Raw genomic sequence first — 288358 nt, forward strand, 5'->3', positions numbered from 1 at the left:
CAAAAGCCATTTGAACAAGTTATAATCAAGATATCAAATTTTGGTTAACAGATCCTTAAGCAGCACATTCAGGAGTACCTATACTGAAATTTTGAACAAAATCCATTTTTTGGCCGAAATGACGAAAATTGTAAGTCTAAAGCCTTTAAAGGATTTTTGGCCAAAAATACGTTTTTTCTCTGAACTAAAATTTAATGTGCCTAACTATTTAAGTACATCCAAGAATAATACACAAGCACCAAGAAATGACCTCGAAAACCATAAGTGGCGAGTAATTAGCATTGCAAAAGTAATTAAAATATTCTAAAAATCATTTGAACATTTTCTAAAAGCCATTTGAACAAGTTATAATCAAGATATCAAATTTTGGTTAACAGATCCTTAAGCAGCACATTCAGGAGTACCTATACTGAAATTTTGAACAAAATCCATTTTTGGCCGAAATGACAAAAATTGTAAGTCTATAGCCTTAAAGGATTTTTGGCCAAAAATACGTTTTTCTCTCTGAACTAAAATTTAATGTGCCTAACTATTTAAGTACATCCAGAATAATACACAAGCACCAAGAAATGACCTCGAAAACCCATAAGTGGCGAGTAATTAGCATTGCAAAAGTAATTAAAATATTCTAAAAATCATTTGAACATTTTCTAAAAGCCATTTGAACAAGTTATAATCAAGATATCAAATTTTGGTTAACAGATCCTTAAGCAGCACATTCAGGAGTACCTATACTGAAATTTTGAACAAAATCCATTTTTTGGCCGAAATGACAAAAATTGTAAGTCTAATAGCCTTAAAGGATTTTTGGCCAAAAATACGTTTTCTCTCTGAACTAAAATTTAATGTGCCTAACTATTTAAGTACATCCAGAATAATACACAAGCACCAAGAAATGACCTCGAAAACCCATAAGTGGCGAGTAATTAGCATTGCAAAAGTAATTAAAATATTCTAAAAATCATTTGAACATTTTCTAAAAGCCATTTGAACAAGTTATAATCAAGATATCAAATTTTGGTTAACAGATCCTTAAGCAGCACATTCAGGAGTACCTATCAGGGCTGTGGAGTCGGAGTCGAGGAGTCGGAGGAAATTTCGGCTTGTGGAGTCGGAGTCGGTAAAATTGTCCAGACTCCGACTCCGACTGAAGCTATTCTGTTCCTAAGAACAAATATATGAACTCAGGCATATTCATTGCAGTGATTCCACTGATCCCACTAATTTTCTTAAATTATTAAAAGAATTTATTTCCATTTTATAAGCATTATTATGAATTTATTGTAGCAGGCACAGTATAGCACTATAATTTTGGACGATAGTCTCTTCTTTACCATTTGAAATTTTGAATTATATCAAATTTTGTTTCGTTGAAAACTGCACAGAGGCTCTCAGCTACAAAACAATTAGCTACAACCTGTTTTTGGTGAGATTAAGGCAAATTTAATTTAATAACTTAATCATGTAAGGTTTATCCATTTTCCTTAATAAGGTATTCATTTCTTTAATGTACATAAATATATAACTTTACTTTAAAAGGAATTGTAGGATCATCATTTAGATCCACATCAGATTATGAGCTTAAACAAAATTCATATGCTGAGATCGAACTTTTAGATATACATGTAAATGGTGTTTTCTAGTTAATATCTTGAATTCTTAATAAATTTATTTTTCTTTTGATTGAAACTTTGAAAGTCAAGCCTATCATCTTTTTGTAGTTCTTAAATATCGTCCAGATCATTAATAAAGCTGTAGCAGTATAGCCACGGTGTTTTACATTTTACCTATGCAGGTTACAACATACAAATTACAATTAGGATGGTAGAAATAGTTGTTACAAATAGGCCAAGGAGTCGGAGTCGGAGTCGGAAGCATAAAAATTTGAGGAGTCGGAGTCGGAGTCGAAGGTTTTGTCTTCGACTCCACAGCCCTGGTACAGACTAAGGAGAAGTACAAAACAAGGTATATATATACAGAGGAGGACAACCAGGTCCACAATGGTCAGGTATTAGGTAATGACCCCACTAATCTTTAAAAAGCACGGCAGTGGTCGGTAGTCAGGTCAGAGTGTAAGTTGACCCAACCTTTTCACCTGGTTACAAATCTTCTTAATTACAAAATTGTCCAGTTTGTACATACCATTACTCAAATTCATGTTGACTGCTTAGGTATGTTTAATGAGACTAGATTCTATAATGTTCCTACTGTCAATTGAATTACAAGGTAATATTGAGGAGGCATTATCCCAGTCAATGCAATGCTTATTATCCCTCCTATATTTATGTTGTTTAAGTCTAATTACAAGATCTTTACCTGTCTGGCCTAAGTAAAACCTATTACATTCCTTGCAAGGAACCTTATAAATGCAGCCACCTGTATTGTTGGCGGAGTTCTTGATTAACATTTGTTTAACAGTGCCTGAGTTTTTAAATGCCACATTGACGTTCCAAGTTTTTAGTTGTACAGGAATTTGAGAGAAATTTTTGTGAAATGGTAATGCTAAGAGATTCTTATGGTCATGGGTGGGCTTAGGATCGGTTCTATAGAAAGATTTCTTTGTAATGTTAAGACATTTGTCTATGAAGGATCTAGGGTACTTAAGGTTCAAGCCAATATTATAGATATATTTATATTCCTCATCAATGAATTCCGGGCTGCAAATTCTCAAAGCACGTAAAAACATTGATGAAAATACTGACTGTTTGACTCTATTATGGTGAGCAGAATAATAATGAATGTATGAATACACATTAGTAGGTTTCCTATAAATACTGAACTTAAAGGTGTTACCTATTCTGTGGATCAGACAGTCTAGAAAAGGCAATTTACAGTCCTGCTCTAATTCCACAGTGAATTCGATCGAGGGGGCTAAGTTGTGGCAGGAAAGCGTTTAGGTCCTCATTACATGGCCAGAGACGTAATACATCATCAACATATCTAAACCAGACTGCTGAAGGTGGTAAAATATTACTTAATAGTTTCTTTTCAAAGAGTTCCATATATAGGTTGCCATACCAAATTTTTTAGCATAATATTCTCCACTGAATTCAAATTTACAATCCTTAATACATAGTTTGATGAGTTCGATAAAGTCGTCTTTCGAGACGGGCAATGAAATATTATCCAGGGAATCTATGAGGAACTCCAGTAAATCGTCAACTGGGACCTTTGTAAAGAGTGATGTTACATCAAAACTGACCAGTTTAAAATCATAATTAATATGTAAGTTATCGGGTTTATCAACCAAATATATATATATATATATATATATATATATATATATATATATATATATATATATATATATATATATATATATATATATATATATATATATTCGGATTACATTAGTTTAAGTGGTTAATATTCGTTTAATGGCTGTAGCAAGATTTTCGTATTTGGCTATTCTAGGATTATTAAAAAAAAATATGAATATATTTCTTTCCTTGGTTAATGTATAGGACTAACCCACGGATGAGTTATTTTTATTACCGTTTATTTTCTTACATTATTTTCATAGGCGGGTTCTGATATGGTAGTCATTTATTGAGCAAATTTTTTGTTTTCATAGACAATTATAAGGCGCCTAAGCGCTCGCTAATTTGTCTTTTCGGAGGTAATGAGGCCGCGCTTAGCTGAGGCGCTTTTATTGCCCCTGGGGCACTTTGGCGACAACCTTCACAAGACACGCTGAAAAACAATCTTACATGTACGTAATTTGTTAATTTAGGGATAAAGACAACGAGACCCTTCAATTGTTTAAAGACCACGGCATTGTTCCTTTAAATAGACTGTCCACACTGCGGGAATTCTTACGCTTTCAGACGTTTCCCACCATCGCAATAAATCACTCCGCCGCCCGGGCTGCATGCGGCCGTATCATCTCTCGTCCAAAAGATGCCTCAAACTTCACCATATCATAGTAAGTTCTTCTGTTTAATGTACCTGGGGGCCGGGGGCCCCGGTAAGGAAGTTGGGTAAGGTTAGGTAGGTTTGTTTGGTTAGGTCTGTTCTTCATACCCACGAATGTTAAGCAATGTTTATTTAAAAAATAAAATATCACTATTTTGACACATTTGCACAAACTACAACAGTGTCCACTTTAAAATAACAGTGAAAATCCGGCGTTTTTAAAATAATTTTCAATCAATTTCGGCTGCGGGTTAGTCCTATATAATTACCCTTTCCTTGGGCAAATTATTAGATAAGATTACTGTAGATATGATATCCAAACTATGTTTTTCCCGTGGCTTTTGATGTTTTGAACGATTTGCGTCTTCATGTTGGAAATCAAGTTTATTTTTTTCCCCACTCAAAACCCTGGGTTCCCACTGAGTAGTCTAAAAAACTAGTGATGTCCGATATTAATGAAGGTCAAATTCGTCCAAAATATGTTAAAAAAATTGGGGAAAACATAGTTTGGATGCCTAAATACAGGGATGACCTTGAAACTTACCAATTCTCGTAGATACTGGACAGACAGTATTTACCACAAAGTTGATGATGCTGTTGATGGTTGATTTTGTTGTCACATTTCCCCAACAAAACTTTTGCAGACACGCACCTTTCTCGTGATCTGCTAGCTTGTCCTTCAAGTTAAACTCGTTTCTGGCCCTCTTTTGATTTCCTTTGGAAGCCATGGTAATTAGTCCATAGGAGTTAAGAAATACACATACGAGGGCAGTAGGAGTACGACTGACTTGTAAACAAAGTGGCTGGGGCTGATGTTCGTGTGCGCCTGCCGTCAATCCGGATTTTTCGTCCAGATTGCCATATATTGAAACATTGTTTGTTTAGGATTTTCTGAACTTATTTATGTTGCCTTTTAAAAAAAATAACCTATTGCTCACTTGTTACATCAGACTAGTTGTTGTAGATCTTATATCCTGTAGGTTCTTCTTGCTTGTGCATAAATAATTTTGGATTAAGATTTAATATTCTTCATTTCATGTGATCTAGCATATGATTTTTTCTTCAGAATTGTTTGTTTTTATTAAATTTCAATTATATCATTATTATAACTTAATTTCAACAATACGGTGTACTGAACATGTTCCGTGAATGTTATGTATCAGATAATTCCCTTTCAAATCTATCAGTAATTTCATCAGGTTACAATTATATGAATTCAGTCTACATATATTTCAAAAATTTCCATTCATAAACCTTAAATTTCCATCGATAGTTATGATTTTATTATAAAAATAATAGTTTCCTTTTCTTACTAAAAGATTTGAGCTTCATACGATGGATAAAAAAATTCTACTAAGTTTTGGGGGTGATTTTCCATCAATCGTGACCAATTTCCATCCAGGTTGGTTCAGCTTCAGTTAAGAGAGGGAGATAAAAACACACATTTATCAAACACTTTGTATTTCATGGGATAAGTTGCTAATAAAAATACACTTTGTACAATTGAAAAACTCTACCTCCGGTCCTCATCATGTACACGACCGTCTTATTTGGGTCTGTAACAGTAAGCAAACATTCTGCTGACTTACAATTGGCAATGGGCGTATATTATTGTTTATTTTATTTTTTTCGTTCATGTAGTAGTTCGTTTGTTGTATTTGGCGAGATGTATCACACACAGAATGTTACATAGCACTCGCTCAAATGTTTTTTATTTATTTTGGTTAACAGTGATGTGAGAAATGGCGAAAAACAGTCAATATACAAATCAACGCGGTTATCAATCTTATTCACATAATAATTCCTATTTACATATTTTGTCCTGTACACAGAGTTTAAGGTGGTGCACAAGAGTACTGTACAGAGAGGGTCTTCTTACAGTGTTTGAAGGAAGAGAGAGAGGTTGAGTAGGAAGAGGGAGGGAGGGGGATCAAGACCCGATACAAATTTATATACAACCACCAAAACATTGAAAATGGAAAATAATAATAATAATAATTAATAATAATAATAATAATAATAATAGGAAAACGTCCTTTAACGCTATGTACAGAGGAAAGATTAAGAGGCAAACTTGAGGGCAGATTCCATAAACGTTCAAAACTCCAGAGTGACTTCAGTCTCTTTCAGGGTATCTGGCTTCATTCATATTACTTTTCTCAAACCTCAACAGGGAATTACAATAAGCCTTCCACAGTAGTGACGACTCATAAACAAGTCTTAGATCAGGAAGTGCTTGCTGGGGGAGGTGGGGAAGTGGCTCATTACTGAAGCAACGTTTGTGAATTCTGCCCTAAGTGATCTTGACTAGGTAGCTGCCTTGAATTAATGTCTAAGGCTGTTTTTTTTTCAAGTGCTTTTAAGTCACATTGAAAATTTCCAGAGTGGGTTGGACACGATGAAGAAATACAGAATCAGGTGTTGTTCTGGAAACATTTCTTAAAATATATCACTAAAATGAAGATTAAAAACATAATGGCCATCACATGATAGAATCCTTAAATTATTTACTTCTCCATTAATATTATAATAAAGATAGAAGAAAGAAGAATACATAACCATACATATAAATATGTTTTCATTTTCTTTCTCCCAACGTAAAATTGAAGCAGTATTACAGTACTTGCTGTCTTTCCAATAAAAAGGAAAATATGGAGACTGTACAGAGTAAAAGACAAAAAACATATAACCCCTCAAAAAATGAAACCCCACAACACCTAACACCGTAAGTCACGCATCATGTGGTTGTGCACGGGTCGTCTGGGCGAGAGAACCCAAAATACCACAGTAAAAATAAATACAAAAATAAACCGAGTGATTGAAAGACATGGACGGACGCAATTTTCCCGTACTCAAGAACATTCACAGCTGTTTACAAATCTCTGGTCCAGAGCCTGTTCGCAAACCGAGATTTAAATTAGCGTTGTGTTTATTGGACTAGATGACTGTCTCTGACGTATCGAACAGGTCTCCTTTTAGGTGCTGATAACCGACAGGAGATAAATTGAAGGACAATGAGTTTGAAAAAAAAAAAAAACTAGAAAAATAAAAGCAAGATGGGAAGAGGTTTACAATAAGACCGTGAAAAAGTGAAGGATGAAAAAGACAGTAATGAGGACAGAGAAAGAAAAGTAAATTAGGGAAAGAAGGATTTAAAACATGGTATTCAGTAGGTTTACAAACGCTTCAAATGTTCATGAGACATACAGTTCAGGGGGAACAGAGTGCGTCTGTGTCTGTGCCGCGGGGAGGGAGACGACAGGCGTTCCAGTTGTCTGATGTCAACCCTATTATGACGTCAACTCTGAGGTCACGTTGACGTCATAGAGGCTTGAGTTCAGAACCACGAATATTTACCCTTGATGTTCCCTCCCCTCTCTTCGATCATTTTGTCTTTAATTTTACCCAGCAATTTAATTTTTCTCGTAATTCAGACGAAGGGAAGGATCAGATCTCGTCGCGTGTGATGATGATTTTATGAAGTGGAAAGTTTTTACAACCAATGAAGCAAAACTGATCATCCAACAAAACAAAAAGGGGGTAACGAAATGGCAATAAATGAGGGTGACAATATACACATACAAACACTATATATATATATATATATATATATATATATATATATATATATATATATATATATATATATATATATATAGTGAAAAGCAACCAACTAGAGTAATTACTTTGTGACCCCAGTGCAATGACAAATCATAAAAAAATAGGCACACATTCATCGTAACAAGGGGTATAATAGTATAACTGATCAGGACGTCTGTGAGACCCAGACAGCGATCACGGAAGTCGTGGATCACAGAGGCCAAGTTTCTACAAAGGCGATGTAGAAAACCGACCTTTCTCTACCCACGAGTCAATGCCGGGTCGTATTTTGTGCATGGTGATGACAGCTGAGTCCGACCTGAAGGGCGTTTTGAGATAAGTCTCTTGATACGAGTGTCAAATGTATTAAGAGAGGCAGAAATATATAAAAACCTAATCGATATAATGCAGTACGTTTAAGTAGTTCCCCGTACTTACTGTTTTTGCCTTTCCGATACTTTTGGTAAATAAAACATGTTAAAATTATATATGTATATATATCCTTATATTAATCATTATTGGTGAACAAAACATATAGAGGAAACTGACCCTCTACATGATTTTCTTCCCGACCTTTTATTATTTTGTTACCCTAAGACGGAGGAGCCTCGACAGTCCGTCCACTAACAATGATTATGAAAATTTAAGACAACTGTCAAATATGCTTCATATTCAGCCAGATAATAAAAGCAAATTGTAAATCATCAACTTGTGATGAGGTAACGTTGTTGTTTGTCTGCCATTGACATGATTCAAACACCAGCGAAACCGATCAGTCTTAGTCCTGATGCCGGTACAAAAAGTTGGCTACTTGTTGCCAGAGACGTCATCGGGCTGGCTAGCCATGTCTGATAACACAGAACTGCTAGGAGTTTCATCACAGAAATGTTAACGAAATAATAATGTTCACATTATTCTCTAAGTTACCCGATTATATATAATTTTCTTAATAAACTGGTGTTATACGAAATAAACCAACGTCAATCAGCTATATACGATATTAGTGTAGAAAAAACACACATTTGGAATGACTGAAGTAAATATTGTTAACAGAGATATGGGAGGTGTGTGTGGGAGGAGGCTGGGAGGAGGGGAGAGGGACAGGGTGACCAGTCGACCAGTTCGCAGACACCGGGTGATTTCCCAGAAATTAAAAATCAAAATGTTTAAAGGAAATATTTCAACAATACTCTGAAATTATTCACAAAAGTATTGAAAATAACTATTTTGTTACTAAAAATATCCATGGGCTAATATATTTCAAAACTGAAGAAAAACAATATTTAAAACACTAAACGTAGATAAATCCTGAGGTTGCCCGTGTGAGGAGAGTCATCCCGGGATCCACGAGCCGTCCTGAAGGTCACATTCATTGTACTCTTTCAGGAAGACGCGGCGTCGGTGCCGGCTAGTTTGCTACGGGTCCTAACTGCTAGGAGCTCCTTGTAACATAAGAGAAGATTCCAGGAACTGCTAGAAGGTACTGACAGGTGAAGTTCCAGTTAGTGCCAGAAGCTCCTGGCGGCTGCTCGAAGCTATAAAGACAGTCAATTAAGTGTTCCACTGACTCCCCCCCAGAGGCTCCGAAGACTATCAAGTGGTTTCTCATTACTGCTTGAAGCTTCGAAAATAGTTGTATCGTTTTCCAAAGACTGTTTGAAATTTCCCAGTAACCCAAGAATAGGAAAGTTGTTTCAATGACTGTTCGAAGCTCTGGAAGTAGTTTCATTGGTTTCAATGCCTACTACAAACATCATGACAGTATAGCGATTCCAATAACTGCCAGAAGCATCTAGAGACACTAAAATACATTACATGACTGCAAGAACTCCTGACAACATAAAACTGGTTCCAGCAGCTTCTAGTGATATACAAGTAGTTCCAGTAACTGCTGAAAGCTTCTAACAATTAACAAACAGTTCCATGAATTGCTAGAAGCTCCAGTAACTACAAGAAGCTCCTGGTGATATACAAATAAATGATTCCCAAGACAACGAAGTTATTGTAACTGCTAAAAGCTCTTGACAACACACAATTATTTCAAATATCTGTCAGGAACACCCAGCAACAAGGCTCCAGTAACTGCCTGAGCTCCTTGCAAAAGACAAGAAATTCCAGCACTTTGATGGGAGCATCTAGCCCGAGATGGGTGGTTCTAGTACCTGCTAGGAGCTCTTATTAATTGCAGAATCCTCATGAGTGCTAGGAGATTCCAATAACAGCGAGGAAATACTATTAACTGTTATGAAGGAAGGAGTGTAGCTGGTAGGAGTTCATAACTGCCAAACAAATGGACAAACTGAAGTAGTTGCAACTCTGCATCATTACATTACATTAACGTACTGTATCCAGTTTTCCAGATCAAACGTAACAATCTAGACGAAAATCCACTTCATCTGATCGGCCAAGATGGGCTGAATAATGTAGAGATCCACTCCCAATACGAACATGTATACAATCGTGCGAAAGTGTACCAAACAAAATTGAGCCTTATAATATATTGCGGCTACATTGGAATTTATTTTCCTGTTCTAATCGCTCAAATAATTTATAACATTATATAGCCAAAGGAATATATTGTAACACACCTACAAAATACTCCTTATTGCTCTAATTCACATAACTCTTAAGCGGTATCAATAACCATCGAATAGCATCTAGATTCCATAAAAGGTTTCTAGAAATTGTTACCTGCTGTCTAGAAACCTTAAATAGCCTTAAGAATTATTCTGTGGTACCAGCACGTATAAACTTTCAAAAAGCGGCATCCAGAACCTTTTACATGGGCGTCTAGACACCGACATGGGGTCTCGGTACATTCCCAAACACGTTCCTTTAGTACAAAATATTTAACAATCATCCAGTAAAAGGAACATGTTGTAAAATACACACGTGATCCCCTGTCAAGGACCGATACATATATAAGTATCCACACACAACATTCCCGTCTATTTCACACAAGATATATCCAAACTTTAAATACATCCACCAAATCAACCACCAGTTTATGGCTTATAAAACACAATTATGAACAGTTAAGGTGAGACAGGGGAAAGGGTTGGAGCAAGCGAATTATATATTATCACTATTGGGGGACTGGGGCGTTTCTTCATGCAAAACTTTTCCGTTGTTATAACAATAGCTTCAAGTGTTACCATACAGCACTGAATTGATTACGGAGAGAGAAATAAAGTTACAAAAGCACATGAGTGGCTATCAGGGGTCCAAAATTGTGAAGATTCAATGAGAAAATCACATCAGTGGTATATATATATATATATATATATATATATATATATATATATATATATATATATATATATATATATATATATATATATATATATATATATATATAAATTTTTACTTATCCAGCCATTCAGCTTTTGACATGAAAACACCAAGCCATTTTCAGAGCGTAACTAACACAGTATTAAGAATTTTGCCCTATGACACTAAGAAACATGAGTGAGATAATGCTGAGACACGTGTGAGAGGGATTACCAGATTGAATGACGTCATTTATGGTGCAACTTCCAAAATTACAACGTGCGAAATTGCACCTTAAGGAAGTTCTCTTTTGTATTTGCTAATCCCAATCACATGGATAATGGTAATGCGCCGTACCTGCTGATTTTTTTTCATTTACTTACTTAGGAAAGACAGAGGGTATATGTGTAATGTAATGTGTGTATCCGACGATCGGCAGTCTATGGTGACCCGAACGCCGAGGCCCGAGGCGATGGAAGGCGTCTACCCGCACTTGGTCCCGTCTAACACTCTCTGATTGGCCAACGACTCGACCAATGAATGAATTGTCAGGCCGACACGCTCACTCTCGCCAACCAATCGCAGAGAACGACCCAGTTTTAGTGTCCCCTTCCATGCTTCGCGCCTTAGAGCGCGGATCTTTGCATTAATACTAGTACAAAAGTCCATTACTATATATATTCATATATATGTTTATATAGATATATATGAAACCGGGTGGTTTAGTGGGTGGAACCTGTTTTGGAGAGCGCTGGGACGATGACAGTGCTGTAGGAACCTCACTTTTAACAGCTCTGTGTTATCCGTCTTGCCCTCGACCAATTCCTACAATGATTCTGAGGCTTGTAATCAGCCTCTGGTTACAATACCCCAGGCTTGGTTGAAGTGATGAAACACTACAAAAAAAACACAAGCTCATTTATCTCCAGATCTAAAGTCAAAACGGAAAATCTGAACCAGTTAGAACAGGTCACCTAAAGCTTCCACTGCCGTTTGGACTTACATGCTATGTAAACAACAGCTCTTTCTTGCCCAGGCCCTAGAGATGTGTACTGCATGAATTGTGTACAAATGTTTCAGACTAAATGCCCATTGCGATGCGTTGTGGAAAACGTTGTTGATCAATTAACATACGTTTTTTTGAAATAACCTGAACATACAGACTAGAGACAGGGGGTGGGGAGTTGTGGACCTAATTCTTCAGAGGTAATTATTATTTCATTCACTGTGGACAATTACAAGACTCAAGGAGCATTACACTAAGGCTCTACAATGGGATTTTTCACCCTCATTTGTTATGGTTGGACTTGCCCAAGTAATATAACAGGGATTTAAAACACTGCTGATGGTCGACAATCCCAATGTCACTACTTGAGAAATATATGAAAAATAACAACAGTGAAAAAATCATGTCAAATATACACTTTACTGACAGGATGATCATTGGAGATCACTAAATGCACAAAGGTATTTTACAGTTTTCTTTGGGAAACGCATTTTTTTTTCACACAGGAAACTGTCCTTCAGCATCTCCAGCTCAATTAATGGCAATGGTACTGGCACCACCTCCTGTTCTATTGTTTTTGCTGAGTAATTGGCTTTGGAGGTTCATGTGTTCTGGTTAGAAAATGCTCCAACTGTTATGGTAAAAAACGGTGACACGAGATGATGTCTGCAGTCACTATGGCGATGGGATGACAGCTTAACAGAACAATTCATTAAAGAAAATGCACTTAACATTATGTCCTCTGGGAGTGTGGTGTTGCACAGGTGAAGAACTTATTGTCTGTGTTCATTACTTAATCACCTGCGGAACTGGCACTTGCAACACTACTGTGGTATTTGTTTATAAAGTACTTTGTTATGACTAAAACTTGAATTCAGTGAAAAAGTCAATCCATCTTATATATCATGATTCCTATGAGTAATATATGTATAACATAAAAGAATGACACAGCGAATCATGACGGACATCACTACTCTAGCACACGCGTTACTTCACTCAACACCACAGTCGTCGCCAACTTTCAGAGTATATGTAATTGTTGACTCTTGCAGTAGCAAAACACCAAAGGGAGGGGAGAGGGGGATCACAGCTCCCTGGAAACCCAGCAGTTTGGAAATTACTTCCAGTGACCACAAGGTTCTTTAGCAGCGTATGAGTAGTCCTGCCCCGGATGGTCGCTGTCGAGGGCTCAGCCCGGTCTCCAGCTACCAGGAGACTCTACCAGTTCAGCAGTTAATGATGCCGATGTCAGCCCAGCAGTCATTGCTAACACCAATATCACTCAGCATGTCCGAGACATCGGAGAACTCGAAATGAGATCCTGATGACGTGGAAACCGCATCGAAGTCGAGGTCAGAATTTATTTCGTCAACTTCCACTTTGAAGTCGGAGGGTATCTGAAGCAAGTCCGTCAGAGAGTCTAGGTCGGCCAGCGGTGACTCTGCTGGAGGTTCCTGCTTGATATCCAGGGGCTCCATCTTAATGGGCGGTGGATCGGCGGCACGAGACCCTGAGAGGGAGGTGGGAAAGAAAGGTCGTGGCGCAAACACTTCGTCACGCACCGCATGACGTTTTCGATTATACATCAAGGGGTCTTCCTTATCATCGTCCTCGTCCTCGTCTTTGTCATCATCGTCATCAGTAGAAGTGATACTGGTGGATGACACGAGAGCTTCTGGCCGGAGTGAGGTGAGGCCAGGGGCACTCTCGATGGTATAAAGGCCGTAGAGGAAAGGTTCCTTGCCTGGGGAGGGGCTAGTGGAGGTGGCGCGACTGCTGCTCCGACTCGAGGACGTGGTGGTGACATGGTTGTCGTAAAGGGAGGCGCTCTCCGGGGAAGCTGGCATCTCGTGTGGGGTGGCAGGGACCTCGGCTGGTGAGGTACACTGCGCGATGGGCACATACATTGTGTTCCGGATAGACTCTTTGAATTTTTTGTCTATCTTGAGCTTGAGCTTGAGCTTATTGTGGTTGATTGTTGAGATGCCAGTGGTAACCTGAGCCCTTGAGGGGTCAGCTGTCAATTTAACACCCTTAAGGACATTACTGTTGGTACTGTTCTTGTCCTTGGCCTTGGACACACGACCCTTCTCCACGGTCTTGACTGCATTACCGGATTTTGTTTTCTTACGGGGCCGGTATTTATAGTCCGGATATTCTTGCATGTGCAGCAGACGCAGTCGTTCCGCCTCTTGGATATAAGGCTGCCGCTGGTTTTCTGTCAGGTTCTTCCATCGCTTTCCCAGCTGCTTGGAGATCTCAGCGTTGTGCATATCTGGGGCAAACTTGACGATCTCTCGTCGTTCCATCTGCGACCAAACCATGAAGGCGTTCATTGGCCGCTTCACGTGGTTTGGGTTGTGCTTCTTCGTCTGAAAAAAGAAGAAAGGAGACATTAATATCAACTGTAAGTGATTATCATCAGAACTATTAAAATTAATCTAACCTAATTTAATTTAATTTTGTTTAAGACAGTGAAGAATGTCTTAAATAAAAGTCACAGGCACCATAAATGCAGTAATTTCAATAATTATAACAATAACAAAATGTTATTCCACTTGAATGTTATGCTCAAATGGTTAATGGAATGATTATTCCTTAAACGCATGACATGAATTATTTCACATGGTATATATACACTAAAAACAAATATAATAAGCATGGTCACTGGTATTAAAGATAACGGAATACTAAACAGATTATCTCCAGTCAAGCATCTTCCCTATCTTGATCATCCTCCCTTCCTTCCCACCAGTCAACCCCAAACGCACAAACCCCAAGATGTTCAGAACTGATGAGAAAGAAGAAAGAAAGAAGAAAGAAGGACAGCTAAACCACAGCTCGGCCTCACATCCCAGCCTCCACCACTCGTAGGGATTATGGGATCCTACACTGTAAACACACGGGAGAGCCAAGGAAGGGGACCTCGGGGAGGGGACGGTGTGTTATGGTGGAGGTAGTAGAGTCTCGAGGGGGAAGGAGGGAAGGGAGGGTTGGCTGGTAGTAGTGATTCGTGGATGGTGGTGGTGGTGGGTCGTGGGTCGGTGTAGGAGGATCCTGGTTGAGTGTTGGACGTTGCTGGTGTTGGTAATAAAGCATAAGTTCTCATGACTAATGCTACTGTTATTAATTATAATAAGGATGACCAAGTTTCTTTTTTTAATCTACCTGGCCAATTACCACAATGTCAGAAATGAACGAAAAGTAAAACTAAAATCATGGACGTAGATATTAAGTGAGACTGTTGGAAGTAGAATTGATAGTACGAGATTTGCAGGTGTTGTGGTCATACTATTCCAGCAGTGAGAAGACCAATGAATGTGATGGGAGGGCCGTGGTGGGATTCCTGGGAGTAGGGCGGGTGGTGGTGGAGGATCAGGAGGAGGGGCTGGTGGGGATAAGGGGGAGAGGGACAGGTGGGGAGAGGGACTGGTGGGAAGAGGGGCTGGTGGGGATAAGGGGGCTGGCGGGGATAAGGGGAGAGGGGGGCTGGTGGGGATAAGGGGGCGAGGGGCTGGTGGGGATAAGGAATTTGAATTTTGCCACTTACAGCGGCTTGTTTATTGTGCACCCCATACTCATCCTATGAGCGGTAGCACAAAAGGATCAGAATATGGTTTACAAGAGGTCAATATAATTAACCCCCGTGGTTAGGATATTGTGGCACTGAATGTTACACAGTATTTCAATTACATTATTTGCTTAGTTCTATACATAAAGGGTAACTTATTCGCAACTGCGTGAGTACAGGAGTGTGATGCAATATGTCTGGCCGCAAACTTTGTTATTCACATTTGCATGAGAAATATTCAAACACATTGTGTGTTTGGTTCTATACACGGGAACTGATATAGCTACAAAGTGCAAAAAAGTGGATACAATCTTATTATGTCAGCTATCTTGCCATTAGAGTTGAAGTGTTGTGCCATTTCACACACAGTGTGCTTGGACCTGACCCTAAAAGGTTCTATCTTTACACAGTCGAGGACGTAGTGTTCAAGTGTGTGGCCATATGTCTGGCCACACACCTTACATTTAGTCTTGCTCACATCTGCTTGAGGGACATACTGACAGAGGTACTTATATCCTAATCTCACTCTAGCGGTTACAACATCTTGAAATCTAGTGATCTTGTTACTTGCTCCATATACATGTTTCACTTCATACATCTCATCATGGTAAACTATGGATCGACTAATGCCTGTTTGCACTAGTCTACTTGCGTGAAATTCATCAATAAGTTCAATCCTAATTACAGTTTTAAGGGTTCTTTTTGACATGGGAAAAGGGGCTGGTGGTGATAAGGGAGAGAGGGGTTGGAGGGTTAAGGGGGAAGTGGGGCTGGTGGTGGTCACAGGGGGTCGGGACAGAGGTGGTCATGGGTCAGGAGAGGGCTATGTGGTGGTGGTGGTGGTGGTAAGGATATCAGGAGGAGGCTGTGGTGGTCGTCATGACAGGGGTGGGCAAGGCACTGGAAGTTGTGGTCGCGTTAACGGTGCCCCCACAAGTTAGTCCTCTTAAGATAAGCAGAGAAGGAGAGGGTATGGTTTGGCTAACGACCATGAAACATCAGCTATAATACCGTTCCTCCGTCCAAACACCTCTTGCGTAGCCCACTATACGAAACACAATACTATCAAGAAACTACCAAACTGATTTACTTGCGATACAAACTACTATCACTTCGACACTGATTAGACAAATCCCGACCTGTGCAATGAAAAAGCAGTTCTACCCGTGCAAGAGAGATGCACAACTTGTCCAATGGCACAATAAACACAGCAGGAACCTAAAGAATTCGACAACATGAGATCAACACACACACACACACACACGAGCAGGTTACGGGGCGACCAGCGCGACATATCACGTGGTGCAACTTGAGTAAGGCTGAGCAACCACCAGCTGGCTGCCACGCACACTGCTCCACCTCCCTCCCAAGCTCCCTAGGGGTTCCTGGTAGTCTCTGGTAGTCTCTGGGGGCATGTGGTAGTCTCTGGAGGCATGTGGTAGTCTCTGGAGGCATGTGGTAGTCTCTGGAGGCATGTGGTAGTCTCCGGGGCATGTGACAGTGTTTGTGAGGCTCTGACACCTCTCGGGTCGTCTTTATTTAAAGGGGGTTCTTGTTTCCCTTTTTGCAGTCTCTCAAGATTCCTGGTAGCCGGTTGGTATAACCGAGTGTCTTGGTAATCTCTGGGGGTCTATTAGGTTTTAGTAGAGTCCCTTATAGTCTCTGGGGAGTTACTGGTGACCTCATATAGTTCCTGGAAGATCCGAGAAGGGCACTTGCTCTAGTCTCTGAGATGGGGGGAGGGAGTGAGGGAGGGAGGGAAACTACTAGATACCTCCTATACTCACAAAGGGTTCCACGGTTGCCTAAGTCTCCTGCAATCTCTAAACAGTGAAGTTAAATTATCGGGAAGTTGGACCCCTCCCCCCCACCTTTGCTATTAGTCTCCGGGGGTTACTGGCACACGCTGGCAGGTCCCTAGTGGCCTCCTGGTGGCGTCTCGAGTTCCAACACTAACGGACCGAATGCACATGACAGATTACGCTAAAGCAGCTTCGTTCCGTTACAATGTGTAAATCACCAGCTTTAGTCAGTGGGACTTAGAGCACCAACCTCTCTATTCTAAGTGGGTTATAAGTGGCTTCTTTTAAGGTATTGTCATATCATAATGGTTCCTGTTATAGCTGCCTGTGTTGGTGTCTCTAAATAAACTCTGTGGAACCGCAGTGGATTATTTTCTAGGGGGAGATATCGATGACACACTTTTTACCGCGACTCCCAAAACGCAAACACGGCAGTTTTACCGGGCATGAGTTTCAGAGAAAAAGCTAAAAAAAAAAAAAAAAAAAGGTGGAACAAGATTTTTAACGCACTTTTTGATTTCAAGCATTCTGTCTAGGGGAAGGGGGAAAGGTTTACTTATATTTTCAATCTATATGCAAAATATTGATAACAGAGTGCATCCGTAGTCCAGGCTTGTTGGGGGAGGCAAGTGCTAAAGGGAGTGTGTTTTTAATGGATTATATATTTGTTTTTATCGATTTTTTTTTTTACGTAAAGATTTCTTGCTTACATGTTTGTCTGTTTGTGTATCTGTCTCTATTTAGGATAGATTTACTTGTATTTATTGTGTGTGTGTGTGTGTGTGTGTGTGTGTGTGTGTGTGTAAAGTACATTTAAAATCCATAAATCAAAAAAAAGATGAATAAGGAAAAAGTTAGAAATAGAAATAAAAAATGGGAGCAAATATCGAAAAGGAAAGAGGGGAGTATGCGAGTCTGAGAAAAATAAGAAAAAGTAAACAACTGAAGAGTGAAAATAGAGGAAACAGAAAAGAGAATGTGCAAAGAATCAAAATTGGGAAAAGGAGAAAGTAGAGAGCGGAAACCGTGAAGAAAGGATGACAAAGTAGGAGAGAAAGGGGAGTGAGCGAATGAAGAAAAAGAAACACTAGCTGAAAGAAAGAAGAGGAAGGAGAGAGAGAGAGAGGGGAGTGAGTAAGTGAGTGAGGGAGAGAGGGAGAAGGACCAGGCGGTGAGGGTCTCGGGTGGAGAGTATCACTTTACGCCCCCACAGTGCTACCCGCCTACACCCACCTCTTCCTCCAACACACACACACACCCCACCATCACACACACACACACACACACACACACACACACACACACACACACACGTAAATTTTATATTTTTTTTCTCGTGTTTTTTGGGAGGTAATACACTAATGGTTATCCAAAACCTCCGGATGAAAACGAGAGAGAATCCCAGTTAAAGAGATCAAGGGGTGGGGGGGAGGGGGCATCAGTTACATGCATACATACATCCCCCTCCACTGATGCCTCCTCAATAACAGCTATGAACTCAAGGTGATGCAATTCCTCCCAACCTTCAATATTGACTCAGCTGTAAACTCAGACATGACCCCATTTATAAACTAAAAGGAAACTTACTTCAACGCCCACCACCAGCCATTAAACAAGACTAGAGCAATGCCGTCTTAGTACTTCACCAGAACACACCAAACACATCTTGGGGAAAAAAATAATCTCTCGATGGGCAATATACCACAAGGGAAAAAAAAAGAAAAGATTCGCAAACAAACAAACAGCAACATCATCAGAAAGTAAGGAAACAAAAGCCTGACGAACGTAAACACTACATGACGATTAGATACGATAGCGTAGTGTGTCTCATGACGAGCCTGAAACACCCACAGGTAAACCCGTATTTAAGCGTTATTGGTTGAAGACTGAAGGATGGGAAGAAGGCTGAAAAAGGCAAATAAAAGAAGGAGGGAGGAGGGGGGAGGGAGACGAAAAATTAGATAACGGAGACATTTCGGAATGGAAAGGAAGACAAAAATGGGCAAGTAAAAATGAGAGAGAGAGAGAGAGAGAGAGAGAGACCGAATAAACACCAATAAACAAGGGAACGAAGCCAGCAGGGAGGTAATACAGAGGGGAAATGACCGAGGGGAACGCATAGGGGAAAGGCTTCTGGCCCCTTGCATGACTCAATATTGCAAGCTGGGGTGAAGAGGACGGCCAGGGAGGAGGAGGGGGAGGTGGGGAGGTTAGGGCTGGGGAGGAGAAGGGAGAGAGCGAGAGGGAAATGAGAGGTGATGGTGGTTTAGAGAGAGAGAGAAGAACGAGGGGGAGGAAAAATGATGAAGACAGGAAGATGGAAATAAAAAAAACGTGAAGGAACACAATGGGAAAAAGATGGGAAGGACAAGGACGAAGAAAAGGGAAGGAAAGTAGATTTATAATGGAGAAAGACAAAACGAAAAAAAGACGGAGATAGGAGACATAGGAATGAAGGGAAGCGAAGGAAAAGTACGAGAGAAAGAGGGAGGAAAGGGAAGAAAGAAGAGATTTTTTTGGGGGGCAGGTACATTAACTAGTTTATTGTGCACCCCATACCCATCCTGTGAGCAGTAGAGTAAAAGCATTATAGATTAAAAAGGAGGTAGGAAATGGAGAGAAGAATGTAAGGAGGAGAAGGAAAATTACAGGGAGAATAGCAGGGAGATAGGGAAGGAAAGGGAGAGATGAAGGGAAGGAGGAAGGGAGTTTAAAGGCCAGGCTGGGATTGCTCATTAGCCACTGGGAGCGGTGGCCGCCGCGCCGTCAACCTGATGAAATGACTGGTTATAAAATGGAGAGGGGTGTGGGGAGAGGGAGAGAAGGAGGCGGGGAGAGGGAGAGTAAGGAACCGGAGAGGGAGAGTAAGGAAGAGAGGGGAGAGTAAGGAAGGGGAGAGGGAGAGTAAGGAACCGGAGAGGGAGAGGAAGGGGGGAGAGGGAGAGAAGCAAGATATGGAAAGGGAAGAGAAAAGAAGAGAGGGGGGTAGGAATAGGAAGTGATTGGTGGGGAGATGAGCGGTGAGAGGGATATTAAGAGGGGTAGGGAGATAGGGAAAGTGTGTGAGAGAGAGAGAGAGAGAGAGAGAGAGAGAGAGAGAGAAGTCAAATAGCAAACTGACTGACACATTCAAGCAAACAGCCAGCTAGTAAATAGAGACAAACACGCACGCACACACGCACACACACACACACACACACACACACACACACACAACTACGGACGGAAGAAGACACACCGGCAGACAGAGAGAGTGATGACCGGATGTAGAGATAGAGATAGACAGAGATAGATAGACAGGAAAAGTACCGTAGGGGAAAGGGTGGAGGGACCTAAAATAGATGGAATGAGAGACACGAGGAGTGAGGGTGGAGGTTAGGAATGCATTGTCGACAGGCAGCCTATCGCGGTGGATTATGAGTAGAGTTAGTGCCTATAGGGTCGGGGGGGCGGGAGGGGGGCGGCTATGAGCTCACAGTGTAGGGGCGGGGGAGGAGAGGAAAAGAGAGAGGTGGTATATGAGCTACTTGTGAGGGGAGAGGAAAGAGGGGGGAAGGGCGTGAAAGGGGGAAGTCAGCTGCATGAACTGGGAGACGGGAGGAAAGAGGAGAAGGGGAGGGAGGAGGAGAGGGAAGGAGGGAGGGAGGGAGGTTGGTGGCGACATTAGCTACCGTTCGCAGGAGTCGGCTGTATAGGCTAAGAATAATAACATCCATGGCAGTGAATTCACGTACGTCGTCAATTTCTAACAAAACAAACTCAAATCCGACGGATGAAGATAAAACTGTAAAGTACGGGGTGTAGAATGGTGGAAAATTTAGTTGCAGCGATAAAATAATTATCATTACTCGGGAATGTTTATAAACAGTGTTAGTTGTAGGGCTGTTTATATTCAACCGTAGTCGCCAGGAGGTCTTCATATCAGCTGTAGCTTAATGGGGCTCAGGAATTACTCATGAGAAGGGCACAGGGGAGCGACACGCGAGGAGGAGGTCACTCCCGAAGCGCCCTGGTGACCTGAACCTTCATTAGGGCATTCCACCTACCCACCGTCACCCGACACTTCCTTACCCCACATCACTCACTCGGTTCCTATCATCCACCTACTTGTCTTACCCGGCTCTCTCTCACCCACTCTTCCGTCACCTCCCATACCCACCCAAACTCTCATCCGTTCCCCGCTTCCGTCATCCAACACACTATTTACACAACACATACCACGACGCCCACCACCGTCGACTGAACCCACCTGTACTTCCACATCCCAGGGAAACAACAACAACCTCACCTTACACCACCACTATCTTACCACCCTAACGACTATCACCATCCCACCATTCTCACCACTACCCCCTCTTAAAACTCCCTTTCGATCCTGACACCCCCTTTCCCCCACTAACTCCCCCTCCTTACCCCTTACTTCCCCCCAGACATAAAACGATGAACGTTAATAAAAACCTCCCAATTTTTCCCAGCTGGGTTTATAGGCCATTACTTCGCCTCTACAACATAATAATCTGGGGAGGGTTACCTTATAGAGGGCCTACACTTTAATCCGCACCGGCCAACCCTTACACCTTGGGGACGGGTGTTAGAGTGTGTGTGTGTGTGTGTGTGTGTGTGTGTGTGTGTGTGTGTGTGTGTGTTCTATTCTATCCCTCCCCTCTTCTTTTTCTCCCCTCCCCTCCTCTCTTCTCCCCTTCCTTAGTTTTCCTCCCCCCTCGCCTATCAGCTCCCCCCAAAAGAGGCAGCCTCAATCCTCAACCTTAGATACACTTGCCGGGCAAATTCGGGAAGAGGAAACACTCGCGAACTTAATGCTATTTGTCTCCCGATAAAAAACAAAAAAGAAAGCGTGACGAAGACTACTGGAGAGAGAGAGAGAGAGAGAGAGAGAGAGAATTTGGTGAGGGAAGGTGGCTGGGATAGTGGGAGGAGGAGGAGAGGGAAAGGATTTCGTATGAGAAGGAACTGGAAGGATAGAAGGAGGGGGTAGGAAGAAGGTGGGGAGAAAGGAAGAGGGGTGGAGAAGAAGGAAGGAGACTTGGTTGGGGGTTCTATACGTGACAAAAACCATCCTCCGAGTTCAAGGTTTACCTCCCCGAGAAAGGCAAGAGGGAGGGAGGGGCTGACGTTGCACTCCCTAAACACTCAACAGTGTGATCTCGTGCTTACCCCAATATGCATTAACACATCATTAGTTTATTTTCGGTGTTCGCATCTTCATTTACATTATTATAACCCATTTTCTCTCATATTCATTACCTTTTGTTTTTCGTATTCACTAAGTTATGAAAAAAAATGTGGTCTATCTTAAATTTGTTTGTGTTTACGTCGTCATTTGGTGTCATAAAACGTTTCTTTTTGTTTAATTCCATTCAATTTTTATTTCATCAGTGGTGTTTTCGTAATTCGATTCGTAAAACTTTTTGTAAATAATCCTTTATGCATCACTGGTAACAAGGTGTATATTGTAAATAATTCCGTCTAGCTTGTCGATCAATAAATAACAAGAATCGAAAATAGTAGAGCTAAATCCCTTGCTTCAGAAAATCTCTATCTGTCTCACTTTCCTCACTCATAAGTCTCACCTCACAGTCTCTCTCACTCACTCCACCAGTTCAAGCCTTTGTTTACATCTTCGTCTCATCTCACGGCGCTCAGGTGGAGGCCCATCAACACCTCTGCTACAAGAGGCTACAAAGACGGTATAAGCTTACCCCCCTCTCCCAATCCACCTATCCTTCCTACCCATCCACCCACCACCACCCACCTATCCCTCCCATCCACCCACCTACCATTCCTAACACTCCAATTCAACCAACAGCCCACCATCCAGGCCTAATTCCCAGGTCGTAACACTAAGTAACTTGGCGCACTGAGAACTTTCAGGTAAGCAGCGCCTGTAGAAACTCCACAGTTAGTCCCTCGAGTACAATACCAACCCCTTGAGTACAATTATTAGCTTACCGGGTTAAGATATCTAAATTCCATTTTTGAGTACAGTGGCTTAATTCCTTGAGTACGATACCTTAATTAACACTTTTGAAATGATGACTTATTCCCACGAGTACGTTGACACTTGTACTGAGCGGACTGTCAACGTACTTGTCAAGGGGTTATCCTACTTAACAGGCTAAAAGTAAAAAAAATAAAAGTAATCAATTGTTAGGGTAAACTTTCAATAGAACAATCAGTCTCCATTAAAACTCTAGACCTTTACAGCGTGCGCCTCTCTACACTAAAATAATAACAAAAACTTTCTATTAGCCTTCCCTACATACCACCATTAACATTCTATTAAATCCCTATAAATATAAAATAATTACAATTGCTTCATTAGACCCTTTACACACCCCAATTAAGGTTCTTATCAACTAAAAAATAAACAAATAAATAAATAAACAGCTACCATCATCAACAATGTTAATTTAAGATAAATTCTGAGTAAGGGGGGGAGGGTGTGGAAAGGGGGGGGGGGTGGGCTGGAAAGGGGGGTGGAAAGAAGGGGAAGGGAGATAAGGGGAATATATATAATACACAAACCAATATGCAAATTCAGCCCCCCCCCTCCTTCCCTTACCCTGTGTATTTACTCTAAAGTGTATATTAAGTACACATTATAAAACAGCCACAGGCAACCTAGGGAGTCGACACTGGGGTGAGGGGAAACATAAGAGGGGGGTGAGGGGAAACATAAGAGGGGTGAGGGGAAACATAAGAGGGGTGAGGGGAAACATAAGAGGGGGGTGAGGGGAAACATAAGAGTAGCGTGGGCGGGTGGTGGAGAGGAGAATGAAAAGGGAAAATGAAGAAAGGAGAGACAGGAAGGAAAGAGAGGAAAAGATGTATAGGAGGGAACAAGAGAAAGGGAAAAAATAAGAGGGAAGGGGAGAAAAGGAGATAACTATCCGTCCCACCATCTCCTTTTTCTCTCCATCGTCTCTTCCCCTCTCTCTCTCTCTCTTCACTTTCCTACCCCTACCCTCTTTCCCCTCCCGCCTCCCTATCTCTCCCTCAGTCCCTCTAAAAGCACTTATGAACTCCCACAAAAGCCTCGACGGCACTTTTCCCCTTGTCATCTTAGGGCCAATTCCTCGTCACCATTGTTATTTTGCAAATGAATAGCCGCAGAAGTACTTTGAGGGGGGTGGAAGAGAAAAATGAATAAAAGTGCTATTAAGGCGGAGGATAGTCGAATTCAGCCTCAAAAGTTACCTACAGAGCTTCAGTGGAAGGTAGATGACAAAAGAGACTCTCCTACCTGCCCTCTTCTGCCTTCATCCCTCCCTCCCTCCCACTAGGATACCAGTTTCAGTTGGAGGAGGATGATATAAAGGACCTTTCATTAAGATACCAGTTTCAGTTTCATGTGACAAATTGATTAAGGACGGAGAAGAGAGAGACAGTAAGAAGGGGAGGAGGAGGAGGAGGAGGACCTAGAGCTCGTGCTTCAATGTCAGAATCAGGATGACAACGTGAGCTTATTTTGTTTATTTTTATTTCAATCTGATAGTTTCAATGTCAGCTGATGACGACAGTGGATGAGGCCCTAGGAAAGTTCACTAGAGTTTCCTTTTCATGGAACCGATAGTGTCAGGAAGAGGGTGGGGGAGGGGGTTCAGGAAGGGATATGGGAGTTAAGGGTCGAATTTCAATTTCAGTGACCCAATCACAACAGGAAGCCAGAGAAGGGGGTCGATAAAACATAACGCAAGCACGTACCACCAGTTAGTTCGAAATACCCAGACCAATTATCTACAAGCGGACAGAAACTCAACAGAAATCATCCACAAAGGCCTTAAAAAAAAACCTCGAGAATCATCTTTAAGTAGCCATTATAAAACGATCCGTAAATCATCCACAAACAGCTATCAAAACTCAAAGGAAATTATTTCCAAACATCCACAAAGACCTGAGGAAATTACCAACAAGCAGCCAGCCACCATGACTCAAAAGGTATTATTCCCAAACACCTCACAAGGGACTAAGGAAATTACTATCCACAAGCAGCCGCAATAAAGGTTCCAAGAAATTAACCACAAGCACCCTCGAGCCAGTCCTTAAGAAGGCTAATATTATCTTTAAAACTTGCCACTTTATCTCCAGTTTCAGCGGCTTGACGTGGTGGTTCCCCCTCCCCCAGACTCTCCTTTCACCCCCCCCTCCCTTCCACTTTAACCACCACGTTATTGCTACTACAACCAACACAAGCCCCCCTCTTTCCCTGCTCCACAACCATCACCACCTTAATTCTTACCACCCATCATTATAGCATACTTAACTAATCCGCTAAAAATACTACTGTTCTTGGTCTTAACTCCTATTGGTTCATCCATCACTACCTATCATCCCACCCCTGCGCTAGTCACTGCCATCCACCACTCCACTAAAGGCAGGTCCACTTCCACTATCCTTACCACCATGACGACCACCACCACCATCACCACCACTTAACTTCAACACTAAGTACCAACATCATCACCACCTTGACTCCACACCACCACTCTACCTCCCCAGACCACCAGCTCCCCCTACCACCATGACCCTCCCCACCACTGTGATCCTCCCCACTAACACCCGAGCATTGCGCCCCTTACCCACCACCAACTTCCCCGGCCTCCAGCTCCCCCACCACCGGGCATCTCTCAGCGGCTGCAGCACCAGGATATCAGCGGCTATTGAGTGCTGGCGCAAATGTCAACACGGACCATGAAAAGACCATGTGTGCCCTTCCTCTCACCGACCCTCCTCCCCTCACCCACACTGCCCAACCCTCCCCACACATGATGGAGAGGCAGGCACCACTGGAGAGGAGGATGAGGAGGGAGAGAAAAGGAGGATGAGGAGGGGGGGATGAGAGAGGAGGATGAGGGAGTAGAGCAGAAGGGGCAGGAGGAAATGAAAGATGGGAGGAGAGTGAAAAATGGTGAGAAGATTGGAGGAGAAGGAAGAGAGAGGGGATAAGAAAAGAGGAAGAGTAGGGAAGAACGCATAAAGCTAAAGGAGGTGAGGTTAAAGGAAGAGAATGAACATAAATTTGCAAGTGGAAGGGAAGAAATAAAGTAACAAAGGAAATATATTAAAAGTTTATTCGGGTAAAATAAACTCACCTCCATTGTGGTTCCCTCCCACCCTTCCCCTCCCCTCCCTCTCCCCCTTCATTACCCCTCTCAACTGCCACCGCTTACCACTCAACCAACCATTTCCAACACTAGCCACCCACTCAAATAATCCCAACCACCACCACCACCGCCGCCACCACCTCGATGTCTCTCAAAAAAAAAATCCTCTTGCCTGTCTGCCCACTTTACCTGCTCATCACCTGTGTCTGCCACTCCCTCCAACTCTCACCCACATCACTACCCCCCCTCACCTCACTCAGTCACTCTTGTCTACTCTCCTCCACTACCACTTCATCTCTCATTCCACCCCCTCCTACCACACACTCCAGATTCTAACCAAACATCCCTCCCCCCCCAAGCAGGTGATGAGCGCTACCTTATCTCAAGTATCAAAAAGGCCACTCAGGGGACCAGTCAAATTACTCCTAAATAATGAATACCACAATTAGTAGAAACGGTCCACTCATTCTTTATATAAAAAAAGTTAATGTCTTTTTATTGAGAGAGAGAGAGAGAGAGAGAGAGAGAGAGAGTATCGTACCGTTTTGCCTGATCTGAATAATTGCTAAAAGAAGGGAAAGTGGGGTATGGTGGTGAGGGGGAGAGGGCAGGTGAGGTGAGGGAGAGAGGGCAGGTGAGGCGAGGTGAGGGAGAGAGGGCAGGTGAGGCGAGGTGAGGGAGAGAGGGCAGGTGAGAAGAGAGGGAAAGGACAGGTGAGGTGAGAGGGAGAGGGCAGTGGAGGTAATCACGTGACTACTGACCTTTCCCTTGACCTTTGCATCGCGGATACAAAATCACTTTTCGCTACTCTGATATTAATGACTTCTTTTTCTTCAAGTCCAGGTGGAGGAAATCGAGAGAAGAAACCACACACACACACACACACACACACACACACTTAGGCATGACAAAACCTCCACCAAGTACACATTCACTCGTCGAATATCCCAAATGTCCGCAACTTTTACCAGTAGCGAGAAGCATCCACTCACCACCATTACCACCACCAACAACAAAAACTACCACCATTACAAAAAAAAAAATACCTTACCTTACTACCACCACTGATAACAGCCACAGATACCTATAATCAACAACCACTATCTCCAATAACAGGCACCAACAACCATTAACACAGTACAACAAAAATACTACTTCTGACAACAGCGACCAATACCAACAACAACTCAACACTGCTCCCTAATAGCCTAGACTGTCAATAACAACAGCAACTACCATCACAAGAACCCAATAATTGCTTCCCCCCCCCCTCTTTTTCCCTTTCCTGTTACATTCTCCTTCTACCTCTTCCATTCTTTTCCTTGTCCTTTTATGTCCTCTATTACTTCTTCATCTCCTCCTCCTCCTGCCTTCTCATCTTCCGTTCTTATACTTCCTCCTCTCATCGTGTCCACCTTCCCTCCCTTACTTTCCACCTCCCCTCTTTGCTACAACTTCTCACTTCACTCCCTTCCTTCCTTCCTTTCCCTCTCTCATTTCTTCCTCCCTCCCCCTTCTGTTTCCTTATTCACCCTCCTCCTCTTCCTCTCATCACCCTGCTGCTGCTTCTTCCTACTCTCTCCTCTCCCCCTCGTTCTTCACCCTTTCTTCTTCCCTCAGCTACGGGAAACACCCAACAACCCATCCCATTACCGAAAACTTCCCATTCGTAATTGAAGGGGCTGGGGGAGAGGGGGGATGGGGCAGGGACGGGGGAAGGGGCCGTTACCTCCCTCAAGTCCCTTACTTGCAAAGCGAAAACAGCCCTGACAGTTAACCTTATAGGAGGTGGAAAGAGGGGAGGTGAGGGAAGAAGAGAAAGAGGAGGAGAAAGAGGGAAGAAGAGGTGGGGTCATGGTGAGGATAGGTGGGGGAAATGGAAGAGGGAGAAGGGTGTGAAAGGAAAAGAAAGGAAGGAAAGGAGGGATAGGCGGTGAGATATGACGAAAGAGAAAAGAGGAGAAATAAGAGGAATAAGGACATGAGAAGGAAGAGGCACCCACTATATATGGGAAAAAAAGTCAAATGAACATTCTGAGTGAAAGGGCCCACCAGAGAAGGACAAAATAACAGGGGTAACAAGAAAAAAAGTGAATGGAAGAGAAAGCGTAGACAAGAAGGTTTATGGAAGAAAAACAAAGACAGGGCATAGTTAAGAGTGTAAGATACAGAGGAATGGGAGTGAAAGCCGAGTGAAAAGAGGCATGGAGGGCAGATAAAGAGAGAGTATGGGAGAGTAAGAAAGCGAGAGCCTGGGGAGGGGAGGGGGAATATGGGAGGCAGGAGATAAACTGTAAACACCAGCCAGCGTTGGGGAGGGGCTGGAAAACTCTTTTCAGTCCCGGCAATGTATGTGGTGCATATTCTAGGCCGATGGGGAGGCGAGCGAGGTGCTGAAGGGAAGGGGGGACACTGTTTAGGGAGGGGAAGGGGGGACAAGCTGGTTAGGGAGGGAAAGGGGGGCACTAATTGGGAAGGGAAGGGGAGACACTGGTTGGGAGGGGAGGGAAGGGCGACTCCAGTAGGGTGTTGAGTGCCAGGAGGTACTCAGATGGGGTGGTGATGCAAACATAGTGTAGATTGGGAGGGATGACCAGGCGGGGTGAAGGAGGGGGGTGGTAAGGGAAAAGACAGTATGGGAGAAGGAAGAAACGTGAGCTAAAAACGAGACAATGTGGGAGAGCGAGGAGATAAAACACTCTAATCATACAGTAAAAACGAGGAAAGGCGAAGATATCCGAACGTCTTACACGATATTAAAAGTCGCGAAAGAAAACAAAAAGAAAGAAACGTTGACAGATTTTTTACCCCTGGAAACATGAGACGGGAAGAAGTAAAGCAAGGAAGTGGGAAATCAGGAGTAACATAAACTCAAGAGATACGGTAGTCTAGCAAGTTACGTGGGGTAGCGATAGAGGCAAGAGTGAAATGCAACTTCAAAGGTATACCTAAAACCACCTGTGCAAGTAGAGAGAGCATGTTATGGTACCGTAGTAGTAGTAGCGTAGTACCATCACCCAGGAGCCGTTCAAACACCATTACCAGTACCTTCTTCACCGACTCTCCCCTCTCTCCCTCCTCCCTAACCCGTCAGGCAGGTCTCCGCCGTCGCCGCCTGTCCCCAGCCATCCAGCCGCCGTAATACAACCGGTTATGCCCAACACACCCGCTGCCAACCCCCCCCCCCTCTCCCCCAGCACTATTTGCCAATATTAAGCGATATCTGCACCCGACTGATGGATCCCCCAGCCTGTCTCCTCCTGCCGGCGTACACATCGCTCACCACCACTACCTCCTCTAACTCCCTCACCACCACCACCACTACTACCTTCTCCTACCTTCACTACCACTAGGTACTATCACCAACTCCCTCCACCACTGATTACCACCACTTCCTTTTTCAGTTTCTCGAATCCTGAAGAACCACCCCCCCCCTCCCCCGTCGTGCGAAAATAATGTTAGTACAGAGGCTTTGAAACGACCTACAATAACAAATGCATTAAAACGAGTACGACAGAGAAAATTTAAAAGTGCTCTAGGTACAGAATCTTCGAAATGATTTACAGCCACGAGTATTAGAATCTTCGAAATAATTTACAGCCACGAGTATTAGAATCTTCGAAATGATCTCCAATATCCGGTGCAGAATATACGAATTAACCTAAAGTAACGAGCAGAGAATCTTCGAAGCCGGCCCACAGTAACTGGTGCAGAATCTTCGAAATGATGTACAATAACAAGTTATGTCGTCGCCGTTGCTGCTGTCACTGCCTGGTGTTGAACACTCCTTTGCGACACTCTGCCGAAGGTGGCTAGGACGAAGGGAGGTGGAGCATCGACCAAACACATGTGGGAAGGAAGAGGACCCCGGGCGAGCCTCCTTCTCTTGGGCTATTTGCACATGCCTAATGACGCAATATAAAAATAGGATCCAGTTTGAAGGTAGGTAGGAGAGGAGGGAGGGAGGGGTGGAATAGAGGAGAAGCGGCTCAGGAGGGGGGGAAGGAATTTATCTCGTGTCAGTCAGGTCTCTCTCTCTCTCTCTCTCTCTCTCTCTCTCTCAGCACACACCTTCACACAGTGACATTGGATACAGACACACACACGCATCATCCTCGCGGCAGCCGGTGGGGAAGGCAAGTAGGAAGGGAGTACTGTTGAAGCCAGCTGTGGATATTCTGGTGTATGGGAGACGTGGGAGGAGGAAAGGGGGGGTGAAGAATGTTTGGAATGGTGGGAGGTGGGAGGACATCGGAGACTTGGCTGTGGGAGACGGCATGATGTGAGGGGAGGTAGGATGGAGTAGGTTAAGGCATGATGTGAGAGGCTGTGGGATATTATGGTAGTAGCGTGTTAGCTGGTGGGTGACGGCGGCCGCAGTAGTTGTATGTGGACGGCTGCTACCCTGGATGGCCTCCGTCTGGCTCTCTATGGTACTGCAGCCTCAAGAGTGGAGGAGGAGTCAGTGAGAAGTTGCAGACGCGCGGATAGTGGAGGATGGGGGAGAAGTCACAGACGCAGAGGAGGAAGAGGGGAGATGTCGGAGGATACACAGGAGGAGGGAGTCCCGGTGGTGCAAGGAGGGATTAGAAAATATGTTGAGAAGATTCAGAGAGTGGGGAGGGGACGACAAACTAGAGGGGTGAGGGAGACGCAGGCGGTGTTTCTGAAGAAGGTAAGTGCGGCAGCCACATAACTACAAGTATAATACTGACGAAGGTGATGTTAAAGAGAGAGTCTCTCTCTCTCTCTCTCTCTCTCTCTCTCTCTCTCTCTCTCTCTCTCTCTCTCTCTCTCTCTCTCTCTCTCTCTCTCTCTCTCTCTCTCTCTCTCTCTCCAGGACGTCAGGTGGCGCGTCAGGAATGTGTCACTTTGTAAACACTGGGTAGCAAGGGAGGGGAAGGGGAGCCAAGGAAGGGAAGAGAGAGGATGATGGAGATATAGGGGGAATGTAGATGGGGGAAACTAGAGGGAAGCATAAGGAAAGAAGTTAAAAAGGGGAAGGGAAGGGGGGAAAAAAGAAAGGAGAGTAACTAATACCCCTTCCCCTCCTCGCCACACGCACATATACATTACTATACACAGGTGGTGGTGGTGGTGGTGTCGTGAGCGGTACTAAGCCTCTACACTTTGACATACCATTGTAACCCATCATGAGAGGGGGGGGGGGGGATGACTCGTGTTATGTGTCACCCCTCTGACACACACACATACCAGTACAAATACCACTCCCACCCCACACACACACAAACACACACATGCGCGCGTTGTTATGATAATGTTTATAAGCATCATCGTTATTACCATTACTACTCATACAAACACATAACTTAAGACAAATAGACGAAATCAAGTAGGAATAGTTTAATAGAATGGCGTTGCAAGGAAGAGGGAGGGAGGGAGAGAAGGGTTGTTCATTTCTACGATCGTAATGGCTAATGACGCCATAAATCACGAGATGGTTCATTAATAAGCCATTAGAGCCGCCCATGTAGAGGCCGAAACGTTCTTCATAATTCAGATCACACGGGAGAAAATTAGAGATTGTTTTAGGCTTTAAACAAGAGACGTGTGTGGCAGGCATTGAGGGACAGGGAGAGAGAAGATATGAACGGAGAAGGAAGACGTGAGTAGAGGGAAAATGGAATGAGGATTGGAGAATAATTGAGACGGGGTGAGAGTGAGGGATACGGGGGGAAAGAATGGGGAATGGAAGAATGGAGGGGAAAAGTGAAGATTTGTGAAGAAAGGAAGATAGGAAAGAAGATGAAGAGACGGGGGAAACGGAGTGAGGAAAGGGAAGGGTGGTAATGAATGGAGTGGGATAAAGTAAGGGGACGGGGAAAAAGGAGGAAGGGGGGGAAAATTCAGTAGTAGTAGAAAGGGGCAAGGAAGAATAGCGTGGAAAGTAGGACGGACAAGGGAGAAAAGGGGGTTAAGAAAAACTTTTATTCAGGCTCGAAGGGTGGGCAGGAATGGGTCAAGGTGGTGGGCTGCTGCTGTGTTTGGGTTAGCTAGAGGGATGGGCAGCTGCGTGGGTTAAGGTAGGTGGTTATCAAGAGGGTGGGCAGGCGAGTGTTAAAAGGGTGGGCAGGATTTGGGTGGGGTGGGTGGGCTGGCGTCCAGTTGGTCAACACCTCACCTGCTGGGCTTGTAATTAACCACTGACTCACCTGTCCACGCTAAGGTGACCAGGGATAATGGCCGAAGATTTTTACCCGTGGGGCCGAATCTAGGTAGGTAGATTTAACAGAGGAAAGGGGGGGGGGGTTGAGGGGAAGTAGGAGGGGAAAAGGGGGAGAGGGGAATGGGATTGTGAGAGAGAAAGGGGGAAGGGGATAGATGAAAGGTAAGGCGAGGCAAGAAAGGTGAGAAGGGATAAGAAGCAAGTAAAACGGAAAAGGAGAGTAAAAGGGGGAGTGAGCGAAGTAGGGAAAAGGGTAAAAGGGAAAAGTCAAATAACGAGACGAAAGAGTGAGATGAAAATGAAGAATGATTAACAAAAGAGATAGGGAAGAGAGAAGAGATAAGGATGGTTACACAATCATCCTCCTCAATATAATAATAATTGAGCAAACATATAACAGTAATACCTAACTATACTATACCAAGTACCAGTATATAAACTACTATAATTAAGTACTCGTATAGGAAAAATCGTATCTAATTACTTACCCCAACAAGATCCTATAAAAGCGGTAGAAAATAACAATAATAAAGATTTGGTCACTACTGGGTGTGTTACGGGGTCAGTGAGTGAGAGAAAAATAAGAAAGGGTCAGGAAAGGCGGGTGAGGGGGAGTAGAGGAGGGTGAGGGGGAGTAGAGGAGGGTGAAGGTGGGTAGGAGGAGAGGGGGTAGGAGGAGAGGGGAGAGGAGAAGGGGTAGAGGAGGGAGGAAGGAGAGAACACTGAACTCAGTTAAACACCCCCCTTTACCACACCCCTCCCCCCCTTTTATTTTACCAAAGTAGAAACAACTATGTCTACGTGCATCGATTTTTTCCTCCGACTTGAAGATCTCCCGCATAAAAATTCTTTAAAGGGCTTAATATTTGGAGCATCACTACCGCCTTTACGGTCTTAACCTACATACATCGTTACGCAGATTCCTTCATCAAAATTCTTGGGGGAGGATTTGATATTCCCATTAATCCCCATTTTTTACGGGGAGGGTTGTGAGTGGGAGGGGGAGAGGTTGTGAGTGGGAGGAGGCGTTAGAGGCGAGGATGCAAACATTCGCATGAATGGGTTTTTTCTACGCGTTTCACCTGAGTAACAAGAAATAAACAAACCAGAAATAATGAATAAGAAATGTGAAGAGAGAAACATCACCACATAAACTTTTAATTAAGAACAGGGAGGGAAGGAAGGAGGAAGGGGGGGAAGGAGGGAGGGGAAGGGAGGGAGGGAGGGGAAGGGAGGGAGGGGAGGGAGGGAGGGAAGGAGGGAAGGGAAGGAGGAGGGAAGGGGATTTATACTCGCACATATAGTTAGGTTTCTCTCTCTCTTTTCACTCTCCACCACACACACACCAATATAGTAATAATTTAACAGTATCAATATTGATTATTATAATAACAACAATAAAATGATAACAAACATAGCAACTAATCCCAATCCACCAACCGAAAATTCATGGTGGAGGATAGAGGTAGAAAGGAGGAGGAGGGTAAGGGAAGAGGAGGAGGGAAGGGAAGGGAGGAGGAGTGGTAAGGGGAAGGAGGAGGAGTGGTAAGGGGAAGGAGGAGGAGAGGTAAGGGAAGGAGGAGGAGAGGTAAGGGGAGGAAGAGGAGGGAAGGGAAGGAAGAGTGGTGGGGGAAGGAGGAGGAGTGGTAGGGGAAGGAAAGAGGGTGGGGGAAGGAGGAGGAGTGGTAGGGGAAGGAGGAGGAGTGGTAGGGGGGAAGGAGGAGGAAGAGGGGGGGTGTATATCTATATAAAAATAATGAGAACTCTGACCTCAGCCACTCATTCCAAATACTTACTCGACTCTCCAATTAGCTGCCGTAAATGGGTGTCATGCAACATAATTATCCCGTAACTGTCAGAGGGGGCGGCCCTCTTCACCCGCCCTACGTGAAAAAATTGGCAATCATTACCCAAAAAGAAATGGTTGACCAAAGGCAAGTCTATATACCGTAGGGGGGGACGGGGACACAGTGTACCGTGTATAATTAAGGGGTAAAGGGGTTGCATAATACAAAGGGTAATGGGATGTTAGAGGGATTATATACCGCAGGAGGAAGAGGAAAGAGGGGGAAGAGGAAAGAGGACGAGGAAAGAGGAGGAATGGTTATCATCCATAAGGAGAGATGCAGAAGAGGGGTTAGAATAGGGAGTGGAGAAGGAGGAGGAAATGGGGAGATGGATACTCTGTGGATAGGAGACGTGTAGAAGACAAGGAGAGGATGATGGAAGAGGTGATAAACAAAATAGATAAAGAAAAAAAGAGAGAGAGAGAGAGAGAGAGACGAAGTAATAAATCTCTAAAAGTGGAAGGGATCAAGTAACACTCAATGATAAAACTGCGTAATATATTGAGAGAGAGAGAGAGAGAGAGAGAGAGAGAGAGAGAGAGAGAGAGAGAGAGAGAGAGAGAGAGAGGGAGAGAGAGGGTAGCCCTAACACGTCATATAAGAGGGCGGTATATCCTTCACGCCTCAGCTTAGTGTATGGTCGGGGGCCACCGTGGTGAGAGACCCGTACTTCCGGAGCCCCGCCGACCGAATCTACTCGTTCGTACTGTTTCTGGCCCATACGTGCGTCTGTCGGGCCGTACAATCACAACCAGCTGGTCCTGATTACCGTCAAGGCTACTTAGCGCCAGGCGGCTCTTACTTACGGTTTAGCTACTTTATAACAGCTGGTTCAATCTTGCCCCAGTTGTAGGGGAAGGGGGAGGGTAGGGGGTAGATAGAAAAGGGAACCTAAGGGAGAGGAAGGAGAAGAGGGAAATAAAATGGGTGAAGAGGAGGAGGAAGGGGAGATGTATATAGAACGTTTATAGGAGTAAAAGGTAAAATGGGTGAAAGAATGAGGAGGGAAGGAGGTGCAATAGTCAAGAGGACTATTTAATGCTAATCCATAAAGACGACCATCCACGTGTACACAGGCAGTAAGTGTACCTTCAACCTCCGAAATGTACCTACTTAGTGTACCATCCACCTCCAAGTGTACCAATTAAGAGTATCAGGACTTGGGGTCTAAAGTGTAGAGTACCATACTACTCGAAGGGAAGAGTGGGGGGGAGGGGGGTGTACCTCGGTAGCAACAAGCCAAGTGTTTTGAAAGGAAGGAGGGGAGAGGAGGGGTAAGAGAAGTACAGAAGGTGAGGATAGGAGAGGGAAGGGAGGGGGAAGAGAGGGAGGGGGAAGAGGGAGGGGGAAGAGAGGGAGGGGGAGGGACTGGGAGATCCACGCCATAGATAAGCACAATCGCGCGATAGCCTTTGAGTAGGGGAACCCTCCTAGACCCGAGTCAACTGGCGATAACACAGAGCTTCTAGTCACACCTTTATTAATTTTGTGCGCGCGCGCGCACACACACACACAGTATCTAGGTGAGGCCAAAACCCACACAGAGGTGAGGCGTAATAACAACACCCTTAGAGTACTGACACTCTCTCCACACTGTTATTACCAGATAACAGGATAACATGGTCCCGTACAACACACGAGAGAGAGAGAGAGAGAGAGAGAGAGAGAGAGAGAGAGAGAGAGAGAGAGGTGTCAAAGAGTCACATGACATGACGTTCCACCTTCGACACAACCAGGAATCAACCAGCCACGGAGCCAATAAGGTGTCAATCTCTAACCAAAATATCTCTCTCTCTCTCCTCACACCAGCGAATCAATCTATACAATAAACTCCTTCCTTCCTCCTCCAAGCACCTTCACCCCCCATTCTCCTCTCAACACCTTCCTCCTCCAACACTTGGTCTCCCTCTCCAAACACCACCCAATCCCTTCCCTATCCAACATCACCAATCCCTCCCAACACCCTCCTTTCCCCTTTCTTTTAGTCCCCCTCACCCTAACACTCTACACATGCCACCACTTTAGTGCATCAGAAATATCAGAGGGAAGGGTGTGTGTGTGTGTGTGGGGAGGGGGGGAGATTATGGATATAGGTTAGCCTACACGTTGCTATGTCTGCCCCTCTCCTTCTTCCACAAGCAGGCTGGCTGGCAGGCAGGTTATATACATGATACAGACCGATAGGTAAGTCGAGACAAGCAGACGTGATAGACAATTCAAATCTATAATAGCATGATAGAATCTCTCTCTCTGTCCGTGTCTGTCTGTCTGTCTCTGTCACACTCGCTCTTCCCCCATCCTCCTCACACACATACAGTACATCGCAGGAACAAGGCAACCAGACCTGATATAAGTCAAATACAATGACGTGACAGAAACAAACTCTCTCTCTCTCTCTCTCTCTCTCTCTCTCTCTCATCCTGTATCTTCGCTGTCCGTCTGTCTACGCGCCTGTCTCTACATTCCACACCAGTTTACAGGCGACCCGGCCATGATCAACAGCGACCGACGACACCCATAAAACACAGCGTCCTGCCGCCCATCAGTTAGTAACCCACCCGCGACACACACACACACACACACACGATAAAACCCTTTCCCACGCCGCCCACACACACACAACCACGGCCACAATGAGGATGCTCCACCTACGTATACCAGCAAACGTCCACTCACCCACGTTTATATATGACCCGTGCTTATATACCCACGGCTACTCGTTCCCCGTCTATGCCCATGCTTCTGCTCGCACGCCCATGTGTTTTGACGGGTTTAAGGAAGGTTGGCAATGGACGCGGCGCTCCTATGGCATCCAAATAAATAGTGACCTCGGTGACGCGAATTGGCCCAGGCGTGTTTTTTCTGTGGGGAGGGGAGGGGAAGGGAGGGGAAAGATGATGGTAAGAGTAAAGATCTAAGGGGCGAGGGGTGTTGTGGGCGCTCTCTCTCGCTTTACTCACTCACTCACTCCTCACTAACTCCCACAAGCCGTTCTTTCACTCACTCATTGACAGGGTTGTTACCAGGCATCCTCAGCCAAGTGTTTCCAGCTGGTGCTGATGACTCCCTCCCTTACCTCTCACTCTCTCCCTCCTTCCCCCTCCCTCTCTCCCTCCTTCTCAACTCCTTCATCTCATTTCCTCTACTTCCTCCATCCTTCTATTCTTCCCCCCTTTACCCATCCACCACTGTCTCCCTTTTACCCTCTTGAGCACCTACACCCCCACCCCACTCTCTCCCCCTAAACTCCTCAGGGAGCTTGAACGAACAACTTCCAACAGAGGAACTCGTCATCTCTCCTCTACAGTCTCACGCAAAACAAACCTCCACTTGGGCCCAAAATGTGTACACAAGAAAACGAATATGTAGATCTCGCCCAAAATTTCCAGGAAAAAATGGTTTGGGAAATGGCTTAGTGCTTACCAATCTCTCTCTCTCTCTCTCTCTCTCTCTCTCTCCTCGTGCATCACATGCCAGGGAGACAGGGAGCGTTGAACACTAGTACACAGAGAAAGGGGGTAAGAAGGAACAACAAAGGGAGGGGAAATGCAAGTATGACACAATACCACCCCTTGCAACACCATCACCACCACCTGCAACACCATTATCTGAAACTACTACTGCAACCACCACTACCATCGCCTGTAACCATTACTACCATCACTGCAATACAACCACAACAACAAGAGTGGGGAGTAAGTGGCGTTGACGTATGCTCTGTTAAGTCGAGATATTGGTGGAAAGATGAATTAGTTAAAACACACACGTCAATGCCTCCATAAACTCCCTGATACCTGTCATAAGCGCACGTCAAGACAGCATTTTTAAGATAACGGCAACATGAACACTGAAGCAGCCAGTCAGTCAGTCAGGTTAAACTTCTTACCACACGGCTACATCTTACTAACCTGATGGCTATATTATGTCATTCTCCGGACTATATCTTGCTAACCACCCGGGTATAAACTGCTAACACGGCCGGCTACATCATGCTATCCGGCGCGCTATTGCTAACTAACCGCAGCCTCCAGTGCCGAGATTCACCACCACACGTGCCCCCCATCCCTCCCTCACCACCACACCACCATTAGTTCCTCCCTCATCACCTCACCACCACTCGTCCATCCGTCCCTCCCTCACCACTACCACCATCTATCCCCCTCCCTCCCTTTTGTTAATGCCATCAGTCACCAAAACCCCACAAAACCTGGTCGATCGAGGACCTTCTGAAGAAACCTGTCCCAGTGCTCTCCTGGTGGCCTCCATCTACTGGCCTTCCCGCGATGCTTCTTACCGACGCTTGAAACGTGAATGCCACTAAGATGTCGTCTACAATAGTGATACACAGCCTGTCATAGTATCAAGGGTTACCCCCGTGTCAAGAGTACAATGTTAAGAGCCGGGTGGCCGTCAAGCATAATATAGATGCTGTCAGGCGAGTGTCTAGTTCAGCGCCGCCTCAGTGTCAGGAGTATCCGTGCAAGCACAAGGTCGAGGAGACTTTGTTGTCAGGAGAGATGCTGCTGACACAGGGCTCACTCACACACACAGTGACGACCTCGGATCTGACTTCATCCTGATAAAAAGATGCAAACATACGAGAGAGAGAGAGAGAGAGAGAGAGAGAGAGAGAGAGAGAGAGAGAGAGAATCTTGGATGGGTTCCCTGGTCTGGTCTCGCGCTCGGGGAGACGCTCATTAACTTTTTACAACTATCACGCATGTCAGTCAAGTGAGTCAAAACAAACGTTTTACACCCTAGTAAAATGACGTTTATTCTTCAGCAGTAACTCCTGGGGAATGACTCATCTATTTGTACGAGTTATTGCCTATGAAAATGGCATCGAAAGAAGACAGAAAGAAGAAAGAGAAACGAAGCGAGAAAAGAAAGAACATATAAAAAGCGAAGACGAGAGGAAACAACACAAAAGAAAAGAAGATACGAAAGAAGGAGAAAAATTATGTAGTTTAAGACGAAAACCTAACACGAAAAAAAAAATCAGTCCAAAAATGGAATTAAATATCTGCCGATTCATGTCAACCACTTTCCTTCACATCCGGCTTAATCTACATATATAGCAAACAAATCCCTCCCTTCATTGCCCCTGCAGACCGAGGCTAATTTGCATATATACTGAACAAACCCATACCTTCATTGACATTCATAACTATTTGTCGTCGCCGAGAAAGAATAGAAAAAAAAGGGAAAAATAATCAATAGGTAGCCGGGATTAGCCCTTACTATGCTGGTTGTCTTTCATTCTTTATCGGCTATTCTTTTATTATTCTTTTGGTATAATTTCTCATTCGTTATCGTTCTTGCCTTTAGTTTTTTTTTTCCTCCCTTCTAACCTCTACCACGTGCACTTTATATTTGGGGTCTCTCTCTCCTCACCCCCCCCCCTAACCTCTCTATAAATCTTCCCTATTCACCTCTATCCCTGTTCTTTCTCCTGTCCTTCCAACCTCTCCTTTGCCTACGTCACAATAGCAGTGGCTGAAACTCGTCTTGTCTGTCAATTTCATAGACGGGTTGGACAGGTGGCGGTGCGGTGCTCGCTCTCTCTCTCTCTCTCTCTCTCGTCAATCCTCTGAACGAATAAGTCTCTACGATTGAGAAAGTGAATAATAAATAATGAATAAAAACGTGAATAAATAAAGTTAGTTATCAGAATATATAAAAGTGTAAATTATCAAATAAGTATACTGTATATACAATAATAAAAACATGTAAAGATAAATAAAGTTTAGTTCCATGGGTCTCCAATCTTCAACATTTACTCTGGCAATACACTTAGAAGAATAGCTACATTTACTCTGGGAATATGACAAGCAACAGGAGGAGGAGGAACCCTTGCAGATAACAGAAGCAACAGCAAGAGGCTAGCAGCACCACTACTAGCGTCACCAACAATAGCCAGCAGACAGCCACGATAGTCTTACCCCCAACCATCACCACTACAGCCATGTGTTGTTGAGTGTGTTATGTCTGGGGGCCACTGCTCCTCACACCACCACTAGGCACTAGCTAGTAGGGGCGTCCATACTGGTGTGGTAGAGATGCGCAACCATAACACGCGCACGCACGCACACTACCTGGCGTGACATAATAAGCATTTCTACTTACTCACCCCCCCCCCTTGTACCTGGCAAGAGGTGAGTGCCGCAAAACAAGTCGGAATGAGGTAAAAAGGTGAGGCTAAAACTGAGGGAGGAAGATCAAAGCTAGTAGAAAAATGCAAATGCTGTAGACATACTCGCTGAGGCTAAATATATATACTACCACCTACCCGCTGCTCAGAGCCCGTCACCCTGGTCCTCTCTTCTCCCCTACCTTCCTCTATCTCTCCCCCCCTACATCTTCTCTTCCCCCACTCCAATACTTTCCTTTACCTTCCTTCTCTACACATAACCATCACTTCCCTTTCATTATCTAACCTATTATCATCCTCGCCATTTCCATTTGTTTTCATAATTTTCTGCACGTGTACCTTTCCTAGTCCTTCCTCAACCTCCCCTCCCTTCCTTCCCTCGGGGTACAGGGGCTTCTCACACCGAATTATCATATAACCCCTGGACAGTGCTTGTGGTGGGCGTGTCAGAGTTTAGCACTGTGGTCGTTGTAATGATAATCCCGGCTACCACCAAGGCAGGGTCCCACTATCATCACCACCAAGGTCGGTACCATTACCACCACCACAAACGTAACCATACAGGGCCAGGGACAAGGGCTATCTGCGAGGCTCTCTTCCTTCTTACCTAAATCATCAGCTTCTCTTTCTCCTTCTCAGACTCCTTCTCACCATCTCCACTTTCGCCTGCTCCTCCTCCTCCACCACCCACTCACACACCTCGAGGATCACCTCATAAATCTCTCTCTCTCTCTCTCTCTCTCTCTCTCTCTATTTTGTATGCGTCTGTCTATCTGTCCGTCCCGTTCTTCCCTCCTTCTTGGATCAGGTCAATTTCAGGATGAAAGGAGAGACGTACAAACAGACAGACAGACAGGAAATCTGCCAGTGATCATAAAGCCGCCGTGGAGATAACTTGTGATGGAAATGTGACAAGAGAGAGAAGATGAAGTGGGAGGAACAGGGAAGCCAAGAGAACCTTTATGGGGAGAGAAGAGGAAGAAGGAAGAAGTGAGGGGGTGAGAAAGAGGAGAGACGAAAGCTGAGAAGAGAATTAGGAAAAGGAGAGAGGAATAAGAGAGGAGAGAGGAATAAGAGAGGGGAGAGGTGGCTGCAAGCGATAGTGAAACATAAGTAAGAAACCGAAGAATGTTCTACGAGTAAATACACAAGCCATGAATAGTCTACAAGGTTAGTAATAATAACGTACGAGACGAGGGAAAGAAAACAACAATTACTACCATTAACAGGAAGAGGCGACACAAAAAAAAATCAGCAAATATGAAGTCTATGGCAGGTCGTCTTCCTGGTCGACCCTTTCAAGGTAAGGAGGACGTAACTAGACGCGAGAAGAGCAGGGAAGGGGGGGGGTGTTGAAGGTGAGAGGAGGTGAAGGATAGGAAGACACTGCACTCTCTTCCTCTCCAACCCCACCCCACTCACTCGCCCTTGACCGTGAGGGGTCGCCTTCCCGTGCCCGACTGACCCTCGCCGCCGCCGCCTCCTCCACTCATATACTCCACTCTTTATTTGTACAAGTTATTGGCACGCCTAAAATATTCGCGTCCATGCCTCAACTTTCCTCACCATCCCGATGTATTTACCACTCCTCTTTTATCCTGCAGTTGTTTACACGTCACCCGACGATTCATGGCTACAATCTGCACATGTTGACAAAAAGCACCCGTCATAACAAGCGCTGGCGGTGTTTTAAATCGGCGCGGAAAAAGCCACCCCGGGTCGCGAAATTTAAGATCCCTCCAGAAGAGCGAGGTCAACACATGTGGGGGATGTGAACGATAAAGTGGCCCTTGTTTTTAAGTCCGTCTTGCTACTGACGCACTTGCTGCTTGCCACCCCTTAGTGATGATGCCAACCACTAACTTCGTATTATGCCAATTTGGTACTCACGTCACACACCATATTTTTTTTACCCATTTGATAGTTCATGTAAAACACTAACTCCATGCCCTTTAGTGTTGATGCTAACTAATGTCAAACACCATCTTTTTCTTACCCTTTTATGATTATTGTCAACCTTCTCCTTGCCCATCAGCTGTTCGTTTCACCTAACTATTGCCCCACACTCACTAATATAGAACTTTTTTTTCTTCTCACCCGTTAACTACTAACGCCACTCCACCAAGGCTTCGTTATCAAAGTCACACCTTTTATGCACCGAGCTTCATCGTTCGTCTCCATATCAGGACTCGCTAATCCTGGGAGCGGCACGTCAAACCTAACCTAATCCAATTTAGCCATATCTAAACAACTCCTAATCCCATCTAACCTCACCTAACTAACCTATCCTAACTTAACCATCACCTCCTCCTAACCTAACCCAGCTGACCTTAAAACCTAATCATCCATAAATCCGCTGTTTGAATATGAAAATCCAGGTGTGGTTCTGAGCCCAGGGGATAGATTTGACCGCAGCACCCCCCCCCCCATCCCTCCCCTACTCTTCTCATCGTTTTACTCTTCCACCTCCACCAGCTGATCCCCTCCCCCACCCCTATCACTTTGTGGTATCTGACTTCTCTCCTATAGCATCTTCATCCGCTTTACTTTTGGGCATCGTAAAACGCAAATACTCTTTTTCATTTAAATTTTTTGTCTACTCACAAACGCTCCTTCATAGTGTGTGTCTGTATACATACATTCCAGTGTTGAATTTTTGTGTGTATACAGTCGAATGAGTTTCTTTTTTTTTCTTCGTCATATTTAGTGTTTTTCTTTGTTTATTCGCTTTTTTTGTCTCATTATATACACTACTTAATCGACTTTCTGTCTATTTACAAAAACACTCATCATCATTTGTTTACATAGACACCGTGAAATTCCTTGTATAAAATTACTTTCATTCCCAGCGTTTGTTTATTTGTTTACAACCATTCCGTCATCAAGTTTCTCTCTATATACAACCAACTCCTTCATTCACTGTTTTTGTCTCTTTCTTCATCCGCTGTTTTTTGCATGTTTACAAACACTCTTTCGTTGAATTTTTGTATGTTTACTAGAGTGAGGGGATGCAGTATGGGCGATCACCCTCGGAATGCAGTGCCACTTTGACCTTTATCACCCCTTGGCTATCAACTCCAGGTCGACTGGTTTTCCTCAATGTCCTGGGTTTTTTTTTCTGTGTAGGTCTGTCACTGTTTATCTTCTCTCTCTCTCTCTCTCTCTCCCTCTCTTTCTAGCTCGCCTTCCTTTTCTCTTCCAATTCTTTCTCCCTCATTATGCCCTCTCTAACGTCCTTTTTCTTAAATTTCTCCTTTCCCTCTTTATTCGTTTTATTCCTTGTCTTCCCTTCTTCTTTTCCACTCTTTCAACTTTTTCTTTCACTTTCCACCCTTTTCCCCCCCTCCACTTTTTCGTTCCCATTCACTGTCTTCTAATCCTTTCCCTGCCTTTGTATTGTCTTTCAAACCTGTTTTTTTTAATTTCTCCCTGTTCTTCTCCCTTATCCTCTCACCACTACCGGACACATCTTTATAACATACACTACTAATACAAATTACGAGCTTGTGTTAGGTCACTGCAAGCTGGACGAGTGAGTGAGTGAGCCAGCTTTCTATTTTTGTTCAAACAACATCTATCAAATTCCGTACGCCTTCCACCACGAACTCAAATGAAATGTTTTTTATTATTATTATTATTATTATTATTATTATTATTATTATTATTATTATTTTTATTATTATTATTGGTAGTAGTAGTATAAAATAAAGACTTAAGACTTACGTTCCTTCACAGAGCACAACTTAAGCATACGAAATGGTGTGGACTCTGGCAGCTCAGAACTTACGATACAACATGTAACAACATCAACAAAACTATGTTAAAAAGTTACGGTCATCTCTCTTTCTCTCTTGTAAATAAAAAGGGTGTCCTTGTCTGTTTTATATATATATATATATATATATATATATATATATATATATATATATATATATATATATATATATATATATATATACCGGTATATATTTTATCTCTCCAATTTCAGGACCAATTTCCCATATCAACGTGTCGCCCAATTACACGCCGGACTAGCGACCAATTCCTCCACCAAACACCAGCAAAACTTCTTTACCGGAGGCTACTACGGCACCAAGAACTTTTCCTACTCCTCCACAGTTATTTCTTTTTTCGTGGATCATACTGGCAACGGTGACAAACGCTCAATACTTTTAATATAGCCCATTTTAACGTGCTATCTCATGCCCTTACATCTTATATCAACAAACATTAACATCTTAGAGAAAATGGTAATAAGATATCGGACATTAACATCTGATCGTCGGTCCATTAATAATTGTTTTGGGTTAATATGGTCATAGAATGAGTGGTGTGCGTGTCCTAGTTCCCGGAGGTGGACACAATACACTAGTCATGGTCAGTCATAAACTGGGTCATCGACTTTCGCTGAAAATAACTTTAAAAAAAGAAAAGAAAAAAGTGACAATAAGCAGGAAAGGCTGATCGTGTTGTAAGTTCACGTCACAGGGAAGGCTGGTCGTGTTGTAAGCTCACGTCACAGGGAAGGCTGATCGTGTTGTAAGCTCACACCACAGGGAAGGCTGATCGTGTTGTAAGCTCACGTCACAGGGAAGGCTGATCGTGTTGTAAACTCACACCACAGGGAAGGCTGATCGTGTTGTAAGCTCACGTCACAGGAAAGGCTGGTCGTATTGTAAGTCACGTCACAGGGAAGGCTGGTCGTGTTGTAAGCTCACACCACAGGGAAGGCTGGTTGTGTTGTAAGCTCACGTCACAGGGAAGGCTGGTTGTGTTGTAAGCTCACGTCACAGGGAAGGCTGGTCGTGTTGTAAGCTCACGTCACAGGGAAGGCTGGTCGTGTTGTAAGTTCACGTCACAGGGAAGGCTGGTCGTGTTGTAAGTTCACGTCACAGGGAAGGCTGGTCGTGTTGTAAGTTCACGTTACAGGGAAGGCTGGTTGTGTTGTAAGTTCACGTCACAGGTAAGGCTGGTCGTGTTGTAAGTTCACGTCACAGGGAAGACTAGTTGTGCAGTAAGCTCACACCACTGAAAAGATTTGTTGTCGTCAGATCAGATAACTGAGAAGCCCTGTTCTGCTGTACAGGTAAGCTCACAAAACAGGCTAAATTCGTTGTGTCCTGAGCTCCCACTACTGGAAACTCTTTGTGTCGTAAGCCCACACCACACGTGTTTGCTGTGTAGTAATCTCACACCAATGAAAAGATTCGCTGTGTCGTAAGCTTACACCACTGACAAAAACTTTCAAGACTCACTGTGTCATTAGTTGAACCCCTTACCTATTGAGGGTCTTTGATAGCGAGCACCTGTCAGCTCAAGCTCCCTCTGAGGGATCAAATGTCAATGTAAACACAAAAAGTTTGGCCGATGTGGCAGTTGTTATCGAGTCTCCCTCCCTCCCTCCCTCCCTCGGTCAGCTGTTGCCCTCCCCCCAACCCTACCTTCTTCCCCACTAAGTTGACCAAACCTGACCTCTGAACCACGCAAAACAAACAAACACCGAGGGAAAACCATCGTTAGCGTTGTTAGTCTTGGCGTAGTGAAAACACAAGAGCGGTGTAGAGAAACCCGTGGTTATCTAACGAACCTGCTAAACAAACTCTTTCTGATTCTCGGAGCGGGTGAGGACAGAGTACCTACAGTCCCTCCACCAAGAGCCAGCCAATGGTAAGACTTTATAGAGGAGGAGGAGGAAGGGGGGATAAGTCAGCTCATACACTCATGACTCACTGAACGTCCACATATATTTTATCCATTCATCTACTCGCCTATCCATCATCCAACCATTTCTAAACCTATCAACCTATTTACTCATTTAACAAACTCATCCCAGACACCCACTCACCAGACTGCCTGCCGATCTATCTATCTATCTATCTATCTATCTATCTATCTATCTATCTATCTATATATCTATCCCCCAAATACAAGACCAAAGAAAAGTAAAATAAACAATCAATGACAAAAAAAGACTAAAGTAAATACAAAGATACAAGATGAGAAAAAACACGACCAAAAACCGATGAAAAGACAAAGATACCAGACCAAAGAAAAGTATAGAAAAACCTAACACAAGACAATACAAGAGAGAGAGAGAGAGAGAGAGAGAGAGAGAGAGACTGACTTAAGACGCCAACAATCATCAAAACTTAAGGACGACGTTCGCTTGTCACTATGACCTTGAACCTTTTTTTTTAACTCCGAACTTCATGAGGTTATGGCATGACCCCAGGAGCCACCCCGGTGTGGACTCATGAGAGTTACCACATGGGACATAGTGTGACTCAAGTACAGTACGAGACAAAAACAGTGCTCCCTCGACTTTCTTTTACAGGGACACGCAAAAAAAAAAGTAAAATTATAATATTATCAGCTGCTTCGTAAGACTCAAATACCACTAATAATAATACGGGGTAATAATAAGCGTGGGAGTTGGGGGTGACGCGGGGTGGGAAGGAGAAGGGATGGTGGTGGGAAGGGTGGCAGAGAGGTAAAGGGATGTGGGTGTAAATATGAGGGTGTGGAAAGGACAGAACAAGGTCCTTTGCCTTGCGCAGTCTCGGAGGGGAGGGGAACAGGATGAGGGGGGAAGTGGGGAGGAGAGACGTGGGGTGTGAGGAGAGGTGGGGAGGGAAACACCCGAATCCCTTCTTTACTGTGTGTGTGTGTGGGGGTGTTTGAGGTGAGGTGTGTGTGGGAGGTGGATGTGGATTTGATGAACTCGGTTCCCCCAATGCTTTGTTGTGTCCTATAGAGTTGCAGACTAGAGAGGAGGAAATGGGGGTGTAGAAGGGAGTATGTGGGTGGAGGAGGGAGTATGTGGGTGGAGGAGGAAGCATGTGGGTGTGGAGGAGAGAAACTTCACCCTCACTGCCTCGGTGTGCGTGTGTGGGGGAGGGGAGGAGAGGGTAAGGGGGGGAGTAGTAGTGTGGCCCAGGGTGGCGTGCCGACCAGGACCACCACAGGCTTAGTTCCTGTTGTCCTGTGACCACTCTCCACACCAACCACACTCTGCTGGTTATCTTTACTGTGGCGACGACGACGAGGAGGAGGAGGAGGTGTGAGAAACTGGGGAGGGGTTCAGGGGGGAGTTAGGAGAAGAGGAACTGGTGGGATGGGAAGGAATAGGTAGAGTAAGGGAGAAGGAAGAGACTAAGTGAAGGAGGAAGAGGAGAGATATGCGAAATAAATTTGAAGTACCTCTTCCTCCTTTTCTACTCTATTTTCTCTCCTCTCCCTACAGACACCACATCTCTCTCATCTACTCTTTATCCCTTTTCCTCGGCACTTACCATTCCCTTCCCTCTCTACTCAACTCCTCTCTCTCCCTCTCCTTCCCCACTCCACCTCACAGGCAGGCAGCGACCCCCACCCCTCCCCCCCTCACTCCAGTATCTTACCCAGATTGGCGGAAGTGGGCGAGCCAGTCAAAACAAGCTGGGGAAAACTGAGACTTTTCTGCTCTGGGTATGAGGACACACAAGACATTGAACCCCTCAGGCTAGTTCCTCCCCTTCCCCCCCCCAACAAAACCCTCACGTAAACCCCCACCTCAAACCTCTCCTCCCAACCCACTCCACCTCCACCTCACTAATCATATCAACATAAACATACTTACACAAGCACACCTGATTCCCTATGTAATAAGAGTCTACTTCCCGACCTTTCCCTCACCTTCCTACGTACGTTCCTCCTCTTCCCCTACTACCTCCCTCCCTCCTCCAGCCCTTTCCTTTCCCTCTCAAAATAACCCCCCATTCCCTACTATATAGCCAAAATGTTCAGTGAATTATCTGAACAAGTACAAACTCTGTGATAAATAAAAATGACAGATAAGATTTGTTTTTCATTGCGCGTCGACCATAATAAACTTTTATTTACACTTAATTATACAATCAAAAGTATCTAATTCGTAACAACAATGTTAATGGGGCTAATGAAAAATAAACATTCAAAATATACTCCATTCCCCATCCCACCACCACCACCATCACTCCAACACCCCCATCACCACCACTCCAACACCACCACCCCAACATCCCACTCATATCAACATTAATAACAAGACTACCACACCTACCACCTTCACCCCTCACCACCCCCACACCCCTACCACCCCCACCACCACCACCACTCCAACACCCCCATCACCACCTCACTCCAACACCCCCACCACCACCCCAACATCCCCACCTATACCAACATTAATAACAAGACTACCACACCTACCACCTTCTCACCCTTCTCACCACACCCCCACACTCCCTACCCACCCCCACCACCACCCAACACCCCATCACCACCACTCCAACATCCCCACTCATATCAACATTAATAACAAGACTACCACACCTACCACCTTCACCCTTCTCACCACCACCACACTCCCTACCACCACCACACTCCCTACCCCACCCCCCACCACCACCACACCCAACATCCCCACTCATATCAACATTAATAACAAGACTACCACACCTACCACCTTCACCCTTCTCACCACCACCACACTCCCTACCACCACCACCCTACCACAGCACTCGTATATCATATCAACCCAATAATGATAAAACATTACCACACCACCTTTGTACCGCCGCAACCTTCCCTTCCACACCCTCACCACCACACTCCAACCACATCAACACAGTACCAATAAAGATTCCATTGTTTCCTCCCACTCAATCCCCCCTCACATCCCTCCCTCCCACTCAATTTCTCGTTATCTCCCCCCACTCAATTCCTCGTATTCTCTCTCCCACTCAATCCTTCCACGTCCATTCACCTCCACACCCCACCCACCCCCCTCTCAGGCTACGATCAAAGATGAATATTTTCTTCCACATATTATTTTTACCGTAACTAATGTATATCCCCGAGTAGGGGGAAATTAGATGAACACCGTAAAATTTAACTTAGTAATCACAGGTGAACAGGTAGGTAGGTGTGTTGTGTTGTGTTGTGTGTGTGTGTGTGTGTGTGTGTGTGTGTGTAATAGAATGTGATTATTAGTTACCGGTACATTACACCCCACGGACTTAAATTACACTATAATGTCTTAAGTCCCATTAGTAAGGCTAAATGAAGATTAATTCCAACCGTGGCTTAATATTAAAGGGTTCTACTACTCACCTCTAATTCACCCTGAATCATCATTTGCATTTCATAAATAAAGGCGTCATTATCATTTTAATTTCTCGTATGTTAAGCCTGCATCCTCATTTACATGTCTCATATACGGGATAATTCATGAAATATTTCACAAACGTTGCGAGGAATGGCAGAAATGGACGATGTATGTAAAATGTTTGAGAGAGAGATATCCAATGACCTCAGTCTTTGGGTCAGGATGGAGACTGAACTGTTCCCAAAGTATGTTGCTCCACACGTGTGTGTGTGTGTCGCCTGGGCCTGTGTTCCTTACGTGCCTCAGCTGGTGTTCCGTACAAGCATTCCTTCGAGGCTACGTTCCGTACCTGCGTCTCGGGTAGCGAGTGTCCCGTGGTGCTAGCGTTCCTGGGGCGTCTCCCTGACACCTCCCTTGTTTAAGTCCTCGGTAAAACCAAGTCGTTGCTGCTTTGGTATGTAAACAGATCTAGGGACGCCTGTCTAGGCACCGCCTAACACACACACACTACTAAAGACCAGTCCACACGTAAAAAGGCATTTGTAACACTAATAGAAGGTAATGAGGATTTGGACCCACGCACGTACAGTCTACGAATATTTAAGAATACAAATAAATCATAGATCCTCGACCAAGTGACCGATGCACCAAACTAACTGACCCCCAAAGAAAAAAAACGAAGAATTATAAAAATCTCTCGGTTATCACCCCCCATCACCTCTTGGACATTACTCATTTAAAACACCAATTAACCTGACACAGTAATACCACATCAATCCCCCGATATAACCTTTTTAACTAAACCTCTAAGATTTTAATTATGTAACAGCAAGTCGAAAATGTCACCAGTACATTATCAAAGCGGTCTTCCTCCCTCCAAATAATGTATTCAACAGACGATAACACCTTCCTTATATCTAATTCAAAATGATGATAATTATCTAAATATTAACTACTATTATTAACTGTGTATGTATGGTATGTATGTATGTATGTATGTATGTATGTATTTATGTGTGTGTACGTTATCAAATATTTCAACTATGATGACCTATTAACGAACACACAGCATTTCCTCCCCCATTAATAAACAAGCTTATCCCCCCTCCCAGGCATAGACACCCCCCCTCCTAGGCATAGACACACCCCCCCTCCTCCCTCCCAGTCAAAAACAAACAAACAAAACATTTCCTTTACTAAAACAACCACTATCCAACAACCATCATCACCCCACAAAAATATATATAAATAAATAAATCATAAAGTCCTACTCTCCCCTCCCTCCTACTCACCAAGAGCCACCACCAACCCATAAACAACCAAGTCAACCACAGTGTTATGGCTAAACTTCCTCTCCTGAACACAGCCAGGAATCACGTGCGTTTGTAAACATACCTCTAACAGCTGATGGGTTGTGGGAGAGGGGTTGAAGGATGAGAGAGAGAGAGAGAGAGAGAGAGAGAGAGAGAGAGAGAGAGAGAGAGAGAGAGAGAGAGAGAGAGAGAGAGAGAGAGAGAGAGAGAGAGAGAGCACAGTATCTCTCTTCTCTCCCCAGTTTATTAACGTGACGGGCTCCTGCAGGACACAGAAGGTCGTCCGTGCCAGCATCCTGCCAAGAGGGGATCAGGCCCCGGCTCCTTATCTATCCGTCCATGCCTCTTTTTATATAGGCCTTGAGGTGAACCCGGGGCCCATCACACACACACACACACACACACACACACAGTCCTAACCTTTAATCTCAAATTTCCTTTTAAAAACGCGGGCTTCACCTACTAAGACCCGCAAGGAGAAAATTATACAGTAATCTTTTATTTTGTTCTAAAGCTATGGAGAATAATAACCCTAAAGCCATTACATCCTGAAAATTCAAATGTATTTAACCTTTGTGTAAGACGACTGAAACCCTTGAGTACGATGACCTAATCCCCCCTAGAGTATCCTACGAGGTCTTAACCCCCTTCGAGTACTATGACCAACGCCCGTAAGTACGATGGAACTGTCAGCTCTGCGGGGTAGGGCTCTGAAATCATGGAAATCAAGTAGGAAGGGGGTGGGTTATTACACAGAAACAAAGAACTATTATAACAGGACAAGGAATTCCCACTGCCTACCATGACGGAACCGAAACAATGGGAGGAGCCTTACAAAAAACACGACTCACTCCAACTATCCCCTCCCGAGGTAAAAAAATAATTCAGTAATGATATACCAAAAACCCTTGAAACAGTGAAGCTTCCCCTTAAAGGTAATTTTAATATAGTAGGTGACATCCAATCACTAAAAGACACTACTGTTATTACTATTACACTACTACTATTACCGTTAATAATAATAATAATAATAATAATAATAATAATAATAATAATAATGATAATAATAATAATAATAATAGTTCTAGAGTAAAATAAAGCTCATAGTCCCACGACCCTCCCGACCCTCCAAAAACCGGGTCCTTAAAAAATATAAAAAATCCTACAAAATCCTTTAAATTTAACAGCTTCTCTCACGAGCCCTTAACAAAAAATACATCACACGAAGCTGTAAAGGAGACCTAGGTCCTCAACACCTCACCTAACATTAACGACGCCCCTTATAAAACACACTACACAACCTTGCCTAAGGAGGGAGAGAGAGAGAGAGAGAGAGAGAGAGAGAGAGAGAGAGAGAGAGAGAGAGAGAGAGAGAGAGAGGCTTGATGTGGTCGAAGGAAGCCGTTGAGGGCGGAGGGCGGCAGCTACGGGCGGAGGGGCAGCAGCTACGGCGGAGGGGCAGCTACGGGCGGAGGGGCGGGCAGCCAGCGGGGGGGCGGCAGCTACGGGCGGAGGGCGGGCAGCTACGGGCGGAGGGGCGGGCAGCTACGGGCGGAGGGGCGGGCAGCTACAGGCGGAGGGGCGGGCAACTACGGGCGGGGCAGGGCAGGAGCCTACATTATCACAGCCACTACAGAACCACTGAGCGCTCTCCTCTTCAACCCATTACGACTATCACCACCACCATGCCTAAATATAACCCCCCCTTACACCTCCTCCTCCTTTTCTTTCTACCTCGTCTCTTCTTAGTCTCTTCTTCACTATCCCCTCCCCTTCAATCCTTCCTCTCCACCCTCCAATCTCAACTCCACTTGTGTTTTTCTCCTTTTCTACTTTCACTCCACTCCTTCCTACATGCTTTCGTCCTGCTTCTCTTCTTTTCATTTTACCTTTACCCCATTTACTCCTTTATTTATTCAACCCATTTCCAGTCCTTCTCTCTCCTTGTCTTTATCCCCTTTTACTTTATTTCCACTTCCATGCCTTTCTTCCAACTCTTCCACCCGTCTTTTGTTTTTCACTCCCTTTCCTCCATTCTTTCTCATCTCCTCCTTCCCCCTCCCTCCCTCCCTCCCTAGCCTATACCCCCATCCCCTCCCTACTCACACCGCCCCCATCTCTTACAATCAGCTGGTACTCTCGCCTAAGTCTAACAGAGACCATATTGCTATAGTCTCCCCTGCTATCACCTACTGCCCCTACCACTTTTAACCTCCCTTCCCCCTCCCCCCCTAAGCCCGGCCCCCTATCATATCTAAGTATAGAAATATCTACCTTTTTCCCCTTCAAATGTATCTTTTTCATTCAATCTACTTAATTATATATTTTCTTTATATAATTAGGTATAGTTATTCCTAAATCAGCTTTATATATGATCTTATGCTTCGTGTAACATAATGTAAAATTCCCAATCTAGTTTATAAAAGGCGAAGTAATGACATCCTATCTTAATGCATTTTTTTAATACAATCATAAGCAGCTCTATAACCTTTTATTATGTATGTCTGAGTATAGAATCCTCCATATGGCTTAATATAGACGACTACTACTATCAACAAAACGCAATCCTTTTTATGTCTTTTTTTATATAGTCTTATAAACATACACTACTTACCAGACCATTAAATCAGACATATTAGCTCACCATCATCAACTGACTGCTACTACAACTAACTCTCCTCTAATGACCCTATACGACACACAACCAGTGATAATGAGGGTAGTTCATCCAGTCAACCACAATTTCGAGCAATAAGATTCCTCTACTCACCAGTCAACCACAATTCAAGCAACAGGATTCGTCAACCACCATCGCTTCAACCACCACCTCACTACTGCGTTTGCTCACCTGCAATTCACAAACAAATAACGGTTAAGTAAGTTATCAAGCTTTAATGATAACACTAATAGGAATAAAGATAATAAAGATAATAATAATAATAATAATAATAATAATAATAATAATAATAATAATAATATTCTCGTTCAAATCTTTATCTCTTTAAACGAAATTTTTGTACACTACGTTATCATTCTTCTTATCTCTCCCTACCTTCCCTTATCTTACACTTTACTTCTTATAGTTTATGAGGTTCATTAGTGGACCTTCATCACAAGGCCCTAATTAACGCTACAGTACCTTACAATGTCCTTGTTACGTGTTCTAGCAAACTCATTTTTACAATCTCCTCTAAATGCTCAATTACTTAGCCTTTCTCAACCACCCCATTAGCCTACACCTACCTTCTCTGCCAACTAAATCTTTAGACATTACCTCATTCTGCACAGCCCACTATTACAACAGGTGTTTTAACTATCCCCTATTACAGCGAGTGGTTCAACTACCTCCTATTACAACGGGTGTTTTAACAACTCCCTATTACAGCAAGTGGTTCAACTACCTCCGATTACAACGGGTGTTTTAACAATTCCCTATTGCAGCGAGTGTTTAAACTAAAACTATTAAAACGGGTTCTCTAACTTCCCCTATTAAAGTGGGTGCTAAAATGAGACCTGCCTATTACAACAGGTAATTAAACAATCCTATATTACAGCGGGCGCTTTAACAGTATCCTATTCCCCCATTATGAGGGAGGCTCCTGGTGGCAAGCGCTATCATGACTTAATTGTGGTGGAGAGCCACACAAGCCTTGGGGCAAGCTGATGACATCGTGACATGCGACTACCACCACCACTATCAACCACCATTACCATCACCACCCCACCGACAACAACACTAGCACCACCACTATTAACCACCATTACCATCACCACCCCACCGACAACAACACTACCACCACCACTATTACAACCCCAAGAACAACCACTGCGCATTACCAACACTACTACCACAAGCGTCCCTAATGATAAGTCACATTGAATACACTCTTCCTTCCACAGCTCGCACGCACACTTTTCACAGATACTGTACACACACAGAACACACACACGAGATATATATATATATATATATATATATATATATATATATATATATATATATATATATATATATATATATATATATATATATATATATATACAGCTATCTATACTAATAAGACACGTTTAGCACTGTCTTCACACGCTCTCCACACGCGCACACACACACACACGTACACGAATGTCCACCGAACCCCCTTCCACACGCACACACCATCAGCACCACACTGATAAGATATATTTAACACAATTTTCACACGGTCTGTCTCCACACACACACAACGTCCACAAACCACAGCGAATCATGACTCACGCGAATGAGAGTAAAACTGACAGAGAGAGAGAGAGAGAGAGAGGAGAGAGAGAGAGAGAGAGAGAGAGAGAGAGAGAGAGAGAGAGAGAGAGAGAGAGAGAGGGGATTTTTTTTAGTAGTTGGCACCAGTGGCCACAGACAGGATACAGATAAACATTGACAGGCGTACAAAAAGAAAATTAAAATCCTCGTAACTATTATAATGAGCAGAAATATGAAATTAAAATAATAATAATAATAATAATAATAATAATAATAATAATAATAATAGCAATAATATAATAATAATAATAATAATAATAATAATAATAATAATAATAATAATAAATAAATAAAATAATAATAAACAGGACTCCTTCAGGGCATAAAAACCAATCCTCGAGTCAGAATGATAAAAAAAAACCGGTTATGAGGTCAAACACTGGGAAGACCGCAGAGAGGCCACGAGCTGGAGAAAAAGGACGACGGATCTTCCCTAAGGCAACAGAACGGTCCCGAGACCAAACTCAAGAATGGAGGAGAATGGAACGTAGGAAACACAAGCCTTTAGAAGGGTCAAGAAGCTGGACATTCATCGCTAACAAGGACTCCAGGACAGAATAGGATGAGAGATGAGGTATTTTACCTGACTTTATACCCTGACCTTAATGTACGTTTCTCCCCCGTCACCACCACCACCACCTGAACTTCCCCCTCTTCCTCCTCCTCACCTCCACCACCAGCTGAGCCTGCCCCTCATCCCCACCACCATCAGTAGCTAGGCAGGGTGGTTTAGTTCCCCTGGGCGGCGGTTTGCAAAAGTGGAGTCACTCTAGATGGGGTAAAAATCAGCTGGTATGAGCTTACCACGACTACCACTCACACGCTCCACATCACGTTACCCTTATCAAAAATAATTACGGAGAGGGAGGAGAAATGGATAAAGTGGAGGAGGGGGAGATGGGTCAAAGAGAGGAGGGGGTGAAATGAGGTATGGACTGTTGAGAGGGGGGAGGGTGGGGAAAGAGGAGTATAATAGCGAGTGGGGGGTGTAGACAGTGTGGGGTGTGGGGGGATGAGGCGAGGGGTTCAGACGAGGGATAGAGTGCACTTAACAGAGAAGGAGGGAGGGAGGGTATGAGTGCAGTAAATTGGAGGAGGAGGAGGAGGAGGAGGAGGAGGGGCGGTGAGTGGAGAAGGGGGGAGAATTAGTTTGCAACTGACTGAGGGAGAGGGGCAGGGGATGAAGGGAGGGGGTGAGGTATGAGAGGGATGAAGGGAGGGAGTGGGGTATGGGAGGGATAAAGGGAGGGAGTGAGGTGTGAGAGGGACAGAGGGAGTCCAGTTAACTGAGGGAGGGAGAGACACGGGATATGCGGGTTTACTTTTGATGTGAGTTCCTAGTAAAGCCTATTTAACCTAACCTAACCTAACCATGCGTTAAACCTTTTACTTCAGCCCCAAAACAAAAAACAAAAAAGCAGTCAGTCAATCAGTTAACATTATCTCCTATTACAGAGAAAGGTAATTGAAGCACTGGGGTCAGGGGAAGGTGTTCACATGGCCCACTAATCGTAACTATAAAACTGATATTTCTATTTAAGGAGAGTCAGGTAAGACGTGTTCACAAGGCTAACCAATACCAATAAATAGCAGAGTTTTTTTCACAGTTATTATACTGCATTTTAATTACAGATATAATAAAAGAACAGAGAGAGAGAGAGAGAGAGAGAGAGAGAGAGAGAGAGAGAGAGAGAGAGAGAGAGAGAGAGAGCCCAGCTGATAGCCTGGTGTCCTGGCCGCTGGTGGACATTGGGTTTCCATGGCGGACAATTCCCATAGAGTTTAACAGTCGCCGGGTGAGCCTCAGAGACCAGTTCATTCAGGGCCAGCCAACTTGTGAGCGCCGCCCGTCAGCTGAGTCCGGCGCCTACACCATTCTTACTGGTGCGCCCTAACACAACAAGCTCTACTTTTGTACACCATTTTACCTCCCCCTCCATCCCTAACCGTCCAGGTCAAGCTACGTGTTGAAAGGGTTAGAAGAGGTATGATAAAATGTATAGAAAGTATAAGGGAAAGAAAGTAAGGAGGTAGAAGGGATTAAGGACAAACGCGGTAAGGGATGAAGGAGATAAGGGAGGGTACAGTACAAGGGAAAGAGGCATGGGGGGTAGAAGAGGGGGCGGGGAAGACTGGAAGTTAGACACTTGAGAAATTGATAATGATGAAAATTGTTTGCGTGTTGTCGTCAGGGAGGACAGGGCGGGATGTGGAGGGGGGGGGGAGGTTAGATGACTGAGTGAGCAAGGTCATACTCTAGCTTCTGGTGTTGGAGTGATTATGACAATATAGGAAAAGAAGTTACAGGAAAAAAGTTACAGCGTATATACTCCATGTATATAAAAATTCGTTTATTAAAGGGTTATTGTGCAATATAATTTGTTTATTTATTTGAACTTATCCGCAGTGTTCTCGCTTAGATTCATCTTGGACGTCAATTTAGTCTTTCTTTAACTAAAAGGTAAATTGTCGAATCCTCTTTTTTAAGGTAAATGATTTAAAATATTGAAATAAAAACAAGATTATAATTTTTTTTTAATGGGCGACATTAAACTGAAATTGACTAAGGTAAGGTCATGTGGACGACAAGTAGTCACAAAGTGTTTATATGTATGTACCATATGTGTCTAGATTAAATGTATATTTATTAGTAAACACACACAAACGCAAGCGCACACACGCACACACCTGGGACAAAATATTCTCCCAAATATTTCTTCTTCACATGAGACAGACGAGCTGGGACGAGTCTGGCAAGCTCGCGGAAATGCATAAAAAATAAAATAAAAAAATAAATGGGAGATTTTCACAGCGGCGTGAAATATGTGGCGAGGAGGTGGGTGTGGGGATAGGGGGTGGGTGTGGGGATAGGGGGTGGGTGTGGGGATAGGGGGTGGGTGGGTGGTTCAAGACGGAAGCCGAGGTAAGGACAGTGGGCGTGAGGTGAGGGATAAAGAGGGAGGAGACAGAGGGGAGAAGACACTGTGGGGGAGTGAGGGGAGTGAAGTGTCAGGTTTAGTAGAGCGACCGAGGGGGGAGAGAGAGGGGTGGGGGAGGGAGGGGGCTGTCAGACCAGATGGGGAATCGAGGGGGGGCGCCAACCCAAAGGGGGAAGGATGGATCTGAGAGGGGGGAAGACCGAGGGGGAAAAAAGTAGGTAAATCAAAGTAGAAAACCGTTAAGTTGATTGTATTAACATTTAAGCATATGGAGATGTTGAGTTAAGTATTGACATGTACAGGTTCAAGTTAGGTTCAAGTTAGGTTAGGTTAGATTAGAATCTATATGGCGTCCAAAATTGCCCACTAAGGTATATTTGGCAGAAAAATTATGTCGGAGTGTGAGTGTATGTCTTTGTGTGTGTGTGTGTGTGTACTGGAGCAAGATAAAAAAGAAGAGTGGGAAAGGATGATGACATGGTAAAGATGAAGGAAAGAAGAGGAAGAGAAAAGAGGAATGACAAAGAGAGAAGAGTAAAGCGGAAAGGTAGTGGGCAGGAATGAAGGGAGGAATGGGTGAGGGTGGGGTAGGGGTGAGGGTGGGGGGTGAGGGGTGGGGGTGGGGTGGAAGTGAGGGTGGGGGTGGGGTGAGGGGTGGGGTGGGGTGGGGTGGGTGAGGGTGGGGGGGTGGGGTGGGGGTGAGGGTGGGGTGGGGGTGGGGTGAGGGTGGGGTGAGGGTGGGGTTCCGGGACAAGTAAATCTCCATACCCTTGGTAGTGGGACCCTAGGGAGGCGGCCAAAGACTAAAGAGGTTGAGGAAAATTCATGTCTCACGCAGGGGTCGATCCGGAGGGCGATGGAGGAGGTGCCGAGGTAAAGGGGAGAGGAGGGAAGAAGATGGAGACAAAGAAAGAACGAAAGAAAGAAAAGGCATAGATAGAGAAAATAAAAAAGAGAAGAGGGAATAAACAAGAAAAAATACCAAGAAATATAGAGAAAGGTGGTAAAAAAAAATGGGAAACAAGAATAAGTGATCAGATGATGACATGGAAATGGAGAAACACAAGGAGAAAGAAGAAGAGGTGATAAAGGGAAAGAGGGAGGCGAGGCACACACACACACACACAAACTGTACCTACACATCCAGCCAGTCAGCTATGTACACAACCATTTACATAGTAACCAATCAATTGATCACCCATTTGCACACACAGTTAGCCAGCCCAGACAAGCACCCAATCACCAGTTTTACACAGACCCCAGCCAATCAATCAATCAATCAATCAATCACAATCATTCACCAACTTACACATTCAAGATAGGTAATAGCTCACTTGTACATACCTTCCATTCACCCGCTAACAATCAATCAAGGTGTCATCCACGCATCTGAGGGTTGGCCACCACGGCCCTCCACCCCAAAATGTTTTCAGGCTGCATTTTTTTTGGAGTTTGCTTCTCGATTGATAATTATTTTCCTCCAATAAATATATCCGATTATTACATGTAAGTTCTTGTCCGATTGTAAGTGTTTGGATTCGATTCATGGGTAGCGAGCCTAAATCTGATACCGGCATTTCTCTGGTGTGGGAGGGAGGGGGGTGGAATCCAATTTTCTGACCTCAATGTATATTTTTCATGTTCCTGTTGGGTTTTTTTGTCGATAAAGTTGATTTTCATAGAAGATCCCCAACCAGGGTGTGTCTACCAGAGAGATTTTAGGTCACGAGGAGCATTTAGGGTGGAAGATGGGGGAGTTGGGGAGAGTTAGGGGGAGAGAAGATAACGGAGAGGGAGACGTGGGAATTGTGGGAGAGAGAGGGAGTTGGGATACAGAGGGAAAGGTGAGGGAGAGCTGGGGAGAGGAGACGGGGAGATAGAGGTGGTGGAGGAGAAGGAGTCTATTTTAAGGTCATTAGCCGAGGGAAGAGAGAAATAAGAGAACGAGAGGAGGGGAAAGGAGATGAAAGCAGAAACAGGGGTGACAAAAACAGAACGGAGAATGTAGAAACGAACAGATAGAGGAGGAGGAGGACGGAGAGAGGAGATGAGTCAGAGCGATATTTAACGTGTAGTCTAAATTTTGTCGTGGGAGTTAAGTGTGTGTGTGGAGAGAGAGAGAGAGAGAGAGAGAGAGAGAGAGAGAGAGAGAGAGAGAGAGAGAGAGAGAGAGAGAGAGAGAGAGAGAGAGAGAGAGAGAGAGAGAGAGAGAGAGAGAGAGAGAGAGAGAGAGAGAGAGAGAGAGAGAGGTGGACCCCATTTATCCCCATCTGCCACACTTAAGTTTACTCCGGGAGTATCTGCTGTCAACATAGCCTCTACAGCTTTTGTCTCAGAATATCTCGCGTCAAATTTATCTTTAATAGAACACAATCACGGAGACAACTAGCCGTGCACACAACCAAAAATATCTACTAGAAAGAGTATAGAAATGTTTCATTTATGTGTGCAACCATGTTAGTATCTCACGGTTGTACCTAATAATAATAATAATAATAATAATAATAATAATAATAATAATAATAATCAAGAACATGTTTCACCAAAGATTGTCAAGAATTTGTTGATCCAAAGTGAACTATCATTAACTATCTACTGACCCACCACCTCCATCCACACGCTGAGAACATCATCACCATCCAGTATCACTACAACCACCACTACTACAATCACCAAAATCGACCACCAGGGGCCTGACCTTCCACCTCAACTTGTGCCAGACGACTCCTACTCCACCACCTGCCGAGCACCATCGTCTCCAGCAGTGTTATGTTTGCCCTCACCCCCCCCCTTCACCACCCAACCCTCAGTCTCCCCCCCCCCACCATCCAACCTTCAGTCTTCTCCCCTCACCACCTAGTTGTGGTAAGAACGTTCCCTACACTCGAGAGTTTCCTGTTTGTGTGGCGTCAGTTCCGGGCTTAATTCCATTCCTTCAGCTCAGTCTACGACTAAGCTTCCCGGGCGACAACCTGGCCAAGCAGGCTGTTACTACTTGACACCCATATGCCAAAACACCCACCACGCCAAGGTTTTAAAGAGACATGTACGAGCATCTTGGGAACATTAGATGCACTTCTTGACTAAGTAATGTTAACAGTGAAGTAAAACACTGATGGATTTAAGCTTTATTGTATGACAGAAGACGGAGTTAATGTAAACGGCCCCCCGTGTGAGTAAGGTATTAGCAAGAATCCCGCATGGGACTGTACTATTTCCGAGCAAAATAGTCTTACTTATTAATGATTTCCAGGACCGAGTGTCTTTATAAGTATACCACTTTGTTAACTAGTACGTGGATATTGTCGTGGGTAAGAACGCGGGTGTACGTGGATACTGGGCGTGTTGCCACTTACTACGTACAGTACAGAAGATGACCCTACTAGTAGTACTACTACTATTGTACTACTAGTACTGCACATTCTTCACATCTCCCTGACCTGCTATTTACATGTCCAGGTATTTGGTATGTTTTTTGTCACACGATTTTCCTTGTTTTTTGTACGGCTGTTGTGACAGTACTAGAAGTCTGCACCGTTTTTATAACCTTCACGATTGTTTTAGTCAGATGTCGTAGTGTAGTATTTGGTGCCGGAGAATGTATACGACACTTGTATGACACAGGACAGGAGATACATAAAGTTCTTGCTCTAGTGTTGTATTTTATGCCAGATTATGACACAGCACAGAAGATATCATAGATCCCGTTGTAATGTACGCACCTTAATCCAGTGGATACATACAGTTGTTTTGAAATTTAATACTTAATGGAGGTAATACAACAACGCTGTGGTGTCTTACAGTATCAACAAGTCCTTAAATTAATTTTTGGAACACAAAATTAGGGGTTTGGAAGGGGACTTTTATATAGTCTTTTCTCAGCATTAACATTAATACCAAAATTGGAATACAGATGGAAAAACACAATATACAAACACCATACACAGTGGGACAGACAGACAGACTAAATACACAGAGAATCTGACACATTCAAAAACACAATACAAACACTCCCGTCTGCACAAAACAAACTTCCAAATTTACACACACAGACACACACACTAAAAGAGGCAAAACCACAATAAAAAATATCAAGCCTACAAAAACAAACACACACACACACACATATACACACACACACTACAAATAGCGCCGTCTGCACCATCCACCAGTTCTCACACGACGAGGCCCAGAAAAACACGTCCCCATAAAAAACGTCCATTTGCACTCCATTTAAGCTTGTTCCTCGTGGGCCTAGTGACAAAACCTCCACTGTTCTTCATTTGGGGAGAACTGTGTCATTAGCAAGGGGAGGAGGAGGAGGAGTAATGGCATGTGTGGGGAAGGGGAGAAGATAGGTGTGGGGAGGAGGTGTAGGAAGGGGAGGAACGTGGGTTTGAGGAGGGGAAGAGGAGGGTGTTGAGGGGGGGAAGGGCATACAAAGATGGGTTTAAGGTAAGGAGGGGTTATATAAAGGTGGGTTATTGTATAGTGTGTGGGTGAGGGTAGAAAACTGGGGGCATGGGGAAGGAGGGGGGACGGAGAAAGGTAGGTTAGAGAGAGTAGGTGTGTAGGGAGTGGGAGGAGAAAGGAGGATTAGTGAAGGTAGGAAGGGTTCATCTGGGGCACCCTGTGTCATTAGCCAGAGGAGGAGTAGGAGGGGGAGAGGCGCGTAGTGAAGGAGGAGGTGGGAAGAAAATAGGTATTAGGGGAAGGAAAATAAGTTAGAGGATGGGGTAAGAGTGGTGGAAGGTGGGTCATAGAACTTATTATAGGGGAAGGGAAGGAAGGAAGGAAGGAAGGAAAGGTGATTTACAAAAGGAAAGGAGGGGGGGTTAGACAGAGGACAGAACTTGGGAAGAGGGATAAAAAAAAGAATCAGAGTAAAGAGGGAATGAGAAGATAAAAGAACATAAGGAGAAGGCCGAAATGGAATGAAGTGAAACGTGGAAGAGGACTTTAGTGTGGGGGATATATGGGAAAGTGGCGGGTAGTAAACAGGATGGGGTAGAAGGGGTGTGAGGCCTCCCATCTTCCAATAATGAGACGTTACGAAAGATGAAAGAGGAGAGGGGGGAGTGGGAGGGGAAAGGAAGAAGGGGGTGGAAGAGGAGAGGAAGAAGGGGGACTGGGAAAAGGAGAGGAAGAAGAAATCGAGGAAGGATATAGTTGCTGGGAGAAAGAGAAAAAAGGGTGTGGAGGTGGGAAATAAGTCACGAAGAAGGAAAACGGCAGCAAAGTGGGTAGGAAGAGGTGAAAGTAAAAAGGGGAAAAGGAGTGGGCGAGGAAGAAAGGAGGAGAAAGGTGGGGAAGGGATATGTCAGACTAAAGACATCGTCCAGGGTGTACATCACAGTTAGTTCTCCTCCCATCACTAAACCACGACCACCCACCCTACCACCACCACAACCAGCACAGCACAGTAACAGCACCAGCGACAGAGATGCCCACAGTGCTATCAGCAGCATCAACAATGTCATCAACGAGAATTTGTACACCAACAGCATCTGGAGCACACCAACCACAGCAGGTGCCATCATCATATCTATACCACCAACCAAATTACGCCCAGCAGACAACAACACCCACGGCAGCCTAGCAGCTAGTATCAGGTTTTATTAAGAGGTAAGGAGAGCGGGTTGTCCCTGGCAGGAGGGAGAGAGAGCCGTCGCACCCACAGCGGCTGACGACAATTTCCCCCGCGGGCTGTGTCGAGTTCCGGAAGGCGGAGGGTCAGCCTGCCTTTGCCTCATCTACCTGGAGTCGCAGTATTGTCTTGTCTGTTACAGTATATGGACCGCTCCATCTTCTCCCCTCTGCTCTTGCACACACACAGTCATGGGCGCGCCTTGGCCTTGACTTCACAAAGTTCATGGGTTATAAAAATTCAGCCTGGCTGTCGAGCTTACGACACACGGACTTCGTAAGACTTCCAAACGTCTATTTTGTACTTGATGAAGAATTCTTACAAGGAAGTTCCAGGGTTTGGCGTGGGATAATTCGTGGTCTCTGGAAACTAATGAATCGAGTTAGTTCCTTGTAAGAGTTTTGGGGTAGTTGTGGTGGTGTGGGCGGAGGGGTGTGGGAGGAGCATGGTGACGATATCTCCCCGTCCCCACACGCACGCCCATGAGAGTATGTATGCAGTGGAATACAACTCTCATGTGCACTTATAAACACCCATAAAGGCGTAACACGTAAACAAGAACATAATCACCACACACACACGAGCTAGCCAACTTCTCTTAATGACACGCAGCAATTGATAACCACGACCCAGACCTGCTGATGTCATCCGCCGCCAAGTGATCTACCTGATAAAAATCACCCGACAAGCAGCCCCTTCCCCTCCCGCTAACAGACACCTCTCCCGGCCCCCATCAACACCCTCACAGTCATCACCTCACCCCTACACCCTCACAGTCATCACCTCACCCCTACACCCTCACAGTCATCACCTCACCCTCACAGTCATCACCTCACCCTCACAGTCATCACCTCACCCCTAAAAGTCATCACCTCACCCCTAACAGTCATCACCTCACCCTCACAGTTATCACCTCACCCCCACAGCCTGCCCTAGTGACACAGACTCATGACCAGTCAAGACAAATACTTTCCTCAATGACTAACTTCAGTTTAATGAACCCGTAACTTCAGGAGCACCATCACCAAAACATGTGCGTGAGAGATTACTCTAATATGACACCCTTTAATGTGTATAATTTAGCCACCAAAAGCATTCACCCCTGAAAATTTAACATGATATCGTGAATTTTGTTTGTTTGAAGAAATACAACTTTAACAAATAGTCCACTTACGTATTAAATGATAACGAAAGATTCAGAAATTTGCTTAGACAAATATATATAGTATGCACCTTACATCTCATTATGAATACCCAGGAAACAGGTAATAATGACCTTGGCTACAGAAAATTTCATGGACTAATTTTCTGAGGTATGACTCTACACGTCTATTAATACTAATATTATTACTTCTTCTACTACTAGGAGAATACAGTGCACTATTTCTATGACATGTGAACCCTGCAGTTCCCTATGACACTTCCCTCATAAAGAACTATAAGAAAGGTTGAACGGAAAACAACAATGAACAAGAAATTTTACGCAATACCTAACACATGTACCGTAGCCTTAACAGGTGACACATCAAAACAATAACACATGACACCAAAAAATTAACACAACACAGCATAACACGCGACGACCTAATTACTCGACATATCACACCATAGGCCTAACAAGACACATCAGGAGGTTACACGCGGCACAAGACAAACAAACACTTGTAGATAAAACATCCGATAACAACTCGAGGAGCTTTAAACACGTGGCTATAACAACAACAACAGGACACACACACAAACACAAAAAATATATAACACTCCAACTGCACATGTTGACGAGAGGAACTACGATAACCAAGCTTTGTCGAGAGCTCTCAGGGAGATTAGACAAATTGTGGCGATAAAAAGCCTCCCCGGGCGTGTGATGTAACCCCCCCCCCCCCACACAGCCAAATCTAACATCACGACACGTACAGCCGAGGGACAAAAAAGTCCAGCAAAACTCCTCCACAACAACAAATCGTCCATTATTTAAATGGCCGGCTGGCTGGCTGTGGATCACGTGCGTTACGTGATGTATAAAAGGGAGCCGACCAAGGCGCCGACGAAGGCCACATCGAACAACACCGGCGAGATATTTCACACCGACCCGACGGCTCTATCTTAGAGGTCCTGATAACCCCGGGGACTTTAGAGAGGAAGAGCCGCCGATACCAGCATCTTATCGCGGGGCCGCGTCCGTCGTGGCGGCGGTTAGGCGAGCCCTACTGCTGTAGCCGTGACCAAATCCCTACCCCTATACAACCTCATCACAACCCTGCAGACTACGTTACATGCTATTAGCCCGACGATCTAGTGTTAAAAAACACCTTCTTACTTATAAGATCTACAGCGATGAATTAAAACAGAGCCTTTAATACTGATATGGTTTGCTTCTCACCAGATTGTACTGACCAATAACCCACCAGAACGAACAGAATGCCCTTGTAACGTGTAAAGTCCTGTAAATATCTTGAAATTGAGGACACAGGTACAAATGTCTTCAGCAACCTTCATGCTAAACTTTAACCGGGAATCAAACCTCTCAGAAACCTTGGAAGTAAAAGCTATTGAATCAACATAATAAAGTGATCATACCTTCTACGTTCTTGACTATCACATCCTCCATATCGTATCTCTTCCTTACAAACAACTCAAGAGCCTAGATGTAGTACAAAATGAAGCCATGTTCACAGTCTTAGGATTCCCCAAACTCTACCAGAATTGTAAACACGAGTCAAGAGGTTAGGCTGTGCTCTCTATATAACAGAACACCCCTTATTAATGCCACGGTATGTGTCAAACTTTGGAGCATAATGTTCCCTTAAAACTCCTTAAGACTACACGGGTGGAGGTGGACCCACAGAGGCTACACAACACCCCACCCGTTCCTGAGCTGACGTGTGGCTGAAGTAGAATTCAAAGAGCAAGCTATACTTAATGTTAGGATTCTATACCACCGCTACCACCAGTCAACAAACACAATTACAAGCACAAAAAAAAAAATTCAACAACATCATTTTTATCACGACTTGGCTTCTGGGTAAAGAACATTAGTAAGATAATTCGTTGTAAAGGATCATAATTACATAAGAAACAAGAGACGCCGCCGACGGGGATACTGAATGAAGTTTAATTACCCAACACAAGCGGAAAGGTCGAGTAGGTTCCACCCCTCAACACAAGGAAGCTGTTGAGACGTGATGATAAGCGTTCTTACTGTCTCTTACACAAGATAGTAATGAATACTCAGGTTTGACCGAGAAGACTTCGACAAGGTCATCAAACTACGCGATATCTCCCCCGAGAACAACTAATTTATTATTATTATCCAAAATCCATCCTAAAAAAAACTAAAACCTTAAACCCCAAATTCCCCTAAAATAAAATAAAATAAACCCTCATACCCAATCACGTTCCTACACCCAAAATCCCCTTAAACCTGAGACACCAGATCTAAAACCCCTAAAAAAACTCATAACACACACAAAATCCCTCTATACCACCACAAATCCCTCTATACCACCTCCCCAAATCCCTCCACAGATATAAAAAAAGAGACAAAACCACACCCAAAATCCCTCCAAAATATCCCCTACCGTACAGGCGGACTCTCTACCTCCCTCACTATGTTTCAAGACACTAATGCAGACTCGCTTTGACGTATTAAATAGAAATAAAAAGATGTAAGGTCGAAGCCACAGTCATTCTGATAAGCCGGTAGAAATGTGGTGATGGGGAGGCGAGGGAGGGGAGAGAATAGGTGAAGTGTGATGGGGGAGAGAGTATAAGGGGGAGAATGTAGGGGAGAGTAGATGGAGTGTGGGGGGATGGGAGACAGGGGGGTGGGGGAACTAGGATAGTGTGAGTAAAGAAGAGAGGAGAGTGTGGGGGAGGAGAGGAGTGAAGGATGGAAGAGAGGAGGGAAATGATGGGAGAACGTGATGTGGGAGAGTGGGTACAGAGAGGGAGAGTGTGGGAGAGTGGAAGGGGGAGAGAGAGAGAGTTTAAGGAAAAAAGTGTAGTTCAGGGAAAAAAAGAGGGAGAGGAGGAGGGAGGATGAAAGTAAAGATGTGGGGTTAGGAAAGCGAAAGGAGACGGGAGAAAGAGGGTAGATAGAAGGAGAGGAAATGATGGAGGGGAAAGAGAAATTAGAGTGGGGTGAAGAAGTAATAAGCAGAAAGGAACAGGGCAAAAAAAGAAGAGAGAAGGGTGTGGGGAGGACGAGAAAGAAGGAGAGGGGAGGAGGAGAGAGAGCGTGAGGAGGTGAATGTTTCTTGTATCCTCAGAGCCACAGCTAATACTTGGCAGCTGCGTACACACATATAAACACGTACATAAACACATACGTACAGGCTTACATTCATACACACACATGTAGACGCGCACTCAAACGAGGGATAGATACGTACAAATTACGATCATATAAACATGAAGGCGGACTATACATATATATATAAAGATATACTTTCACGCACACACACAACAAAAAACAAACACACACTCATGACACAACGCCCACACTCCATGACAACTGTCGGCTCCGCGTGACACTTGCTCACTAACCATCAACAATAACAAACTCGGTTATTGTCAACTCTGTGAATGGACAGAGCTCCCTAGCTCCCCCACTGTTTAAGCCTCCCCCTCACTTTATAACTATTATCCCGCCTCCCTCACTCTCCAACACACAACACTAGCCTCTTCCAACCTCACTCCCTCACATTGAATCTTCCTCCCCCATTCCCCAACACACAAACCAACTCATTTTTTTTCCTGAAACTGTGCCTCCCTCCCGGAGTCTTCCTCTCCTAGCAAGTGAAGCTTACTCCTCCTCCTCCAGCACGTCACTGAAATACTGAACTCCAAGTAGCAAGCAGTAAAACACACACACAAACATACACACACACACACACACACACACACACACACACACACACACACACACACACATACATACATACATACATACATACATACATACATACATACATACATACATACATACATACATACATACATACATACATACATATATATATATATATATATATATATATATATATATATATATATATATATATATATATATATATATATATATATATATATATATATATATATATATATATATATATATATATACACACACATCAGGCTGGATTGTCATAGTACCAGGACGGGTGGGAGAGATGTGGAAGGTGTGGTAATAGAAAAATTTGTGTAGTGAGAGGGCGATTGAGAAGGCGAGGCAGGGTAGGGAAGGGAAGGCGAGGCAGGGTGAAGGAGGTGTGGAAGGCGATGCAGGGTCGGGGGGCGGTGGTGGTGGAGGGAGAGGGAGACGAGGGGGGGTGGCTTGCATTAAACACCATGTGCTTGGCTCAAACAGCTGACCCGCGCCTTTGTTCGCAGGTTTTCTAAGAATCTGACACATTTAACAACGAGCCACTTGACGGATAATAGTTAAATTACCGTACACTCAATTTACATCAAAAAGGTGAAAACATAAAATCATTAATCTCAGAGAGAGAGAGAGAGAGAGAGAGAGAGAGAGAGAGAGAGAGATATCGTCTTTCTTCAGTCTTCGTATTAACGCCTCATAAGAATTCACCTCCTACCTGCCTCTCGCTCATCCCACAGTGTATTCGCGTAACACGTCGGCTGGCTCCAATAATCCGTGAATCCGGATTGAGTCGACTGCTAGTGAGGCAAGCAAGAGCATGTAAACAAAGCGACGACGGGAGGGAGGGACAGGGGAACTGGTTAATGAGGGTGGGAGGGACGGGGAATAGATGGATGGATAGATGGGGGGGGAGGGAGGAAGAGAGGGAGGTAGAAGCAGCACTGGGCACCAAGGCCACATGTGGGCTGGTGGGAATGACCGCAAGCGCTGCCGTGTCATACATGCGCAAATAATTCTCACACACACACACACACACACACACACACTAACTAAGGTAATAACAACACAGGGGTCGGAATCACACTGCTTCAGGTTAACACAGACAAGCAGACACAAATAGAAAGATACACACACACACACACACACACACACACACACACACACACACACACACACACGATTCTAAAATTCCTGACAACGATGCGGATCTATAAATATAAACTGAAGTCTTCAATATTTATGTAAAGCTCCTAGCCTGATAATTTAAGACTCCGAGACGCATAAAGCATTAAGTGCTACAGAGCAGAGCCATGAACGTAACACCGCCCACAGCATGACATCACAGAGACACTCACAGCGCGCGCGGATGACATCATAGGTACACAGAGCAACAACAACAACAAGATTATCCCGCGGGGTGAGGCAAGGTTGCCAGCGTTCGCCCGGGGATGCCGAGCCTAGTGTTGCCTCCCGCGGGTCATTGAATTTCCTGCCAGGGGGAAATTCATTCAGTGCATGTGACTGTGCCATGCATGGCTGAGACCACATGGAATTAAGCGCTACTCGGATATGCTGCGCCTCCCCTCAAAACACCAATTTGGGAGTCATTACACAAACTACATGGGAGGGAGGGAGGGAGGGAGGGCACACTGTAATTTCGTGGTGGCATTATAATAGTCGACGAAGAGATGTTCCGCTACGACCATCACCTACTGTACAGCATCGATCACAAGCAGCCATCGATCACGTTATAGCAGTTATCGCAGCCATTATGTCTGCTAGACGGCCCTGGGTGGGAATATATCAAGGGAGTCTCAGAGCGGAGGAGCAGCAGGCGTCACGAGGCGGGGAGGATGGGAGAGGAAATTGAACAAATTCTCTCTACAAATCCCTCTACTGAAACTTTTTATTCTTGGTGAATCCTCGCGTTTAAGATGTTGGTTGCCTCACCGAGTTCTTCCATATTAATAACACTACCATTATACAGCTGGCCGTCATTCGTATAAAACATTTACTGAATAAATACTTATGAATCTATCTACAATAACTTATCTGGCGCAGCTTAACTATAGTAAAGTAGAAGTCAACCTTTATAGGAGTTCAAATATCCTCATTTACAACCAACTACCGTAGTCTAGGCTACACTGATACTTATTATATGCGTAATTTTCCGTGAATAAATACACCAATAATAACTGAACTATCACCATCAACATAAACGACACTGGCAAAAACAACAACAGCGATGATAATAAAAATAATAATAATAATAATAATAATAATAATAATACGGTCATAATAACAATAGCAACAATAAAACTGTTATAAATAGAATAAATTGATATTTCAGTTATGGACGAAAACCATCACCTCACATCACTCATCAAAAGACGGACACGTCAGCACCAGCTTCAACCAACCCCCCCACCACCACCACACAAATATAATCTAATTCCTCTTGAAAAATATCTCGTCTGTGTGTTTATAGCTTCAAAATATGGTTTAACAGCGTTTGATCCCGTAGAGTGAGCACTGTACCTCTCTAGAACCTCCCCCCCCTCCCTCCTCCGTCTCCCCTCGCCCCTCCATTACCGTCTGAAAGATGATCCGTTTGAGGGGCATCGACTACGTTGATATTTTCACTCGAGGTCTTTTGATGTCCGGGGGAGAATTGCGGAGAGGAGAGGGCCTCCTACCTGTAAACAATGTAGTCCAAGGCAGACTACCCAAGAGGTGCAACAGCTTCTCTTTGTTTGTGACCCCCCCTCTCTCTCTCTCTCTCTGAAAACACCTACTTTCTACGATGAGTTAGTTCAAATGCCATACCACCACAAGTACCACAAATAATAGATACTCACACTACCACTACACCTCCATATACCTGCAAACCCACCAGTACCACACACCAACACCAGTATCCCACAACACAGCGAGCCCAAATGACAGAGGGACGAGTGTTTGTAAACAGTGGTGGTCGCCTCCAGCTGGCCTTCTCACCCACCAAGGCTCTTATCTCTTGCCGGTCTCCTGGCTAGGCCTTACTGGAGTGGAGATACCAAACAGACTAGACCTTGGAGACATTTGCCGGGGGGTTCTCCTAGGTTGACCGAAGGTTCTACGACCACTTCCTGGGGTGCGTCGTTTTTCCTCCTTCCCACCTCACCTCTCCCCTTACCCCCAACACCTCCTTCCCACCTCACCTCTCCCTCAACACCTCCACAACCTCCTCCTTAATAAGTAAGCACCCTCTGCCACTCCCCCCTGCCCTCCACCACTTCCTTCATCCACAATCCCTCCCTGCCCCCTCACCACTTCCCCCTCCCCTCCCCACTTCCTCCCCGCTCCCCAGCTTGCAGGGCGGGGCGGCCATGCACGCTCATGCACCAGGCATCATCCACAAGGTCAGGAGGCCAATGACATCACACACCCACACTTTTTTTGGCCACGGGCTCCCTCCCTCCCTCACGAGAGCTCATTTTCTACATCTGGCTGCTCCTGGTTCATCTGTACACTATGGCGATGACATGTACATTGCTTTGTGTACAATGTGCAGATAGGATCGGGGTATACACACTGTTATGGCGACACACACACACTTGGTGAAGTGGAGACGGCACATAAACGCGCACACAGATCTGTTTACACTGTATTCACTGTAATAATAACATGTAAATGGTTCTGTTCACATTAATATAACTGTATACATAAACGTGATACGTACATGGTTCTGTGTACATTGTAGAGAAGAGTGTATACACTAAGTGCACGTGCACCGCTGCCTGCCTCCCTCCAGTTCTTGTGTGTGTATTATACAGACGGCACGTACACCCGCCCTCTGTATCTCCCTCTACAAACAGACCCCCACACTGTAACACTATACAATGAACATATACACCTGAACACTGACACCCGGTACACAACACGCACGCATCCATAATAGTAAAATGATACTACTACTACTACTACTACTAATAATAATAATAATAATAATAATTAGAAGTAGGAAAATACCCAAGTGTTGAATTTAAGTATACAAAGACAAAGAGCGAGAGAGAGAGACGCATATAATACATAGCAAAAGGTAAACAAACCAAATACAACTGTAATATAAAACGTTAAGTAAATATAAGGAATAAAAATAATACTTGGCAACTAAGCATCCACCACAACACCAGATAAGGCGCGCGTGACGTCACCTCCAGCTGGGACCCGCGCCTCGCGTTATCAGCTGTTCCTCTTCTCTTTATCAGCTGCTTCTCTAATCCCTATCAGCTGTGTGTCTCGTCTTTATCAGCTGTCTCTCGAGTCCCTATCAGCTGTTCCTCTAATCGCCTATCAGTTGTTCTCAGTCAACGTCACAAAGGATATCCGTCACACACACACACACACACACACACACACACACACACGGTGATGTGAGTTCCTCACATCCACCCAGAATCCTCTATCAATCCACACACTCTCCCCTCAACTACCCTTTCAATCTGTAAAATCTTCTCTCAACTTCTTAATTCACATAATCTACCCACTATTCTCTCTCTCTCTCTCTTAATCTCACTCTCTTAATCTCACTCTCTCTCTCTCCTCCAATCTTTCGCTCACCCGTTATCTATATACCGTATACGATATAAAGCTACGATAATTAAATATTGTGAAAAATATGACATTAATATTAATCATATATTCGGTAACATCCGTCATTATCATCATTATTATTATTATTATTATTAGTGTAATTCACTGTGTGGTCATCCCTCTCCCGACTTCGTAAGCTTATGTTATAAACCCGTAGACTTTCACTCGCAATAATAATAATAATAATAATAATAATAATAATAATAATAATAATTATAACAATAATAATAATAATATTAATAATGAAAATAATAATAAAAATATTAATAATGGTAATAACAATGAAAAATAATAATAATGTAATAATAATAATAATATATAATGCCAAAGAAAATACAATCTAATTACACACGACTGCTCCATTACCAGACCCATCCTGAGAGAGAGAGAGAGAGAGAGAGAGAGAGAGAGAAGGAAGGGTGATGGAATATTGGCTAGAAACGTGGGATAAGAAAGAGTAACGGAGAGGAAGAGGAGGAGGAGGAGTAAGGAGATAGACAGAGAATGGATAGGTAAAGGATAAAGAAGATGGAAGAGGAATAGTGATAGAAATAATTAAAAATAAGAGAGGGAGAACAACAGACTGTAACATGAGTGAACAGTGTTATATAAAGAGCAGAAAAGCAACAAAAATGAGGAGGCGGACAAGAGATAAAAATAGGAGGCAAGTTTAGGGAGGTGAGGCAATTGTTCTGGGGCACCCTTAACCCCCCCACTCCCTTGATCTCAGGGCTTAGGGTGGATCAACACACATTATGATTGCACCCCCTCCCCCACCCTCCTTTATACACCATACAATTCTTGATACATAACCGCAATATACTTTCTATAGCTAATCTCTAGAAAATACAAAAACTTCCGATTAAATGAATTGTACTTTAATTATCACAGTATACATCCTTTATTACAAAATAAATATATATGTATTGTATATTATATAAAACTAAAGCTACTTTCTATTCTTGCTAAAATTTCAATATTAACTTATAAATATCTCATTATATATAAATTACAGAGCATTATAACACACTACCAAACAACTTGTTATAAAGTTTGTATTGTATGTAAATCACGCAAAAAATGTAACAATGCCCCAAAAAATATTAAAATAATTGTATTCGTGGAATGTTATGACAAACACTTATTCACATAACATAAAACAGCTGCCTGATACTGTAACACTAATAAAAAACACATTCATACAGAGGTTAAGGGAAGTCCTGGTAACAGTAAAAAAAATAAAAATTTATAACACTGATACGTAACAAATTATATTAACAGAAAGAACGTTACTAATTATATATAACAAAAACTGATAAGGAAAACAGTATTTGTAAAGTATACAGGTATATGAAAATAACAAATAAACAAACTTAATACATATGGCTGACAAAAAAATATAAATGTGGAATAAATACAAATTCTTTATAAACAGGATACCATTATAAACATTTATCAAAATCATCAGAGACCAATATAATACAAATAAATAAATAAATAAAACATTAAAACCATAAAAAGGACAAAGAGTTTATAAGGAATAATCTAACATACGTTTTAACTCCCAAGATACTGTCACACACACACACACACACACACATGTACGTCCTTAGCTGCCACCATTATTACTATTATTACTATTTCCTACTTTATCATCCGTCTTCCTGCAATTGAATCAAATCATACTACGGAAAGCGGGCCACCAACAGAAGAACAAACACGCCAAATGAGCAAAGAAATTAATACACACAAAAAAAATGCAAATTAGACACAACGGACGACATAATGAGGCGTGGGAGGCAGCCATCGTAAGCTTGTCGCTGCATAATAATTGCGATAATTCCCGCTAATGGGACGCCAACAGCATGAATTATTTTAACTAATTATCTGGGCCATATTACGAAATAATAATGATAATATTAATAATAAATAATAATTTTGATGGTAAAAACAATAACTCGTAAAAAAATTGAGGGAGAGAGAGAGAGAGCACGTGAAGTGTGACCCACTACTTCCCTCCTCCCCAAGGCCCATTTCTACCCCCTACTACTGGAGCTCCTACATACACAATACTAATTTACTCTCCTCTACAATCCTAGACTACTACTATTACTACTACTACCACCACCACCACCACGGAATCAGTCTAATCCACACTCGCCTAACTCTGTCCCCATCCTCCTCTCTCCACCCCACCTCCCCTCTCCTCTTCTCTCCCCCCCACCTGCTCTCCTCTCATCTCGTCCCTCCCCCGGCCAGAACCTTGTTGCTGGTCGTTGTACCGGGGTCGCGCGCCCCTGAAAGTACATGTCACGAACTTTTGCACTCTTCCCACAACTGCTACCGGGCGTTCCTCAAGCTTTCGTTCACCTCCCTCCCTCCCCAACGTTCACCCAGGCGCGACCCCACACCAAACATACATACATACATACATACATACATACATACATACATACATACATACAGCAACTCACATACATACATACATACATACATACATAAAGCAACCCACATACATACATACATCACACCTTACGACTGAAACACAAAGGAAACTGATCCCAATATCTTTGAAAATCCTGTATGTTTGGGGAGCCTCTTGTGGTAATCTTGGGATGCATGAAATACATAATCTATTCCCTTCATATGACATCGATGGCCAAAGCAAGAACGGCACCGCGTATGACGGTACCTCACTCAAAGGACTCCTCTATGGTACTGTGGCTTAGAGGTAAAAATTATCTGCCAACCTACACCACCACCTTCAGTACCTGACACCCAACCACACCCGGCCCGCCCTTGAAGAAAAGTAGGGAACGAAGGAAGGAGGAACACCCGCTCTTCAGGTAGACAGACGGGCGCCCGTAAGAACAACACCCGTATGAGAAAAAAACATAACTTTCACCTCTCACGACGAGCCGTCATCCCCGGCTACATCTCCACGTCACTTCTCCATGTGTCTGAAATTTCCAGATATATTTTTCTCACTTCCAGACACGCCTTCATCACTTCCAGACACGCCTTCTCCCCTTCCAGACACGCCTTCATCACTTCCAGACACGCCTTCTCCCCTTCCAGACACGCCTTCTCCCCTTCCAGACACGCCTTCATCAATTCCAGACACGCCTTCATCACCTCTACAAGACATCTCGACTCCACCAAACAGGAAGTAAGTAACCTTCAACACACCTCACTCCACCTGGCCCTCTTGTGCCCCTCCTCTCAGGACTTTCAACACTCTTCAGGTTCTCTCTCAAAACACCCACAGAAGCTTTAGATTCTTTGAACTCTTACCCATTCCCAGAATAAAAAAAAAAGAGGGGGGGGGGGGGCGGAGGTCCTACACCTGCTAGGAAATCTCGTACGAGAGATCTTGAAACTTTTACATCTCCTCCAAGAAGCGCCTTCAAAGTCTTTAACACCCTGGCGAGGTTTTTACCTACTTATTCCCTCGCTACTCTCTCTTATAACACCTTAGTACTTATTCAATTCTCTCACAACATCTGTAGGAGTTATACGTTACACCCAAAGCTCTCACAACTTCCTTATGTCACTTAAAGAACTAACAGCTCTAATTTACATTATCTAGGAAGCTTCAGTTTATTTTCAGTACTCTCACACAAATTCAGAGTTGTACATCAACCTCTTCTTACTCTCACTACACCAACAAAATATACAGTATTTGAATTATTTTCTTAAGCCAACCTTGCATCAATTTCAGACACCCTTCCTACCCAGTTTACTCACACAAGACATCCAGGAGATTTAAGAGAGTCTGGGCACTACTAAATACTCTCTCGATACCCTAAGAGCACCTACAGGATGGGAAGAGAGCATAAACAGGCCATCTAGCTGTACTCTGACCACTCTCCTGGGAGTCTTGAGCGAGCGAGCACCTTCAGGAGCTTGGACGAGACCTTTACAACGTTGACATTATATTAAAAACATCTTTCTCTTATTCAGATATTCTCCCAGGACCTTGAAGCCTCTATGTATTAACAAATTGTGTATCTTTATTTTTACTGTCATCCCTTCCGTTGCCCCACTTACAAGAGCAATGACATCTAATTAAACACATAGAAAGAAAGTCATTAAACACACACATCGGTATACGACACAACAACACGGCTCTCACACCTTAAAGTGGGATTCAATAAGATTTAGACCTTTTATTTCTTCTTTCTTGTCTCCCGTCTATATCTTTTTACCTGCAATAGGGACTTTAGACACGCAAAGCGATTCTAAATGTACGGATCTCTCAATATTAAGAAGCAATCAGTGTGACAGAAAAGTGTGCTTCCATTATCCCCCGGACGACAGCACCAAATTACAGGCTATACATAATAAATTGGTGAAACTTTATTTCCCCAGTATGGGGTCCTACTACCACCACCCTCCATTAGATGACCTCAGCACAGCGGTGGATGGCGATGTTACCTCTATCTCCAGGACGCCTTAAGGCCGAATTTACCCATTTCTCTAGGAAACCCGAGCTTAATAATGGAAAATTAAATTAATGCTTGATGTCTAATAAAGGGCCTTGCCTCTTCCCAAAAGCGTATTTCATCTGGCGGGTCTTGTACAGCAGGATAGTATAAACACAAGTGTACCAACCCGGCTGACTGTACCGTGCGTATAGATGGTGTGGCGTAATATCGTGTTACCATCATGAGTAGATATGTGCCATCCTTAGATGAGAAAAACGTAGTGTTCGCGCGTGGTTTGCAGACTGTGAAACCTCTCTTCTACGTTTACATAAATCCGTAGGGACGCAGCAGTGTTGCTTCAGAGCAAAGTGAAATGAACCGAAATGAAACGATTCCCAAAGGAGACAAAATGAATTCATGCTGAGCTTATGTGCTACTACCGCCTTCGCAAATTAAACTGGCTCTCCTAGAATCTCTTAATTGAAACCTTCAGGGATTTTTTTTACTATTAATCTCTATTTCTTTTGACTTATTTTTACACAAGCCTAACATTCAATAGTCCTATGGCTTTAAGTATTTCAAACCCGACAAAATATAAAAATATAAATCCCCGCAACCTATCGTTAAAAAACCCTTCTCAATATTGTCTTGATGTCCTCGCCGAGAGAAAAATCACAAGGTTCTGCTATTTAATGATCACGCAGTAAAAGTCTTGGTAGGATTTTATGTTTTTCGTATTGAGGAAAAGCCTTCGGGTATTTGACGACGTCCCCGGGAAAGTCGTCAAGAGGTACTTGATACTCTTACCAGTGGAAAGTCACCCGATATTCACTCTTTGTTACTATGAGGTTTGTGTTGGTTAAAATAACGTGTAAATATCGTTGTTATTCTCGACTCGTTTCATCGTATTTTTTTTTCTAAAGCAGTTCATATAATCCTCTCTCACTCTCTCTCTCCTACATCTTTACTCCCCCGCCCAGTTATCTGCCTCTCCCCCTCGCTCTATAACCCCCCCTCCACCTTCCCCACTACTACACCTGCTACGTCGAGGAGATATCTACAACAATTCCCACAATTTTAGAACCTCGACTTTCACTACTACCAGGGTCCGCTGTCGCCATCCTCATTATCCGACCATCACGTGATCTCCCCCAACACGCCAGTCCTCATATATGCACCTTCCACTTATCGAAAACCCGACAGATGTGTTTCGGATACACACAATCATTAACGAAACTCGAAACCCGACAGATATAAGCTTTGGATACGGTGCACATACTCACTTAGATGGAACAAGAAATCCTGATAAGATGAAATGAAATTATACTCATCTTCCTCAAAGAACCCAGTAGAGAGTTACTTTCCCACACAATTCACGTAATCCTTCTTAATTTCCTAAACCCACTAACAACCCTCCTTCCACTTCTACCCCCCCCCGCAACTTGTAGCAATGTATAGAAAACCCCCTCCCCCAATAGTGACCACCACCTGTTAATCCCCCCACTTTTCTCCCCCTCTCTAACTCGTTATCCATCAGCCCATCTTCAGGCACTCATCCCCCACCCTCTCCCCTCCCTATAGTCACTGACCACCCAAGATCATATTATTCCTCCCTGTTCCACCTCTCCTTGGGTCAGTCGACTGATGATCTATATACACCTCCCCTTCCTCTTACAGGTAGGGTCCTTTTTAAGCGCCTCGTCTATCTACCCACAACACCAGTTAGGACTATCTGAAAGCAGCTTCCTCCCCTACGATTTAGAAACTATAAAAGTATCCTATCTTGCCCCCCAACCCCTTCGACCCAAGGTCCTCTGAGCAAATATAAAGACACAATCCACCCCATTAAAAGGTGAGGCACTGATCCCCTCCCTCTTCCCCCCCCTTTGAAGGTCAGGGGACAACCCCCGTTCTCCCCCCCGGTAGAACTCACTTGTTAATGACTACCTCAACGTCAGTCGGTGAACTCCTCTCGCCCCCCAGCCCCTTCCTCAACCTCACCGTGACCCCTACGCAGTTCAACCTCAAAAATTAGGCCTTGTTGTTTAGAATTCTGTAGAGTACGTACACACACACACACACACACACTAATATAAAAATACCGGGTAACAACACCAATAATAATTAGCCTAAATACAAACTAATAGTAATTAATAACCCCTTCCCTTACCACACTTAATTCATTGTTATCCACCCCTTCCCACCTCTTTACTTACCCTCCACCCCCTTACCTCACCCCACCCCACCTTCACACCCCACCCCACCTTCATACCTCACCCCAAACAACCTTCCCTTCCTCCTCCTTCACAGCCCCTTCCCTACCTCACACTCTACCCATTAGTCACCCTCTCTTGTTACTTCACCTCCACCTACCCCCCCCTCACCTTTCCCAACTCCACTACCTCACCCTTTCCCTACCACACCTCCTTCCTCATCTTACCTCACTTCACCCACCCTTCACACCTACCTGCCTTACCCCCCACACTTCTCTACTACCTCACCTTCCCTGCCTCCTACCCCTCTCACCAAGTCGATAATACACTCTGCATACATTTCTCCCCAACCTACCTACATACATACATAAATACATACATACATACATACGTACATAAATACATACCGCGATAAACAATAATAACCTTTCAAAAAGTCTTACGTCTCTCTCTCTCTCTCTCACGGTGGGGAGGGTGGATTTCTCAGTAAGATTATAGTTACAGCGGTAGTTTTGACGCCATATATCAAACCGTTTAATTGAAGGTGTTGTAAGTCAATCAAAGATATGCGTCTTATACCCCCAACTAACAGGAGTAAATCATTCGAGTTTGTAGTATCTGAACGCTGGCTGGATTAACACATCTATCCCGGTTTCCATCCACTACCACCACTTCCATGCTCCCATCCCAAACACATCCCACCTCTTCCAAGTTTCTATCCCATATCGCCGTTTGCCACACGAAAGCGAGGCGGTCCACGCAGTATATCTCCTCCAGAACAACCTGAAAACATCTTCAAGACGGAAATAAACCTCTAACCTGGGCCTACCGCCGGTAATAACACCTTCACCGTGTTGAGTCCCTCTTTCTCCCCCTCAGGTAGTCTCTCTCTCTCACACTCACACTCTCTCACACACACACACACACACACAAGAAAACCTAATCTGAATTTTCCTGTGAGACAGAGCAAGGAGCGATAGGATCGAAATCCATAAATAAAAGATGGAGTTAAATAAAGATATATTAGTGTAATTCAAGATAAATTTATATAAAGAAAGAAAATAGGTTAACTGATTACGAAATACGAAAGTTGTAAATGAGTGGAACAAGTTACCAAATAACATCATTAACTCGGTCACGCTGGGTAGTTTCAAAATGTAGGTTGGAAAGATACACGAGTGATAAAGATGGTTGGGTGTAAATAGGACCTGTCTCTCATGGGCTAATAGGCCTATTTCACTGCACCTATATTCTTCTTACGTTCATGTATGGAGGTTGGAGGAAGGTGAGATAGGGGAGACGGGGAAGGCATGAAGGTAGAGAGACGAAAGGTACGACAGAGAAAAGGTAGTAAAGGGAGAGGGGGGGGAGGTAGGAGGAAGGGAAGGTAGGATGGAAGGGAGGGGGGGGGAGGTAAGGGAGCAGGGTAAGGGTGAGGCAGAAGGATGTGGTAGGAGAAAAACGAGAAGGTGAGATAGGGAGGCAGCAAATCTACTACGCATTCAATTCGTCTCATAGGAGTTGACGATGGGAAAGTGGGAGGGAATAGTAGCAGCCGAATGATATGCAGAAGGGATGGAGGTGAAGGGCTTTCATGGAGGGCAGTAGAGTAAGGGTCATCAGGAGGTTAATGAGTAGGGGCTTCATGGAGGAGGGTGAGGAAGGCAGGTGAGAAGGCAGGAGAGTGAGGGGGATCATGAGGTGTAAGGGGGGAAGGATGAGGGGTCCATGGTGTAGGGAAGGATGAGGGGGTCATGAGGTGTAAGGGAAGGATGAGGGGGTCATGAGGTGTAGGGAAGGATGAGGGGGGGGTCATGAGGTGTAGGGAAGGATAAGGGGGTCATGAGGTGTAAGGGAAGGATGAGGGGGAGTCATGAGGTGTAGGGGGTCATGAGGTGTAGGGGAAGGATGAGGGGGGGTCATGAGGTGTAGGGGTCATGATGTGGCAAGGGAAGGATGAGGGGGGTCATGAGGTGTAGGGAAGGATGAGGGGGGTCATGAGGTGTAGGGAAGGATGATGGGGAGGTCAGGATGTGTAAGTAGGCAAGGGTAAGAAGGAGGGAAAGAAATGTAAGGAAAGGAGAAAGTAAAAACAAAAAAATGAGACAAATACATCTAGCTATAGAGAACAAATACACAAACACCAAATAGTTTTATGATATATAAGTATAATCTATTGAAGGACAACAAACATAAGAAGGGAAAAGATTCAGGCTATGATCTGCTTAAGTATCCTTCCCCACTCATTCCTCTCACCAGTAACCCCCCCCCCTCATGGCTTCTCCCTCTCCCCACCATTTATTCCAGTTCCCCAGCTACCTCATCACCCCCCCAACACCCCTCTTCCCCCAGTACTTTACCACCCCACACCTTCTCCCGGCCAGCTGGAAGTACGACGAGAGCTGACTGATTGCCCAGGCACAGCACAACACAAAGCCAATTCCAGGAACTTAAATTCGCACCACCACCAATTCACGTATTCCCTTACCTGGAATTTTTCACTTATGCTTTTAACACGTTTCGGCCTCTACCTTCATTTATTCCGTTTTGAGGAATGAAAGAAAAAGAGAGAGAGTACAAGGAAGGAAAAGGGGAGATAGAGAATACAAGAAAGGAAGAGAGAGAGAAACTGCAGTTCTACAGAGGGGCATCACCTCCAAGGTTCACGGTGGGTGGGTAAGAGGTAGAAAGGTAGCAACACCATCACTTAACCTCCTTTTGCTTTCTTCCTTTTCCTCCTCCTTTCAGTTCTTCAAGCTCCCACAATGTCCTTTCCTTATTTTCCCCTACCTTTATCCCCCCTCTTGCCTTTACCTTGTCTCCTGGCCTTCTACCTCCCATTCCCTTATTTTCCATCTATTTCTTCTTGTTTCTTCTACTTCCCCCCCCCCGTCCCAAGGCTGCCCCATAACCGCCCACCCAACCATGCCTTATAACAGCTCCCAGCACCCCCCCCCCTCCTCCCCCACCTTCTACAACGAATTCTCGAGCCACAATGGGTTTTTACAACGAAATTTCGGAGGAGCACAGTTGTCCTCCAACCCAGATCCTAAGAATCATTTAAAGGCCTCCGAGCCATTAAAGAAATTTTAGGACAAAGAATACATTAAATTAAAAAGAGGCCTATACATTTGTTAGGGCTACTGACTTAAAGATATGTCAGGCCTGTAACTACAAAGATATATGAAGATAAACACAGGTACTTAGAGTGATACAAACTAAGGTAACAGAGAGCCTACAGCTACAGGAATTTATCTGAACTCAAGCGTGGACACACACACACACACACACACATTTTATTATGGGGAAAGAAATTAAACGTACAAATAAATACTTGAGAATCCGGTATGAGGTTCAGAGCCACATAACCCGTATTTATAGAGCTGCTCTATAAATACGAGTTTAAACACGATAGCTACCTACAACAATACCAGAACTGGAATCAGCGAGGTAAATAAAAGCTTTATTTAACAAGTTAGATATGAGAACCACAACAATAACACGATGATAATTAAGAAGAAAAATACCGATGTAAACACGACAGTACCAACAATACCGAATGAAAAATAATTTACGCATATATAAGGATTTTGACCAGAAACATTCATCAATATTGTCGATAAATAATAATAACAATAATAAATAAATACTTCTGGTAGTATGATTTACGATACAAAGTCAATAATTAAATTATATTACTGTACTCGTTTTAAGAATGACTCAAGAAGGAAAAAAAACTGACATTAATTACAAACAAAAAAGATTTACAAACTATTGAATTATGAAACACAAAACTAAATTAATAAAATAAATAAAACAACTTGGGAATGATTTGATAAAGGTGTTGTGTGTTGTGTGACCAGCGCCCAAACATTACAGGTTCTGTCTTAGGTACACGTTGCTAGTCGAGTTCCTTCCCATGATGAAGATTAGCCTAAGATCTGGATAGCTATAAAGCCCAAACATCTTCCTCCAGTGTATGCAAATTAGATACATCAAATTAAAAATAATAATAATTATTCAAGTTCCGGTATCATATTAGCAGCTGTAATGTTTGTTTTTGTTGATATTTTGACGAGGAATCTTTATAATACTGAGGAAAAATAAGCCTAAAACAACAGACAAAATAAGGAGGCAGATACTGAGAAATCCAGCCTAGGCCTCCTCCCCCCCCCTTGTGGTTTCCTCCTTGGTGATCTCCTGGGCAGTAGACAGGCCCTCCTTCACAGCTCTCCCTTTGAAGTTCAATTTCATTCCGCCATCCCCCCCCCCTTCCAAGAGGCCTCTCATATTCACCCCACCCCTCTTTTATGTCATTTCCACCCCACTCCTTTACCTCTCATTCTTCTTCTACTCTCCTCCCTCTCATCGTACCATACAACCTTATTATACCCTTTACTCTCACTCCCTTTCTCCCCATTCTTACCTCTCTCACCCCTAAATGTTCATCCACATCTCTCCAAAAGTCTTCTTCAGCTCTAACTCATCCTCTCTCCTTTACCTCTCACTCTCCCAAACCCACCCTCCACTCTCCCTCCCTTTATTGACTCTCATTCCCTTTCCCCCTTAACTCTCACACTCGGCCCCACCAACACTCAACCAAGGTGGCGAGTTTAACAAACAAGTGTGAGAGGAGAAGAGAGAGAGAGAGAGAGAGAGAGAGAGAGAGAGAGAGAGAGAGAGAGAAAGAGAGAGAAAGAGAGAAAGAAAGAGAGAGAGAAAGAGAGAGAAAGAGAGAGAGAAAGAGAGAGAAAGAGAGGCTCAGAAATAAGAAAGGGAGGAGACAGGGGGGGAAAGTGAGTGAAAGAAGGAGAGTTGGAAAATAAAAGAAAGGGAGATTGGTGAAGGAAAGTGAAAGATGGAGGAGGAGAATGGAGGGAGGAAGGGGAAGATGATAGAATGAGTGAGAATATTGCAGTGTGTGTGTGGAACTGAAAAGAGAGGGTGAGGGAAGAGGGAGGAAATGAAGGAGTGGATGAGTGAGAGAAAGGAAGAATGGATGGAGTGGGGAAGTAAGGGTGGGGAGGGGGGGGTACTCCAGTCATTAAACCTGACCAGGCTGGTATGGAATTCAGTTTTACTCTATGGCAGACGTAACTCCAAAGGAACAGGAAGCTCGTGACGATTTCGCCAGCCGTCGTCACGTCAGGGCAACCTTCCAAAATTCGACCATTTCCAACATTTCACCTGAACCAGAAATAAACAATCACAAAACGTTCCATATAAATAACCCTAAAATTCACCGCCATTCGAAAATCCCGATTCCTCATCTCTATGTCAAAACATTTTAATTAATTCCAAGGTTTAATTCTAAAATTCCAATCTCGATTATATAAACAATAATTCCATCGATACTCTTTAAGGTTCAATTCCAAAATTCCCAGCCTGTATTCCAAAATTTCACCCAATTCCCTGAGCTCCGTTACATCTCATCCGTGCTCAAAGGCTCCATTCCATTATTTCGTTTGGATTCCGAAACTTCATTCCCAAATTCCATCTGTAGGCCCAACTTTCATTATCAACCCGGCGCTCCAACTTCCTCTGTAGCTATATACACCGCAACTATATACGTATATAATAAACTAAACTCCTCACACTGACTGACACCAGTACACCACACAGTCACTTTGATCAGAGCCCTTGACTGGAGCGAATAATTAAATAACCGAACTAACTGTCATGACCGTAATTTCCACTACCGTACTGCTCCTCCGTTTGTAAGGGAATAGGTGTAAACATACTTCAAACTGATCGCTCGATTGCGTAATCCTGATTTCTATATTCGTCGTCTCGTTATAATCAGATGGTAATAAAGTTCATTCTTATCTTTCTTATCGAAGTATAGCGTGTAGGAATAACTGATAACCTAATTCGTCTGTGCTTTATTACAACAAATAACAAAAATAATCTATACTGTTTATATAATAGTGAGTACTCAACTACATCACCCATTTTATATCTATGTCATTCGTCACGTAGACTTAATACAGTAACTAATGAACTAGGCCACACGTTACACAACAACAGTATACCGTAACAGACAGCCTAATTCACGCTTGCCATTTTTCACTAAGTCGTTCTGAACATTGATCACATTCAGCATCAACTCAATAAAACCCAAAACCAATTAACTAACTAACTAACACCTTATCCCTCACAACACTGACCCCCTTCAGTATTTGGTGAGTCGACCCTTTCATGAAGTTGGCATACATGTCTGGCGTGTGTCTAAAGCTCCACCTCCTCCACTCCACCACGATCAGTCGACAACTCGCCGGGGATTTTGATCGTTTTTAGTCCCGGTAGTCGATTGTTTTTACGAATGCCCGCAATCAAACCGCCGCCAAATTAATAGTCTCCCGGATTAAGCTTCAGCCAACGTGTAATTTTCTAAACGCAAGAGTTGTATACAGTTTATAAATTATATAAACAAAACACAAACTGACTCTCCTATTGCTATATAAAACACACCGGCTCCCCTATATACAAAACACACACTTACCCCCCACTTTGTTTAAGCATTTAACTATTCCAAAATTAGTTTAAATAAATAAGTTTTATTTTTCAACAAGAACAATATTCATAACTATAAACTTTAGCTTAATAATACCTCTACAGCTATTTGAGGCCCACGAAAAGTTGTGTTTTCTCGTTTTCACCATTTTAATATTCTTTAACTGTCTCAACTAAACTACAAAACCAACAAATATAAAACTTCGGTCTTAAAAAAATGGATAAACATGAGGGAAGGAAAACAACATACAGTAAAGCTGCGAGAAAGAAACAAACCCAGCAATGGCCGCCAGTGCTAAGACGGCAGGCAGTAATTTATGTCCCATACGGACCAGCTTAGTCGGCTAATAGCTCTTATCAGACCCAGGCCCACCCTACCCTACCCTACCCTGCTTTTACCTGCCTCTCTTACCTAGACTTGGGGCCCGTGTGTAGTGTATCTAAGTCTTGCCTTAGCCCTTACCTAATAAACCTCTTAGCACCATGAGTTATTCGCCCAAATCTTACCTTAAACCATAAAGTATCCAAAACAGCTACCCCCCCCTCCCCCCAACCCTACCTTACCCTTACCTAAACTTGGGCGCCTATCTAACTTCGCGCCTGCCTGCCTGCCTATCTATCTATCCTTCGCGCCTACGTAAGCCTACCCCACTTACGCTTACCATTCAAGCAACCCTAGACCACCCTATCTACCTGAGCCTATAACCCCTCTACCTACCTGAGCCCCCACCTACTTACCTAACCCCCCCACCCCTCCATTTCTCTAATACCAACTAATTTCAGCCCACCCCCCCCTAGACATATCCCACTTCTTCCTCTTCCTACCTAACCACCCCACTTCAATCCTCCCTCCAACACCCTTTACACTGATTCCTCTCCTTCCTGTTTCTATGCATTCCCACCTCTCTCCAACTCTCCTCCATCTCCCTCCCCTGACCCCCCCCCCCTTCAACGTCAGGCCACCCATGGTGCTTCCAGCCGGTCTAGAGCTCAGCTGGTGGGCCGGTCCACTGCCCTCCCTTCTGACCTCGGTGGGAGGGGTAGAAGGGGTACTAAAGGGGGAATGGAGGTGAGGTGAGGTGAAAATGGGGGAAGGGGGGGATGGAAATTGGGTGGTAGAGGTGGAGTAAAGTGAGACAAGAAAGGTGAGAGCGAGGAAGGGAGAAATGAGGATGGGTGAGAGTAGAGAGAATTGAAAGATAGATGGAAAGGAGGGGAGGAGATGGAGGACGGTGAGAGGGAAAGGTAAAAAGACATATCAGTCGGATATGTAGAAAAGGTTAGAACGAGAGAGAGAGAGGAAAGTTAGGTAAAGAAAAAATGGGGAGACAGGAAAGGGAAGGGAAGGGAAGGGCGGTAGAGGAATGATAGAGTCAAGAGACCAAAGAATTGCCGCACATGAACAAAAATCAAGAGGGGAGGGGGGATAAAGCCGGGTGCCGGATGATGATGAATACTAGACATAACAACAATACTTATGATACACCGAGTTATATGAAATTTCGATTCGTTCTCTCAAGATTCAAACGCATGAAGTTATTCCTCTTGTAACTGGAACAAACATAACGTAAGAGTCACAGTAGAGTCTCAGTGCAATATCGGTGCCATTGAATGTCATGTTTATATCGTAGGTTACATGGGTATTCGGATACGTTCTGTGCTCCTATTCACAGCAAGGGAGAACAATTTACCGTATGTTTCTACAGAAGATTTGGACTTAGCCAGATATGTCCTCAAGTTTACACAGCAAAAATTAACGTACGTATATATTGGACTAATCCCAAACAGCTACGTTTACGTGGTGATATGGCTCTTTTATCGAGAAAATCCCTAAAATTCATAACAAAACTGAACGTACAAATCTTTTAAAATTCGAATCTTTGGACTGCTCTCCAACTCTCACCCAGCACCCTCCCCCCCCCCCAACACTCACCACCATTATTCTTCCTCCTTCTCTTGTCCCCAGAGTCGTAATGTCCTACCCACCCTCACCCACCACAACACCCCCCCTACCCCAGCCCGCCTCCATCAACCCGCACAAAACCTCCCCCAACGGCCTCGTCAACCCAAATCAATCTGTTTCCTCCACTTTTCGGTTAACAGCCACAGTCAATAATTCCCCGGCCATTGTAATCGCTGCTAAATGTCAACATAGTTTGCCCTTCCTTTCCACCCACTGCCGCCGCCGCCTCCTCCCTTTCCACCCACTGCTCTCTTCCAACCAACGCTTCCTCTTCCATCCACACCCAATCTACACAATCCCCCCCACTCTCACCCATATCTATCGCTTTCCCCTCATCCTTTCCCTCCCCTTCATTCCATCCAACTCCACCCCCCCTCACCTCCGTGTGACACACCCTTAGTTCTGCCTGAACTAATTAACTAAAACTGGTTCAACCATACACGCGTCAAGCCCTTCACACTCCGAGTCCCTCTCCCCTCCCTCCCTAACACCGCCCCCCCCTCACTCTCACCCCTAGAACTACAATCATCACCCTTCTCTCACCCCTCCTAAGATCACAGTTCCTCTCTTCCTTCGGCACTCCTACAAGAAAGGCGACTCATCCACTTATTTACTATTCTAACTCCCCATACCCCCCCCCATCCTTATCCATTGACCCTCCCTACTCCCCTTCCCAACTATTTTTCTCTCCCTCTACTATCCATGAAACCTACACCATTCACTTCATTCAACGTCCATCTCATCTTTCCCTATTCCTCCTTCTCAATCAATCCAAGTTATCCCCTCCACCTGGGATAATATTCTATCCATCCACTACCAGCTTCCAAGTCCTTCAACCCATCCACCCACTCCTGTCTCTCCCTCTCCCACCGTCCAGTCGTTACGCCCCAACTCATCCCCCCCCCATTTCCTCCCTCTCTTCCGCCTCCCCCACTATTCCACCCCAACTCACCCTCCCATCCCTTTCCTCTCTCTCCCTCCCTCACCCATCTCCGAGTGAGGGTGGCGGCGCGTGCACTCCACCCACTTAGATCTGGGTGTATTGGCCGCGTTACCCGTGGCTCGCACACCAATGAAGACCGTGTGTGTGTGTGTGTGTGTGTGTGCTAGGGGTCACACACATACACACACACAAATGCTCCTTCCCATATATGATTATCCAAACTCCTTCCCCCAAAGCTAAGGAAGAGAGGATTTTCGACACTCTAAAGGAAGCAACGGCCAAACTCAACCACCAAAGTTACAATTACCATATTTCCCTTCCATTTCCTCCCCCTATCATCTTTCCCTTCCTTCCTTTTCCTCCTAACCTCTCTTCTCTCTTCCCTTAACTCATCCTTTCCCCTCCACCGGGTCTTCTCATCCCCATCCGTTAGTCTTCTCTCCTCTCATCCCCATCCGTTAGTCTTCTCTCCTCTCATCCCCACTCCCTCTTTACTACCCCCATCCCCCCCATATTCTATGTCCCAATAATCCCTCCTACCCTCCCCAGACTCCCTCACCCCCCCCCTATTCTTCCTCCACTCCTCCCCCTCCAGGTCCTAACCAAGAGATGCGCCTCGTCACTAGTGGAGGGTCGCGAGGGACAATGATCGATCAGAATTAATTAAACGATATATCTCTTCATTGGATCCCAGGCTGCCTAATCTTGACTCCCCCACCCCCCTCCCTCCTCACATTACCACCAACTAAAGCCACAGTGTGTATTATTAGTCACAAACTTTCATTTATGTATTAAAGCCTTTTATTCACAATCTACGAAAAAAAATTATGCTGTAGTGATCTGGTCAGCATTAATAACAAAGGAAAAAATATTAAAAATAATCTTATCAACTTGTAAATATAATCACACACATAAAACGATAATATTAATTAACTTTGATATTAATATTGGAAGTTTATTTACCCACAAAACAGTACACACAAAGTAAACAACAACAATACTTACATGGCTCAACCAGTCATTATAGAATATTTAGTATCACCAGGATGATGACATGTTACATGGTATAGTAAATATATAACCACGTTTATCATATTTTGTAGTTACATATATCTAGATGTAATCTGTTAAGTGGATGGAAACAATAGCCGAAACAATAAAACAATCCCAATCAGGATTATGTCGTGATGGTAAAATATATAATCATTGGCAATGGTAATTTATATCACATTATCAATACACGTTATAATGGATTTTAATCCCAGAGTAAAAAGAAAGTGTTACAAGCATTTCAATACTTCATACATTAATAAGAAAATAATAGCAATAACGGAATGTCTTTTCATATTATAAACTAATTCCATTTTAACTTTAAGGGATAAATACGAAAAGCAACTACTGCACTTATTTCAGTAGTATTTACTAGCAATAAAGAACAGCACTAATTAGCACTTCATCCTTCGTATCAAGTGCACGGGGTTCTCTCTATCTCTCACTTGATTCTACTTATCATCACACTACGATTTCCCTTCCCTATCTCCCTTTTCCTTCAACACTCCCTCTCCTCTTTTTCTCTCCACCTTTTCTATACCTCTTTTCTCTTTCCTCCTTTTCTATCCCATTTTTCCCTTCCTTTCTCCACCTTTTATATCCCTCTTCCCTCACTCTACTCCCTCGTTTCCCCCACTCTGTCCTCTCCTTTCTCTTCTACCCACTCCCCTTCCCCCCTATCCTGGCCAGCAGGTCGAGGATGGCAGCAGGCGGGACACCACCAACTTTTCACAAGCGATGGGTACATTACGGCCAGCCCGACTCCCTCACCTCCTCTCCCTCCCCACCGTCTAACAAATCACCCACACACGTTTCTGCCTCGAATATCAACCAATACGTTTATCTTGGACAACTGACTGGGGATAAAACTTCCTCTCAAAGTGGAATAAAGTGGTGGTGGTGAGAGTATAGAGTGGTGATGATGGTGGTGAGGATAGAGAGGGGTGGTGAGGGCAGATAGTGGTGGTGGTGGTGATAGTGGTGAGGGTAGAGTGGTAGTGCTCTCCCCAAGGGGTATCTACATCTATTGGAGTCCCCTATATCGTGGTCCTCCCTTACACCCACCATGGCCCTCTCCTATCACCACGGTCCTCTCCTACACCCTCCATGGCCCTTCTTTATGTCCACCATGGCCCTGTACAGCCACCATTCTTTATCAAACTCTATATGGACTTTCCACCTTTCAGATCTCCGTATGGGAATTTCTACTTCTCAATGCTCTTTAGATGGGATTTTACATCTCTCAGAGCTTTGTATTTAGGGATTTCCACGTCTCTCGGGGACTTCTATTTAGGGAGTCCTACATCCCTTGGGGGCCTTTACATCCCGCAGGGTCGACGTTGGTATAACCCATAATGGGACTATTAATAACGACACAGACACACCAGCACACCCTGACACACGCTACATAGGCCTATATTAGCTCATTCACCTTTCAGCCTACACTCAAACACGGCCCCCAGAGCCGAGGACTTCAAACTCATGGTCAAAATACACTGAATCCTGGCCCCCAGCAGTAGGAACAGACTATAAGGATAAGCAGCTCAGGCCCAACAGTAGTAGCATTGGTACGATTGTCAAACTAGCTGCGTGATCCCGGGGCTAAGAGTGTCACAAGGCAGCCGAACCGGACCCAGCGACAGTCCTAGGGCTGTGACCCCGGGGTTAAGAATGGCAATGGGACCATATAAAAAAATCCTAGCAATTCCAGTAGGTATATAGTCTTAGTAACTCCAGTACACAGTTCTAGTATAGATTCCTAGCAGCACTTGAAGATATTCCTAGGTTCCCCAATAAATAGTCCTTGTAGCTAGCCCCAGCAGCAACAACAACCCTGGGGTGGATAACATCTAGGGGTGGATAACCGGCTACACAGTATGGTATGGAGGGAGGGAGGGAGAGTAGACGCATGACCGAACGGATAACCACAACACGAGAGAGCGAGCGAGAAGAGACCCTACCTCCTCACTGCCCAGGACCAGCGAATGTGAGGCTTGAATGGAAAGGACAGGGAGGGGAGGGGACCCCCGAGAGAGAGAGAGAGAGAGAGAGAGAGAGAGAGAGAGAGAGAGAGGAATGGTGGGTGGGGTAGGCAGTCTATGGTATGGTGGGAGGTGGTGGGAATCTATGAGAGAGGAGAGGGGAGGAGGGGGGAGAGGTTTAAGGGAAAAAAAGAGGAAAGAAAGGGTCGATCCAGCAGTGGCTTTAAAAATGTGAGGAGAGGGAGAGAGAGAGACGGGGAGGGGGGGGGATACAAAAAGGAAGTAAGGGGGGGTAAGAGGGGTTTATATACGAGCCCCCTAAGGTACACTACGATACCCAGCTCACCCTGTACGTATGTTAATAGACCACAAAATCGACAGAACAGAAAACAGACCTAAATTTCAGATGTTTGTTCTCCCAGTACATCTTCCTTGTGTTCCCTTTACTAATCTTTTATATCTTATTGTTTTTCTATATACAGTACTTACCTTGTACTGTATATATATGGTATATTTTAATTTAATCTTACAGGAAACTCTAGCGTATATCACACCATATTTTTTTTACCGTTTCTCTCACATATTTCACTTTTATATATCCAGTATAATTATAATATTAATGCTTACTCTTAAACACGAGATTCAACGATGATAATTCCCAAAACATCCCAATTTCTACAAGTGACACACACACACACACACACACCAGGAACGAGGGAGGCTGGCAGGCAATTTCTTACCACAAGACGCAAGAGCTTCAACTATGTCCACGAAAGAATGCACAATATCCTTCCAGCAACATGACCCACCAATTCCTCGGCGTAAATGCCAGGGCAAGTGTAGTCCTAATTCCCAAAATGAGTTGCTACCAGTACTGTAAATGTCCACCTAAAATAATAATGAATTTATTACAGCACAAAGAATTGATTCCAAATTAAGCCTTATAATTTTAAATAAAGGGCTAATAATTTCCCCTTGAGACGATATTCTTAAAAACACGTTCCAAAAATCCGAAAAAACACGCCTATAACCTAAAACATATTTATAGATAGTTTAGACACAGATAAATAAATGGACAGTTACACAATCTTTTCTGATAATCAAATCTTAAATTAGATTATAGATAAATACACTGCAGTCTAAATACCATGAGAAACAACACTGGGTTCAATGCAATAAGAGAAGGAACAGCGTGTAAATCTAAATTATCAAATACTTTAAATATAAGAGAGCCAGAACAATACAATTACACCTCTCTAAAAAATTGGAACAAAAGCATATGGCATAGTTCTGAGTCCCTGAGAGTATATCCTAAGGCATCCTATCACCCCCGCTGACATTTTAAGACCTTCCTGACCCACCCCCCCCCCTCTGTACCACCTCCCCCCTCCCTCAAGGCACACTAAGCGACTTTTTCTTCTTCAAAAATCCTGTCGAGAACCTCAGGAAGAATTTCCATTAATTCTAAACAACTTGAACTTGCGCAGTTAAGTGAACTTTACGCTATATTTATAAGCCTACTTTAGGATCACACTTGAAGCTTCGCATGACTCACTTGGGAGAGCCTGCCTGCCTTCACTGACTCTCTCTGTGTGTAAGTAATAAACTTCTTCCTGAGGCTGTTGTAATAACGACAACACAAGACTCTACAGTGCTGGATATAATAAGAGCCTATTTACACCAAAGACAGATTAAGAGTTCCCCCCACACAAATCCTTCATAAACAATAACCAAACAAAAATGAGAAAAAAATCACAAGACTGAATGAACACATCAGTCAATAACACACAAACACTAACCACCAATAATGCGGGGGAAAAGTAGCTACCGTAGTTATTTTACAGCCCTTTAGACAGCCAGGGCTACGCACTGGTGTCTTCTAATCGGCCAACAGCCACTTAGAAAGTACTCGGGAGGAACAGACAGAAAGATACAAGCTATATCCTCTGCTGTAGGCATTATAACCATAGAGGCATCGAATAATTCAAATCAGATGACAAAACAAAAAGAACAACAGCAAACGGAGGATCCAGTAACAGACAAGAGAGCAAACATTAACAACAGCTAACGTCATACGAACATAACCTTACACCACACAACAGATAGCCAACAGCATACCACACAAGATAAACAGCCAACATGATATACGGTACACTGCAGACAGCCAACATAATACAGCACACTAAACAACAGATAACCATGACCACACAACAGACACCCAACATCATGCAGGCAACAGACAACACATTCATACTCCCTATAGCAGGGTCCTATAGCCTACGCCTGGCATCTCCTGTGACAATAGCTAGGATGGGGAGGAGATGGGGAGAGTACATGGAAGAAGGAGAGAGAATATGGGGAAAGGGGAGAGTACATGGGATGGGGGAGAACAAGGAGAAAGGGAGAGTAGCTTACATGGGAAAAGAAGGGCGAGAATACATGGGAAAGGGTGAGAATGACAGGAATGGGAGGTGAAACGTAAAGGAAGGAAATGGGAATGAAGATGGATGAGAGTAATAGGGAGAAGGAAATGCCACATACGGGGATGAAACATAAGAGCAAATAAGGTCTGGTCCTCCGAAATACAGTTATGAGTAGCGATGATAAATGAGGAGAGACAGTATAGCGAGGGAGTGAAAGAGTGTGGAGGGTCGAGAGGGAGAGAGTTCCTGCTTATGTAGGGGGAGGGTAAAAGAGGGGGGAAAGGGGGGGTGAGAAGAGGGGGGAAAAGAGAGGTTATGAGAGATAAAAGAAGGGTAAAAGAGGAGAGGAGGGGGTGAGAGGGAAGTAAGGGTCAGGCAGCACTGTGTCCATGGGCCATTTTAGGCGTAGTCCCAGTCACCCATGTTCACTATAAATCTGCCCACCACCCGACACCGCCATTTATTAAACCCACCGACCGGCAGGCAGGCAGGCAGGCAGGCAGGCAGGCAGGCAGGCAGGCAGGCCAATGGGGTCATAAGTACATGCTGCATCCACACGAAGAGGAAGGGAAGGGGGTAGAGAAGGGAGGAAAAGAGGGAAGGCTACAGTGGAAGATCATAAGGATTGAGAGAGAGAGAGAGATGGAAAACCCCCTGAGGCAAGGAAGGAGTTAAAGACTACGAAAAAAAGAAAAGACAGAAGAATAAGGAATGAATTAAAGGAGATGAAATCTGAGATAAAAAGGGAACAGGAAACTGAGGAAAGCACAAGTGATGAAGAGAAGGAGGTCAAGATAACCCATAGGAGAGAGGTACGAAAGAGGAAGCAAGAGGGAACAAGAGGAACGAGAATTAAAAGTGAGGAGGCTAGTAAGTAAACACACTTCTCTGGAGACGTGACCAACGCAAACCCAACTTACTCGTGACGACACACACACGGACAAATCGCGATGCACAAAAACCACATAATCACAGCGTTGATAAAACAGATGCAAATTAGCTTGTCACTTAAAGACAACCTTGCATGCTAAGACGCAGCATAGAGAAACCGAGTCTTCTGGTAGGCTACACTACACACACAAACCAATTCAATTCTCGAGAAAATAACATAGGCTATTATTATCAAGTTCATGAAAAGAAGATTACCCAAACGATAGAATCAATATAAGCACAAAATTTAAAAGGTCCTCGTAAATATTTTAATATACACAAAACTCGACCCCAAACACCCAACTTCTCCCTCAATAATAATAAAAAACTTACTTCCCCAACAACCACTCTCAAAATAAATACAAAAAATCAACCAATATACTCAATACTAAGCCAAACTCCTACATAGGCGTGTAACTACATGCAAACACTCCCAAATCAAGAAAATACACAAACACACATCACTAAGAAAAACAGGGGCACTTAAAACACCATGAAAACACACCCCACCATTTGTACCTTAAACTGGGGAGAAAAACAGGGCAGCACTACCACCAGTGATATAATGCAGCCATAGTTACAACTAGGAGAAAAACAAGGCAATGGAAGTCCCCCTCCCTTACCAACAAATTCCTGGCCCAATGGTTTCAACCTCGCCCTTATTCTATAGGAGCTTGTACGTTCATATATCTCATTTTCCTACAACAATATTTGTGCTTATATATATATATATATATATATATATATATATATATATATATATATATATATATATATATATATATATCCTACAAACCGTTGTGTACGTGCGTGTGTAAACGCGCGCTTGGGAGGGTTACATATAAAAACCTGACATGTTGCTCTAGAATGAAATGTTGACAGACCTCGTGCGGAATCCGTTGCCGACAAACAACTAATACACAATTCCCTTTTGGACCTTCCCCAAAGGCCACGCAAACAAACAAACCCAGTTGACAAACCTGAAATGAAAGCAGATAAAAATTTTACCCCAACGGGAAAAAAGTGAAGCCAGTCAGGCGAATCCCAGGGTCATCACAAACGATAAAAACAGTTCCTACGTATTACCCGTTGAAAATACGTCTAAAATAAAAATAATAACCACAGGAGAACATGAAGGAAAAAATTAAATATATAATAAAACGCGTATAACAATAACCTTTCAACTCTCGTACCACTGTTTATATAAGGGCTAGTGTATGGATGTTCCAGCAGCCAAACGTGGGCGTCAAGAGAGAGCTCCTATAACGAAATATCAAAGTTAATTTAATACTGATAAAAAAATTGCCAAAGTACTCGAAAAATTATAGCGAAAGTTGGCAAGACCCGTCGCCAGCTGGTAGTGAGGAGGTACCTCTTGTTTTGAGGCCGCCAGGATAACACCCCGTGTGTCGCGCGGGGAGGGGAGGGAGGAGGGGAGGGAGGGAGGGAGGGAGGGAGGAGGAGGAGGAGGGGAGGGGAGGGGAGGAGGGGTCCCTACTCTCTTTATCTCAATCTCTCTCCCTCTCCCTCTCTCTCTCTCTCTCTCTCTCTCTCGCACATTTTACTTTTCTTTCTTTTTTCTTTGCGTGTTGCTTTAGTCTTGGGGTTACTCAATGGAAGGGAACTAGAAACAAATATTGTAGACAATTTCATGAGTACTTACTAAGCGACGGACTAGATTAATGTTTACATAGCAACAACAATATGTCATGTCATCCTGGAGGCGGGGTGGAGAGGGGGAATTTTACTCTACTGGTATTACCTTCAGGGATTGAATAGAAAAAAATGAAGTCAAAAGTATGAGTGTGTAATGCGATGACAGGAGGTTTATTTTTACATAGCAACAAGATCAATCAACTTATCTTCCAGTCTTGTTCTCTCACTGACTCGCTCTCGCTCTCTCTTCTTCCGCCTCACTCTCTCTTTCCAGGTGCACCACGTCGAGTTGGTAATATCAAGAATGGAAGTAATGGACAATTCTCACGTGTATTAGAGAGCAACAACCTGGACGCAATTTCACATAACATTTCCTCACAGCCCAAAACGTCGGAGAGTCGCTGCTAAGTTTGAGATCGTCAAGACAAACTTGACCATTAAGACTGCTCGCTCATCTTATTTACTGCCAAACAAACGTTGTTTACAGCCTAGCAAAGGACAGATCACCACTCGCTCAGTTTCAATTTAGAAAACACTTCCGGGTTATCCAAGTTATCTTATATTACAGCTTGGTGGGTCAGTTGGGTAAGAAACACTCACCACGCGGCTAGACGAATCCTCCACTATCCACAGCACACCTACTCGCATTTCACATATAACTAGAGCGCCAGGCGACTCTATTACCTCGCCCACCGAAAACAGAATCTCTCTGGACACTATCTCCATCATTTCTATGCCACCATCAACTGAATTCACGGATAAATTCACTCACTCGGGAAACTATTCGAGTTATTTTCCTAGTTTTTCTTAGTCCTCTTCACACTTGGCTGTTATAAACACCAACCAATTCTTCGGTTTTATTTTAGTCTTGCCTTTCATGATCATGGTATCTCATCGGGCAGCCATAGGTGTCACTTTCTTTGTAGTTCTTCATCCCACACACACACACACACATATACTGTATATATATATATATATATATATATATATATATATATATATATATATATATATATATATATATATATATGACCTTTTTTCAAGAAAGATATTGCATTAGTTAGCTACACAAGTGAGGGGTTCTCAATGTCCACCAATCAGTGGAAGGGAATATCAAGGCCACCCCCATATTTAACTACAGCTTTATAGTTAAAAAAGAATATTCTTATTTTCTAAATCTATCTAAACAAATCACACATCTATCCTCTCAAATGATCGTTGGAATTAAAAACTCCACTATATAGTCTGTACTAAATTTAACTGTCAATACAACCCCCCCACCACTACCCTACCAAATGCTACGTAGGATCGACTGCAAATCTTTAATGCCATCATACACTGCCGACAGCCTTGTTGTCACTGGGTCACACTAGTGTGGTGGAGAGTAAAAGTAATGAACGTCAGATATAACAATTAAAACATTAAACATTATAAAGATAACCATGAAGGAATTTCCTCAGTTTATTATGTTAATAATAAACAAAAGGTCATTAAAATGCTTGTCTGCACCAAGCTAGGCTACACCTCTGAGTGTGTACAGTGTATCCAAGACCCAAAATCACTGTCGAGCACAATTTTAACCAGCGAGAAGTTCTCTAAACAAAACAAAAAATCAAAGTAGGGTCTAAAGCTGTATCATGCCAACTTAGAACCCACGAACTGGCCTTTTATGACCTAACATTATCAAGCTTGTATGAACAACATTGCGAGATGTATTTTTAATGTTTAATTATTGTACAGGTTCGTTGTTCCCGAGGATTAAAATCAAGTCTAATGTTTAACTGGGAAGTCACAACAGGTTTGTTTGGGAAGCAGACACAACTAACGGTACCTTCGCCGTTGTTGAAAAGGGCCAAGGTGTAAACGATCTATACCTGCAACCCCTTATTATTCTAATTTAATTTGCCAGGATTACATTGGCCTATTATTATAATGAAATTCTTTCACGACAAAAACTTTATTTTCAAAATTATATATATTTTCACTCACAAACGGGTAATTGGAACAAATCAACATTACTTTCCTACTGAGAAGACGATGTTAAAACTATCTTGTCGACGTTTCTGTATTTTTCTTTTACTAATCGCCAATACATCTCGGTTACCTCAATAGACAGAAACTCAAATATACTCGATTTCAAATGCTTGTATTTACAATTCGCAAGAAGAGTGGACAAGCCCCATTGCCGTGAGAATAACACAAACTGAATTTTTCGTCATGTTTCAAAATGTACCGTACGTTGTTGCTGGGTGGGCCTGGACGACTCGAGAATGTTCTAAGGTATATAGCGATTGTGGAGAGATCACAGCCGGGTAATTCACTTAGCTTTACCGACATTGACACCTACTTCTGAATAGTTTTGTCCGTTAAGAAGCGTTACATTACTCGGGTGACGCAACCCACCGTCTGACTCTCCTTTAAACTTTCTTCACTTCAGTAACCGAAGACGTGATCTAACAGTGATCTGCACGCACATATTAACACACAATACGAAAAATCCACGATACTACATTACCCAAATACGCAACAGTCATACGAGGAATGTTTAAAACTGTATCTGTATTATTTACTACCAAAGGAAGAGCCACCAACAGCAATGAGAAAAGACTGAACTCGTGCAAACATCAGAAAACTACACTTGATAAGCCTACAAATGAACTAATATGTTTACAATTTATCTAAGAGTTCACCCTCTCAATTGAGTCTCGAGATAATCAGGTAAGTTGACCAAACGTGTAGCATCTTCAAGTTATAACTCATCAACGTGAGACACCCAGTTGAATCAGGTTAGAGTGAGCGATGATTCACTTGGTGACATGCTACAACGAGCAAGAACAAGTTTGGTGGTGGTACTAGGTGTCCTTCCTCCCTCCCTCTCCCTCCTACCCACCACCACCACCACACGTACCCTATTCCTCCAGCCACACACTGGGGTAGAATAACACTTCTTGGTTTCAGACCTTCTAATAAACTAAAAGTCTCAGCACTTTAAAAATAAACCCTTAAGCCATTTCATTAATTTCGTAAAGGTTAGATTACAAATGAAGTAGAGCAGGATTCGGTATAACTTCATTAAACTCTGTAAATCACGGCAATAACTATATTTGGTTAACTGCCAAACGCCCAGTGACACTCCAAACTAATCAGATGCTCCATATATCGCCTTGTCCTACAGTTTTTGTAACCTGGGCTAGATAATTTTTTTCTCTACTTGTACTACGATGCGATTCTTGCACCTCGTGTCTCGACAAGAATGTTTATTATCGACTCGTACAGCTGTGAGTCATAGAAGTGTGTTTACCTACTGATAGCAACTACTAACACCTTGGTATTGGACATGACGTAGAACTTCCAGGAATTACCAACGAGGTCAGGTTTCACTTATATGAATTAATCAAAACGAACTTCACAATAATTAACCTGTTAAAAATACGAGAATCTTTTAACTCTTGTCACCTCCAATTAATCAGTCTCTTACGTATGGTCATCAGCTTCACTGTAAACTTTAATGTCAAGACACACGGCTCAAATAGTAGTTTTCTTTTACACAGGAACTGCGACACTATTGATCACTGAATCCATAGCAACTCTTGATATACAATACTGTATTTAACTGATGCAACTTTCCAATCTTCTTAATGAAAATTTTAAGTGCCTACTCCTCTCTCGCTTAATATCAATTTCAACACTTCACTTAACAAAAAATCATCTTCACTCTTTCCTGTACAATATCAGTATTCTTTACTTGCTTCCTTACAGATGTACGTAAATTTAACCAAAACAACTTCCACGTATCTCACAAGATTCAAATCTTATCAAAACCTATTGATGTAAAGGGAATTCTAATTTCACTGATTGCCAAACGTTCAGTTTCGTTTGGACAGAATACTTGTCACACACTTATTAGTCAGGGTTGTCATATTCAGTATATAACATTCGTCACTAGATCAGCTTAATTAACATGGTTCGTCACACGTCAAAATAATCACCGTGCACCAGAGAAATCAACTCGGGGAAATCACACCTACCAGCGACAATCTAATCATCATATTCAGGTGGGGGAACTCCACTAAATCGTAGCAAGAGTGAGCATTACACACTGTTCCAACAATATTCACAGGACGTGAAAATGGCTCAGATGTAAGTAATATAATAAATTCAAATTTTTCACGAGTCACGAACATTACAGGTGAAATCTGGCTCCTCGGGTTCTTCATCGATTCCTGGCGACAGATTTTCCGTGCTTCACCACGACTCTTGAGTAACAAGTGTTCATCCACGTTAAGTCTGTACGCGTGAAAATCTTCCATGACTTATTAACTGAGCAGAGTCTGGGTTAAATGTTGCAGGTTAAACTCGCTCGCCCAGACACCACTCACTCATCACCTCGTCCAGATATTTTTTAAAACATTTACTACGTGAGAATCAAACTCGTATTTGATCCCATCAACACTTGGAATAAAATCACTGGTGCACTTACAAGAGGCACTGAGGTTAATAAAACAAACCTCAAAACACTTAAAAAAATATATATATATATTAAATAAATACCTGCATTAAAGCATCATTTATCTTGCAAGTTTGCCGTTGCGATCACATGGCGAGTGCTACTGGGTTTACGATACCTTGCACCTTATCCTGAGAAATTAACGTAAATAATCACTTTATCGGTGCTTATTACAGTTTTCACTTTTGTATTTCAGTTTATCCGTAATTTTCAAGAGGACTTAGGACTAACACACACACACACACATGGTCCAGATAAGGAGAACTTGTTGACACATGCATTTTGTCTAAGTCCCGTGATTGGGAACTGAGATGTAATCTTCAAAAAATTAAAAAAATTGTCATTCCAGTAAAAACACTGCACTTCATAACAGTCCATGATACATGCACTTGTCATCTTCTAGAGCACAACACTGTCATTAGAAACCAAAACTTCAAAAAAGTAACTTGACGCACTTTGCCAAATTTTGAGACTTAACACGCGCGCGTGGAGTTGAGTTGAGTGTAAGTTTCTATTTCACTCAGTAACACCAAACTTAAACGTCAATTCGTCACTAAGATGTATCATATCCGTAAGTGAGTTCATGCACATGACCCATACAACAAAGTAATACAAAATCATCGACACGGGGCAGAATTACAGCAATACAGGCGATTTAATCACACTCACCTGAGTAGCATCGCTGTATGGAGTTCTGGAGTTTGCTTGGACTAGTTGAGATCCAAATATTACTCCCTGAGTTGTGGTGGGCGATGTGGAACGATCTGTTACGCTTTGTGGCAACATTTTGATCACTAAATTGGTTAAAGTCTATTAAAGCACTAGGTACAGTTCTCAAGTCCTAAAACCTGAGATAGCAGCGACGTACTCTTCCCGCACTCATGTATCGGTCTACCTATCGCGCCAACGGGTCCCGGACTTATATAGCCTCAGTGGTGGCCCTCAGCCAATCAGCTGCCGAGAGTACGATGGGCGGAGTTTATCATTTTTCTACACGTAATAATATATCCATTTTAATTTCTTTTATGTATAATTGCAAGTTCATTTTATAAAACATGATCCAAATGTAAAAAACCATGTAAACCACGTACCTCCGCCTCAGAAAATCCACGGTAAAATGCGTATCTAGCAACAACTGGCATCAAAAGTGTGAAGATTGCATGATTTTATTATATCGGCCAAACACAACATACAAACAAGCCGACTTTGCCTGTTGCGGAGTCGTGTTTTGAGGCCCACAAGATCATAGAGAGGTATTTCGAGCTATCTATGATCGTGGGGCTATGAAATGAGCTCACACTTCAGGGTTCACGTGTCAAGGCCAGTGCTGATGTCAAAGACTAGGATATGCTCGATAAACCTCGCTCGTATTCACACGTTATTCTACTAATACAGATATTAATATCAACTATGGTGTGAATCATGCAGGTACATTCTCCCTAGAGAAGATTATCATAACTTCGACATATGCAAGAGTAAAGTTTGCCAACTTACAAATTAAACGGGACAGTGTGAAATTCTTGCCACATCTCGCCACCGGATGCAATTACATATTGCCTAATTCTCTCGTTTTATTCACATTTTAATATTGAGATGCAAATCAACAATCAGATAATCTGCAGGAACAATATTAAAACGTAAAAATGTCATAGATAGTGCAAAATAACTTAAAAATAATATATAAATGTTGTTGCTTGACACCTAGTATGGGTAAACGTCCGACAATGTCACAGGATTGACGTCTGGTGCCTTTAAAGGAATAAAAAACTTTTTTCTCTTTCCCTAATAGATACGAAAAGAAATATTAATCCATATATTTTCCCTAACTTTGTTCTTCTCTCACTTCCGTAGTACCAAGTGAGAATTATGTAAGCGTTGGCCACGATTTGTGTTGATATACCGAATTAGAATGTTTAATGCACGGAAATAATATTACCCCCCCCCCTCCCTCCCTCCTTCCTTTCCACCCTCATCTCACGGCTCCTGTGACCTCTGAGATTTCGGACGTGTGGTCTTTTTGGTAAGTGAGGTCAGCATTAGCGGCGTTGGACTGTCTAACAAGCTGATAACAGCCCGCAAGTAGATCACCCCCAAAATCAATACCTCTCAACCTCGCTAACTCGAACCGCGTGTTGTGTGGCGAGGAGATGGGGGGGGGGTGGAGAGATACGATGTTTTTACTCCTCTATATATATCATTCGTTGTAAATATTATTCGCATTACGTGAAATTCGTGTTAAATGAAGTTCGCTGTTTGACTCATGCGTTGTACTTACTGCTTGACTTTATCTCATGTCCGTTGTGGAGGGCATTCGTTGTATCAGGTATGGTCGCTGTGGGGGATGTTCACTGTATTAGGCAGTTGTTGAATGTGGCAGTCAATGCATCTTCTCATCTGCTAGTTCGCTATAATTGAGGGTTGGTATATCCGGTGTTCGTTGTAGCTGGAGTTTCTTATCTCGTGAATTTGTCATGTGTTCACTGTATGTAGCGTTCACTGTATGAGGCGGTCGGTGTGTGTAGCGTTCACTGTATGAGGCGGTCGGTGTGTGTAGGGTTCACTGTAGGCGGTCGATGTGTATAAGGCGGTCAGTGTGTGTAGCGTTCACTGTAGGCGGTCGATGTATGTAGCGTTCACTGTATAAGGCGGTCGGTGTGTGTAGCGTTCACTCTAGGCGGTCGGTGTGTGTAGCGGGTGTGTGTAGCGTTCACTGTCGGTCGATGTGTGCAGCGTTCACTGTATAAGGCGGTTGATGTGTGCAGCGGTCGATATGTGTAGCGTTCACTGTATGAGGCGGTCGATATGTGTAGCGTTCGTTCACTGTATGTCGGTAGCGTTCACTGTATGAGGCGGTCGATATGTGTAGCGTTCACTGTATGAGGCGGTCGTGTGTAGCGTTCACTGTATGAGGCGGTTGATATGTAGCGTTCACTGTATGTCACTGTATGTCGATATGTAGCGTTCACTGTATGAGGCGGTCGATATGAGAGGCGGTCGATATGTAGCGTTCACTGTATGGGCGGTTGATATGTGTGCGTTCACTGTATGGGGCGGTCGATATGTGTAGCGTTCACTGTATGAGGCGGATATGTGTAGCGTTCACTGTATGAGGCGGTTGATAGTAGCGTTCACTGTATGTCGATATGTCGTATGATAGCGTTCACTGTATCGATATGTGTAGCGTTCACTGTATGAGGCGGTCGATATGTGTAGCGTTCACTGTATGATATGTGCGGTATGAGGCGGTTGATATGTGTAGCGTTCACTGTATGAGGCGGTCGATATGTGTAGCGTTCACTGTATGAGGCGGTTGTATGAGGCGGTTGATATGTGTAGCGTTCACTGTATGAGGCGGTTGATATGTGTAGCGTTCACTGTATGAGGCGGTTGATATGTGTAGCGTTCACTGTAGGAGGCGGTTGATATGTGTAGCGTTCACTGTATGAGGCGGTTGATGTGTAGCGTTCACTGTATCAAACTGTCAGTAAGTCTAGCGTTCATTATATCGAGTGTGTGTGTGTGTGTGTGTGTGTGTGTCTCCCTCTAACACACACACATACACATAATTATTTTAAATATCGTATTAAAGAACAGTCCTTATATCAACTAACTCGACTCAGGGGATCGTGTCAGCCCGCGCTGTAGTCAACACTGTGGTGGTCGGTACAGCCAGGGTTCCTTATACTGTTTTTTTAGGGTTCCTTCCTTTAGTAGGGAACTACATATAAGAACCTGTTTGTCTGGCGGCGGCGTTGTTGTTGTTGTTGGTGGTGTTTGTTGTCGCTGTAGTTGTTGGGTGACGTTGATGCCGGTGTTGTTATTGTGTGTGTGTGTGTGTGTGTGTGTGTGCGATTTTAATTTCGTCAAATCATTCATATACATTTAATTTATATACTTTTATTAATTTTGAACATCATTGTAATTAAATACTAGTAAAATACTATTAATGTATCATAACAGTATACAAATTCCGAGTATTATAATGATGGTTGTATTATTTTACAAAAAAAAATCATATTTGTACCCAATAACTTTTAATATAACTTTTGTTTCGCTCTCCAACACCCCATCCCAATCACCCCCGTCGCCAACACTCCACCCCTAGGAGCTCAGCACCCCCTTCCCCAGCAGCACATCCCCAACACCCACTCCCCAGCAATCCATTTCCCTAGAACCTCTTCCATCAGTGAGGTTCTCCCTGACACGTGACACACCAACTCCCCGTCACCTCCTCCCCTCCTCCTCACCTCCTCCCTACCTAGCAACCCTCCACCCCCCCTCCTCCGTCCTCCCTCCCCACCACCTCCACCTCCTCCGACCCCTCCTCCGTCCTCCCTACCCCGCCACCCTCCTCCCCCCTCCTCCGTCCTCTCTACCCCGCCACCCTCCTCCTTACCACACACCTCCCTCCTCCCTATCACACCTACCTCCTCCCTACCACACCTCCCTCCTCCCTACCCCGTCACCCCCCTGCCTGCTCCGCCACCCTTCTCACCCCGCCTCCCTCCTAACCCTCCTTCCAACCCAGTCCTCCCCAACCTCTCCTCCCTCCTTACACCTATCTCCATGGACCCTATCCCCCTTCCTCCTCCTCCAGTCTACAACACAGTTTAAAATAATCTCCCTAAAGGAATAACTAACAAGAATAAACAAATAAAATAAGTCAAGTAATTCCTCACTGCCTCCGAGATACAGTACAGAGCGGTAGTAAGTCAGGACAACGTTCGCCTGGTGTTACTTTTATAAATGTAACAGGAGAGAAATATACGCCAGGCGCTGCTCACTGCTCGTCCTAGCCATGGTCATACCGTGAGGTCATTTTGTTCCTGTTTGTTTCCTTATTGTTTTGGATAAATAAACCAGCTGCAACTGTTTATTTGTTTACATAGCTATCGGTGTTGTTTTTGCTTGACTGTTACTTGGTTTAATCTTTTATGATGGAAATGTGAAAAAAAATCTGTATGACGACTGTTTATATTGTATTTGTTTGTGTGTGGAGAACCTGGCTCGGTAAGATGTGTGTAGTAATATTGCCATTGTGGTATTAGTAGTATTGTTGTTGTTAATGATACTGATGGTTAGTATCATTCAGTTAATGATCCGTATTTTTTTTTTACTATATTCCTTTTAATTTCATCATCACCAATACTTCTCAACAACTATCACTACCAGCCATACCACTACCACCATTTCTACCACCACCATTACCACCAACCCTATTACCACCCTTTCACCACTGCTACCACTTCCCCTTACCATTAACTAACTAACTACGAGTATACCTCTCTTGTCTACACTCAGGTGAGGGTGGACTCCCCCGTACCCTAGAATGAGCTGACCCAACACGCTGCCAGGCTCTCAATTGTTTACGTAAATAAGGTTTATATCCGCCAGTTCCGGTTTGGCGGTCGTGGGGGAAGGTTGTACCCGGCTGGATCCCACTTTGTGAACAGGGAAGGAATTAGGAATTATGATGATAAACGGGGGGACGGGGAGAGACGGAGACAGGCATACGAGAACAGTGATAAGCCATACTAAACAGAGTAAGTGAATGAGAGAAAGGGTAATTAAACAAAGAAATATAAAACAAACTTAAAAAATGAATATGGAAGACTGACACACACACACACACACACACACACACACACACACACACACACACACACACACACACACACACACACACACACACACACACACCATCTAACAGACAAAAAAAACCTATGTCATTTAATGCCAAAACCACCGACAATAATCAAATGAATGAATATGAATCACATGAAAATTAGGCATCCCATCAAAATTCACCTGATACTTAAATACCCTAGCGTTACCTGAGGGGGGGGGGGTTAGGTTAGGTTTAGCCAAGTTAACGTTACGTTGGTTAATCTTTAGGTGAGAATCTAAAAAAATATTAAAACAAACATTGAGAGGAAAATCATTACGAGATTAGAAATAGTTAAAGAACAGAAGCCAAATAAAAGAGAAAAATAAAGAGAGAGAGAGAGAGAGAGAGAGAGAGAGAGAGAGAGAGAGAGAGAGAGAAATAAATCTCCGGCTAACACACTCCCTCTTCCACACAAGAACACCCCCCCACCCTCCTCCGAGTTCAAGGCCACCATAACTTGGAGGTGAAACAGCTCGTTATTACTACACGTAACTTGCCTCACCTGTCCTCTCTTCGTCTTCCTCTTCTCTCTTTCTCTCGTACTTTCGTTGGGCGCATTTTTCATGTATTGCTTTTTATCGTTATTTACACTTTTGGGTGTTTTTTTTTTTACTCTATACGTGTGTGTGTGTGTGTGTGTTCTGTTCTATGACTGCTGGTACTACGAATCCAGGAAAAAGTCAGTCACTGAACCTAACTTAACCTTAACTAAACTAACCTTAAACTAACTCACGTACTGTCAAGATATGTCTGATTTTAACACATTTATTATTTCATTACCTTTACTTTGTTTAAGATATTGAATACTCTTTTTTCGCATACGTGTATTAAGAATGGAAACTCGACCTAGGCAGAAGACAGCACACTGGCCATAATTCACAGAGCTCCATAATAAACAGATGGCCAAAAAAAAAACCTGTATAATGGCGCTGTATAAGGAAGCACTGGACGTCTAATATTTATAGGGAAGAACTGGACCACCACGCACTATGAAGTAGACTGTAACATGAATCTTTATAGGGAACACCTGAAGTTTAACCCCTACAGGAGATAATTGGAACACAACTAGGAACCCTTATCACACTGAACTTACTAAACGTTATCATAGTGCAATATTTAACAGTGTACAGCGCCGTTTAACATATTAACTTGAAAGAGATTCATTTTAATTCCTAGTGTTTTTAATATTATGAATTTAAGAGCGTTTATTCGTATTTTTTAGTATCCCCAATTGATAGGTTGACCCAAGAGAGTTTACCCTTATTTTGGGGGTGAAGCGGCCGAGTGGACACAAATGCTCGCACTCTACACAAGGGTCACTGGTTCTCGGCTGTGAATGAGCACCTAACTTTACGGTTGGGGTCAGTGAAAGCTGTCGAGTGCAGTCCCAGGTACACTATTTCCTTGTATACCAGAGGCCGCTTAGTATGCTGTGCGCTGTATCCGGGTTCTTCCTAACTGGCTGTTCAAGGCTTAGTGTTGCAACTTATTAATCCAAGACAGTATCTCTGTTTGCTAGAGTTTCCTCCAATTGGTTTAAAGATCACTAGGCATACTTGTTAGCGTTCCAGCACACTAATCTATATGTGGTTAATTACTCTAGTTACCTAGTACTTTACTATATTATATTAAATTCAACAGAAATTACGTCTATTTCTTCCAGAGTTCCAATTTTCTTGTAAGACATACATTGCACCGCCATACACCGAGTTAAAACATACAACACTAAACATACAATGTTACAAAGGCCTCAATACTTCCCCCCCCCCAGGAGCCCCGTATTCTTGAAGTATTAAGTAAAGCATAAACTACTAAAAAAGTGATAAACCTTTAAAGCATACACTTGAACACTATATTATTGAATGTGACACTGTCAAAGACTTCAGGCCACCTGGCTTATTGCATCGTGTACTTTGTAATTATTACATTGAATCAGGAGTGCTGGAGGACATTCTTGCTGTTTATCCAAAATTTGCTAGCCCACACTGATTAGTCCTAATTAGAATATGACTCCTAATCTATATGAACCACTGACCTACATGGCAGTGAACAGTGATATCACCCCATGACTCTGGCCTATATATACTGTTTATGAATATGATGTATTTCTTTGTGTATGAACCTCTGTCCTGCGTGGCAGTGAGAAGTGATACCACCCTTAGTGTCAAGACCTGACTGAATTACGCAGAATAGGCAAACTGTACTCCAAGCTTTGTCAATAAATTTGTTAACCGTTTAACTCAACAACAGTAACACAAAACGTGTTATATATATATATATATATATATATATATATATATATATATATATATATATATATATATATATATATATATATATATATATATATATATATATATATATATATATATATGATGAAGCCCCCTGATGTATTATGATAATGAGGTCTTACAGAATATAACATATTAAACTACTAAATATCACTTCCCTGGATTTCATCATAAGGTTTCCTTCTTGGAATGAGCCAGGTAAACTAAATTAAACCCTGACGTCCACCGTTATCTCCCTCCTTCCGTCCCTCTCTACCTCACTCTGTTTATCTCTTAATCTGCTTATTTGTACTTCTGTTTGAATATTTGTTTACATGTAGCACTGTTTCTTTCGTGTTTTTTCTTTGTTAATTTTTTTAGCCTTCTGTTTTTAGTTCGTTTTACTCATTGTCTCTCAGGTTCGCTTCTGCCTCTCCTCATTCATCTCTTTTTGTCCCCAAATAACTGTTTCCTTTGCTTGCTTCTCGTTCTAGTCCGTTTTATCTATCTATACCCATTTCTCTCTCTCTCTCTCTTTCTATCTCTCTACCTCCCACTCCCTCTCGGCTTATCGCATTTTCTCTTTGTAACTGTTTCTCTATCATCAAGAGCGACATGCACTATAATAAGAACCAATAGGAATGTGATCTTAACTTAATTGATGAGAGGAAATAATAGCCACAAAACTATATACCAAAATCGTTTTATATTTCCATGTTTTATTCCGGACTTAAAAATCAAGTTCATCGTGAATGTGTTTGAATAACGTGCACCTTGTTCTCGTAGTATATCTCCCACAGTCTTTCAAAGGAGACACGTACGAGAAACTGGTGATTTAAGCACACTTTACTCCTGAAGTAAGGAGGTGTGGCGGCCGAGTGGATACAACGCTCGCTTCCTGTTTCCCATAGTGCAGACAATCTCAAGGAATTAAAGACCCCCCCTCCCCATAAAGCAAAGAGTCTATGTGGTGCCTCCATAGACCAGGAGTCTCTGTCATAGCCGAGTCTCTTAAACGGTGAAAGCTCTCCTCGGGACGATGGATTTTTCACATTAATAACTAGAGAGGGTTGTTTTGACGTGGTCTTTAACTTGATATACCGAGGCATATTAGTATGGCGGCTCCAAGGACTGAGGTGAAGTGAGTTCCGGGGTGGTGGTAGATGTGAGTAGTGGTGGTGGTAGATGTGAGTAGTGGTGGTGGTAGATGTGAGTAGTGGTGGTGGTAGATGTGAGTAGTGGTGGTAGATGTGAGTAGTAGTGGTGGTGGTAGATGTGAGTAGTAGTGGTGGTGGTAGATGTGAGTAGTGGTGGTGGTGGTAGATGAGTAGTGGTGGTGGTGGTAGATGAGTGGTGGTGGTGGTACATATGAGTAGTGGTGGTGGTAGAGATGTGAGTAGTGGTGGTGGTAGATGTAGTAGTCTTGGTTGATGTGAGTAGTCTTGGTTGATGTGGTGGTGGTGGTTGATGTGAGTGGTGGTGGTTGATGTGAGTGGTGGTGGTTGATGTGATGTGAGTGGTGGTAGATGTGCGTAGTGGTGGTAGATGTGCGTAGTGGTGGTAGATGTGCGTAGTGGTGGTAGATGTGCGTAGTGGTGGTAGATGTGCGTAGTGGTGGTAGATGTGCGTAGTGGTGGTAGATGTGCGTAGTGGTGGTAGATGCGCGTAGTGGTGGTAGATGAGTAGTGGTGGTTGGTGTGAGTAGTGGTGGTTGATGTGAGTAGTGGTGGTTGATGTGAGTGGTGGTGGTTGATGTGAGTGGTGGTGGTTGATGTGAGTAGTCTTGGTTGATGTGAGTGGTGGTAGATGTGCGTAGTGGTGGTAGATGTGAGTAGTGGTGGTTGATGTGAGTGGTGATGGTTGATGTGAGTGGTGGTGGTGGTTGATGTGAGTAGCGGTGGTTGATGTGAGTAGTGGTGGTAGATGCGAGTAGTGCTCTCCTCGCTGGTTCGGATACTTGGCCTGTATTACCTCTTTAGTAGTTGAGGTTCATTCGAAGTTCTTACAATGGCTGGTGACTATATATATCAGGCTTATTTTCCTGAATATTAGGCTATTAATTATGCAGCCTCTCTCTCTCTAAAGAAAGAAATTAGGAAAAACAAAAAGACTTCCATGATTAACTTCTTGGAAAGCAGCTTCTCTTGATTTGTGTGCGTAGCTTCCAGGTAAGTAAACCCATCAGTATTACATCTTCATCTGCGAGATACAGTATATTTACGTCTTGAACTCCTGGAAAATTAAGGACTTAGATTTGGGCCTTTCAGCTTTTGTGAAAAATTTTCTCCGCGGATATTACTCTTCAGCTGGCAAGGAAGACGACTCTCCAATCTCCTTCCCTGCTTCCTGGTGGACAATTTCATGATATCTTATACGTATTGAGCCGCCAGTCATGAGAGTTCACCTGGAAGTGCTCTGATATCCGAGCCAGTCCGAGCTTCTTCTACCTTCACTTGTCTTGTCTCCTGCAAACGCCTTATGACCTTTTTCCTCCACCTGTTTCTTCGTCTTGCTCTGAATATATATTTTTTTATCTTTCATATCAAATTGTCTCCGTAAGTGTTTTCCTTTAAAATAACTGGGTGTGTGTGTGTGTGGTTTCACTACATCTCTATCTCTCATCATTTCTCTAGCGTTCTATTCCCCATATCCTGCATCTGTATTTCTTTTTAAGCTGCCATTCTCTCCACGCCTCTCTCTCTCTCTTACTATGTCTCCCATCTTAGCTTATCAGAAAGGTGTGTCTCGCCCCCTCTCACCCGACGAGATAATGATCGCCTGTAGTCCGAGGGTTTGTGTGATGGTCAAGGGCGTGTTTGTCATGTTCCGCCTCGGTTTTGACATATTGGCACCTCCCCTACGTAATTATACCCACACCTTAAAAGAACGAGCGAGAGGGGCAGTACTGGATTAACCAATGTTTACCCGTTCGTTCATCTGGAGGAAAGTATCACAACCCGACTGAGGAACGAGTGATGGGGTGTATTGTTTTCGAGTACCTGTCAGTCTGTCTGTGCTCTCATCAGCTGCAAAATGTGAATTATTTTTAAACTGTTGTCAACCGCACTTTGAATGATCGTTTGGGGACTATTGGTTCAAGTTATACGAAGTGTAGGTCAAGATATGAAGCAACATTCTTACTTGAGTATGTTAGTTGTATATCGTCTTATCACTGAAGGTTTCGCTTGAGAATTTCATAGTTTCCACCTATTATCCGCGGCGTACTTTCACAATTAACTCTGTTAGCTATTGTTACCTTTAAATTTTTTTATCAATAGTTATCTTTATCTGTTATCCTTGGTCATAGCTTCACCACATTCCCCGGAGACGTATGTGTACCTGAACTTTAAATCCCATCACAGACTACCCAAGTAAACGAAGGTGGAGGCCAGGACACGTAAAACTCTGGTCAAAGTAAAACATACAACCACGAGGAAAGTTTCAAGCGTCAGCTGTTGTTGACATAATCACATGACCTTAAGGGGAACTAATGCAACTTCGTGAGACTTAAGCTTCGTTGTTATTCCCGTAATGTTCATAACAGGATTAAACATTCTGTGAAGCTCCTCTCTCTCTCTCTCTCTATCTCCCTCCCTCCCTCCCTCCCTCTCTCTCTCTCCTTCCTTCCTTCTTTATCATCCTCCTCATTTTCATCTTACCTCCAATCATCTTCCTCTCCCCCTTCCTTTACAAATCCTTCCCTCCCTCTTCCTATTTATCTTTCTCCTCTTCCATCTCTTTTCCCCCTTTTTCCATCCCCCTTTTCCATGAAATCCCGCACTTCTTATTCCTCCACCCAATACTCCTCCCCCTGCTCCTACCCTCCCCCATCTTCTGAACACCTCCTACTTCACCTCTTCCTACTATTGCTTCTATCCTCCCGTCCTCCTACTACTGCTCCTAGTCTTCCTCCTCCTCAATCTCTTCCACTACTCCTACTTTCTTCTCCTTCGCTTCCTCCTTCACTCCTCTGCTGAATACAGTCCTTCAGGTCTCGGTATTCATTTCAGCGCATCAAAATGAGTTTTCGTATTTATTAGGTTGAAGCTGCGTTGGCGTAGGCGACTGGAGGATGAAGGATGAAGGACTAAGCAAGGGCGGCGCTGGGAGATGGGGCGGCAGGCGTGGGCGGTGGGAGGAAGTTCATTGGGACCGTAATTGGTGAGGGAGGAGAGCCGTTGGGTGGTGGCTAATGGTACCACCTGAGGAGTGTAGATGCATAAATCTCTCTCTCTCTCTCTCTCTCTCTCTCTCTGTCTCTCTCTCACGGGGAAGTAGAGGAGGGAGACGGGCGGTGATATGTAAAAGAGCAGAAGAGAGTGGAAAGGTGAGAGTTTAAACTAGGAGGTAGAGCAGAAGAGAAAATGGTAGAGAGTTAGAGAAAGGAGAAATGAGGGAAGAGGGAGGGAGGAAAGAAGGAAGAAGAAGGATAGCTAGAGCTGATCGGGGAAGAAAGAAATGGGAAGGCGGGTGATGTGCAGAACATATGACGTGGGGAGATGTGATGGAGGAGAGGGGAAGTAACATGACAGAGGAGAGGGAATGTGAAGTGTGTATAGAGTGGGGATAGAAAATGAGGGAGGAGGGAGGGAGGGAGGGAGGGAGGGAGGAGGGAGGGAGGGAGGGAGGGAGGCAGAGAGGGACTGAAAGGTTGGGAGGGAGAGGGAGAGAGGGGTTGGAAGGGGAAATGAAAACTAAGTGACGTGGAAAGTGAATGCTGAGGGGCGGGGGGAGGATGAGGTGTCAGACGAGGAATATTTTGTGTTGGTGATCTGGGGATGACGTGAACTGGGGAGGGATAGAACAGGAATCCTGAAGGTTCGGTATGAAAAGCCGAGAAGGGAGGTGGCTGGGGAGTGGTGAGGATTCCTAATAAAGAAAATACTACTACGACTACTACTACAACTAATAATAATACTAAATAAAATGAATGTCTATAAATTGAGAATACAAAATATTTGGGCAATTTAATTTCTCACCTACTGCAATCATTTACTACGAGTCACTGCTAAATTGATCAGAAATTGAATTACTATGCATATAGTCATCAGATCCGTTTTGAATTTCTTCATATATAATGTGTAAAGTAGTAGCGTATGGTATTAATGTTCATAAATTCAACTATGAAAAATAAATATGTTTTTCTATCATCTTGCTTCTAATATCAGTCCACATTAACATCACCATTATCGCTCAAACCTGAAAAAGCGCTAAATCGATACCCTCACCTGAGTGACGATTACTCCACACCGCAACGCTTGGAGGAGCACCACTGAGAAGGTGTCAATACTTTCGAGTTAGCCCGACTGCATACCGAGGCAGACAAGCGCCAACGCCGGAAAGGCGCTGCCGCCGCCCCTCCCGCACTATAAGTAGCCTCCCACGTGTGCAACATCTGTGGACGACCCTGCCGGTCCCGTATTGGCCTCTCTAGTCACCTCAGAGCCCACCAACGAAGGTGACATCCTTAACTCATAGCATTGTCTCATAGCTGGATGATCGTCATACTCAATTCCGAGTGACAGCAAAGTAGTAGTAGTGTGTATTGGGGGGTCTACGGTCGAGTGTACCTACCTCCCTCCCCTCAGGATCTACTACTGGTCCCAGTTCTAGCAAGGCCAAGTAATAATGGTACAGTAAGAGATGGACTTCTCTTGGTGACTGCACCCTCCCACCATGCTCCACTGCTGTTATCAGGGAGAAGCCAGGCCAGTCATCCCTGGAAATTCTGGAATCCATCGCCAACTTGTCACTGTCGTTCCAGGATCCAGAGAAGCTTGCTAAGTGTTACATCATGGGTACAATAGCATAGAGGTTATCGTACCGATCTGACACTTCATTGGTGACGAATTCGAATCCTTACTGAGGATAACATGCGAGTGATATCTTGTACGAGCCAGTACTAGTAGTATGAGCCAGTACTAGAAATATGAGCCAGTACTAGTAGTATATCACCACCGGCACATAAATGTCCAGGTCAAACGGGGAGTCATCTGAACTTGTCTGTGATATGTGACGCCAGGTTTATGTGTCTGAATGGCAGCCAGGGTGAGGGATTAATCATATTGTCAGTCCACAGCATCCTATTTATTGTAGTCACCTTAAAAAGTCCGTGTCTTATTCCAAATGAATCAGTATCCTAACTAAATGAGACATTGCAATGCCAGCTGTATTGAGATCCTGAACTACACTCACCTGTGGCCAGTGAGCATTCTTGGTTATAATTTCCATTACTTGATGATGTTATACGCATTTCCTCTATAACATTCCGTTCTGAATGTAAAAGAAAAACCTATGAACAAACAAACAATTCCTCACTTCTTCTTCCATTGGTGTTGTCACACACACGCACACTCCAGATGAAGAAGGCAGGTTACTGAAGTTCTCAGGGAAGAGCATCATTCTTAATACATATGTAAATTATGCCCTTGATCATTATGACAGCACAGAAATATGAATTTTATATACATGGGTGTCAATAATATGCTTAAACGTATATATATTTTACATAAAAAATATGATGCAAGATATGTAAGGCGCTTATTTCTTAATTGAAAGGCGCAATATAGCTCCCAATGAACGAGATACAACAAACAAATATTGAAATACGACTCAAGTGGCATCTCACCTACCGGCGGGAAGGTATGGATTAGAGTGAAGCATAGTACTTATTTTTACTATCAGATTGGATCATTTCTTCTAATGGGAGTTAATTCATTTCAGTGTGGTGGTGTGACACCACACACGAGTCGCAGACGGGAGGGGGCGAGGAACATTACACGCAGCTTGTCCGAAACAGCGGATGAGGAGATACCCAGACTAGACCCCCACCGGAGAGCCAAAACTGAAGACTTGGATGATGGTGCGGTAATAAATGCGACCAGTGGAGTTATGGTCTACAGTTTGTGCAGTGTGCAATGAATAGCACCTACTATGAAACCAAACAAAATGGCACCTTGTCAGGTGTGCTTTCTAATAGAGAAAATGCTTACAAGACCAGGAAGGTGAACAGTTGGAGTTAATGTCTACAGTTGGTCGATTGGATGTAATCTAACTCGCAACAGTTCAATCTAACCTGCTATTATTGTTATAACGGTTATATCAGATATGCAGTTCTGCTCTTATTCGTCATTATTCTTCTCAGTTTATATCTTTTGTTCTTCTGAGTTAATACATCACCAAACAGTCAACTTGGACGGCATATACTGTGTCTCAGAGCATCATCATAAGAGACCTTAGTCACTCTTCCACAGCTGATAATATTAAACATAGTTCACGGAGACGTAAACATACAGAATATAACCTTACGAATAAAGAATATGTTTTTTTTGCAGAAATAAGTCATCAAAGAAAATGTGTAGAAACTAAGTGAGAAGAACACGTACTTGCCATCTCGACGCCGCAGTCTATGAAAATGAATCCCGTAGGCCTGAAGGACCATTACGGCCAGTAGGTATACGGCACACTTTAATATGTTTTTATTCTCATAGGCGGAAAAAAAATCGACAGATTCAAGAGGATGCAGAAATGTGCTTTCAAATTCTAGCAAAAAAATAAATTTAAGTCTTCTCATTTGGAGACTGGAGGATCTATGGTGAACAAGACAACCTTGGGGAACAATTCAGGCCTGGCAGGTACCACCATATTCTATGACAATATTTTTTATTTGAAAAGCAAAACAGGCCAATCAAGTATGAATTCTGTGTTGTCTATAAATAAGTACCAAAGCACGCAAGAGGATGATCCCATAACAAACTGGAGGGAAGTCTAAAAGAAAGAACCAGGTATCTTACAGCCATACTGTAGTTTTAAATACACTGCTTCCTCTTCCACGAAGAACCTGCAGGTTTGAATCGTTCCTTCAAGTGGTAAGTTTTAGTCGCCCGAGCCTCTTCACCTCCGTGCAAGACCGTTGAGGGTAAGGTTTGTAAGGCTTGCCGGAGGTGCATTTGTTTACAAACACTGGCACCATACTCGCCAGCTTATACTTTTCAGACGAAAACTCAAATCCGAAACAGCTAAAAAAAAATTCTTCCGACGTGGTTTAACTCTAGTACAGGTATTCACGTTCTCCTTGAGTATCAGGAAAAAATCCAAATGATACAGCATTGTCCTTATCCAGAAAGTCACTGGATCAAGAAAATCTCCAGAGTGATTTTATACAACAAACGTGATACCGATCGTCAACACGGGAAGTAATGGCGACTTACTCAACGGAGATGTAAGACTCCCAAGCAAGTACAAAAACAAAGATATCTGATATATAAAACTGACTTGGACATACCTGAAGTGTGATGTGTTATGCTGTGGTGCGGTCCCCCGAGGAGCTGTAAATTTCACCAACCTGGGGGAAAAAAAACAGATTTGACCTTCTATCCTGATCTATTCTTATAATTTTTAATTAAAGGTTAAGGAGAAAGTCGCCACTTATACCAGCTATAGTATACGTATATTGGCAAAATCTCTAGGATGCATTTGTTCTAAAGTGAACACTTTTATTAGGTGGGAGAGGATTGAATAATGGCTATGAACCTACAGAAACCAACCAAACCTAACCAAATCATCTGATATGTAAGATCGTTGTTTGATTTAATTGGTTTGTGTTGTCTGTCATCATTATTGGCTTAGAACCTTCAGCCTCCCTGGGGAGGTTTTGATAACAGGATCATAAATTTCAGGAGGAAAACTGTTTATATGTCAAATTCCTACTATTTTTTGTCTCCTATTGGATAAGCATCTATGTATTTTAACAAATACGTTAAAAAAGATTCGGCCTCCCCCAAAAAAAAAAAGGCTGGTAACCTCTCCTTAACCTTTACCGACAATTGTACTCTTCATCTTGTCATAATAACAGAAGTAGTACTCACCTTACTCTGGTGGTAGAGGAAGCCTTGGCATCACCCGTCATGCCTTGGGCCAGGGACCATCCTGCCTGAAACAACATTCAAGAATGAGGCCACAGTTCTGCTTTCATTACTCTAAGTATATACAAATTTATTGATATTTAAACCAATAATCTAGAAAGAGTAACACAAGATTTTACTACAGCTCCTCGATATAACTTGACACAGTGAAGCTATAATGGTCAGAACCGAAAAGAGTAACTTACTCGCAAACCTACACTGACAATCTTTAGGTGCTGTGATTCTCATTCGCTTAATTAGGAATACATATAATAGTTTTAAATTTAACCATCATAAGGTTCATTCAAAAGTGGAGATTAGGGATTTCCTTAAAAATCGTGTTGTGAATCTATTCATGTCATATTAAACATTAGCTAGAGTTAGAGAGTAATTCTCAAATATGTTAAGAGTGAACATGTGTGGTCCATGCTAAGTATCTGAAGGCTTGGAGTAATTTACATGTCACAACAGAACAACATGACGGTGTAACATGACTCACAGTTTAGTAATATGAGGGGAGCTTTATCCAGGCAGGCCTGTACCCAGTTTTTTTTATTTTTTATTTTTAGTAAAGATGCCTCTATGAACAAGTTGTTAACTATTTAGTTTTTAGAGGAAATTACTATGATAATTAAGTGTTACAAAAGGGCAATGTGTGCTGGGAATGTGAGTTATTAATTGGAAATAAGAGTGTGTATGTTTGTTTTAATCAGGTTAAAAGTATGAAAATATGAATTTATTAGGTGGAAATTTATTTGCACGTCGACTCGTTAACATTTCATAAATATCCCACACATAATTTTGATACTTCTATGATAAAACTGATTGACACAGGATTTAGTGCTGGAGCCATTTATAATAGCCTGGTATAATAATCTGCAACACTGACAGCCGGATAAACTAATGATCAGTTTATTATATACTGTAGTTTTGTTACTAAAGTTACTAAATGTGGGGTTGTTAACATTATACATATATTAGTTATCCCAGTGTTTGCATGTTAGTCAATAATATTTACAGGTACACACAAGTTAGCTAAAACGCACGCACGCACACGCGCACACACACACACACACGCACACGCGCACACGCACACAGCTTTAGTTTCAGTTCCATCAATTTACCTCATAATATTCTCCTCCCTCCGTTAAGCTTCTCTTCTTAACCAACTCTCTTCCCTAGACCTCTTATATAACTTTTTTTTATTGAGATAAATTCTCTTTAAAACTCAAAAAACCCGTTCCCACATCCTCACTCTACCACACCTCACCATTACACTACCACCTTCCCTCTTCCTTCTTTTCATTGTCCCCCGTCTTAACACCCCCCTCCCTCTCTCTCTCCCTCCTCGACTAAATTTATTCTTCTTTCTATCTCGGACCACCTCATTATCAACGTACCTTTCCATTCCTCCTCCACCCCCACCACACACGACACCTATCCCTTCATGACAATCTCCTTTTTAAATTCCTTCCCGGAGGACCACATCTCTCTCTCTCCTTCTGGGACTTTCGCATTTGTATTTTACCTCAGGATCATCTTGGAGATGCAGGATCATGTGACGTTCCATCATTGCCATTCGCTGGGCTGCTGGCGATGTCTTGTCGCTTGTCTGATCCAATTAGGACTATGATTTTCCAAGGGGACGGTCTACAAGGATCCAGCGTTCCAAGAGGTTTCCAAGAGTAAGAATGGACAAGTTTTAAAGTTTTTTTTCTTGAAATTCCGTAGCTTCCAGGCGTTCTCGAGACCAGACGGACAAAGGACTGTCTAGACTTCCCTTGAGTGTGGTGGTTCCAAGTGGTTTCTTGAGAACTATTGATTCCAGAACTTTCAGGATTATAATATCCAAAGCACTTTAAAATCTGCCAGGGCTGAAGAACTTCATGAACTTCTAAAACCTTCCTAGAGTTTGAAAGCCACAATAGTCTCCGAAGTTTCCTTAACTTTACAGGAGCAGTGCAAAAAATTTCCGAGTTGTTAAGGATTGATAACATGGAGATAATCTTACATCCTGAAGATTCTGAGTACTATAGACCTTCCAAACACTTTAAAAACACCAAATGATCCTGGAATTACAAGGGCTTCAAAGGTTTTTTCTGATAGTTCTAACTTCACTGAACCCACTGGAGCCATATAGGAAATGGAATCGATATTACCCTAAAAAATTATATGTATATATATATATATATATATATATATATATATATATATATATATATATATATATATATATATATATATATATATATATATATATATATGTGTGTGTGTGTGTGTGTCTTCCCCTCAGCAAATGTTGAGTTCTATGGTACACTAATATTATCAGCAACAACACCATCACAAATATTCCGAGTTGTGAGTTTTGTCAACAGCACTGCTGGAGGTGACACTCCCCCTTTAAGCCGTTATGACCAGAGCGGGATTATTCTGCCCCCATAAATATCGCTACACACACTGGGTAATATCACATCATAAATACAGTAAACACTGAGTCATATGGCACCATAAATAAGGTAAACATTACGTAATATAGCATGAAGTATGGTGAACGCGGCCACCATACCGTATGTAACCTTTATTATATAATGACAAGACTTTACCAGACATCATACAAAACATAAGGACTAATTAAAGACCATAGTACTTATGACGTGTTAGAAGACAAACATGTATGAAAAGTATAACAGTCAATAGTGTGTGGCATACAAATCAAATGGAAGTTTTAGTTTTTCCCGACATGAAATTTGTAATTGTCAGATGAAGTAATTTTCAAAGGTGCCTCATGAGTGCTACTGTAGTACAATATACAAAGAATTAATCACCTGTTGATTAAACACCCTAGAGCTACCTGGGTGTTAGGTTAGAATAAGTTAATTAGATTAGGTTAGGTTATGTCAGGTTATGTTAAGTTAGTGTTAGAGTGTTTAATCATCAGGTGAAATAAGCTGGGTTGTCTAAACGTCAGGTGATTCGCAATATTTGTATTTATTACCGCTGAGATATTGGGGAATGGTTGGTTAGGCTAGGGTAGCTTAGAATATGTTAAGGTAGGTTATGAAAGGTTAGTTTAAGTAAGTTTCGGGTAGGTTTGGTTAGGTTAGGTTTTTAGTACCACAATCAATTGCCAGTTTGTATTCACCCCAGCAAGTGTAGCTGTAAATAGCTGTAACGGAATAGCATTTACAGCATATTTTGTATATATCAATAACAGATGCATTTGGTATAGCGAGTTATTTAATGTCTATTTACTTATTCACTGGAAAAAAAATGTGTAGAGTCGTACGATTATTAAAAAAAATTATTGTCAGTCGGGGAAAAATTGGGAAGGTCAGGGAAAATTACATTCAATCGGAGAAAATAGGGTTGGTGGGGAAAAAGTCAAATTATCGGATAAATATTAATAATGAAGTCCAGTGTATTAGTAGAAAACATATCTAGATGGAAAATGATCATGTATTAAAATAAATGATTAAATTAATCAAATGGAAAGTGTTATTCAAATCAATTCATTAGAGATTAAAATAAATAAAATAAATAAATAAAATAAATAAAATAAATAAATTGAAACTGATAATAATCATATAAGGGGAAATTAGTACACTGTATGAACAGGTTATTTAAATAGAATAAATTGAAACATTATATACAGTATAAAGAAATTAAAAGAAAATTATAATTACAATAATTGAAATAAATATCTAAAAAAACAAAACAAGAAATTTAATAGATTCAATCAGTCGAATTAATATTTAACTAAATGAAACTAAGATGTCAAAATATTTATTAGCTCATTAAACAAAAATATAAAATAAAAAATATATAAAATGAAGATAAGAAAATTTTAAAATAAGTAAATGTATTAACAAGTGAAAATCAAACAGAATAAATTAGCAAAGAAAAAATAAACATCAGTAAACAAGAAAAAAGTTTGTTCCAATGAAAATTTTTGGGACTTGTGTGAACTACTGAAGTTTTTGCTGTTTATGTTTCACGTGTTTCACCTGAAGTTATATAGCAACGCCGCTGAGAGATTTAATATTTTTTATATAATCTTATTTTTTTATACATATATTATTTCAATAACCAAGGTCCTTCGCTATATAAACACCATCTGTGAGGAATTATTCACCACGTGGTCCTCATAACACCATTGAGGGAACTACTACACCACGTGAGGTCCCTCCTAACACCATCTGGGAGGGAGCTACTACACTACGTGTTTGCTGTTCAACACCTACATTAATCTGTATGTTCACTGTATGTTCCTTTACCTTTCTCTAATGAAGGCTTTTGTTAAACCACCAATGTATGTAATAAGTCATTTATGTCCAATGTATATTTTCAGCCTTCGGGCTGCAGAACTTTTTTAATAAACCGTCAATTATTATTATTATTATTATTATTATTAATATGAATGATGTGAAAATCAGACACCCTGCAGCTTGTATGACATGAAGATTAACCACCCTAACGCTACCTGGGGGTTAGGTTAAGGTAGGTTAAGTTAGTGCTTAATTAATCAGGTGTAATAAATTAGGGTGAGTAATCTTCACGTGATGCTATCAAGTTAATAAATCGACTAACCTTTTTGAAAATGTACACCAGGTAATAAGTACCATTATTACACTAAATATCGAGGTAATTTCTACAGGATAAAGTACAGTACTCCGGGATAATGATACAGCAGGTAGCAACAACTGCAGTGACAGTTACTAGGTAGAAAACCTTCATCCATAAAATATCATACCAGCGTGTTACTGGGTGGAGGGCAGTGAAGCGTTGACGATCGATATCACAACTGGGCAAGCCATACGCTGGGATGGGGGGGAAGGAAGGGAGGGGAAATGGAGGGAGACAGAGGGGGATGAGTGAGGGAGAGGGGGGGCAGACTGTGGAAGAGCCTAGCAACAAGGTTGTTTACCAATGTTACGGTCTGGATGAAAGTGTGTGCTATTCACCACACACACATAAGCACATGGTCTCTCTCTCTCTCTCTCTCTCTCTCTCTCTCTCCAGGAAACATGCTCCATGTAATAATTATGAAAATAACCATCGCGAATAATAATACAAGGTCCACAGACAGACAGACAGACAGACACAGATAGATAGATATACGTAGATGCACATGTACATTTTTGCAATTTTTACACGGTTACATTAACATAATTAGCTATGATGTACACATGTGCTTATGACCTTCATGCCATCTACAACATGAACATCTGTTTGGGTTAGATGCACATGTGTATATATACAAGCAAAAACACATTCAAATATACACACGCATGCACACTAGCGAAAAACTTACACAGGAACACAACCAATCCTCCCTCCCCACACAGAATCATACACTAACCACTCCCCACACACACAGAAACACACTAACCACCTCCCACACAAGAATCCACAACCCCACACACAGAATCACACACTAACCCCACACACAGAATCACACACTAACCCCACACACAGAATCACACACCAACCCCCACAGAATCACACACTAACCCCACACACAGAATCAACACAACCCCACACAGAATCACACCACACACAGAATCACACACTAACCCCCACACAGAATCATACACTAACCCCCCACACACAGAATCACACACTAACCCCCCACACAGAATCATACACCAACCCCCACACACAGAATCACACACTAACCCCCACACACACAAACCACCCCACACACAGAATCACACACTAACCCCCACACACAGAATCACACACTAACCCCCACACACAGAATCATACACCAACCCCCACACACAGAATCACACACTAACCCCCACACACAGAATCACACACCAACCCCCACACACAGAATCACACACCAACCCCCACACACAGAATCACACACTAACCCCCCACACACAGAATCACACTAACCCCCACACACAGAATCACACACTAACCCCCCACACACAGAATCAACACCAACCCCCCACACACAGAATCACACACCAACCCCCACACAGAATCAACACAACCCCCACACAGAATCACACACACCCCACACACAGATCACACACCCCCACACAGAATCACACTAACCCCACACACAGAATCACACTAACCCCCACACAGAATCACACACCAACCCCCCACAACAGAATCACACACTAACCCCCACACAGAATCAACACTAACCCCCACACACAGAATCACACAACCCCCACACACAGAATCCTAACCCCCCACAGAACACACCAACCCCCCACACACAGAATCATACACCAACCCCCCCCACACACAGAATCACACACTAACCCCCCACACACAGAATCACACACTAACCCCCACACACAGAATCACACACTAACCCCCCACACAGAATCACACACTAACCCCCACACACAGAATCACACAACCCACATACAGAATCACACTAACCCCCACACAGAATCATACACTAACCCCACACACAGAATCACACACTAACCCCCACACACAGAATCACACACCAACCCCCCACACACAGAATCATACACTAACCCCCACACACAGAATCACACACTAACCCCACACACAGAATCATACACTAACCCCACACACAGAATCATACACTAACCCCCACACACAGAATCACACACTAACCCCACACACAGAATCACACACCAACCCCCCACAGACAGAATCATACACTAACCCCCCCACACACAGAATCACACACCAACCCCCACACACAGAATCACACACTAACCCCACCCCCACACACACAGAATCATACACTAACCACCTCCACACACAGAATCACACACCAACCCCCCACACACAGAATCACACACTAACCCCCCACACACAGAATCACACACTCAACCCCCACACACACAGAATCACACACCAACCCCCACACACAGAATCACACACTAACCCCCACACACACAGAATCACACACTAACCCCACACACAGAATCACACACTAACCCCCACACACACAGAATCACACACTAACCCCCCACACACAGAATCACACACTAACCCCCCACACACAGACACCAACCCCACACACAGAATCACACACTAACCACCCCACACACAGAATCACACACCAACCCCACACACAGAATCACACACCAACCCCCCACACACAGAATCACACACTAACCCCCCACACACAGAATCACACACTAACCCCCCCACAGAATCACACACTAACCCCCACACACAGAATCACACACTAACCCCACACACAGAATCACACTAACCACCCCCACACACAGAATCATACACTAACCCCCCCACACACAGAACCACACTAAACCCCCCACACAGAATCATACACTAACCCCTCCACACACAGAATGCACACAACCCCCCACACACAGAATCACACCAACCCCCCACACACAGAATCACACCAACCCCCACACAGAATCACACCAACCCCCACACACAGAACACACACTAACCCCACACACAGAATCATACACTAACCACCCCACACACAGAATCATACACCAACCCCCCACACACAGAATCACACACTAACCCCACACAATCACACAACCACACAAATCACCCCACACACAGAATCACACTAACCCCCCCACACAGAATCACACACCAACCCCCCCACACACAGAATCACACACCAACCCCACACACAGAATCACACACCAACCCACAGAATCACACACCAACCCCACACACAGAATCAACACTAACCCCCCACACACAGAATCACACACTAACCCCCACACAGAATCACACAACCCCACACACAGAATCACACACTAACCCCACACACAGAATCACACACCAACCCCACACACAGAATCACACACTAACCCCCACACACACAACAACACACAGAATCACACCAACCCCCACACACAGAATCACACACCAACCCCCACACACAGAATCATACACTAACCACCTCTCCACACAGAATCACACACCACCCCCCCACACACAGAATCATACACTAACCCCACACACAGAATCACACCAACCCCCACACACAGAATCACACACCAACCCCCCCCCCACACACACAGAATCACACACAACCCCCCCACACACAGAATCACACACTAACCCCCACACACAGAATCACACACTAACCCCACACACAGAATCACACACCAACCCCACACACACAGAATCACACACTAACCCCACACAGAATCACACATCAACCCCACACACAGAATCACACACTAACCCCCACACACAGAATCACACACTAACCCCCACACACAGAATCACACACTAACCCCCACACACAGAATCACACACTAACCCCACACACAGACACCAACCCCACACACAGAATCACACATTAACCCCCCACACACAGAACACACACTAACCCCCACCAGAATCACACTAACCCCCCACACACAGAATCACACACACTAACCCCCACACAGAATCACACACACCAACCCCACACACAGAATCACACACACTAACCCCACACACAGAATCACACTAACCCCCACACACAGAATCATACACCAACCCCCCACACACAGAATCATACACCAACCCCACACACAGAATCACACACTAACCCCACACACAGAATCATACACCAACCCCCCACACACAGAATCACACACCAACCCCCCCCCCACACACAGAATCATACACTCAACCCCACACACAGAATCACACACCAACCCCACACAGAATCACACACCAACCCCCACACAGAATCATACACTCAAAACCCCCACACACAGAATCATACACAACCCCACACACAGAATCACACACCAACCCCACACAGAATCACACAACCCCACACACAGAATCATACCACCCCACAACTCTACACACCTCCTTATCATCCATACACAAACTCAGTGACCCGTCCATAACATCTGCGAATATATTTACATGTAAGGGTGGAGCTGTTGGAATAATTACGAGGAAGATGAATACATGCATTGATAATGAAAGGGGTAGTGGTTAGATTTTAGGAGTCGATGATTATGTGGTCTGGCTAACGTGAGCTGCAGTGTAACCTGTATCTGATTGGGTTTGCATGTTAGTTAGGTAATAATAATAATAATAATAATAATAATAATAATAATAATAATAATAATAATGCTGATGATAATAATGACGATATGATTATGAAGGTAAATACTACTACTACTACTAATAATAATAATAGGTGTGTTAGATCATATTATTGAAGACGAAGGCATTTTGTGAGTTCAGGTGTTTGAATCTATGTGTTTTGTGTTATTGGTGCGTGTGACTAGCCAATGGATTATGAGATAAAACAGAAAATTATATTAAATTTTCTCTTTTGATCATATCTCTACAATCATCTCTATTTTTGATTAAATTTCGTTGGTTAATTTGAAGATTTTTAACATCTGTAGTTGATCATCTAACCAATCAACCAACCAACAAATCATGTGGTTGATTATATGACTCATTAAAAACATCATAATATCTCTACCTGATCAGCTGTGCCTAATTAGCTCTAACCAATTATCTATATTTTGTAACTAATCCGTCTACGATCATGCAGCTCAGGTGTTTGTAACCTGATCAACAGTCTCTAATTAGTTGTAACCAATTAAATATTTTCCCCCTAACTAATCTGCTGACGGTGTCTTTATAATTACACTTTGTCTGAGTTGTCGTTTAAGATTCACTTTCTAAATCAATTACTGTACATCTGATCAAGTTACTCCTGTACACATCGTCTTTCACCGTAGTTCCCCGAGATCGATCATTTGTGGCTAAATTAGTTTGATAATTTGTCCAGGGATTTCTGTGATGCGTATGAAGTTAGTTTTTATTGTTGATATTTGATCTTAGGTGTCTGATCACTGATGTCTTTGGTCGGCTACCTTTGATCAACTCTCTGATCAGCTGTTTCTATTTACTTGTCTCAGGGCAGTTATTTATCTTTGATCATCTGTTCCTTCATTCAAAACCCGGAACTACTTTCTTTCAAATAGTTGTAGAAAACTGTTTAGTAACCTTGGTAGACGAAGCTCACAAATACAACTAGGTTCACAATCATCAGTTAACCACCTTAGAAAACTGCACTGTAACTACCATGTATTTTGTACCTGTTATATACTGATACCACAGGTATTATGTATTTTTATATACCGTATCAATACTATGTGCATCAGGTATATGAATCGGTTCTCACCACCACAATATATTATATACTATTTAAATATGGAATTATATACGTATTTTTTCAAGAGATATTTTCTCCAAATCGGCTGAAGTTCTCAAAAGTTTCAGTCATATAAAAATCTTACGATTGTGTGAAAATTTGTATATGTACTTCTTTTAGCTAAATAAACAGTTTCAATCTAACTGCTGAATTTTTCATTTATTTCCCTAATCGTAGCATTCGTCGAAATATCCCCCCCCCCCCTCGCTTCGTTTCTCTTGATTCTTCTTTTACATCTTCCATTCCTCTCCCTCTATCATCTACGAGTATACCTTCCCCCTGCCTCACCATCCTCCTCTCACATAAAATTACCAGTAGGTGACGAATATTTGATACACGGAGCCAATCATCACTTAATTAGGTAGCCGAGGTGTGAAGGCCACCTGACCTACGACAACCGACGGAATGTTTCCGTGTTCTCTCTAGTTCACTTGTAAATAGACTTTGTGGATCGCTTGATCGTTTGTAAATATACTCGATGGATCAGTTGATCACGTATAACAGAAGATAGTGGATTAACTGATCAACTTGTAAACAAACTTAACGGATCATCAGAACACCTGTAATTAAATTTATTGACCAGGTGATCATTTATGAATGTTTTATTGGGTCACGTGTTCAACCTTGTGGATCAGCTGGCCAACGTGTGAGCAGGCATCATGGATCATTTCATTAAATGTAAAATAATGGTTTCTGGAGCCAAGCGTTGTCTATAAAAACATACTTAGATCAATTCACTAAACTGCAATATACAACATACAATGATTTGAAAACCAATCTGTTAATCATACGAGCGTTGTATACTTTCTTGGTTGTATTATTTGTGGAAGAGTGATGTCAATGACTGTGTGTGTGTGTGTGTGTGTGTGTGTGTGTGTAAGCACTGCGGGAGACGTCAGGAACACTCACTGTGCTCCGCCACACCCTAACACACTTTTCCTGGACGGGTTGACCAACTTGCTTCTCATTAACATTTAAGACTTACCCTCTGGGGGGATGGCTGGAGGACGAGATTTGACCCCATCCTCCATGACCCTTACTATTCATCTATCCACATCCTTAGGGGCGGATATAAACTCAGTGTCATTGTTTAAAGAAAATTCTAAAATAAAATGGATTATATTTGTAAGATGACGTTAATCAGTCTTAAGATATGATCGTGTAATAGGTATAGTTTATTGTATAACGTGTGTCTGAAAAGCAATCATAAGGAGTTCCCCGACTGTGAGATTATAAAGTGTGTGTGTGTGTGTGTGTGTGTGTGTGTGTGTGTGTGTGTGTGTGTGTTTTCATGAAATCATGTTCGTGTGCTCGAGCGATTATGAACTTAGAAGAAAAAAACACACAATTAAATCAGAAGTATAAGCACCAGAAAAAGCACCCCATCCATTCCTTGGCATTAGACGAATTACCAAAACAAATTGTTCATGAGTACAAATTGTGACTACCGGAGCGTCAGAATCTGTCATGTTGGCCGCCATCCTCCTGAATATGGCAGCGAAAGATCCAATTTGCATACCATTTCTGCTTACGCCCGGGACCCGAGAGTCGAGATGGAAAACTCCTTATTTCAAATGTTCTGGATGAGAGTCTTATGAAGAAGTAATTTTGCGGTGTTGGAGGAGTTGTGGCACAGGATGACGGTCTCCTGGGTGTAGGGGGCAGGGAAGGAGAGGGTTGTTGGAGAGAGGGAAGGAGGGTGAGGATTGTAGGTGTAAAGGGAGAGAAGGAGAGGGTTGTCGGGGGAGGGAAGGAGAGGTTTTAGAGGGACGGAGAATTCGGGGAGGGAAGGGGAGGGAAAGGGAGGGAAGGAGAGGGTTGTCGGGGGAGGAAGGAGGGTTGTCGGGGGAGGGAAGGAGAGGGTTGTCGGGGAGGGAAGGAGAGGTTGTCGGGGAGGGAAGGAGAGGGTTGTCGGGGAGGGAAGGAGAGGTTGTCGGGGGAAGGAGAGGGTTGTCGGGGAGGGAAGGAGAGGGTTGTCGGGGGAGGGAAGGAGAGGGTTGTCGGGGGAGGGAAGGAGAGGGTTGTCGGGGGAGGGAAGGAGAGGGTTGTCGGGGGAGGGAAGGAGAGGGTTGTTGGGGAAGGGGGAGGAGAGGGGGAGATACACAAAATATGGATAAATTAACTTGCTTAGAAGCGTAAGTGAAGCAGATACCAGTGAATAAAGGAAGTGATATTTACAGTGGAACTTCAGCAGTAGCTGGTGCCAGCCCACCTGTTATAGGAAATCTGATTGATGTATGTATGAATGAGGGGAATGAGACCGAGAATGTATGGGTATCCGCCACAATCACTGATATAATCCCGGGCATAAAGCTAATTTATGACCAAAAAACCCTTCCACTTATCCTGGATGAGGAAGTGCTAGAACAAACGCAGGATGATGTGTGTAAGAAGCCTATTGGAATAAAAATGATAAGAGACATTCTCAAGAATTCACAGGATGAACAAAGTGACAGTCAGACTTGATTATATGACCACGTATACAGTAATGTTGAGAAGTTCCTCTCAGACCACCTAGCTAGTGATTATTTTGCAAACTTCTTATTGGAAACAGTTCTTGTGTGTTACGAATAGAAATAAAATCATACAAATTAAAACCATGAATTCTGATCTAAAACTGAGAACTGCACGGAGACCTGACAGGTGTAGTAATAGTAAATATAATTTTCTTGTCCCAGTATGGTATGGTCAGCACAAGAACAGAGCCAGACAATGTGATGTAGTAGAATCCAGAATCAGGATAAGATAGTCACAACTGGCGGCAAGTTAGTGGCGGTAGTGTGAAGACTTCAGCCCACCTGGTTTATTATATCATGAATTATGTAACTACTACATTGAATCAGGAGTCTTTGAAGATTTCTGACAGAATATCATAAATTTGCTGATCCACACTGATTTGTTTTCAATTTATAATATGCCACTAATGGATATAACTGGGGGTGGCAGTGATCAGTGAGAGCTGCACCTCAGTGTAAAGACCACTCGGGTAATGTGAAAATGTACCTAAATGTTGCAGCAAGGTTTGGTGATGCAACAATCCGCATCATCCGCAACTTCTAGATGCGGGTGTGAAAATATTGCGGACAGACAGACAGACAGACCCAGAAATAGCTGTTTTGCTCCTCATTAACTCTCTTTAACTCTTATATGTTTCTTCCTTATTCTGTCTTTAGTGCTTTACGAAACACATATCGAGATTATTTCCATCATTCTGTAATTTTATGGGATAAAATACAATTCCATTAACACTTAAAACACGATAAAATAAGACGAAAAAAAAATCGTATAATTACTGGGAATACATTTACGTCCGCTCTGGTGTTCTGAAAGGAATAAAAATTAATTAAGCCAGATTGTTCCAACATTGGCTTGCCAAAATTGAATTACTCCTTTGAATTAGTGGACCGTTTTTACCCGCACAGTAGAAAAAAAAGTTTTGCAGATTTCAGTTGACAGGTTTCTTAGAATTCTGTATTGAATTTTGTTTTAAGTGACACAGCTGTGACGTCATCACCAACGGCAGTGACGATCACCAACCGATGTGACGTCATCAACAGTCCTGACGCATCACCAACGGCTGTGACGTCATCACCAACGACTGTGACGTCATCACCAACTGATATGATGTCTTAACCAACTGATGTGATCTTATCATCAACTGATGTGACGTTATCATCAACAGCTGTGACGTCATCGCCAACTGCCGTGATGTCATCACCAATGGCTGTGACGAAATACATCTGCGTATCTAACAAGGTAATGTCAGGTAGGTGACCACACACACACACACGTTGTGTTGACTTGTAAGCATCGGGTCTCAAGGTCCAGGAAGGAGGATAAAACTTACACATCAGGATCATAAACTGACCTTCATACTGAATTATCATCTGGTGTAATAAGTAGTATGTAGGAGGAGGACAGGGAGGGGTAGAGGGGGGGAGGGAAGCGTTAGTGGAGGACGTAGGGAGAAGTTGATGGAGGGAGGTGCAGGTAATGGAGGGAGGGAGGTGTTGATGGAGGAGAGGAGGAGGACAGGTGTCTCGCCCACACCTGTTACACACACACACACAGGTGTACGTACACATGTGTGGCCACGACCTATTACTTTTATTCTGGGAATTTTACCTGAGTAGTATTAATGGGTATTGTGTCTGTCTCTGTCCACCTGTAACTTCACCTGTCAGTTCGGAGGTTTGTTTTGTTTCCGTCTATCAAAGAACGTTTCTCTCTCTCTCTCTCTCTCTCTCTCTCTCTCTCTCTGGCTCTCTCTCTCTGTCTGTCTGTCTGTTTCATTGTTTATTTGTTCGACTGTTAAGAGTATGTTTTTGTGTGTTTTTACTTCTTTGTGTGTTAGTTCAGTATTCTGCGTCTCAGTCTATTAATCTGTATGTTTGTCTTCATGTCTATATAATAACTGAGACATTTGAGTATGATGATTGAATTCCTTGAGTACGCTTATTTAATCACCAATACAATGACTTAACCGTTTAGATACGATGATTTAGTCCCAGAATATAATAATGTTGTACTCAGTTATCATCGTCCTCAAGGGGTTAAAGGTCACGGTCACACAAATATGACATACAAAGGGCTATGGTCACACAAAGGCCCATACTCTGCATTATCGCTTTTACTGTCGTATAAACCAACAGCAACAATAATTTGTGTGAGAAAACCCAAAAGAAAAAAGATAGTATTCTTGACCGTTTTACTTTATCTTTTTCTGAAACAAAATTTAATTTAGTTCTGGTTTTCTTCGGGCATCGGTGAATTATTATATTGCGTTTGGTCCATATAATAATGAGTAATGGACTCAAAGGGAAGCCAAAGCCACAGTCGACAATCGGAGTAAATGAGGGTCTACGTGCTCAATGTAAACATGGAAGTTGAGTGAAGTACAACGAAAAATATTCGGCTGTCTCTGTAGCAATGTCAGTTGGTACGCATACGACACGGAAAAGTTGCAGCACATTATAGGTAACAGGCATACAACCCTGTCCAAGAAAAATAAGGCGAGGATTGATACAGAAGCTGAATTTAACGCCGTATTTCTAGAGGACCAAAGAACAATACTGCAGTTGAAGAGAACACAGGAACATCTCCTGAAAAATGTGAGTCTGTTAGTTAAGTTTCGTATATTTAAATTAGGATAATAAAATGCGTAACTCGTATAAGTACTATGATACCCAAACAACCACTACTGATGGATAACTACACCAGGTGGTTAGTGTTCGGGCTAAGGAATATTATTCGTTTTTTGTACAAGTGAATATTAACAGAGATATAACCCATTTGCTGTATTATTTAAGACAAGTGAGAGTTCGTGCCGTCAGAGTTACCACGTGTCACGGGAGATGCTTCCTCAGGGTTACCACGTGTCAGGGGAGATGCTTCCTCAGGGTTACCACGTGTCAGGGGAGATGCTTCCTCAGGGTTACCACGTGTCAGGGGAGATGCTTCTTCATCTGTGCAGCTTAGAAAAGTGTTATGTTTTTTCGGGTAGTGCACATTTATAGACATACATCTATGTACTCTTGGCCACACACAAAAACAGTCTTTTAAACATATATTAACAAATGTTTAACTGATATAACATTTTTAGTTAACATTGGTCATTTTTTGTGTTTCTTTCGAGAGGGCAAGATGAGGCGCCGGAGGAAGTATTACTGGAAATCTTCGTCTTTACTGTGAGATCTTCCCACACTGTCCCGAAAGAATTGTCAGCAAGAAAACTGTTTCGCAAAAATGCTGCGGAACAATACACGCTGGTCTTTGTAATTAGTAAAACATTCTTACTGTCAGATGATCCGAAAGAAAGAATGTATTGATAATGCAGTCTTCAGGGTTTCCTTTTGGTTTGTGAAGATCCAAAAGTAAAAAAGTAAACGAGAATAACCTTATATCCGACACACAAAAGGTTATGGTCACACAAAATCTAACACACATAGGTCATGGTCAAACATAATCTCTGATATACAAAGGTTAAAATAACATATTTTATCACAACTGGAGGAAGGAGACGGCTGAGAAACTTGTGGCTCACACAGAACGTCGACGATCTCCATAAGTGTTCTCCAGACGTAACACTTGACTTCGTGACCTTTCATTATGTTAAACTCATGTTGGTGTTTATATCTCTATTCTCAAGTTACAGTGTTAGTTTTTTTTTTATCTCATGAAGATTGGGAGCCTTTGTTTATTTCACCCGATCATTATACACCTTAACGCTTAGTAACACTTAATGGAAAGGTTTGATTAGGTTAAGTTTGGTTAGGTTAGCTTTTGGGTGTTTATTTATCAGGTGAAATAAAAGAGAGTTCTTAATCTCAATGAGGTCTTTTTTTTTATCTAACGGACCATCAAATATAATGGTAATGAGTTTCAATGGAGGCATTCGGTGACTGAGGATTAAAGATTCAACTGTGTGTGTGTGTGTGTGTGTGTGTGTGTGTGTGTGTGTGTGTGTGTGTGTGTGTGCGCGCGCGCGTGCGTGTGGTGGGCGTGTATGTAAGAGATATTTCTATTTGCTGCCTCAACTGCTTTTTACACTAATCATTACACACCCTATAACCCTCCCCTTGAGATTTTATATCCTTAAATAAAAAACGAACAAGTTAATTACGTAGACAGATCATCAAGTCATTCCTTTCCTGAGAGCACAATGATTACAACTTTCGCCGAGATTTTACATCCTTTAGTGAAATATGAATAAAACTAGGATTATACTAGATTCTGAAGTTATCCTATTACTGCTAGCATATGGAGGAGAGTTTCAGGAACGGTGACACTGAAAGGCGAGCTCTCATTAATTCTAGGTTGTCCATTCGGTAAGAGAGGCTCGTTGAAAGAGGCTCGTTGAGAAGAGACTTTCTCATGTCCTGGAAATTATAATCTCTGGGTTTTTATATTTATTTAATTTTTTTGTTACCTATGACGTAAGCCAGATATATTGATCACGAGTTGCTGGTGTTAATCAGGATCTTCTATTATGGTGATTGGCTCGTCTCTCTCTCTCTCTCTCTCTCTCTCTCTCTCTCTCTCTCTCTCTCTCTCTCTCTAACAATCTTACCTATTCTCCTTTATTCTCTTACAATGTCCTCCCTTATTTTTTCTCTCTCCCTATCTCTCTTACTTTCTCCTCTCTTTGTATATCTGTCCCATTCTGTCTCACTTCTTTCTATGCTCTTTCTCTCTATCTGTCATTTTTTCTCTTTCTCTCCGTCTATGCGTCTTCTCTGCCTCTGTTTTTTGTCATTCTATCTGTTTCTCTGTCTGCCTGTCTGTCATTCTCTGTCTGTCACTGTCTCTCTTTGTGTCCGTCTGTCATCTCTCTCCTCTTAGCTGTGGGATGGATGCTGTACCCAGGACTGCTCGAGGCTCTCCTCTCCTTGGCCATTGACAAGCTTGATTGCTCCGCCGTCTGATTAATGATTCATATAGGTACGACCACTGGCAATGCGTGTGTGCGTGTGCGTGCGTGCGAGAGAGAGAGAGAGAGAGAGAGAGAGAGAGAGAGAGAGAGTTAAAATCTGATATCTAAATTTAGATTTCAGGTTCTATCAAATGTGAAAAGTATGGAATCTGAATTTTCTATTTGCAGCTCTTCTTAAACAAGAATGTGAAATCTACATACAGATTCCAGGCCTTATAAACAAAAATCTGAAATTTAAGTTTAATCTGAATTAAATTTCCAGCTCTCACCAAACAAAAATTTCCTATCGTAGTTTAACTCGACTTAGTTCACCTGTATAGCTTAAAATTCCTTAAATTAATGCTAATTGTATCAACTGGTATCGAATAAAATTTGGCCTTTTTAAGATCATTGTTTCAATTCATTTTTTGAGACCATGTGTTCGAATTATTTACCTTATTTTTTTTAAGGTAGTATAAGGGGTTTGTATTTACCTTAATTTTTTTTCTTTTAGGTTAAGGGTATTTGAGGGTGGGGATGAGGGATTTTGCCTTTAAATTATTTGTTTTTTGGTTTGATAATGGGGTTTGGGTTTTACCTTCAGGGCGTTTTAAGGGACGGTAAGTGTGGGGGGCTACTGGTGTTTAATGAAGAGTTTTTACACTAAGACTTGCGGGAGTACTAAGTTAGAGGATAGAGGTGTTTCGTTATTTCGTCAAAGGTCTTTAAGGGTAGAATAGGGGAGGGGTTTCATAATTACGTTCAGGGGTTTTTAAGGGATAAAATGGTGGATTATAATTAAGTTCAGGTATTATAATTACGTTAAGGGGATTTAAGGTTTGAGTTTGATATTTTGTATTGGGTATATTAATATAATTCTAGGTTAAGGTAAAGGTAGCTCATGATTAAACTTACGCTAAAAAAATCTCGTAAGGCTAAAAGAGTTTTGTTTATGTATCCAGCAGACGTCTGTGTAACGAGACATAAGTCATCTTTTCATCCATCTAACAGTCATAAATATCTACCGAACTCTTTCATAGAGATAATATTCATCACTGACAATTGCTAGTGACTTCTGTTGAACATTTTTTCAACATACATCTGCTGCTGTGTCTGTCTGCGTGTTACGAACTTGACACTTATGTTTATTTGATTTCATGCAATTTAGTTAATTTAGAAGCAACGCTACACGTACAAGTGCAGGTGCAAGTACAGGTAAAATCAGGTAAAATTATTTCAACATGTTAACATGTTTATTGGTTAGAAGCTCTAACCTAACCAAACCAAACCTATAGTAACCTAACCTAACCATCAGTCATGACTATAATATCAATGTGTATGATCCTGTCACGTCATATCCAACACCAGCAACTATAATGACACGTGTCGACTTCTATAACACCTAACCTCTGCCTGGCATTCTCTGAGCTTCATTAATTGGGTAACACAATAACTGGTTATGGGGTGTGTGTGTGTGTGTGTGGTAAAAGTACAACAGCTGTGAGAAAGGTGCGCGCGCGCACACACACAAACGCACGCACACACAAACACACACACACAAACACACACACATCGACACACACACAAACACACACACACACTACTGCGAAAAATAGTGTGTTGACTCTAATGGCAAGCGTGATGGATATTGGGGACTGTTTGTGTTAGTTGTTGTGGTTGTGCTGTGTTTAGGTAGTGGAGGGGAGTTGTGTTGAATGCTGTTACCAATGGTGTTTTGGGTGGTGTAAGGGAACTACGGTGACTGCTGTACCAACGCTGTGCTGGATGCTGCAAGTGAAACAATACGAAATGCTATCACTGTTGTTGTCGTGTGTGTCGGCTAGGCATCGACAAACTGCTATGATGCCTATGATGATGTTATTCAGGGCAGTGTTTGTCTCACGTTATCACACCACTACCCTGAATAGCGGCAAAGCTTTCAGAGGAGGAGAAGATAAGATGACCAAGCAAGGTGATTAAACATTATTGGGTGTAAAGTGATTAGCTAAACCTATTCTAGATTACCTGAAGATTAGGCACCTTAACGTATTTTCACTTCACCTGACGATTAAATACCCTAATGGTACCTGAGTGTGTTAAGTTAGGGTGCTAAATCATCAGTTAAATAAGGTGATTCCCCCCCACCCATTTCCTCTGTCTAAATTACGACATTCTTTCCATTTTTAAACCTGTAAAATTTAGTAAGTTCCTAGAGACCCTGAACACTGACTTGACTGGTGTAAGAGGTAAAACAAAATGCTTCTTTTAATACAGATTTATAGGATTCTTCTATAGTTAGTTTACCGTATGATACCACCACGCATTGCAACATACTCACCAACTACAGTAATTCTTCAAAACTGATTATCACGTAGGAAATTTTTCAGCAGGAAGCGGCTATCATAAAAATTATTAACAGAAACCGAAATATATATCACGTTTTGCAACATACAAGTAAAATGATGCAACATAATTGGGCAATGAAGATGTACAGAATACCAAATTTTGATGCAACAGAGTAAGATGAACGAATAGCATAACATTTCAAGCGCAACGGGGTATGCATTTGTAAATTAAAGCGGTGTATTTTGCAATCAGTAATTAATCCAGAAAATCACCCTTATTAACGTGGCAGTCACCTATTAATGGTCTTTTTAATATCTGAAACTGGCGGCTGTGCGATGTTTGCGTTGTTGTGTTGAGGGCGTAACATTTAGTGAAGTTACGTAATTAATAGAAAGAATGAATGTCTGTGTTGTATGTTGATATAAAATTTGTTTTAGTTACATTTCAGAGATGTTAATTAAAAATGCTCTAACGGTATTAACTCAAAAGCGGCTTATCTAGTTAAATCCTTAATGAAAAATGACAACATAAAATTTCCAATAATTACGATAGAATGAACTGCGTCTTTCTCTCATCTACCTAACTTGAATATAAGAAGGTTTCACCCCCAAGTATGTCTGGTGTTATAGTACATATTTAGCATCACCTGAAGATTAGACACCAATCTTATTTCAACTGTTCCAACATTGCCCCCACTCTTATCATTATCACTATCACTACCATTATCACCATCATAATTGTCCTCACCGTCATCACCACCAACACTGTGTTCACTGTCATTCATCACATTCGTCATTGTCATTACCACCACCATAACTGTCAACATCATCACCACCAACACTATCCTCAATATCACTATCAACACCACAGTCCTCATTATCAACACCACATTCCTCACTATCATCACCACTGTCCTCACTATCAACACCACTGTCCTCACTATCAACACCACTGTCCTCACTATCAACACCACTGTCCTCACTATCAACACCACTGTCCTCACTATCAACACCACTGTCCTCACTATCAACACCACTATCACTGCCAACACTAACAGCATCGCACACAGTCACATTAAATCTTGACTGATCTCCTTCACGTTACCTGTAAACCAACCTTCTCACCTGTCCGGCCACAACACCTGATAAGAGACACAACCACTAGGTAGCCGCTGTCTCTCTCCCGTTCTCTCTGTCTCTCTGTTTGTTATCTATCTCCTTGTCTCTGCTTCTGCCCTTCTCCATGTTTGTTTGTCTGTCTCTGTCTTTCTATCTAAAGTGTAGACACTACACTACACTACACCACACTACACTACACTACCCTATAATAAACACGTTCTACACTAGACACAAACGGACACTACACTACATAAAAACAGACACTACACTTACACACAAACAAACATTACAATACAATGCACTAATTTGAACACTACACTATACTTCACTAAACATACAATACACTAAACATACAATACACTAAACAAACAATACACTAAACAAACAATACACTAAACATACATTACACTAAACAAACAATACACTAAACAAACAATACACTAAACATACATTACACTAAACAAACAATACACTAAACAAACAATACACTAAACATACAATACACTAAACAAACATTACACCAAAAAAACCCATTACACTAGACACAGACATAACCAACCACGTCCGTAAAAACAACAATGACACCATAACAAACAGTTAACACCATAAAGCCACACTATAGACTCAACAGCGGATGTAAACACTTCTTAATAACAGGAGTCAAGAGTCTAGGCTCGACGGTCAGCTGTCATAAGAGACTCACCGGACAGTATTAAGGAGCCGTGACAGATAGTGGTGTCACCAGTACCAGCCGCGGGCGTGTCATAAATCACAAGTAAATATTACACGTACAGCAATAATAGGGCAAAACGTATTGTAGGCCAGACAACTGACATCATTTTCCCGTAACCTAAAAACGTTGTAGCGCTGTCCGTGCCCGAGATACGGAGAACCCCTGAGCATGATTAAAACAAACACACACATACATACATACATACATACATACATACATACATACATACATACATACATACATACATATCATCACCCTCTTTACCAAGGATTAAGTAACTGTTTCTTTATACGAAGGGAATAAGAAAAGAATACATTACCATTTTGAGAGTTGATATGATCTTAATCAGCACCTCCAGCACCTGGCTCCCACCTGCCTCACACCTTCCGCCTCCCTCCCTCGCCTTACTCACCTCTCTCCCTCCCTCCCTCGCCTTCCTCGCCTCACTCCCTCACCTTTCTCCCTCTCCTCACTCACCCACTCATCCACCTACCTCCCTCCCTCGCCTTCCTCCCTTGCCACACCTGGAAATGTTACGTAAGTGCTATTTAAACTTTTATGATATCACGAACAAGAATGTATATAATATTTCAAGGAATTATATGAGAAAAAAGGAAAAGGGGGAGACAATAAGATTAGATTAAATAGATATATGAGAGAGAGAGAGAGAGAGAGAGAGAGAGAGGAAACCAGTAACAGCCCACGGTAAGTTTATCGGGCCAGATTCCACAAATCCCGTGGAGGAGGACTTAGCTAAGTGGCAACAGCTCACCAATCACAGCGTTGCTCCAGCCTGGCCCCAGATTCTGAAAGGTCCGCACGGTGAATTTTCTTCCCTTAACTGTGAGCTTGTGAGGGCGTATCTGAACAAGCTACGGCATAAAGAACGACTAAAATGGCTACCACCGAAATGTACCGATATGTTACCACAACTTTAGGATACAACTCTGTTATGTCTAGACGAGGTAGAAAAAAAGAGGGATATTATTAATGGACGAATCTTCTAAGAATCCAGTTACCGACTCATTCGTTCCCTGCAGCCTCTTGGTGATCAAGCTTCCGAGAACACTGTTAATATGTATCAATGATTGATGAAACCAACAATTGGGGAGTAGTGTGTGCTTGAAGCGAACTCAGAGCCAGTACAAAGAACGGACCCTCTGAAGAGTTTTTGGAAACGGAAAATGAATTCACAAGCATTAAAAAAAAAAAAAAAAAAAACACACACACGAGCGACTTAGAAATTCTGTTTACCTTCGTTTTCGCTATTCAACTTAAATTATGTTATATAATGATGAAATTTAAAGTTTTTTTAATATCGCCTCATGCATGTTCCATTGTTAAAAACTTTTTCACTCGGGTTGTATTTTCTATTGACGCAATAAAGTGCTTCTTACAATTTCTGAGATTGAAAATTGTATTGCTAATGAGAGTTTCATTCACAGATGGCAGTGTACACTCCAAGTAATCTGAAAGATCTGAACATAAAGAGTCTGAAGATGAAAGGTTCGCTTGTGAGTGACAATTGGTTGCAGGTGAAACGGGCCCCAGTCCTAACAGACCCTAACCTAACGAAATCATTACAGTTGGGGTCCATTTGGGTAGATCCTAATTATAAAGGATAGGGCTTTCATAGGTTAAGATCTATTATAACTGAAGTCTATTGGGACTGGGCCCTACCTAGTCCAAATGGTTATAATAGGACCTGTTAGGATTGGTGGCCATTTGATCAATCACAGGTACAATTCCAAATAACTTTGCATGTTATATCTTGATGTTAGAATGTATTACTTCACTTCAACAACTAAGTTCTTAAAGCGCATAGTCTAGGTTAGTAATACACTAGTCACCAACACAAAATGTAAGAGATGTTTTATCGGCTGACGGGTCTGGAAGCTATTAGTCCTGGACCAAATCCACTGTGGCTCACATGTTAATAATCTTTCCCTCGTGAAAGTTGATCTAGGAACATCTACTCACTGGATGTATTTTAAGACACTAACGCCCGTATTATTAAACAACATCTTTTAACTAGATTCCAATAAAATTAATTTATAATATTGGAATTAGTTAATCTTACCGCCACACCACCCCGTTAAGTACTGTACTATGGTATCCCTCAGGACTCATCTAGTTTAAAACTCGGGTTGAAACACGACGACCCTCTTCAAGGGAAGATGTTTAATAATACGGGCGTAAAATTAATATAAACACGATACGATCTTTTCTCTCCAGCTACGAGAAAAAAAAAGGGTGTGATACCGAGATGTTTGATAAAATGAACGAGTCTATTGTTTCAGGTTTTGGTATTAACATTTTTCTCTTTTTTTTGTTTTTGTTTTCTGTTTTTAAATTTCGTGTCATGGGATTTTGCTCTTTCTTTTATGAATTCTTTGAGTTGTTTTCATATATTCTGACACACTTGCTGAAGGTAGTGGCCATATAGGTCAGGGTTATAGAGCGTAAGCTGACCTTAGAGCTCATTTATCTGTTTTGTGACTCAATAAACCTCAACTACATGACAAAAAAAAACCGGATCTAATTTAAGATACCTACGTTTCCCCGTTACCTTCTCAGTTGTGTTTTATTATATTATGGAAGTTTACAAAATTTACTGTATTTTTCGATAAATTTTGTATACATATTAGTGTAGGTTTCAATACAAAATAATTTCGAATAAAACTTTGTGATTTCTTTATATTTGATAATTAATTAATATTTACCTGTATTACTTACACACTCCAATGGCAAATATAATTAAAAAAGTATTCTTCAATAGAAAAATCCGTCATTAATAATTTTTATATCTCCGGTCATCAGTTTTTTGGTTATATAGTATATGATATATATAGTATTATTCCATTTGATTCAGTTAGGGGAGGTTTGAATTTGTGGATTTCACATCGAGGTGCATGCTATCAATTTAAACCCAGTAGGGCGCAGGGGATGTTCGTTCATTTTGCTTTGTTTTGGTGTGTGTGTGTGTGTGTGTGTGTGTGTGTGTGTGTGTGTGTGTGTGTGTGCATAATGTCTCAAAACAATTTAAATGAACTTGATGTAAATATTCGGTGCTACACAAAGACGAGTTCATTTGAATTTGGAGATAAACAGCAGTAAAAGAAAGACCCAGGCAACAGGTGAATATCAAAGAGGTTTAACAGGTGAGGGAGTTTACCCAGATAAGGATCTCTATTTTCTTTGAGGATTTTTCATCAATGTATTCTGAGGGTGATCTAATATTCCCTGTGTAGCGAACAACTCCAATAATTAACAAGTGTGTTATTTACTTTGTCCTGCTTACATAAAATATTAGAAATGGTCTCGGTAAATGTTGGTAAGGGGGAGGGGGTGTTTCATTTCCTTTATTTACTGTACATAGAACAAAATATATAATGCTACAGGTGTAACAATGAACACCTATGTCATCCTTTTATAACCTCAGCATTTAAAGTTCGAAGAGTTTGTTTTCCGGTAGCGAGAATGAAAATGTTCCCAAAGGCATATATAAAAAAAAGATAAATTTTAAGGATACCAATTAATTAAAAAAAATTCTACATACAGGTTTTAATTGTATGACTAAAATATCTTCTGGACATATTAGGGGTTATTGGTTATGGTTCGCGCGCGCGCGTGTGTGTGTGTGTGTGTGTGTGTGTGTTTGTGAGGAGAGAACAAACCCATCGATAAGGTCAAAAGACTATACAGTACAGGCTAAGGTTAGGTGTGTCAAAAGTCAAGGTCACAGGTCACGGCAATAGTTCTACACGGAGCGATGATTCGTCCCGTGATGAACACCTCTCTGGGGTCTTGATGAAGGTGTCACTAAAGCTTGGTTGGGTACTGTGTAATCCCACCTAACATGATCCTGAAAATATTTATATTGAAAGATAATGATTAAGTTTTAAACCCCCGTCGTCAAATTCTTATAACTTAAAGAATCGTCCTGAAAGAGTTACTGCTTAAAATATCGTTCTCAACAGTTTAAAAAAGAGCAGTGCATATATTTAACATAGCCGAGGAAAATCACTATTGACTAATCTTCAGTTTCTGGTACCATAGGAAGTGTGTTAGTCGCCGTTGTCAGGCAATATTGATTTTGACATTAGAGAGAGTTTATTGGCCGAGGAGTCCTGACACTTTGTCTCTCCAGGGTGTTGACGTAAACTTTGATCACACTAATGGGTGGATACTGTACACGTGAACGTTATTTTCCTTTGCCCAACGTTAAACTTTGCCCAACGCAGAAAGTGTCCACCATCTGTTTGGCGTGTGTGTGTGTGTGTGTGTGTGTGTATATATGTGTGTTCCCAGCCACTGAACTTCCTCCACCTGTTGTATTGTTCAGTGATGATCTACCCTCACTTAAAGTGCGATAAAGTTTTTAGTCAAGTCACTTAACTGTCAAGACAAAAAAAAAAAAGTAGATAGTTTATGATAAGGACAAGTGCCTGCTGCCTGTAATATACTCAGAACCATTACCATTGAGACGAATAAACAAAATTGGTTTTTATACGAGACAAAACAGTAGCATTATTATTATTGAGACATAAAAACGAGAATAAATATCACGGAGATAAAAACCAACAACAACAACACTATTATTATCATTAACTAATGAATGAAACAACATTTATTTCCTGAAAGAAGTCTGTAATTTAGGCAACAGCTTCCTAATTGCTATTATTTTTACACTAGAGTTTTACCTCTAGTACGCCGAACAAAATCCATTCGTTAACAAACAAGAATATTGCACAGTAATGTGTTGCACTCGTGTATTCGGAATTTGAACTCTATATATTTATTTTTTTCCATTTTTGCTCCCGGTAAATTTATATTCGTCACAATATTTTAGTATTTTTTTGGATGCAAATAAAAAGTTAAACTTCATTTAACTATTTTTGGTGAGTAACACAGTAAGGGAGCATATCGGCACACTAATACAGTATATCTAACCTAACCTGGGTTGGTTAGGTAAGGTTTGGTTCGTTAGGGTTTGTAAAGTAAGGTAATATAGTTGGTTAGGTACGGTAAGGTAATGTTGTTCAGGCAAGGTAAGGTAAGGTTGGTCAGGTAAGGTTGGTCAGGTAAGGTTGGTAAGGTAACGTTGGCGAGATGAGGTAATGTTGGTTAGGTAAGGAAGTTTGGTTAGGTTGGTTAAGGTTGCTTAAATTATTGTGGCAGTGGATGAAATAATGACAATAGTGGTACTGTCAGCTGCAGGGGTGGTAGAAGCAGGTGCGTTGGGGGTCAAGGTCTACTCGTACAGCAGTAAGGGGCATGTTAGTCACATACCACACGGGATTGTCCTTCGCATACGTGCTGTTGAGGAGGCCGAGCTGCTATTACTTCACCTATGACGAAAAACGGTGTATTATTATGATCTTCAGAAGTAAAAAGTTGGCCGTGTGTGCCCCTACTGCTGTTGTATGCTTCTTACCACTAATATTACCATTGCTAATATTTTTCTACGTTTACATTTTTATTACGTGGGAAGATATTATTATTATTATTATTATTATTATTATTATTATTATTATTATTATTATTATTATTATCATCATCATTATTATTAAAATTATTAAGAGCATCGTGCAGTTAATTCTTCCCAATAACAGGTTAGTATAACATGACTCGGTGGCAGAGGCCCTGAGTTGCTTATCTGTAAACGTTACGAGTTTCACACCAAACTGGGTAAGTTTTAATGACTATTGCCCGCATCATGTTGTGTAAGGAAGGAAGGGAGGGAGGGAGAGAGGGAGATAGGAGAGAACGAATGAAGGAAGGAAGGAAGGAAGGAAAATTATACGATTATAATATATTTTCTTACTATTCTTTAAACCCTTAGCCGAGTTGTGTAGAAACGCTAGATATAATTAATTAAGGCTTATTAGCACAAGAACGTCTGTGTTAACCTTCGAGTAAGGTCAGCATACAATATTTTCCACTGATTTAATTATATATTTGTGTGTGTGTGTGTGTGTGTGTGTGTGGTTCGTGGTGGTCCGGGTTTGCATTGATTTACCTGTGTACTTTACAAATTCTCTGAACATCCCTGTACTCAGCTAAAGTGGTTAGGATGGCATATCAGTTACACAACAAGTTCGAAAATCCCTGTAAACAATGCCTTTGTGGAAAGGGTTATTGCATATCAGTTCTAGCTATGCGAGTGTGCGTACCAAGAACAGTGTACCTAATATACATATAGGAAATACATATATGTAAGGATATTTTAATAAAAGGGTTACGAACACATTAAGAATATCTTCAGTGAATTCTGGGCCAAAGTTAACTAGGACAAGCAAAATGCTACCTAAGTAATCGCGTCAAGGCTGGAGGGATGGCGTCCGCGCCTCAACGGTTAGGAGTCTTGGAAGTTTGACACCATGTCACACTCGATTGTGTATGGTAATACCACCTATAGTGTCTGTGGTGCTGCTTATTACAGCATCCACGGTGTATCTGAAAGATGTGTGAGGATTGTCTTACCAAGGTATGTGTCGCTGGACGATGAAGGGAGATAAGCTGGGTACAAACACTAATGTGAGGAACATCAGTGCCGAGAAACGACAAGTGATGAAAGATCACATTAAAAGTACTCCGGCCCCCACCATCGTCATCAACATATGCACTAATACAGCCTCTGTATTTATTTTGATCCGAAATGTTCATTCATTACAGGTTGTGGGGTATGGGGGTATAAACTCCCCTCCCGTAGTACTAATGGTACGACCCATATATTATACTTTATGATACAGTTTATGATATGTCTTTATACTACACTAAAATCTGCATTTTTTGAGACTTGATTCATTACAATCAGATGATTGGTCACAAAGTTACAACAACCGAAAAATTTATATACGATGATATGGAAGTTTGGTTTTGGTTTATATAATGAAATAAATCGCCAAATACGCGAACATAAATCACATTCATATAATCCTCACCGACAGTACGCCATGACCACGACGACCTCTACTCCCCCGTATACCAGAGCTACTACGTCCACACAGGCACTACATATAGCCCATAACTTCGATATAGCCTATATCCTATAATTCTGGTATAGTCTGTAGACTATAGCCGTATAGCCAGGAGGCAACCCTTGGCCCACAGCGTTACATGGGGTCGCCACCGCCGCCTCGCCCACCAGGATATTTTAGGCGCTCAGTTTTATGCCGCTTATGAAAAACCTATCACGGCCAAGGGGTACCCGGCAGGCCAGGTTTATAGCTCGGCCTCCCTCCTAACCCGCGGCGAGGATGTGGGAGAGGGAGGGCAGAAAGGAGAGACACTGTAGACAGAGAGAAAAATAGGAGGGAAAGACTGAGAAAAAAAAAAAAGACAAAAAAACAACAATTAGTAACAAGAAAAAATATAAACGGACTCATTGGAGCACAAACTAAGCTTCTCCATAATGCAGATTTTTCGACGTTCACAAATTGTCCAATTCCCTTAAAATTCAAAGCAATTCTACCTTGTTCAATATCAAATCAATGTATTAAAGACATCAAAATTGGGTCTTCCTTTTTTTAGAGCTATACATGGATGTTTTTTTTTGACACAAAAGAAAAAGAGACAAAGGTCATCTCCCTTTTGTCATTTCTTGAGAGTAAATGTATACAGACGCAGAGAGAGAGAGAGAGAGAGAGAGAGAGAGAGAGAGAGACTAGATTAATATCTCTACCCTCAAATATTGTTTCTTCCGCTAATTTACCATTAGTTTTCCTTAGGTTCTCTGTACCCTTCATCGCGTACTTTCTGTTCCTTATACATTAATTTAGTCTCTTTGATTTGGTTCTTCGTCCGCCCTAGTTACCTGTCTCTTATCAGCTATTCCCCATTAGTGTATTGATACCAGTCCTTGATTATCAGTCTGTTCAAACTACACTACAGTCCCTCCTGATGAGAGCCTCTCCATAATTTCTCTTATTAGCACTTACCAACTTACTCTCTCTCATGTTATTACCGTTTGTCCTCTTGGCACTTTCTAGTAATCCTATTCTACCTGTATACACATAGAAACCGTCCCTACGAGTTATTCTCTGTTGAAGCCTTTTTATCACCTCCTGTTCCTCCCGTTTGTTAGTTCCTCTGATTCGGCATTTACCTTCCCGTGTTAGTCTTTGCTCTTACCGAATATTTTCTGTGTCCTGTATGACGATTAACATGGAAACAATAGCAACAAAATAGTAAACGAGGGACTAACTGTCATGCAGGAGGAGAAAATGACAGTCTAACTGGTTACTTCGGTCGGTGGAAATTTACTACTCATAGGAGGATTATTAGAACAAATATTCTTACCAAAAGTCTCGCGGTTCAGGGTATCATTCTTGAATAAATCTTGATTGTGCCAGTTCAAAATATAACAGTGCTTGTGTTGAAAAATAGATCAAATTTCATTAAATACCCGAAGGCAGTCATACCCAGTCAGCGGAAGTTCTCCCTCCTTCAGAAGCGTGGCTCGGCCTATAAACTCAGGAAGTATCGGGCCAACAAGGAGTGGAAGGGCCCTTAAACTTAACCTCGGGCCGTGTGCTGCACCTGACGCCCAAGCCTTCCCCCAAAACGCAGACACTGAAGCCCAAACTCTACGGGTACTCGAGACTGTTATGGCCTGGGGTGGTGTCTTCGTGTTGTGACTCAATTATCATTTACTTTCTTTTGACATTTCACGACGCTGTAAAGTCAACTCTAGCTGCTGGGGGATGCATGAAGATTCTACCACGTGTTCCTCTCATTATTTTTTTAAGACTCGCTCATTGTGAAAGAACTATTCATTTTCTAGCCTCGTTGGTGTCATTGAAGAACTCTTATTTGATATTTCCAGTTGTTAACACGCAAATAAACAAACGGATCTGCATTTTGCATAAACAGATAGGGTAGAGTGAAATCAACCAAATGTTTTTATCCAGTCTAATCACGGAGTTTAACCCTATCTTAAAAAATATTCCCTAGTCCCCTACATCAAGTTCACTGTTAAGTCTCTCATGGAACACTGTGCTCTGATTACTTGTGCAGTTCCCTGACAACGATAAATAAGGTCTGGTTGGGTTTTCTGACTTCTTGTAGCAGATTGTCAAGTTACGTGTGTCAAGTTTGGGAATTTTTCTGTTATACATTAGCAGGAAATTACAACCACAATTTCTACTGCGGATTGTATGACAATGATTGGATATCAAATTATTATGAATAGACATGGAAATAGTTGATACTGAAAAACATATTAGTATTACGATTGGATGTTCTCTTCATTTATTAGTGATAATTTATGGAGTCTGAGTTAATATTATAATTGAAGATACACAATTATGATTTGAAATTATCATATAATGATTTGAAATAGTAATTGCTGGGAAAAAATACGTTATGAATGGATATCATTTTCACGTTTTAATTGTAGTGTATTTATATTATGAGCGGAGATTATTTTTGCATGCTCATTAATTACAGAAATAAAAGATAACTAAACAAACTATACGAATAAAATAAATTTATCTTAATCTTCATAAAGCTAAAGAAAATTACTTAAAAAAATATTCAAGCAAATTAATTTTTCTTTATTGATTTATTAAGATGTAAAAAAATCGAGAAAACTAACGTAATTCTTATGATTTTCCAAAGATTAAAAAACAGAGAAGCTGGGTGGTGGTGGTGTGTGTGTGTGTGTGTGTGTGTGTGTGCACCATATTTTTCTTCGACAACATTAAACTTTGTTGTAATGCGTCATTAATCGTCTCCAGCGGACGCCATAAACTGCCAACTTAAGCTGTGAGTCGTGTGATCTGGCGTTATGATGCATTAATGGTGCGAGGTTAATGTTGCCTTTTGATTTCCTGGGTCCGTCTAGCGTTTCTATGTTAACCTTCTTTGTGGGGATATAACGGCGGTAATGGTGATAGTGGTGTTGGTGTTGATTGGTGATAGTGGTGGTGGTGGTGTTGTTGGTGTTGATTGGTGATAGTGGTGGTGGTGGTGGTGGTGGTGGTGATGATGATTGGTGATGATGGTGGTGATTGATAGTTGTGGTGGTGATGGTGATAATGGTGGTGGTGGTGGTGATGATGGTGGTGATGATGATGGTGGTGATTGATAGTTGTGGTGGTGGCGATGATGATGGTGATGATTGATAGTTGTGGTGGTGGTGGTGGTGATAATGGTGGTGGTGGTGATAATGGTGGTGGTGATAATGGTGGTGGTGATGATGATGGTGGTGATGATGATGGTGGTGATGATGGTGGTGATGATGATGGTGGTGATTGATAGTTGTGGTGGTGGTGATGATGATGGCGGTGATGATGATGGTGGTGGTGATGATGGTGGTGATGATGATGATGGTGGTGATTGATAGTTGTGGTGGTGGTGGTGATGATGATGGTGGTGATGATTGGTGGCTTAAGCGTTTGGATAATTGTTTTTCGAGTGTATGGACCGACCTAATTTACCTATAACTTAAAAAACTTAAAAAAGTTAATAAAAAACAGACAGTCATACAAACACCAACAAGTTCATCTCAAGTATTTCACTTCTTCTCTCGCTCTTACAATTATTAAGTGTGGCTGTTCTCAAGTGTTTGGTACTTGGAGTCAATTGCTCAAACCTTTTAGATCATCACGTTCCTATAATCAATAAAGTGCGTTTCAGGTATTCAGGCATATTACATTCCCTGTTAAGTTATTTAGATTCTGAGTTAATTCTGAATTCGCGGGACTGAATTTTCACATTTTCTGATTCAATAAATTACAAGGTATTTTAGGATCTCTGAGATATTTATATTATAATCTTCTCAGGTGTTCTCCTACCTGGATTTTTAGGCTATTTGATTTACATGTAAGTTGGAAGTTTCCCTCTAAGTTAATATTCAGTTCTCCGCCTCTGTAATTCACTTATAAGTCTTTTGTTAACTTTCTGTGAACTTTGTATATACGAGATGATGCTGGAACAAGTTGATTAGATTTCTTGGAACAAACAATTATGATGTTGAAGTAGTTTTAAAATTCAATTGTATTCTTGCCTCGTTGAAACCTTTCCAAACCCCAGTGACGTGACGTGACGTGACATGACGTAGCGTAACGTAACATGACGTGACATAACGTGACATGACAACGGGAAGTGAAATGACGTAGCGTGACATGACATAACATGACACGACACATGACGTGACATGACGTAACGTGACGTAACATAACGTGACGTGATATGACATGACGTAACATGACAACACATGACGTGACATGACGTAACGTGGCGCAACATGGGACGTAACCTAACGTAACATGGCATGACATGACATGACACGACGTAACGTGGCGTAACAGGGCATGTCGTAGCGTAACGTAACATGGCATGACGTAACGTGACGTAACATGACGTGACATGACGTGACACGACACGTGACACGAAACGGCATGACGTGACATGACGTGACGTGACGTAACATGTGACGTGACATAACCACTTTATGATCACAAATAAAAGGTTATGACGCTGTACTGATTATGTTTCTGGATAAATTACTTGAATATGACCAATAAATAATCTTTACTCGTGCTGTGATCCTATGACCACCGTTAAGTCTGTTCCGTACACAAGTTGTCTGGTGTGTGTGTGTGTGTGTTGGTCGTTTTATTTCAACCTTCGGGTCGAACAGTTGAGGCACAATAATAAAAAACAAGTTGTAAGTATTTTTGTCTGTCTACTGTACTGTAGCTTCGATAAGAAAAAGAGAAAATTTTGACTATTGGGCAAGTTAACAAAAGGAACCAGAATTAACAACTATTAAGAAGCAACAATATTAACATTATAGGAAAAAATATAAAACCATCTCCCTATAAAATAATAACAAAAGTAACTCCCCTGAAAAGATACAAAATTAACATTATACAAGAAAATAGAAATTCTACATCCAATATAATCACACCTTCATAATGTAACATCAGGTAACTAAGCTACTATTATCAAACACTACTTCCACAAGATTACTTGATAATCCGGCCTTGTTCAAGATAATTTTGGTGAAATTAACTTGGAATTTTTAAACACCGCGTCACTCACACATACACAAACGATCTAACACCATTAAACGTAAACCACCATTATCACACACCGCATCACCCGATTACCTGATAATGTAAGAACCGATAAATATAAATTTACGATAATCATACGCCAAGAATGTTAAAAATTAAAAGAGATTATTAACACCCCGTTCACCCCAATATTAACATTACCATTACACTGGAAGCTCTCCCTAACAACATATGTCCATCCACCTTGATCGCTTCTCTCTCTCTCCTTTTCGAAATCAGACATCAAACAAATCATGCAAAATCACATAATTACACTCGTTGAAGGCAAACCTGACTGAAATTCTCACTGAGGTCGACCGCATTAGATTATAACACTAATACCACCATTCACATGCAATGAATATTATGTTTTAGATTCACAGAAGTTGTCCAAAATATCCGATATGAATTCTTTTTCCTTCCCGAGAACCCCCCACCCCCTCCACACCCCACTTCCCCTAAAAAAAGGGGGGGGGGGGCAATTATGAGATTATAAGATCTGAAGAGATTATAGCTAGATTTGTGAATAGGTAAAAGTCGTCTAAATTCCTGGGAGGAGAGATTATAATCTTGTGATTCAAAGAGAAAGACGGGGAAGATTATTATAATTGGAAGGTAAATGATTTAGAGCAGAGATCAGTCTCGTCCGCCCTGTGCGTCTGATGCTGTGATTATCTGGGTGGGGCTTTAGCGATAGTGTGTTCAGGTTGCGAGAGTTTTAGCGAAAAGGTGTTCAAGTTGCGAAAATTATCGTCAATGTCTTCAGGCTAGACTCTATAGGGTTTAGTGAGAGGGTGTTCTAGCTGCTAGACTTGGCCAGGTGTTCAGGCTGTATTAGACCAAGAGAGTTTAGTAAGAAGGTGTTGTGTTCAGACTGGGAATAGAAATAACTTGGTGCTCAGGCTGCAAACGCTCTGTAAAACATAACAAAACTACAGTAATTACGGCGTCCAGGCATTGATTGTTTAGCAACATAATACACGGACTGCTAAACGTCAGCTACAAAGCGCTAAACCCATGATGGATTTACTTCACATTCCCAAGGTGAATAAATAAAGAGTAAGAGTAGCGTGAGCGAGTGTAAACTGTCTTAGTTTGATGAATGTTACTGAGGTGCACGCTATCACTTAACAGGAAAACAACGACTAGAACTTCCGGGTGGTGACTGGTTCTTTGTTATCTTAGAGGAGAGCAGAGTTGAACATATTAACAAAATAATGGCGATAATAACAGATGACAATACCTTTAACATAGAGTATATTTCTTATATAGTGTTATTTACGAGTTACTGTATCCCTCAATGTTACTGATTATACGGTACGATATGTTGAATTTGTTGACCCTCTACTTGTTCTAGTCATTGTTGTGTTACGTATAAATTATCTCATTGGAATAAATTGATAGTTTCTTGCATGGTGTTCCAAAATGACACCATCCACCTCATTTAATTATCTCGTCTTAGTTCAGTACCTATAAAAACTGACAGTAGCACCCAAGCTGACAGATGACAGCAACACGAAAAAGACTCTCTCTTGTGCCCCACGACTTGAATGCCACTGGTAATTATAAAAGTCCAATATGTTCAGAAACACTACTGTACTAACTTGTGAATAACGAGGCAATATGTAGGTACGAAGGCGGGCGAGGAAGAGAGGAAACACAACCGCGCTATCTTTACACAGAGAGTTAAGAGAACGCATTATTTTCTATGGCAAAGGTGTCATCGTCGTTGTTGTTATCTCCCTCCGATGCATCAGAGAGAGAGAGAGAGAGAGAGAGAGAGAGAGAAAGAGAGAGAGAGAGAGAGAGAATGAATGTTTCCAATCTTTATGAGATCAAACGCTTGCCTCTGTGTTTGTACAGATACTACCTTCGAAGTTCTTCAGGACCTTGACTCACTCGCCCTGTGTGACGTAACTATTGCAGATTAAAATTGTGACAAAAATACCAACCCAGATCCTTCTTGCTAGTTGTTCCGTCGAGGAAAAAAAATCGTGTGGACATTTCACAAGCGCCATGAATATTATAATTCTCTTACGTTTTTCCATGTCCCTTCGAATTTATTTTCTACGTGACAATGAAAATTTCTTACTAATCACTCCCGTTTTGTCACTTTCTCATACCCGAGTCTTGTCAAATAATGGTGTTAGTTTTCTTATCAGATTTTTTTTTCAAGACGATCGGATTCTCTAAGACCAGAAGAGACAGGAATCTATTAAGTTTGTTTTCTCAGGTGAATATAGGAAGATATCTAGTAATGGTAGGAACAATATTGTTGGTTTTCATCACTAGAGATTATTGATAGCTTTCTTTAGTTAAGGATGATTATGGCTCTACATTTTCAAGATACTGATGACGAGAGAAAAGGATTGAAGAATTAGATCCTACATGTAAACAACGGATGCTGTTCTCTCTCTCTCTCTCTCCTTTTAACCTTCTTTTTCCCTCTCTCATCCCTTCTCTTATAATCCACAATGGGCTCTACAGTGTTCAGTATGTTCTAGATCATCTTATAATGAATTTCATGACATTTACTAAATCTATTTATTCCTTAAGCACGTCCAGGAAGAGACATAACATAAATTCTCTTGTCTTTTGTTTTCTATATTAATTTGCAGACACTTGAACACTTGTCGCTTCCGAAATTCACATTAGCTTAAACGGAATAATATCTCATGCACCCCCCCCCCCCCACGGCCTACACACACATACACACTATATACATTTTTATACATAAACATTCATATACTAAAGCGAATTCGGTATACTGATTCATAAAGTTGCTTGGATTAAATGTACTTTTTCATTTAATTTTGAGAAGATAATCTTTCATCTAGTCACGTTGGCAATAATGTGACATTTCTTGCTGAGGTAGTTGGCAACACTGTTACGAAACCCCGAGAAAAGATAAAACAGTGTTGAAATTGGATTATGTGTTCGTGTGGCCTTACAGGATATTGTTTATTTCCGAGTTAATGGCTTAATGACTGCGTTGGGTCCTTTTATACGGCAGGTAATGTTGTTAGCACTCATGAATAGTATATGTCGGGTATAACGATACACAGTACACAAAGGTGACCGCCACGGAACACGGAAGTGTGTGTTTGACAGGACAACAGGCGGGCGGGGTAGAGTCAGCACAGCACACACCTCTATTATCATATGTAGGTTAAGTGACCAGCTGCATTGTTGACATTGTAATTTAGTTTACGACCTTCTATGTGAAAGGTTTAAGTGGTGCATATTTTTTTCTTGTCATTTTATTTTCAAGGTTATTGAATATTTCTTTGTGTCTCGCAAAACGTGTTCGTGTACGTCTATGTGTATCTAGTTATGTACTTATGTATCAACAGATACCTGAAGGCTCAGGCAGTAGTGGCGATACTTAACACACTCAGCGTTGTCATGTTCATCATATTCCGCTCTTGTTCTAGTCGTTCACATCATTAATACAACACGTGCACTGAACAGCTGTGTTTGACAGGAGTGTCACGAGTCCACGGAGCGAGTAATGAAACCTGACAAGAGAGTTGGGTGTTGACTAAAGAATTAAAATGCCATTTAATATTGATGAAGGCGAGTTAAAGTTCAAGGTCATAACTTATAGTACAAACAATGACCTTTGACTTAAAACACAATTTATGGCTCCTTTCCTGGTCAACACCTGACCCACCTGAAGACTTATGTTAGGCCATTAAGTCATTGAAATGTTTCATTCACACATAAAAGCTTAAAGGTGAGGATACACAGCTGAGGGAACAACAGTAATCATTTGACACAGAGGAAGTATAAATAACAAGGGTGGGATAATAGATAAAAATTTGCCTTCCCACTTCCGTAGCAGTACACCTTACCATCCACTTATTGGGTTAGATAAATTAGTACTTACGCGTGAGGCAACAGAAGACCAGGAGGTAGACACTTCACGATATCTCTCCCTAGTGAATACTGGGAGAGATAACCGCCCTTCAGATGACTCCCACACAACGTCGCCCCACCATCACCTCCACTTAAATTCAAAACAAAACTAATTCGAGTTTCTTTCCTAAATTTAGTTAGCTGTTGTCTTTTGTAGAAACCACCCTTGTGTTTTGTGCTTAAAAACCATAACGGTCTTATAGTTTGTGTGAATTTTTTTTTTTTTTCGCCGTTATAAAAACGGCATTTCTTACCCACCTAATCCGCTATATACAACTTTTTGCCTCTGCCTAACTAACCCAACCCATTTGGCATTAAGAAAGCTAACTCATATACGTTATTGTTCCTTCCTTATAATAACAACCATACTGTTTTGGGCCTATTTTATATATCACCCGACTCCTGAACGATCAAGAACCATTTTGGAACTCTTATTATGAACGAATACTTAAGGAATAATTGTTAACTTTTCACTTTACTATTGTCTTTTCTATCAAATACAAATCCCAATTATATCCTGAAGAAACTAAGATTAACAACCTAAAGAAACCAGGAACTACTACTCAACGAAACCAACTTGTTAATTACCATAGAAGAAACCAATAGTTACGACCCCGAGGAAACCAACCGAGAAAGAACACCAAAATAACTCATTGAGGACGAAGACCTTGCAAGAGAACCACCTTCCCCTTCTTCCCCTCCGCCAGGGTATACTGATCCTTAGTACTAGACGACCTGAAGGCCCACTTGACCCTGGCACCTCCTTGCCGTTGGTTAACATAATCATACTTGACATGTTACATATCAGAGGGAGGGAGCTGGGGAGGAAGGAGGGGGGTTAAGCCTCATAGGGGCACGTGCTAGGGTGTGTCGAGGGAGGGATGGAGGAGGGAGTGACAAGGGTAGTGAATGAAGTAGATAGTGACTATGTATTATGAATGGTGTGGTACAGTTGAAAAAAAGTGTGCGTATGTGTGTGAATGATGGAGACCTTGGAGGAGATGCAGTGTGTGTGTGTGTGTGTGTGTGTGAGTGTGTTTGTGTGTGTGTGTGTGTGTGTTAATATTTCTCTAAGTGTATATTTGTTATTATTTGTACATGAGTGAGTGTTTGGGTGTCTGCAAATATGTATGCATATGCAAATGTAGACATGTGGGTGTATGTATATGCTAACACACACACACACACACACACACACACACACCTCCTTAAGTCACCAAGTAGAACGACAATGGCTGCTATCTGTTGTCTGGTGGGGCCACATTTCACAACACACACCAGCCACTGTACCTGTTATAAATGAAGGCAACTGCACATCCCTTAAGGAAACTCCAGGCCACTTCACCTTAACTTCTCAAAACACACATCTCAAAGTCATCTCCAAACTACCCCAAGATACCCCCTCTTTCACCCCCCCTCCTCATCATCATCTCCATAGCACCCATACCCTCACCTACCCGTAACATACACACACACACACACACCTTCCCTTACTCTAGGTCTTCCCTCTATTACCAATTTCCCCTCAAATACTCCCCTTCACCCACATTTCCTCTCTCACATCCCCATCTTCCTTCTTACATCCAATTACGTAATTATTCTTACCCTTTCCCTCCCTTCCCTTTCACACAACCCCTTCTTTCCTCTCACCTCTTTCCTCCTACTCACATTCCTATTGGAATAACCTTCACCTCCCTTTCTATTACATACTGTACCCTCGACTATTCCGTTCCATCCACAACCCTCGTCTCTTCCTTCCACCCGTCCCTCATCTCCCTTCCACCCACAACCCCCATCTCCTCCCTTCCACCACACCCTCATCTCCCCTTCCACCCACACAACCCCCTCTCCTCCCCCCTTCCACCCACAACCCTCGTCTCCCCCTTCACCCACAACCCTCATCTCCCCTTCCACCCACAACCCCCATCTCCTCCCTTCCACCAACATTTACCCAACCATAACCCTCATATCCCCCACCACCCTCCGCTCGTCACCCACCCACCTGCTTTGAGCCACACCCACCTGTAGAACATCCATCAGTCACACCTACCCCCCCATGAAATAATAGTTTCTCGATCGCCACACATGAACACGTGTACACATCCCTACGTTGGTAATACACTTGGGGATACGAATAGTAGTTACACCGTACACACATCAGCACACTTTTCTTGTATCTAAGGGTGTAGTGGAAGAGTGGATACAATGCTCGCTTTCAGCTCTAACGGTCTTTGGTTCACTGAGGTGGTCTAGTACATTATCGACTACACTGCCAAATTATTTACCGGGGGGGGTTAGTGTTCAGTTTGCTCTATTTATTCTGTCCTAAACTGGCCGCCAGGTCTGAGACAATCTTTCACTTGTATCTTTAAACCCGAGACTTGTACTGTACGCATTGGTAATATACAGACACCTCGCTACACTATGGTATAGAGACGTTATGTAGTGTTCTTTTCTCTTCTGTAATTTACATGGTACTTGAGGAGATAAACGAGTGATTGTACAATACCTACACTAATAACACACACACACACACACACACACACACGTGCTCATACATATACATCATATGAATATAAGATATTACATCACAGAGCCAAACAAATGGAGAACTGAACTTCGACAATACAACAAAAGCTATCGAGAGTGTTAGTCGGTCAAAAAACTATTTTTACATTTTTTTTACTAGACAATAGGACACAACGGACGAAGGATTTTGACAACCCTACCGAGACAACAGGAGCGCAATGTTCATTCTGAAATTCATCGACCCCCTGTAAAGATAATTTTTTGAGCGACTGTACAACAAATGACTATCGGGAATGTCACAGAATATTCGTGAATAAAGCGAAAAGAAAATGGGAATTTTTCTGCAAGAGTCAAGAAACAGGATATGATATTAGAAGCATTTCTGAACAAATAAAAAGCAGAGGAAGAGATAAGTGGAACTATCAATATACGACGTACAACATCTGCAACGAACAATTAAACACTTGCAATATGTATTTATAACACCAACAGCATCATAAAGCACATGCAACAGAGCACCAACACCTACAACATTGCTTTAAAACACCTGCAACAAAGAAGAAAACACCTGCAACAGAACATATAACAAATGCAACATATCATAAAACATATGAAACAGGACATATAACACCTGCAGTTGTATAAAACATCTGCAACAGAGCATAAAACACCGGCAGTTCAGAAGCAGCTCCCGAGTCAACGCATCCGGCAGATTCGGTGGGAAAAGTCGCGAGTAACCGGTAGGGGGAGTTATCACGTCCGGCTTTGACCGGAATAAGAATTACCTGACGGAGAAAAGTCTAATTGAGAGGCAATTGTATAACATTCTACAATCATTATGTGATCCTATATCACACTTATTAACAATTATCATTCCATATTATATTAAAGTGGAATTAATTTTGATTTTTTTTCGATTAGGAAATTTTTTTAGTGTTGACAATTTGTTCATTGTCATTTTTTATTTAGATAAGTAATGTAGCTCCTTAATACTGAAAGATATATTGGAAGAATATGAATAAAAATTATTAATATACTTCAGAGAATAAGGAAAAACTCGAGTCAGTGAAGTGGGTGATAAAAAGTACAAAGAGAAGTGAAAGATGTGAAAATTACCAGATGATACACATGATAAAACAATAACTATAGACAACTGTAATTAATATAACTGTGAGAGGAGATAGGAAACTAGGAAGAAAAACACGAACAGAGAGAAGAATTAAACAAATAATATTAATTGTGAAAGAAGACCAACGTATACAAAAACTTGTCGGTGAAAAGAAGTCGACAATGAGACGGATAAAAAGAAAAAGGAAAAAAGAATACTCTGAAAAATAGAAAGAGGAGAGAAACTCACCTAGCGGGACGCCGCCGGATGACACGCGGTCTGGCCAACAAAGGGATGAACATTAGGGGGTCTGAACCTCTAAGGGAAAGGGGGGATGAGGAGGGGGAGGAGGGGAGGAGAGGAGGAGGAGGGAGGGGGGATGAGGAGGGGAGGGGGGGATGAGGAGGAGGAGGGGATGAGGAGGGGAGGAGGGGGGATGAGGAGGGGGATGAGGAGGGGGGATGAGGGGGGGATGAGGGGAAGGAGGGTGGGATGAGGGGGAGGAGGGGGGCTGAAGGGCCGAGTTAGTAGCCTCAGAATTCATATTTACGAAGGTCAGAAAATAAAAGAAATACGCTTTTCTCCTCTCGCTATAGGTCAATTAAGCTCCATCAACAGGGGGTCGACGCTTTCCTTCTGACAATATCTTCAGCGATAATATAACCAATGTTCTAGGACACTATATCATCAAACCTTCCTGGAGTTGCCTTTTAAATGTGAACAAATAACAGGGTAATGGAATATATCAACCAAATACAGGCACTTGATATGTAAATAATGCCACACCTTTCACCAACACTAATAAGGAAAGTCCACCTTGTAGTCAGGTCCCTATTCTCACTATGTTGATGACAAGCCGTTTATATGTAGCTAAAACAGGTTAATGGTCGGTATTTGCAGACCATCTATGCACATCCTCTAGGTCTGGCAACTTTGTGTTCGTCGATTTTATGGGATTTTGAACTTTGTGTAAGACTTAAAAAAAAGTTTATATAGTGTGTCTTTAAACTTAAAAAAACCAGTCATGCTAAATATGAACTCTAGAACCTAAATCTCAATAACTGAGGCTGCTGTGAAGACTATTACAGCGCCTATTAAACTATTCTAGCATAACTATCTCAGTCTATACGAACTACAATAGGTGTCTATTAAAATAAACCACAATACGGAATTTCTATTAACCTTCTACAGTAAAACAGCAGCTTAATAAAGTGTCTGTCTATCAACCAAATTAAAGAAAAAAGAAGAAGAAAACCTCAGCTTTCATTCACTCTTATGTTCAGTTAACCAGAGAGCGCTAATGTTTACCTAGCTGTTACCACGTGACCTTTTGCTATCATTAACCTCATGAAGTTGAAAATATCAGCTCAAAAGGGATTGTCATAAGCAACTTGTATCAATCATGTGAACTCCTATCAATTACGGTGCGGACGTATAAGACTATGCTTCTTTACCGGCTATTGTGAGTTACATACAGACGTCACTGACCACTCATCCATGTATGTTGAGTGTCTTGTATCTGTCATCAAGTAGTCTCTGTCTCTCTTTCCTTTCCTATTCATCAACTTATCTCTCTATCTATCATAATCTATCACTGGACAATTGCACTAAATACTCGTAGACTCTTGGTAAAAAAAAAAAGAAGTGGATTCCAATTCTCTTTACTCCCACGTTTCTACAGAACTCGATGCCCCCGGATGCTAAGTCAGTCCCAGGTGCCGAGGACGATGAGAAGAAAACCCCATTGACGATCTTCCAGGAAAAGGTTTTGATCTCCTTTTAAGCGTTCCAAATAAGAGTGATTGATAATGGCTGGGAGTGAAGGGTTGGCGGCGACAGCTTTTAACGCAATGAGTGTTGGAAATCTACTGCTGGGAGCTGGAGATAGCACTAAGTGATCGCTCTGGGTAAACAGTAAATGAATGATTGAATACATAATGAATCTATTTACAAATGAATGAATAATAAACGATATAGAACCATTAGAATCTTTGGTATAAATGTAAAATATATCAGGAAATTCAGACCATTAGCACAAAAAGAGTAGTCAAGATATAGTAAAATAAATAACTAAATAATTAATGAATCAATTTACAAAAAAAATTAAAATAAAAAATATATAAAACGTAAAAACAGTCGACATAACAAAAATAACAAAACAAACTTAAACATTAACACAAGAAACAACACTTATGTAAACGGTCTGGGTTTAGAAAAGTGAAGACATGAATGATGAATAAATACATCATTAATGAAACAGATAACAATTACACACAACAGCTCTATAAAAATAATAATATAAACCAGTAGACCAAAATCAAATAATTATCTTTATCTCAGGATCAACTTTAATTAAACGAATATAAAGTATATAATGGATTTTCACTGCAGATTATAAGTAATGGGAGTAAATTTTGTCATCAAACTCATTATTTCGACGAGAGGAGAGGGAGAGGTGGGGGAGGGAGGAGAGGGTGGGGAGGGAGGAGAGAGGGTGGGAGGGGAAGTTGAGGGGGAAGAAAATAATCATGAGAGTGTGAGGGAGAGGGTAGCTGAGAAGGTAAGGAAGTGGTCATGTGGAGTTAGGGAAGGGAGGAAGGGGGAGTTAGGGAAGGGGAGGGAGGAAGGGGGAGTTAGGGAAGGGGAGGGAGGAAGGAGGAGTTAAAAGAAGTGTATATGGGAGAATGAGGAGTATAAAAGACAAGACAAAGTGATAAAAGTAGGAGGAGGGATGGGTGAGAGAGAGGGGATGTGTATAGGGTAGGGAAGGGGGAATGACCATGATAATGATTATAAGAGGAGGAAGAAGAGAGTGTAAAATGAAGAAGTGGAAGAAAAGTAACAATGATAATATAAGAGGAAGTGGCAGAGATAATGAGGTGAAGCGGGGTGACATTGAGAATAATTAGTGTGTGTGTGTGTGTAGAAGGGGGGAGTACGTAGATGGTGGGAGAGAAGAAGGTACGATGATGGGAAGAGGGAAAAGAAGGTATGTGAGAATGAGCGAGGAGGGGAAAGAAGAATTGGGAAGTGGAGGGAAGGTATGTACCGTGGAAGGAGGAGGAGGAAATGGAGGAAGAGGAAATGGAGGAGGAGGAGGAGGAGGAAATGGAGGAGGAGGAGGAGGAAATGGAGGAGGAGGAGGAAAAGAAGGAGGAGGAGAGGGGATTAACGGCTTGGAGGAACACGGAACTATAGAGAAATGAGAGAGTAAACGGTTAAATGGAAGGGAAAGTCGAAGGGGGAGATGAAATAAGCGGAAAATCGTGCGAGAGAAAAAGCAGAAAATATGAGTTAGAAAAACAGGTGTAGGTGGGAGAGGAAATGTTTATGGGAGATGGAAGACAAAGAAGTAGAGCGAAGATGACACACATTCGCCCGCCCGCCCGCCCGAGGTATTCATAAATGATTCAGACATATGGAGCCTTTAATACACCATGAAAAAATATAATAAACAAACTCTAGAGGGGTCCAGTAACAAACCATAATTAAATATCACTTTTCTTCATGTCTCTTCGTACACCTCAACATAATTATACAGTCGGTATCACTAAAAATGTCAAGACGATTTATCATATTCGCGTTAACATCTCCTCGACATGAGTTTGGAGACTGAAACCTTCTTTACCCGGTGTTTCAGGTTAACTAAGTGTGTCAACCCTCGCGTTGTATACAAAGTCCTTGATATATCACCGCGAGAGAAAAAAAAGCCTTTGGGGGGGTTTGTGTCGGGCGATCGAAGGAGCCGCGGAATTGGCCCATCCCTTCCGATCAACCTTCTAAGATTATTTCCTCTGGGGTGTGTGTGTGTGTGTGTGTGTGTGTGAGGCATTGTGTACTCCATGTGAAGGGAGAAGAGAAGGAGGAGGGAAGGAATAAAAAAGTGAGTGGTGATGCTGGAGTAAAGGGAAAAAAGAGGGAGAAGGTGGGGTGAAAAGGGAGATAGGGATCTAGTGGATTTATGGAAGAGGAAATGGTTGAGGGAGGAAAGAGTTAAGGTGAGAAAGGGAGTCGGTGAGTGTGAGAGCATTCCTTGTACACAGCCACCTGGGGAGGGGTAAAGGGGAGAGGAGGAAAATGTACAGCAGGGGGTGTCCGCGGTATTCAGGAATGAGTTTCATGAAGGAGAGGGATAAGGGAAGTGAGGTCGCTACCGTCGGTGTGTGTGTGTGTGTGTGTGTGTGTGTTTGTGTGTGTGTTGATGTACAGGTACTCCTGTGCTTCAATAACTCCGGTCTATAAGCACTACCTCTAGATCCCATCATACACAAGATATCAAGTATTAATATTCAAGAGAGTTACAGCTCCCTGGTTGGTCACTGTCTGAACAGGTAGGACATATTGATAGTATGATTGTGATACCAGACACAGCAGCTGGTTTGGGAGAGAAATATGGGCGTGACTGGAGGAAGGAAGAAATAATTGCAGTTCAGAGCAGTTAGTGAGAGACACAGCAGCTGAGGAAGAGAGAGAGATGGGCATAATTGGAGGAGGAAATAATTGCAGTTCAAAGCACTTAGTGACACAGAGTGATGAACAGGTGCTATTTCTGTGCAGCAGGTGATAGAGGATTGATTTACAGGGGAACAAGACACTCAAACGAAGGGTAAGAATTGTATTAATAAAAATCTATATTATATTTAGGTTAATATTTCCACTCTTAACTCTGTAACTGATTCACTTATTCACTCCCACTTACTTTTACTCCCTTTCACTTACTCATTCACTCACATTTACTCACACTTATTCACTCACACTCACTCATCCTCGCTATCCTCTCTTACTCACACACACTCATGTTTTCTCACTTATCCTCACTCACTAACTGAGAAAAATCAACATCTTTATTCACTCCCTAGAGAGAATAACTTAATACTGACAAAGAATTCACAAAAAAAACAGAGAAAGAGAGAGAAAGAGAGACCAAAAGATATGTAAATGAAGCAGATGAGTAGGTCAGATAAGCAGGTAGAACGATGAGTCGACCTGTAAACACAAGAGATACCTGAATGAGATAATACATACAATAATGAGAGAGAGAGAGAGAGAGAGAGAGAAAATAATGAAGTTAAAGGAGAGGACAAACAGGAATATTGCATAAGGTTTGTGAAGCAGCCAAACAGTGATTGACAGGTGGGTAGGTGCAGATGAAGCTCTAAATTAGCTGGAATTTGACAGTAAGATAAACGCCCTTTGTATTAATCACCATAAATTTAGACAATTAGACCATACCTCTCTCTCGTATGCAATTAGATAAGATGATAGTAATTAATTATTAGTGATTAATTATTCGCGATTAATTATAAGTGATTATTATTATTATTATTATTATGTTTATTTTCATCAAGAAGCAACTCACAAGAGACATAACACACTACAGTATACACGTGGACAGACACACAGCAACACATACTGCTAGATTGAAAAAAAATGGTAATGGTAACGTATATGGGAAAGAGGTCACGGAAATATAAAGACAAATTGGGAGAAGGAAAAGTATGGAATGCAGACAGACAGATTGAGTAAAATCGTCCTACAAGTTCACATTGGTTTAACATGAAAGCACACTCTCAAAAAAGTATCTTTACAGTGGCTTACGATGAATTTCAAAATGAACACCGCGACTCCTGTTGTCTTGGTAGGGTTTTCAAAATCCTTCATCTGTTGTGTCATATTGTCTCATACAGTCAGTCGTTTCAATAGTCTAAGTAAGCTGTTTAAAGAGCTTATATCCATTGAAATTCTCCGACATGTGTGTGTAAACAAAAATAAACAAGAATTCAATCGACTTAAAGCGGTGTATCTCATGTAATTTCGAAATTTTGATAAATATATTAACTTAATTACAAGCTGAAAGACACTGAGTTACACAGTGTACAGTTCAAAGCTAGAGTATCAAGTTAGAGAGAGAGAGAAGGAGGGAGTGAGAGAAGGAGGGAGTGAGAGAAAGGAAGGAGTGAGAGAAAGGAAGGAGTGAGAGAAGGAGGAAAGGAGGGAGAGGAGGAGGGAGGGTCGAGCGAGGAGGGACAGGCCAAGAAGGCAGACAGCAGACAGGAAGGGCGGTAGGAATGCTAAGCGGGCAGGAAGGTAGAGGAGCAGGAGGGTAAGGGAGGCAGGTGGGCATGATGGAGAACCGGAAGGCAGGTAAGCAGCTGGGAGACAGGTAGGTAAGCAGGCTGCAGGCAGGTAGGAAAGCAGGTAGGTAGGACAAGAGGCTGCAGGTAGGCAGGACAAGAGGCTGCAGGTAGGAAGGACAAGAGGCTGCAGGCACCAGGTAGGAAAGCAGGCTGCAGACATTAGGTAGACAGCAGAGAATGCAGGTATCAAGTAAGTAGTAGAAAGCAGGCAGACATCAGAAATGCAGGTAGGCAGGTGGGTATCGGGATGACAGACAGAACAGGAAATAAGCAGGTGGGCATACAGAAAAATCTCATGTAGACAGGCAGGCAGGCGGGTAGACAGGCTGTTTCTGCCGACCATCTGCCATCCTCCTGTAGTGAGCCCTGCATCACCTCGACACCGCTTAAGCGCATAATTCAGCATATCATTACCTCTCACCGTCCTGGGATGTGAATGGTGCGTGAGCTACGAATAATGGAGACAGATGATTATGTGGCTAAAAACGCCGAAAGAGGAGGCCAGTATCTGAAGTTCAGTGATTCGGACCGTAATTCAGGCAAGAGTCTAAGGAAGGAGAGCTGGAGGACCGGTTACTGTCGACTGCTTCCTCAAACAAACATCCTAAACCCAATTTCAGAGTGAAAATTATCATAACATTTGGATGGACAATGATTCAGTTTCCCAGTGTACGATAGAGGATCGAAAGAGTAATGGAATCTATAGAGGAATTGGAATGCGTTTAAGCGAGGTGGTGAGGAGGGTTGGTTCAGTCATTTATACCTGTCCTTGGCATGTGAACCATAGACCTCAGTCCTACCTCCCAGATGGCCTTTTTTCCTCTGGGTTTCGTCATTTTCTTCTTTAACAACTATCAAACGATTTCTGGTTCCACAACTGCTTCCAGAAAATGGCAGGAAAGAGTCAAAAGTGGGTGTTATTCATTGTATAATGGGATGTCTACTACGAGCAGGTTAGTGCGGTAGGATGGTGTGTGTGAGAGTGAGTGTGGTAGGGAGAGTGAGGAGAGTGGTGTGAGTGGGGGGGTGAGCGAGGATAGGGGACGTTCCCACTCTACCACTTATCATCCGGCGGGGGTTCCTGGTAAAGCAAATTTATGTATATGCCAATATGGACGTTTTCAGCTTTATATATATATATATATATATATATATATATATATATATATATATATATATATATATATATATATATATTTCAATAATGTCTAACAAAGCAATAATGAAATAAAACCCAAAACAGTGCGTAATACAGCTACTGACCTAGATAACCTGACCTGAAACCTAACCAATACTTATCTAACTTTACCACCATAAACTACATAAGGCAGTAACCACCACAAATAACTTACCTGCACTTTAATTCACATTTTTTGATAAGTCTCTTACATGTTGTGTCAGTTATCATCCACTGCTGTAAGACTAGAAGGCCGCGTGTAAGATAATGGCTTAACCTTAACATCTAACATGTATTTGTGTCACTGATATACTGTATAAAGGTGATTTAGATCCTCTACAAATACTAATATTAATTATTATTATTATTGTTATAATTAAGTTAAGATGTTATAAGGATTATTAGTAATAAGAACTACAGTGCGTGGTAATAATTATATGCTCTTAATAACCAACTATATTGATTTTCAGTAAACTTTATCGAGGAGAAATAATAAATCATCCCATTCGGAAACAAACTTCGCAACCATTGGCAAAACATTTTACTTGGCAAGTCTTGCCTATTTCGTGCGACACACGAACACACAAATGTTATCATTAATGAAAACGTAACAACACACATGTTTTAAGTGAATGTAATAACAAAACCTCTTTGCCTTCACGTAGGGTATCATATAGGCAACACCATCAGTCAACAAAATTCACCTCTTCAGTATTTTTTCAGTAACGTCAGGCTCGTGGTAATGAATCCCGGTCCTGTGGTGACCCAAGTGACTAAAAAAAAAAACATCCTGGTGATGACGTCACAGCTGTGACGGCATTACTCAACTGCTGTGACGTCTCAGAAATACCCCCCCCCCCCGGATTTATGAAAGGTATTTACGGAACACCATAATGTTTACATGAACAATCTATCAATTTCCGTAATTTTCATACAATCCAAATTCGACACAGGAATACGCTATAACACCGCCTTTTGAACAGAGCTTAAGAAATGTGTAAATCGAGATTTAACTTAAGTCTTATAAAAAAATAACTAATAATTTGCACCTACATTTATTTTTCGCTAATATGAATCAAGACCTTGCTTAATAATAATAACAATAATCATAATAAATATCATAAACAGAAAAACAAAGTTAGCCACAACACACCATACAGTACAGTACAGTTTATACAAAAGACAACACATTGTTTTTCAGAAGTTTTACCATAAACAGGTGCAGCTTGTATAACAATGGCCGGATATATAAATCTATTCATAAAAAAAAGGGACGCAGTAAAAAAAGAAATAAAGCCCCGGGTACCTGTAGCTTGTCCCCTCCTTCACTACAGTATATGGGAGACAACAAGTGTGAGCTGCTCTAACTCCCAACAGTGAGGAGTTGGCTGCTGGATACTCCCGCCCCCACCATCACACTGTACAGTATATGGTGTTACGTCTAATTACATCATGACGCTCAACACTGTTGTGGTGAAGACCCAGGAGAAGCTTGTTGTCTGGGAGCTTCTGTGAGTGACATAAGTTCCTGAGTGACGCCAGCTTCATCTCCTGACCACTGGATCAAAAATGGTTCATCTAAGTTACCGACAACAGTGAACTTTTTGTATATCATCATTATCATCATCAAGCATCATCATACCTGGTTATTACTGCTATGTGTCCTAGGTGAGTGAAGGTGTTGACAAAGTTTAGGCAACACCCGCTTAGCACCCGCAGACTGTATGGAATTCACCTTAATATTCTACAGGAGAGATAATCATACATTCTCTTTATAGTTGTGTTATATATGATGTCATGACTGAAAAATTCCTAACATTTGTCTGTCACATTATGGAGTACAGAGGCTATGAGGAGCGTGGGGCCATCAAACCGTATCACCTGTATGGCGTAGTGCGTGTACACACCTATTATATATGTAAAACAATTTTCATCTAGGTTAATGTTACAATCAGCCTTTATGTTTACCTACCATGATGTCTGTGTTTACCTGTGTCCTATCTCATTAACTGACCTGAATCTCCTAAATGTTGTATTTATGTCTCACAATTTTAAGATAAGCTCAAACCCCATCAAAAGCTTTCTTGGCCTCCAGAAAGAGAAGATAAACTTGTGAACTTCAGCTGATATAAAAAGTCTAGCACATCTGTTAACGTCCCGCTAAACACATCAGTGCTGTGTCCCTTGATGAACAGAAACTAGTAACTGATATCTGTACACACCGTTACAACCTGCCTTGTATAACAGCTTCTATTATCTTCGAGAATAAAATGGCAACAGTGATAGATCTGCAATTCACCGAGCTGGCAGGGTTGTATATTTGTTTTTTAAGTACGATAAAATTTGTTATTAATCTTCGTTACACATGGCGGCAGCGCGCTCTCTACCGCCTTCATGTTTCCATCTGTAAAGCTAGATAACCAATACATAGTTGGTGGACTGAAGTGTGAACTGGGCACGAAGCAGCGGCACTTAAAGCAAAAGACGAGCACTGTATCCACTCGGCAGCCGCACCTCTGTCAATATTACCGGGCTCATATAAAATGGGGAGAAAAACTCAAGGGAGGGGAGGAAAGGTTATGTTTAAGATCTTTACTTTCAACCGAACCAGATGTATGTGTGTGTGTGGAATGAGTATATTGACAGGGGAAGAGGTTAATACCGGTAGTCGCATGATTGTGACCTACTCGAGGGTGTGGCGTGACAACGTTGATGTAGTGAGACGAAACAGAAAAAAAAACACTGGAATATGCAACATGGAGCTTATGGGGTCGACTCAGCTGGTGGCAGTTGTAGTTTTCTCCAGAATTTAAAGAATAGAAAATACACACACACACACACACACACACACACACACACACACACACACACACACACACACACACACACACACACACACACACACACACACACACACACACACACACACACACACACACACACACACACACACACACACACACACACACACACACACACACACACACACACACACACACACACACACACACACACACACACACACACACACACACACACACACACACACACACACACCATTAAAACAATATTACTTAACAAGTTGCAGAATAGAAAAATTGCAGAACCACTTACGCCAGAAAATTACACTACAACTTAGAAAATATTAATACAAGTAAGACGCCGAGGGCTGGCACTTAGCGATGGAGGCAGGTTCACGTTTGTTTATTTTTCATTAAATGATAAACTAAGTAACTTTACATTTACACTTGCTGCGCCCACCCACTCCTCACCCGCTAGGCGCAGACACTGTGTTCTCCACTTTGTTTGTATTGAAGTGAGTCAGTAAGTAAAATATATATACGTAAGACTCCTTTTAATTAATCCCTTCAGTATGAAACTAATCCTCTGAGTGAAATGAACTACTCCGATGATTAAGATGTTTCATAGCCGTATTATAAGGAGAAGAAGCAGTGTTACCAACCTCACATTACCTTCCCATCAGATATAATATACTGCAGACATCACCAGCCCTTGCAAGGAGTGGTATTGGTGCGGGATACCATGGAGTCACTAGACGTCATGTTTTGTTTGCAAGCAGTTGCCGGGTGACACCAGAGTTAAAAAAAAAATCAGTTAACGATTCTGAGCGACATGAATTTTGTAGTCTGGTTTCAGAAGCAACAAAGAAACCGGACTTATGGGAGGATTTTATCACAACTTTTAGCAACCGACCGAACTAGATTTTCTACAGTGCCTCGACAAATTTACAACATTTAAGAATGAATTACAGGTAAAGAGATTCCATGTAATCTCTTTTAATGTGGAGAATGGTAATAAATTGTACAACTAGGACTTAATGTTGCATCTGTACATTAATTTTCAGGAGAACATCAGTATCTTTTGCTCAAGTGGGAAGGGCTCTGAAAACCCAGAAATAATGTGGCTGGTTTGTGTTCACTAGAGGGATGCAAGACTGGTTTTAAACTTACACACGAGTCAGGATGGATATTCTGACCCAATAGTAACAAAGTGAGGTACGACAAGGCTTTTTGCTGTCTCTCATCTTTTTTTTTTTCAATTTACGCCGAGGTGATGATGGTCAAATCAATGGAGGGAGGAGGAGTAAGATTGAGAGGACAGAAGGTAAGAGAGTTCAGATATAAAGTTGACCTGAGGGCTCCTTCAGACACGGAGGAGGGAGGAGGAGGATCATGAGGAGTATGGATAAGAAAGGTATGGAAGGTACAAAATGAGGACGAGTATGAGAAAGATCTACTTGGAGAGGAAGAGAACTTATAACGATTTCCTAGATGGATAAATAGTTGAAAAAAAAAGAGACGAAGTTCAAGTACCTGGGAGCTTGGATCACATGGCGGAAGATATGCTACACAGATTTGATCAAGGATTGAGAAGTCAAATAATGTGTCCATGAATCATATAAATCTGCTGACAAAAAACAAAGTTGAAAAAAAAAAACTGTGAGAACTGTGAGGTGGAGTGTTGAACTGTTGGGATGTAAAACCTGGACACTTAGGGAGAAGGATGTGGAACAGTTGGAAGCTTTTGAGGTGTGGTTATGGGGGAGAATGGAGAAGATTAGTTATGCGGACAGGTTGACAAACGAAGCTGTTTAGGAGAACGTTGGGGGAAGGAGAACTCCTCTAAGTGTGATAAAGAGGAGAAGCAAGAACTGGATTGGTCCTGTGTTTAGTAGTAGTAGTAATAGTAGTAATAGTAGGAAGAAGAGGAGGAGGAGGAGGAGGGGGCTGTTACAGGGTGTCATGGAAGGAGAATGGAAGGGGAGTGATCACAAAGAGGAAAACTGAGAACTGTGATGTTGGATGAGTTGAAGGAGAGACGGGCATTATTATACTGTACAGTGTTGAAGAAGGAGAGAGAACAGCGAAGACATGAGAAGTTAGTTGCCATGAATCTGGTGATGTACAAAAGACTAATGATGATGATAATGGTTTAGCGAAAAGGTGAAAGGTCAAGGCTCATTTGTACCAAAACAGGAATAAGTAATAATTATGAATTTTGCTACACATGGTTAGCTTCTATATACGTATTACACCTTCCAATTTTCGCCAAATTTGGTTCACATGTTTGTAAAATGTTTTGTGTTAACTGCAGAGCCAGGACTTTGAGCTCTGAGTTAGAACTTTGATTGGAATTCTTCACAGTTATTAGTTCTTCTTTGACAAACATGCAACCCACTAAGTTTGTGTTTGTGTGTGTGTGTGTGTGTTTTTCGTCTCATATATACATTGGTAAATTAGTTCCACTGAACATCTTAATCACCCCCCCCCCAGCCCCCCCTTCACCAAGCTCAGTTATCGATGTAAAGTTTTCTGCAAAAACTTTAAACAATAAAAAAAACCCCGTAGAACAACATTGTATACCTTATGACTAGAAATTTAAAAGTAGTTCATTTCTTTGCAATAAACAACTAAAAATTAATGGATCACCTAAAGATTAGTTCCAAGGTTATTTTACCTGATGATTAAATAGCCTTACTTCATTCGGGGGAGATGCTATACAGTAGGCAAGGCAAGGCAAGGCAAGGCAAGGCAAGGCAAGGCAAGGTAAGGTAAGGTTAGATTTTTATGTTTAAGTTAGGTTAGGTTACTTAATCTTGAGGCGAAATAAGATAGGGTGGGGGGCGCATAGTTCGGTGATCTAAGTAAATGAAGAAAAATAATAATGCCAAGAATGCGACCTATCTTAAAATATTTCATTGTATCTCACACAATAGAAAATACGCAAAATTCATTTCAATTCAAGACATTTATATTTATACCCTGACAATGGGCACCAGACATTGATCGTCACAAAGGAACACATTATCTGGGAGAGTCTCGTGCGTCGTGTCCACAGCTGCTGGTCACTGTGTGTTGACGGCTGACATGTTGGAGTCTTCATGGAGAGAGGAAATCATCTCCTGTCTTTCGCTTTATCTGTCTGTTTACTTCTCGGTATATCTATATACACTGATAGACAGAACCAAGGCTAGAGAAGTGTTGGTACAATAACTAATATTAATTAATGGCAAAGAGGACACACGCTATATTCCCACACAGACGCACAGACAGATATTGACTCGCTACTTCAGGATCGACATTCCCGACTTGCAAAGCATATTGCAATATTTTACCCCATGCATAGAATAAATAATTGAACATAATAAGTATTGACAACCCGCGTGTTGCAGCGCAAGTGGGTCCATTTCTACACATGTTTTACAAAATGACCCAGAAATATGTGTACATCAAAGGAAGTCATTTTCTTTAATGTTTGATGTTGTTGGGTAAACATTGTCATGGTCCACTGTGCAGTTAACCCGGGGGGTGGGGGGGGGGGGGCATTAACCCTACTTATTCATTAAAAGGAATTTCAATGCCACACGAACATGAAGCTCGTCTCGGTGTACACGTCAAAGGCATTTCCTGTGAGCTCTTGTTGAATGAGATCTCGGTTTTAATGAATTGTCAACACCGGCATAAATTAAACCTCCTTTTTAATGGGCATCAAAAGTGCAAAAGCTTTTAGGCTCTGGAATAACGTTTATGCTGTTCTATCGCCGGAGAGGTTGTGTTATGTAGTCCATTAGAATATAATAAGTTTCCATCATGTGGATGTTGTCTCGACCGCTCAAGGCTCTGCAGTCAGGCTACCCAGAGTCAATAGGTATCTCGATGGTACAGGTTACATTCGCTCACTGAGGCCGAGTTAGACGTTCCTCTCCTTGATGACTGTACAGGTGATGTGATAATGTTTAGTGTATTGTGCCGCTAACGTGTGTATTGTGCCGCTAACGTCTAACATAATAATTTGATCCGGCGCTGCTAATGTTTGAACCACACTATCCCCAACACTAGATCAGTCAACGCAAACGTTCGATCAAGCAATGTTAACGTTAGTTCTATCGTGTAATGTAGAGGCTCAATCTACCGAGTTTAATTGAGGAACATAAACATTAGAAGAAACGACGATAACGATAGATACAGCGAGGTCAACTTGGCGATCCTGCGACTTAATTATCAGTGTAAAGATAATAACGTTCATTCAGTCTTTCCGCTAACGTTCTATCCGACGGCGCATTAAACCACGCTAACGTTCTACCCGATAACGTATTAATCCAAGCTAACATTATGTCCAACAACGTATTAAACCACGCGAACGTTCTGCCCCTTGACGTATTAAATTAAACCACGCTAACGTTCAGTCCGACGACGTATTAAACCACGCTAACATCTCTCTGACTTAATGACTCAAACATTCAACTCTGACACGTTAAACACATTTCGAGATGTCTCCTAGCGCACACTATATCCATGACGTATGGGTGGGATGATGTTGAGAAGAGAGACATGGCATGTGAGGAGCTGGTGAATGGGCGTCGTCAGAGGAACATAACGCTAGTTAAATGGAATATTAAATTTCCGGCTTCAGCTCCTCTTATTTTTTAAAGGGGATGAGGGGTGAAGGGAGGAGGAGACGAGAAGAGAGGGTTGGGAAGAAGAGGAAGACGTAAAGAGGGAGGTGGTGAGGGGAGTTTTAAAGGCGAGGGGGTAGGGGGTTATAGGGTGTGAAGGGGGTTGTGGAAGAGGGAAAGAGAAAAGGGGGAAAGGAGGAAAGCAGTGGTGAAGAGTGTTAAGAAGAGAAGGAAGTAGAGAGAGAAGTGATAAGGGGTGAGAGGGAAGCAGGGGGAGGGAGCAGAGGAAAAGAGGGTTAAGGAGGAGGGTAGAGGAGAGAGAGAGGAAAGGGAAGGAGGCAAAGGGGGAAAAGGAGGAGAGAGAAATATTAGAGAAGGAGAAGATGGCTAGGAAGACAACTAGAGGATGAAGGTAGAGGAGAAAGGGAAGAAGATAAAGGAACACGGAAATAGGTACAGGAGGAGGAGAAGGGATAGAGGAAAAAGAGAAGGAAGAAGAGGAAGAGCAAGAGGAAGAAGAAGAGAAGGGGATTGGAGAGATGGAGCACAGTATTCATTATCCACGAAGCCACCAGAGGGACACGGGACCTATGGGACACACAGTCACGTACGGAACAGAATGAAACAAAAAAATAGTAAAAAACATAAAACGTAAACCTGTAATAATACCCCAATACCATAAACCGGATAGAAATAACAACATAAACCAAATAGAAACACCACCAAATTCAATCGGATAATAACATAAACCAGACAAAAATAACAAAAAGGTAATTACAACTTCAATAGCATAAACCGGATGAAACTAACAACAGGGATAGGATAAAAGGCAATAATGCAACCTAGATAAATGCCTTTTGTGTGACGTAGATGGATGTCCAATATTTTGCATACATTTCTTGTACTGTTGATTCCATGATTGGTTTAAATAGGTTTTTATTCAAATGGGTTTCCTGTCCTTATAAACCTCAGTCATAATGGCATCAAATCCTTTTAGCCTGTAATCTTAATAGTCCCTAGATCTAATAGGTTGCATTCCTAGTAGTTCATAATCCTAATAACCTCTAATTCTATTGGGAACTACTCTTAATAAGGCTTTTGTTTTGGTGGCCCGAGTCTAATGAAACTAAAACTGAGGACCCATTTGACTTGCAACTTTTCAACACAATACGTCAAGTGTCGTGCGTCAAGTGTAACGTAACGTACTGTCGGACGGATGCCGCACTGAAGTGATAAATTATACATTTACTCCTGTATAAAAATGTAACTGGATGCCGGATTTTTTTGGGTGTGTGTATTTCCCTTGAATGAGAAAATTAATTACTTTATACAATACACCGTAAAAAATAGAGCCAGATATGGATTTTTTTACTTAGTTTAAGTAATTAGGAGAATACGATCAGGTGATAAATTGCATATACAGTTACAAGCTATATATGGTGAAGAAAAAAAATTTCCTGTACACACGAATAAGGATATCAGATCATGTGATAATATACATATATACAGTACTAAAAAAAATATACAACAGTACCATCAACTTTTTATAATTTTTTGGAAATTGAGGTTTAGTGATGATGTCCATTTTAGAATATTATATTTAAAAAAATTTGCTCGAAAAGATACGGATTTTTATAGTTCTCAAGAAAGGAAAGTAAAACCTCTTTATATCCTACTCACAACATACTGATAACGTGCATTAAAAACCCAGCTTCATCCTAGACTGTATACTACATTTTTCATAAGCTTTACCTGTAATAGAAGATAGATACGCGCACAGGTAATGTCTTGAATTTTAACATTTTCACATCTTCCTTCTAAATTATCTTCACCCCTTCACGTCCTTGGATCATCAAGTTAAAATAATTTCCCTTTAATTTGTTGTGTTGTATCGTATCGTATAATATCATGTATTCAGTGTAATTAACTGGGAGCATTTGGTAATTAACGCTGTGAATTTGTAACCGATATGAATTACAGTATTCCTATTTCTTCACCAATAATTGTCCTCACTTAGTATATGGAGTTAAGATTAAAAGAACCATTTAGTCTTTATAAGGACAGACTCATTAACTAACTCTTATTAATGATGTGTAATTGAAACCTAACTACTCATAAGTGATTTATACTATTTTTATATTGTTAATTAAGTTAATATATTGGGAACGAAATTAGTTATGAGGTGGGGAACGAGAGAGGGACTTGGTGGGGGGAGCGAGAGAGGAGGAAGAAGGAAAAAGGGAAAGTGGGAAATGAAAATCGAAGAAACGGGGGAATGAAATGGAAGAGAGAGAGAGAGAGAGAGAGAGAGAGAGAGAGAGAGGGGGGAGGGGGCAGTATTATGTGATTGTTGTTTGTGTATAACTTGATATTTCTTAAAGCTAATTTTATATTGTATTTTCTCTTAGTTTTTATGGACATTTGTTCTCGGACTCATCGAATTTTTTGCTTAATTTTTTCCCCAGATAAATGTGGTAAATGTCGCTGGAATACACACACATGTTTATCTTAACAAGGATTTTCCGCCGAAAGAGACATTAATGAGGTCTCTATTCGAGGGACGGAGGATGTATTACTATTAATAATGAAAGGCAGGAGGAAGTGAACATGGCAGGCGAGTGTTGGGGGGCGGGGGGGGGGATGTCCGCTCCTCCAGCCCTGACCCTCACCACTGCCTGCCTCCTGACTACTCTTTGACGATAGCAGGTGAAGGGGAGAGGAAAGGGTGAGAAGAAAAAAAAACAGAAGAGGCAGAGATAAGGAGGATATATATATATATATATATATATATATATATATATATATATATATATATATATATATATATTGCATATCTCCATACTCATAATACACACCTATGTAATCTGAGATTGATATAACAGAGGGAAGTGCAGACCATTAAGCCGTCATAAACAATTACAAAGAGAGACTGAAGGTCAATTTGCCATTAGATGGGTTGTAACCTTTAACATTTATGTGGGAAACCTCAGCTGAATGAATCATGGGAGGGTTTGGCTACACTCCCTGCCCGTGGCAACACAATTACAACCCACAACTACCCTCACGGCCGAGTTTCCCTAATGAACGCTCGTGTGATTCACCCTCAGTGCACGACCATCGTCATGGAGCTTTAGGGGGCAGGGAAACTGGGATTATTCTAAGGCAAGAGGGAACTAACCCACATAATCTATTACAGTAGGTTTCCTGTGTGGTAATGTACAAGTGAGTGGACGCTAACGACTGGAGACTTGAGGCCCAGTGAGGTAGGAGCTTCACGACCCACGCAAGCGAGATACGATCCTGAATCTACTGCCTGAACCCTCGCTTTGATCCTATATAATTATTACCCTCTGACATTTGTGCTCGGGATATGTCTGGCTTTGATGAAGTGATATAACACGAATCCTATTCTCAGTAGAGTATATAAAATAAAACACGTATTGTTATCTTTTCTCTTTGGGGGGAAGTGGTAATCTATAATTTCATTTTTATTTTGCCTAATAAATAAGCCCCAAGTTTCCTTCAGAGACTTAAGAGACCTCCTGACCCGTGCTCTTTCAATGGGTTGAGTCGAGGGGTTGGGAAGGTTCAAAGGACCATCCATTATAAAGGTTACACTACCATATCGGGAGACTGGCAATGTGATACTTATGGCCAGGCGTGACACCGCACTGTAATGGCCTTCACCCCTTCAATGCACGGCAGGACTTACCCACCCTGTCCTCTCCCGTACTCCCCAGCTTCCAGTGATCTCTCTCTCTCTCTCTCTCTCCTATCACTTTATTTAATTTCAGTCCCGTTTATCCAGTTCCTTCTCTCCTCGTTTTCCTTCTCTCTTTTCGCTCCTCACACCTTCCCTTCGCTCCCCACTCCTTCCCCATCCTCCTTTACCCCGAACCCCTCTCTCTCCTTATTCTTTTCCCTTTCTTTCTCTCCCTCCTCACCCCTTTCCCCTCCCCTACCTTCCACCCTCCTCTTGCTCACCCCGAGGCCACTCCAGACAAAGTTTATGGGGTGGCCGGCTGGTGTGTTTGGTGTGTTGCGTTTATGCATGGCGCGAGCACTTTATATAACCTCTGGGGGTCGCTGTTATTGGACGTCTGCGCCCCTCTCTCTCTCTCCTTCCCCGGAGCAGCAACATCGCCTCCACCGGCGTTATTACATCAAACGCTCTGTAAACTACCGCCGCTGTGGGTAAAGTCAAGGCAAATTATTGGATGTCGGAGGTAATGTAAACTCTTTGGACGTAGACCTGTAGTGGATGTTCCTGCGTGACACATTATTACGTATACTGTTCTATTAAAGAGCCATGGTAACTATCCTGATATACAAATTTCTAGTAACTAAATACAGATAAATTTAGAGCTAAATATTACATACACTGATTGCATATACAGTATTGTTATTATTTTGACTAGTGTCTTTCAACATAATGTACTGTAAGCTATAACAGACACCACATAGCTGTCGTTCTGAAAGTGACAATTAACCATAAATGATATCCTCAACTCTGTAGCTTTTTATAAACAAATGATACACAAACTTAAATGCGTTGTGTTTAATGATATTACTCGATGCTGTAGCTATGACAATATAAACTTCCGAAAGCAAAACTAAACAACTAACAAAATAACACCAGATATTATGCAAGTTACTGATGTGTTATGGTATCCTGTAAAATGTTGGTGTTATGATATCAAATCTTATACAGTTTGCAAATTTCAATCCATTCCACATTTTTTTTACACATAAGATATAGTTATTGACGAATAGCTTTACCGTATGGAAACTTATGCACCTGCCTATATAGAAATGCTGTACCTGTATGGAAATAACTGTACCTATGTGGAAATAACTGTATCTGTACGGAAATAACTGTACCTGTATAGAAATAACTGTACCTGTACGGAAATAACTGTACCTGTATGGAAATAACTGTACCTGTACGGAAATAACTGTACCTGTACAGAAATAACTGTACCTGTACGGAAATAACTGTACCTGTACGGAAATAACTACCTGTACGGAAATAACTGTACCTGTATGGAAATAACTACCTGTATGGAAATAGCTGTACCCGTATGGAAATAACTGTACCTGTACGGAAATAACTGTACCTGTACGGAAATAACTGTACCTGTACGGAAATAACTGTACCTGTCTGGAAATAACTGTACCTGTATGGAAATAGCTGTACCTGTACGGAAATAACTACCTGTATGGATATTATCACACAAATATCTAAACTTAAATCAATACTCGTGGTGACCTTTTTTTTTCAATAAACATTCTGAAACTGTCATTTGTAAGCCTCTGCCTATGTTGCTATCAGACGCTGTGAGAAAAAATAAGAGATAAAAAACATTGCTAGGATTATGTGGGTATGGAAATGAGTGTTATGATATGTAAATTACTGAAGCTATCTCACTGTAAAATTGTAAATGTAAAATGAAGTGTGTTCAAAGAGGTGTTTTGGGAATGAAGAAAACATAATACCTTACTTTTGTTTTTCTTTTAAGGTAGGAATTACACGTTAGTTTGTCGTTAATATCTATTCATTGTGAAGAATTTTGAATAAAATAAGTACTATTAGCATTATAAATTTTGTATTATATGGATATTAGACTCTCCATCTTTAAATTGACTTAAAGATTAACCTAACCTAACCCATAAGAGAGAAACATATTAGCTCTCTACAGTTACAGCACCGGAGGGGCAAAAGACAATAGTAGGAAAAACTGACATAACTTTGAGAACAGTGATGATTTCTTCGCCGTTCCGAGGGTCTCTTTCAGATGGTTATTATACAAGTGGTGGTTGGTGGTGTTGTGTTGGAGAGAGAGAGAGAGAGAGAGAGACACACACACACACATTAGGTCTCCCAGGCAACACTGACCGCAACAAAGTCAGGCGGAATACTTCAGAAAACAATACAAATATCGCCTTAACTTTTATCGTTTGAAGAAGAGGTTGAGCCACAATAACAACACGGCCTTGTAGCTCTAATAGTTAAGGACTATATATAGTTTACTCGTCGACGATGTTGTTGTAATGAGAGAAAATGTCCAGATAGAGATAGATAGATGGACGTGTAATTAGATATAACAAGATTGCCCGATAGATGTTGAAAAAAGATAAGAAAGGTTTAGGGTTAACTTTTTATGGTGAACTGAAGCACACATGAATAAGATGGTGTGAGATATGAAGAATGAACAGAGATGAGCAAGATGAACTATTATTATCGAGTTGAAGAGAATGCCGACACTTAATACCACACACATAGGTTTCAAGTATATTTATATTACTATAACACCTGCTAGTTACTTGGAGGACGGACCTGTCTGATGATGAAGGTAACGACCAAAGAAACAGAAGAACAGTCCCGGTTTCTCACATGTTCGTGGAATTAATTTTTCTCCGACTAGAGACGTGAGATGGAATCTTATCGACTCACTGAAGTTATGACACAGGGCGACAGTTTATAATGAATCGTAATAATATTACACAAGGCTATTTACTTATGGGGTGTGTTGTCCTCTCTCGGTAACAGGTCAAGTGGACCATAGTTCTAATGGGGTTTAACCTAACCATTAGTATTGGATCTCAGTCCTCATGACCCCCTTCTAATGGCTAGGTCAGGATGTGTTAGGAGCCAGCATAACTGAAAACTATAATGACTGTCCGTGTGACCTGAACCTTCTTGTATGGATCTAAATAAAACATTTATTTAAAGTACATTTGAGAAGCCGAACCCAGGCGGGCAGGTACCAGCCAAGGGCGGTGTACCTCTCTGATGACATGATAGAGATGCTATCTTAAAGAGACCACTACTTAAAACACCATTCCTGAGGACCTCGCACTTGTAAGAGCCAGTCATTAATGACTCCCAACGGGTATTCCCTAAAAGATCCTTGTTCGTAACATTATTAAATTTCAAAAATAACAATTTTAAATGACAGTTTCTTAGAATTTGTTATATATATTTATTATCATTTCTACAGAGTATATATCTCCTCCAATACTATCAACCTAACAGGTGGGTAATTCACAAGATTCCATTCCATTGAGATTATTTGCAAGTTTATTCTACATTCAACTACACCAACAATCAGGCTACTCTTCTGAGGTTTACCCAAGAACTAGTCCTGCACTATAAGCCCCTTTAGAAATAATTAGGAAGGATAAGGCGAGGAAGAAGAAAACTTATCTACCTAGAATATCAGTAAAAAAAATATCACTGGCAACGAGTGACACTTCACACTGTACTACTACTACTCTCTCTCTCTCTCTCTCTCTCTCTCTCTCTCTCTCTCTAAAAAAAATAAATAAAAAAATAAATAAAAATCAGACCGGCACCCTGAGGTACCCCACGAGCCGCAGACCACCGAGGAAGATTAAGGACTGTGGGTAATAAAAATTTTAAGGCGTCATACGCTCCTAAATTACCACCAATTCCCACAAATTGAAATACAATGAAATGTGGTAATTGGGATAATGTACACACCACCGTGACGGACCGGGATGGATGACTATTTTTATACACGGGGAGGTGGCCGAACTACTGAACCTGGCACAGGAGGTGGGTCAAGGGGAGAGAGAGAGAGAGAGAGTGAGAGTGAGTGAGAGTGAGAGTGAGAGTGAGAGTGAGAGTGAGAGAGAGGAGAGAGAGAGAGAGAGCAACACTTATATTACATAACAAAGCAGCGAAAAAGACTATTTACTTCTTCGAAAATGTACACACAAAATTAATTTCGTCCACCTGCAGAAAAAACTACACCGTAGACAAACTACATCAAACATGACGCCTGCACGCACACGCACGCACATACTTATACGTGTAACAACAACAAAATCTCAAAGGTCTGTAAAAAGTAATAAATTATTTGGACGGCAGACAAAGGGAAGGCTGCAGCCAGAACTTTGACACTGTAAGACAGGAGGAAGTGCAAGGAGCGGGAGGGAGGGGAAAGGAGCGGGAGGGGGAGGGGAAAGGAGGAAGGAGGGGGAGGAGGGAAGGAGGGGAGGAGGGGAAGGAGGGGAGGAGGGGGGAAGGGAGGGGGAAGGAGGGGGGGAAGGGAGGGGGGGAAGGGAGGTAAGGAGCGAGAGGGAAGGGAGGGGGGAGGAGGGGAAGGGAGGGGGAAGGGAGGGGAGGAGGGGAAAGGAGGAGAGGGGAAGGGAGGGGGAAGGTGGGGAGGGAAAGGGAGGGAGGGAGGAGGCACGAACAGTGGCAGTAAGGGTGGGAAGAGGGAGAGGAGGGCTTAGGTAGCAGCAGTGACAAAGGAGGAGATAAAGTGGGAGAGGGAGAGTAGGATACAGTAAGAGAGAGAGAGAGAGAGAGAGAGAGAGAGAGAGAGAGAAAAAGGTCTGGATAGGAGGTCCAAGCAACCTTTTATTTCCTCTCTCAAAATGTCAGACATAACTCCCAGGTTCCTGTTGGTGCACCAGACGATAGAATAAAAAAAAAAAGATACCCACTGAAACCCATATAGAACAACCAGAACTCTTGCTTTTATAATAATGATGATGATAGCAATAATACTAATAACAATAATGATAAACATAATAATAATAATAATAATAATAATAATAATAATAATAATAATAATAATAATAATAATAATAATAATAATAATAATAACCAGCAAAAACATAGATCATAATAAGTTGTTACAGACAGTAGTTTGAAGTCCCAACCCGTGAAAACCTCTTCAGGATTCCTAAAGTTCGAAAAATTGAACATTCCAAAGTTTTCTTGCAACGAGGATTTACATTTTTGAGTACTAAGAATGTTAATGTAATAAAGTTAGGTTAAAAATATAATACATGCATTAATAATTATGTTATATCATGTACATTTGATATTATTAGTATTAATAATATCCTTTGAGTACGATAACTTAATACTACGAGGACAATAACATCTGTACTTAAAAGGAACAGGTCATCGTATTTACAGGATGAAGTCATTACAGCCAAGAACTAAAAAAAATAGTACTCAAGGGGTTTAGATATCGTATCCAGGCTGTTGGCATCGTATATAAGGATCTAAGACGGTAGTATTGTACACCTATATACTTATTATACAAATTTTATAATATACTTGCATAAAATATTGATATAATACAGAATAAAATAATCCTGACTGATGTATAATATTTAATTAAATAGTACTGTACATTATGATGATCAAGAACGACCAAACTCAATCCATTTATTTTATGGTAAAAAAATATTTATATAATGTTTAATGATGTCAGAGATATTTATATTCTCAGATGATGATGTACAGAGAGAGAGAGAGAGAGAGAGAGAGAGAGAGAAAAATGTCCCTGCCTCCCTCCCCGAGACACTGTGAGTTGGAGGAAGGAAGGGAGGGAGGCAAGGACCAGGGAACAAGCAGGGAGCAAGCATTGAGTAGGGAACGAGCAGGGAGCAGGCAGGGAGCAAGCAGGGGGGAGGCAAAGAGCAGGAAAGGAAGCAGGGAACAAGCAGGGAGCAGGCAGGGAGCAAGCAGGGACATTTTTCTGGGACACCCAATATAGTCATCGAGAAAAAAAAATCTAATTTAAAAGTATATAATCATTTAAATCCAGACAATGGTTTTCGATGATTCTATATGTTTATAATGTATATGTATAAATTTATATTCAAATCCCACTTCAGGTACAGGTAGTTAATCCCTATTCTGTTATAATTAACCTGTACAATACCTCCTGTTTCAATACGGAAGCACATGATCAACCTTTCTCTACACTCAGCATCATTATCTCTCAACATTTCTATTATTCATCATCGTCATTATCCATACCACTCACCATTCCTACCAACCATACCATTCACCATCATCGTTTCCACTCATCATCCTGTACCATTCATGCATTATCCTAAAACTTTCATTCTCCTCACCATCCTATATACCTTCACTCTCCCCTAACTCTCACCTCTACCTCCCTCCCTCCCTCCCCTCAGCCTCTCCCCTCCAAGCTGCTTCCCTTCCACATCCCTCTTATCTTACGTGCACAGACCTATTTCCCCTCAAAGCAGAGGACCCACCGGCTCTCCCACCCCTCATCCCTTTCTCCCCAACTCCATAGTGTGTGCTGTCCTCTCTACAGTATGCAAAAAAAAAATGGAAAGGGAGACAAATTTTTCTTTAGATGTTTCCTACCCTTTTCCCTTAAATCACCTCAGTATGACCCTAAAATCAGTAATATGTCGATTTTTCTTCCTTTATCTTATCCCTTTTCCCTAACCCTTAACTCTTCATTCCCCTGATGTGTGTGTGTGTGTGTGTGTGTGTTTCCTATTCATAGATGGTAAATTTTAGGGTAAGAGGAAAACAGAAATTCCCCTTAAATATCTCCCCTTCCTTCCTTATTAATTTCCCCTCTCTTGTAGCCCTTAAACCATTACAGCGTCTCTTGTATCCATTAACAGGCTTTACTGGCAACTGGTGTGTGAATTTAACTTCTTCTTTTAACTACTAACACATTATAATATCTTTCACAGTGGTTCTAAGAGGTGAGGTGAGGTGAGGTGAGGTGAGGTGAGGTTAGGTTAGGTTAGGTTAGGTTAGGTTAGGTTAGGTTAGGTTAGGTTTCCGATGAGAAAAAAATCCAGAATAGACTGTTCGAGGCGGAGATGAGCGACTCCACAGAAATGTTCCCCTATGTACAGTAAAGCTTCTCTTGGGATACTACTGTTGAAAGGTACGGTTGCTTAAGTCATCGTTCAGGAAGGGGCTTTTTTTTCATGAGAATGTTCGAGAAAGTATTGTTCCAAGAGTCCTTACTTGGGAAGTATTCTAGCCATGTGTGTGACATTACTTCTCAGTTAATCAGGTTAAGAGTGACGATAAACACAGCAATCGATTCTCTACAGAGTAATAAAGTAAGGCTAGAGTTGTCTACGCTAGGCTCAACTAAGCTAGGCATGGGTCGTCTACGCTAGGCTCAACTAAGCTAGGCATGGGTCGTTTACCCTAGGCTCAACTAAGCTAGGTTAATAGTCGGGGTTGTAATATAACTCGGTAAAGGTGGACGAAACGACTATTGATAAAACAAAAAACACTACATAAAACGACCTATAGAACCGAATGTAAACACTAGGATGGGTAAGGTTGAACTAAACGCCTTAACTTAAAACAGACGAACTATACCGGTACACAGGTAAGCGAAAGGGGGAGAAAGAGAAAAAGTTTGATTTGTTAATGATAAATGTTATAAACTTTTAACAACTTTACGTAAATAAATAAAAAAGGGAAAAACCTATATATACATGATAGAAGCAAAGGGAAAATATTAAAAACCAAGTAGTTATATCAACAGTTGGTGTCCATGCAATTATGTGAATGAGATGTGGAAACGTCAAGAAAAATACAGGACAATAAAGGCAGCATATTATATACGATAGTTGACACAGTGGAAAGTGAAAACAAAAAGTGGAACAAGAGGATAAAACGAAGTAGTGCATTGAGCAAACAAAAACAAACAAACATGAAGCACACACAGGAACCACATGAAAAAGAAGACAAAATGAAGTAGACAAATGTAGACAAATATGAAGTGAAAAGGTGAGAGAGAAAGAGAGAATCTGAGGAGGAGACAGGGTGCTAAGGATAATGAAAACTGAGGTAAATAGAGAGAGTCGTAAAATATTAAAGAGATATTAGTAATAATGGCAGGTCGTTCTCACAGCATGACTGACGTATAGGTAGGAGACGAAATGAGTATTCTGAAGAGCAAATAAATGTAAGAGATGCAGGGGAAGCTGGTACAGTATATTGGAGCTATAGGGTGGATGGCTGGTAGATTGTAACTAATGCTGGAGGGAAATTAAGGACAGGTAAGGACAGGTGTGTAAAACGTGACACGGGGTAATGGAACCTGCAAGAGTGTTAAATGATTTGAGGGTTGTTAAGGGCGAGAATCAGGTGATACTCTACTGTTTTATGTAATGTGTGTGTGTGTGTGATACCTGAGGATACAGGTGAGGTGGTAAGGGATTAGATGGGGAATTGATTGCCTGTGAATTTTTTTTAAGTTGCATTTGATTAGTTCAAATTCATTTTAGAGAAATTTAACAAAGCAGCTTCCTATTTTCAAGATGAAACAATCATGCGACATTGTTCATGACTTGGAGGACAAAACCAGGCTGCCGAGATGGATAAAATGGACAATATATACCTAATTTATACCAAATTTTGCTTGAAAAAATTAAAACCACGAATCGGGCTAAAAAAAATAATGCCGAATAAGAAATTAATGGAGATGAGCCTCGACAGCAGATTCCGAAAGCGCCTATAATTTAAATACCTGATATTTTTTTTCCCACTATCATCCAGAATTTAGTTGTGTATTTCTGCTTTAACAACTAAGAAATTTAAACACGTATGTACAATAAGTAACATCACACACAACAACAACAACAACAACCACCATAGAAAACAGATATATATATATATATATATATATATATATATATATATATATATATATATATATACAGTGGGGGTATAAGAGAACGTGAACGCACTGGTTCCAGAACCTGTCTGTGCAGCATCTCACACACCTTTTAACTCCTTTCAGCTTCATTCATCGCTTTGAGTACCTTCTAAATATTCTCATGGTTATTAGCTTTCTCACTCACTTTGGACGATTCATTGTTACAATTGTATACATGTATAACAAAATAGTTATACAAATAACGCGAATTTCCACATCAAAAGACGAAATTTCAACAATAACAGTGGTGCACTGGCTACACAATGAGACAAAGATGGCGCCTGACGCTCTTGTTGTGGGTCGCGGTACAACAATATTCATGCGCCAGGCGAAGTAGTCCCGTATTCATCCGCGTTCGTTGTAGGAGTTGCGTTCGTTATAGCTGGGGTATGCTATAACGAACGGATCCTACTACGAATATTCCTATAACGAACGGTTTTACCTATAAAATTGAGAATGCTATAACGAACGCAACTCCTACAACGAACGCGGATGAATACGGGACTACTTCGCCTGGCGCATGAATATTGTTGTACCGTGACCCACAACAAGAGCGTCAGGCGCCATCTTTGTCTCATTGTGTAGCCAGTGCACCACTGTTATTGTTGAAATTTCGTCTTTTGATGTGGAAAGTCACGTTATTTGTATAACTATTTTGTTATACATGTATACAATTGTAACAATGAATTGTCCAAAGCGAGTGAGAAAGCTAATAACCCTTGAAACTAATTAAGAAATTATAAAGAAACGTGAGAATGGAAGAAGCATTGCGAAACTTAGTGATGTATGGGATGGCTAAATCGACTATATGTAAGATTTTGAAGAATAAAGAGGAGTTAAAAACAGTGCAAGTGGCTAAGGGAATCTTTAGACTTAGCAAAGCAAGGTGTAATGTGATTGAAGAGATAGAAAATTTACTCTTAGTGTGGATAAAGGAGAAAGAAATGGCAGGTGGTAACATTAGTGAAGTGAGAAGGCCAGACAATTGTTTGAGGACCTTAAAGCCAAGACCCAGTGGAAGTGATAGTGATGTGCCAGTGTTTAGGGGTACCTGCATGCTGAATAACACTAAGGTAAGATAAAGTACCGTATTTTTTACATTTTCCACAGAATTTTTTCAGTGTTAAGCGGTTGTATTTGGGGGCCTGGAACGGATTAATCCTATAACGAACGAATGCTATAACGAACGAGGTTCTGGAACCAATTACGTTCGTTATAGCATACCCCACTGTATATATATATATATATATATATATATATATATATATATATATATATATATATATATATATATATATATATATATATATATCTTGATAAAATCACACGGGAAAATGGGAACAACGGAGCACCTTAGCTTTCGTCTTTATTCAAGACATCTTCAGAGGCAACTGGACTACATGGACAGAGAGAGGCTTAAATATACAGGGTGACCTTAAAAACATGAGGTCAGGTCATAATGATGTCATCCACTAATCCCCACTGAACATCTCGGTCTGAACATCACAGAGTAGTTCAGGAGGTTGTAATTCGGAGTTCGAGGGGCCAGACTGTCAAAAATTCCGAGGCTATTATCTCCTACAAGACACCAAGTTTCCCAGTTGAATCATGGGAGAATCTCGATGGATAAATTAGTCAAGAAGTTCGTACCACAGCTCAGTATGGTCACACACCTCTAACTGTGAGGGAGAGATTTGATGTATTAAGATGATGAGAGAGAGAGAGAGAGAGAGAGAGAGAGAGAATACCTGGAGCTATAAACCTGATCACTCAAAAGGTAATCAGGAAGGAATTATATAATGAAATGCTCTTCATAAGATTATTATAAACCATGACCTTTATCCTAATCATGACAAACAAATTATTAAAAGTTTATTCCAGAGGCGACTAGTTTTTCATTCGAGAATTACCAAACAATTCCATTTAAAAACATTCATAATTATACACTGGTCGGCTGGGATAATGAGCGTTATAACAAATAAGCAATAATAATAATAATAATAATAATAATAATAATAATAATAATAAAATACAGTGATATAATACACGACAGACGACAATAAGAAAGAACAGCATAGTAAAAATATCATAATTCTAATATATTCTTCCCATTTGGTGATTTTATGATTTTTAGATACATTTAATTCCTTGTTATATAAGTGCTCAGGATTACTCGTAGTGGAATTATTTTATAAAAGAAATTATAGAAAAGTGGAACAATAACGTTATTTATAAGTGTGTGTTAAAGAAGGATAAACGTTTAGTCTAAAGTGTGATTGAAGTTTTACAAAATAGAAGTATCTTATGGGAATTATCTCCTTTAGGGTGAAATACGCCGTTTCATTTAAGATGTCGTTTACGCTGATAACCTAACCTAACTGAGGTACATGTAAAGTTATAAGTAATTTCATACAATAAATAACAGCTATTGATATTAGAGATTAATTTTGTCATGATAAGCTTTAACATTGTATGAGAAGAAACTGTGAGAAGATGAGGATTAATAGTGGAAGGAATGACAAATTTCTTACACATGTTGGTTCATCTTCATCGGTTGTGGGTCGGAGTCTGGATCGCTCGTATAAAGATTAAAATTGATTGTTGTTGGTATTTTTTTGTTCTTTGCAACTCTCACATGATATATCGTTATAGGTTTACCGTGATACACTCTATTACTTACAAAGATTTACTGATCCTCGGTTTTTCCCATAGTTATTGGTAGTTTTCCTTTTAAAGTAATACAGCAATCATTTTTATTACACCGCGTATAGTGCAGAACAAAATATATACAGTACGTTTTAGTTTCGTACTGATCTATTTTAACAATACTCTCCTCAGTTTTTGTATTTTACTATTTTATCGCTCAGTCTATCACTTTGGGGGGTCCCTTTATCTTCTCTCTTACTCTTCTGCTTTCAACAAGTAATCTGTCATTTTTTGTTCACCTTCTTCCTCTTCCGTATCTCTGTCATCCCCACCTTACACCACACACCAAAGAACATAAAACGGATCAAACAATCCCTGAAACCTTTGTCACGCATCCAAAATATTTCTTTATGTCTTGGTATGAAACTATTTTTGGGATAGGACTTAACTTATAACAAAATGTGAATTAAAGTTGTTGAAGTTAAGTGAGAGTTTCCTAAAACTTTACCAATGGCATTTTCAAGTATTCTCTCTCGTTATGTTAGGTTTAAGTAGCCTATTACAGAGACGTGGGTGTTTTTAAGCCTCGTTCACTATTTTTTTTTAACACTAAACCACAACTTACACAATACCAAGAAAAATTACTTAAATAAGTCTGTTATGATGTATGTCTGTACTTCATCAGCAAAGATTTTCAGAGAGAGAGAGAGAGAGAGAGAGAGAGAGAGAGAGAGAGAGAGAGAGACCGAAAACGTTTAATAAAAAGGCTGTAAAAACTGTTCTTCACAATTCCGCTTAAAAGAATAAAAAGTTCACTCCCACCGCCATGTCAACCTCACGTAAAAGTGTACAAAACTTCAGAGCATCGTACTACGAGATAAAAATAGCATTAACAAAAAATATCCCAAACAGTGGAAATTTGTGAAGAATTGAAGGGGGAAAAAAAGTCCCCAAGGCCACCAGTAATAGTGATCATCCACTGCTAGTACACAAGCACACACGTACACACACACACCCCCACGTACACTTAACTACATACCTTTACTTGGTACCAGTTCTGCCTTAATTAGTGGCCCTGTGACTTAATAATAAGACTCCTGTATGCTCCCCAGTCTCAGTCTCCCCTTTCCATACACCTTACACCCTTTCTTTTATCTGTTCTATCTCTCCTCCTCCTTTCCATAATTTCTTCTTTCTCTCCCTTTTTTATCTTGTATTATGATTCTCTCCCTTTCCTCTTCCTTCATTCCCCCTTTCCCTTATCTCTAATTTCTCTCACTTTTCCTTTTCCCGTCCACCTTTCCCATCACCCCTTATCTTATTAATTTTCCTCATCATTCTCTTTTCTTCCACTTTTCCTTACCCTTCCCGTTCCTCCTTTAACTCACTTACTATTTCCTTTTCCTCTCCCATTTACTTCTTCCCTTTCCCCTCCTCATTCCTTCTTCCCTTCTCTTTCCCTTTCTCCTTACCCCTTCTTGCCTCTCTTCTACTCTCCACCCTTTTCCCTTTTTCCTAGTTTACCCTTTCCGCTTCCCTTCTTTCTCCTTCACTTTCCAATTAATTAATAGATTTCTAGTATATTTATTTAGAAGCCTAGAGGGGTCGTGGTTACAGGTGTGTTGTATGGTGGTAGTGATCGTGGGCGTGTTGTACGGTGGTCGTGGGCGTGTTGTACGGTGGTCGTGGGCGTGTTGTATATGGTGTTAGTAATCGTGGGCGTGATGCATATGGTATTAGTGGTGGTGAGCGTAGTACAATATATAACAGCAACTTGGAGTTAATAAGGAAAATGTCCCTTAATGATCAACGGGGACTACCTATACTGTTGATGAGACCACCCCATCCCCGTTAACGGCACATGAGTAACGGAAGTTTGCGTTTTACTACTAATGGGGAAACTGTCTATAACCCTTAACGAAGAGAGGGGGAAGAAGCGATGTCGTTTAAGGGTTGGATGGGCCCATTATTAACTATTTATGGGTGTCTGTTATTTGCTGTTAATGGGGAAAAACGTCACCCACTTTTGCTGGGGAGGGAGGAGGAGAGGCGGAGGAGGCGTAGATCTTTTTATTGATGGAGGAGGAGGAAGTATTAACTCTGGTGGGGGGAGGGATGGGAGGCTGGTGGCAATGTACAGATGGGGTTAAGGGCGGGGGAGGAGAGGTAGGTGGGAGAGGAGAAGGTGGTGGGAGAAAATGATAAAGAGTAGGAGGAGGGGTAAAGGGAGGAGAAGAAGAGGGGGTAAGGGAGTTGGGGATGGGGATGAAGAGGAGGATGAGAGGTCGTAGAAATAGGGGGATAGGTGGAGTGTGTGAGAGAGAATAGGGGAAGAAGTGGAGGGATGGGGTGCTCAGAGATATAAAGAGAACGGGGAGAGAGAGGGCACTCATACCTAGGGAGAAAGGGGAGATTATACACAGGGGGAGGAGCGAGAGGGAGAAAATAAGAAGCTGAATGAGACTTCCGAGAATAGAGAGATAAATGAAGGAGTGAGAGGGGTAGAATGGAGGGAGAAGAGATAAAAGAGGGAGAAAGACCGGGAGTGAAAGAGAGAAAGAGGGGGTGAGAGAAAGTCGGGGAGCGAGAGGGAGAAAAAGGCTGGGAGTGAGAGAGAGAGAGGGAGAGAGCGAGAGAGGGAGTGGAAGGTAATTACTGTAACTATCTAGTGCTCCTGGGGCCAGCTGGTCATCGGTCACCAGCTGTTCCTCTTGATGAAACGTGTACATTAATATTTACGTGGAGATTCAGGGTCGTGTGCACACACACACACACACACACACACACACAATTAAAACACTCATGCTCAAATGTATACATACACAATCAAGAACTTCTACGTACACACTCAAGGACATCTGTATGTATATGCGTAAAGATTTATGCACTTATACATTGAAAGCCATACATACAGTACGTACTCATACACCAAAAGGAAATATATACATACAGTCAACAACAAATTTGTCGATACAGTGTTATACAATGACACACCGGACTAATAATTCTGAACAACACAGGTTTTATATGTATTTTTGTTAATTTCTCTGTAATAATTATACGTGATATACGGAATACATAGTACTAGTTACACAAAGCATCACACAATCAGAAGTACCAACGTGGCCGGCAGACTCAGGGGTGCAGAATTTGTTTTTTTGTTTACTGTACACACTCAGGTAAAAACTTGTTATTGCTTACGTCCTTTATCCCAAACACACAGGTACTAACAAATGAGTATTTAGAATGATTTATACATACAGTATATACATAAATATACGAGTATACACGTGCACACACATACACGGGCGAACATAAACACAACCCATTTAAGCATACACCCTCCAAAGAAAAAAAAAAAAATCATAAAAAACAGAAGAACATCAGTAGTGATTCTTGTGAAACCCGGAGTTAATGTTGTCTGGGTGTTTGATGTGTCACTATAAGGCGAGAGTTTCAGGGTCTTTAACACCTTACTTATCCCATATAACATTCCCGTAAACCAGAAGGGAACATAACTTTTAAAAACAGACTGAAACACATATTAACAGCCAAGGAGGAGGAGGAGGAGCAGGAGGAGAAAGAAGGGGAGAGAGGAAGAGAGGGGAGAGAGGAGGGAGAGAGGGGAGAGGTAGAGGGAGAGAGAGGTGATTGAGTTGGGTCTTCTTGTTTTAGTTCCTCATAGCTTCTCTTAAGACACTGTCACTTTACTGCTCTCTCATCTCTCTCTCTCTCTCTCTCTCTCTCTCTCCTCCTCTCTCTCCTTTCCCTCTACCCATCAACCTTTTCCTCCACTACTCCTCCTTTCTCTTCTCTATCTCTCCCCACCCCCTATATCATCTCTTCCCCACCTCTCTTTCCTCTATATCTTCCCCACCTCACCCTTCCCTCTCTCATTCCTCTTCCTCCACTTTTCCTCTCATCCACACCCCGTCCTATATTTATCCTCCACTTTCCCCTCTTCTCCACATCTCCCTCCACCTTCCCTTACCTCTCTAACCCTGCCCTCCCATACTTCATCCTCCCCCTCTTCCTCCCCCTCACCCCCCTGACTCCTCCCTTCCGAGGTATTAAATGTTAAGGGAAGACGAAATTACAACGCGATAAGTGTCACGCATTCTTGTGGTCCTTTCACCATATATCGCGAGTTTATGCGTCAGCCAGCCAGGGGTAATGGGCAACTTCTACCTCTTTGCTGCTCACGTGTTACCGCTAAGCAAACCCATGTTAGGAGAGTGGAGGGACGGGGGTGAAGGGAGGGAGGGGAAGAGTGAATTGAGGGGTAGGGAACTGATAGAGCGAGTTGAGGGAGGAGGTGGTAAGCAAAAGTGGGGGAAAAAAAGGGGGAGGAGAATAGTAAGTTAGGGGGTAGTAGAATGATGATGAATTAGAAGGAGAAGAAGGAGAATTGCTAATCCACCCATAGAGAGACGCTGTAGTATCTCCTATGTGTTTTGTAGTTTCCGATAAAGAGCATAAACGACCTGCTGATCATCACTGTATCTTACCATCATAATGACACACCAATACCTCAAGTCTTAGTGAAGTTGACGAGGTGTTTAGGCAAGAGAAATATCCTTCTTGGTGAATAACTTTGTTTTCAATTACTACTTTTGATTAACTAATTTCACTTGTATACTATACTTAAAAAATTTAAGTATTCCTGATTATAACTTGCAGGTGAATATATTTTTTTTTATCGATTAATACCTTTTTTTCTATTACATCATAATCCTAACTAATTATTGTTCATTTTAACATGTGATTACTTAACAAACCTTATCGCATTTTATTTTAACATTTCCTAATTAATTTACTCAATGAAATTTCCTATTATTTTACTCTTTTCCTCAGTACAGATTAAAAACTACCCTTGCATGGGCACACACTTCAATTGCCTTACAGGAAGTATTAAATGTACTCCTATGTACTTCTCTACTCTCGTGTATTAGCCATAAACCACATTACACACCATGGTATATATAAATATTTTATATATTTTTATAGGAGTATTATCAAGACCGCTGCAGGTCTCAAAAGGGTCAGCCATGGTAAATAATTAATATCTGTAAACTTCTGGTTTAATCATTAAATTCAATTCCACTAATACTGTACGAGCTCATCATCATAATACACATGCCAATTAAATCATGGTCTATATTAGTTACAAAACAACATGATGTATACGAGTGTGATGCAATTTTCATTTACATCGTTGTTTTATTACTGATAAGGAAATACTTCTTATGATATTTATTAGCAATATTGTCAGTTGCCTACATTCACCTGGTGACCTCATTAATTCACTGGTCACTGTACACCAATCAGTGACTATGCTGACGACACAAACATATATTATCACTGTCATTATATATCGATTGAATAAGTCTTCCCAGTTTTCACCCACTGACGTAACCTCTCTTTGTTATTGTGCAAGGGTTCAACAAATGTTTAACAAGCGCACTGTATATATTATGTTTATATACCTGTTTCGAAATTCTGAAGGTTAAGTGTAAACAGGAATGCCTATTTTTCAATAACTCAAGGGGAATCATTATATTTTGGTGAATATTATAGGATTTACCACTGCCATTTGTACAAGTCAACCAAATAATTAACAAAACTAAGGATGAATAAAACAAGAATGAAAAAGCAAAAAAAAAATCACAAGCGTAAGGAAGGCTGAGGTATTGACAGGGGAGGGAGGAACACATTAACATTGAATTAGATAAGGTCACGAGCAAGTGCAGTCCTGAAAATACTTTTCAGTGTAACCAAAGATTTTTTTTTCAGATTCGTCCCACTCAGCGAGGAGCTAGTTTATTAGGCACCCTCTTACACAGGATGTGTAAGACGAGGCACAGAAGCATTACAGCGCCCAACGGGGAAGCTTGAGGAGTTCATGCTTGCCTTCTTAGATGATGGGTGGGCGAGAGTGCCTAAGGGGACATTGGTTGTGCTAGCAAGTTACAGGTAGTGAAGGAAGAATAAGTATATATATGGAGGATTACCTGTACAATTCACCTGTTTTTGGGACAGCGGCCACCCCGGGTCACGGAGTCAGCATCGACTTTTACAGTTACTAGACCATCGGTGAAGCCACTGACAAGACAGTGTCACAGTGTTGAGCGACATCTTGACAGGAGGACCACCTGGGACAGCAAGGGAACAAGAGGAGGAGGAGGAGGCAAGAACCCTTGTAATGTCACCAGAATGAGGTTTTGGAGGGTTGTACACCTCATTAATCACCCCTCACTTGACCTACCTATAAATATCACCAATATTTGGGACCTGATAATTAATACTTTATCAACAACACGACTACGAGACATGGTTCTCCATTTCGTTGTTTTTAGGAGCAGAAAAATATTGAGAAATAGGTGGTTTAAGATGAAACAAACAAACAACAACCATCAAGTGGATATCTTACACCTACACCGCACCATCGTCAGCAATGGTCTTCTATGAATAGAAATTTCTGAGCCGGTAAAAAATATTCCCTTCGAGCGCTATATCCCACCTATAAGTCTGACTCCTTTCAGATCCACACTACAGTTTCTACGATATAGTGATATTCCTATACACATATTTTGTATCTTTATATACCGCTATAACTACAGTATATACAGACAGAGAGCCATTACCGGGTGATAAATCCATTCATCTCATATATTTAAGTGTCTATTTATATTTAATTAGAAGGAGACCTCACCCTAGTAAGACTGTTCTGAAGGTCACTTGAAAGCAGACGGACACACACACACACGACGACAGATAATTTACGCCAGCTACTCAGTCAACCAACACTGTTCCTCCTTTTTCCCTTTCTGTGTTTCCCATCTCTATCTCGTCTCTCTCTCCATGTTTATTATTTATTTCTTCTACTTCCCTTTTACTTCTTCCCTATCCCTCTTCTCTCTTTTTACCCCTATCCCTCTTCTCTCTTTTTACCCCATCTCTCTTCTCTCCCTTTCCTTTAACCCTTCCTCCTATTTCTTCTTCTATCAACCTTCCTCCCAACTCTCCCTTCTCTTATTCTTTCACCTACTTCCTCCTTTTCCCACCTTCTATCCTTTCCCACCTTCTCTCTTTACTTTTTGTATCTTCCATCTCTCTATCCCTCTCTTTCCATCCTTTTCCCTCTTATAACCCTCTTTCTCATTTCTCACACCGTCGCCACTCACTTAAACCCTTTCCCACCTTTTATTCTATTTTTTTTTCTCTCTCTCCTTTGACTCATCTCTTCCTCTGATTTCTCCCCTCTTCATTCCTCCTATCTCCCCTCCCATCCTCGCCCACTTTTACCCCAATCTAAAATGTAAAAATTATCTTAAAGGAATGAAATGAGTAAAGAAAAAGGTGAATGAAACCTAGTCTGTCTGTCTGTCTGTCTGTCTGTCTGTCTGTCTGTGTGTCTGTCTGTCTTTGGTCTTTTGCCGTAAAAGTTGTCTCATCTTTTGATATATATACAAAAGAAAATGCAATATTTGAGTTTCAATAAGAATAAAAAGATTCAACAATGCTATTTTAGACAGAAAAAAATAAAAAAACAATAAAAAAACAATATGGTTTGAACGTAAGCCATGAACAATAGCTCACAGGACTTTAAGCTTTAAATTTCTGCAAGGTAAAGAATGAAATCCTTCGTCTGCATCATTTAAGAAGAAACCTTAAGCAGTAAGGCTTTTGTGCGTGGGTATGTAAGCGTTTGTGTATGTCGAATTTACTCCTATTCATTGCAAAAAAATTTGAAACGCTGGACAAAGGTAACGATTATTGTATTATTTACCTTGACTTTGGGAAAAAATTTTTTTGATAAAGTTCCACACGAGAGATTAATAAGGAACACAGAAGCCCTTGACACTGTAGGGAAATTCTAAAATAGCTTCGGGCGTGAGTAACGTATAATTAATATAGGGGGAGGGGGATGTGAATGAGGAGGCGCTTACAAGTGGTGTACCTCAAGGCTCGGTCTACGGGCCTCTACTATTCATCATTTATACATATATAATCTCGATATTGGCGTAAAAAACCACATAGGTAAATTTAATAATGACACGAACAGAGAAATATAATTAGTTGATACAATTATTCACATGACTAAAAGGAACTGCTGAAAACCCTTTGAATTTATGTGTAATTTTTATTTCACAATTTTACCACCGTACCCGCTGTGGTGACGATTTAAGAGTACTGCAGGAAAACCTTAGTAACCTTTTAGTTAGAACTGAGAAATAGCACTGCAGTTTAACGAAGATAAATACAAAGCTTTAGAACGAAAAAGAAAACAAAGGAACTAGAAATCAACAATAAGGCTAAAGAGAAATATAACAATGAGAAGGATTTAGAGTAATGATTAATCAACAAAGACTTAAAACCAAGGCAAAGTTTAAATGCATAGTAATGAAGAATAAATATTTTCAGACATACAAATAAGAAGAAAAAGGTTATTCTTAAGCATTGGGGAACCTTTCATAGGAATACGGATTACGGAAACCAAATTTACATTATGTTGAAGGATGAACATACGGATGATGAAAGTACAGTTCCCTTCACTGGTGAGCCTACAGGGGCTCAAGTTTTGTGCAGTGTGGCAGCCCTGTGTTTGCTTACATTCGACAGAATGTAACTCGCAATAGTAAACATACTATGGAATCAAATTAAAACAAAATTTAAACAAATATCTCAATGTAATGATTTGTGGAATGTTTATAAGACAAGACCCTGTAAACGCACTGATGAAGGGGACTGTACACAGAGGCACTACAAATAAGGTATGTGAACTATCAAACAGAGATAGAACTCGCAACAATGGATTTCAAATTAAAGTAATCTTGGTTTACAAAGGGAATTGATAAGTAATGGAAGGGAAATAATACGTTGGAATGTTTCATATACAAGATAGACAGATACATTAGTAGCGATGGTTGGGTGTAAATAGGGGGCTGCCTCTCATGGGACAATAGGCCTACTGCACTGTGTGTGTGTGTGTGTGTGTGTGTGTAATTACAGGTATAATAAAGTATATTGATGATTCACACACTTTTCTCTTATTTTTCTTATTTATCACACACACACACACACACACGAAAAAACGTACACTCGGACACATACAGAGGCACACACCGAGATCGAACTGATGAAAAGACAGACAGACACAGACAGAGTTAGACAGATAGAGATAAGCTGGAGAAGGACCAAGGCTTAGACTGGTGGTGTTGAGTAGGGCTGACCACTGTTGCTTGTTGAGTGATATAATGTGTTTCTACTCATGTTTCCTACTCTGCTCCCACCTCCTTCATTACCCCTCCCTTCCCCTGTACCCTCCAGAATCCTCTCTACTCCTGTTCAACATATTCCTCCCCCCTGTCATCCCTGTTCTCCCCGACTCCAACTCCCCTCCCCTGACACAGATTCTCTCTCTCTCTCATCTCGGGTCCCCCACGCCCGTCTCTCAGGAGCCGTCTACAGAATGGCATCCGAGCCATACCGTCTCCTCCCGTCTGTCTTCATTATTTACTCCGAGGTTAACTCCCTCGTCGGAGTTTTTGCCCCTTTATAGGACTTTCTGACTCTCTAATTCCTTGGTCGGTCTTTTTGCTCTTTGGTAATATTTTTTTTTTACCCTGTCTCTAACTCCTTGGTAGGATTTTTGCTCGTAGGTAAAGTCCTTTGTGGGATTTGTTGTTTCTCTATAGCATCTTAGTCGTATTTTTTTTTTGGCCCCTCTGTAGGACTTATAACTCTGTTGGACTTATTTTTTTTGCCCCTTGGTAAGTCTATCTGACCCTCAGTTACACCTTTTGGTCGGACTTTTTTTTCTTGCCTCTCAAGCCTTGACCCGACTCGTTGCCTCCTGCTAAGACTGTCTGACCGATATGTAACGCCATAATCTGAACATTTTGCCTCTCAATTATTCTACTTTTTTTTTTACTCGCAGCTTGGATCTCTCTCAATATTGTCTGGTCTCTCGGTATAAAAAAAAATATCGGTAATTTCTTCTTTGGTCTTTTTGCCCTTCGTAAAATCAATGTCAGACCTTTTGCTCCTCAGAAATATTTCACACACTTTGATAACTTGAGTGTGTGTGTGTGTGTGGAGGGGGAGGGGGTGACTGATGCTGCTGGTTGCGTTTTTCTCTCGACCATAGTCTAAATAATAATAATAATAATAATAATAATAATAACAACAATAACAATAATAATAATAATAATAACAATAATGATAATAATAATGATAAAGAAGCATAAAGAAAACTCGGTAACCTTATGAAAATCTTTACAACAACTGAGGATTACACAACTCGGTTTATTTCACCTTAAGACGAATTACCTTAACAGTAGGTAGCGTTAGGGTGTTTAATCATCAGGTGAACTAACAGGGGGGGTAATCTTCAGGTATTCAATTTTTATATATATATGAAGATAGTTTTTATTTGTAACCCAATAAATACAAATACATAACTGTAGTATTTGCTGTAAGCTTGGCAATAGTTCATCATATTAACGCTCGACTCAACAGTAGGTTCTCTGAGTGAGCGAGTCAGAGTCAGGATTTGTATTTACTTTTTGCGCGCATGAGATAGAAAAAAGTTAATCTTCGGTTGTTTCAGTACCGGGAAAGAGTTCAGCATCCTTAGTCAGTCATTGTGTTCTTGATGAGATCTCTAATACAACATAAGTCTAGTATTATCTTACAATCTGTTAAACTTCAGTGACTTAATAAAATCCAATACGTAAAAATGTTGGTATTCTTCAAGTATTTTTATAACATAGTAATTATTTACAATGATACTCTAAGATTAAAAATTGTACTTGGAAAAAATCTTTTGAACAATATATTCATTGTTTTACGAAGAGATGGGAATTTCTTTTCCTCCGCCAGCTTGCAAGGTTTTACGAGAAATAACACCTACACAAGCGAAAAAGTAGAGAGAATAGGAATGTTAAAAAAATAGATTAAAAAATAAAGACAAAAGCAGAGTAAAACATTTTTCTCTTAGTGATGAAATGTTGCAGCAGTAGTGGTTGAAAATTACTTAGACTGTCATGTATATTATAAATATTGTTTAATTTTTTAATATTTTACTTTTCAGGTAAAGTTTTGTAATCTTGCAAATGTAGTGAATTTAAATCATTGCTCAACGAATTCGGTCTTTGTTTTTCTTCAAACAATTAACCAATACTTATTATATCATGCAACCCAAAATAGTGCCTTGGCCATAAACAAGTGGCATATTGAAGAAAATGGTTAGAAAATGATTCAATACAAAGAATTCTTGCTGTCCCGAAAATGTCCTTGTAAACAAACACACTTACAATAACGTGAATGGGGACGGTGATCCACTCAATAAAAAAAACCCAATAAGCCTTCACATAATTATGTATATAAACAATCATTAAGTCAATGACAACGTTCCTTCACAAATAAGACCATCTCCACTCATTACAAAACAGCTACACTAGAATGTGCGTTCCTGACCCGATCATTCACAAGAGACAACACAAAGACAGTCACCCCACAACAAGTAGACATACAGAGGTAAGCCATTGACCCTCTCAGTCACAAAAAAGTATACAATATAAATAGTTGGCAAGAGTCGCTGCACTTCACTACAATGCCCGTGGTTGTCTTGGGGTCTCTGTGGTTTTATTGACGAGTGTACAGTTAAAGGAAAAAACAAATAATTTATAGTTTTATGGCTTGTGAACTGCACAGAATGGAAGGGAGCTACCGTCCAGGCCCCGTGTTTGCCCCTTTTATACATAATACTGGAGACGCAGACCACAGACACTGTTTATAGTAGGTAGTTTTAGGTTAGGTTAGGTTAGGTTAGATAAGGTTAAATTATGTTCGGTTAGGTCCGGCTGGGGGAGATAAGGTTAAATTATGTTAAGAGTAGGTTGGATTAAATAAGGTTAGGTTAGATTACTGTATAACATAATCTAATACAGTGATAATTAAAGAAGAGATGAATAACAAATTAAAAATTCTCATTAACTACTTATATATTTCGAAAATATTCAACAACAGAATTTCCAAACCCAAAGCAACAGCCCCAAAAAAATCTACAAATGACAAAAAAAATATATATACTGTATATATATTTACTAACTGGAAGAGAAAAACCGACACTAAAAGATTAAACACTTTTCTCCTGGAGGTCAAATATTATTGTATTGGTTGAAAGGTACATTGTCAGCCTTCAGTTTATTCATGTTCTTTTAACGTTTTTCTATCTCTCCATCACCTTTACTTCCCTCCCATTTTGTTGCGGGTTGGATCAAGAGAGAGGGAGGGAGGGATTACATAGCAAGGCAGCACAAGACAAGTGTAGAAAGCGACATAGACAGACAGACCCTTAATTTGCATACTCGATACACAAAGTGAACACACGCTGAATTACAACACTTCATATCAATTTATTGTGTTTACCGAGTCGAGTCGTAGGATTCGTTCATGCTAAAACACACACACACACACACACACACACACACACACACACACACACAAAATCCTATTCCTCGCCTGAAGTCCAATATCATAATAAAATAGGAATTATTTAAATGTATATTTGTTACTAAACCAATTCAAAATATTATTTATAACAACCTTTATATGTAGAACCTTTGTTATTTATTCAACCAAGTAAATTAATGGAACAAAAAAATACTGATATAAAGAAATAAACAGAGGAAATTTTTAAAACTTTAATTTTGGCATGTGGAAAAGGTACTAGAAACTTGTTAACACAATATAGCTACTACTACTACTACTACCTACTACTACTACTACTACTACTACTACTACTACCACTACACCTTTACGCAATGTTCTTGTAAATAATAATCGTCACTTAAAATAAATTATAGCGCAAAATTATAATTCGTGTAAAATTATAGAGTTCACAACTAGATTTCATGTAAAATCAGAGTGCAAATTTAGAGTGCATGTAAAACTAGGAACAAATAAAGAGTACAAAACTAGAATACAAACTAGAGAGCACATAAAGATTGGTATACGGGTCGTTTCGTACATAAACAGTTTCGTATATAAAGTTTCGTATAAACCTATAAAGCGTTTCGCACTTATGTCGTTTCACTACACAAAGAGTTCCGTAAATGTACAGTTTTGTGCACCTATAACACCTTTGGTATAATTCAAAATCATATCAAAATTCAAATAAAAATTATACAAAATCTGTCCAGCTTCGTCTAACTATACTCACCCCGAATATATTTCCAAATTACATAGTGTTATATTAAGAGTTATCATATACATAATATATCTATCACTACCTCGCTATAACAACCAAAATATAGATCTAAATTACAATGTCTTATAACCACAACACACACACACACACCATCTCACTGTAACAACATTGTGAGTATAATTCTGCATTATACTGGGTCGCCGAATATTAAAGTTAGAAGTTATAGGGGTGAGAAGCATGGTTGGCGTTGGGACGAAAAAACAACTTTAAATCCAGAAAACAAATTGTCAATAAAGTCATTATCATGTGTTTTATGAAAGGCGTATAAACCCCGGGCAAAAAGGTGTGTGATAAATCCTCTCTTTTTCTCCTGCTCGACCCACCACTATCACCACCACCATCTTCCATCACTATCACCATCACCACCAACCACCATCTTCCAGCACTGTCACCACCACCACGTCCATCACCACCAAAATCATCACCACCACCCACTACCATCACTAATTTAAGAGGGGGTGAGAGAAGAAAAAGGGATGAGGAGAAGGGGAAGGGGAGGGGAGGGTTGAGGGAAGAGGACCGGAAAGGGGGTGGGTGAAGGGAGGGTTGAGGGGAGGGGGAGGGTTGGGTTGAGGGAAGGGGAGATATGTATGTATGTGTGTGTGATGTATGTGTGTGTGTGTGTGTGATGTATGTATGTGTGTGTGTGTGTGTGTGTGTGTGTGCTCAAAAACCACATGGTTAATTATAATCTTTACTAATTGCCAATTCAGACTAATTAGGCTCTTGTTCCCACCACAAACCGGAGGAGTTTCCTGTGGCAGATCTCACGGCCACTCAGGACTCGTTAAGTCAAAACCACTAATGGAAGAATTCATCGCTTCTACACTCGAGTCAATCCGCGGGTGTAATTATTGTCCCTTCCTCTTCGTCTCATTTGGAAATATCTCCAGAGGTACGGCGTGATAAAAGGGACGACTTCAGGCACAGAGGATACAGCTTCATGAATACCAACCATGGACGCTGAATATTGGGAAGGATACTCTACGATCTTAAACCTGGGCGTTAAACTTATCCTTAATCCAATACTCGGTGGTAACAAGTGAACTGGCAGGGCAGATAGACTGAACCAGTGACTCGAGTTTTTTTTCCCCGAGATCATACAAGGGAGTTTGTGTCCAGGGTGATACTGACTTTTAGGGTTACTTAACCACGGTCAATGGAGGTCATGTCAGCAACATAAGGGAAATTTAAAGTGATTTGGTTGGTGGGTGGGCAAGGAACGTGGGAGGGAAGGGAGAGGGGAAAATTGAGAAGAAGGGCGAAAAAAGAAAAGGGGAGAGGAAGAGAAGGAAGTGTGGAGAAAAATAGGAGAAGAAGAACAGGATGAAGAGGGAGGAAGAAGATGAGAGAGTAAGAAGGAAGGAGAGAGAGTGAGAGAGAAGAGGAGATGAGAAAAGGAGGAAGGGTGGTCTATGAGTGGGTACTGGGTAGTCTTGGTGGTGTGGAGGATTCCCAAAAGAAAAAAAAATAGTAAAAGCGAAATAATAAGAGACGAAAGAAGATAATAAAGCAAATACCAAAATACAATAAAAAGCGGAAATGTAAATAATAAAATATAAATGGAACATAAAAACCCAAGGGAATGCAGAAACCCTCCCCCCCCCAAAAAAAAAATGAAAAGGATAAAACAATATGTAAATGAGACGCCAAAAGGGGGGTAGAAATTGATTATTAAGACTATTTGAGATATACGAAGTAATTTATGACGTCGAAAAATATCTACAAGAAAAATAACAATAAAAAACGAGAGTCGGTCAATAAAAAAAGTAGGGAGGAGAAAGGTAGAAGCAAAAAGGATATTTTGAAAGTTGAAATGGATGAGAGAGAGAGAGAGAGAGAATAAGGTGTGGATGAAGTATTATCGAGTCTATGTATCTATAAAAACCACTCGCGTCTACCCCCCTCCTCCCTTCTTCTCTGCCACACTTGCGTAGGTCAATCTTGATATATCTTACACTTTTACGCCCCTTTAAATAAGACTCACCTGTGTCGTAAATACCTCCCCTAACAACTTGAACATGGAGCTTATGGCGTCATAGCAAACCTTAGTCACTCTTAATTTGACATCTCGACGACACCCTTCAAGAAGAGCATAGAAGCCCCCTCCCCTCTCCCCCACCCTCTCTCCCCTAATTAAGCACTTGGGGAGGAGAAGGAGGGGGGCGGGAGTTAACAATCACAGGCAGTAAACGCACCGACAAGCTCCAATACATCTGTCGAACAGTTTGTTACTAGACGGATCAAGGCCTCTACTGCCGTATAACACTGACGGCTCCTATCATGTGTCGTATCGCTGTGGTGGCCGGGTTAGTGTGTTGTGGGTTCTATAGGCCTTGGAGATCTTTGCGTATAGGCCTATCAAAACTCTCGTGGCTTGGGGTATATTTTCCCTCCCCTTTAAAATGAAGTTACCATAGACATTGGATTTTTTTTTTTCGGTGTGATGTTTACGTGTCTGATGGCTGTCTTCTTTTTCTCTTGCCATATGTTGTAAGTGGATGTGATAATTCGAGCTTAATTAAATTTAGTACAGGGAGTTTTATCTTCAGCTTTTACATACAAGGCAAGGTCGTTCTGGAGGGTATATTCCTAGCTTGACATGTATGAAGTTCAGTACTGTACATAGCTTTTTTTTGTTAGCTTTATGTACAAGGAGAGGTTGTTTTGAAGGTAATATTCCTTGCCAGACATATATGAAGATTGACGCCGCACTTTATGCTCATTGCACCTGTACAGTACCGCCTTCTATATTTACGACAAGATGAGATAAGTAAGATTCTGGCTGCCAGCTCCTCGCTCCTCTGGCTGAATATTCACCAACGTGCTCGACAGTTTTTTACCGGGATATCAACCTTATCCTGAATAGTTACGAGCCAGACCCAGCAGGAACTGAAGATTTAATCACCTGAGGCTTAGTTCCAAACAGACAATTTAGATAATCTTCTCATTTCGTAGCTTGGGATGACAAACAATATATAATGGTCGTCAGATGCCAAGCCGAAGACGCTCACTAATCACTGTTTATAACGTCATCAAGCCATTAGGTGCTGAAGATGCCCTGCCCTACACCTCTACCCTGACCCAAGAACACCTTCACCTGCTGATATATTGCATCTTACATAATAACAACAACTGGGAACACGATGTCCAATAGAACACAAAAAAATATTATTCTTTATGCTGGTTAATCCGTTAATGGATTAGGGTGATGTAAGTCTGGTTGTAGAACATAATTTCTGTTATTCTAAACTACGTGAACTCAGCAGGGTATTGTGACTTGATGAAACATGAGCTGTTGTATTATTTTAGTTGTGGGTTTTTTACACTGGATGTTTTGTATGGTGAGATTTTCTTCAGTGGCATTTTGCACCGAGTAAGTTATCCATGACAGCCTTAGATATGTTGTACCTGGCATTTCCTAGTTTTCGAAAAATTAGGCTTTAATTACTCGACGTCAAGGTCATATTAAATTTCCACTCAACGGTGAGGCCATCAAGACTGAGTTTAAGACCTCAGTAGAATTATATGTTCCCGAGGACTTGAGTCATGAGTGTTGAAGGAGAGGAGTCCACTCACTCCCTCCTAGAGTTTCCCTTCAAGGATGACCTACGACCAGCTGGCGGTGGTCAGCGTCAAGATCTATGGCTGGTAACAACGCACCCTGCCCTTACCAACCCTCACCTCCCACTTCCTCCTGTAACAGCCCTATACCACTTCCTATCTCGTCCCTACTACTAACCCTAACCACCTCTACCCTGAACCATGTTACACCTACCACCTGTATCACTCCCTATCCACACCCAAAACATCACCCTTTCCACCACTATCCCTACTCTTTACCACAACCCATTCCCATCAACCGTTACCCCCAACTCCACCCAACACTATCCCTCCTCCCCAACTAACCTCGACCACCACTACCACCACCCCGTACCACACTGCCTCTCACTCTTGTACTCACGCAGTTGTGAATAAGTTACCCTTTATGTATAGAACTTAACAAATAATGTATTTGAAATACTGTGTAACATTCAGTGCCATAATATCCTGACCGCGGGGATTAATTTTTCTGGCCCTTTGTAAATCATAATCTGTAATCCTTTTGCGCTACCGCTCACAGGATGAGTATTGGGTGCACAATAAACTAGCCGCTGTAAGCGGCAAAATTCCGTGCCAGCACTACCACCACCACCACCCCATACCACCACGACGACTACCACCAATATCTCTGCCTGGGTGTACTTGGTAAATATTTGTACTCGCTGGAGGCTCCGGACGAGTCTTGTTTATAGCTTACACGAGGCAATGTGTCTGTCTACTGGTGGCTCTTTGCACTGTATGTCTCACTAGACGACAGGATAAACTCCACCTTCCCTCTTTTTTTTTTACTCCGTTTAATGAGCCATGTGATGTCGTTTATGACTCTTAAGACCAAAGTATATTTTTATTTTGGGGGTCGACGAAAGTAAGAAATTATATATCATACGCCTCTATGTGTTTTGTTTATAGTACGTGAGTAACAAGTTTATAACAAGTATTGGACGAGTTTATAACACGGTAATGATGCATAGATATTAATACAATGGCGAGTATTATTTTACGAACTTATTCATATCTAGTAATGTATGTATGTATGTATGTTTGTATGTTTGTATGTATGTATGTATGTATGTATGTATGTATGTATGTGTAACCAAAGACACCAATTGCCTGCACCACTGTCTTAAGTTTTACCGTAGGAGAAAAGCTGGCGCCAGTTCGATAAAATCTTTCTAACACTCTAAATATTTAATGATGAGTACAGTCATCTTAGTGAGATAATACATCGAATTTACCTCTCGACTAATCAGATTAATTTTGCACAACCCGAAACAACAACAACAACACGTCCAAAAACTAAAGGCTAATTAGCATATTTTGTGTGCTGGCAATACGGTTATCCTGACCCGCATATGTCATTAGACTAAATTACCCCGGCAGACCGTATATGCCATGGTGTCATTACGTGACTGTTGAAGCCAATTACGACAGGATGAAGACAAACAATTTAATTAACTTATACAGTGCTCGAAATGTTTCTGGTTATGTGGGATCTGCACGAGTCACGGGCCTCACCTCCTACTGGGCCTAAACCGAGCTTAACCGATAGGATGGAGGGCCGTTAGGATGGACGGCTGTTAGGATGGCGGGCCGTTAGGATAATGGGCCGTTAGAATAGAGGGCCGTTAGAATTGAGGACCTATTAGACTAAGGCCCTTTAGAACTGGGCCTCATTATGACTAAGCAACGATCCTTATGGTTAGGTTAGGTTATAGTGGCCTACTGAGACCAGACCCCCATTAAGCCTTTAAACTTTTCTTCAAATACGTCTCTAACACAGCAGCTGAACCATACTATATGAACCATAATTTTTTCCATAGATCACCTGAAGAATAGCCCCCCTCAGTTTATTTCACCATAAGGTTAAGTAAGTATCGTAACGTTAACCTAACCTAACCTGAAATAATCAGGGCGCTAATCTTCAGGTGTTAAAATTTATTATATAAAATTTTATGTATAAGTGAAAACCTTCAGATTCATCTTTATACCCAGGAGCAAAGGGTAGTATAGGAGGTATTCTGCTGTTACATAAAACAAGACAAAATAAAACTAAACTAAAACAAAAGTAAAAACAAAAATAATAAGAATGAATTACATCATAATAAACATACGTTAGTGTACACACGCATATAAATTAGTACTCACACATGAGTATAACACACACACACAAATCATACATACAATGGCGCACACACACACACACGCGCACATACACTCGCACACGCGCGCGCGCACACACACACACACACACACACACTTGTTCATATCCTCAACTTGAACCCACACATATAACATCGAACAATACTGTATCCTCTCCCACGACCCACAATGCTTTACAGAGAATAAACAAAGTGTTATGATAACGTAATAAAACTATTATACATGACACTGATAATTAAGACATTATATAACACTCACCAGCGGGAGACGCGTTGACACTCCTGCGGCCACAAGACATCGACCTGAAAGAGTACAGGAGGTAATAACATTTCGTGCTGTGAATTTCCTGGAACGAACACCTGCATACCTGTATAATTAAGGGAGTACTTCAATCTCCTGTCATTGCATAAAACAAAAAACAAAAACTATTGATATTCCATGATATAAAACTTGTTTTTTATGTGCATCTTAATAACCTCTGCCGTGCTAAGGATAAACTACCACAGAAACAATTATTTTTTTTAGTGTTATTGATGGTACTGTAGTCACCAGGTGATACTCTCCTCTCCCCTGGTGCTACGAGAGACTACTGTAAGTTTCTGTGAAGGATGATATGTTGAGTTTTCTTTTATTAAGTAATTTTGATGATTTAATATGACAAATATATCAATACAGTAATTTAGGGTCAATGAAGAGGTCAATATAACTTATGTCTCGCACGCACGCGCAGATCCTGTATTACACTTTTTAGATGTTTATCATGACCATCCCTAATCACTGATGGGTCATTTCTGACAATCTGTGTGTGTGTGTGTGTGTGTGTGTGTGTGTGTGTGTAATGTCTCTCTCTCAGTCTGTTTGTGTGTGACCATTTCTGTTAGTATATTTGTATCAGCAGTTATACTTCTATCAGTATGTCTGTCTTTGTATCATCACCACCATCGTCCAGTAGAGAATAGACATTAACTCCAGACTCGGCTCTAGCACCGACCTTGACGTGTCACGGCACAGAAGGTCAAAGACCAAAGTTAACGGGGACAATTAGGACTGGGTGTAGATACACTGCGAAGGGGAACTGCTTTGTGTTAACTGTTATCCCTCCCAGCGCGCGCGCGCGCGCGTGTGTGTGTGTGTGTGTGTTTGTGTGTGTAAATGATCAGTATTGTCGTCTGGTAATTGATAGCAATAGAATATTAAATACATCGTGGGAGGTAATTACTGTACTACTGAAGGCTACATGATGTAGGAGTGTGTTGGGTTAAGTGAAGGATCGACTCTCAGACATGACGTGGCTGAGGGAAAGAGAGCCCTGACTCCAGACAAGGTTAGGTTAGGTTAGGAAGGAATGCCTGTAAACACATCAAGAAGAGTGAGTGAATACAGACACGGCAGTCCCTGTATGCACATTAACACACATGGAAATCACACACCATCTGTTTGATTGACTTCCATCTAAGAGAGCAAGATTTATACACATGTATGAGCCCACAAGTCTGAGGTATTTATATTTTATTTGGGTACTATCTCAGTCATGCACAGCACCCCATGATCCACAACCACCCACAGGAATATTAGTACAGTACACTAGTCGCCTCCACGAAACAAACATATCTATAGCTGCATGATTATCATTAATGTTGAAAGGATTTATTTCAGCCTTGCAATTAGGCCAAGAGCATTTATCAACAACACAACGCAACACAACAGCGAGAACAGAACCTGAAAATAACACGTTTTGTCTGGGCAAAGTTAGACAATGTTGGATAACTACATAAATGGGTATATTGTAACGCTAAACTACCAGTTACGTTAATAGGTCAGGTTACGATGTTTAACGATGGTTATTTAGCTTTCAGAAGTGTGTGAATAAGTACATGATTGTATTTACAGTATTCATTACGCCAGATTTCGTTCTGACCTTTCATTAATATTTGTTTGCATTTATTTATCAGTAATCACTATTATTTTTACTTAAATAAGTCTTACGTGGATAATTCGGCATCAGATAATTTTTTTCACTTACCAACAGAGTTATTATTGTAAGCATTTCTATACCTGCCAGGTGGGGTGAATCGGCCTCTGTTTGTGTCTTCACTTACCAACATCAAGCGTTACCATGCGCATCTCTTATACATGCTAAGTGAGCGAGTCGGCAATGACGATACCCGGCATTACAGTTCCGGAGTCAAGTGAAAGTATAGTGACGTCAGCTATCAACAGACAGAATAATAACGTTGACGAGTTGTTGTTGGTTTATCGTTAAGAATCAACTGGTCATCACCTACAGTTGTTCTTCCTTTATTCTATTTTGTTTACATTTCAGTATTAGTTGGGTTCGTTCGTCTTCGGCTGCAACAACTACAAATAAGGTCATGTGTGTGAGTGTCATGCAAAACTTCTCGTTGACGTCAATGCAGAGTTTATATGATAGGCTAATCGATTCAGGAGATCCAGGTGTGCATGATTATAACATACTGTGTGTTGTCTGTGTTTCTCTGTCATGAAATTGGTTTGATCTGTGTGCTGAGTTTGTGTCTGTGTCCGTGTGTTAAGCTTGTGTTTGCCTGTGTGTTCGTTTGTGCCTTGCTTTTGTCCGCGAGTGTTCAATTTGTGTGCTTTTGTCTATTGCCTGTGTGGGTATTTCTGAGTATTGTGCGCTATGTATGTGTGTGTGTGTGTGTGTGTGTCCTTGGTCGTGCTTTAGACTAGTGCACGTAAGCATGGGAGAACGTGTATATGCTCACGTAAGTATGAATGCACACACACAGCTTCCGAAAAGTACTAATGTGTATGTGTGAGGAGTGAAGGGATGGGGAAGGTTAAATAAAATAAAGGAGATGAAAGTATAAGTTAAGAAAATATTTTCGATTTAAATTTGTTAATGTTTTTAATATTTTTTTTTATGCCTAATTTTTTCATGCGATTTTCTTCTACCACAATCTTATTCCGAATTTGCGAAGTTTCAATTCAATCAATACAAATCACTGCCGTGATTAAAAAAATGCCATTTTACTTGTTATTTTGTATTTGTGTATCTTTTATGGATGTATTTCTGAAAGGAAGTGAATAATAATATCAATGTTTTATTATTATTATTATTATTATCATTATTATTATTATTATTATTATTATTATTATTATTATTTCGATGATTATCATTCGTATTATCATAACCATTACATTATAATCACACTTCAAACAAAACACTCAATTGCACATTATCACACACTGCATCTATCACTAGAACTGCAACAACAACGGAAAACCTAAAGTAAATTTACATTTGCAACTTTCCAGTCAATCTCAGGGGGGTTCATTATCGCCCGAGACACACCCAATACTAACATAATCACATTGAATAAGACCCAGAGGCGTTGTGCGTCTTCTCCGAGGCCTTACGCTGCTCCCTGTGCGATTTATGGAAATTGCTTTTAAAGAAGTAACTTATTGTTGTCAGTCGTAAGTTAAGGGGGGTAGAGTGAAGGCAATTTGGAAAGGGAAGCTAAATACAGAGTTGGTGTGATTATGTTGGTTGTTTACAGTTAGTCGGCAAGGCTTTTGGTTGGTTACTTGGTTAGTGAGTGGTATTATTGGTCGGTCGGTCGGTCGGTATAGTGTTGCTGGTCGGTCGGTAAAGTTGGTTGGTTGGTTTCGTCAGTTGGTTTATCTGGTTTTTAGTTATTTAATTGGTAGTTAGTTAGTTAGTTAGTTAGTTAGTCGGCGTTGTTCTCCGCAGGTTAACTAGTTATTACGCATGTTTGCTCGAGTCGTTATGGTTATTGGTTTGTTAGTCAGTAAGCGTGCTTCGTAGTTACTTATCAGGCATGGTTGTGAGTGAGTTAGTCGGCGAGGATGTAAGGTAGTTAATAAGTATAGAAGGTAGATAATCAGACGTAGATGTTGGGTAGTTTGTTGTAGGGGCTGTTGGGTAGTTGGCTAGGTGTAGTTCATGGTTAATCTTATCGTTGTAGTTGTTGGGTGTAAGGGCGGAAACGATCCTCCGGCTGGTTACCGCTGCTAACTCGCTTGTTTGCTGGTGCAGACGACACTTGGGGCGGTTGGATAGAGGTGAGAACGGCAGCGACTACCTGGGTCACGGGCAGATTCAACCCAGCCGCCATACAGTCACTATCTAGCTACCCAGCTGTCCGTCAAATTCTGGCTGTGATCTCATCATAGGTCTTGGACTCGTGGGCTGTGTTCCCAGACCTTCACCTATCAACTGCCAACTCTCTGGTCATCTACCACTACCGCATACCACGACCGTCAGTTCATCTCATTCCGTCTGTGCCCCGGTGTTCTCCTGCCATTTCAAGACGTCGCCCGAGTGTGGAGTTGAATGGACGCTTCCCTACCCTGAGTGTGCATCACCGTGTTCCAGAACCTTCCCCCAGGGCCACTGCTGTAGGAAATATTTGTTCATTGTTTGATTCTATGATTGTTTGATTCCATTAATTGCCGACTCCCCTTTATTGTTCGATTCTATCAATTGCTGACTCTCATTATTTGTTTGATTCCTTTAATTGTTTGCTTCCTTTAATTATTTGACTCCATTAACTGTTGACTGCCTTAATTGTTTGACTCCCGTAATTATTTGATGTTTGTTGAGTGGTGTCAGAGTTTTGTGTTATATTTTTATAGTAAAGAGATGCCAATCTCAAACGGTTGTTTGTTGTTCCTCAGAAAACCATGGTCCTTGACTTTCCTTTATTAAGATCCTGATTAGCCTGGTAAGGGATTTCTATCCCTAAGTCCCAGGCCTTTACATTGGGTGACTAATGGACTTAGTTGCCAAGCCAGTCGATTTGTTATTCATTAGACAACTTTAAAAAGAGGTGGCGTGATCTGCGTAGTTATTACTAATGCTACTATCGTCATTATGACTGGTTATAACCAATTGCCACTATCAACATTATGTTTAGATACGACTGTTGTCACTACCAATATTATGTTTAGTTATGACTATTATTACTACCAACATTACTAAATAGTTATTTATTAATGTAAAGGTGTTAGGTTATATGTGGAAGGAAAGGCGATTACTGGGAGGGAATCCCATAGTCGTGTTCTGAAAGGATTATTGAACAGTGTGTGTTTTATAAAAGAAATTCTCAAGCAGTACAATGATTTGATGTTTACGGGATTATTATTATTAATACTGTATAAGGCACTTTATACTAAGAGGCAACAGACCACACTGATATATATTGGCTCTTGCCAGGTAATGTATATAATGTTTGATGTGATTTCATTGATTCTTATCACGGAAGACAGTTTGACTATACAAAGAACGACAACATAGCTTTAATCATTGAACGAGACCTTGAACTACATCATGTCATCTCTAAAAAGTAGTGATATGCAGGTTAGAATGTTGATTGGTTACTTGGTCCCAGTCGTAATGGATCCCAGTCCTAATTGGCCTTAGTCATAATGAGTACCAATTCTATTAGTGCCCCATACTAATAGGCCCCCAATCCTAATAGTTAGGTTGTGTTGGAGGCCTATTAGGACTTGTCGTTTTATGATCAGTAGACGTTGTAAGGATCCTGATCAGAAATTCATTATGGCTATATATTGTAGTGTAATCACCGGCAGGATGATGAGGATGACCATCCACAAGAAGACTGGCCTTTATGTAATACGTATCCCCTATTCTTATCATTATTCCCGGATTACGAGAATAACACAAAGACGCAGTACCACCAGATGACACAGACGAAAATCACTTGCAGCTATACATTTATTGGATCACGTGACGAATAGCTTTTTTTTTCACCTATTGATTAAACACCTCCTGGGGGGTTAGGTTAGCGTCAAGGTGTTTAATCATCCGGTGAAATAAGCAGAGGTGGAACATACAAGGAAGATGTAAGCATTGATCGATCTTCATAATATACTACAAATGGTGATATCAAACATGAAACGCCATAATTGTTTGTTTTTCTGTCTATTTACATTTTTTCCCTCTTCCTTGGTTAATCATCACACCCACAAGAGTCCCGGGGAAAGACAAATTGGCAGAAATCAAGGTTCCAATTAAAGCACGAGTCTCTGAGGTCACAATTGAGGCATGAGACTGAGGCCACAATTGACGCCTGAGGAGATATCAGATGGAAATCTTCGGATCACAAGTATATCAACCTAAAACCTAAGGTGAGAAGAATCAAGACAACAATGATGTAAATTTGCCAACTCTAACTTAATCAAGGTTGTCGTAGCTTGAAGAAGAATTACATCATCATCTGACAACTACAGAACTCAGCTTAAGATCGTAGAAAGCTAGACTAAAGCTTCAATGGCTTGTGAGTTATTTCCTCACACAGATGTTCCCAGGACAAAGATTCGAATGAAGACGAGGAAACCTGTTAAATATAAAGTATTTAACACAAGTTTCTCGTACGTCACACAAACTCAAAACTTTTAAAACATTTTATTTGCAATTTGCATACAGAGGAAGTTACTACACGTCTGCCTGCCGCGTCTTGGCCCGGGCACAGTACAACACCCTGATATCTACGGCACGTCTTCACTCAAAAACTTATGACAAAGATAAGCAAACTCCTCAGAAAGTTGCTAAAACGTGCTTGCTTGTGCGTATATATATATATATATATATATATATATATATATATATATATATATATATATATATATATATATATATATATATATATATATATATATATATATATATATATGGGTTAGTGTGTGTGTGTGTGTGTAAAAATAGCATTCACGATTAATTAAATCTCAAATATCTTCAACCTCACACTGAAAACGAGTGCTAAAAATAATGAAAAAACCGTATTGGGCAAAAACAGTTTAGCTGATCTACTGTAAACGAATAAACAAACTGCAGAAAAGATACCCTGGGAAGTCATATTAACAAACCGAATAGTAAAAAAATCAACCACCTCGACATTCCAATTTTACCGAAAGTCTCTGAGCGCAACTTTACAAATCACACGAAAATAAAATGTAAGGAGAAAAATATAAAGAGAGAGTTGGGGACGGAAAGATCATCAATATTTCTGGTATACTTTACTGGCCAGTCAGTCCATCATCCCCCAGAAATAACTTGTGGCCAAGACACGAATTAATCCGAGTAATTGGCGAGAGGAGCAGGAACCCAGGAAAGCCCGGAGCCACCACCACTACCACCAGCAGTAGCCATGCATCAAGGGGAAGGGATCAGCTCTTTGGCAGGGAAATTATTGCGGGGCTCCGGGGACGCCGCATGACGGCCCGATCAATCAAACCTGCGAGCCCTTCGGGAGCCTCAACTTGGGATGGTGGGGGGGGGGGGAGAGCTAAACTTCCTACAAGACCTGGCTGACTCCAAGAAGGTCTTAGCTTGCAATTCCTTAAGTCTTTAGCTAAGGATTCTTAAACTTCTGGACTCCAATACTCCAGGAGGATCTTGCTTGATCGTTCCATGGATCTTGGCAAACAATTCTTGAATTTTGGATAACACTGTTTAATGGGTCGTCTTTGGCAACTGCATAAGCCCTGGTTGGAGATTTTTGAAGTTTTAAAAAAAATAGTTGCATGAAGAGAGACTTAGCTGCTAGTTCTCTAAGTCTTACCAAGTTATTCCTAAAGTATAGAATAGGACACATCCGATGGGTCGAATACAACAGACATAATTTTTTCCTTGAATATCTAAACAGTTTGTCTTTTCCACTTTTCAAATAAAGTCGTCGTGTCCGGACGGTTAAAGGTGGTGAGGTCCTTTCTGGGAACCTGAATTTTATTCCAGATACGTTGAAGAATTGATTCAGTAATATTGAACCTTATCAGAAATTCGTAAGGTTTTGTTTAGTAACTCTTAAACGTGTCGCACTCTTGTGGCCTTAGTCAATACTTATAAGGAAAGACTAATCCAACAGGAAATGTCAAGTATTTTTCATCAACTCTAACATCATTACCAATAATCGTAAGAACCATCCAGCTTCTATGATGTCTCACTAAGAAACTCTAAATTCAGCAAATCGGAGGCCTTAGTCATCAACTCCGAAGGTTTCATCTCAAGATTGTGACGACATATACCCAACGACTCGGGAATTTGTTTGTGGACGAGACGTGAGCCAATCCGAGTAATTGGCCCGGAGCAGGTTTTGGTCACTTTGGGAAATGCTATGTGATGAAATGTTTACATATTTATTTAACTATCGATTTGCTTACGTTTAAATGAGATGGCACGAGCTAAAGGAACTAAATTGTAGTATTATTTTTTTTATCTGAAAAGAATGAGGAAAATATATGAGAGAATAGTGGATAGCAGATACAGAAAAATATACCGATTCCTTTTGATGTGTTTGTCTTTCGTTTATTACGAATTAGAAGAGAAGAAGATGGGTATAATAAGAAACGAATGGGAAGTACAAGAACAGCGACGAAGGAAGTAGAAAGGAAAAAACTGAAGGAAAAAAATACACACACTAGCGATGTAGAAAAAAAATGTTAAAGAAACGGATTGTAAAGGGAAGGAGAAAGGTAGATATAGTGATAAAGGAACATCAGAATAAGAGTAACAGAAAAAAACCCAGAGTAACAGCAAAAAAACAAATGGATAAAGCTGAGAGAAACACAGCAAACCTCAGTCAAAACTTTTACCAAACTCACCCTCAAGTTTTCAACCATAATTTCATACTAACATTTTATATACGTCTCTAGTTCCCATCACCGCCCTCTCTCTCTCTCACCACCACAATTATCACACTACCTGTCACTTCTCTTCTATTCTCTCTTCTTTTCTTCTCTCTACTAATACCTAATACTCCTGTACTTAACCCTACCATCATATTTAAAAAAAAAGTTATCAGCATCTTATATCATTATCGACAGGTTTACCACTATCTTCTGTGACTGTATCTAGTCTTCCGTTCAATATTTCCTTTACGTTCCATTTCATCCCATTTTGGTATTCCTCTTGTTTCATTTATCCATCCAGCATCCCTTCCATTCCTTCCCTCCCTCCCCTTCCATCCCTACAGTCTCTACACTCACTCATCACCTTTTCCACTCCTTTTTTTTTACCCAATGATCTCCCCTCTCTCTCTCTTACTCTGCCACTTTCCCATACCCACCCATCACCCACTGACCCACCCATCACCCACTGACCCACCTATCATTCCCCTGACCCACCCACCATCCTTCAAATCTCCCTCGATCCCCCTCCACTCCTCACATCCCCTCATACATACTGTACATCACTCACCCAGCACCCCTCAAAACCCTCTATACCCATTCCTTACATCCTCCTTAACCCGTCTCCTCCTCCCACCCACCTAGTACCCCTCACACCCTCCCTTCGCTCTGAACTTTTCCCGTCTTCCGGGTCAGAAGACACTATCCTGCCACTAATAAACCTTCATTCGTGATGATGGCATGGTGGCTCTTCCAAGAGTTTCCAGAGCCACCTAGCGACCTTCCAGGACTTCCAGGGCGTCCCTCGGATAGCTAATGAATAGAGGAGCTGCAGCATCAAAGTGGAGACCAATTTGGTAGCCATCACTGCAATTAGACCAGTGTTTCCCAGTGCAGGTCCGCCAGTTGCAATTCTTGGCCGAGTTGAACCGAACTGAAAAATTGCTTTTGATCCCCACAAACTTTGACCACGGTTCGCTTGGGAGACGAAATTCTGAGGTGAATTTCTGCATGTTGCTCCAGACGGGATTGTAACGAAGCAGAGAGTAGGTATTTTCATCAGGGACTCGCCAAACATTCACACAGTCTCCCCACAGGATGCGGATGATTGTGTCAGGAAAATTTTATCAAATATTTATTATCTGTCGAAATTTGTTGAAATTTATTTTTGTTTATTTGTGATCTTGAGTTGTAACTTTTTTGACCATATCCGCTGATGAACTTAGTTTGTATCTACTATTTACTTTCCTCAATTTGCTCGTCATGTTGTGCACACACATATACTTCCATTTCTGCATTTACATCACCAATAAATACCACACCACTCTACATTCTAGCCAGACTCCCTGATCATCTATTATAGACAAGGTATCAAGGTTTAGCACTTCTAGCAGACTGAATATACGCCCGGAAGGTGTGAAAAGACAAATTAATTTCTTTTAACATCAGCTGTTCATTCTTGATCTTGGGTTAAGTGAATGGTACTTAAAACCTCACCTCTTTGGAGCTGATTTATATGATCAATCTGGGTACCAACTGCGACATAATGTTTATCTAACTTGATGTTCAGATGTTGTGGATGTTCGTGTGATTTACTTTTCTGACAAGAGAAGAGGAAAGGGAGTGAGCCATAGCTTCTGGCAACGGGAAGAGTCATTCTGCCTGGGGTATCTGGTGTGTGGGAGACTTGCTTGTGGGGTGGAGTCTCAGTATCTGGTGTGTGTGTGGGAGATTTGCTTGCCACTACACACTGCCTTGCATACTTCATTTGTTTAGTTTATCAACTTAATTCTTGTTTAAATGTGGTGTTATTACTTTTAATCATAATAACTTGTGTACACATTTCTCACAGTAATTGAGTTATGATTATTTCTTTAATGCTGACTTTGTTATTATTAGAATCAAGGTGATTTTTTGCAGGACATTGTTAATTATACGTTCAATTACTATTATGGGTACACGTATGCTAAAACTTATCATCAACGGTATGTGCGGTAAAACATCTTATCATCGAGGGTACGTGCGGTAAAATATCTTATTAACAACGGTATGCGCAGTAAAACACCTTATCAAGGATACGTGCGGTAAAACATCTTATCATCAAGGCTACGTGTGGTAAAACACCTCACATCAATGGTTCGTGCGGTAAAACACTTCACATCAAGGGTAAGCGCGGTAAAACGCCTCACATTAAGGGTACGTGCGGTAAAACACCTCACATCAAGGGTACGTGCGGTAAAACACCTCATAGCAAGGGTATATGCGGTAAAACACCTCACATCAAGGGTACATGAGGTAAAACACCTCACATCAAGGGTACATGCGGTAAAACACCTCACATCAAGGGTACATGCGGTAAAACACCTCACATCAAGGGTACATGCGGCAAAACACCTCACATCAAGGGTACAAGCGGTAAAACACCTAGCATCAAGGGTAAGTGCGGTAAAACACCTAACATCAAGGGTACGTGCGGTAAAACATCTTATCATCAAGGGTAAGTGCGATAAAACACCTCACATCAAGGGTACATGCGGTAAAACGAGTTAATATCAAGGATGCTTATACTATAAAGACACTGATTATCATGTTTTAAGAGTTATCTGTCGTGGGGGGGGGGACCAAGGAAGACCTCCACACCACACTATAACCTGACAATCCCTCTGTATACTCAACCATTCAGGGGTAGAGAGGAATGGGAAATACCAAGCGCTACTGATTGCTTGCGGTGGAGCTGATTTTTTTTGTGTGTTTTGTTTTCCATTTGAGGACCAGGGTTTTGGTTAAATTTTCTCTCTTTTTTTTTTAGACGAAGGAAACGGAGTTGTGTATACACGTGTTTTCTTTTTTATGCCGCTTGTTGTTTATATGTGAATATTTGTGTGTGTGTGTGTGTGTGTGTGTGAATACGAATCTCTCTCTCTCTCTCTCTCTCTCTCCAACGGTAATTATGCAGTAACTCTTGTCATATATTACGATCCGCCAAATTTATGCAAAGTTTAAAATGATTACCATCCCTGAAAAAATATATATGGAATTTATATTGGCGTCAATGAGAGTATTAGTGGAGGATGAAGCGGGAAAATTTGGTGAATAATATTGGCAGTGGTGCGTGAAGAAGAAGAAGGAGGAGGAGGAGGAACGAGAGGAGGAGGAGGAGGAGAAGGAATAGAAGGAGGAGGAGGAGGAAAAGGAGGTATGAGAGAAGGAGGAAAATGAGAGGAGGAAAATGAGAGGGGGAGGAGGGGGAGATAGGAGGAATAATGAGAGGGGGGAAGAAGAGGAGGAGGGAAAAGAGGAGTGGGAGGAAGGATCGAAGAATTAATGGGCTCCGAGTCAGCTGAACCTGCCTGCAGACGTGTTACGATACAAATCATTATAATTTTTTATAGTTGTGTATGTGTGTGTATGTTTGTGTATGTGTGTGTATGTTTGTGTATATGTGTACGTTTGAGTATGTTGTGTAGATTTTTTTGTACATATGTTTGCTGTGGTACCTGATAGTTCATGTAAATTTTGTTTTTACCTGACTAAATTTACTAACGCTAATAATCAGGATTTTGTGTGTAGCGTTAAAATTACACTACGACTCTACTATAACTTGATTATTCTCCCTTAGGTTAAGTCCTTCAGCGTTATATTCATCTCCTCATTTATTACTCATCATCCTGTTACTCATTATTCATCACTTTCTCGTAATCTGAAGCTATTATTGAGATTCACCTTTCATCCACAAATTTATTCATTATCCTTATTCTCACTTATCCTCGTATTTCTCACATATTATACCCCCCCTACAGGGAGGAAGTAATTACCAAGCTGAGTGAAGAATTTATTGCCATATAAAAACTTATGGATAAAACGTTAAGGATAAAATGAAAGAAAAAAGGAGACACCAATAACGTTGATAATTATAAGGAGGAGGAGAGGAGGAGATAATAAGGAGGTAAATGGGATACAACAAATGGGATACAACAAATGGGATATATATATCATGGGGGTTAGAAGTGTCCTGGAGGAAGGAAAGTATTCGAGGTGCGAGGGGAAGGAGTGAGATTAAGGGATGGGCAAAGGGTCAAATATCCGGGAGAAAGGTAAGGGGGGGGTAGAAGTATATTTCCACGGTTCTTGTAGGGGATTTTCAGGTAGGATAGGAAAGGGAAAGGGGGGCGGGAGGAAGGAGGGGGTGGGAGGAGGGGGAAGGAGGGCGGAGTGAGGTGGGGAAGGAGGGGGGAGTGGAGGGGGAAGGAGGGGGAGTGGGGAGGGAGGGCGGAGTGAGGTGGGGAAGGGAGGGGGGGTGAGGTGGGGAAGGAGGGGAGGAGGGGGAAGGGAGGGGCAGGTGGGGAAGGGGGAGGGGCGGAGTGAGGTGGGGAGGGGCGGAGTGAGGTGGGGAAGGGAGGGGCGGAGTGAGGTGGGGAAGGGTGGGGCTTAGTGAGGTGGAGAAGGGAGGGGCTGAGTGAGGTGGGGTAGGGAGGGGTATTACTTAAGAATTACTTACACGCCTAAAGTAACATCAATTTTGGGGCGAAACTCTGATATACGATGTTGATTGGTGTATATAATCTGTGAATCGTCTCCTGGAACAAGTTTCGGGGTACTGACCGAGTGATTTTCACCACCAACAAGATAAACCTGATCATGGTTGCATAATTACGAGAATGATGTCCAAGTTTTAACTAGTCAACGTTCCGCAGGGAGAAGCTGGACCACAACACCGAAGGATGTCTCTCTAAACACTCCATCTATATCATATAAAACTTAACTGCCAAACTTACCCTTTTAATATTTCAATTAGGTTATATTTTAAAGAGTTTTGTGCCACTAAACCCGGCCTGTGTTCTGGGAGGAAAATTACACCTAACTCTCGGCACCAGGTGGTGGATCAACACGGCTGAGCCAGACAAGTGAGAAACACTTCTCGATCAGGTGTGGCTGACTAATCTATCTTGACAAGTCCCAGACCTACAGACTGTTATGTGTAAAGGTGTGCTGGTTGATACGTAACTGCTCAGATGTTGTAGAAATGTTAAGTTTTGTTTGAGCTTCTCACCGGAGTAAAATTTAATGCAAAATACCAAAAAAATCTTATTCTAATAATATCTGACGTTTATGCTTGTGATGGCAACTTTCTAATGGTCCTGTGTAGTCGGGACGCACCACTCCCAACACCCTAAGTCCCTCAAATCCTACTCCTAGACCTTGTCTGTTCTCCCCGTGGTCCCCAAGGTGTTTAGTGTGTGTTGTGTACAATGAACTGTTCAAGTATATTACCCTGCAGATATTTATCAAGTAAACAGTGTCAAATCGTAGATCATATACCAGTATAAACTGTTACACGAAACTGTCTGAGCTGCCCTAGATCTGAACAATTTAAGGCATTCCTCTATATTCTCTATCCCAACCATCCTCCTACATACATTCCCTCCCCCCCTCCTACCTTTTCACAACACTTCAGTTCCCTAATTCTCCTTTTGAGTGACCTCTGACCTGACAACAAACGGTACACAGGACCTGACCAGCCCTGGGTTGACCTGGGCTCCCATGGGTCACACGACGGGTAGATAGACACCCTTTACTTGTTAAAGGGACTTCCTGTTGATGGGGCGAGGGTCGAGGGAGTTAATGGATGTAAAGGTGTAAATTATGAAGATGATTAAGCAGTCATATTAGCTGAAAGTACAGGAAAATGCGTGAATGTACACTCGCATGTTAAGCCCCTGCACGCACACACACACACATATGCAAGTATACAATTTTCAACAGGAGATCCACACCCGCCTTACACCATACCAAGAAAAGATGTGTACACTCGCAAAGGTTAGTAAAAAGTATAAACCAGAGAGCCTACAAGGATAGAAGAATAAAAGGTAAACAATATAACATACAGGGTAATCAAAAGGTTGCAGCTGCTGTACAGTGCGTGATTTCGATGAGGAACTGCAGCATTGGGAAACCTTTTGGCGTGCTTCTCTTTCAGTGAGACTGTCATATTCCCCTTTTATTGATAAACACATTTTGGAGATAAAGGTTTAAGACGAAGGCTGACATCCACCAATACCAAATAAAAAATTCAGTGCACTGCAACTTTTTAATAACTCTGTATAAAGGTTAAAGGTACAAGCACCCTGCAATACTGTACCGTATACTCGGCACACTCATGCATGGGGGAAAACTCACACACGTGTACAGGTGCAAACACAAAGACACTGACAAATACAGGTGTGCACACACACAAACACTACAGGTACACAAACACAATAATAAAACATGAACATTACCCCAAGATTAACAAATATGTGTAATAAGACAAAATAACTGAAAATACAAATTAAAACAGGAGCCGACATGGCTCTCAACAGCGCTTATTGATGATAGAGTTAACACACAATCGGGCACAATAATTAAAAGCCCAGCTCTCAAACAATCCCGGTAATTTATTTGAGCTTAATAGCAAAGCCGCTGAATTAAATTTTGTTTATATCAGTTAACCTGACCCCCTCCCCCAAGGTATTACACCTTGACCTTGACCTGACCCCCAGGAGACACCCACACGCATGCGCTATGCTGAGCCCACGTGGTGTATATTCCGTATATCTTCTGTGCATGTATTCCTTGCAGGGTAGGTCAGTTGTGTATGCTGTATATACACAGTGAGCATGCTTATTGCACATTGTAAATATAAGACTGTAAACCTCTGTATACATATACTGTACATGAGTAACATTATACGTGTATATAACACAAACAGTAAAAGTTTTATATGTACTGTACCGTCTGTACGGATAATCTATCCATAATTTAAGTTACACACATACACACAATAGATATCTGCCCTCCATGCATGCCCTCTGGGAGAGCAGCTGGAGTCACTTGTCCACTGCCCCCCCCCCCCTTCCCTACCATTAACTACTTGTCCTAGGATTTTCCAGGAAAATCTCACAAGGAAAAAGTGGAGGGATAGTCGATCAATTCATGACTCATGTGAAAGTGACAATTTCAATTCGAAAAGAAATGAATATTGTGCCGAAACAATGAAGCGGCTAGTGGGAACACATTGCCTGTTATCGAGGTCAGTAGTCAAGTGTAGACCCATAGTTGGCACCATGGCTGGGTATTACAACCTTCAGTATTATCCCTACAATACCATCGGGGAGTGAAATACCACAGCCACTATTTTGTTCCACCACCAGAGAAACCACATATCAAGAGGCGTTCAGTTAAGTACACCGACCCTCTCAGCTCTCTCTGATCATCACCATGACTTCATCTGTAAATTTGAGGGAGAGGTTCTGCACCACCCTCTTCACACACACACACACACACACCCACACAAACTGAATCTACGTTATATCACCGTTGCTGTACCCGTGTTTATTTCTCCCCCTCTGTGTCTGGCACTAACTAAAACCATGACCTCAGTCCCGAAAGCCCAGGGGAGGTCACCGTGTGTTCTGTTGCGATTTTTTCCTTTCTCGTCTTTTAATGCGGGACGATGATGAAGAGGAGTAAAAAGACGACGACGATAAGAGATAGCTTTACAATGATAATAACATAAGACGATAACGAGGGGGAGGATGATAAGAAAGGGAATTATGAAGAATAAGATGATGACAATGACACTGATTACGATGACGATAATCAAGACAATGATTAACGACGATGCCTTGTCCCTGCACCAACTGAAGCACCAGTCGCTTAGTATACAGTTTAAAGCTGATGGTATGGAGAGAAAGATTTTAATCATTTCAGGCTAAAGAAAACACCATGCTTTACCTACGTGAGAATGTTAGCATAAAACAACAAACAACAGCTCGGTAAACAAACCTTTGTCTTGTGAATAGAATACCACATTTACATGAGTTAATATGATTATTTCGGATTGTTAAATTAGGTTAGATTAGGATATGTTAGGTAAGGTTAGTTTTAGATGTGGTTAAATCTTAAAGTGAAATAAGGTAGGGCTAATCTTCACGTGATCCTTCTTTTCAGACAGACATAAGAACACACAAACAGACAGTAAGCGCAACAACTACCAATTCACCCTTAAGAGAGTAAAAAATTGATACGGACTTGTAGCGAGTGTCTGTGTATATCTGGAGGTCAGATTACGTATATAAACACAGGGACCATCTATTAAATATGCAAATGAGACATACGAAAACAAGTCACCGTCACGCCTGAGGGTAGACACACAGCTTCCCAAGATGTTGATGGTAGTCTTTTATGTTCTATCTAACTCCCGTGACGTTCGCCTTGACAGCAGCAGACAAGGGCCACAGGAGTAAACTCGTGGCCGCAGAACAATAAGAGCTACATGCGGGCAGGTTGCAAACAGTACCAACTCGGCAACAGAATGGCAAAACAACACACAACGGGAAGCCTATTTTAACAGTAACTCACGAAACAGAACAGTGGATTTCAGTAACAGGTAAGGAAAAAAACCCGGTTAATATCAGGGAGAGGACAGCGACAGATGGGGACGTTACAACAGATTCCAGGGCTGGCAAGGCTCAGGTAGGGTCTCCTGGGGCTCTTGGCTGTGTCTGAAGTGGGACCGAGGGTGAGGGGAACTTCCTGTCTTATACCCTCGAGAAGGATGCAATCGTAGCTCCCTCATCGATTGTGCAGTCGAGGGGTCGTGGCGAGGAGAGAATCCGTATTTTCTCCGGCACGAAAACAAAAACAGTAATGGTAAACAACTTCTTATAGAACATTTCGTAAAATAATAATAAAAAATTTACTCGAGTGTTGTAATTCCAGGAAAAGATCAATTTCAACTCGAGATTAGCTGAAGCTCGGTCAAAACTTTTAACTTAATGTATAAGCCATGACTCGTCGCTTCTGTACACAGCATTCCAGAATAGCTACAGTACAGTATTTTCTAATCGACACTAACATATTACAAATGAGTTCTCACGAGAGGGGAAAAATGACGAAATTTTGCAACAATTACACTATTGTCCCAAAGTAACACTATCAACTGCTTTGCGATTGGTCAAGTTATCCTGCAAATGATCGTGTGAAATTCCAAGGCTGGAGAAAGAGACACTTGGGTAGCGATGAAGAGTGTTTGTAGGACCATAATAACTGTGTTTGCTGAGGCTGTGAAGAAGAGACAACCGGGCCAGACTATAAACAACAGTGCCAGAGCGAGCAAACAACATGGAAGCTACACTAGAAAAAGATTCGCCAGACTTCTGCTTCACTTGTATGAATATGAAAAAAAAATAGTCTGACAAACACACAGGTCGGTCATGCAGCTTTCCACTAATTAAGTTTAATCCCTGCACCACCTCCTCCTTGATGGTAATACAAGTGGAGTAAAGAGCACAACAGTCACTGGTATCATTACAACATCTGTCACAGCACGTCACTGCAACATAAGCCAGATGTGTAATTCATGGGTGACCAGTGACGGCTGCTCCGAGTCAACTCAAGTCAAATATTGAGAAGCTACGGAACGCACCTGTATTTCTAATAATAATGGCTTATAAATGACATATTAGATGCCGTAGTTGGGACATCTATTGTAAGATGGGACACGCTATAAGGTTACATAGCGTGAGTGACAATGACAATAAATAAAGACAAACACAGTTAAGATTAGGTTGGGTTGGATTGGGTTGGGTTAAGGTCAAGAACGTCACACTGTAAATGTTAACGCTAGAAAAAAAAAGAACTGATGATAATTACAATACGTGGAGCCCCAATATGCAACAGGTCTTCACTTCTTTACGGGTTGCATCTTAACCAACAAAAAATCAATCACTTTACCTTAATTTAGCAAATATTATCTTAATTCGTCCAAGTTCAAATGAATGTCAAAATATCTACCCAGAATCCTTGAAGGCAATGACCTAAAACTCTGTTAGAATGACTCGATTTTGTTATCTCCTAAAAGCATAAGGAACTTTTAAGGAATAACCCAATAGATAACAACTAAGTAATCTTAAAAATCTAAAGGCAACAAACAGGTCAGTGAGTTTGTAAGGTGGATTGATGGTTCTCCTGCGCCTCCATGATCACCATTTTGATCTTGACTAACCTCAAAACATTAGGAGACGTGGAAAACAAACTAACATATACTCGTATGATCCACCAGAACAGAAATAAAATGTTCTCCGTCAGTGATTGAGTGAATGAGTGAATAAGTGAGTGAGTGTTTCTCCGTCAGTGAGTAAGTGAATTAGTCACGTAGAGAAGCGGAGTTCAAAACTACAATACGACTTTTCTCTTAAGTAATGGACCACGGACGACCTTACAGCAACTGTACAAAACTCTGCGACGTACAGTTTGTGAGACAAGGTTAAGTGTGTGTGTGTGTGTGTGTATGTGTGTGTGTGTGTGTGAGTGTGTGTGTGTGTTTTATTTACCTCGCTTTGCATCATCTTGACCTTACACAGAGAGCTGACACAAACTTGTAATTCTGGCACTGAACCTCTGAACCGTGAGGCACCCTCGAGTTTTAAGTCTGAACAGTCATGAGTAGTTCTTGACTGCTTTTAACTGAACTCGTACAAACACAACAAGTTTCCAAGGATGACTCCCAAGAAACTCATCTGAAAATTTGAAGCTCGAAATGTCGGGCAGCTGGGTGGGATAACAGACAAGCAGACAAGTATAAACAGACAGACGAAAATTCTCTCACAGACTTGGAGAGATGTCTTTTGTTATTGTGTATAATTCTTTTTTTGTGTTCTTCGTGACCTTTGACACAGGAGGCTGACACAGGAGGCTGACAAACAAAACCTTTCCAGGATTTCCACACTAATACATTAAAGTGTCAAAAGCTCTAGATATCATCGGGATAATCGCCTTACAGACACACATACAAAAATATTACCAAGCACACAGACACTAACTAACTAACATACAGTAGGCTACGTGGCGATATCTAGGGGTCTTCGCCAACAATAATAATCAGTTAACAGACACCTACAAGTCAGATCAACATTTGTAGCGAATTTCCTCCAGGTATAAGTATAAACAACACGAGAGAGGAGGAGGAGGAGGAGGAGGAGGAAAAGGAGGAAGAGGAAGAGGAGGAAGAGGAGGAAGAGGAGGAGGAAGAGGAGGAAGAGGAGGAGGAAGAGGAGGAAGAGGAGGAGGTCCCTGCATATTCGTGATAAGATGGCCTGCAGCCGTGCCTGACCTTGCTGTGTGTCCTTGTGTCGGGGCATGAGCCTCACCCCCGCCTCCTGCCCACTGTGTCAGCTTGACGTCACCCTCCTTGTACGGTCAGCTGACGGAGGGGGGCAGGGGAGGGGGCAGCTGACGCGGTCACTGGGACTCCCATGGCAGGTCTTATGTTTTGGACAGTGTAGGAGGTAGGGGTAGGGACAAGAGGGGAGTGGTGAGAGGGGCATGAGAGGAAGGGGGTAAGAGGAGAGGGGTTAAGTAAGGAGTGGTGAGGGAGGGCATGGAGGAGTAGGAGATATGAGGAAGGTTACGTGTGTTTGGACTCGCATATCAAGATGTTTCTATTGTTATTTATATAATATACACAATATAAACACCTTTATCATACAAATATATACATACATACACGCAAACTATATCACATACATTGATAAATACATATACATACATTACAAACGCATAAATAAACAGAAATTACTAAACTGACAGTATTAGTCACATTCTCTGGAGGTCAGTGTCAGCTCAACTCATCCTACACAGGAGTCGTGAGGAGAAAACGCAAAAAAGCAATTGTGTTAATGTCTAAACTTAGGCTCCACGTGCAGTAAACACAGGGGGAGACGCGACCACAGGGGATACCAGTGGGAGGAGGAGGCGAGGGAAAGAATAGGAGGAATGAAAAAGACGTAAAAACAACATGAAGAGGAACGAAGATCTTGTATCAAATAACAGCAAATAAGAAAAACAAGATTAATAAATTAGAATGAGAACACACACGAACAAAGAATAGGCAGATTGACGAAAACAGTGAAAAGGAAACAGCAAGACTAAAGCGAAAAAAAAATTGAAGATGTGCGATACAATACGAAAAGGAAGGACAATAGATACTAAGTACACGATACACAAAGAACAAACAAATGATTAACAAGAATAAATGTGTCTCCATATTGTCTACAGTTGTTTGTGCTCTGATAAACAGCACCCCCGCAAACAAGCAACAGAATCAGATATTGATAAAAAAATCACACAAACATAATATTTTATGGGCAATTTTAATCTACTAGACCTTATCTTGACTATTGGAAACTTGGTTATAAAAAATGACCGTTCATCAAGCAGAAAATTAGTTATCTGTGTATTTTGTTTATCATAAGAAATTATCGAGTTGTCCAGTGAAGAGGTATTTACCACATACAACAAGTTAACATACACCTAACTGAAACCTCCCACCTAGGTAGTGTTAAGGTGGTTAGACGGAGGTAGGGGAGTGAATCTTCAGGTGAAGTAAGTCAGGAGGGAGAATCATCAGGTGAAATAATATTGAGGGAGGGTGGGGGGGGCAGATCTTCAGGCTCTACCTAATTCAATCCTTAAAAAAAAAGTCACAAAACGTCGAAAACTCCCAAGAGGAAATAATGACCCTGGACTGAGCAAGGTGAAGGTTGACACACCCACACTGAGCAATGACGCAATCTTGTCAGCTGTGTTGGGGCGGCGGCGTGGGTGGTGGCGCTGGTGTCGAGTGTAAACATTACCCGCTGCCGTCACCACCACCTGTCTCTCGCGTGTCCTGCTGGTGCTGATTTGTTCCTGTCAAGTCGGCTGTTATTCACCTACGTTGTTGAGTATATTATGTTGGCTGCGGGTTATGTAGTGGTGGGCGTAGTCTGTGTGTGTGTGTGTGTGTGTGTGTGTGTGTGTGTGTGTGTGTGTGTGCGTGTGACTAATACTTTATACTTTACACCTGTTGGTAATTTACATAATTATGTTCTGATCTATTACGAAAATGTCGCTATTCAACACGGTGATAAGTGACACAACACAAAACACATACCCGGTATAATATGTTTTGATTATCCTCCATGAAACAATAACTAAATTTACGAATAAAAAAAACTTCAATTGCATCACCTAATACCACTTTGGGATCCAGCCGCTACTGCACTTTTATAAATAACATGTCAATGGTACACGTAACTTGCTTTTATACGCATCTACATTAAGTACACCAGCGGCTCCTCCAAACAATAGTGTCCATCTCGTGTCCTCATCCTGGGTAAATGCTGGTCAGGTCCCATTGTTAGCCGGCGAAATACAATGGACAATTTTAGATGCGGATGATATCACCAGAATCCTGCAGGTTGTGTGTCATTCTGGCTGATGTCACTTACTGCAGAAAATGTACAATGGAAGAGTTTGGCGTGGGCAGTGGCTGTAGCAAGGAGGGAGGGAGGGAAGGACGGAGGGAGAACTAGAGAGAGGGAGAATGGGAATCGATGGAATGGAGGATAGCCATTTCGAAATTAAATTCTGAAAAGTATAAAAGATTCAAGGAATAACCACAGCCGAGGATATAAATCATTACCACCCTCCCCTCCCCCCAAAAAAAATCTATCTTTGGCAGTGAGTCATGCAAGGAAAAAAAAAGAGGCAAATTCTAAAGAAGGCGGCGTGGATGGAGCCATAATGAACGGATCCTCTGGCAGCAGTGGGCGCTGTGGAAGGCTACCTAAAGGGGCGGCATCGGGCAGAGACTCAATCTCCATAAAAATAAGCAATTCCAGGTGCATTTTGGCCTCGCAGGTGGGCGGTATGTCCAAGGCCACCCTACGACGACTATTCTTGGTAAGCTTGGAGGCGTCCACTGTGATGAGGAAAACACATAAGGTAAAACGTGTCGACTTCCACAAAACAAACAATGATGAAGATATTTGCAGCTTTCGTCTAGGATGGGTTTGAAACAGTATAAGGATTGGAATTTTAGAAGATTGTGATCATAAAGAAGTTTACATAAGAACATAAGAAAATAAGGAGTCTGCAATAGGCCGGTTGGCCTGTGCATGGCAGCTCCTGTCGAGAGTTACTACCACTCTCTATCATCCATGAATCTATCTAGCCTCCTTTTGAAACTTTCCAGAGTTCCCGCACTTACTACAAAGTTGCTAAGCTTGTTCCACTCGTTTGTTTGTCACCTGAGGGAAGGTTGAAGGTATGAGAAGATTTTAATCGCATATGAGTAGGTTTTGACAAACTCAATATCTAGAAATACAGAGAAAAACAAACTAAGAGAAACGTTATAATTTAATCCACTGAGAAACAAAAACACAATTGCACAAGGACAACCACTAATATAAAACAATAACAAAAGATACAGCTCGTAGTGTTCGGATGTTTGACTATCAACAAACAAAAATAAAATTACACAAACAAACAAACAAGAGAAATAAACTCATAAAATAGCATAACAAATATATCGATGTGTAAGGCAGTAAAAACAATAACAAGGACACAGCGATACACAAACAACAAGACAAATTAAATAACCACCGCTATAATTATACACCTGAACATATTTGGTGAATTTATACGATGATTTAGCCCCTTGAGTACGATGATTTAGCCCCTTAAGCACAATAACACCATACATAAGAAAACAGGTCATTGTAGTCAAAGGGTTAAGACGTCATATTCAAGAGACATAGTAGTTGTATTCACGGCTTAAGACATTATACTCAAGGGGTTATAATATCTTAACTAATGAATAAATTTACTGCACGAAGGAGGTTAGCACTCAAGAGGGATGGCACTCAAAGGGGTTGCACTCAAGGGGTTCAAACGTGGTTATAGCCCCAGTCTAAGGGAATTTTTGTACATTGTTTAGGCGTCACTTCAAAGGTCCACAACTGACATGACACTGGTGATTTTATGAGTCAATAAACACACCATTATCGTATCAACAGTGTCTGAAATGACCCTTTACGACGATATGGATCAAGGAAGACAAATTCGAATTGAAGAAAAATTATACTAAAGTCAGTCAGTGAAACCAAATGCGAAAATCATTATTATAAGACACCCAAGGCAATATAAATACTGTAAATGAAATAATTAAGATATATTAACTGGGATTACTCAAGGTGTGGAAAAATACAGGAGAGCCATTCAAGATAACCGGAGCAATGAACATGAGTCATCCAACACAACACTCACCGTCTACAGGCGAGAGTTAATCATGCACAGGAGAGTGAGATGAATCATTTATAAGACAAAGATGAATTTCTAAACATGAGTCATACAAGAACAACAAGAAATGAAGGACACGTTCTATATCCTGCTCAGCTAGGAGGGGTTAGTGCTCCATGAGGCGACTAGATAAGCACTAGTTAGATGTAGGAATGAGCGTTCAGATATATTATATAATCCTATTGAAAAGAAATAATATGCACCCGAGGCAGTCTTTGACCTCTGCTCTACAGGGTAAAAATAGACAGAGGTGAACTATTCAAGGACACTACAGGCTTATGAATGAGACTATAATTCAAGAAAAGAAATGACGCTTTGTGAAATTAATGACGATAATTAAGGATCATAAAGGAGAATAAACCCGTGAACAACAAGAACAAAAGAGTAGTATCGAGGACGATTTATTCAAGAGAGGAGCCCCAAAAAAAAAAAGTGAGCCGAGTCATTCAAAGGCGCATTAAGTGTTATGGGACTGACTCATTCAATGAAAATAACGCTGAGTCCATGTACCGCCTCGGTCACACAACACAGGTGAGGCACGCAGGTGAGGCACGAAGGGAATGTGGAGTCAGGAAAAAGCGAGACAACCAAGGTCGCTCCTTATTGTGTATGTTTGTGTGTGTGTGTGTGTGTGTTTAATTGTTTGAGTGTCAGTCTTCTCTAAGTATGTATCCTGCACATAGGCCACAAGGGGGGAGAGAGAAGCATTAGATATATAAACACAATAATACCCAGGTACTCACCAGATTGACTTGCCTTGTTACGACCACGCCAAGTAATCAAGATGACACACTTACTTCCTAGCGTAATTGAATATGTGTACATGACCTTTCTCTATCAAAACAGACACAGAGGAAGGAGAGAGGATTATACCTGTGTGTTTTTCCTTTCCCTGGTTTAATCCTCCTCTTTATATGATGCAGGTTGACCGGAATAAAATCTCCAATGGAATCTCTCACATAAATAAGGTATAATGGGGTGAAAAAGTTACTATTAGCGAAAAATATTGAAAGGGAAGTAGAATCAAACTGTAGGATAAAACAAGGGATATGGATACAGGTGAGGAATACCGGTTTGTTAATGAAATATAATATAAAATTTAGTTGGACTTTATGCACGACCAAGGCATGGGAAATACCTCTAAAGCTCCGGCGTGGGAGGGACTCAGCCGTATTAGGACGGTGAGGACTCATAGTACTGTTGAGGGAAGACCTAGAGAGGCTTCCCGTTTTGATATACAGTATTACCTTGTGTAAGTAAGTACGTCAGTTAGCATTTGAGTGTTGCATGTGTGTGGGAGTGTGATGGGTGTGTGATGGAAGAGTGTGGGAGGGAGTGTGGGATGGTGTGTGGGAGTGATGGGTGTGTGGGAGTGATGGGTGTGTGGAGTGTGTGGGAGTGTGTGGGAGTGTGATGGGTGTGTGGGAGTGTGATGGGTGTGTGGGAGTGTGATGGGTGTGTGGGAGTGTGCTGGGAATGAGGGAGTGTGCTAAAAACAAAGCACACTCACTATCAAGAACCATCACTTTGTACATGAAAATTCCCATATTTCAACAACATGAATCACGAAAAAATACCCACAGCGGGGAAAAAATCCTTAATTAACCTGGTGGCCGTGGAACAAGTTATTTACCTGCACATCAAAAGTATTAGTCAATTAATATCAGTAATTCATGAGAATCGATCAATAAATAACACCTGGCATATCTCTGTGTCGAACTCTTAAGTGCTGCTCTCATCATTAACAGGTCGATCACTCATGAAAATTGGCACTCTAAATGACGGAGGAAAAATCGCGGTAATTTTGATGTATGGTTGGCAAGAATACCCTCGCCAGGTCGCCCGTCACGCCCCTAATGATAAACTAGGACCAAAAATACAAACACTGACATATGTGTCCCGATAAGTGGGAGTACAGGGCATTCATCAGCCGGAGGGGGAAGGGGAGGGCGAAGAGGAGGGAGGGGAGGGGGAGTTACCCTCATCACGTCTGTATCGATGTGTTATTTTAATGATAGTTTCATTGATACTGTAAAGGACAACAAATGGTAACACAACAGCAAAAACAACAGCTGATAACAACAACATCTAGTACTAATAATAACTTGTAACAACAATAACAACCACAACAACAACAGGTAACCACGACAATAACCAATAACAACTACAACAACTACTGGTAACAATAACAATAATCGGTAACAACTGATAACACAGATAAAAACAGGTCCTATCAAAAACAATAACTGGTAACAACAATAACAATTACTAACGACAACAAAGAAAACAACAGCAACAAATGGTACAGTAACAACAGCGATTACAACAACACTCACACTGCTGCTGTATCCTAAGGGGTGGATGGATCAGGTGAGAGAGCCAGTGGACGTGCATAGTCAGACAGACAGACAGAGACACAGACAAACAGACAGACAAACACAGGTAAAGCGATTACAGTAATCCCTTCGACCTCCACACGGGTTTCATTAATCAAACTCGATTAATCTAAACAACAACTATTCAAGGACATGTGTGAGTAGAGATTAAAATTAATTCAGAGAAAATCATTAAGTCATTTGGAAAAAGAGAGACCAAACAGGAAAAGAGGGAGCGATAGAAAGGGAGACAGCAAGAGAAGGATAAAAGTGGAATCTAAGACACCTAAGAAATAATAGGTAGACCAAGAAGAAAAATATATATTAAGAAAAAGGACAGAAATAGGATAGTTAGGAAAATGAGAATAAATATAGAAAAAGAATAGAAGAAGGAAGGAGAAGAAGATTAAAAAAAAGAGGGAGAGAAGAAGATTACGAGGGATTACTGGCGAGAGAGAGAGAGAGAGAGAGAGAGAGAGAGAGAGAGGAGAGAGAGAGAGAGAGAGAGAGAGTTTAACAATAACGGAGAAGCGCGTTTTGCTGAGGTACAAACAGGAGAGAACGAGGGATGGAGATGGGAGGTGGGGAGGATGGAAGGAAGGATGAAGGTGAGGGATGGAAGGAGGAGGGATGGAAGGGAGGGATGAGGAGGAAAGGAGGGTGGAAGGAAGGTGAGAGGAGAAGGAAGGTGAGAGGGAAGGGAAGGTAAGAGGGACGGAAAGAGGGTAGAGGGGGGGAGGAGAGACGGAGGAAGTAGAGTGGGGAGTAGGAGGGAGAGAGGAGAGGGAGGGAGGGAGAGAGGGAGGGAGAGAGGGATTAATAAGGGGAAATCGTCAGAAAACTAATAGGAAGAGGATAAAGGGAAAGGGAAGGGGAGGGAGGGGAAAGATGATAACAAAGGGAGAGGATAATAAAGATGAGGTATGGCATAAATACGAAAGTGAAAAATATAAATGTTTTGAGTAGAATAATGACTGACATCTCTCTTACACACATGTGCGCACACAATATAGATTTTGTTACACAGAAAAATAAACAGAGAGAGAGAGAGAGAGAGAGAGAGAGAGAGAGAGAGAGAATGTATGTATGTATGTATGTATGTATGTATGTATGTATGTATGTATGTATGTGTGTATGTATGTGTGTGTGTGTATGTGTGTGTGTGTGAGGCCTACCTACGGCTCGTCATGGTGAGACGAGGGAGTTAGCTGTCCACAGTCGATAAGTCAGTCAGTTGGTGGGTTTGTTTATGCCCGTCCGTCTGTCTGTCTGTTTGTAGGCCTTGTCTGTCTGTCTGTCATTTTTTTGTTTCATCATCTGTCGTCTGTCATTTCTTGCTTTATCCCCGTGAGTTTTGTCTGTCCGTTTATCTTTCTTTCTGTTTGTTTCGTTGTATCAATTTCTTTCCATAAACCTACACGAAGAGCTTTGTCACTTGTCTGCTATTTCTATGAGACTTACATGATAGTTCGTCTCTACGCTAACTCACATCGTCGTACGCATGTCTTTGGAACAGCTAAATCTCATTCCTTCTATATTTCTCTCCATATCTCCGTTTAGTTTCATGTTACATCATCTGTCTCTCTCTCTCTGTCTCCTCTCCTTTATTCACCTCTCATCTGTATTTCATCATCTTGTCTCTCATTGTTTTTCTTTCCCTATAAGTTATTTATTTATAAACTTCGTAGACTTTGACTTTAATTTCGCATTGATCATAACTAAACTTTATCGGTAACTTGCTGTCCCTTACCCCGATCACCTGTCTAAATTTCATTAATATCGGTATGTAATTTTGGACACTACTGCTGAAAGATACGACGGTACTACAAACCGAATCGACCGATACTCAAAATCCTTAGACCGCGTAACTAAGGAGCTTAGGAGTCCTTGATGATTTCCTTCCATATGTTTTCTTCTCTCAGGTAGGCGATAACTTAGTCAGGCATTACTACTTATGCCTGTTCTTGTGTATGACTGAGTGTTTGGTGAAAGTTATTTATATATCGGCCGGCATTTATTTAGTGTTGTTAAAATATACTGTAAATACAATGGAGGAATAGAGAGGAGGCAGTGGATTGTTAAAATGAATAAGTTGTTATTTTACTTATTAATTATTATTATTATTATTGTTATTATTGACCGATGATGGTTGAGTAACAGTAATTATTCAAGGATAATCAATTGGCAACGACTGACTGACGATGAATGGTTTATGCGAATTGATAACTGATTAATGATAATTGATTGATGGTGATTGATGAGAATTGATTAACAATGACTTAATTAAGGCTGTATTTATGACGAATATGACTGATGTTGATGACATACGACCAAAGGTGAAAGAAACTGAAGAAAGGGGGAATCACGAAAGGAAGACCTGTTACGATACTAATCCAGATGATACTATGTTATAATATAATTTATAATTCCTTGAGATAAATGTACAGTATATATCAGGTGCCACTAAGAGAACTCAGGCTCTCAATTAGCTCAGCCCGTATTGTTATTAATGTTCACTCTGCACCTGTATTTTTCTGACTAAATAAACTTTCAATATCAATATAAATATTTGTTGATACATCTGATAACGAACCTTGGGTGACTTTGATATCATACCAAGTACATTTATTTACATTAATGCCTTTGATACCACTCTTTTTCGAAACAACTGTCGATACACTTAACATTTATCCTTGAACAGATGTTGAAACACGTGAGACTACCCAACACGGGAACACTGATCGACAGGGAGTGGAACTTTCTGCGGAGGATGAAATTAGCAGCCTTGGGGGGAATGATGACAAGGCCCAGCCAACACGAGGGAGTGTTTTGTTTTTGTCAGTGGAAATTGGCCAAGGTTTCGGCACCCCGTAGACCATCTGTCGACCGGAAACGCAAGTAAGGGACCACCATGAACTCGATTCTATAATAAAATTGGACCGTAAGAGGATACAAGTATAAGGCTCAGCTTAACGGGATGTGTTGGTTACAGTCTACCAGGACCACATCTTTATGTATACTCATTAACATATACACACAAACTTATACACTCATTAACATATAACACACACACACACACACAAACCCACATTTTTAAATAACGTGTACAAACATAGAAACTTTTACCTGAAATACAATAGCATATAACACACCTATGAACTTGATATATATATATATATATATATATATATATATATATATCAACACATACATACATATAAACAAACATATCACACTAACATACACACAACATAAACATACATTGATAAATAAACACACACACACAAAACAAAAATTAAAAAAATGCTCAGTTTGATTATAAAAAAAGTCAAACTATTTACATTTGTTGACATGCTATTGCGAGTACATGCATTTCTATATTTTTAATACATGATAATTTTCTCTATTTCATGATGATTAGAATTATAAACGATTATCTGACCAAAGTGGAGTAATTACCGATATAACTGTAAACAGCATAATCGGAAATATGTATACTCATTATTGTTAGCATTGTAAAAAATATCCAAAAAGTGGTAATAATTGTAAACATTGTAAAAAAATGCTAGACTGTAGCAACTATCTTCAAAGGTGTAAAAAATATAGCCAACTCGAATTAATTTTCGTCAGTATTTAAATCATAATTAATGCAATATCAAAATCATCATTGTAATTGTAAAAAAATATACAATAGCGTAATTATAGGTCGTATAATGTAGTAATTATCGGAAGAGCAATAAGGGACGCAAAAACAAACGCAACATTTCGAGTTAAAAAAAGTGGTAAAAATCGAAAAACGGAAAATTAACCCCAAATTTGACCCTGATCTCCCTTAATTACCTGAGGTCCTAACAGCACCCACGTACCAATTAGAAGCAGGTAAAAGGAGGGTGGGGAGGAGAATATGAGACTGGGGGAGGAACAGTAGGGAGGTGGGGAGGGAAGGTAAACGGGGCAGAAGGAGAGAAAGGGTGGCGGAGGATGGAGGGAAAGGGAGGGGATAGAGGAAGAAGACGGGTGGGCAGGAGGGGGGAAATGGTGGAAATGGAGGGAAGAAGGAATAGCGAAGGATGGAGGGAAGGGGGAGCGGTGGAAGGAGATGAAGGGTGGAGATGTAGGGTAGAGGATAGGGAAGGGGGTAAACGAAGGAAGAGGGGTTGAAGAGGAAGGGGTGGAGGGGATGTTGAGGGATAATGGAAGGAGTAGGAGGAAAAAGATGAGGTTAGGACGAAGGAGGTGTGGGCAGGATGAAAGAGGGGGGGCTTGATAAAGGGTGGGGGGTAGGCCAAGAGAAAGGGGGGAGTAAGAAGAAGAAATGGGTGGGTTGAAGAGGTAAGTATCACGAGGCGGTAGAAGGAGAGGGCAGGAAGGTGGAGGTGGGAGGTAACAGGAAGAAAGGTGGGGGGGAAGCAGAGGTAGAGAGTAAGGGGCAGTTGGGGAAGGGATACAAGGGTGGTATAAGGGGCGTGAGGGGAGGGAGGAGGAAGGAAGGAAGGAAGGAAGGAAGGAAGGAAGGAGGGAGGGAGGAGGGAGGGAGGGAGGGAGGGAGGAGGGAGGGAGGGAGGAGGAGGGGAGGAAGGAAGGAAGGAAGGAAGGAAGGAAGGAAGCAAGAAAGGGAGGGAGGCGAAGGAAGGAAGGAAAAGGAAGGAAGGAGGGAGGGGATGGAAGGAGGGAAGGAGGGAGGAGGAGATGGAAGGAGGGAAGGAGGGAGGAGGGAGGGATGGAGGAGGGAGGAGGAGGAGGAGGGAGGGAGGAGGGAGGGAGGGAGGGGATGGAAGGGAGGGAGGAGGGATGAAGGAAGGAAGAGGAGGAGGGAGGGGAAGGAGGGGACGGAAGGAGGGAGGGAGGAAAGAAGGGTAAGAAGGAAGGGCAGCAGGAAATAGGCCTGGTCTTGAGGCCCTTCGCGTGTCTCCACCTGCAACTAAAGTCCGGAAATTGGCCAGAGAATTAGCCTAACACGTATATATGGATTCCCTCTTGGAAGGTTCCAGGCGAATCCATTTTCTTCTCTGGGTAACGAAAGAGCTGACTTAAATTACAAAGGTGATTTTTAATACACAGGGAAAGAGAAACACTTAGATATATTTAGTATTTTTTAACTGTATGCGAGTTTGTTTTGGATGGCTGGTAAGTAGTGGCGTTTTTAAAATTTTTATGAATCCGAGTAATGGGAGTTTTTCTGCGTGCGTGTGATGATAATCCAGAACGTATTAGGGTAGTCACGAAGTAGCTCCTCCCCCCTCTCACACCCCCGTCCTCACCACACACACGGTATAAAGTTTGTTCAGAGACGCAGTTATAATATTACCGGCCCAAATCGTAGCGAAAACACCTGTATGTCAAATTTCTTGGTTCCTAAGAATATAAAGAACCGTGTGTGTGCGTGTGTGTGTGATGCGTATGTGTGCGGTGCGTGTGTGTGTGTGTGTGTGTGTGTATAGGAGTTAAACAGGTCGTACTTGTATTCCCATTGCCTATCCCCTTGAACCATTTATAGGATCTTAGGTCAATCCTCGCCTAACCAACTGGTCTATTCATAGCATCTGGGGGGCTATCCCTCGCCTGAGGAGAGTCAATTAGACGGCAGGTCTGGACAAGGGCGCCGAAGCGGGTGATCAGGTCAATGGAACACTTAACCTTCATCAACAGTGTAGATCGCTCGGAAATATAATATTTATGGCAATATTTTACTTTATGAGCGTACGGGTGTTTACGGACACACCAAGATTAAGCACCCAAGCCTATTTTACCTAAATATTAACCACCCCAACACTAAATTAAGCTAACTTAACATAATCTAATCTAATCTAACCATCTCCAGGTAGCGTTAGGGTGGTGGAATAAGCTACAGCGCCTTAATCTTCAGCTGATCCGTGTTGACGTGTGTGCATGTATACAATAAATTCCGTGTAAGTGCTCTTTTATTTACATGTGTCTATGCAAGTGTGCTTGTGCTTACGACAAAAGTGTGTGTGTGTGTGTGTGTGTGTGTGTGTGTACGTGCGTGCGTGCGTGTATGTATGTATGTATGTATGTGCGTGAGTGAGTGAGTGAGTGAGAGTGAACGCACGAGTTCGTGATATTCCCACAAGCTATGACAAAGCTGGATGACGTCAAGGGAATGTTCCTAGGCAGATGTGGGCACTATAAATAGTTCCCACTTAGTCTATATTTAGGCTGCATCCATGCAGTTACAGGTGTGGCTGCAACATGTAGCCTCCCACCTGGGCTATATTTAACCACTCGTTGGTACTAAATTTAGGGGTCCACGAGTGCTATATCTGGCCCTCTATCCCTGGTTTAGAGGGCGGTGGGTGGAGTCGCGGGTGTTTGGTCAACTTCCCAGAACTCAATAAACAAGGATTAAGGAAGACCAGTCATCGATTAATGTTGTGTTTATGGGTGTCATTCTCACATAGGTACACGTCAAGGTTAAATAAATGCTACCATCTGTGAAATACTACACACTGCATGTAATATATACCACTACATCAATACCTCCTATCAAACGCATACACAGATGTATCTTCTAACTTTTGGGTCTTAAAGGGTATATTATGCACATCTCCCCCAAGAAAAAAAGTGTTTTCTACCAAGTAAAAAATAACTTTGTGGCAACAGTTGTCAGCCCGGAGTAAACAATACAACAGTGAGAAAACATTCACATTTCCTCACGTTTTCTTTGACTGTAAAATATTGACATTACTGCGGAATAAAGTCCGGGTTTCCTCACGTCATTATTTTATATAAATTCTTGTAGATTCCAGCTTTAAAAATATAACAAAAATAGCTAGACGGCTCTCAAACTTGGTGGCGCCTTTTTTCTGGAAGTTGTAACTCTGAGCTGTGAGTGCTGTCATGATGTGTGAATTTGTCCAATATAACGTTGTGATTTTCTGAATTTATGCTCCCTACACTTACATAAAGAAACACCGATTACTCTACCCATGCATATTGTTACGCTAAATATGGATAATCATTGGATTAATCCTTAAAACACTTAATGAAAATTAGTTTGTATACTTTTTTGCATACAAGATGTTATTAATATCATACCATAACCCCAAATACCTAAATTAGGAGAGATAGGTTAGGTTAGGTTAGGTTAGGTCAGGTCAGGTCAGGTCAGGTCAGGTCAGTAATGTAGTTATTTAGTTAGATTTTGTATTATGATTGTCCAAGACTCTACAGGATCACCTTTATATGCAGTCCCGTATTAATTGAAAGAAAGAGAAGTGTAGATAAATTATCGCTATCCGGCATCTTAGACACAAACAATTCGCATACAGGTAAAGTAGCTAAAACAACTATCTGTGCAGGTGGGGGTCGATATGCTCCGAAATTTTACGCGTGACTACTGACAGCCCTCATACCAAAATTTATCGTCCATGGTCTCATAATGCTTCCCATGGAGAAGGCACAGATAGTTGTTTTAGCTACTTTACATACGTACGCAAGCACGCATACATCACAGCATCTCACCAATATCGCCAGAAGACCAAAATGGGACAATCATAATGTTTTTAGCCGAATTGTACAAATTACAACGTACAGTCTTTGGTAATTAAAAACAAAAATCTACCATAGCTACATATATGTCTCTTCCTTTGGCTCTCTCTCTACTAAATCCACCCGTCTGTCACGTCGAACACTACTTCAAAGACACCACGACAACGATACATATTCTCCTCCCCTGCCACCGTTCACTCCGGCACCATCACACACTTCTCTTCACTCCTCTCAATAAGCTGCTGCTCACTTACTCTTCACTGAAAGAGAATTTATAAAGCAGCACAGTATCTGAGCGGCGGATTTAACGCTGCACAATCAAAGGCTAAATCTCTCCCTCTCACAGCCAGTTTTCTTGTTTTGTTTTGATCTTCTTCCTCTTGATGGTACAGTACGAGGCAACGCTACGGTAAGCTGTGTCAACCCCCGCTGGTATGTTAATGATGGTTTTGATATATCGTACTGTATCTATCGGATGAAATAAGATACAATGATAGTGTAATAAAATCAAGTAAATGCCTATATTAATAAACTGATTATATATACAAAAATAAGAAAACTTCAGCTATCGCCGTTCAGGATCCGAACTGACGTCAAGAAGAATCCCAAGACGAGGGATATATACCATTCAGCCAACGTTCGCTGGTGCGGTTATCTGATCAAATCTCTGACGATGATAACTGAAGAAAAAAAAATTCCCATACATGTAGGCCTTTTTACGCCTCACACGGGAAGCCTGGCAGAGGGTGGGAACGCCTTTAAACAATGTAGTATTTTGTAAGCGAGGACGCGTGTGTGATGTCAGAACTCTGTATATAAACGTTTACTAAATCACAGGGGAAAAAATAACGCGTAAAACTCTAGCGTTCAGTGAGGCGTGAGACTACTGCAAATACTGGGTGAAGATTATCACAATAAAATTTCTAAAGAGCATTCAAAACGAGAGAGAGAGAGAGAGAGTAAAGATCTTCCACACAAAATTATGATACCATCCATATTCCCTCTCTAACTAACTCGATCGTTTTATGTGACATCTCCATCACAGGCTAAAAACAAACGAGAAAAAGATATGTCACCAATTGTAATTCCTGTTCAAAAATATGTATCGATAGACAAACTGACAGATAAATTTTAGGGCTCGGAGAGATGGATTTTTTGGGGAAAGTAAATAACAATGGTTTAGTCTGTGTTACGAAATTTAACACACACACACACACACACACACACACACACACACACACACCTCTCTGTAACCACGTCTTTATCACATGGCATAGCAAGTTTAATACACGCTTAATAATGTCCTTCACCTGCACACTGTCAACCTGTGTGTGTGTGTGTGTGTGTGTGTGTGTGTGTATTATCTTCACTATATATGTTTTGTAAACGAATGGAATTGTTTGTGTTACATGACGCTTATCAGACTGCCATGTACAGAGTGATATGTGTTCTCGTGATACAGGAAGTAACGAATTATAAGGAATATGACTGCTGTTATTATTATTATTGGCATTATTATTATTGACATTATTATTATATTATTGACAATTATTATTATCAGCATTATTATTATTTTAGTTATTATTAAAAACTCTAGAGCTAGGGGATGATCTGCCAGGCGGCCTTGCAGGTCCCCCCCAACACCACAATAACAGGGTTTTATTTCACTGGGGAAAATAACTCGAGGCCTTTATCCCACTGAGAAATATTACTCTGTCTTTCACCCCACTGAGAAAATACAGCAGCTGGTGAAATGAATGTCAGTCGAAGGCACAAGAGGATATTTCAAGTTTTTTTTTTCCCCCTCAAAATTGGATGGAAAGAAGAAAATTACACAAGTTTGGATTCTAATTATATATTGATGGAAGGAAGAGAAAAATAGATTTGTTCTTATTTTGCGGTGTACTTTTTTTTAAACTATTTACATGTATATGATGTTTGTAAATAAAACAGAAGAAAGTTTTAATAATTCCAGTTGTTATTCTTTAGTTCTCCTCCTTTTCTGCTTTTCCCTCCAGACAGTCAGAGATCTACACTTCTTTAATGAGTTACAATATCTTTCCCTCTCTTAAAAGATTTCTCCTCCTTTCCCTTCCTCCTCTCTAAAGTTCTCTCTGTCCTCCTCTTTTCTTTTCTCCCTTTGTACTTATCTCGTGTCCTTCTCCTTTAAGTGGCCTTCCTCATGCCCCTTCCTCCTTCTCTTGGTCTCTCCTTTCGCTCCATCTTTCACTTCTTCCTCTCCTCTAATTCCTCTAGAGCACCCATTCCTCCTCTCTCACTTCATCTCCTACTAAACTTTTCCCTCTTCCCTTTTCCTTCGTTTCCATATTTTCCTCATCCATTTCTCTTCATCCCTTTACTCTCCCCTTTCTTTCTTCATTCACAACCTATATTTTCCTTCTATCTCCTTTCCCACTGGCTCTGAAAGTCTCAACTCATCGTTCTTTCCCATTCCCCTTCACTTTCCTTCCCCTCCCTTTCGAAAAACTGATACCTATCCCCATTCTAAGTACACCTTCCTCCCCATTCTATATATATACAGATCATTTCCTTTCTATAGATCTCCGTCAAAAAATATGGTACCACACCTCTCTTACTCCTAATTTTACCTTCACCTCTCTTCCTCTTCTTCCCTTCCCCTTCTATAGCTCACCTCTCCCACCTTCTGCCTCCCATTCTAAAACTCACTTCTCTTCTTCTTCCCTTCCCATAGTTCACCTCTCCTCCTATTCCCTCTTCCCCTTGTATAATTCACCTCTCTCGATTCTCACCCCCCGGAGAGAACCTGGCACCCTTCACTGGCAGTAGGCAAGTGGCACCCGCGGCGTGTGGGAGGATAATAGATGTACACCCCACCTAGAGAGAGGTAGGTAGGCGTGTGTGTTGTGTGGTGTGTGGAGTGGTGTGGTGTGGTTAGAGTGGTGTGTGTGAGGTGTGAGAGTGGTGTGGTGAGGTGTGGTTCGGCGTAGTTAGAGTGCTGTGGTCGGGTTAGAGTGGAATGGTGTGGTGTGGTTAGAGTGGTATGGTGTGGTTAGAGTGGTGTGGTGTGGTTAGAGTGGTGTGGTGTGGTTAGAGTGGTGTGGTGTGTTGTGGTTAGAGTGGTGTGGTGTAGTGTGTATTTATGTGTGACATTTGATTGTATTCGTGCGTGCTTGTGTGTAGCCTGACACTTCACATCGTTACAGAGTGTCGTCGTGAAGTCTGGCACTAGAGGTTGACAGTATGTGTCGAGTTGCCGCACCCGTGAGACACTCCAGAGAGGCCCTCAGCTAACAGGGCCTCTGGTAGGGGATTATCCTTCTGATATCTGGCTTGCACTCTGATCCTGAGAAAACACTCTCAAGAGACGTAAAAATAAATACATCTGACATATTCCCAGCCACATATAAGGCGAGATCAGGGATGTGTCCGTATTCCGACACTCTCCAGCACTTGTATGGGCGATAAAAATGGGTATAAGATTGGGTCGGATGGTTGTCGAGAGCAGATTATCTGTCGCCGATTTCATAGTTCTTGACTCAGATTTTGGCTGAAGACGAAATTATTTTCATTCCCAATTATCAAGGAACTGAGATGGTGGGGTCGTTGGTGACTGTTAAGTGATACTCAAACTTAGGAAAAGCTTAACTTAGAACTGAGGACCACAGCAACAGCTAATAGAACGACTTATAACTCGTGGTCAAGGGTCCTTCGCTGACTCTTGTTCGTAAGTTCTCTGGGGCTCACATCTAGAAAGGCTGCAAGTCCCGCACGAAAATACATTAAAATATTAATTGTTTATTTCTATCTTGAGTATGGTATACAGTTCGCGAGCGTTTTTTGATGAGAATGGAGACTTTTCAAACAATGGTGATTTTATGTAACAAAAATTGCAACTGGCTTCAAGGTATTTCTGATTTAGTAGAGATTGCTAGTCACTTGTTGGAGGCAGTCTTAAGTGGAGGCAGTCTTAAGTGGAGACAATCAAGGGGAGGGCCACAAAGTTTCCGATAACTGGAGGTCAATCAATAGTAGTGATAGGTGATTGGATTAGGAAAGTCATTTGTCTGCCTCAGGGCTCGCCAGGTGGGAGCCTCAGGTGGGTGCCGCAACACCTTGCTATAAGCGCTTGCTTTTATACTTGCCATGAATATTCATATGAGATACGCAAGAAACAATACAAATATAACGATAAAACCCACGGAAGGATTTTTTCCATTATTAAACAGTAAAATTCCATCAAACTGAATACAGGTACAGCATAAAATACAGACGAGAGAGGGAGGGGAGGTAACAGGTACAGAAAAAACCTTGGAAAATCATTAATGCTAAAATATGTAAATATCATCTTATTTACTTCTTCAGAATCATCACTTAAAAGATATTTTACCAGTTGGTGAAGAGCGAGACGGAGATCAAATAAAACACAAACGTATAGGAGTAAAGGTATTCCGTTTTTGAATCATGAAGAAGAGAGACATAAAAAGACTCAAGAGAATCACGGAACAGATCTTAAAAATCGCTGTACTATGAACTTCGCTGACACAGGACAAGTGAAGAGGCTGAGGGGGGGGGCTGAGGGGAAGCTGAGGGGGAGGCTGAGGGAGGGGCTATGAAGAGGGAAGACTAGGGAGGAAAGACGCCCACCCTCCTCCTTAAGGCCTGTCCCCTATAGTCCTTTTCGTCTCTCTCTCTCTCCTTCTTCCTTAGATGTCTTCATTTCTATTTCCTTCTTTTCTCCATCCCTGTTCCCCTTTTCTTCTCTGCCCCATTTTCTTCCTCTATTCCTCTCCTCCCCTCCTTATCCATCCTCCATCCATTCCTATCCTTCTCTACATTCCTCCCTTCATCCCCTATTCCTTTCCCTCCTTGCCTAACAGCCTCCTCCCTCGTTTTCTTTTAGTCTCCCACCTTCTCTCCCTCCTGCCTTCGTTCTCCTCCAAAGCCTCCATCCTCCTTGAGCCCAAACTCCCAATTACTCCAAAGAATCATCCCTAAGACTCAAAGACTTATATTTTTTTCCATTTCAAGACTGTGTTCAAAATCTTATTGGATTTGTCTCTCTCGTTCCTACGGAGGGATTTTTTTTTCTTCGAAGATTCAATAGTTGTAGTTTCGTAATTTATTTTTTTATCTATTATAATTCCCGGTCAAGTCTTAATGTTTACTTTTTTTCCTGACAATAAAGATGCGATTTAAAGATTCAATTAATTTTTCCCGTTTGTATTTTTCCAAGAGAGACTAAGAGATAACTCCCTTTTATTTAATGTTCAAGGATCTGTTTTTTCCCCGACTCTTTAACAAATGAGTCACAGCTATCGAAAACCCCCCCCCCCCCCCTCCTCCTCCTCTCCCTTCTCCCCTTCCTGATCTCCATATCCCCAGTTTATATAACGTAACGTTTCTCTTCTTCCCACGTATTCTCTCCATTATCTCCCCTGACCCCCTAAAGAAAAATAGAGAAAGAAAAATATATATTCGTCTACCCGGATGCTTCCTGACCAACCTTATCTCACTTCCCGATCTCACACACCTCCAGATAGCGAGGCTTAACAGTCTTTTAAAGTAAACATGTCATTATTTTCATTTCTACTCTCAAGGTTCCCAATACTTAGGTTCGCTTTGTAAAGAATTCCTTATTCCGTTCACCCTCTCCAAACACAAAACTCTCATATTTTCTTTCGTACATCTTGTTATTTTAAATCTACATAGTTGTTAAAGGTAAAAGTGGGTTGTTGTTGGTGAAAGGATACGGCGTTGTCTTCTGTCTTAAGGAACACTGACTGGTACCTGGGGCACCTCTACTCCATCAGGCGGTGAATGGTTACCTAACTATACTGTTGGGGAGGTAAAGGTGATCGAGTGTAATTCCAGCCACTCTGCCTCCTCCTGTAACCCCCCCCCCTCCCAAAGAGGCATAGTCTACGATGTTCTATATCCGTACTACCTTGAAATGGCCCCCAACTACCCATCATGCAATTATGTCTCATGCCCTATCACCCAAGATGGTATGTCGCCCTCCTTCCCCCTCCTAGACCTGTCACTCCCCATTGGTACGAAAATAACCAAGAGTTTCTCAGAGCCGTAAATGGGTAACACTTGAAGGTCTGTCTCACGGGTCTTGGGTCAGTCGCCACTTAAGACCACGACGCGACGTTCGGGAAGTAAAACTGGAAGGAGAATCGATGAGCAAATCCTTTGATGATGTTTGCTTGACCGACGACCATATTAGGGGCACTCGTCAGTTTGGCAGGATTCAATAGGTATGGGGGCAGATGTCAAGGGCTAAGGGACAGTTAAGGGCCGATGGACAGCATTTATAGGCTAGTGTACAGCTTGATGGCCGATAAGCAGTAATTAAAGACTAAGGAATAGTAACCAAGGGCTAAGGGACAGTGTATAATGGTCGAGGAGCAGTGTATAATGGTCAAGGAGCAGTGTATAATGGTCGAGCAGCAGTGTATAATGGTCAAGGAGCAGTGTATAAGGGTAGAGAGATAGCATTCAAAGGACAAACACGAGGCAGGAGGTACTCCCAGCCGTCACTCTAGCTGTCATTTTCTCTCTCCGTCTGTGTGTGTAGGTAAGTAGGAAGGGGCCCTGGTGGTGGTGGTGGTGGTAATTGTGAGCCTAGGAGTAGTAGTGGTAGCGGTGGTGGTGGTAGTAGTGGTGCTGGTAGTAGTGGTGGTGGTGGTGGTAGTAGTAGTGGTGGTGGTGGTGGTGGTAGTAGTGGTGATCGTGGTTGTGGAGGCAGATACAGTGAAGCAAAACTGGCACTGTACTTATGCAATACTGAAGCAATATTGAAAAAAAAATACTAATGTAATATTGAAACCAGACTGTAATAATGGGCTGCTATACCAACACGTATAAGTGTGTGTGTGTATGTATGTGTGTGTTCCTGTGCTTCTTGGTGTCACGTGTATGAGTAGTGTTTCCAAGAACTGCTGTCACGTTGCCAACACATGGGAGTAGGTCACGTTTGTGTGCTTGCATCGGGGGAGGGGGGCTGGTTAGATACTTCCTGAGGTGTCTTATACTGTGTGTGTGTGTGTGTGTGTGTGTGTGTGTGTGTGTGTGCGCATGAGTTGTGTATATGGATGGACTAATGTTGAATACCTGTAGTGTTTATGTGAATTAGTATGATAAGTACTGCATATATTTATACGGGTATTTTAACCAATGCTAAACACAGGGCAACGTTTTAACACACCTTGATTACAATGCTCTCTTAGTCATCCCCCCAAGACCACGACCATCCAAGAGGGACCATCATCTCGGGTGTCAACTTTGATGGACGAATGGAGACGTCACCATAACATTACACACGTCACCATATATACATCACCATACACATATCACTATATAGAAGTCACAAACCTCACGTCACCAAACACGTCTCTTAGCACATTATCACCAAGTCACAGTGTCATTATACTCGCCACCATACTACATCACTATACACATTTAATTGTGCACATGTCACTACTATACACACGTCATCATACGTCCTTACCATACTCACCATACAGTACTCACTCTTTGTCAGTCACTCTACGCTCGTCGACTTGCGCCCATCATCACATTCATCTGTTACCTTAGCTCGTACACGCACTCACGAATATACACGCAACATAAATTAAAAATCAGTTTATAATTATTCAACACTCATAATACATAGTCATGCGACAACGATCACATGCTTTAACTGTGAAGCAACTGTGACATAAACTAATGCAATGTTTTCGAAATTAATGCGTGTGATTGTGCAAGATATATCCTAAGTGTCTTAAATAGTTTTGAAATCCTCAATAAAAAGACATTGATGTGTGTGTCTGTGCAGATAGACAAACAAATTCTAAATTACAACAAAATTAATATTAATTTGTTCGAAATTATCGCGTGCATAAGATGTAATAGCACAAATGCACACGCATGTACGTACGCACACACACGGGCGAACGATAGGAGGGACGGATGAATCTCTATCCCTCGTCAGAGACCATGGTGACAGATTATGTTTATAATAAATAAAAAAAAGAAGAGAAAACATGGCTTAGACTGCTTCGAGTTTTCAGATACTTCTCCTTGACGTCTGACCCCGGGAACCTGACCCCAAGACGCTGTGACAACACATACCTGTTTATGCAGTCACCTGGACACCCCCTCATACACCTCCCAACCACAACTATCATCGACTCCTCACAACACTACAAACACCTCATAACTCGTTCTCATAACCATCTTCACCACTACTACGAGTAACGCAAACTGCACACCACCACCATTATCACATCACACACCCATCACCATAAACACCATGAGCACCACACCGACGTACCACAACACCTCCCCAGCAACAAGAGCCAGGATCAAGTCCATCACGACCATCAAAACACCCGATGACTATATCCCGAGGGGAGAGCGCGAGAACACACACACAGATAATCAGAAAATTCAACCTGAGAGTCTCCTTTTTTTCCATTATTTTTGTAAGTCTGGCTTAATCAACACACCATTTCCGGTAAGTGACTCGAGTTAATCCCTTTTTTTTCCGACTGATTTCTCCGTTAACTGGACTCTGAAGGGGGGTGGTGAACGATCCTGGCGAGGGATTTCTTTTCGATTCGTCTCATTTCCTCATCGGCTTTTATCAAGGAGGGAGATGAGCGAAAAGAAGTTGACTTGTCGATTCTTTTCGTGTGTCTTAAGAGTCCAAGGGAAGGAAGGAACGGCTGGGCAACCAATTACGTGTTTTTAGCATGTTGTTGTGAAACGCTGGCGAGAGATTTTTTTTATCCCTTTGGTGTCTAGAGAGGCAGGAATGGGTTGGGTTACGAAAGCAAAAAGAGAGAGAGAGAGAGAGAGAGAGAGAGAGAGAGAGAGAGAGAGAGAGATTCATAACTCATGCACGTATGCGATATCACTTGTCTTACCTTCCCCCATGACGATAGTTTCGTGGGCAGCAACCCCTCCCCCCCCTCAAAAAAAAGATAAAAGATCACCTGAAGAACCTCCACACCAACTTATTTCACCTAAAAATTAACCTAACCTACTGATAGAACATTAAGCCTCATGCCATCACCCCCCCCCCCGCCACACAAATACGGTGAAGAGGACCGAGAACTACGCCCGTTTAGAGGAAATCCTAGTGTCGATTAAAAATATTTATCTGTTCTAACTTCCTAATAGACAGGAAAAATAGTCATAGCAGCTCTTCCTTGCTCAGCTACGAAATATAAATGAAATATAAACATAAATAAAAGAGTAATTGAGGGGATTTTTTTTCCATCCGTCGGGAAACAATTGAAAACAGAAAACTTTATTAACTTTGTGACTGTGTTAAATATTCGTGTACTGAGACACCTAAACACATTTACATAACAGGGAGAATCTAGTGTTGCTTCTTAACGGTGAGCTAAGTCCCCTGCCACGCCACGCTGTCTTGATGTAGAATATCTATGTACCAAATTTGTTACCATAACTTTACACACAATGACATGAAAGTAATTGCTGACTTCTCGTGATATTCATATTCTCACACTACTTACGATACCTGATAAGCACTAGCAGGCGTACTATGTGATCTTTACCCTTCCTCCTTCCCTTCCTTCCTGAAATACAAACCCCATCTCCTTGTCATCACCTCACATGTAAAGTTTGCCGATGGTTGTGCCGATTGATCTCGAACTGTAAGGCCACACTTATCGGTGGACAGACTAACAGAGACACTGAACTGTTGTAAAGCATCGATGGAAAAACTTTGAGGGGAAAAAAAATGGACATGTTGTATTGTGCTGACTCGATACTTTTATAGAAACACGATGTTGACCAGTAAGTGTCGGGAAAAAAATATAGTGTGTTGTTCTGAATTCTGTGAACACTACACGACACAGGCAACTCTATATCCTCTTTACTCACACTTTTATTTCAGACTAACTGTATCTAGTGGCGCTGTGAGCTAAGTTTTTATCTTTATATTTTAATGATATAGAAGTCTGTAGTTTCTTGTTTGGGGATCAACATCGTCGTTATCATTATTATTATTATTATATTATTGCTGTTGCTGTTATTTTTATGTTTGATGGTAAGGATGACAGTCATTACGATGATGATGATGAAAGAAAAGATTAAAAACAAAAGCTAATTGCAGCACATTTTCAAACAATGATAAACAGTGGCTTAAGTGAAATTGGAATCGCTCATTAGTTAGTTTGTGAATCATCGTATCAGTCGGATATAACCAGAGAAAATGCACAATAAAAATCCTTACACTGACTGAAAAAAATTAACTGAAAAACTAGTAGACTAATTAGAAATGCTGGAAAATAATGTATTAAATTAGGTGAAAAAATCTTTACAGTGAAGTAAATAAAATAAAATAAAACGCTTAACTAAGTAGAAATATATAACGTTCTCAATTGTAATTAAAAAAAAACTAAACTAAACTTGAAAAAAAAATAAATCAATATTGTAAGCATCTTTTTTCAACAGAATTTTAATGAAAAGTCAAATATTGAAGAGTTAAAAGCCAAGAATATAGTTCATGACCTGACCTACATTAGCCTGACTCGCCGGCGGTCGAGTGAGGTCGAGTGAGAAGTGCAGCTCAGGTGACCGACATTCAACACTGCTCCTCCTCAGGTCAAGCCGGGTCATTTAACTCGCTTGACTTTTATTATTGTACTTTGAAATGTTGAGTATATTTTGTCTGGATGTCTTTCTGTCTTTCTTTCGCTTTCTCTCTCTTTTTCTCTCCCTCTCTCTTTTCATCACTACTGGTATAACAGTCTCTCTCATTCACTTCTCGTTGATCTGTTTGTCTGTCTGTCTAAGTCCTAATAACATTTTACTTGTAGGCGATTTCCTTAGGAATTTCTCTCCCTCTTACTCTTTGGTTCTCTCTTTATTTGTATTTATGCCCTATATGTGTTTTGCTCTCTCTGTGTTTCCTATTCTGCTTCCTTGTCAACCCTTCTCTGTCGCTTTCTTCCTCCCTGATTTCATGTATTTTTGTCTCGCCCTTCCTTTCTGCCTTACTCTCCGTCTCTTTCTACCATCTGCAGCTTCCCTGTCCTCCGTTCTCTCTTTCTGCCTGTTTTTATGCTTTCTAAAATTTGGTGAGCATAGAGTCACCACCTTCCCTGTCCCATACATTGTGTCTGGTCCATAATTTCTTAACAAGTGGAGGAACTTCAATGAAACTTGACACAAATGAGACAATGACTAAGATGGGTCGGAGGTCATCTGTAAGGTTACGGTGGTGTTAGAGCCTATATCACCTGCTCCTTGCTGTAACTCATTATTATTAACTTTATCATTTTCTTTATTATTAGTTTTCATCATTATTATTATTATAGGTCGTGGCTATGAGAAAGTTATTTAAAAACTTTTTCAGACTCGCCGTGGAAACCCTGGATAATATATATCTATTCCGACGCGAAGGAAGTGTGTTTGGAGAGAACAGGAGTGAGAGGTGGAGAGAATGGTGAGAGCAAAAGTGAAAGGAGAATTGTGAAAGAGGATGAGCGTAGGTGTGGGGAGAGCACGATTTTTAAGAGGTGAAATGGTGTGGGAGGTAAAGGAGAGTGATGAAAGAAGAAGTGAAGGAAGAAATAGTAGGGGGGAGAGAGAGAGAGAGAGAGAGAGAGAGATCAGTACAGGTAGGCACACATCACTACCTGACGACTAGATCTCTTTGTAAACAACCTAAAAACATATTCATCAACACAGGTGACCCGCTAGACAAGAGGCTCCATCCACAAGATGAATGATTAAAATAGCTCCCTGCGCCCCCACTCCCCTCTTCCTCCCCCAAATTCCCTTCCAACCTCACCACTCCCTTCCTTTTAACATCCCCTGCCACACTCCATTTCTTCCTTCCCCTGCCACACTCCCCCCTCCCATCCCCTCATCCTCTTGGGCTCCAGCCTATGCTAAAACAGCTATCAGGATTAGGGACCACTTTTAATGGGCTGCGGTCCGAGGGGTTCCAATTTTAATAAGACCCACTTTTAATGGACCCCGAACCTAATGAGTTCCAGTTCTTATGGGCCCTAATTTATAATTATGTGCCTCAATTATAATGGGATGTAATTCATATTTTACCCAATTCTAATGGGTTGTATTTTAAGTATGCTGCAATTATAATGGGTCCCAATTTAAACTTGCCCCAATCTTAATGAGCTCTTAGTCCCAATAACATAAGGTTAGGTTAGGTTAAGAAAAGTAAGGTTAGAGCAATTATGGTTAGGGGAAGTAAGGCTGGGTTAGGTTACATTACATAAGGGTAGGCTAGGGCTTAATTTTGACCTGCGGCCCATTTACAGCCAGCACGACCGAGACCCTGCTGTAGAGAGTTTTATAAAGATAGGGTTTACCAAACTAATTAAACAAATCCCTGACAGAGGCTCTCTCTCCCTTCCTATAATTAGTACTTGTTATTTTCATTACCGCTTTTGACAATGGACTACCAGCTTCTGACATCCAACAATAAATACAACATAGGTTATAGGTTATTGTGATAAAGTAATTTTATTGAACTTTATCCAATTTATAAAGCGTTATTATTATTATCTTCGTTTATCATTGTTATTAATATTTTCACTTTTAAACGTCATTATTTTTGTGTTCTTTCATCACTCGTTTTCATTATCAACATTACTTATTATAATTATCATCATCATCGTTACTGCTGCTGTTATTAGTTTTAGGACGTGCACCACAATCTGTGACCACCACCTACCACTATCTGGAACTACATTCTACAAATATCAGAAGCTTATATAATCTACCAGTGCCAGAACTGTAGTTACGAGTTACAACTAATTTCTTAAAAGCCTAAAATTATTAATACTTATGGTCAGAAATTAACACCATTTGGGGCTATAAAGAACCACTATTGGAGCAACAAACTACCACTATCTCTTCCTTGTAACTACCACTATTTGGTGAGACAGACGATCACTATCAGGCGCTACAAACTACCACCATCTGTTACTGGACACACACACTATTTGGTGGCACAAACTAACACTGTTTATTACTACAATCTCACACTATCTGCGCGCCACATACGACCACCAACACCATACAGGACCACTAATTACCACTAACTGAACTTCAAACAACCAACATTATAGGAACAAAAAACATAGTTCTTTTCCACTACAAATAACTACTAGTATCAGTACCTGTGAACTGTCACCAACAGAAGAAGCCTGTCAACTGTACTGCACTCGAGTGAGGACCCAACCCACGTGATCCCCCCTATACCTTCTACAGTTACTGACATGAGGTAACCTGTCTCTCCAAACGGCAACGTCAAAGTAGTAGTATCACTATGAATGATCGGTGGATAGGTTTGCTATAGGCCATATAACAAACAGCACTGCCTAATATATTCCCACGACACATTATACTTACTACGAGCTACAACATTACTACGACTACACAACCACACTCTTAAGGGCTACAAGTTACTATTATTCCAGGTTAATAAAACTATGGCCCTAAAAAATATTCCGCTACCTCCAACTTGTCTTGAAACGTGAGAGCGTAAGTGAATGTTGGACGCAATTAGCAACTTAATAGAGAAGAGGAACGTAAGTCAGTCGAGATGTATATTCTACTGAGAATATTACGTTACTTGAGAGAGGTCTGGCGGCGCTGGGAATATTATACGTGCGTGTCTTTTTTTTCCTCTCTCTCTCTCTCTCTCTCTCTCTCATCTATTTCGTGCACCATCTGTCTTATCTATTTTCCTGTCTTTATCTCTTTATCATATATGTATTTAATGTATTTATTCTGTTGAACATCGTCACTGTACTTCCTTACTATTATCATTGTCTTTCTTACCATTACTATTACTATTACATCACCATTATGAATTTCATGGGTAGCATTATTGTCTTATCAATGAGGGTTCTATCAGCCTGACTGCTCGATAGGGATAGTGTGGACACATCATAATGTACAGGGGTATACAAGTCGCTGTACCAAGTCTTCGGTATTTAAGCAAGATGTGTCACCGGCATTGCATTCGACCAGCTTCATTTCTCCACCTGTAAACTTTGGTACCCATTCACAGCTGGGTGAACTGGGGGTACAGCGTCAGTAAACTGGTTTAGTGAGACCTAACATCACCGCTGCCTCAGTAAACAACATGAAAAACAACACGGTAAACATAGTGAGGATTCTACAGTATAATTTGATGGTTTATTGTTGCGAAACTTCATTAGTTCGAGCGTGTGAGCCTTTCTTAGCCTAACCTTAACCTAAATTAACTTTTAGGCCGATAAACCTTTGGACCAATGAGCCTCCGGACTAATGAATCCTCAGACAAAACTTTTGAACCTTTGAATCATCGGACCAGTGAGCGTAGTGTTTTCTTAATTATACCATCTGCCGGTTTTAGGTTCAATAACTGTCGACTCGAGGGTCATTTTCTGTCAACGTTAGGTTCCACGTCAGTCGACCAGAGGTTCAGTATTTGTCAATCAGGTAACTCGAGGTGCTACGAATGTTACCCAAATAACCCACAATACCTCTCTGAGGTTTCATGTCTGTCAACTTGAGGCCCACGTCTGTCGGCTCAAGGTTCTATATCTCTCGACTTGAGGTTCGGTGTTTATTTTAGAAGTTCGTACCGCGTTTCCGTGTTGAGGGAAAGTTCCAAGCTCGGTGTTCACGCTGGGAAACAGTCGCATTGTGGAGTTTAATAGTTTCCAACTGAATTAAATGCTTCCAGAATTTTTAATTATGCAAATCACAAATGAAAACTGGTGCGTAGTTTAGATGAAATGTTCCTCGGCTTGTCGACCTGCAGGGAACGTTGTCGTTATTTTTTTGCAGTGTTTATATATAAATATTTGTCACGTGTTTTAGGGATAATCGGTCGATCATCCCTAAAACGCGCAATGGACTCTTATCAAATACTGATGAGATTTTGTTTTTACAGTTTTAACTGAAAATGTGTCCATATGCTGTAGGACACACACACACATATATATATATATATATATATATATATATATATATATATATATATATATATATATATATATATATATATATATATATATATATATATATATTATATATATATATATATATATATATATATATATATATATAATATATATATATATATATATATATATATATATATATATATATATATATATATATATATATATATACATATATATATATATATATATATATATATACATATATATATATATATATATATATATATATATATATATATATATATTATGGGTATGCTATAACGAACGGATCCTACTACGAATATTCCTATAACGAACGTAATTGGTTCCAGAACCTTTCACTGTCCTCACATCTAATGACGTTTAGCAGGGTCGCGGTACAACAATATTCATGCGCCAGGCGAAGTAGTCCCGTATTCATCCGCGTTCGTTGTAGGAGTTGCGTTCGTTATAGCATTCTCAATTTTATAGGTAAAACCGTTCGTTATAGGAATATTCGTAGTAGGATCCGTTCGTTATAGCATACCCCAGCTATAACGAACGCAACTCCTACAACGAACGCGGATGAATACGGGACTACTTCGCCTGGCGCATGAATATTGTTGTACCGCGACCCACAACAAGAGCGTCAGGCGCCATCTTTGTCTCATTGTGTAGCCAGTGCACCACTGTTATTGTTGAAATTTCGTCTTTTGATGTGGAAATTCGCGTTATTTGTATAACTATTTTGTTATACAAGTATACAATTGTAACAATGAGTCGTCCAAAGCGAGTGAGAAAGCTAATAACCCTTGAAACTAAGAAAGAAATTGTAAAGAAACGTGAGAATGGAAGAAGCATTGTGAAACTTAGTGATGTATGGGATGACTAAATCGACTAATGTACGATTTTGAAGAATAAAGAGGAATTAAAAACTGTGCAAGTGGCTAAGGGAATCTTTAGACTTAGCAAAGCAAAGTGTAATGTGATTGAAGAGATGGAAAATTTACTCTTAGTGTGGATAAAGGAGAAAGAAATGGCAGGTGGTAACATTAGTGAAGTGAGAAGACCAGACAATTGTTTGAGGACCTTAAGGCCAAGACTCCCAGTGGAAGTGCCAGTGTTTAGGGGTACCTGCATGCTGAACAACACTAAGGTAAGATAAAGTACCGTATTTTTTACATTTTCCACAGAATTTTTTCAGTGTTAGGTGGTTGTATTTGGGGGCCTGGAACGGATTAATCCTATAACGAACGAATGCTATAACGAACGAGGTTCTGGGAACCACTACGTCTATGGTAGCATACTTAATTGTATATATATATTATATATATATATATATATATATATATAAATATAAATATAAATATAAATATAAATATAAATACACAGATCTCGATACCTCAAGTTGTGCAAAATTTTTTACAATATGTTGTCAGAAATATATTTTTATCTTTCATCTGAAGATAAAATCTTTGTCTTATGTATTAAAGGTTACAAGTTTAAAAAATTGCCTAAAAGCGGTGGCACTTGTAATAGCTAAATAAAAAGTCTATTTCCAGCTTGCTTTTTGCTCTCGAAGAACGAAGACGTCATATCTGTAAACTGCTTATAAAGACTTTGCGTGAACGACCTCCTACAAGTGATAATTAATTGCCTTCACAAAAATAAATAAAGATGAAAAAAATTAGTTAATACACAACTGTTTATTTATGAACTTACGGAATAGTTTCTTTACCCCTTCACCACCACTTACAACTTATGCATTATGCAACTTACATACGACTAAAAAAAAACACCCAGAGTCACTTGATAAGAGTAAAAAAGTGTTACAGGTGTATGTGAACTATGACCCAAGATTTCTTCACCTGCAGACGCTTATACAACTTTAATCTGGAGACCGACAAATTCAGGTGAAAGTAACATCTACCACTACTTTAACTATGCTCATTGGAGGAGCATAATAATGAAGCCCTTTGCTCTTATCTTTTACGGTCACGCTCCTCTATTTTCAAAGATTACACCTCTCGGTATCACATTACACACCAAAATGAAAACGAGCAACTTAAAATATAAACAAATAAAAAGAAAATGTTATCTTTTATCTTAGGCTCGAGGTCTTACTTTGATCTTATCTTAACGAAGGGAAGTGGTTTCGTTTACCATGCATAAGGCTTTACCTGCTCCGGGAAGTGAAGATTTCCTCGTAATATATTTCAATTTTAAGTCCAATAGTAGCGAGCACCAGCAGCCCGAGGGAACACCGCGAGATTCGTATTGTTTATGCTGCTCAGTGTTCCAGTAATATTTTCGGGAACTTAACTCGCGACAACTTGTTAGTTCAAATACCTCCTTTCATTTTCTTCTCAGTGCTAAATTACATTGCTTAAGTTAGGTTGTTTTTAGTGAGAAGAAAATAATTGAAGATAAAATATATTAATTTATCAGGAATAAATGCGCATGCGTAGAAGAGAAACGAAATGACGTAACTAATTCATTAAAAAAAATGTGATGTGTACTATCTTTGGCTTCTATTCAGATTCACCTATTTTCCTTAAAAAGTTTCACCAATACTGTTCGAACATACACACATCAGATTGATTCGTATTTAGCTAAGAAATAAAATAAAATAAAAGAAAAACAAAAATCAAATAACATGAGAGACAACTAAAGAAGAGAGATAAAGCAAAAACGGTCTTTTCCTCCAACTGTGACGGAAGACATAATAATATAAGGGAGGAGTCGCGTGCTCTCACCGTCAGCGTCGCCTGCAGGAGGGGGCGGGGGAGGGGAGGGGGCTGCAGCAGGGAGAGAGGGAGGGCCTGCAGGAGGGAGGGAGGGAGGGAAAGAGGACCCAGGTGGAGGGAGGGAGGGGAAGAGGCGACAATAAGTCTCCGGCATTAAACAAGTGCTTGGGGGTGCAGCGAGTCGTTCACGTCTCCTGGAATACGAGCTGATCACATACAGACAATGCATGACAAATGGTCTCAACCAGGCCGGGTGACACACACACACACACACGACATATTTACCTCAAACACACTGCTAGCAATACAAGGCAACACGGTCGGAGCTTTTAATTCAGTCCAATTCTCGGTTCTTCATGCATCAAAACAAAACAAGTGCCACATATACAGAAACTCAACACATTCTGTAGAGGCTGGCGCGAGCTACATAAAAGAGAGAGACGTTTATGTATATACCCGTTCTGTAAAGGCTGGCCCAAGCTACAGTGTGTGTGTAAGTAAATATTATGCTTCTCATTCCCATTTTTTCTTTACGTGTGTATGTATGTATGTATGTGTGTGTGTGTGTGTTTCTGCCCCTCTCAGGTGTATCGGGTGTATTTACTCACCTGTGCACAATATTAATTGGCTTTTCTGGCTGACTTGTTCTTCCAAGTTTAAGTCCTGTTGTCTATTTTCATGTTCATTTGTATAAAATTAATGCAATGCAAATAACATGCGGTAACGACTTGCTTTTACTCAGACAATAACATGTTGTATTTTAGTATTTGATACTTTTATACTTTACCTAATGTGTATGATATATATATACTGTGTGTATAATGCTGTTCTCTGTCGGAGTCACTTTTTTTTCCTGTTAATGCGGTCACTGGTGCTGTGTTATAGTGGCGCTGATGCTGTGTTATAGTGGCGCTGATGCTGTGCTGTATTAAAAAGATACTGTAAATATTAATACTATTTCTGTGCTGACTATTACTAGTGTTATGTTATAGTGATGCTGTGACTGTTGTGTTTCGCCCTCACCTGTGTTCGAGTTTATAATCTTTAACGTCACACATGGACGTAAGCCCTCGTGTCAGATGTAAGTTTACTTGTTGGTAGACGCGGTTCTTCATTTTCTGTCTTGTTCGTATCACAAGTTATTTTTTTTTTACTCTAGTTTAACATTGTAGTGAATATTTAACACTGACTTAAAACGAAAAATGACATTAGCAGCCTAATCCTTCATGATTTTTCTCTCTTTGCTACCCTTGTTCCTCTCTCTCTCTCCAGTCATGGTAGTAGGCCGCGGCAAGGTAAGAGCTCACTAACTTAATATTCGGGAGATGAAATTTCTGGACCTGTCAGGGTTAGGCCTACGAGGCGCTACTCGCTTGTACCTAAGCTGGGTGACTGTGGGAGAGTAGTGACGGGGGGGAGAGTAGGAGGGTGTTGGGGAGAAGTAGGAGAGTGGGAGGGGGAAGGGGGGGGAGTTTGGGAAAGTGGGGAGAGTGGGAAAATGGAGGCACCAAGTTACAGTATTATTGCTGATGTTGTTCCTGGTGCTGTGTTATAGTGATACTGGTGTTACAAGTACAGTGATAATGGTGGTGCTTATGCTGTTATTGGTGCTATTTTATGATGGTACTGATGATAGTAGTGGTGGGTGGTGGTGATAGTTGTTAATGGTGGTGGTGGTAGTAGTAGTAGTAGCTGTTGGTGTTAGTAGTTGTTAGTGGTGGTGGTAGTAGTTGTTAGTGGTGATGGTAAGTAGTCGTGGTAGTGGTGGTAGTGGTGCGTGATGTTTTAACGGTGTAATGATTTATGACGACACTAAAAATATTTCTTAGTTGTTGTTGTTGTTTCTGCTGGTGGTCTGTGCTACGTAATGGCGTTAGTGGGGTTTATGGTGTTGCTGTTGACAAGGATTACAGGCTGATGGCGTTCTTATCGCAGCCGCTAGTTGTTGATGTTAAACTATTAAACGATGGCACCGAGGAGAAGGCAAGAAGGAGTAAGGAGTGAGGCGAGAGAGGAGAGGTGGTAGAGAGGAAGGAGGGAAGGAAGAGAGGGAAGGAGGGAAGGAGAGAGGAAGGAGGGGAAGAGAGGGAAGGAAGGGAGAGAGGGAAGGGAGGGAGGGGAGAGGGAAAGGAGGAAGGAAGAGAGAAAGGAGGGAGGGGAAGGAGGGAAGGAAGAGAGGAAAGGAGGGAAGGGAGAGAGGGAAGGGAAGGGAGAGAGGGAAGGAGGGAAGGAGGAAGGGAGGAAGGGGAGAGAGGGAAGGAGGGAAGGGAGAGAGGGAAGGAGGGAAGGGAGGAAGGAGGGAAGGAAGAGAGGGAAGGAGGGAAGGAAGAGAGGGAAGGAGGGAAGGAGAGAGGGAAGGAGGGAAGGGAGAGGGAAGGAGGGAAGGGAGAGAGGGGAAGGAGGGGGAGAGAGGGAAGGAGGGAAGGAAGAGAGGAAGGAAGGAGGGAAGGAGGGGAAGGGGAGAGAGGGAAGGAGGAAGGGAGGGAGGGGAGGGAGGGGAGGAGGAGGGGAGGGAGGAGGGGAGGGGAGGGAGGAGGGAGGGAGGAGGAGGGAGGGAGGGAGGGAAGGAGGGAGGGAGGAAGGGGGGAGGGGGGAGGAAGGGAGGGAGGGAGGGGAGGGAAGGAGGAAGGAAGGAGGGAGGGAGGGAGGGGAGGGAGGGAGGGAGGAGGAGGGAGGGAGGAGGGAAGGGAGGAGGAAGGAGGGAAGGAGGAGGAGGGAGGGAGGAGGAGAGGGGAAGGAGGAGGAGAGGAAGGAGGGAGAGGGAAGGAGGAAGTAGAGGGAGGGAGGGAAGGATAAATTACTGATACCCCGACCCGGAACCTAACCTCATTTATCATCCAACCAAATATTAACTTAACCAAAACATATAAAATCCAACCCAAAGTAATACTAAACTTAACATACCTCAAACCTCAAACCAAACCTTCTGAATGGGGTTAGATTGCCCTCCTCTTCTTCCTTCCCTCCTCCTTTCTTTCTTCCTTCCTTCCTTCCTTTCTTTATTCATTCCTTTCCTCCTTTTCTTCTTCTTTTCCTCCCTCTCCCTTTCTTCCTTCCTTTCCCTCTCCTCCCTCCTTCCCTATTCTCATTGTCTGTATTTACGTTTCTGTGTTAACCATTTCTCACTACCTTCGCTTCTTCCTTCCTTCCTTCGTCGTCTTCCCTGCAGTCTCTTATGCGTCTTTAGCTTCTGATTGATTCATATCCCTCCCTCTTATTCCCTTTTTTCCTCTCTCCCATTTTTCTCCTTTCTCTCTCATCTTACTTTATCTCGTTCTCCCCTTTCCTTTTATCTTCCCTCTCCCTTCTTGTCCTTCCCTCGTCCTTCCATCTTGTGTCTATACCCTCTCCCTTCCTTCTCTTGTCCTTCCCCTTTTTTGCTTCCTCTTTTCCCACTTATACCTTTCTTCAATGTTTATTCACTTCCCTCCCTACATCTTCATCCTCCTTCCACTCTTCTTCCCCTTCTCTTCTCTTCTTCATCTATCCCCTCCTTTCCCACTCACAACTCAATTTACAGTCCAGTGATCCTTGTTCAGAGATATATGATCCATTTACACAGTTGATTTTAGTCGTGAGAAAAACATCTCATACTTAGTCGTAGTTCAGAGAAATTCACTAGAGATCAAGACAATTATAGTGGCCGACGGCAGCATACTTCCCCCTTCCCTGAGCTGCCGATTCTCATTTTATCCGTCAGTGAAAGGTTTGTAATTCTCGTTTGGTTCTTTACTGTGAATCTTATAAGTAGGATTTATGTGACACGTCATTCAGGTTAATGGTCGACTGATCCTTAATAGTCTATCTCTTCACTGTTAAGTATTAGTTGATAACTATCTACACTAATTTCGATTCGATAAATACGATACTAGGTACTGTAATATCAATAGTGTTTTCTTTCGACTCTCTATATTTCGTCTTCGAGCACATGCATGTTCCGTCATGATGTCAGGTGAGTGTGGTGGCCGAGCTCAGTAGGATATATGTACTTTATCAGGTTTACCAACTACTTCTGGCTCTAATAGGTAGAAGGACATGCAGTAGTATTCGTCGTTCAGTGGAAGTAGATAATTTATTTAGAAATACGACACTATAGTTTAGCCAAGTAAAAATATTCACGTATAACTATTTACAAAAATAAATCAATTCATCCCTCCCTCACGCTACACACAGATAATTAAGATACACACAAACTCCAGAACGTCTCATCATCATCCTCAAGACGCCGAGAAAACCACAGTTAATATACATAAACAAGGGTGTGACTCAGCCCTAGCAACACGTGTCTCTGTCGTCACACACACACACACACACACACACACACACACACACCCCTACCTTATTCACGTATCACCAAAGTGCAAACAGCAGGTAACACTGCCGGGGACTCTGAAAAGGGGAGCCGCTCTTATACAACCTGTGATTACCCATTTGCCGCTTCAGGTACAGGTGTGTGTGTGTGTGTTGAGTGTGGGGTAGGTGTGGGGGTGTGTGCGTGCAGGTGCTATGTTCTTATGATTTACAGCTCAGGGAACAGACCACGTAAATTTTTTTTATTAGTGTCGAATGTTTTATTAATACTTGATCATAAGAGGAATCAGAGAGAGAAAAATACATGTGTATAATAATCAACCGAGTTTTAAATAAGAGGTGGTAACAAAACGCAAATACTTTTCTGTCAGTGTGCATGTATAGTGTGTGTGTGCATGTGTGTATAAAGTAGTCGATCCGCCTGTGTCATGTTACTCACTGGTGCGGTTTCGTGCGTTCATGGGTGATGGTCTTTTGGGCTTGTAATTTTACAGGTGTGCTTTTTGGGGAGTTTGTAGGACTGGCTTTGTCGGTTTGTGTGTAGAGGTTTGTGACACACACACAAAGCTCTATAAGGAGTTATCCCAGGAAATAGTCAAACGCCTCTGAACCATTATCAACGCTTCTTTCAGACAAGCAAAATGCCCAACTGACTGGATGACTTCAGGTGTTTCACCAGTGCCCAAGTCAAGGAGTCCACAATCTTTCAACGAGTTACAACCCATCGCCGTTATCCCAGTACTCAGCCCAGTGTGGCTGGACTGATGTCCATGTTGCAGGCGTCATGGATTCTCAGATATTCTAGAGTTCATTTACCACAACCTAGAAAAAACGCAAGCTATCTATGGCTCTCACTCTCTCATTTCACCAAAGAGTTCGACTTAGTCTTACGCCATGCCTTGCAGATTTCCTTAGTGAGTGATGCCAGGCTGTTCGCTTCCGAGGGGCTGTCTCCACCTTTCAGTCAATCACCTAAAGCGTCCCCCAAGGCACTAGGAAGATGCCCTGAAAGATATTGCCGATAATTGGAAATATATCGATAACTCTAACCTTTGACATCAATGTCAACAACTTGGTTCCCGACTACAGAGTTCTCAACTACACTGAACAATCTCCAAGATTCGTCTACCATCAACCATACCAAGACCATGGTTATGCATGTTAGCCTCTCCTCTAACCATGTTTCACTTCCCTCCAACACACTGGGCACCAACAACTTCCAGGTTGTGGATTCCACCAAACTCCTCAGTCATTCAACATAACAAACTAAACTAGATAGTACACGTCAGTACAACCGTCACACCTTTTCATCTCTCTCTAATCATTATCGTAACCTCATCTGTCAATTTGGGACAAAGCTGCTACACCATCCTCGCCATCGACACCTGCTACTGCGAATTGTTATTCGACACCACAACCGCACCGTACTGTAGTGATCGCTACAAGAACAGTCTCGTTCCAACCATTGTCAAAATCAACAACAACTCAGACAATTTTTGTGTTCATTCCTTGTCAATCATCTCCTTGTATTATATCTACACCGAAATTACTTGTTAAATGACCTTCTTCCTCGTGTCATTATGCGTTATACAGTCCATGTACCACTTATGTCTTGTGTATAATTTTCAGCGTATAACAAACATCCACACACGCAAATACACACAACATAAACACATAAATATTCGGATCAAGCATAACAAGTTCCTCATAATTACTGTACAGGAGGTATATTCTGGGTTATATAGGACACAGGTAGCAATCGATGGGACAGGACAGCGTTTACTGAATTACATGGCTTTTATCCGCGTAGTTTGTTGGGATAAAGAAAAGTCACACATGGGGCTGATGGTATGAAGTTGAGAGAGAGAGAGAGAGTGTGAACGCTATCAACAAATGCATTTTATATGTATTAGTTCCTCTTTGGGATACCTTGTGGGTAAATATTACAGTTGAAATAAAAGACAACTGTATTTAATATCAAAATGTAACAATTGGCTTTATTTCACCGTCAAACTAACCAACCTGAAGTTAACCTAACCTAACCCCCGGGTAGCGTTGAGATATTTAATTATCAATTTTAAGATTAATGTTGCTTAGGGTCAAGAGTCTGGATTCTCAAGAGATCGTAAGATTATTATCTTTTCTCTCGTAACTCTATATGACATAATGGCACATCTTGTAACAGTAGAGTCTCAAGTGGAAGTCATCCTTATGTCATGACTTGGATGAACCGATGTGATCCATTCTTAAATCAGCAATTGAGGGAAAATCTTGAACTCACGATCCTTTGGGAATCACTCAAGGCATACGGGTCGACTCATCCTACACCCACTAGAATATTTGAGGAAGCGAACGAAAGTATTTGGAAAAAACGTCGAATTGCACAACTTATAAGATGGTATATTATTCATTATCATTTATGTCCACAAGTATTGATTTAAGTGTTTAAGCTTTCGGAAATAACCGTAATATTATTATATTATTATTATTATTATTATTATTATTATTATATAATCAATATCATAATTACTACGATTATATGTTTACTATAATTAATATTAATAAACAGAGGATCGACTGACATTTAAGACGTGAGGAAGGTGAGGGGCGTGAGGAAGGTGAGGGGCGTGAGGAAGGTGAGGGACGTGAGGAAGGTAAGGGGCGTGAGGAAGGTGAGGGAAGGTTACACACCGTCTGTGATTGCAAAAGATGACACAGTTATATCTGGAGACACCTGATAATTACAAGTTGAAGATCTCTCTCTCTCTCTCTCTCTCTCTCTCTCTCTCTCTCTCTCTGGTTGTGGGAAAAAATAAATTACAAACAAAAATAAGTAATAATCATGGAAAGCAAAAACAAAGTAAAAAAAAAAAACTCGAGGAAATTAGAATGTCGAAAAAAAAAATGAAATGAAAAATAAAATAAAATGAAATAAAATAAAATGAACTAATGAAGCTATGTAAATGGCAATCCTGAAAACAACAATTTGGTATAACATCGAAGAAAATAAAGAAAAAGAGAGAAAGAAAAAGAAAGAAAGAGCTCAATGGACTGAATGTCGAAAAAAAAACACCATTGAAGCTCTGGAAATAAAAAAAAAATCGAAAATTAATGAAAGAAAGAAACTAGCGGTGATGGAAATGCGCTGGTTGACAAAAATGGATAAAGGCGTAGCGCCGTGTTAGGGAGGCAGTGTAGACGAAGTGGGTGGGCAGCAAACTTTCAGGAGGCACTAAAAACTTCCTCTGTAAACACTGGCGCTGTGTCAAGACAGATGGAGGAGGAGGTAGGAGAGGGTGTGAGATGATGGACGAAGTGGGAATGAGGAGGAGTGGAAGAGAGGAGGGAGTGGGATGGAGTTGGAGAAATAGGAGGGCGTGGGAAGGAAGATGAGGATATGTAGGAAGGATGAGGTGGAAAAGGAAGACGGAGTAGGAGGAGGAAGATGTATAGGGAGAAGATGGAATAGAAGTGGAGGAGAATGTAGGAAGTAATAGGAGCAGGAGAGAGGAGAGGAAGGGAGTTGAGGAAGAGGAGGAGGTATGTGATACCTCCTACTGCTGTGAGGGAGCGAGGAGTGTGCATTTATGGGTAACGTGTGACGAGGAGAAGGAACTGATGATGCTACTGGAGAGAGAGAGAGAGAGAGAGAGAGAGAGAGAGAGAGAGAGAGAGAGAGAGAGTTTGGGAGTAGGGGGTAGTGGGGTGAAAAGAGTATAAACGTAACACAATCTTCCCTCTTCCCTTACGTCTTTTGGCCTGGACGCATGAACGTACGATAATATTAATAAGTACCCTTCTCATGTACCCCTCTCATGTACCTCTCTCATGTATCCCTCTCATGCATCCCTCTCATGCATCCCTCTCATGTATCCCTCTCATGCATCCCTCTCATGCATCCCTCTCATGTATCCCTCTCATGCATCCCTCTCATGCACCCCTCTCATGCATCCCTCATTAAATACATTATATAATTTGATGTATTTAAGATCAACAGATTGAGACACCATACATTTCACACAAACACCACATATTCAGGTGTTTGCTAGAAATATAAAGTTTGAGGTGTCATTTGCGTTTCAACATAGGCCTTTCAGGGTGACGTGTGAGCAAATTCGAACAAGCCGAGTGGTGTGTATGTGGTGATTGGTGTTTGTCTCTGCTGAATGCTGGCAAATGGTCCTCTCATTCACCAGGTTCGGCTGGATGGTGGTGATTGTGGTAGTGGGACTGTGGTGGGTGATGTTCGTGGTATCAGGATTGTGGTGAGTGGTGCCTGCGATAACAGGATTTTGTGAAGTCCTGTTAGTTAGAGTAGGAGTGTGGTGTTTTGGATATCAGGAGTGAGTGGTGAGTAACATGAGTGGTGTTCGTATATCTGGATCGTGGTGTTCTTCATAACGAGATTGTGTGGTAAGTGACGCTCGGGACAATAGAAAAGTAATCAGTGCTTTTCGTAACAGCAATGGTGTAGCGATGGGGCTGAGTTAGTGGTGTTGGCAGTGATGGGGTTGTGGCGCGTGGTGCTGGCAATAACGGGTATTGGTAGTGACGGGTTGGTAGTAACGGGTGTTGGTAGTAACGGGCGTTGTGACGCGTGGTGTTGGCAGTAACGGGCGTTGTGACGTGTGGGGGTTGGCAGTAACGGGCGTTGTGACGCGTGGGGTTGGCAGTAACGGGCGTTGTGACGCGTGGGGTTGGCAGTAACGGGCGTTGTGACGCGTGGGGTACAGTAACGGGCGTTGTGATGCTGGCACGGCGTGACGCGTGGTGTTGGCAGTAACGGGTGTTGTGACGCGTGGTGTTGGCAGTAACGGGTGTTGTGACGCGTGGTGTTGGCAGTAACGGGTGTTGTGACGCGTGGTGTTGGCAGTAACGGGTGTTGTGACGCGTGGGGTTGGCAGTAACGGGGTGTCACCCACCCTCACGTGACTTTCATAACACGTGTTTAAATTGAACCTTTCATTATCCTCGACAGTGTAATTACTTCTTTACTGTTTTAATTGGAGGACGGGAAGGCAGGACAGTGCTATACCCTGGGTGGCGGTAGAGCCGAGTGTGTAGTGGCTGGGACGAGGAAGGAGGAGGGCGGGTGAGGGTAAGGGAGAGGGCGAGGGGTAGGGGAGGAGGGGTAGGGGAGGAGGGGTAGGGGAGGAGGGGTAGGGGAGGAGGGGTAGAGAGGGGTAAAGAGAAGGGGGTAAGAGGTAGGGGATAAGAGAGCGGGAAGGATAAAAGAGGGGTAAACAGAGTGATGTGGGGATGGTAGGAGGAGGCGTGAATGGGAAGGGGAGAGAGGAGTGTGAAAGGGGAAGTATGAGAGAAAGGGGATAGGGAATGTGAGGATACAGTCTTGAAGAAGAGGAAGAGGGGGGGAGGTAGACTGGGGTGATGTGGGAAGGAAGGAGGAAGTAAGACAGAAGACTGAGGAGGGATGGTGAATAAAACATGTGAGAGGGAATAAGGGTGAAGGGGTAGGTATTAGAGGTCAGGGGTGTACCCAGGATCGTAAGTCCGGTTGTGGGAAAATCCTGAAAAAAATTCCCGTCCTTGAGAAATTTTCACTCTACCCTCCTCCCCCCCCTCCTCCTGGCTTAACGATCCTAGATACCATTATTACAGTAGAAAAATAATGTTATATATACTAGATAAACTTTACTTAAACTCTACATGTATCCTCTTCTATCCCCTAAGACTTTTGAGTACGATGCTGATCTCTTGAGTACGATGAATTAGTCCATTGATGAAGATGTGTTAACCCCTTTTTAGTATGATTAATTAGTGAGGTCATTACTAAGTTTCTGCCCCTTGAGCATGAGGTCTTAAAACCCTCTGTATACGATGAGTTATTCTTTTAATTACGATGATAATGTAAACAGAAGATTAAAGTTTTACAGAAAGTATCAACACATTAACCTGAAATAACCTGTACAGTATTACGAGTATTTTGTTTTTGTTTATATCATACATAACAATTATCAATGTGGTATTTACAACATAAAGTAATCTTGTTTCACTATGGTTTTATGCTGTTATGAACACGTTGCTAATAATTTACTGTGTCACTAATGAGGATTATCCCATGTTATTTTTTTTTTGTTATTACAGTACACACAAACTCAGTATATTAATTTTGTCATTTATCCCGAGTGTAACCAGAACAGGAAAGTGTCTATTGAATAAAAGGGTGAAATGAATATCGTAAGCCATAGCGTGTTTACTTGACCTATGCATTTTTTCCTGTCAGCCAATCAGGTATCTTGTTACAAACGGATCTAGGCCTTATTTGCAAAGTTCCAGTGAAGTTATACGACTCAAATCAACATCATCATTAACTTCTTGAGTACAACGATTAAACCACTCTGAGTGGGACTTCTTTAAGTCATTGTACTCGAGGGAATTGTCATCATACTCAAGGGGTTAAGATCTCTTTCTATGTTAATTAACGAAAGACCACTTTAGTTCCCATTTCCATACATTTCTGAACACTTTAAGGTTTTTGTTAATTATAAACGACTAGAAGGACCAATTAGTAGTTGTAGAAATAATTGAGATGGTCTGGGGGATTCTGTACAGTGTATTCAGACTTGGTAATGCATTGTGTAGGTCCCGTTCAAGTTATCATGTGCCTCCTCATTCCCTTCCTCTCCTCACTCTAAATATCCTACTCTCCCCCTATATTCCTTCCTGTTTCTCCTTTCCTCCTCCTTTGTCTCACTTTTTACTTTCATTTACTATTTTCCCTTCCTCTCTTTTCATCCCCCTCCTCCTCCTCTTATTTTTCCTCATTTTCACGAAATTTCCCCCGGGGTAAATGTGCAAGGGAGGCAGCCTGTCCTTTCGCTTGTTTCGCCACAGAGAGAGAGAGAGAGAGAGAGCTTACTATTTAACCCAAGCCACGAAGTTACTGTTAGAATCCTGGTTCACACACAACAAAACCTTATTCTCTCCTGAACTCACTATATATAACATCATAACTTTAGTAACACACATTCCTGGGGTCGTAACGAGTGAGGTATGGAGTCACTGAACGTTTCCCATCGGCCAGATCACTTATATTAAATAAAATACTGGAATACAATAAGAGTCTTACAAATAACAGACCAACAACTTCAGGAGAGGAAGGGGGAGGGGGATAGTCTATTTACCAGAGGCTTGTTATTCCTGTCAGTATTTGTATAGTTATTTCCGAATTAATCATATGAACTAAATTTTGTCTGATAAATTTTCCTTCAAGTGAATCTCAAAGTCAGATTTTTAATAAATTTTTTTTTTACATCATGGTTATTTGCGGTGGAGGTGTAGTTGTCGACACTCAAGCTGTACTTGTTGAATGTTATTGTGTGGATTTATTTGTTTATGTTTGAAGACCATATGTTGAGACTGTCCATGCACAGTAGAACAAGTTAGTGAGTAAGGTAACTTGCCTCCGGGGACAGGAAGTTTGTTATTGATTTTGGTCAAGGTCACTGTTGAATAGCTAACCTTCCGAGAATCACATGGCTAATTTTACCTTATCACTGACAAGTGTTAATTTTTTCAGCCAATTAAAACTAAAGACAATCTCTTTCTCCTAATTATTACTACAACATAAACAAAAGGCCTAATATAAATGTGATCCTCAGAACTGCTTTTTTTATTTAGTTGTAAAGTTAAATAAAAATAAGAATTATGTGAACTCAAATGACCAGCGTCTGTCGATGAAACTTAAAATCCCGATGTTCGTGTTTTGACAACATTACCTTCAGTGTTGCAAGCTAAGATACACGACAACACGGTATGATAAGACACGACAGTCTATATAGCGTGCAGGAAGCTCACGGCACTTGAAAATTGTGTAAAATACGAGCCACAGTAATGAACACACATGGCTAATGGCTCTCGTCATCCTCTAAGTCTTGTGGGACAGAGACGCTGGCGACCCTTAATTGGCAATTGATGATTATTTTTCTTACTCTTAGAGCGACTTGGATTAAACTGAAAGACCCATTCATTACAAGGTGGGGATTAGGGCCCGTAAAAATCCCTCTAAGATTTGCATCTCTGGTGGGATTAATGAAGATGGGTTTAGGGTCTTGTGCGTGAGAGTCGTCGTCAATGTGTGCTGGAAGGAAGGAACTACTGTTTGCCTGTATGTCTGAGGACTGATTTTTATATCCCTCTGTCTGTTTATATATACTGTATATTCACATAATATAACGAACTAATCACTGGAAGTCCTTTATGATAACAATATAAAAGTAACAATAAAAGGTCAAAATAAATTCAAAGAAAGTTATTTATCAGCGACTCCTAGAACTTTCACAGGTACTCCATCATAAGGCCCAAACGTGTCCTACAACGAGAAGGGGCCGCCACTCTCCCCACCCCGCGCAGGAGTCAGCCAGGCGCCGCGTCCACTACCGCGAACCCATGTCAACCAGGGCAACACAGGAGCTGCATTGTAACCCCCCAAAATATTACACAACAAATAAGAACAAGCCGTCTCTTCAATTCTCCATTCCTCATTTGATGATCATGAAGCCTAATATAGGACGAGACACTCATTAAACGTGTCACTTTAGCCTGGTAGACTTCTGATGAGGGAGGTTGCGGGCATGTGAAACCGCCCCATGCCACGAGATGATGTTATGACCTTTAGTGGCCGAGTACACAGGGGCGAGGGTGGTGTTTCCCGGGTAGAGGACGTAGCGCCTTGTTTGACCAGTGGCTGCATATGTGTCCTGGTGTGATTTGACACTGATCCAGGGCTCCATAAAGCGATATTCGGGTGAAGACGATGCCAAGACGGTCCAAGCGCACACACAGTCATCCTCTGCTTGCTTGAAAGGTAAGACTTCCGCACCTTCTGAACTTCTCCTGTAATCCCTTCCTGCCTGCGCCTGTTCATTACAAATAATGGGCGTGGACCTCATACCAGCCTTCAAGACGACCAGTTAAGGAATTTAATGCTATTGAGAATCCATATTCTTAATTTCCAACCTGTTGCTCGGTGCTGTACTGGGCAGGTCACACCAGATGCCGCTGTTATTTAATACGAGAATTCGCGGCACCTAAAACCTTCCTCTTCAGTTCTACAATGCAATTACCGAGTTGCTATGCAATTACATTAAGTGTATAGTTATTGGGGACGCTGTTAATGCCAGATATCGGAGACCAGAGAGTAGTTACTAGCACTGTGTGGGTGGTGGTGGCGGTGTGTGTGTGTTAGCTGGGGGGTCCCTGGGTGTAGGAAAGCAAGACACCACTCACCAGAGGGGGTGGGAGAGAGACTCGACACAGCTCACAGGCGGTGTTGTTGAGGTATACAATAACAAATGACACAAATACTGTTTAAGTAAAGGCTGTACTAACCTACCACGTGAAGTATAAATAGTTAATACTCGATCTACATAAAGAGGCCAGAGAACTGACCACATATAACACATACCCTGAACAGAACAAAAGCCGAGATGATGGTAGAGCGATAGTCTGAATATATTCCTCTGAGACGATCATCATTCATATATATTTTTTCTTTGGATTAAAAAAAAATAGAACGTCAAAAGTTTATGTAATCTTGGCAGACCTTCCTAAAACTTTGTGCTTCCGTCAGTCCTCTACACAGCGACAAAGTTTTACAAAGTTTCTCACTGACAAAAAAAATGGATGTTTATTTAACAGGACCAAAACACAAACTAAAAAGGACTCGCGTGATATTTGACTGACGAACGAGTATTTACCAAGATTGTATTGGGTCGAGGTGCTCTGTCCTGTCTGCCTTCATGTTGTACTGTAGTTATGGAGGTGTAACAGGCAGTGGGGGGGGGGGGGACCTGTAGCACGATGTAAAATATTATATAATTGACTTGCAGTGGGTGACATACGGACATAAGGCAATTATTGAAGATATGGTTTAAGTAAGGTTTAAGTAAGTATAAGTTGGATTTAGGTTAGGCATTTACAGATGTATAAGAACTTTGGATGCGGGGCCAGATGTGGTGGGTCACTAACACACCTGGTCTCGTGGTGGTTCATTAACACACCTGGTCTCGTGGTGGTTCATTAACACACCTGGTCTCGTGGTGGTTCATTAACACACCTGGTCTCGTGGTGGTTCATTAACACACCTAGTCTCGTGGTGGGTCATTAACACACCTGGTCGATGTACATGCAGTTTCCTAGAATGAAATTAATTGATTTGTGAAGGTCAAGGTTGACCTCATTTGGGCCGTGATGATGATAGTTTATTACGGGAGGCTGACAGGTGGTGGTGGTACGAGAGGCAGACAGACGGTGGTACGGGGGGCTGACAGGTTGTAGTACGGGAGGCTGACAGGTTGTAGTACGGGAGGCTGACAGATGGGGTAGGTGGTGTTCCGAGAAGCGCATTGGTAAATGGGCTGTTGTGTCAGATAGGCGGGCTATCACGCCTCAGTGTCACGCATGACAGTGAATGGTGTCAGGGTTTATTGTTGTGCCCGCATCTCCGCCGGCCCGCCTCCACCCTGCTGACGTTTGCTGACGACACCCCCCCCCCCCTTCTCTCTCTCTCTGACACACACGAGAAAGAAGAAAATGAGAGAAGAAAAGGGAAGAGATAAACTGATGATGAATAAATAGAACATGAAAAGAAAGGATTAGAAGAAGGGTGGAGAGGAAGAGAAGATGAGGAAATTAATACAAAGACGAGGTAAAGTGGAGAGGAGAAATGTAGGGAACAGAGGAGGTAGTAAAGGAAGGGGAGGGGGAGGAGAGAATGAATGGAGCAGATAAGAGGAGGAGGGAGAGGAGAGGAGAAGCAGGAGACGGAGGAAAGGGAGGGGGGGAGGGATGGAGCAAGGATGGGAGGGTGAAGTTAGAGAGACAGAGAAATGGAACAATGAAAGATAAGAACAAATTAAGGTGAGAAGGAAAGGAAGGGGAAACCGGAGAGCAAAATGGAAAAGAGGACGGGAGAAGGGAAAAACAGGAGGGATGGAAGATAGGAGGAAGGGAGAAGAATGGAATTAAAGCGAAAAAATGTTAGGAGGGAAGACGAGACGGGTTAAGACGGGAAGACTGGAGGGAGGGAAGACAGGGAAGGGGAGGGTGAAGACGGGAGGGAGGGGTGAAGATAGGAGGGAGGGGTGAAGATAGGAGGGAGGGAGGGAAAACAGGGAAGGAAAGGGTGAAAACAGGGAAGGGAAGGGGGGTGGAGGTAGGGAGCGTAGTAAAGGGGTGGAAGGAGGGAGGACAGGGAAGGGAAAAGAAGGGTGAAGAGGGGAGGGAAGGAAGGGAGGACAGGGAAGGCGCTTAGAAAGGGATTGATTGAAAGTAAGACGGCTCTTTGGGGAATATATGGTAAATTAGTCAATTAAATAGAGTGGAGAGTGTGATATGGGGAGCTTAGTGGGGAATGGGTAAATATTCAGCGGGAGGGAATCTTCATTATAGAGCGGGAGGAGTTAAAAGGTTTGATGACAAGCCGGGAGGGAGGGAGGGAGGGAGGAGGAAGGAAGGAAGGAAGGAGAGGGAGGAGGGAGGGAGGGAGGGAGGGTGGAGGGAGGGAGGGAGGGAAGGGACAGTTAGTGATCCATGACAGTTCACTCAGGGACACACACACACACACACAACAGAATATAATATACATATACAAATTATGCATGGCTAATGAAACATACAAACATTAACCTACTGTATATACATAGGTAAACGTACAGGTGAATTGTATGCGTAAAAGAGAAGTTTAAGAAATACCTGCCAATTAACACGAGGCACGAGCATACAAATTAAATTAATTGTAGTAAAATAAATTAAATCATTTACTTCATGATAACCAAACGTTGATCAGCTTATGTTTTTCAAGGGCGATTGCTTAGTAGGCTTATGTGTTTTTAAATATTATACAGTAGGTCTATGAGCTTATAAATGTTGATCATGTATGTTTTTCTAAACGTTAATAAACATTAGTATTTAACACATATTTAAGTATTAAGATTTTAAGGATTTTTTTTTACATCACGCCATCATGTTTACAATGTTTTCAGCCTTTCCCTTCAATATTAATTGTGTATTCAAGTGAAAGTCCTTCATTTCCAGCCCGTTAATTCACAGAGTAATTACCTTGGCATAATTATATATAATTTTTAATTATTTGCATGAAAAAATACATTTATTTTTTTCTTTACATTACTTTCAAAATCTAAGCCACTTGGTGTTTTTTGATAGAGGAACAGCGGAGTTTTGTTTTATAATGAGGCCTGAACTGGGTATGTTATTTTTTTACTGAATCATTTCATTATTTAAAACTGTTATGTTTAATAAATACTGGAATGACACAAGTCTTCCAGTTGTTTACGGAAGTTTGGAAGAGCCTTTTTTTTAGCATTTTTCGTAACGTAATAATTTTGTTTTTTCTGTCTCTTGAATCGTTGATGGACAGTGGATACACAGGCTCTTTTTCTTTACTTTGAAACAGTAGGAAAAAAAAAGTTTCAATTGTCTCCTGTACTGTGACGTAACACCAGTACATTCAGAAATCTTTCCCCCCCAAAAATGCAATTCTCAAGTCACAAAATCTCGAAGCAAATATTCTTATGTAAACCCGGCCTCCGCCAAACCTAAATAGGCGCGAATTAGTATTATACAAAACATGAGATTCATTATGTATGCAATACATAAAACATGCTTGTGCCGGCTTATACACAGAAAAATCTTGATGTAGTTTTGCCCGCGTGTGCTCTTTCTCTAGTGTGCCAAAATATGCAAAACTGGACTTTTTTTTTTCCGCTGGAGGCAGGGAAGGAGGTGAGGGTTTAGACTGTCTGTGTATGTTTCTTCACGATTATAGAAGACGAGTACGAACGAGGTCATAAACTACTACGACAGTCTCTCAGATGTCAAGTAATTTTGGCGACATACATTCGTGATTACGTTATTCGTGCTTTAATGTAACCAGGGCGTCATCACGTAGTTAAATTCAAGTTTCATCAAGTTCAAAATTATTATATAACATTGTAACATCTCGTCTTTGGCTCCGATTCCATTCCAGTACACCTGAAGATTAGACACCACCAACTTATTTCATCTGATGGTTAACCACCTTAATGCGAACCTAACCTAACCTAACTTAAGCTAACCTAAGGATGAAGGTAGTTCTTCCCATTTCTCGTATCTCTTAAAGGTTATAACATGATAGCCTGTTATTGGATATATTTTCACCGCCTGTGTCACTTCCCTCAACCTGGTAACAATACACCATGTTCCTCCTTTATTCCCATTATTTATTATATTTTATCTTTATCTCTAGTAATCTACTTTTTATCAATTACTTTTAGTTTTATCAATTTCTTTCGTTTATTGAAATCCTTACTGATATTTCGTTTTTCTTTTCTATGCTATACCTTTTTTTCTATCCAAAATTGCCTGTACCCCCTTATTAATTCTTCCTTACTGCTCCATGGTTCTTCGTTCTTCATTTTTGTTTGCATTTGTCTCACATTCTCTCTTCTTCCACTCATAATCCTCTCATTAATTCCATTCTCCTTGCACCTCCCGACACCTCATTCACTCCTCTACAATCTTCATTAACAAATAACAATTACCAACCTTATCATCAACACCTCTTCGTGTAGGTGTTTACTATTCCTCACCTTTCAGTCTCTCACATCCAATCCCACATCTCTATCCCTTTTGGTCGGAGGTATAGTCAGTGAATCCCCTTTTGTACTGTTGCACTACTCTCTCTCTCTCTCTCTCATTCATTCTACATTCCCTCACCCCTATCCTTTTTTCCCCTCGATCTTGCATTATTCAGAAATTTCATACGTCTACCGTAATGACGTTGCTTTATGCATATGTCAAATTAATTATTCCTGAAATACCTCTCTCCATTTTCATTCCTCCCACTATGCCAGTACCGACACACGACCCACCTCCACCGACCCACCTCCACCGACCCATCTCCACCGACCCACCACCATCGCACTACCTGTCTCTCTTATTTTTTCCAGCCCTTATATTCGTGTTGCTTATTGTTGTACTCGCTTTATCCTCCCTCATGTCACCTGTCATGGAAGTCACATTACCTTTCCGTATTATCAAAGTACACATTTCAGTCAAACTTGTTCAGAACCACTACCTCCTGTTGGTACACAGTTATTAACGTACTACTGAGTATTTCTCATTCATAATACATATTGATCTAGAATATTTTTTATATTCTTTCACGCATTCTGTAGATCACTTGATGGTATCCACTTAATCCAACCATTCCACCTGATTTAACCTAATAAAACACGGTTTGTTGGTCATCTTTATCCTAATCTATGTTAGGCTAAATTCCTTTTGTTTGTATTTTTTCGAACACATTTGACAATTCGCCAAATTTCACCCTCACTGTTCGTGTGTGTGTCTTGTCACCTGATCCTAACCTAAAATAATACCAAGTTTAGGTGAGGCATAAAGTTACCCAAGATGCTTCAACTACTTGGGTTATTCAGTGTTCGTTCACTAGATCTTAATTTCAATTTAAAAATATCTTGGATCACCTGAAGATTCGCCCCCAGATTCTTAGTGGTAATATGTCCATGTGAAACAACCATTGTACGACGGCAGCAGAGTAATAATCATTACCAGAATATACACACACATAGGAGTTTGTCTATGAATCAGCAACATGCACAAGTGATCATATTTCCCCCCAAGAACTTTTCATACGTGATAGCTTTAAAAATAAATAAAATAATATAATTAATAAAGAAGTCGTCAACTATACCAATAACATTATCAGGATCAAGAGAGACACGTTCATCAGGTGTGTCAAGATATTGTGATGTCAATATATCAGAGATCTCAATATCTCCACCACAATAACTCTGCATGCTGTGAATTCTTCTCGAAACATGATGTGAGTGAGGCTATTGGTATTGCCACACACACACACCCCCTGGGATCAAGCCAATATTTCATCATAACATTCTATGACATACAATACACAGATATATACGATGCTGTCCCACTTTCAGTTTTCATATAGTCTGCAATAGTTGAGATGATAACACCTAATAAGTGATAATTCATCAGATTCAACTTTTACACCTTCCTCTATCACCTGATTATGTTAAGTTATAGGAAATTATTACACAAGTCACGCCTTTTGAACCATTCTAAAAAAAATAGTAGACAGTGTCGTTGTATGTAATTAGGTGCTTGAACATCTAAGGTCGTAAAGTACCGCTCACTAGGTCTACATATATATATAATCTACAGGGACAAGTTCACAAGCCATGATCACTTGCCATAAAATCTGAAAAAACTTAACCTTATTGTACTAAACCTCTTAAGCTCCACTAATACGACGAAACTCACATCGGAGGAAGGACCAGAATCCCCCCCCTTCCCCTCCCTTCAGATTACCGGCCTTACGATGAACACTGCTCGTAACTGAAGACGTAAGGGTGAACTAACTTGATAACTTAAGCTAAGACACAAGAAACATCCAAATGAAAGTTACACTTAAACTCTACTACCCTCACTAGACTCGTTCTCTTAATACTAGTTAGAGGACAACAGTGACGAAATAAATCTTATAAAAAATCTGAGTTATGTTTGTGCTTCATCCTAGGTCAAGTTCGTCATAATCCTACAGCTTCACTACGAGTAATATTCATTGCAAGAACCTTTGAGAATCTGGCTGGGCCCAGGGTGGAAGTCAGATCATAGTTATATACGTGACCTTATTATTTACTTTTATACATAAATTTTCTTAGTAAATTAATTATTCAAAACAATTCCTTTTACAACATTAGATGAAAGGATCAAGACTTTCGTTCATTTAATTATACAGTGATTAATTTCACTATTAATCACCCAGTCAATGACTTCATTTTCACCCAAGTAATTATTCAATGATTAACCTGACTTTCGCTCATGCAATTACTCGGTCAATAATTTGACTTTATTAACTCAATTTTTACTTCACCCTTACATTAATTTAACAACTTTCTATTTTTGTTTACCCCTTAAGTTAATCACCGGATTCTCCCTCTCTCATTCACCCAACTATTTATTCAACTTGTGCTGCCAAGCGTATAATTACCTGCAAAACAAACTTTTCACTCCCTGTATTAAACATTATAAAACTCACACTCGGGTGTTAATGACATCCGGACTGTCACTCAGCCGTCAACCATAACTTTCACTATTTGAATGTGTTTCACTCTTGGAGCGAACCATTTTTGCCCACAGCGGCACCTTAGCACCGCTGGCCCCCGTCTTCTTCCGGGACCCAAGATAGTTTTAGTCTTTTCACCCGGGAGAGATTTTGACTTGTTCTTATTTATAGCGTGTTATTGATCGCCTCTCCCCGTGTACACATCAGTGAACATTTCTACTTGCATATAACATATTACTGACTTGTTCTTCTAGGGTATAACATGCTACTTATATGTTACTCTCGCGTTGAACTTGTCACTGACTTGTACTTCTCGCGTATAATAAATCGTTAATGTATTCTCATAACTCATAGCATATAACAGACATGGCTATCGATTCACAGATACTCACAAGTACAACCCCCCCCCCCCATAACTAAAGCCAAAACAGAGCATCTAATCACTACTGTAGAGTCTCAACCCAAACCTAACCCCATTTTATCTAATTTTCATTCAGTAACTCAGTGGGATAATTAGATACGCTCTCATCTCCGTTAAGGGGGGTTGGGATTTAAAACAAAAGTGTGACCCTCTGAGAATCCGTTCCTGCTTTATATTTAGGTACGAACACATGTCTTAATTTCCTCTAAATCTACATAATGACAAAAAGACGCTGACGACCGGGCAGCGAGAGAGAGAGAACCACAGGGGAAGGTTCCGATATTTCAAATGGGGTTCGTATTAAGGGTTCAGAAATTAACATGATACGCGGTGTGTGTGTGTGGATGGGGTTATTTCTGTGAGTATGTTTGTATCGTGTTACCTGCAGTTATAGGTGTGATTGGTATATAGCTGCTGAACCCTTCGTTCTATTTATATTACACCAGAATAAAATCATAATAAATATCTCAAATCCCCCCCCAAAAAATTTCGAGTAAGTTGTCATCAAATCTCCCCCCCCCCCATCTCCCTCACCTATAAAAACGAATATTGCTAAAAATAATGTCCAGTGATCTTTATTGACACTTGATCACTAAATATTCCTCCTGTGACTTTTCTTACCTGTAGATTGTTCATTCAAAAGCAAACAACTTTTCACACCTTAACTACTGCAGTCTCGTATTAGTTTACTGCATAGATACAACGATTAATACAACACCCACAGCATTCAGAAATACCCACTTTGTCGAGGTATTCATTGTCTTGTTGTAAGGTCAAACCACTGGTGTAATTAATCTCCAAGGGCTATCTTAATTACAAGATGTACTAAGACACATTAGCCATAAACAAGATGGAGTGTGTTGCCTGGGAGATAACTTAAACACACCGAGGATAGAGAAATAGACTTTTTTTTTTAAATAACTGGGCTGGTTGATAGTCATTTGTTACGGTGACAAAATCGACCACTACTTCCTGACAATGAGCACGAATGAGGTGAAAATATTCTAGTAGTAAATAAAAAAAAATTAAAATACAGGAATAAACAAAAATAAATAGCATAGATTATTCTTATTATGTTTGTTTTTTTGGTATAATTAAGTATATTTAGGTATTCACGTCACAGTAGCTGATTTGACACCAAGTTATATGTATATATATATATAACCTTCTCATTAATATGTACGACTGATACTGAAGCATTTTTTACATACAGCCTCAATTAAACATATATGCTGAAGGGGTCACTGGTTGTCTGGCTGGCATAAAAAAAAAGATATTGTCAGTAGTAAGGCTCGTGTTTTTTTTTCTCTTGACTGTTTAATAAAGCTGTGTCGATAATTGTGGCTTCGATGACTAGTTATGAAAAGAAGTTATTGTTTTTTTTATCAGTTGTTGTCTTGTTTTTGTTGATGATGATTGTTTTGTTGTTTCAAGAATTAACACACGATATTAGTAAAAAAAAAAAACCCATAACTTATCCTCGATTATTCAATTTAAAAGAAATAATTTTAAAACCCCCCCAAAAAAACAGAGGAGTATATCATCCCGCCCATAACCCTGACTGTGCGAAAGCGTTCACCCGTCAAGAGAGAAGAGTTATAACTTATTAACTTTGAGCCGTGGACGTTGTTATCTTGTACCAGCCACAGATCTTCATTATACGTAACGACACAACGACTTCTAATGCTTTGTTTTAGGAGGTGGCTGAAGTCATTAGCCAAGTCGTTGTTACTTCTTTTTCTCTGTTTATGTTGTGTTTTATTTCCTCTGCAGCCTTCGGTGATTCGCTCCATATATAGATAGATTATTTTTCCTGGTTTAACGTATTTTTTCCTGGAGATAATTTCTTTTCATTATTTTAAAACAGTCTTAAATGGTGCTCTCCGCTTCAGCACTTTTGACCCCCCTAATTTTCTCCAGCGGACCATGAGAATTACATGTTTTTTCTCTTCTCCTTCATCATCTTTTACCATAAGGTTGCAATTTAAATCATTATATGTTTTAAATATCCTCAGGGGATATTAAACTCCGGAAATGTTAATTTTATTTTTTCCCTCTGTTGTTCGTTTAAGGCCTTCAAGAGATTATTATCAGGGTCCTTCAAATGTTGGTGGATCTGCTTATAGTCTGTTGAGTTTGGTGCGTGCGTGCCTGTCTGTCTGTGCATGTGTGAGTGCGTGCGCGTGTCTGTGTGATTGATTGATTGATTGATTGATTGATGTGTCTAGTTTATCTGGCTTCGCAACAGTTAAAAGTCATGAGACGTCGTATTCTTACTTACACACACACACAGTATCACAGGCGGATAAGACGCTTGGATACCGTATCGTCTTGTCTTGTCACTTGACCGACGGCCTTTTTGTCTCCCCTGAAGGATCTAGCTGATATCTCCACCACCCTACTGTGTCACTTATGATGTCTCTTTCTGTCTCTTGTCTCTCTAACTTCTCTTTGTCTCTATCTCTCCCTGTCCGTCACTCTTTCTGTCGACTCTCTCTCTCTCTCCTCTATACAAGTCCCCTCAAAGGCTTCCATATCATTTACGAAAAAAAATTTATAAAATGACAGGTTGAGGAAATTACTCTTGATTAGACCAGACTGGAGGTAGACGTATCAGGCGAGGCTCACAACAAACAACATAATTATAAGAGGAGGGGAAGTAAGGGGAAATCATCTCGTCTTGATTTCTATATACCATCAGTACGTAATTAGTTTATCCCTAACGAATAACAAGAGGGAAATGAAGGGTTAATATGGCTTTAAATTACTACATACTATAGTTACGTGCTTGGTGTTACCCTCGGTTGGCAAGTGATAGGAGGTGAAATGTAGGGGATCATTTCGTCTTAATTACGACAAACTATGAAACACAATTCACCAAATTAAAACTTGGTGATAGACTTACTAAAGTGAAAGAACGATTTCGAGAGCTGGGAGGAGAGGGAGGGAGGGAGGGAGGAGGGAGGGAGGGAGGGGGAGGGAGGGAGGGAGGAGGGAGGGAGGAGGGAGGAGGAGGGAGAGGAGGAGGGAGGGAGGGAGGAGGGAGGAGGAGAGGAGGAGATACCTTCACCTTGAAGAAGCTGATGCAACACATTAACATCACCGTTTCCATACACGTTCACTGTCTATTTGTCAACTCTCTGGCATACCTGATCCAACAGTCAAGGAGATACTTTTCCTACATTACATCAGCCACTTGTTGTCCTCTTAAACACATTAACGTTGCATAATATATTCAGTATTTGAACTTTGAGATCATAGGCACGAGAGAGAGAGAGAGACTCGATTTATGTTTGCTAAGTAGGTCAGCAAATTCTTCCGGTGTTTGAAAACTTTGCACAATTTAAAAATGGGGAAGGAAGCGATAGGAAATATATATGAGAGAGAGAGAGAGAACCGCAGCTCAAAACGGGACACACACAGAGTCGAGGGTGGGGGGTGAGCACGTCAACTGTGAACATGTGGGGAGAACACCAGCAGGAGGAGGAGGAGGGCGTGGCCAAACAAGCTTCTCAAGACGCTGTCAGGTGGGCGCGGTCAGGATAAATCTGGCGACAGGCGTGTGTGTGGCCTAATGACTCTGCCAGCGCGATGTGTGTGTGTGAGAGAGAGAGAGAGAGAGAGAGAGAGAGAGATATTAGGTGTGTAGGTAAGAGGTAAGTCAGGTCGTAGCTGGACGTATGGGTGTGTGTATAAGCGTGTGGGCGTGTATAACAAAATATGTCACAGTGGCCTAATTTTTAGATTGGTGATTAGGTAACAAAACCTGATCATGTTATTGATGTTTATTGAATGATATCTCAGACAGAAGTAAAAACAAAATGTCACACGGACCAATTTTTCAGAGAGGTCATTACATATCACTGGATGATCAATGGTCGTGAAATCAGACGAGTGAATTATTTTGAATTAGTGTAAAATGTTTTCCAACGTTCGATACAACGGTAACTTGACCTGTTAGTTTCTTCAGAAAATAGGTCACAGTGATTTAGTTCACAGCCGAGTGACATAAGCATCATTAAAAAATCATGCCTATCGAATTTAGTGACATAGTTAACATTTATTAACACGAACGACGACAACGAGCCGACGTGATACTGAGAGCCTCTGACCTCTTGTTCCACCTTAATATAACCTAGATATCAACTCACTGTAAAATATGTATATACTCTAATATAAATGTAAAATAAATAAATAAAATAAATAAATAATGAAGAGATAACCGTGGTAACATTCTGCTATGTTCTTACTACCACCATGTCATGCGTATTATTCCAAATGATACTAAATGTTACCTAATACTTCCTTGAGATAAATTACAGAATATATCATGTGCCTTCAAGAGAGCTCTGACTCTCAACTGGCTCAGCCATGTTAATATTGTTATTATTATCTACTCTGTATCTGTGTTCTTCTGGCTAAATAAACTGTTTCAAATATCAATACTGAGGCAGGAAGGACGGGAGACGAGAAAATTCGAAATGAAGGCAGGGAGGAAGGAAGAAGGCAGGGAGGAAGGAATATGGAGGCTGAAATGAAAGGGGGTTGGGGGAATGCCACGAGGAGGGAGGGAGGGAGAGAGGGAGGAGGAGGGGGACGAGGGAGAAGGGTCAGCCTGGGGTCGGGGGCGGTGGTGAAGGTGGTGATAGTCATGCAGTCGTCATTACACCCACCCCAGAACCCGCGTGGCAACAGGTAAACCCTCCCGCCCTCCCCACACCTGCCACTCCACACACTTACACACCCATACACCTACCGCCCCCACACCTACCATCCCCCCACACACACCCCCATCCACCTACCACCACACACACCTACCACCACACACACCTACCACCCCCACACACCTACTACTTATTTTTTCTCCACCGCTTAACATCTTACCTCGAAATTACAAAATAAAACGACCACGAAAGACGGAACAAACCCAAACAAACAATCTATCTAAACAACAAATAAAAAAAAATATGTTATTAAAACGCTGAAATGTAGAGCAAACGTGATGATGATGATAAAAGGTTGGCGGTAGATAAATAAACAAACTTGAGTCAACACAACACAGTATAAGGCAGGTAATGGTTATACTGCACCCAAGTCCGTCTGCTCGCTTAACACAGGGTGACACAGTCCGCCCCTCCTTCAACCCTGGGTGTATCAACCAGAAACCCGACGATACGACGGTTAACGTAGCGCTGCAAGACAGGTGTTCGACTCCCCTCGATTCGCAGAGTTCCTGGCACAGAGTGATGCTGATGACCTAGGGAGGTGGTCAGGTCGGCGCCCTCGTGGCAGTAGCGGGGTCACCTCCCGTCAAGGTCCCACCCGGTGCCAATGTACGGCAGCCCCACCACGCACTGTACCCTGACGTCTTCACCCGCACGCCCTTATCACGTCGTCGTGGGTCGTGTAAGTGCTTTGATACGCAACTGTCTTTAATACTATACACAAGAGGCTCTATGGAGATTAATATATCTTCATAGGTAACTGTGACGACGGGAGAAATTTTATCAGTGTTATATGCACCTGGCTTTCTGTCCTCTGTTGTCGTCACTGTATGAGCTTTGTAAGAACCGCTGTATGTACCGTGTGTGTACATAACACATTAGGAACTGTCTACCATTCACTTTCACTCTCCACCATTACCTCCCTCAATTCGTGGAAACTTGCCAAGATACAATCTATCCCTTGATAGTGGAGATCCTTCTTCATCAAGTGGCAGATTCAAGTCTCTCTCTCTCTCTCGCTCTCTCTCGCTCTCTCTCGCTCTCTCTCTCTCTCTCGCTCTCTCTCTTTGTTTTCTTTGAACTTAGAAACTATTGTAAGTAAACATTAACTCTATCACCTCAATCAATATAAGTTGGTCTGTTGATTCCAGCATTTTACATTAATCCCCATTTCTTCTTCACTCACAAATTTGACTTCGTTTTCGACAATTTAAGTGTTTCTTATGTTGTTGCTCCAAATATTCCAAAAGTTTTCGATAAATTTAAGAGGTTCTTCTCACCAAACTTCCTCCGTATCGACTTCCTATGTCTCTCATCACCTGGACCTCCTCCCCCCTGTTTTCATTATACCGTACAGGCATACACACTCACGCAAGGAACACAAACCTTCTCAACATCTTCTCTTATCACTTTATCCATCACGTCACTGTCCTGCTGCAGATCATCTACATATCACTTCCATTCTCAACTGTCATTGAAAACTGAGGCATGTGCTGAAAATGTTGACACTTTTCATGTCAAAACACCCAGGCATTAAACGTCTCACGAAGCCAAGACAGTGGTCATCTACCCTCCCTCTCCGAGGATATTATCATTGCGCCTCCTGGTCAAATCAATATTATAGTATTAAACGTAAATTAAATTTCCGTTTGGAATCTTAATGTACAACTTAATGAATTATTTTTTAGACGTGACTTTTCTGTACATTTTCCGAACTTGGAGTCTCTCAGCTGCTTACTATTTACAAAAGTCGTGTCCGCCCTGGCAGTGAACACTATAGGCCCAACCCTCCTTTGCTTTCCTTGACAGGTTCCGGCTCTCACTTCCATCCTCCCTCCTCTTCATGTCCATCGCTCAGCATCCTACCTTCCCTTATACAACCCTGTGCTGTAATGTACGACCCTCTGATGAAATTCAATTCAGCATCCATTATTTACTTCAACCCGGATACCCTACGCAACACTCCTCTGCTTGTCAACTCACTGCTGATCCACCACACATACTAATATCTCCTCCCCTCTCTTCTTTTATTCCTCACACTTCCTGATACCGAAACTTCTCTCTCAGTACACGTCTTTCCTTCCACATATAACCAGCAGGTCTTCAGATTTAAGCCATACAGGCGCCTCCTAACATCCATAACATATCTCAGACACGATGCGAGGCAAACTCAACTAGCTCGAGTCAAGGGCTGAATGCTGTGTCGGCTTCACCACCACTGTTTATCACCACTATCACGTGTCTCTCCCAATAGTACTTTCAGAAGA

At 41.6% G+C, this 288358-nt stretch overlaps 1 protein-coding gene across 2 annotated transcripts; it reads right to left on the minus strand.

The window, feature by feature from the left end:
- Nucleotides 1–5359: 5359 nt before the first annotated feature.
- On the minus strand, nucleotides 5360–102808 carry LOC121860481 (transcription factor SOX-4-like). Of its 2 annotated transcripts, none has more exons than XM_042357641.1 (2): nucleotides 102594–102808; nucleotides 5360–14163 (listed from the first exon to the last, which is right to left on the minus strand). In XM_042357641.1, exons 1-2 carry the CDS (start codon nucleotides 102708–102710, stop codon nucleotides 13018–13020), a joined length of 1263 nt encoding a protein of 420 aa, XP_042213575.1. In that variant the 5' UTR covers nucleotides 102711–102808; the 3' UTR covers nucleotides 5360–13017. The 2 variants fall into 2 exon arrangements, with proteins under 2 accessions (XP_042213575.1, XP_042213583.1); XM_042357649.1 differs by lacking the exon at nucleotides 102594–102808 and adding an exon at nucleotides 53685–53758.
- Between the last annotated feature and the right edge of the window lie 185550 nt (nucleotides 102809–288358).

Source organism: Homarus americanus, unplaced genomic scaffold (assembly GCF_018991925.1).
Source record: "Homarus americanus isolate GMGI-L3 unplaced genomic scaffold, GMGI_Hamer_2.0 scaffold38518, whole genome shotgun sequence".
Classification (NCBI taxonomy): domain Eukaryota; kingdom Metazoa; phylum Arthropoda; class Malacostraca; order Decapoda; family Nephropidae; genus Homarus; species Homarus americanus.

Excerpts from the sequence above, each read along its gene's own strand:
- LOC121860481 (XM_042357641.1), bottom strand. The coding sequence starts at position 102,710 with ATGTTGCCACAAAGCGTAACAGATCGTTCCACATCGCCCACCACAACT. Across the intron at positions 14,164-102,593 it reads CATACAGCGATGCTACTCAG|ACGAAGAAGCACAACCCAAA; the intron begins GTGAGTGTGATT and ends TTCTTTTTTCAG.